The sequence below is a fragment of the Cupressus sempervirens genome, chromosome 5 (genome assembly GCF_028749045.1).
Source record: "Cupressus sempervirens isolate cs-2001-9-10 chromosome 5, ASM2874904v1, whole genome shotgun sequence".
Taxonomy (NCBI): domain Eukaryota; kingdom Viridiplantae; phylum Streptophyta; class Pinopsida; order Cupressales; family Cupressaceae; genus Cupressus; species Cupressus sempervirens.
This window is the reverse complement of record NC_143122.1, coordinates 756986850-757275207: the sequence shown is the minus strand read 5'-3', so window position 1 is coordinate 757275207 and position 288358 is coordinate 756986850. Positions and strand designations below refer to the sequence as shown.

The 288358-nt window shown below is 33.2% G+C and overlaps 1 protein-coding gene across 1 annotated transcript; it reads left to right on the top strand.

Moving 5' to 3' along the window:
* Positions 1-262163: 262163 nt before the first annotated feature.
* On the top strand, positions 262164-262598 carry LOC149558113 (protein AGENET DOMAIN (AGD)-CONTAINING P1-like). Its single transcript, XM_089830655.1, has one exon. It carries the CDS (start codon positions 262164-262166, stop codon positions 262596-262598), a length of 435 nt encoding a protein of 144 aa, XP_089686781.1.
* Positions 262599-288358: the final 25760 nt, after the last annotated feature.

The window sequence follows — 288358 nt, the reverse complement described above, 5'->3', positions numbered from 1 at the left end:
ATGAATGAAGAGTCTATTTTGAGGAAAATTATTATAAGGATTAGATGTAAGATTCAAGGAAAATATTGTAAAGCGATAATTGACAATGGTAACATTGATAATTTGGTATCTAAGTCATAGTTTTTTTTATTAAGGATAAAATAGGATTTTAATAGGGGACTCAAAACCCTAAATGATTTATGGAAGAAAGAAAGCATTAAGTCCTTAAATGAAATATTGTTTTCCTCAAAAGATACAGCCAAAAACACAACCAACCTAACTTGGAAAAAATAAGCATTAAAGACCAAACAACATGAATTAGCTAACTACCTAGATATAACAAGCAAGAAAAGAAAAATGCCAACACAAAGAGACACTATCTAGGCCAAATATTTGATCTTATCTTTCAAGTCCTAGTGAATTTCTTTAATCTAGTTTGTGACCTCCTTTATGTCACTAAATGACCAATATTAACCTCCTTATTTTTCTTTTTAGTGTTGGAACATGTCCTTTTTCCAGGTCTAGTCTCTTTGTCTCCCTTTTCTAGTTCCTCCAAATCCAACACTAGGTAAATTTTGTTACTCTCCTTGACATTTAGAACCCTATTCAAGAAATCCATCAAAGATTCAAGAAAATCTTGAATTTTAGTAGTTCTTCCTTTATACTTTTCTCCATATGGACAATTTTATTTCTTAGATCTTCTAAAGCCTCTTGATTCCCCTGCTCTTCTTTCCTATTTTCCTTTTGTCCACTCTTGATCTCCAATTCTTTGTTTTTTATATCTAAAGCCCTACATTTTCCTAGATAAGCGATGAACACAAGTATCTAAGTCATAGTTATATAGATTGATACATCCTAATCTTTATCACATTGCTTTGATTAAATATGAACACAAGTTATTGGTATGTGAATAATGCCCTGTGAAATTTAAGATTGAAAATTATTTTGATGAATTCTTGTGTGATTTTGTCCCTATGTATTGTTGTTATATTATTTTAGGAAGACCTTAGTATCTTGATAGAAAAGCTCTGTATGATTTTAAATTAAATTGGTGGCTATATTAGATAATGGTCAGACACAAGTATTGCTTCTTTTAATGGTGAAATCTTAGGAAAGTCATTATATACTATAGTTAGAGTCTTCTTGGTTAAAGGAAATCAATGTGTAAAAAACATTATTTTTTTGTCATTTTATCCTTAGGAATACTGAGAATCAAGATAAACCTAAGCATGCACCTAAGTTTAGATATTAATTGACTGAAATTTCAAGATATTAGTTCAGACAATGTACCTAATGAATTAACCCCTTTAAGAAGTATATATTAATCACCATATGGACTTAATACCTGAAGCTAGTTTTTCTTCTAAAGAGCCACATAGATTGACACCTAGAGAGAATGAAGAATTGGATAGACAAGTACATAAAATTCTTGAGAGAGGTTTCGTCAAAGCATGTTTGAGTCCTTGCGCAGTACCTACTATATTAACACCTAAAAGGAATGGTGAATGGAGAATATGCACTGAATCTAGAGCTATAAATAGAATAAAAGTATAGTATAGGTTTCTTTTTCCTAGGATGGATCACATTATAGATTATTTTATTTGAATAAAGTATTTTTGCAAGATTGATTTGAGAAGTGGTTATCATCAGGTTAGGATCATAGAAGGGGATGAGTGGAAGAATTTCCTTAGGGCTAATAAATGTTTGTGTGAGTGGTTGGTTATGCATTTTGGTTCAACTAGTGTACCTAGTACTTTGATGAGATTGATGAATGAGGTTTTAAGGAAATTCTTAGGTAAATTTGTGGTTGTATATCTTGATGGAATATTAATCTAAAGTGACTAAAGATCAACACCTAAGGCATATCACAAAAGTGTTGCAGAGATTGAAAGAGGAACATTTATTGAGACACTTTATGAAATGTTCTTTTATGACATAGGAGATTACTATCTTGGTTTTGTGATTTCAGGAAATGGGTTGAAGATGGATTTTGAAAAGTTAAAATCTATACTTGATTGGCCTACACCAAAAAATGTTGGCAAATTTAGATCACTTCATGGCTTGACAAGATTCTATAGAAATTTTAATCGAAATTTTAGTTCGGTATGCAATACTATGATAGAGACAATGAGGTAATAAAATGGAATCCAGATGGGCACATGGAGTAAACAAAAAATTTGATACATTGAAACAAAGGGTATCATAATTATATGTATTTTCTTTACCTAATTTTAATAAAGTTTTACAAGTTTACTATGATGCTAGAGGGAATGCAATTGGAACTATTTGAGTCAACAAGGTAAAAATATCATAATGAGAAGTCAAATGTAGATAAAAGAAAATATTTTGTCTATGATCAAGAGTTCTATGCAATTATTCAAGTTTTGATGAAAGGGAAGCACTACTTGATGCCTAATGAATTTTAATTGTGCATTGTTCATAAAGATTTATAATATTTGGTAATTCATAATAATTTGAGTCAATGAAATATGAAGTGGATTGAGTACATGGAAAACTTTTATTCAGTTTTGAAAAATAGAATTGGACAATAAAACAAGGTGTTAATTAAATGCACTAAGAAGAAGAAGATGTCTGTTAAAAGAAATAAAGGTTAAAGTACTTGTATTTATTTTATGAAACTAACCCTAATTTTTCTAAATCTTGGAAGGGTTGTAAGAATTACATGAGAGATAAGAAAGATAAGTGTGTTGATTATCTCATTCAAGAAGAGATGTTGTTTAAAGGATTTCACTTATGCATACCAAGAATATCTAAGTGAGATAATAACATTAAAGAGTAACATAGTGCTCGACTTGCAACACATTCTGGGATTGATAAGATAGTGAAGTTAATTTTAGAGAGATACTTTTGGCCACAGTTATATAAAAATATTCAAAAAAAGGTGAAGATTTAAAAAAAAAATTGTCAAGTAGATAAGGGGAAGTCAAATTTTTTGTCCATATACAGCTTTTACTATCCCTAAAAAACCATGCAAAGATATTAGTATGGACTTATTCTTGGATTTTGTAGAAATCAGGGAGGTAATGAATCCATCTTTGTAGTGTTTTATTATTTTTATAAAATGGTACATTTCATATCTTGTAAGAAGACATCAAATGCAATACATAGAAAATTTATATTTCAAAGAGATTATGAGATAACATGGATTACCAAACACTATTAAATTTTAGATTGAGATACCTAGTTAACTAAAAAAAAAAGTGAATTGTTTTTGGAATAAGTTGAAAACTGAGATTAAGTTTAGTTCTATATTGCATCCACAAATCTAGATGAATAAATGTAGTTATGAATAGAAGTTTGGTAACCTATTGAGATTTTTTATTAGAGATAAACCTTATAACTGGGACTTGGTCTTGCAACAAGAAGAGTTTGAATAAAACAATTTGTTAAACATAAGTACTAAAAATAGTCCTTCTAAGATTGCGAATGGTATGAGTCATAGAAGAACTACAGAGTTGAGGTAATTGGATATAGAAGTAAGGAGTAGTGCTGAACAAAAACATATTATGGTTTTTATGAAGAATTTACATAAGGAAGTATAGAGTAATTTGAATGATAGTAATGAAGGATATAAGAAAAAAAATTATTTTTTGAAGTTGGAGATAAAGATATGTGATGTTTTGAAAATAATCATATTTCCTTATGGGTTATATAATCATATAAAGATGAATAAAATTTGACCTTCTGAGATATTGAAGAAACAAGACACCAGGACTAGTTTTGTAGTTGAATTACCTAAAGGCATCGATATTTAGATGAACATATTTTCAACAATTTAGACATTTTTTATGTTGATATTAGTTCTTATTTTCCTAAGATTTTTGATGTCAATGAACCTTTGGTACTTTTCAATCTTGCATCAACAAAAATGTATTTCCCTATTATTTGTTCACATTTGTTGTTTGTGGAATGACCTTTTTTGTTCATTTTCTTGCCTTTTATGTAGTTGGATTCTTAATGTAGGCTTATCGTAGATCACTACCCTATTCTGATCAATTTTTATTTCATCTTATGTAGGATTTATCCTTCTCTTTTTCTGAGATGTTCTTAATTTCTTACATATAGAGTAGTGTATGATGTTTGGAGTCTATAAGGTTTTGTGATATCAAGGCTTTCTAAGGCCTTGGAAGTCTCTTCTTGGATCATTTGTCAACCTATCTTTTTCCCTAAGGATGTTGGTTTTTATTTTTGGTTGATATTTAATTTCTCCTTTGGGATAGGACCTAGATTTTCTAATAAATTGTTTGAAACACAAACTTGTGTTCTTTGTTGCTATATAATTATTGATATGAGATTAGAATAGAAATCATGGATTATAGGAACTTTTATATAATGAAATTTTGGCTCTATTTTGGATTTTATGTGAATACTTTGGTAGGATTGTCAGCCACTATTCCTTGGGTCACGTTACGCTTCCTACCTTGTGTAAGGGGATCCATAATAGGTCTTCATTAAGAATAAAACTACACAAAAAGAACAAACATAAATAGAAAAGGCCATTCCATGAACAAAAAATAGGGGAATCTATTTTGGTTTATATGTACAAGATTGTCATAGTAGCCATGATGCTCTTGCATTAATATACATATTATTTAATTATTATCCTTTGATAGTGTATCATTCTACTTTATCCAAAATATCTTAAGCAGTACTAGATTCATTAAATAAATTCTTATTGATAGTTGATTTTTTTTATGTTTTTGGAATAATTTATTATTCACCCTTTCTCAATTATTTAGCATATTAAATTATTGGTATTAGATTAAAGTTGCTCATCTTGGAGCTTAACCTCTTGAGATAGACCTGATGGTCCACAAATTGAGTATCTCTATGTTTTCTAGATAAAATTATAGTTCATAAAAATATATGATTGAAGGTTGCATAGTATTAGTTCTAATTTAAAATACTTGGAAGAATATCAAAAGAAAATATGTCTTCCCTTTTAATTTCTTATAAATAGTAGATGAGGTTGAAGCATGATTAAAATGAGAAGACAAGGTATTATTGTTAGCATCAATACTAATGATATTCGTTTGAGGGAGTATCCTAAGAATTAGATAGACTGTACATATGTGACATGCTACATTCATGACGACTTTTTTCATTGATTTCAACATTTTATTATTCTTTTGAAGACTAGCAGAGTAACAAACAAAGGACAAGGTTGTATAGACTATGTATTAACAATCAGGTCAAGTGCAACTAAGGATGTATTCTACATTGTCATGTCCTGATGACATGGTTAAGTGTGCATAAACAAAGTCAAGGCCATGTGGAAGTTATTCAAGATTTATAGAAGATAGTAAGCAAACATAGTACTTGATAAATAGTTTTTGATGATTTATTTGCATCACTTAATTGGGATAGAATTGTGATACACACAGTCAAACTCTAATAGTAAACAACTTGATGATGACATTAGAAAGTGTGAAAGGTCACATCTCATGCATGTGAGAAGTTGTGAAGATTGTGATTTGACGGTGTTGTATAATTACAAAATAATTGTTTATATTAAAGGAATTATTTTGAGGATATGGTATAAAGAGATATTAGTTTCCTTATAATAAAGAGAGCAATTGATGTATGATGTCTAAATTGTGTAAGTAATATGAAAAGTTTGTTAATGTGTCTAAGCAATCCAAGGGATTATTTAGATGTGAAATTAGTGATCTAGCATTGAGATTAGAAGAGGATAAGTCTAGTCAAGAGGATACATGAGATGGAGCTATTCCATTTCTATTATTCTGTAAGGAATAATACATAGACAAGTAGAATAGTCATTTGAGTGGTCTTTCCCCTAAAGCTATTTGGATAGTGGGTTCAACTAGCTTCTACAACTTCTAACAAGGTTGACACAATTCCTAATAGGGTCGGGATCTCCTAACAAGGATTCAAAGTCTTCTAGCAAGGACAAATATGTACTAAATGTATTTAATTGTCTCCTAATAGAGTCCATCCTCTAATAGGGAACTTTTATAATAGTAAATCATTTGTAGGTACCATCCTCACCAAGGTTTTTCCTATAATCAAGGGTTTCCCTAGTTAACATATCTAGTGTTATTGTGTATGTATATCTTCCTATGGTTACTGATCATATCGTTCACATGCTTCAAGATTAAAAAGGTTAATAAGTATTTTAATAGTTGGATAACTGATTCATCCCCTCCCCCCTGAGTTATCTTGCTGGACTTTACTTTATAACAATTGGGATCAAAGCATCAGGTCCTTAAAGAAAAATCTTAACAGTTTTGGGAGATCAATTTAGAAAAGAATGTCCTAAATTTGATGGAGTTAACTATGACAATTGGAAGGAGAAAATGAAGACTCATTTACTATATATGGGTCTAGGGTATTGAGTGATGAAAAAAAGAAAAAAAGAAAATTGTGGAAGAAAGTAAACTTGAGGAATGCAATGAAGTTGAAAGAGATCTGTTTATGTTTAATATGCTAGCTAGATAAGCATTATGTTCATATGTTCTTGAGAATGAATACAATCAGGAATTTTTTTTAGAAATAGCACATTTAACTTAGAAAGCTTTCAAATCTAAATTTGAAGATGATAAACATCCTAAAAGAATCAAACTACTGACTTGAAAATGTTTGTTTCAAGATTCTAAAATGATGGATGATGAATCTATGAGAAGCTATATTTGTAGAATATAAAAAATTGTTGCAAGAATTAAGTCTTTTCAAGGATTTAAAGGTGAAGATGAGATTATATGGAAGATTTTAAAAATATTGATACCATCATTTTGACAAACAGTACGGATGACTAGGCAAGTGATACCTTGCACCGGGAATTTACCAGAGAGACTTTACTTGAAAAATTAAAAGCAACATAAGTGAGCTTAAAGAAATCTAGAGAATTGTCCAGAGTGTAAACAACTTTTAGGCATTGAGTTTTCATCCTTCTTTATCAAGAAGTTCAACTACTAGTATACACTATGCTAAAAGAAGAAGATCCAGATCTAAGGAGGATAGAAGAATTGAAGAAGGAAGTTCCTCACTAGTAAGAAGAGAAATAGATGATTGGTCATGCAGTATGGATGAAAAAAATAACACTAGTGGTGGAGCATTTTTTCTTGGAGGAAGATTGGTTTCTTGGATAAGAAATAAATATGATTGTATTTTATAGAGTACAACATAAGAAGAGTATATAGAAACAACAAAAAATTGTAATAAGATCATGTGGATGAAGCAAATGTCGAAGGATATCAGGATAGAGTTTTTAGAACATGTTATTATACATTGTGAGTTAACAAAAGTATGGTGAGTATGTCTAAGAATCATGTATTGTATTGTAAGACTAAGCATATATCTATTAAGTATCATGTTTTGAGAGAGAAAGTTGCAAGGAAAGAAATTGTATTAAAATATGGAAGTACAAAAGAGAAGATTTCAAACATCTTTACAAGCCATTTCCTAAAGATAAATTTGATTATTTGCAAGGTATGCTTGGGCTTATATACCCTTACTTACTTCTGAGTAGATTATACAAAGAATGCATTAGTCTAGTGGTATAGAGCACTATTGTTTGTTGGGGCAGAATGTTGATGCTTCCTATCTAGGGGAGTATCTATGATGAGTAGAGTGATCAAGGAATCTTGGTAGTTGGTTTAGAAAATTGTCTTTGGACACTTGAGATGATTGAAGACTTGGACAAGGTGATTGACATAATGAAGCCTTTTCCATTGATGTCAATGAGGGAGAGATTGCATAAGAAAAATCCTCTAGTACAATGTGGGAGAAAGAGCACATGATAACATCTTCTGTGGGAGATGTATGTATGACAAAGAATTGTGTTGATTTATGGAGGTATAAACTAGATACCGAGGGGGGGGAGGTGTGAATCAAAATCTATAACAATTTTTCATTTTTCACAAATTCATCCACATCCAATAGTAACTTGTGCATGCAAAATTATATATGTGAACTTGTTTTAACATATAAATCAATTTTATCACATGCATGAAAGTATTAACACATAACACAACATTTGTTACCTAGAAACCCTCCAAGGTGAACGTAGAATTGGAGTGCAGATGCCACCCACAAATATTCACTAGTGTAGCAATAAAGTTAACTAGTTAAGGTTACAATGTTTGACCATAACATATGATCTACCCTATTAGGAGCCTATCCTATTAAAGATTTAAGAAATTGTTAGGTTTTACATTGTGAAAGGATTTGAAACTTACAACCAAGGACTCTATTACAAGATTAACAAAGATCTGTTAAGACAAATCTGTTAAGAGATTTACATTGATTCAAGTCATTTAAAACTAACTTAGTACCTAATTCTTGGATTGCTCCACAAGCTGATTTCAAGCATCCTCCTTGCAAATTGATCCTCTTCTCTAATCTAATAACAATTTTATTTGTTGAAAATTTGATTGAAAAGATCATTGTTGAAGAAAGAAGAAGATTGATTGCAAAGAGGGAGATTTTTGTTAAAGAGTATTTTTAATCATTGTTTTTTCATTGATGTCAAACCTACTACTTCTTGGAATGACAATTGCTTATAATATCCAAGTACTATCACTTAGTTGATTGATGAAGAGGATTTAATCAACAAGATGTAACAAAAGAACCTAAGGGAAAGGTTGAGTTATTGTTTTGTAAAGAAGTGCAAGGATCAATTAAGATAATGGTTAAATGATGTATTGATAATATACTTGAAGATATAGAGGTTGGACATACTTAGAAACATTGGAAGAATAAGTTGAAACAAGGTTGACTGCAAAGCTTAACTAAGTTCTTTAGTGAGCATCGAGTAAGCTAGTTCAAGCTGAGCAAATAAAAAATCTAGTATGTGCCGAGTGTGTTTAGGTGCTAAGAAAAGTAATAGGTGTCAAGCACCAAAAAATCTTAGTGGATGCCAAGTGAATCCATAGTAGGTGTCGAGTAATATGGTATGTGCTGAGCACTAGAATTTCAATAGTGCCAAACTACTGCATTATTGGAAAGGTCAGAGATTTTCCAAATCTGAACCAACAAGTTTGCTACCTTGAATTTTGTCAACCAATTGAATGATAAGGATGATGAGCTGGTGGGACAAAAAATTATGTAAACCATTTTTGAGAAAATTTAAGAGGATTCTTCAAGATGTTTCTATAAGGAAGAAGATGTGGGTTAGATTAAATTAATCCTACCTAATCCTTTTGAATTGAAAGTAAAGGAGGGAAGAATCAAGGGAGAAAAGCATTTCCAGACTTCTATTTAAGGAGTCATAGGCCAAGAAGAAAGAGTTGTTGATGTGCCAAATTGCAAAGTGGTTGAAGGGTGTCAAGAAGAAGGCATCTAGGAGAAGGAAGAATAGAGCATAGAGAATTTTCTTTGATAAGTGTTTAGAAAGAGAGGATTGCACTAGTATATTGAGCATAGAGACTCAAGGAGACAAAGCTTGAAAGGAGGGCAATCTATTAGAGCTATAAAGACTGAAAGCCAAGAAAAGTGAAGAGCAAAAGAGTGATCTAAAATTTGCAACATGACTTATGAATTGTAATTATGTCAAAACCCCTTATTGTTACTCTGTAGAAATTGTATCAGTTCGAGTAAAAATCCTATAGACTTAGGTTGGTTTACTAGCCATTTGTAAATCATTTAATAGAGTGGAATTTCAAGTGAATGTTCAAAGCCCTCTAACTTGGCCCACATCTAATAGGGTGGTTAAATCCTTTAACTAGGTCACATCTAACAGTGTGTTGTAGCCTTTAACAAGGCAGGCCTTTCATAGGGCATCACCTCAGAAGAGTGAGAATTGAGTAGCATGTTACTGGTGGTTTTTCCCAAATTGGGTTTCCACATAAATCATTGTGTTATGTGTTGATTTTCATGTCTGATGCTTGCATGTTGATTTACAATAACTTGCTAAGTAGGAAAGTTTATGCTTGGATGAAAGAAAAAATTTGAAGGCTCACTTTACTTGATGAAAAGCTTTTAATTAGACATTGGGACCTTGAATAAATAATTCACCCCCCCTCTCAGTTATTCTAAAGAATTTCTAATAGTCTTTCCCTTTCACTTTCACTACTTATGAATAGGTCACTTTCTCTGTTAGATGATAATAAAACCCTTGAATTACTTTTGATCTTCTCAATCCTTCATTGTATAATGCATCATGTTCATACATATACTCTTCTCTTCTTTGATCATATGATCTAGGTTAAGATCATTGCTATTTAAAGATTCCATGAAGAGTCTTCTCGAAGGTTCTATGTTTTACCTCTTCATCTAGATCATTTAACATACACATAGGGATATGTGAACTATGTCATGTATATGTTCTATAACAACCTCTTGTTGTGGTTTCACAATGCACACCCCATTTCTCCTAAGAAATGGAGATCCACTAGTAATATTTTTTCTTTTCCACACCCCTAGTCTGGGGTCTAAGTATTTTTTAGGACAATATCTAGTGTCTAAGTTTGGCTTGGCCCTCTACCTGAGAAAACCTAGTGGCCAAAAATTGAAGAAATTGAATGAAAAAGTAATTTTGGAAGAGAAAAGAGCACACTAGCACACCTGGCGCACCCCTCAATATGCATTAGTGTGCTAGTCACACTAGTGTGAAGCACTTCCTCTTAGAAGTCAACACCTATGCACATGCATAGGTGCACACCTCCAAGAGGTGTGCTCCATCCAAGGCGTATAAAAGCCTAGGATCCCCCTTCCTCTTTATTAATTTTCTCCTCCAAGTAATCCATCGGTGCACCTCCACACCCTCCAATGTGTGCCATATTCAAGTCTTGCACCCGCATACAAACACTCAAGATTAAAGGTGTGCACCTTGGGTACCTATCCAAGGTTCATCGAGTGCACACATTTATTCACTAAAAACAAAACCTTTCAAAAGAATAAAAAAGATTAAAAATCTAAGGGGATGGTGGACAACTATGCACCATTATGACCTTATGCCCTAAACAAGAATGGTGCACAAGTGCGCACCTTTCTAAGGTGTGGACTGGTGCACCATTTTGTGTTAAAATAGCCTAAGTTATTATTAGGGTGCAAACATGTCCACCCCTCAAGGTGTGCATGTCCTCACCCTATAATAACACCAAAAACTTTGCATAAAGTAAAGGGTGTGCACATGCACACCTTTTGTTGTAAAACTTTTTTAGTGTGAAGGAAACACCTAGTGCACCTTCAAGGTGCGCAAGGTGCTCCAAAATTTACATAACACTAGTTTAAAGTTGGTTTTAAGGTGATTTTGGATGGTTTAGGGTTTTGAGTTAGTTTTCTTATCATTTAGGTTTTCTTTAAAAGAGGTTTTTTTTCACCTCATTGACTAATATATTTTTTGTTTTTGTGCAAATATAATAGCTTCTTCTTCATCCTCCCTCATAACAAAGATTGCTCATAAACTAATGATATTTAGGTTTAAATGTGTCCAATTCAAATCACATTTCTAGGATGCACATTTAGAGATCTAAGATATAGAAATGGGTCATATTGACTAGAATGCATTCCTAGTTCTCTACACTTATAAGATTGGGATTAGTAAAAGAAGCTTTACAGCCTGTTTTAGTACAATTGTTTAAGTTGATGATGTCTTTGGCCAAGAATTATGTTTTAGAAGAGAGGGTGGTAAAAGCATAAAAAGAGAAATTGTTCTTGATCGAAGACCTAAAAACATTGAGAAAGTATTCCATCTTCTGAGAGAAGACTAGTATATGAGACTGACATACCATCAAGAAGAAAGGTGGTATAGGGATCATGAACAAGAAGCTACAAAAATTATTCAATCATCATATTTGATTGATAGGACACCTATGGAAAGAAAATCTGGAAAAGTAGTATGACAAGAGGTTACGTGAAGGATGATATTGGACATTCCATAGTGCTCCTGAATAGAATCATGGGATTACCAAAAATAGGACACTTAAACATATGGACAATACACTTCATTGAAACCATCAAAATGGAAAAGATGCAAATTGACTAGGCTACAATGCTTAGTGAGGATTTGGATCAAAAATTGGTGGCCATCAAAACTTATCCAAGATTCTATATGACCTCATATTTGGCATATCTGTTAGTAGCAAGGACTATTGATTATTGAGGGTCATTTAATATGGGAAGCATGCAAGAAGCTAATGCTTGTTTGTATGTGTTATGCCCCCAACTAGTGAAGAAGAAATTATTAAATCAAAGAAAAGAGTATAGGATTTTGAATGATGCTTTCATTTTTTCAATAATCAGATTCATTAAAGGTGACTATGAAAAAAGATTTCCAGTAAAGGTAGCAACAAGAATTATGGAAATAGGTTCTTACAACATGCAATTCAAGGCATTCACCTACTTAAAGGTAGCACGTACAACCATAAATCCTAAGAAGCTTCCTAGGTATCCATTTGATAGACTCATTTTGCTAGAGATTGCATGACAAATCTCATCTGCATATGGTAGAGTAAGGAAGTAACATAAGAATACTTGGGTATGACCCATCACCATAGGTCTATTTAGTGTTAAGAAAAAGTAGGATATCATGAATTTTGAGTTACAATGGGATCAGTATCCCTTGGAGGATTATAAATACCCTTGTTAATGTTTTGATAACATCAGTAGAGTCCAATTCTTGGTAGGAAAACAATTTAAACATGAAGATGCTATAGAGGATCACTAGATGAATGTAATAGATGACTATGATATTCAGATAACAAATTATTGTAGGATGAATCTTTATTTGGTAGGTAGTACTTTGAAAATAAAGGTCCCATTGAAGGTTTTTCAACAAGATACTTTAGATGTTCTAGATCCTCTATATAATTGAGATAATATATACGATCGACTAATCATGAATGAAGAGAATGATAGAGAAAAAAATGTAGATATCAATCATAGGGTGAGGCATATCATCCAGATGATGAAGGAATGGATTAAGAGATCATTCAAGCTAGATCCAGTTCCACAAGTAGTAATATTCTAAGCTATAGCCCACCTGGTGAAAGGTACGGGAGAAAAGATTATAGTACCCATGTTCAAAACTCAATCTCCAACTAGCTTAGAGATAGTGTATCAACATGATAGGGAAGTTAGGTAATTGAAGGCATAGAAGGGTAAGAATAAAAGGAAAATAGTTTCTCCACAGTGAGATGAGCCTGAGGTTGAAGGGACTCAAGCCTAAGAAGAAACTCAAGCCCAAGAAGCCACTCAAGCCTAAGATAATCCAGAAGTGCCACCACTAGAACAAGGATAGGGATGTGAAGAGAAAGCACAAGAGGTGTCCCCATAGGTTCAAGAAGAAGAAGCTTCTACATTAGCTCCTAAGATGAAAAATATTAAGAATGCAACTAAAAGGACTAGAAGATAGAGGGTGCAAAGTAAGGTTATTCCTATTCCTCTGGTCCTGGAAACCATTCCTGAAGGAGATGATGAGGATGAAGAAAATGAAGAGGATAACCTTCCCTTGAGTTAGAGGACTTGTCTAGCCAGGGCTACTATGGTAGAATGAAGGAGTTCCACTATAATGTCGCCATCCATTCCTACACAACGTATTCATGTTACAACTTTAGAGGATGAGTTACAATAGTAGATTGATTAACAAGAGGACCAAGGGACTCATGTCTTTAAGATGTCTTTATTTGATTTCATGCCTATGGGCACTAAACTTGTTGGTGATAAGATAAGGGATACACCAAAAAATCATCCTTTGGAAGGGGATTGGAGTCAATCACTACCTCAACTAGAAGGACTTCAAGGTGCTCCACCATCATCAAGTCAAGATTTATCTTTCTTAGATAAAGGTTCAGTCACTCCTCTCCCTCTAGTGAATGAAGAACAAGTGCAACTAGTGTAGGAAGAAGAGCTACAATAGAGACTCTTAGATGAAGGAATAGAAGAGGGGCATATAAATAAAGAATCCCAGAAAACTTTCCAAGATATAGAGGCAAGGACCATGGATTCAATAGACAAAGAGATGCTTGATGTATACCCCTAACAGAAAGAAAGGACTATAGAGAGGAGTGATAAGGGAAAGAATCTAGTACAATAAGCTCCCTCTTCATCAAAGTATAAGTCTCTAATGGAAACTACTCCAAGATGGTTGAGAAAAGAGGTGATATTTAGTGATAAAAGGAAACTATATTGTACTGAGGATGAGGGAATGAAAGAATTAGTTGAAACTCTCAAGAAGCCTAAGTTACCTAAGGGTTCTATGTGTACATTGGCGTTCATTATGAAGAATTGAAATTAGGACTTGCTTTCTTACATTGATATCCCTCCTCTACATGTAGTACTAAAGATATGACTATAAATGATAATTAGATCAAAGAAGTCTTGCTTGGAAAGACAATTGTGGACATAGCTAAATTGATGGTCACTATAGAAATAAAAGAATTTTTTAACCACTTAGACAAAGATAATGAGGACATTTTTGTAGATGTGAGTTAGTTGATCCTATTGACATAGATAATCTAGAGGCCACTCTTGAAGCAACTTTAGAGAGGAAAGATAAAGAAAAGGAAGTTATATAGGTGGATCCATTTTTTAAGGCTTTTCAATTATGGTGAGAAAGTTTTGGAGAAAATAGTGTGTAGATAATATAGGGGGATATGAAGTTATCGCACTATATAAAGAATAATGCAAAGAAACTGGTTTCTATTTTAAACCAAGATTTTGGATTGATGGACATGGTACATACCTAGAGAAATGACCTTCAAGCATTGCAGTCAATAAAAGTTTAGAGGTATCATATGTTGATGGATGTCTATATAGAGGATGAGTTAGATAAGATAGATGATTGGAAAGAGAAGATTGCAAATCACAATAAAGTAATGGAGACATTACACACAGATATTCATAAGCTCAGGATCAAACCCATCAACAAATTTTGGAAGTAGAGAAGTATTATAGTGATGCATGCCTTAACATTTTTGAAGATGAATCAAAAGATAAACTCCTACCAGTGCAAGAAGTCATTGAATAGTTTCAAAAGATCTTTCATGAAGCTTTGATTAATGAAGACATTAGACAATAATTCAAGATGGGGATGCATTACTAGAATTAGATATAAAACTATAAGATTTTGTGAAGACTCACATAGAAGCGGGCAACTACCAACAAATAGTGAAGGATAAGTATAGTGCTTTTGATTTACTAGATGCAACCCAACTGAAAAAAATCATAGAAAAATTCAAGAGAAAACATCTAGACATAGCTCTAATATGAAGTAGAACAAAATCCAAAAGATAGAATTTCAATTTTGGCACTTGGGAAAATTTTGCATTTTTTGAATCCTGTCTTCCAAGGTGCACTTCTCCCAAGGTGTGCAAGGTGTGTGTAATACACTACCAAGGGATCCAAAATTATTAACCTAAAGTTTTACTAACTTTGTCAAATTTTATTTTTTTTTAAACAAGAAAGATAATCATACACATCAAACACATAGTAGTGGAAGCAATAACATACAACCAACTACAAGCATACATAATAGGTTACATTCCTTAAGGATCCCAAGACGTTGAGTCACATTTAATCTAATTAATACTAAGTCTAACAACTACCACATCCACATGAAATAATAATTAAAGGTCCACAATCCATAATATACATTTGTTTTGAATGCCTCTTGGCAATTAAATGTGGAATGCTCAATCATCCACTGTACATGTCATAAGGTATGAAAGGCTTAAAAGAATATACATATGTAAAAATAAAGGTACATCATCCTCATCAAACCCATGATACAAATGCAATAAAATAATGAAACTATTAGCATACATGATACATCCATTTGTAAATAAAGGTATAACAACCATCGTAACAAATAACCATCCATCATAAAACACAACTAACTAAGTACACGGTTCCTCCCAATCATCAATAACATCATTATACTATCATGGGCCCTAGCCATCCCTCTGTGCATAACATCCCAAGTCACTGAAGAGATCATTGGTATTATCATAGTAGGGATGTCACTCCTAAAACATACCACAACATATGCATAAAGAAATATAACATGCTACAACATATGAATAAAGAAATCTAACATGCAAGAATAAAGAATAAGATGATCCTAGAAAGTAGATAACATCATCTATCACATGCTAATCATCAATATAAAGAAATGTGTCAGTAAATAACATCCATCATAAGATCCAAGAATTGAATGAAGGTAAATGCCAACAAAGAAAGCACTAGAGGAGATAGTCTCATTTCTCAAATAGGATATCAAATCACATAACACAAATACTCTTTAAGTCCAGGAATCCTAAAAGTACACTAACTCAAATGTTCCAACACACAAATTGACATCTACACCCAAAGGCACAACAATGACATGTAGGGAACCTACTATGTAAGAAAGAAAGTGTCATCACACGAATCATGCTAGAGTTACCATGGTAGTCTCTCAATAGACCTCGACCCCCTAGTGATCCCTATGTGGCCACTAGTATCCTCTCATACTGATGAGGCATACTACGGAATGCAAGGTCACAACCAAGTGTTCTCTCTACTCCCATGCTAGTCTATACTAGCACTCAAGGCATGTGCGAGAACATACAATTATCTTATTAGGTTAATTTTAATCCCCAATTAGTGTAAATGTTTTCTCTTATTAAATAACTTACAATGAGTTACCCTGACAGCCACCATTGCAAGCCACTTTCTGACACTACAATTTGATAACCTACCCTAGGCTCATGAAATCACAAATCACAAAATCACCTTAGTCCTATACAAGTGACTAGAAAGCATCATAAAGATAATCCACAATAATCACATCAGCTCTCCATGAGCAATTGAAAAGCATCTAGTGATAATCATAATAATCACAATAGTTCTTATCAAGCAACTGAAAGCATCAATGACAAATCACAATATCCATCAATTCTCAATGAGCAAATAGAAAGTATCTCAAAGTAATACTAATCGAAGACCCCAAAATGGTCAAGTCAAACATGTCATAACATGAAATCATCAAGATCAAAAAAAAAAATTCAATCCCATTAAGGTGACTAAAAAGTAATCTAAGTATAATTGATCGATGACTCAAAAATGGTTAAGTCATGTATCACAAATACATACACCTCAACTTCACACAAGAAGACTACAAAGAAATAACAATTAGTAAATAAAAACATCTCATAGAGCATATCATCACATTACCATGGTTGGGCTTTAAAATGATTGAGATGAACATCAGCATGACATCACAAACACATAACCCCTGAGCCTCTGGTAACAACCTAAGACTAGTCAAAGCTAGGACAAACCCCAAACATGAATAGCATAAAGAACAAGATACAAACACAATTTTTAGTTTTCTTTCACAATCACATGGTTAAGCCAAATATGAAGTTTCAATTTCCATTTCAAGTATGCTTCAAGTGCATAGGATTCTTCATTTAATCTAAAAGTCAACCTATTATCTCTTTGAATGAAACATAGACTTATCTCTTCATTATTTTAAAACAATTTTTTAAAATAATCAGAAGATAATTATTTAATTTTATAAATCATTGCACTAGCACCCATTGACTTTTAATATAATCATTCACATTATTTCACTAAAATTCATTGTTATTAATTGAATAAAATTCCCTTAATATTTAATTTCTCCAAAAATAATTAAAGGATAAATAACCATCTATTATTTAAATTATAAAAATATTGCTCTTCAATTTTGAAGAGATTCATCTTGACTCTATTAAACCAATATTACAATAACAACTTCCCTTAATTCCAAGAGCATCTCCCATTATTCAAATCATAAGAATAATACTTATCAACTTTCAAATAATTAGTTTACAATTTCCTTAAAACATTTCAAGGACAATTATTTATTTAAAATAATCTTCATTGATTTTAAGAAAAATCAATCTGATTAATAATTCAATTATTTAATTCCAATAAAAACTTATTAATATCTTATTTCTTTTAATTTTCCCTCATTTAAAAATCCATTTACTTAAATTGACTAATAATTAATTACACTTCTTCTACCATTAACTAATCTTAAATAAATTTAATCTAATTAGATTAGTTAATAAATCAAATAAAACTAATGCATAATAATAAGATTCTATTTTAATTCGAACCCAAACCTGAATCAATTTTCAAATCTTGATTCTACTAAGGGAAGATTGCAATAATATTTTTAATTTCCATAACCGAATGAAACAATATGCATGCCTAAATTCCAACCTACAAAATTGAAGATTCATTCATAGAGAATTATTCAGACGCACATAAGAGACATGATGAAGATAGGAAGAGAAAGAGCATAATAAAATATGTGAAATAATCATGAGTACCTACCTTGACACTGATGCTAATTCGCTACGCCTCAAAAAATTGTAGAGAAGCTCCTCCTCTTAGAACCTTCTCCTTTCCAAAAATTCCTTCCTTCTCCAACATTCGTAATTGCTCCAAGAACCAAAACCCTCCCAAGTGACTAGGAGTGCTTGTAGAAGCATATGAGGATGTCAAAGTATATCAGCTTGTCCAAGCATACCAGCTTGTAGAAGCCTATGAGCATGACCATACACACTAGGAGAGCCTGTATATAAAGGCCTCTAAGATGCATCTAGAATGTGCCTAGAAAGACTAGGAGATAAGCATGACAACTAAGCACATAACTTCAATGATAAGAAGATAAAGATGACGAGGTGTCTAGAATTTTGTAAACACCATGTCCTCAAATAAAGTGCTAACTCCTAAGTGTAGACAACACATGCATAATTAGAGTGCAAACTCCTGTGTTGTCAACATGACAACTCATGAGAGTTCGCATACTCCTATGTGAATAAATATTAAAATAATAAACATTAATTTATTTAATATTCACTTGACTCCTTTTCAAATTAATTTATTAATTTTAAATCTCATGCACTCACTTTATTAAATCCACTTGTTTTCTCTTAATATATTTTAATGACATGCACGCATCATGTGATCTAGAAACTTTTAATAATTTTAATATCTTTTCATGTTTTAAATTTATTTTTGAAACTTAATTGATAAAATATTTATTAACTTAAAAAATAATATTATTTAGCATTTACTTAAAAATGAACTCTAAATATATTAAATTATTAAATTAAATAAATATTATCATGTTCCAACTTTAAACTTATAACTTTTATCTCCAAATTAATTCTTTTTATTTAATTAATTTTTTAATTAATTAAATTAAATTAAATATTAAAATATCATAATACTTTTCCATTAAATTAAATCATTAATTATATCTTTTAATTAGACTTAATTAATAGAAAATACACCAAAGCCTCACAAAGTAAAATACGAAAACACATACAAAATCAAACCAAGGGTTAATATCACGAATTACGTCATCCGACACATTCGGAGGGTAGTCAACTTAGATACTTGTCCTAATTTTCAATTAGGACAAATGGCTTAAAGGGTTGGGATTTGGACTTGAGAATTTATCTCCCCTCTCTTACCATTGAGATAATGCGATAGGGTGCGCTCATCCTGGCAATTCAGGGAAGTTGATACCTAGTACCTGCAACCTACATAAAATCCATGCATGTACAAGCACAATATATGCTAAGCTAAAAAAGAAATGGCAGGAAGTGGTGCATCGTGTAGATCCTAGCTAGCAGGTGACTATGACTCCCTTCCTTAGCCACATCACAAATGCCATACAAAAAGAAAACAAACACACACACCATACACATGCATGTATAGGGTAAGTATCCATAAGAAAACACATATGATAATAAATCATCTAACTAATCATCATCAATAACTACAAACACTGTAATAATCATCATACATACATGAACTATAACATATTGAGTAACCTCATCATTTAATAAACTAAATCTGAAACAATATCTGATAATCTGAAAATAATGTTACTAATAATCATCAACATAAAACTAGCCCTAAAAGAGTTCAAAAATGATTAAAAAAATGTAAGTTAGGCACACACTATAGTGCGCTTCTCCAAAAGTGTGCTAGAGGTTTTTTAATTCAAAAGTACGCTGATAATTAACTTCTAGTTCTAAATTTAGAGCTTTACATGCACTGAAAATGCATTCTAATGGTAGTTCAAGTCTTACAAACCTCCAAAGAAGGTTTAGCTTCTATTTTTGCCATCTCTAGAGATTCCTACATCATCTGATAGCTTTCTTCTTCTTATTTTCTCATGCTTTGTTTGTTTTAAGTCATTAAAGGCTTGTGCACCAATTAAGTGATATAAACAAGAGTGGAGTCCTACTTAGCAACATTTAGAGAGTCAATTTGTACATAAATAGGTTTGTTTTATTAGTTTAGAAGCATATATTTGCATGAAGGAATATCTTACTCTCAACACAAATTAAGGAGAAGATTTTCTATAAATTGAGGAATTAAATATGTACTCCAGGCCATTATTTTGATGCAATAATATATGTTATTGGTGCTCCCATTCAGGGTGTAGTTATTCTTGGCTAAGTGTGTTATATTTTGTGAATGTATGTTCATGGAGTGTAATGGAGCCAATAGTATTGTTTAGTTATTTTGATTGAGTGATCTTTTGATTTTGGTGTTTGCCATGTGTTTACAAATTCTACTAACATGCTTACTTGGTGAAGAGATCACCCTATTGTTCCCACATAGCTTTTTTAGCTCACATGAGTGCACATTCTATGGCCTTGTGATTTGATAAAAAGTGAAACATCTTATGGTTAATGAATTCCCATAGATTATTGCATCAGTGGAACTCAGAAAGCACTACTCATATTTTTATTAGTTTCCTACTGATCTTTTCAAAGGCTTAACTCATAGACATGTTGTTTATGTAGCTTATGTCCATTAGGGATTTATTTTTTAAGTCATTTTATTAAACTTCTTGTTACCCTATCTTTATTATTTTCTTTAATAAATTTTTGGCTAATTTAGGAATTCATATAGTTTCATAGTTAAAACTACATTCATTATAAATAGAAAAATAAAATAAAAATTTCTTTTTGTGTGATATTTTTTTTTGAGATAGCAAGCAAATTCAACATATCATCTGAAATTGGTCAAACTAGTAAAGGCCTCCTCATGAATATTCACATTCATCTTCTAGTGAGAAGATTCTAGTAGGTTGCAAGATTGCCCAAAACCTTAGAGTTGATCCCAGATCAACTTTTCAAGAGAGGAGTTTGAAAGGATTCCTGCCATTAAGAATCATGGAAAATGATAGCTCAACACCTCTTTAAGTATAAAATATTTTGTAACAACCTCTTCAAAACTTAAATAAACCTTCCAAGTCAGCCTAATAATCATTTTTCCTAAAAGTTTCTTCCATTATTGACTTTTATGTAAACTTTGCATTGCTCAACCTTTACTATTTCTAAAGCTCGGCCTTTGTTAACCTTCTAAAGCTCAATATATATTGTGCTTAGAACATACTATATCACTCAGTACTTATATACTTAGAATTTTTCTCAGTCGCTGATAACTTACTTGTTCCATGATGAACTCAATACATATAGAAAATTACTCTATGACAATACCCTTACTTGACTTATATAGAATAGTTTGGTACATATTATCTTATGCACATGGCTTGACCTATGTAGAGTATCTTGGTCACAATAATGATCATCTGACTCTACCTTGTAAATGACTAAGTGGTTGACACTAATAGACAACACTAGTTAGAGATACTGTTAGAAAGGATTAATCTTTCCTTGGATATATTTTAATTGGGATATTCCAAGGGTCCCTACATGTAGTTTGTCCACTTGTACACATGTGGAGGACATGTCATTGTTTGTCCTTTATTCCACATGTAAGGACAACTCTTGTTTATTTCTTTATTTAGTTTATCCTCCTTAAGAGGATTGTGACACTTTGCACACACCTATTATGAATGTGGCATTCATAGAAATGGGAGTTACAAATGCAACTCCTCTCTCATCTCTATATAAGAGATGCTCCTCCTTCTTTCTTCACAACTACACACCACTCTAAGCACTTGATGTTATTGTATTGAGCTATCTTTGCTCCAACACTCTCTCTCTCTTTTCTTTAGGCATTTGCCTTCATTCATAATAACTCACAAGGGGTTTTCTTTGCTTTCCCCTTATAAATCCTTGTCTCCATTGTTGAACCATCTTGGTGTATGCTCTTGGAGTTGCTTATCTTATGGTAACATTGTTTCACACTTAACTTACTTGGATTGTTTCTCGTTCCTTGCTCAACATTATTCATTTCTTACATGGTATCAGAGCTTGGTTATCTAATCCTTGTTTTAAGTTTTGTGGTGAAGGTTGCCATTCATTGGAGCACACCTTATTTGGAGACGTTATTGAGAGAAGAAGATTGTGTTGTGATCTTAGCTTGTTTTAACTAATCTTGTGCATGCAAGCTTCATTTTTTTACTAACCCTCTTTGGACGGCTTGCCGCTAAAGGTTTTTCTTGCAAAGCTTCATATTTTTTACTAACCCTCTTTGGAAGGCTTGCCGCCAAAGGGTTTTCTTGTAAAGCTTCATATTTTTCACTAACCCTCTTTGGAAGGCTTGCCGCCAAAGGGTTTTCTTAGTAAATTTTATTTTTTTTGGTTTGTTTTGGACGGCATGCCGCCAAAACAAAACATATTACAATAGTAAAGCTTTCTATCTCTTTTTTTTTTCTCTTTTACTTTATTTATCAAAAAAAAAAAAAAATTTAAGAAAAAAATAATATATTTTACTACTTTGTGTTTTTTTTAAAAAAAAAAACAAAAAACATAGTGCAAAGTTTTTATATATATAAAATCAAATAAAAAAAATTCTTTTATTTTTTATAGGGCGGCTGCGCCACCCGCGCGCCACCCCGTGCCTCAGCGAATCAACCACCGCCAAAGGCACTGCTAAAAATCTCTGCATTTTGCCCCGAAGCATTTCGGCCACCATCCCTGCACCGCCGGTCCTGATTCGTGCCGCCGCGCAAACCCCGCCGTTGCACATTCGCGCCGCCGTGCAAACATTGGCGCCGCCGCGCAAACAGCCATTTTTTTCAAAACTTCCGTCGCCACCGGTGCAGCTCGGCACCTCCGCAACCCGTGCCGCGCGCAACCGCCACTCTGTGGTTTTAAAAACCCCCCACAACCGCTTCCTCCGCTCCCACCACGCGGCGACCATCGACTTTGGCCGCTTCCACCACGTGGCAACCACCGCCCGCGGATCGCCGCTCCCACCACGCGGCGACCACCGACCGCGGCTCTTCTTTCGCCACGCGGCAGCCACCGCCCGCTCCCCTCCATTTTCCAATTTAAAAACAAAACATTTCCCCCTCTTTCTTTTCCAATTTTTAACTAATATTAATCCAACTTTAATTGTTTAAATTACTTTTTAATTTTCTCTATCACCATTAGTTAAAATTAAAAAAAATCAAATATTCTTAAAAAAATAATAAAAATAACATAAAATAATAAAATATAAAATAAATAAATTAAAAAAAACAATTTTGTTCAATTCATAAAAATTTTAATTTTTTTTCTCCAAATCATTTGATTCTAAAATTAAGGGCATTTTTTTTTTTTTTTTTCAAAAAGAAAAAAAGCGAAGAATTTTTTTTTTCCTAATCATGTCAACATTAATTCCAGAAATCAAACTTAATTATTCAAATTATCATTCTTGGAAAACTCATATCTCATTTATTTTTCGTTTTAAACATCTCTTTGAAATAGCCACTGACCCTTCTCTTGAGCTCGGTTCAGCGGCTACTCAAGATGAGAAAGATACTTGGAAAGCTAAAAACGAAGAAGCTTTAGGGTTAATTGGTATTTCTATTATTCCAAATTTATATGTCTTAATTGCTCACTGTTCTAAAGCTCATGATGCACGGTCCATCTTGAAAACCAAGTATGACAGTGGCGATGAATATCGCAAAATACAATTGCAAGATCAACTCGAAGATCTCAGGTATGCAGATTTTAAAGGTATGGATGAATTCCTCTTAAAATTTGATTCTCTTAAAAGTCAAATTATGGCTTTAGGTGTTCAATTAGAGGACATTCGTTTAATCCATCTTATTCTTAAAAAATGTCTTCCAAGACAGTTTCAACAGTTTATAACCAATATTCATGCTCAGCTTGCTATTCCTACTTTATCTTCTCAGTTAACTTATGTTATTTTTCAAACTTTATTGAGACAGGAAGAAGCTAAGCTAATTCAGTTTGGTACTCTCAAATCATGATGTGAATATCAGGATTTAACTGTGTGATTTTTGAGTCAAACTCGATGACCCATGTTTCATGAGTAGTGATTCAACATGAATCCATCTCTCATGAGAATAAATGGAACACTTAGCACTCATTGGATCTAGGTGATGCTCACAGGGGTGAAGCACCGGGACTTCCCGGGAGGTCACCCATCCCAGTACTACTCCAGCCTGAGCGCGCTTAACTACGGAGTTTCCTCCACAGTTAAACCCAAAGCTTGCAACCCCATTTGCAACTCTCAAATCAACTGAACATGCATTTGTCTCTAGAAATTCAACTAATAATTTTCGTTCCAATAATCATAATTACAAGCAATCTAATTCAAATAACACCAACAATAAATTTCATCCCGAATATAATAATAACCATCATCCTAATCATACTCGTAATACTAATAATCAAAGGAACCATTCCAATTCCAAACCTCATTGTTCTTATTGTGGCAAAGATGGTCACCTTGTCAATAACTGCTTTAAAAAACAAAATGATAAAAAACCTACGAATCATAGTACCAATCATCAAACCTCAAACCATAGAAAAGGTCATTCAACTAGTTCTAATCCTCGTCATGCTTTTACTTGTAGCCTTAATCTTTATAAACCTTTAGAGTGGATTGTTGATAGTGGTGCATCCCAACATGTCACCTCTCATAAAGAAATTTTTGATTCCTTACAACCTGATATTGCTAACATTCCTATTCAGTTAGCTAATAATCAGACTTGTAAAGTTGAAGGACTAGGTGATGTTACTATTCCTAATGGTAAATTGCATGATGTTTTATATGTACCTGACTTGAAAACTAATCTAATTTCTGTTTCACAGCTATGTCAGAACTATAAAGTTGAATTCTACAAAGATACATGTTATATTATAGATCCTCCAACTCTTAAAGTAATTGCTTATGCTAAAATGGATAACGACAATTTGTTTAAATTCCATGAATTTGCTAGTTCACGATATTCTTTACATACTTCTATTGATTTCAATATATGGCATGAAAGACTTGGTCATTTAAATTTTGATTATATTACTTTCATGCAAAAGCATAATATGGTTGATGGCTTGCCTAACATTATTCCTTCCAAGATTACCTGTACAGGTTGTCTGAGTGGTAAGATGCATAGGGAGCCCTTTCCAAGTGGAAAATCATGGCGAGCAACTCATAAGTTGCATCTTGTCCATAGTGATCTTTTGGGTCCCATGGAGAATACCTCCATCCAAGGTTCTCGGTATGCACTTACCTTTGTTGATGATTTTTCTAGACGAACTTGGATCTATTTTTTGCATAGCAAGGATCAAGTTCTTGATATATTTATTGAATTTCAGTTATATGTTGAAAGGCAATCTGGGTATAAACTTAAAATTCTTAGAACTGATAATGGGAAGGAATATGTGAATAATGCTTTTCATTCTTATTTGAAATCATGTGGAATTAAGCACGAGCTTACTATTCCTTATACACCACAACAAAATGGTGTAGCGGAAAGAAAGCATCGGACCATTGTTGAAATCGCTCGAAGCATGTTGCATGCTAAGAATTTGCATTATAAATTTTTGGCTGAAGCCATGTTTTGTGCAACTTATATTCTTAATCGGACTCCTACCAAAGCTCTCAAAGCTATCACTCTAGAAGAGGCTTGGTCTGGTAGGAAACCAAATTTACATCATTTACGAATATTTGGTTCTACTGCTTATGCCCATATGCCTAAACAGAAAAGGCATAAATTAGATGCTAAGTCATCTCCTTATATGTTTGTTGGCTATGATGAACACACTAAGGGTTATCGTGTTTATGATTCCACTACTAACAAAGTTCAAGTTGCTAGAGATGTTTGTATTGCAGAAACTGGAGTTCATGATTGCTCTACTACAATGGATGAAGAATTCAGTGGCACTAAAATTGTGCTAGTGGAGGACCAACCTCCTTCTCTTAACCCTACTCTTTCTCTTAATCAAGTACCACCGGTTATTTCTACTCCTACATCTCATGATACTCAAATAGATACTAATGATACTTTTCTTACTCATGATTCTTCCTCTAGTGATAATTCCATTACAACTAAACATAAACCTAAATGGGCTCAAAATCTCATCAATGAAGCTGATGATTATATTTCTAAATCTGGTGGAATTAAACATAGAAGGATTAATTATTGTAATTATGCTTTGATGACTACTATTATGAATTCTAATGATCCAAAGTCTTTTGATCAAGCTAACTCTCAACCTCATTGGCAGAAAGCCATGCAAGAGGAATATGATTCGTTACTTGCTAATCACACTTGGGACTTAGTCACATTACCTCCTGGCAAAAACCTAGTTTCATGTAAATGGTTATATAAAACAAAATTGAATACCAATAATGAAATTAGTAAATTTAAAGCTAGACTAGTTGCTAGAGGCTTTTCCCAAATTGAAGGCTTAGACTATAATGAAACCTTTGCACCTGTTGCTAAAATGCCTACTATCAAATTAGTTCTTGCTTTAGCATCTAAACTGAATTGGCCCATTCATCAAATGGATGTTAAAAGTGCCTTCTTAAATGGTGAGTTACATGAAGAAATCTATATGGCTCAACCTCCTGGATTTGTTAAGAAAGGTAGTGAAAATCTAGTTTGCAAATTGAACAAATCTATTTATGGTCTTAAACAATCACCTAGAGAATGGTATTCTCAAATTAATTCTTTCTTCATTTCTCAAGGTTTTACTAGAAGCAAAAATGATCCTAATTTGTTCATTAAACATACTACCGATGATATTATCATTGTTATTGTTTATGTAGATGATTTAATTCTCACTTCTAGTTTCGACATTTTGATTTCTGATATTAAATTCCAACTTAAACAAAAATTTCAAATGACCGACTTAGGTATCTTACATTACTTGTTAGGTATGCAAATTTTTCAAACTCCTAATGGTATCTTTGTTTCTCAAAGCAAGTATGCTTATGATCTTTTAGAAATATTTAAGATGAATGACTCTAACCATGTTTCAATTCCATGTGAATTAGGAACTAAATTAATGAATGATATGAATACTCCTTTTGTTGATGAAACTCTGTATAGACAATTAGTAGGAAGTTTAAATTATTTAACTCTTACTAGACCTGATATTGCTTATAGTGTTGGTTTAGTGTCTCGTTTTATGTCTAAACCTCAACAAACTCATTTTAAAGTTGCTAAATGCATCTTAAGGTATATTAAAGGAACTATTAATATAGGCTTATTTTATGATCCCAACTCTGAATTCATTTTACATGGCTATACTGATTTCGATCTAGGTGGAGATCCCAATGATGGGAAATCCACTTGTGGTTATTTTTTCTTTGTTGGTTCAAGTCTAATCTCTTGGAAAAGCAAAAAGGAACACTCTATTTCCCTATGCTCAATGGAAGCTGAATACAAAGGTTGTACCAATGCAGCTAAGGAAGCTTTGTGGATTCGAAGAATTCTTGATGATTTTGGTCTACCTCAACAATCACCTACACCTATACATTGTGACAATCAAAGTGCTATTGCCTTGGCAAAGAATCCAGTGTATCATGCCCGCACCAAACATATTTCACTTCAACATCACTTCATTCGAGAACAAGTTGAAGACAATCAAATTATTCTTCTTTATTGTAAAGGAGAAGATCAAGTGGCTGATATCTTAACCAAACCACTTTCTAAAGAGAGATTTCAGTTCCATTGTAAAAATTTGGGTTTACAACCCGTTGAAGTAAACTCCCCAAGTAAAGATTAAGGGGGGGTGTTAGAAAGGATTAATCTTTCCTTGGATATATTTTAATTGGGATATTCCAAGGGTCCCTACATGTAGTTTGTCCACTTGTACACATGTGGAGGACATGTCATTGTTTGTCCTTTATTCCACATGTAAGGACAACTCTTGTTTATTTCTTTATTTAGTTTATCCTCCTTAAGAGGATTGTGACACTTTACACACACCTATTATGAATGTGGCATTCATAGAAATGGGAGTTACAAATGCAACTCCTCTCTCATCTCTATATAAGAGATGCTCCTCCTTCTTTCTTCACAACTACACACCACTCTAAGCACTTGATGTTATTGTATTGAGCTATCTTTGCTCCAACACTCTCTCTCTTCTTTCTTTAGGCATTTGCCTTCATTCATAATAACTCACAAGGGGTTTTCTTTTCTTTCCCCTTATAAATCCTTGTCTCCATTGTTGAACCATCTTGGTGTATGCTCTTGGAGTTGCTTATCTTATGGTAACATTGTTTCACACTTAACTTACTTGGATTGTTTCTCGTTCCTTGCTCAACATTATTCATTTCTTATAGATACCAACAAATTGTTCATGTATTTATCTATATCAACAGGGAGAAACATTGAATGGGAAAAAGTGTGAAAATTGATGACCATCCATGAAAGAATGAGAGTTGTTCTTGTGAGTTAGAGTGTGAACAAGTGATTTTGATCCTAATAATGAGAAAGAATCTAGATAGAGTAGTGATCTTGAGAGTTTCAAATTTAATTGATGAAGAGGATTTGAAAAGAAGAGAACAACAATGACACAACTAGAGTTTGATTTGGTATTCTTGGAGCTTAGATGCTTTTTTATCTATGTTTCCATCAATTCCAAAGGGTGATATTGTTAGAATGAATGCTAATGATATTCCTTTGGGAAAGTATTCTACAGATTAAAGAGTGTGTACATATGTGACATGTTGGATTCATGACTATATTTTTCATTGATGTTCAGATAATATTGTTCATGTGAAGAGTAATATAATAACATACAAAGAACAAGGTCATATAAACTACCTATTAATGATTAGGTCAAGTGTAGTTAAGGATATGTTATACACTATGTTTTGATGAGATGGTTAAGTGCACATAGGTAGAGTAGAAGGCATTCAGAAGTTAAATTCAAGATTTACAAAATACATTACCCAAACAACATACCAGATAAGTGGTTTCTGATAATTGATTTGTATCTCTTAACTAGGATAGAATTTTGATACACACTACTAGACTATGATAGTAGATACATTGATGATGATGTTAGAAAGTGTACAAGATCTAATGTCATAGATGTGAGAAGTTGTGAAGACTATGAGTTAAAAGTGTTATATATTAATAAAATTATTGTAAATCTGAAAGAGGTCCTATTATAATTAATTGGAAAATACTCAAGGTCGACTTGAGGAATTATTTTGAGGATGTGGTATAAAGGAAGGTTATTTTCATTGTGGCAAAGAGAGTGATTGGTGTACAAAGTGTGAATTGTGAAAGTAATATGCAAAGTCAATAAACACGTGTAAGAAATCCAAGGATTATTTGGATGCAAGATTAGTGATTCGATATTGAGGTCAAAAGAGGATACTTCCACTAATAAGATAGAGGAGATGAAGCTATTCCATTTCTATTATTCTATAAAAAATAATATGGAGACCAATTGTTCAGTGAGTTTAGTGGTCTTGTCCTAAAGTTGTTTGAATAGTGGGTCCATCTACCTTGTACAAGGCTTAATAGGGTTGTCACAACTCCTAATAAGGTTAGAATCTCCCAAAATGGATTGAAAGTCTCCTAATAGGGTCCAATATGTATTGAATGTATTTCATTGGCTCCTAACAAAGTCCATCCTCCAACAAGGAACTTTTATATTAGTATATCATTTTGTCGCCACCATCTCCACCAAGGTTTTCTCTCTAATCAAGGGTTTCCTTATTTAACATATTTTGTGTTATGGTATATTTATATCTTCTTATGGTTTCTAATTGTATTTTTCACGTGCTTAAGGATTAATAAGCTTGATTTTTTTAAAATATTTTGATAACTATTCCCCCCCTCTTCTTAGTTATCTCGGTGGACTTTACTTTCTAACAATTATATTACTAGTTATTTGTTTAATTTTGTTTGTTTGAAGGTTAATACTTTTTAGGACTGCTAATTGTGAAATTTTGAGAAAAAATGAATGATATTAAGGAAGGAAACAAAAAGTGAAAATGTCTTGGAGTTTGACTATTAAGAAGCACTTTGTGAGTCATAGGATAGAACATGGTGAAGATATCAATAGTTAATTTAAAATATTTTATTTTAATGAAAATAAGGGAAAAGGAGGAAATATAACTAATTAAGACTTTAGAATATTTGGATGACATTAGATGGTTGGCTTAGTGATAAGGTTTGATAAATTGAAAAATTGTATGATGCACAAATATTTACCAATGAGCATATTTTTTGATAATTTGATTATGTTTGAGATAATAAATTTTGATGGTGATAAGTGAAAATATAAAATGACTTTTAAAGTGTAAAAGTAGAAGAATAAATTAATGATGACAAGGATAAAGAAAAGATTAAACCTAATTTTTCAAGAAGATCAAGGGAGAGTACTAGAGATTATAAAGGTATGTAACTTTCAAAATACTTTAGATGTGTTATGGTTGGTCATTTTTCTACTAGATGCATAAGGAAATATCCTAGATAGAAGCTTAATAGATTCAATCAAAAGGATTTTCAAAAGAGTTATTATTCTAGTATTTTATATAATCTACCTGGTGGTGAATATTATCTATTTTATGGTAAAGAAGAGTAGGAAGATCTTAAAACTTAGATTTATATTTGTAATATTTTTGTTAAATAGGAATATAGAGAATAATTTATATGTTAGTATTAAAAAGAATTAATGACTTTATATGTTGGTAGTAATAAAACTTGTTACACTTGGGAAATATGATGGTGGTCATGTTATATGTGGGGATTATAGGGTAGCTCAAATTTTTTGAAGAAGCTCAATTACTATTGATGGAGAGAATTACAATCATAATTTTTACTTTGGAAAGGGATTAAATTTTTATCTAGTTAGTGTTGGATAGATGTGTAAGAATGTGTATGGTCTAAGTTACAAGAATGAATGTTATGAAAATAAGAGGAGATATAATGAGTTGATTGAAATTGATGAGAGGAAAGGAAAGAACATGTATCAATTAGAAGGATCTATCCAAAGATGCTTGATATAAAAAAATTGATGATAGTTGGATTTAGCATAGAGGGATAGATCATTTTAAATTTGGCAACTTAGTGACAATGAGTTCTTCATAAGTTGTTCAAGGTTTTTTGAGACTATGCAAATGAGACTACTATTTTCAATTGAATTTAAGAATGAAATAGTGGAGAGAAGTATCCAAAGAAAATTATCATTTCTATATGAGTTTAATTTATCTTGTGCAAATCTTCCACAAGAAGAAGAGCTTTTCTTGGTGGGAGGAATTTTAGGTTGTTAACTAATAATTGTTCTATATTCACCTGCATTACTTTAAGAGGAAAAATATAAGGAATTAGAAAATTTTAGTATTTTAAAGATAAATTATAAAATGACTGTTGATAAAGGATTAAATGAAAGAAATCTAATATAATTGGCGAGATTACTTTTGGTAAATTTGAAAGGTATTCCACCAATAGTTATCTACAATTAGAGTACACCACAAGAATGGTGTTTTAGATAGGTTGATTAAAATAATCAAAGAATCAACAAGAATAATGTCAAAGGAGGCTAATATATACAAGATTATAGGAAATGAAGTTGTGCACACTCATGTGTATACCTTAACTATAGTTTTTTACTAAAACATATATTCCAAAATATCTATTAACTTTTTCATTGAAGAGAAATTACTATAAAATATTTAAAGAAATTTGGAAGAAAAATATATATTCAAGTGGAAGAGGAAAATATGATAAATTTTGACAAGAGATACATTGAAGGAATATTTCTATGGTACTCCTTAAGAATTCGGAGATGTCGGTATTGCAACTAAAGGCTAAACAAGGCTTAGGAGAGTGTGAATGAGAGATAATGAAGACTTTTAGACAAAATCTGAGAAGTTTCTTTATTATAAGTTGTATGTAGAAAGAAAGAACAAAGAGAGAATGAATAAGAATAATAATAATAAAGGACTATTTATACTATAAAAAAACCAAGTTATGTAGAGAGACACCATTTTAGGACAAGAGGTAAGACAAAAACACAAGCTTTTTAATATTTTTTTGAAAATTTCAACAAAAAAAATGTGATGATCAAAGTTGGACAGGTTGATTAAAATACAAAACAAATAAGATTAATAATATTATAACATTTAAACATGTTTACATAACAAAAGGGAATAATACAAGTTGAACTAAATGGCTTTTCTTTAATGAGTTGGATGGGAATGGAAAAGTGGTAAGAAACAAAAGGTACACATGTATTCAAAGAATAGATTTGTATTGAGGAAATCGATATCGATGAGACTTATGAACTTGTTGCATGTATTTAAGTTTTTGGAATTATTTTATTTTATTTTTAATTTATAAAAAGTTTAAATTCTATCAAATTGATGTTAAATAATCATTTTTAGATGATGAGTTGAAGGAAGAGTTTTACATTAAACAATAAGAAGGTTTCAAATTAGGGGCCTATCTAGATGCATTTTATAGATTGATGAAGGTAGTTTATGGATTAAAGAAAGAGACTATGAAATTAAAAAAATCAAGAAAAATGTTTGGTCAAACAAGAAATCAAGAAAGTTCGAGTTGACAAAAAACTATTATTGAAATGTTATATGAATAGAATTATTATTTTTATTTTCTATATTGATGATGTAATCATGAGATGCAAAGATGATATGTGCAAGAATTTTTGTCATGATATATAAAACTATTTGAGATATCTATATTTAGAGATTTTAGCTTCTTTCTTGGATTTCAAATGGACTATGTATGTTTAGAGAGTTCAATTTATTTCTTACAAAATAAATACTATAATGATCAATAATCCATCTAGATTAGTCCTTCAGTAATTTTCACTGTCTACATCACCTTTCTTGAGTCCCAAACTTAGTAAGTATGTGTCTAACCTTTCATACCATCATCTAGGAGCCTATATCAACACATATAATTCCTTCTTCCATTTGGAAACCATATGTTCATCTCCAGTAGGTGGAAAATTGTTAGATTGTTTAATGTAGACTTGCTCGTCAAGTTTTCCATTAAAAATGCTAGATTAAAATCTATTTGATATATATATATATATATATATATTAGTAAATGTGTGTGTAACCTTTCATACCATCATCTAGGAGCCTATATCAATGCATATAATGCCTTCTTCCATTTGGAAACCATATGTTCATCTTCAGTAGGTGGAAAATTGTTATATTGTTTAATGTAGACTTGCAACAGTCTTATTTCTTCCAATCTTGAAACAAGGTCAAATATTTCTTTAAAAAAAGTTTCTTCTTGTTGTAAGTATCATTTGCATATGAAAATTGACTTATTTCTTACTACTTTACCTTGATTATTCATCTTGTTCTTGAATACCCATTTAGTGCCAATAACATTCTTATTTTTCATGTCAAGGTAGTAGTTCCCAAGAACCAAGCTTAACCAACACACTTGAACCTTTGATCACTTTTAGTGGATTCTATTGACCCTCCCATATAACTATATTTATGTTTGTCTTTCCATTACTCCCATCACTCACATTGGCATGTACTACTACTAAAAATTTAAACTTTAAAAATATGATTTCTTCAGCCTTATAGGATCTAAATTTTCATTTACTAAATCAAGTAACTTTCATTTTATTTCTACCTCTAAGCCTATCACAAAGCTAGAAATTGGAATATGTACAAATATACATTTGAAAATAGGCTTATCAAACAACAGGCAATGCAAAAATTTGAAAAAATAAACAATGCACCTTAAGGGTTTGGTGATAGGTAAAAAAAATGGAACCATTGATTGTCATGATTGGAGAGGTATACACAAAATAAATTTGTTAAAAAATATTTATAAAAAATTAACTAAATAAAACTCATTACAAGAGTATGAAACCTCTATAAAACTCATTACAACCTTTCTAAAAATGGGAGATATGGAGTTGGGCATGGATATCCATTGTATAATTGATGTGGGGAAAATTTTATCGATGTCATAGATACAAATTCTATCGTAGATATTTTCAAAAAATAAAATGGTAACTTTCTTGGAGGACATATAAGCATATAAAGAACTAGTGTTGAGACATAAACAGTTACAAGTATTTGAATCTATAATGAAGCCCAATCTACATGGATATGAGACTTATTCTATATCCAATATGCATAAGAATAAAATAGTACTAAAAAAATGTGCAACCTCTAGTGATAATTATGTTAGAGAATGAGGAGAATTGCATGAAGGAAAGAAGATTTATCAAGGTGTAAAACTAATTGTGAATAAAGAACCTAAATGTAAGATTTGGAATAATGTTCCATGTTGTATTGAGGAAATAGGATTTATTGCAGTCTATTTTTTTTGATGAATTGAAACATAACTTCTTGAGTTTTGGACAACTTGCTTACAAGGGATATCATCTACAATTAACTAAGAAGACATATACAATCAAGGATAGAGATGGTATGCTATTTGAAATAGGTACAAGAACTAGAGACACTATATTGTAACTGAGTCCTACTAAAATATGTTGTTTTGGTACTAAAATTGATGATTATTGGTTGTGGTGTGCAAAATATTTTGTCATTTAAACTTTGATAACATTGTGAAGATATGTATAAGTAATGCAATAAGAGATTTACCAAAGATTATAAAACCTTATAACAAGAGAGGTAAGGAACTCGTCATGGCTAAATAGAAGAAGAGTTCATTCAGAAGAAAGATATTCACTATATCAAAAAAGTTGGATATTATTCATACAAATTTGTGTGGACCTACAAAGACAAAATCATTCTATGGTTAATCTAAAAAAAAAAATTTATGTATCGAACACTATCTTTGTTTGGGTCTTTCAAATTTTAGATTTTAGTCTACTTAATAAGACTAAATTAGTCTATAAAATACCATAAATTAATTTTTTACTTGTTTTAAGATGGCATTTGCTGAAATTTATTTTTCTTTACTCTACATGTAGAAACATACCTACATAATCTTGTTGTAAGCATATATTGGTAATAAAAGCCATCATTTCTCTAATATCATGTCATTACGTTATGATAAATGACCCTCTATTTATTTTAATCTATATTTATATCTCATTCATGTTACATAAGAGTATATCTATCATAAGGAGTCATTGGTCATGATCAAGAACCCTTTTCTAACATTTGTCCTGATATGTTTCATTCTCCCTTGTCAACAAATAAGAATAGAATTTGAAACATTTTTATGACAACCCAACATAAAATGTGTTCCTTTGACTATTTAAAAAAATAAAAAATAAACTTCCTCCCTATCATCATTGTTATTTCAATCAAAACATCTTCTTCCACATTGAACCCACATGACTTGTGCAGGTTGTTTGGGGTATTTTATGACAAGAGAAATATTTCATGATGGATAAAAGAAAAGAAATCGTGTCACCTTTCATAAAGAAAAAGGATCCTAGAACACAAACTATTGAATTTTAATGACATAAAAATGGTATTTGTATTTATAATTTGAAAATAATGCAAACTAATGAAATATGTGAAATTAGATGAGTTTTATGCCTATATTTTTTTGAGTAATGATTTATTCAATTTTTTTAATGTTGAATTCTTTTTCTAAACTACAAAAAATATGAGTTGTAGTTCCCTTCAAACAATTATATGAAAATCATTTTTTTTCTTTAATTTGAAAATATGTTATAAATGACGTGTATCTAGGGAATAAAAATGAAATATTGGATTCTGATGTATATTTTCTTTGTTATAAGTAGTCAAGGTTGGCCTATCAAAAACTATAAGTCTTTTCATTCAATCAAAACTTTTGTATCAAATCTACACTTTTTTTAAAATAAATTATATATTCTTGAACATGACTCTATCCTTTAGGGAGAGCATCTTCTAAAGTGTTAAAATACCTAATTATAATATTTTGAAATTATGACATATTATAAGTAGAATGAAAACATTATGGAATTTATATGAAGATGATATTGACTATCAGATATATAAAAGCATATTTTAGGTTTTTGAAAAAAAATTGAGTTCTGATATAGAAATGAAATTTGACCATTACATGTTAGAGGTCCTAAAAGGTGACATAGATCTATGCTTTTACGCTAACATTATTCTAACAAAAATGAATATTTTGTCATTTTAGGATTCTACTTTATTTGCCCTAAAATTGAAATGCAAGATGAGTGTTCATTTTTTTCTTTCAAAATTCTTAAGCTCTTTGTTTTAAAACTTTAGTATAAAAAATAAGGAGATTTTTAGCATACTTTGTATGTGTTATCATGATTAATATATTCTCTATTATAACCAAATGATTCAGAGAACCACTCAAATGCTCAATCATTCATTGTATAATTTTTCTTTGAAGGTTTTTAGTTTGTTCTAGTCTAGAGGATTCAGATGGTCATGACATCCAATTAAGTTATGCACAACTTTTCATCAACATCATGCCTTGTGAGATAATATAAACCTCTGGAAAGATAGATAAATATTGTATATTTTTTATTATGTTGTAGAGTTTGTATTACATTTGTCAATCACTTTTCTTGATAATCTCTAAAACCTTTTAGAAAAAATATGCTTTTGTAAACTTTATAATATTTTTAAACCATAGGATAGGTTCCTTTTTGAATCTAAGTGTATTTTCTATGGAACCTCTTAAGGCATAGCCAAAAAACTTAAGTGTATTGTCTTTGACTTCTTCTTTTCCATGCATGCTTTTGAACACAAAAGTGTCAACCTAAGATTAACATCTCTTTCCTCATTTTCAATTAAATATATTATTCTTCTCATTTTTATAATCCTATATCACTTATTATGACTATAATATATTTTGGTCAAGTAAGATGATTGCCTATGCTTATTAATCTTCATACTTCATTATACAAATATGATCTCTTTGTGTTTGAATGTATTGAAGTGCACTCAAGTGCTGCTAGTACTATTTTTTTGTTTCTTTTCTATTTTACAATATTAGTTATTTGGATGTAACTTTATCCTTGGTGACTGGATATACCTTAATACTTCTTACAAGAGATCATTATTGATATTTTAGAAATGTTCACAAAAGTCATATAAGAAGTGATGACCCAATTGTTTGATGCTTGTTCAACCATAGAGAAATGATCTTTAACACCATCAATAAATATTTAAAATTTAAGTATCCATTATAAAAATATATAGCCACATCATAATATGATCCTGATCTCTATCAAACTCAGTTGTTGTATCCAATTTCCACTTGTTGAGTGTTGCTAGTAATATTTGAAGTTTTTCTAGTTTCATTTTAGTTCCACACTTTGTAGAAGTGATAAACATCCTAAAACTCAATATTCCCCTTTCCCTTGTAAGTATAATTATTAGAGATTTTATAATTTTAGAGATTGAACATTGTATTTGACTAATTTATTTTATCCTTCATATCAAAGAAACTTCATAAGAATGTTTTTATATGTTGTTGGTTGAAAGAATTTTCCCTTTTATTACTCTGCATTATTGTCAGTAGACCTTGTAATCATAAAAAAAAGTATCTCCATGTCTTCATTTCTTGATTCATGTTTCTCTTTCAATTAGATTTTCCCATTTTATATTCAATCTTTATTAAAAACTTTGCACCAACTAGTCAAACACATTCAAATATCACTTGATAATAGTATCCCATCATTTGAATATGCCTTTACACCTCTTGCCTAATGTAGTCTGTATGATAGTCTCCTAATGCTTCTAAAACTATAAACATGTATTTCTTCAAAGTGAATGAACACTTCCAATCAGTTGGATCAATTGCATTTTAATGACCAACTCTTTTAGGTTCTATTCCATTTCTTCCTATAGAGAGGCCTTACAAACATATATGAAACTTTTGAGGAATTATGTTTATCACTCCTAATCAATTCTCCTTTCCATATTTTAATGCACATGATTTATTTTCTTTTAAAATAGAACTATCATTTTTCTTGGTCTTGACTCTTGAAGTTCATAATGATGATGAAACAACTTTGAAACTTCTGTGAAACTATCACAATATCATGTTGCTGAAATTTAATCTATTGAAATTTCTCATGAATAGAATATACCTTTTAATAAATCCAGAAGGTTTTGTGAGCATAATAACATGCCCCTTAAATAGACTTGTATCTAGAATACATTGCAACTATGTAACAATCAGGTTCCATTTAAGGTTCAAATGTCTCTTTTCTTATTTATTATTTAAATTTGCAAGAAAAATTAACCAAAAGGTGTCATATTAATTTAACAACTCCCTTTAATGATTAATTCTTCAGTAATTTACCTCCACACATCTAACAATTCATTAGTATGATACTAAATCTAAATTGAATTTTCTCTTTCTCCTCTTTCTTTTTCAATTCTCTTTCCCACATGGTATTCCTCTTTCATAATATTTTTGAAAGTAGATGGTTGTATAGATGCAATGATTAGATAGTTGATAGGGCATAGATTCTAGTTTCTAAATTTTTTTAGAACTAATCCCCACCCCCTTTTTCCTTCTTTTTTTTTTTTTTTGAAAAGTGCCTTTTGAGGATGTGGGTTGGGAACTATGTCTCATTCTTAAAAAACTCAACCTCATTCAATTAATGGAGCCTTACATCAGGTTACAACTTCTTTAATAATTGTATTTAAACATTTATTTAAATTTAGAGGATTCCAGAAATAACTTAATCCATTCTTTAGCAAACCTATTTGGCTTTTTCTACCTAGTTTTTCATCCCTTTGAAGTTGAAGTCTCTGCAATCTCCATGTCTATGGCTTAGATTTATTCCACTTCTTTATCCGACATCCTGACTGTGAATTATGTAATTGAAAATACTGCAACTAGCACTAAAAAAAATAATATTCTCACACTAAAAACTTTGCAACCATTGGAAATCTCCTCTCTATAAATGGCAGTTTGTAACTAAACTCCAAGAATGTCTTTATGCTTTGTGTACTTCATCAATGTTCCTATGTGCATTGATTTCCTACATGCTTGAGCCTTAGAATTAGTGTTCTCTATCAGCTCAAGGGAGCATTGACATAATTCTTCAGCTCTTCATTTGTTGTACCTTACTTAAACCTCATTGGTTAACAACATACATTGTTATTCTGGCTCAGATTAAAAGCAAAAAGTACTTTCATGTCTCATTTAGGGTTTACAATCTTATTATCACCAGGAAAAAAAACTCTTATCATATTTTCATAAACATGGAGAATGGCCTTTATGACCCTATGATATACCATTTACCACATGCTTTCAGAGATTTCCTTTTTCTTTCTCACAAAAATATGATCATGGTTTAGCTGAACCTTTTGTCGTAACTTTGTTCCCTTACATATACACTCTTACAATCTCACAAGCATGATTTAGCATAGCATCGGGCCTCAACTTTTTGTATCTTATGATCTCATGATTGCAGTCACTTAACTAACTTTGTAACTTTGGAAATTAGCTTTAAAGTTACTAACTTCATCTCTCAACCATATGCTAGTGGCTTGCCCTTCCTTATTGTGGCTTTAGAAGCTTTAATTTTGCTTTTATGAACTCACAATTTAGTAGTCTTAATAGCATCGTAAAGCTCATGATTTTACCTCTTGATCATCCAATCCACTACCCTTTGAAGTATCGAAAGATACTGGTTACCATGTGTCTCAAAATCTTATGCTCATGCACCTAAGCGGTCCACTTTTTATTATTGGATCACTTAATAGTTCTTGCCTTATGATCTTACAATCGCTTCCATATTGTGCCATTGAAAACCTCATAATCTACTCGTGCAATCTTACAATTATAATTTTTTCTATCTTTGGAGGTCTCCTTGAAAAGCCTTTATGATTAGGCATTATACATTTATCGCAAGATCAAAACTCTCCACAACCTTTGCACTTTATATCCTTGTGATCTTACAATCCCCTTATTCTCGTATGATCGTGAGACTTCCTTTTTTCCTTTATGATCCCATGATTACCCACTTATCATAACATCTAATAACTTAATTTTAAACTCTTCTCATGAGACACTTAAGATGACACAACAAAAAGAGTGGTCTTAAGATCACAAACCTTATTTTGAATACCCATGATGCTACAACCATAGTATATCTTAGGATTGGGAGACTCAACACTTTACCCTTATGATACCTTGGTAGCCCTAACATTGTAACATTGGGAGATGGAAAAATTTGGCTTACAACTAGACACTTAAACCTCGATTGTAAAATTGTACCATATGATAAAAAAATTGAAAATGACATACAATCTCCCGCTTGAGCACAAAACCTAGGGTAAAGGTGAAAATTGATTGCAAATTTTAGGAGAGTCCCCATGACTTGGTAAAGAAATAAATCTTAGGATATTAGATTATAACACTAGGGAAAGATTTTCAACACTGGATTAGGGAAAAGTAATCAGGTTAGGGTTGTTGTAGAAAAACTGATAATAGAAAAAGAACAAACCCTAACAATACAACACATATCAAAATATTTTCACAATAAGTTTCCAAGGCTTTGACACAGTGAAAATAAGGGCTATCACTATGGGTGGGCATTACATTAAACATGCATTTTACAATGTAACATGTGAATCTTTCCTTGTTAATCCTACTTTTCAAAAGATCTTTGAATAATGGTAATAGTTAACACCTTATCATCTAATTTTTTTTTGAACAATTCATTTTGAGTCATATCCAAAAGGTGTTTAGAATGTGGATCATGTATTTCTAAGCTAACTCTCAATTTAAGAACATCTCTTGAATTACATCATACTCTTTTATTATCATGCAAAAAAAATTCAATCAAAATTTAACTTACTAGTAAGTTTCATATCAAATCTTGGGAGTCCACCACTACAAATCGATAAACTATTTGTTAGATCTCATTCCAAGTTGACCCTTATCTTTACAACTCTTTCTAAAGTATTTCAACACAAGTTTTAAGATATCCACTTATGTTACTAATCAATATTTTTTATAGAAGTTGATTTGTTAGCTAAAGTTGATGTTATTGCTCATCGTACTATATTCGTATCTTTATAGAGACTTCTCTTTTCGATAATATTAAAGACACTAGCAACAGTAGATACAACTTTTTTGAAATACTCATTTTTATTCCTATTTTGTATACATTCCTAACCTTTTCACCACTTTTTGCATTTTAGACATTTTAATTAGTTCCAACAACAATTGACATTGAAACCCAAATTTCTTATTATAATTTTTTTTTGTATAATCTATTAGCATGTGTGTTAATCTATATCTCCATGAAACCAATCCATGGAGATTATCTAGCACATCATTAGAAAAATAAAAATTATGTTTATGCACTTTAGTATCATTCAAATATGTTTCTTCAGTGCTTTTTGTTTCCATGTCTACATTCATTTAATTATTATTTTCAATTGGCATTTCATTTTGAATGTTATTTGAAATTTGAATCTCATTTTTATTTTTGCTTGGTACTTCTTCTTTTTTCTTACATTTCCATTGGAGTTTTTTGTGCATGATCATTTAACAATCTATTCTCATAAAAAAAACCTATATCATTTAAATCATAACCTGCTTCTACAAAATCATCAATTTTATCATGAGAATAAAGTTGAGGGTTTGGTGACACACCTATATTGAATTTTTGACTAGAATGTGCACCTATATCTCTTTGTATTAGGTTCTCTTCTTCAACCTCCTCATCCATCGTGCTATTGTCAATGTCCTAACATTGCTCAACTCTCTAATCCTCTACCTTCTCTCTTATTGGCGTTGTGCTTTCTTCTCTTTGTTTACTGTAATCTCCTCATTTGTGAGAACTTTCATTTTCTTACTTTTCATTGTTTTGATCCAATGTTTGCACCAAGTTTGAATTGAAATCAATCTAAACTTGGAAAATGTAGAAGATGACAAGAAATTAAAATAATATGATAGAAATTCCTTGTTGCAGCTTAGGTCTATCAAATAATGATTGTAATGATTGTTTAGTGCTTTGTGGGTCAAATTTTGGGACCCAACAAGTATCTATTAATAAAGTGCTTGATTTATAAATGAGGCACCCAATTAATACTTAGGTACCCAATACTTTAAATTATTTGGTGCACGATTATTATAGCAGCTAAACTAGAATCAGACACTTGATTTCAAATTAAGAATCAATTGCCTAATTCTAAATCCATGTGGACAAGAATTTCCCATTGGCATTAAGATTTTCCTTGGGGAAAGGCATGGTACAGGTTTGGTGGGACCAAGCCTATGTCTTTGTCTATCAATTTTTGACTAAGGCAATTATTTGACAATTTTAGGAATTGCCATAATTTTACAAGGTCTGCCTCATTGAATTTTTTGACATAAAAAAAAAACCATTATAGATCTTACTATTATGATTTCATAAATGTAAATTTTATATAGTTTCATGAGCTCATTTTCTATTTTTTCATTATTTATTGATCAAAAGTGTCACTTAAACATAAAATAGTGAGATTCACTAAAACTTTTTTTTTTTTAATTATAATTTTATATTTTTAAAATTAATTTACAATCTGCACATAATTCTTTTGAAGTTAAAAATAAATAAATAAAGTTAAATTTTGATTAAATTATGGTGTCTGTAAATGAGAGGTTTTAGAAATTAGTTTAATCATCAATTAATAATTAATAAATTAATAATTCATGAAAAAATTAAGGAAAGTTATTCTCATCAATCTTTGTTGTGTCAAGTAACTTCTTGTAAAAGGATTCACAAAAAATCATTTAGTTGTGTCAAATTATGGTGTTTGTACATGAGTATGGTATGGACCTGAAATGAGCATTTTGAAAATGTGGTTTTTAAATATCCATATATAAAAAAAAATCCCATATAAGTATTCAAATAAATTACATATTCAAAAATTGGAGTCTATGTAGTACAATTTTTATTTCTAAATTCAAACTATAAGTACCTCATATTCTACCATCATTTGACAAGAAAATATAAAAACAAGTAAAACACTTCCACTTCATGCACTAACCCCTATAGATACAATAAGGCTCTATACCAACATAGTTTAAAAATGAAATGAAATAAAGTATATTTTTAGGTCTCTACAACTCCAATCAAAAATTGATTACACTCCCTTATAAGATGTCTATGTAGTTCACACTTTAATTAATCAATAAGATCACATGAAGTGCATACAATCTATTTGACTTGATGAATCAATACATCAATCTTTCACCATAAAATTTTCATCCAAAATAGTTTTATGTTGAGACACACCACTTAGAGAAATAAAATATGATCCTAAAGAACACCAACACATCGCCACAATATTGGGTTCCAATATATGATGAAAATGCTAGGAAAAACTAGTAGGACAAAAAACATAAGCATTATTCACAAAGAATTGACCCAAAACATAAGCTCCATGCAAATAGAAAGATGATCCTAGAAACCAATGAGGCATGAGGCAGGATTACAATAAATGCTCACCTAATGATCATTAACATAATCCATGCATAATGAACTGATACACCATAAATGTTAGAAACTAGTTTGTTTACAACTACCAATGCACCACAAAAATATGAGAGTTCAAGATAAGGATGTTGACACTAATGATGCCCATGTTGACATCAATGACAACCAAAAAGATAACCAACAACCTCATGTTTTGTTGGTAAACAATTTTTTCTTAGTAAAATTATCTTTGGAAATGACCTTGTTCTCCCTATTGACAATGACAACTATGCCAACAATTGGAGAGACTGCAATTGACTACTATCAAATTGTAACCTTCATTTTCATTTGAGAGGGGCAGCTCCCTTGTAAGATGGGTGTATTTTTTATTTTATGTAATTGTCACTTGAAAGTACGAAAGGATAAAAAATGAAACTAATATGAAAACATTCTCTTCCTTTTATAAATCAAGAAACTTAATTACTAAGTTAACTTGTCCTACTTGAAGACTTCACCACTAGGTTACTGGGGGGACAGAAAAAGAGATTATTGAACAACATTAAAGTTTAACCTATTGACATGTTTGAGCTTCTGAAGCTACAAGAAGCTCCTAAATAGTCAATGACCTGCTTGAAAAAGATACGATGGATCTAGGAAAGATATGATTTATTAAATTAGTAGTTCCAACACTTTGGCTTTGTCTTGAGCCATAAAAAAAAAACAAGAAAACTAGATCATACTTGATCCAAAACAACAATTTCCTTAATCCTTTCTTAATCATTGAAAATTTCCAATTCTTAAAGACTTGTTGAAAATGTCTGTCAGTTGCTGCTTGGACCTAGAAAACTCCATATATATATTTCACCATTTTCAACCTGTTCATGAATAAAATGATATCTTATTTCTATATGTTTACTTCTACCATGAACAACATAATTTTTTTGTTAAAGAAATGGAAGACATATTATCACAAAGTATGGTGGTTGCTTCCACTTTTTCTTCATTCAAATCAGCTAAGATCCTTCTTAGCTAAACTACTTGACATGCTACTCCATTTGCTGCAATATACTCAGCCTTAGTTGTAGATTGGGAAACTATGGGTTGCTTCTTGGAAGACCAAGAAATTTTTCCATAACCCATGTGAAAAACATAACCAAAAGTACTTTTTCTATCATCTAGACTTCTAGCCAAATCACTATTTGTATAGCCAACTAGCTTAGAATCACTTTCAACAGTGTATAAAATACCATCTCCTTTGGTTCTTTTCACATACCACATGATTCTCTTACCTACTTTCCAATGAGTGTCCTTTAGTGTTTCCATAAACCTATAAATCAAACTCACCTACATGCATAATGTCAAGCCTAGTTGTTCTTAAGTACATCAAACTTCCAACCAAACTTTACATAGTTGGATCTACATTGTTGCTGCAATCTTCCCTACTCAACTTAAGACCTACCATTGTTGGTGTTGGGGCTACCTCACTATTCAACATTCTAAACCTTTCTAAAATATAATGTGCATACTTCTCTTGAGAAATAAAAATGGCATCATCCATTTTCTTAACTTCTATGCCTAGAAAGTATCTCAAAATTCCTAAATATGTCATTTCAAACTCATGCTTAATAGCTTGTTTGAAATCAACAATAAGGAAATCATAATCCCTAGTAAAAATTAGAGTGTCAACATATAAGACAACAGTTAAACTCATACCATCTATTGCCTTAATGTAAAGAGTAGGCTCACCATTACTTCTATTGAAACTATTGCTCAACAAATATGAGCCAATCCAGTTGTACCACGCTCTTGGTGCTTGCTTCAGCCCATAAAATGCTCTCTTTGGCTTATATAATGTACCTTCTTCACCTAGAACTTGATAACTAGGTGGCTGATCCACATAGACTTCTTTTTTTAACACACTATTAAGGATGGTTGATTTCAAATCCATTTTAAATACCTTCCATTTGTGGTGGGTTGCAATTGTTATGACAACACACATAGTTTTCATCCTTGCAATAGGCGCAAATAGTCTATGCTAAACTGTTGTTTGTATGCCCTGACCACCAAATGTGCTTTATACTTGTCTATTTTTCCATCAGCATTACACTTGGTGTCATACACCCATTTCACACCAATAACTTTCTTGCTGGGAGGCAAATTAGTTAGCTCCCAAGTTTCCTTTCTATTTGCATCTATCTTATCATCCATGGCCTAACACCATTTTTCTTCTTTCGTAGATTCTTCAAAGTAAATTAGATCACTATAAAAAAATAATGCAAAATTACTATTCTCATCAAAATCATTATACCTTTCATTTTGATATATCTCCCTAAGACGTTTTATCTTTCTTGGTAGAAGGGAGGTGAGAGTAGAATCAAAACTCTTACTACTGTTGTTGTGTTGCGCAGATTGAATCCGGAGATGTCTGGAACTATTAGAAAATCTGTGTATTATTCTGAAGCTGTCCGAACCTATCCGGAGCTAACTATCTCACTGTCTCTGGTTGTTTTCCTTTAGGTCTATTTTTGTCAAGAGCAATTCAAAGCTGTCTGGAGCCTTCTGTTTATGCTACCGCTTCATCTTGCTAGTCACCCAGTTCATCATCTTCATTAATAATAAGCACTTTACTTGAAGTGCTAGATGGTGCATCCACCGAGCCATCCCATGGCTCATTCTCAAAAAGCTCAACATCCAGCTGCTTCAATCATGCTCATGGCTTTAGCATCTTCCCTTCTTGTCTCTCTCAACTGAGTCTTTTAATTATTTGTGAGGACATCGAACTGAGCAAGGTCTGTGGTATCTGTGAAACCACTTATCACAAGATCCCACAAATTATTTTCTATCATGATGGTCTTCATTTTTCTCACTGGACGATGATTGCTATAGTACTTTTCTCTCATCTCCAACCACGTCTCCTGTACAGTAACTTCAAAACACCCAATGAATACAAATGCCCAGACTTACTCGGATTAAGGGCTCTATAGCTTTGATACTATGTTCAGATTTCAGAAGCAAAACAAAACAGTAAATATCAAAATAATGTTTCTAAAATCAAATTATTATCACCCAAACTGGGCGGAAAAAATCAAACCGATATCGAGACAATGGAAGTCGTTGAGTATTAGATTCAAAACAAAATAACTCCAATAAACATCTGCAACTAGTACTCTACTTCTGTTACAAATCAAAACTGGAACACCATATGGGTTGTAATAAAAAGGTTTATATGTCTGGAACAATCACTTCTCTACAGAGCATTTACAATCACAAACTTAAAGCTAAACCTCTGCGCTGAAACAAAGTATAGGATAACACTATTTGCTGTTGCAAATACAACTGTTGTTTATCCTCTTTCAGATGCTCTGTTATGAGCTCTCGTTGATTGCTCATATGCATCATTCCAGACTGGAAACATTCTCTTCCTTTTATAAATCAGGAAACTTAAATTACTAAGTTTACTTGTCCTACTTGAAGACTTCACCGCTAAGTTACTGAAGGGGACACAAAATGAGATTTCTGAACAACATTAAAGTTTGACGCGCTGACATGCTTGAACTGTTGGAAGCTCCTGAATAGTCAATGAGCTGCTTGAAAAAGATAAGCCAGATCTGGGCAAGATCTGATTTATTAAATCAGTAATTCCAACAATAGCTTTCAAATGTTTTCTGCTAAGGGAAGGTTGACTCGTCGGAGGTAGACACCATCGGTTTCCTACAACAATGAGCTTAAGTTTATTTACCAATAACTCATCGAAGATGCCACGATTTCTTCTTCAGGAAACTTTGTCTTCGGACGGTCTGCTATACAAGAATAATTTCTCACTTCAGATACTTATGCGCGTGGATGGGATGAAGTCACAGGTTTGACATATTGTTTTGGCAGACTTCAAACCTTTTCAACGAATCAAATGGCTTGTATTTACTTGAACTTCAAATGGCTTGTATTTATTTCAACTTTAGGATGACCTTCAAATAATTATTTTAATGAGTTTCGTTAACTCTTTTGTATTTAGAAAAGGGGTTAAGAATTATCTCTAAAATATGTGTTTTTGTTTCTTATGCTTAACCTTTCTAATTTTGTCAGTTAAGATTTGATGTTCAAAATACGTGTTTGAAGTGTTTTTGCATGGAGATTAAGATTTTTCAATCCTATTTCTTAATCTCTTCATGTTTTAAATGTTAATGTACATGTTTAGAGAGCTTTCATTAACCTATCATAATTTAGGACTATGGTTTTAATTTCAAACAAACCTTGCCAACTCTGACCTTGCAAATAAATAAATAGGACATAGGAAATGTAGATAAACTTTATCTATAAAATAGAAAAATAATTAAAAAATATAAACCTTACATATACTTAGAAATATTAAAACCTAAAAACAAATAAAACAAAAGCCAAATTTGGTCATATCAAATTGAATCCTTATTGTATAGATCAAAGCCCATGTTCAACTCCAAGTTTTATAAAACTTTCACTCAAAGTTAGATATTGTGTCTTTTTAGCCCTAATCCAAATTATATACTAATTGAAGATCTAATTGAATACTAAGAAAGATTTAACTCTAAGAACATCTCTTAACCACATAGAACCATAGCTCTAATACTAATGAAAATGAATCCTAGTGTGATACCCTAGAACCTTAAATCATATTAAACTATATTTTCTAATCCTAAAATATGAATCTATTTTGACCTAAACTCTATATTTAATAATCCTAATAGTGAACTACATTGATCACTTACCATAACATTTAACTAAGTTAAATCCATCCTTGACCCTAAAACAAATGAGTCCCTTATTTTGACACTAAATCAAATGAAACCCTAAATTTAAGGATAATTAAACACTAAATTAAAATGAATTCTTTTGTAATCCTATTTGAAGTTAAACCTAGACCCTAGTAAGCTAAATTTAACTATAAAACCTAAACCAAATTGAAATTTGATTCAAACTCTATACCATATACTAAATTGAAACATTTTTCCTCACTCTAAACCACGGTCAACCCTAACACTTTTTAAAATCCCCATAAAAATGAATCCTATAATACAAAATACACTTTAGCCTTTATTAAAAATTAACATAAATTGAATTATAATCTTTCTCAAACCTTAAATACAATTAAGCATTATTCCTAAACTCAATTGAGGTGCACCTCTCATAGTGACACTAAAAACTAAACAAAAATGAACCTTAATCATCCAATTTACTTTATCCAAAAAAATTTATTTTTCTAAAGTATAGATGTGAGATTTTTAATTTTTAGAAATTTTTTAATTATTTTACTTCAAATTAATTAGTTCATATGTTTGGGGTGTTATAGGAGTGGATTTAGATCTATTATAGTTTCGTTGTTAATTTCTTTTTCTTTTTCTTTTTTGGAAAATATGATACTTAGTTAGAAAGAGACACATGAAAAATGAAAGATAGAAAGAATAGTACAAGAGTTGCAATCACAAATATATTCGAGAACTTTTGTCAAATAAATACTATATAGTAAATTCCTACTTTAGTTTTAGTTCTTAAATAATAAAAAATAGTAGAAGTAAGATAAATAATATATTTAAAAATATAAATATATTAAAGGTATTAATAAAAAAATATTGATATAAAATAATTTAATTATTAAATTCGAGCTTTAATCCATTCTAATTAAATTGATAAATAATATTATGACTTGAAGGTGAAGGAATATAATTATCTTCTCTTTAAAAAATTTAAAGATATTTTCAATCATGCAATTTAAATTATTTTTTATTAGTTGCTTCCAAATATAAATATTATTCAACACTTTATTATTTGATGAATAATTGCATTTGGCAAATTTTATTTAATATTGCAATCACTCTTATTTAACATCGATTATTTTTCTCATTTCAACTAATTCTTTTTGGGTTGGGATCATATTTTGGTCCTGTTTGCTAGCTGGCACTTCTAGTTCCTATGTTTGGTCCTATTTTTTGGCTTTTAGTTTATCTTGTACTATAGGTTCCAGGTCCTTGTAAAACCTGATTTTGGTTCTACTTTGCAGTAGGTTTATGGGCTCTTTCTTGTTGGACATTTGTTTTTTCCTTTTTTGAGGATGTGAAAGGGTTTCGGGGTCCCTTCAAAACCTTTTTTTACCATAATCTAAAACATTGATTATTTTTTCTCATTTCAACTAATTCTAATTTATTTAACTATTATTATTATTTACAACAAATACAAGCCACTACATTGTACTATAAAGTTATTTTTAAAAAATTATATAAATTATTTTATGTTAATACATTATAGTACATTGAACACTTAAATCAAACATTAAACTTAACAGACATTAAAATTGACATTAAACAAATCGAACCCTATTTTGAACTCTTTCAAAATTGAAATAAATTAAAACATGCTATTTTTCAAAGTATGATTAATGTTTTAATCATTCTATTTTTCATTCTATATCTAATCCTTACTATAATACTCAAACAAGTTGATTTTGTACCATATGCATTATGTACAACCCTAACCCTAGCATATAATTAAAATCTCCATAAAAAAATAACTATGATATAATCTCCATATAAATTAAATTCTAATTCTTCTTAAACATTAACACACACACACACACACACACACACACACAAATGCACATGCACATTAGAAGTGTGACTTTAATTATAATTGTATCAAAATCTTATTTCTAATCAAACTAATGCGTATTGTAACTATTGTAATGGTCCTTATACACCGAATCTAGTCATAATAACAATCATGGTAGGAAACTCTATACATAGAATTTTATCTTAAAGTTAAATAGTATCTTACTAATATTGAATATAATACTAAATTATATAGTTTACTCCAAAGAGGTTGAAATTAAGATCTTCAGAGGAGGTTGTGGCAAAGGCCATGATAAGCTTTGAGGAGGCCCAAGGGAAGTTTGGCCCTCTTGCCCCCATCCTCCCCTCAACCAAGTGTTACAGGAGAATGAGAGTACCCAAAGAGGAAAACTAGGGGGCAAGAAGCCAAATGTGGGGGTGACAACTATCAAAGGTTGCCCAAACAGCAAAACAACTAGGACTAAATAGGCATCAAGGGAAGTGGCCAGTGGAAGACAACTTACACTCAAGACAATCAAGAAAGGTAAAAAATGAAATTCCTCTCCTGGAATGCTAGGGGGCTGAACAATGCCCAAAAATAGTATGCTCTTAGACAATGTATTATGCTAGAAAAGATTGAATATATCCTCATCTAGGACACAAAGATGATAGACAAAAATTTTAATAAGGTGGCTAAGAATCTTTGGCCTAGGGAAACTTTCTTTCATTCAGAAGCTAGCGGTTCCTTTGGGGCCTTGCAATCATGTGGAACCCTAGTGCCTTGATGGGTAGGGAAGTCCTTAAAGACAAGAACTTCATAGTTTCTAAGTTTAGTAATGATAGAATTGGTGTGGAATTTGGTAAACATTTAGACCTTGAATCCAAGGGTGGGAAGAGGTGAACTATGGGATAGGATTGGAAAAGAGATGGGATTTCTGAAGAACAAGAGTCTTATGTGTATGGGAGACTTTAACACTCCCTTCAACCCCTCGAAAAAGCTTGGGGGATAACTAACTTCTTAGAAAGTACACAGGACCTCTTGGAGTTCATAAACAATAATGATCTCCTAGATGTGGACCTATAGGGAAATCCTTTTACTTGGTCCAACAATAGGAAGGGTCAGGACTTAATTCAAGTTAGGTTGGATTGGTTTCTTGTCTTGGGAGACTAGCCCCACATTATCCCCTCCTCCCTAGTTAATCTCTCAAAGACTATCTCGGACCACTCCCTAATCCTGTTCAACTTGGTGAATGATCTAGTGAGTGGACCTAAACCCTTTAGGTATGAAATTATGTGGCAATCTTACCAAGAATTCAAAACTAAAGTGGAAGAATTGTGGAATATAAGAGTGGATGGGATGGCTATGTACTGCCTAAAATAGAAACTGGATAGTGTAAGAAAGAATGCTAGGAAATGGGCTAAAAGATCCTTTGAATTCAAGATGTTGAGGATGAGCTCAAATGGTTGAAAATTTCCATGGCAGTAAGGCATGACACTAAACCAACCATGCTGGAGGAAGAGATCTGTAGGAGGAAGTGAAAGGAAACCAATCTCAAGGAGGATATTTTCTAGAAACAAAGGTCATGATTGGTTGGTTGACTGAAGGTGATAGAAACACATCCTTTTTTCATATATTTTCTTCGAAACATAAAAAATGCAATGTACTATCACCTCCCTAATGGACGATGGTGGAAGGAATTTGTTAGAGTAGAGGAAATGGGTAGACATGCAATGGAATGAAAGCTTATTAAAAAGAAGACAGAAGGTGCAACAACATAATAAGGAGAAGTATGATCAATAATATCCCAAAAGTGTTGAGGATGGAGGAAAATGATAAGTTAAAGGAGAGAGTATCACAAGAGGAAGTGAAGAATGTTTTTTTCTCTATGAAAACCCTCAATGCCCTAGGCTCAAATTGATTCCTACCAGCCTTCTTCCAAATTTTTTGGGAAGTGATAAAAAATGAGCTAATTTGGGCCACTAGAGACATCATTAGAACTAGGAAATTGCTAAAAATGATCAATAATACCCTCTTAGTTCTTGTGCCTAAAATTCAATCCCCCAAAACCTTAAGCGATTTTAAGTTGATTAGCATATGCAATACCATTTATAAAGTATTTTCCCAGGTGTTGATCAATATGATTAAACCCTTCTTGGATAAGGTTATTGGGAGCTCCTAGAAGGGGTTCATCCTGGGTCAACAAATTCTAGATGTTGTGATTTCCACCCATGAGATCATCTACTTCATGGAGAAAAGTAAAAAGTCGGGCATGGCTCTAAAATTGGACATATCTAAAGCTTATGATAGAGCCAATTGGACCTTCCTTTATGAAGTTCTAGAACAAGTTGGGTTCATAAGTGATATTATGAACCTAATAAAAAACTATGGTGGAAACCACTCAATTTGAGGTTCTACTCAATGGGACCCGTTGGTGTAACTTTGAGGTAGGTAGAGGTTTAAGACTGGGGGACACTCTTTCCCTACCTCTTTATCATGGTGGTTGAAGTGTAAGGGATAGTGGTCTATAGATTGGCTATGTCGAGTGACTTAAAATGTATTCAACCAACTACCCAACTCATGCCTGACATTATCCAGCAATTTGTGGATGATACCCTCCTCTTTGGTGAGTCCTTAATATAGGAAACTAAAGCATGGAGGAACCTCCTCTCCAACTATGAGAATTGCTCAAGTTAGCAAATTAATCTAGCTAAAAGCAAGATATATTTTTTAATACCTTTGAGGTTTTGCAAGTGAAGATAAAAAATATCCTTGGTTATCAATTGAAGAACCTCTCATGAACATGCCTCAAGCTCCCTCTAACCACAAAAGAGATCTCAACCAACTATTTGAACACTGTCCTAGAGAGAATGCATAAGAAGCTTGCTAGGTGGAAGGGCATGTTGCTTAGCAATATGGAAAAACTATAACTCCTAGGTGAGGTGCTCTAGGTAATTCCCATATACTTTATCCCAATTTTCAAGATGAGCCAATGTATGGTGGAAAAACTCAAAAGAGTGCAAAGGAACTTCCTTTGGTATGGCATGGAGGACACGAATAAATGAAGTCTTGTGAACTGTGTACAAACTGAAGGATAAAGGGGGGCTAGGTATAAGAAGAATGACTGACATGAATAAGGCTCTATTCACAAAAGTGAGTTGGAGACTTGAGGAAAATGAAATTGGTTGAGGAAGAATTATGAAGGCCAAGTATCTTGCCAACACTCACTTTAGATATAACCTCCTTAATAATGATCTACCTAGTTGGTCTATAATCAAGAATAGCATCCTCAAAAACAAGGTCATTCTAAGAAAAAGTGTGAGATGGTTGGTCGAGAACGGAAAAACAATTAGATTCTAGGAGTATAACTAGATTGGGGGAAACCTCTCAGTTACAACAATATAGTGGCCTGCAGGAACCTCTAAAATGAATGATGGGGTTAAGGGTGGTGGACTATATTAATGATCATGGGAAATAGAACTTTGGATATACCAAATAGTGAGGACTCCCTTATCAGATAGATGGAGGATCTAATCTACCACTATGTTCTTTCTATGTATGATTAGAAGGATGAGGTGGTGTGGGATGGATGGAAAAATGGTCGGTTCTCAGTCAAGTCTACCTACTATCTCATCTTTGAAAATGATCAGACCATGATAAGCTAGAAAAAGATGTGGATTAGTCAATTACTACCAAAAATGAACTTCTTTTGGTGGATGGTGATGCATGGTAAAATCCTCACAACTAATAACCTTCAAAGATGAGGATCACCAGTCACCAATAGATGTTGTCTATTCAAGAAGGAAGAGGAATGCATAACCCACCTCTTTCTATAATGCCCCTATGCTCTTAGGGTCTGGTCCTACATCTAAAAAAATTGTCGATTGATTGGGTCATTAATAGAGGAATGGAGCAATTCATGGAGAACAAGAGCTGCCCATTCTACCATCCCCACCTCAGAACCCTCTAAATTCTCCTCCCTGCACATGTTTGTTGGGGCATTTAGAAGGAGAGAAATAATAGGGTCTTTCGTGAGGAGGAGAGGGGTGGGGAGATTATGGGAGAGATTCTAATCAAGCTCATAACTGAGAATGTTATGGCTGCTAAAGTTAGATTGCCACAAGAACCCCCGAGTAGAAAAGAGGAGGATATTGATGAGAGATGGAATATTCTTCCCAATTTCCTTAATTTTGACAACTAGGTATGTGCAGAATCATGGTCAACCAAACTATGCTCTTAAGTGGCAATAAAAAATTAGAAAATCAGGGTTATGTCAAATTGATGTGCAACTTTCTACTTGTTATTAACTTTATATCAAATCATTGAGAGAAAAGAATCTCTAGAAAATTGAATCTAGTTTCTTAACTATTAGGACTTATCTCAAAAAAAGAAGAAGTTGACGTATGTCTGACCAACCTAATCAAAATCAAATGATAATATTTTTTAATAATATTCTAGATATAAGTAGTAGACTCATGCCTAGATGTGACACATATTTTTGGATATTTTTATTCTAAATAAATAATAATTAATTAATTTTTGACTTTAGTATTTTTGGAATTAAAAAACTCTCATGTCTGACCACCTTAACTAATTCAAAACTTTGCAAAATTTGAAATTTTCATTTTTTTCCCTTATAGTAGAAGAACATAAAATGTGATGCATCTTTTGGATTTAAAAAATCTTGTATTATTTGAAAGTTATAGTTGGTTTTCAAGTAGTGTATCAGTCAACACTTTATACATAACTCCATTAAAAAATAAATAATAATTATGCACTAGACTCATAATTTGACAAACATTACATTTATGGAAAGATAAGAACATTCATCAAATTTGGTGGAAAAAAAGTCGTCAGCTACATGTTTGAAGTAAAAATTCACAAAAAAATAAGCGAAAGCACATTTTTAGTATTTTTAAAACTTGACCATATAGGTTTGATATCAAAAGATATAGTAGACCTTATAAAAAATATTAATTGTTTTCATTTAGTGTTAGGAATGGTGGGGAAAATTTTGGAATAAATTTTAAAATGGTTTGAGATATTTTAGAACTACAAATTTTTTAGATTGCCACTTTTTGGCACACCATGATCTTGCACATACCCAACTCAAAGGTGATTGCTAGAAGAAATACAAGTTGGAACCCCCCACTAGCCCCATTGTCAAACTGAATTTTGATGGGGCAGAAGGTAAAGTGCTTAAGGCAAAGGGTGGTATGCTGTAGGATAAAAAAAGGTGATGTGTTGGTTGCTAACTCAGGAAGTTTGGGTCAAGGATCCAACAATGTGGCATAAGCCACCTTCTTACTATGGGGGCTAAAAATTGTAGGGGAAATAAAGGTTAGAATACTTTGCATTTAGGGGGACTCTAAACTTATTATTGATTTGGTTTAGGTTCGGGCTCAATGCAGTTGGACACGAAGGCACCTCCTGGGGGACATATGGCAATATATTACAAAACTAGATCATTATGATTTACAACACACTTACAGGGAAGTTAATGTGGTGGTAGATGCCTTGGTGGGGTATGGTTTTGATTTTTTGAACATAAAAAGTTGGAGGAGTATGAAATTGCTACCCAAGAAGGTGCATTCTTTCATTTGTAGGGAAAGGACCCTGCTAGATCAGGTTAGATGATTCTCCAACTTTGGAAAATGGACATTTTTGGTAGGATTGCTATTAGTATGATAGCTAATGTTGCAATAATGTTGACAAGATGGATCATAGAGGGAAATAATACTAACTGCATCATGAAAAGGCATGGAAAAGGTGAATTAATAAACAATGAAAGCTTTAAAATTAATGCCATTATTGTATGGTGTTATGGCATGATTAAGGGAAAAGTTCACATTAATACTAGGGCCAAATCATTATGGTATTACATGCGGAATCCTCACACTCCTCGTAATGATACCACTAACTGGAATGTATATTATATTCATAGGCTCATGAAGAACAAAAAATGAAAGGATTTATCCACCAATTGTTCTATTTTTAGGCCTTCATTGGTGATTTTCTAGGTGCAAATGAGAATTACTGAGATTGTGGAAGGAAATTTGGTTGAGGAAATAGTTTCCATGGCTGGGGACATAAATAGATTGAAGCCCACAAAATTGGAGGACTTCTCAAAGAGGCAAGCCACTTGGATTATGCTTAAGGAAGGAGGGTTTGTCCCCTACACGCAGACCATGGCAGGGTATGAACAAAATTGTTTGCAACAGTTTGTCACTACCTAGAAGGATATACAGGTGACCAAATGACATTTCTTTTCAAGTGAATGAAGAATTTATTGCTATGGTGATAGGTTTAGAGATGAAGGGAAGGAAATGGTAGAAAATCATGAAGGTGGTGGATGAGGTGAGCATGTCTTATTTCTTCAAAGAGAATGACGTGCCTCACTAGTACCAGGGAGGATTTAGGAGAGACAACTTTTGGAGCCCTTGGATGACATTTGTTTGATGATAATGGAGTATTTGACACTGGGGCTTAGGCATGATATGTATTACTTTTATCATTTATCTTTGCTTAACCATTTTTGCCATAAGGAATTTTTTATTATTCATTTCTTCCTAGTGCATTCCCTTGAGAACACTCTCATTGATTTTAGACAAAAGAAGAAAAAAGGGGCCAATTTCACCATTCTCCACCAAGGGCTCATGTTTTGCCTCTTCCAATTTCACCTAGACCTTTTCCCTCCTCATGTGATTGCCATCGATAACATCCTCCGCTCTAAACTACCCACCCCACCCCACCCCCACAATATTTGGAATGTACAAGTGGTAGACAAGGCCCCACTCCTCAGTCCCCTCCTAGCCAAATCTGTATATGGGAAGGAAAAAAAACATTCTAACACTTGAGCTAGAGCCCAATAAAAGAATTAAAATGGACAAGAGGGTGGAGATTGAAATTTGTAACTCTGATGAGGAAATTTGTGGGAGTAGAAGAAGGTGAGGAATAAATGCTAAGACTTGGGGTCAATACAAACAAATGGCTAGTTGCTCTCAGGAAGAGGAGGGTGATATTGACTCTAAGGAGAGAAAAGAATTTGGGGGATGGTATGGATAAGGGGAAAGAGGAGATAGATAAAGAAGTCAAGAAATGGGATGATATCCTTGATGGTACTTAGGACTTTGAGGTAGACCACACTACTAAGGACCCCTCCTTGGACCCCACTCATGTCTATGCCACCATCACCCTACCTTCTGTTATCAACTAGGAGCACCCCAATATCACCAATGCCTCCCTCGACACTATTTCCTCTATGATTGGTAGAGAGGGTGAGGAGAACTTGAAGGGCCACACTAAAATTTTCGATGTGCAGGTTGACTAGAACCCCCTATAGAATTTTTAGAAAGACCGTAAAGTTGGAAACTAAATAGAATGAACTTGTTGCCCACAAGGAACACAAGGAGTTGATGGATAGGTGCATGGTGGTGGAAGAGGGATACAATTTTTTCTCAAAATTCGCTCTCAAAGAGGTGAATGCTATGGCTACCACTCTTTAGTTGTTGGATAATAACTTGGAGGAGGAGAACCTTGGAAAGGAGGACACGAAGCTTTTTTATAACTTCTTCGCAGATGACTAGGCCAAGGTTCTCATGGCTAGGAAGGGAAAGAAGGAGGCTAGTTAATGGCTTTCTGGGTTTTGTTGTTTTTTTGGTACTCTTCTAGTCTCTCCACATTTAAAAAAAAAAAAAAAAATTTGTAATCTCTCTCCACATTTTTTGTTGTTGGTGTTATTTTTTATGCTGAACTTGTTTATGGGTTGTAGGTGGTATGATGCAATGACCACCAACATGTAGTTGGTTAACTTGTTAAACTTTGATGCTTTTAAAAGTGGGAATACTAACAACTCTATATTCTGGTATACTATTTTTGATGTTTTTGTTATTTGGTTGCATGTTGTTTACGAGCTAGTTTTGTTCTGGTTGCTAGTAGGATTTTGACGGTTCTTCTACCACTATTGTAAAGGTCCAACCCCCTAGTTTTTGGTTAATTTTTTTATCAAAAAACATAGATCATAATAAAAATATATATCTTATAATATTATTTTATATAAATAAATTATCTATATAAAATATAATATTATAATATTTTTTTTATTACTTGAAAGTTTAGTTCTATATCCAACCTTAATCCTAATTCTAACAATGAAGAATCATAAGAGTAATTCTATGTACAATTTTTATTTTTCCTATTACACTCCACACAGTTCTGACATGCTATGCCTATGTGAAGTTAAAGCACTAGAGAATACTAATAAATTAATAGTCACCATTGGGATCAATCAAGATGAAATTTATTGACTGATGATATATAGAAATTTCCTCTTAACAATCATTTTTTTTATTGTTGATTCATCTTTGCAAGTTGTAACTCTCACCATTTAATTACTAGTTTTTAATAGTACAAGTAATAGTGATAATTTTAAATATCTACCAATGAATCATTATTACATATGAATTAGCTATTAGAGATTATGCTAAATCTAATTTTGAGAATTTTGGAGGAATAAGTTATAGAGGTGAAGGGAAGAAGAAATGAATGATTGGAAAGTGGATGAGGACAACAAAACTTTCACATTGAGGGGAAATTTAGTGAGCAAAATTACATGAATTGTTTTCAATCTCTACAATCCTCTCTGAAAACTATCTTTGATAAAAACTGTAAGTAGTTGAAGGAAATGTAAGCCGAGAATAAGGAGTTGATAAAAAAAAACAAGAAACTAAAGGAGGAGCTCAAAAGGGCTGCTAAACAAAGGAAATAATCCTTAGAATCCTCCCTTAAAATTAACCTTAAATCTACATTTGATGGCATGTAAAATTTCTTAAGAGACAATAAGGAGTTGATCAAAATAAATATGAATCTAAATGAGGAGCTAATAGAGGAGTTTAAGAGGGCCACAATAGTTGAAGAATCTAGCAAACTAAATCTTGATCTAACAAGAAACAAATCATGGGAGTTTTTTGGACAAAACAAAAAATTAGAGGATGAATTAAAGATGGTTAAAGAAAGAGAAAAATTTAGCATAAAATAATGATCTTAGACTATTTTTGATAATTAAGTGTCAACACACAGTTTAAGATATTTACTAAGTTCTTGCCAAGCTAGTAACACATGTTGAGTATAATATTTATAGATGTCGAGTTGTAATGAGTGTTGAGTCACTCATGTCTTTAGCAATTCAAATGCCGAGTGAATAGTTGATGCCAAGCAAGTTCAAGTTTGGAGCAACACAAAATTATAGTATGTGTTGAGAATTAGTATTATCAAGTGCTAAGTAACATAGAATGGACCTAGTTGTTTGTTATGACACAAACAACTATGTAAACCATTTTAAGTTGACTTATGGATAGATCTCAAAGCTTTGAAGATAAGATTGAATCTATTTGGATTCCCTATGCAATCAACATGCAACCAATAAGAAAAATGAAAGTAATTAAGTAGGAAAATGAATGAATCTTAGTTGTAGATTCATACCTAACCCTAGGCCACAAAAGTATTTTTAAAGGAAGGAGAAGCCCATAATTCAGTGTGTGAATGAATGTGTGCAAGAAGCCCATAATACAAAGAGATTGACACCACAAAGTTATTTATAGACAGTGACTCTTGTGAATTCGATGCAGAAATTGTAGATCTCATGGAAAAGAATAGAGCACAAGCTAAAGAAATAAAAAATCACAAGTTATATTGCTATGTGAGTGACTGAACAAAAGAAGAAGGCTATAGAAATCAAGGCAATTACTGAAGAAGAAAAAAGAATTTTGGCAAACAGACTGGAAGAAAAATCAACAAAGCTATCTATGATCTCAAATATGCAATTGGACACCCTAAACAAAATTATGAATGCTCGTCATGAGTTGAATATCAAGGACATTGAAATAACTACATTGAAGTTGTAGAATGAATAGCTACAAAATGACCTGAAAAGAGAAAAGGAGTTTGTTGAAAGTTTCAACAAGCCAAATGAAGCCATCAATTACTTTGAGCAACTACTAAAATCCCCTAGATCTAGTAAATGCACATCAGGATTGGACAACATAAGTACAAAAGAAGGAGAATCATCCAAAGCTACTAAGGAAAGAAACAATAGAGGTAAGCATTCTAAACCTTCTTGTCACCATTGTCGTAAGAAAGGACATACAGTTAATGTTTATAGAAACAATAATACTAGTCAAAATGTTAAGTCTAAGAACATGACTCATTGTCACAATTGTAGCAAACAAGGTCATCAGGCACATGAATATAGAACTAGAACCATGCATGCACCAAAATTTGAAGGACACTGCTACAACTGTCAAAATTTTGGACACAGAGTCTTTGAATGTAGATCCAAGTCCACATGGTCATTAGACAAGCCAAAAAAGGGAAGAATCTATGGAAACTCTTATAACTGGGATTACAATATAAGACACAGATGTCATTATTGTCAAGAGTATGGACAAATCCCTAAGAATTGCATAAGAACATGATTCAGTGGTAGCTACAATAGATGGTTGAGTCAGACTACATGCTTTAGTTGTTTGAAGATAGGTCATATCAGCAAGCACTACCCAACAAGGACAAATGCACCTAACTTAGAGTTCAACAAAGGAAAATGCAAGGTAGATGTTGAACACACCAACGAAGAGATGAATAAAACATGGAGGAAGAAAGATGGATGCAACACATCAAATGAAGGGATCACTTCACCTGATAGGTCAAGTGATCAGATCTCATCAATTTAAGCAAAAGGAGGTATGTGGGATTGATATTTGAAATTTTTTATCATACATCTGTTCCAAAAAGAAGATAGTACTAAAAGAGATATATTAGCATGAAATGAGATGCAAGATAATAAGGAAAATCCATTGTTAAATCTTTAAGTTTTTACATTACTACGAAGTGTGAAAAGTCCTCTTCAATTGTCGAGTAAAATCCTAGTATGAGTCGAGCTATCAGCCAAAGTTAGTTGAAGCCAAGTCAATAGCAACTACTAAGTGATGGTAAAACTAATGAATGCCAAGTGAAATAGAAATTGCATTGAAGCTAAGTTTACAACTATACATATACCATGCAATAGATGCTATATTTTGAAAGGGTATAAGGGTAAATTTCCCATATTTTTCATCATTATGAACACAAAGAAAGAGTGAGTAGAGTGTAGAAGGAATTGACAAGCAATATTGAAGCATTTGCATGGATCATAGTGAGGATTGAGTGTCAGTTCATCGATTTCAAAGATATTATTCTGCTGAGCTACACAATTTTATATTTGTTAAAACCCTAGCTTGCATAATTGCCTCAAGTTATAATAATGTAAAGGAGAAGGAACTATTCAAGATTTAATTAGTTAGAAACAAGGTTAAACAACCTAATTTTAGGGCCATACCAAATTTTTCTATAAGAATGACCCAGCAAGCATATTATTTGTCATTTTTCCTAAGGTTGTAATGGTTTAGGATGTGAGGAAATGTTATAATTGCAAGTTAGGAGGCATTGGAGATATGGAAATTAGACAAGCATATGATATATTATGCAAAAATGAGGAGTTGAAGGAGGAATTAAAAATTGTAGAGAGGAAGGGCTTAACCTGTGGCCTAGATTTTCCAATAGTCTTTAAAACTGAATGCATCAAAATTATTTTGAGTAGAATAAATGATGGACATCTATGGTCACAAGGTGGATCCATCAAAATTTCAAAAAGAATTGTACATAAGGTTACTGGATACCCAACCCTAGATTGGCCCAAGACATTGAGAAGCGATTCTAAAGAGGTAATTGAGCAAAATATAGGAGCCAAGTGGGACAAGCATGGGATGACTATTGACACTATTACAAATCCACTTCTTGACTTTTTTGTTAGAGTCATTTCACATAAATTCTATTAGTCAAGTAGATTGAATAGTGTTCCTTGTATAGCAATTGATGTAGGCTACAAGATAGTCAAGAAAGATCATACCTATGGTCTTGTAAAACTCCACTTTTAGCAAATAATGGAAAACCTAGGAGCAATAAGGAAGTCAAAGAGTGTTCAATGTAAGTTTTGTTCCATATTGATATGTATATTTTTTTATGTGCAAAATGAGTTCCCATCTTTTGTTAAAGTAGGATGGAAGACCAATAGGTCAGTTGTTGTGCAAATCAATGAATATAATGAGCAAATGGAGAGAATTTTGAGTAAGTTATGACTAGCTATTTTGAAGATTTCAAGCATTGCATAAAATAGAGATTGAGAATTCTTTTTTCCCTAGTGGAGAAATATTAAAATCATATTTTCTTTCTTGTACACATAAACTACACTTTCATCCAGGCTGAAGTACCTAGAGTTAGACGGTTAAGGCCTCTAGGTTATGAAATAAACATTAATGAAGCTTTAGCTGCTATTACTACACTTCATGTTGAAGTAGTTGATAAGATTGTCAAAAAAAATTGGTAACATTAATGTTGTAAAGTCAAAGGTTGAGATGGAGTTGAAGAAAGCCTCAAATTTGAAGAAGAAAGATAAAATGGTGAACAAACTCAAATCTAAGTTTGGGGAAGGTGCAAAAGATAATGATGGATAAGATGATGAAGAAGATGAAGAAGAAGAGGTACAAGGTCAAGAACCTCTTTCTTTGACCCAAGGCATGGGTGAGGATCAGGAAGAAGAAGGTGTCGAGGGAGATGATGTCAAGGAAGCACCAACAAAGCCACAACCAAAGAAGAGAAAAGCTAAAACACAACTAGTTTCACAACCAAAGGAAAATAAGGCTATAAAACCTAGTGCAACAAAGCCTACAGCTCTAGCAACAAGAGCCACTACAAGGGCAACCACTCAAAAGGCCAAGGAGCAAGCCAAAGAGAAGACTAAGGCAATTGAGCAAACTTGTCTTGTGTAGAATAAACCAAGAAAAAAATATGTAGCACAACTAGAGTTAGATGATGAGGAGATAGAATCATAGGACACAAGAAAATTTAGAATGGTACATTTATGATAAAGTTAGGGATAATGTAGATTTGACAGGTTTGAAAAGCATTGAATTCGGTAAGCTAGGTAGAGAAGGCCAAAACATGATTGAAGAGTCTATATATGCCATGATGGAAAAAATTAAGAACACTCCTCTTGAATTTGATAACACAATGCCAAAAGAATTATATACAATTGTTGAGAATAAGTTGCAATATAGCCTAAATATGGAAAAATAAATAATAGAGTCTGCATTAGCAGAAGTGATGCTAGAATTGTCAAAAGGACAAATAACTAAGGCAATTAAGAACTTTGGTAGCAGATTTGCACCAAAGTACAAGGCATTCAACATTTTACAGAATAAAATTGAGGATGTTGTGAAGAAATACACAAAAATGTGGAGGTTAATATATGGATTGACAACTGTAAAGGAAGGAGAAGTAGATCACTTTGAGGGAAGAAATAATGAGGAATAAGGTGAGGGCAAGGAGAAAGAAATAGAAAAAGAGAAAGAAGACACTACTGTAGAGGAGCCACAACAAAAGAAAGATCAGATGGTAATAGCAGATGAGCAGCATGTAGAACAAAGTATTGAAGACTCACAATTGCTAGCCATGAGCCCTCCACATAACACAAACACAACTGTAGAGACCATAATAGTGAAAGATGTTCCTAAAAAATCACCTCAGAACATCAATCCATTAACTGTAGAGGATTTGAAAAAGATACTTGACCAATCCACATTACAAGCAAGGTTATGTGAAAATCTTGTATTGGTTAGTGTGGATGAACTACAAAAGGAAATAGCTAACATAACAAGGGAAAAGGTGAAGCATTAACTGTAGAGGATTTGAAAAAGATACTTGACCAATCCACATTACAAGCAAGGTTATGTGAAAATCTTGTATTGGTTAGTTTGGATGAACTACAAAAGGCAATAGTTGACATAACAAGGAAAAAGGTGAACACACAAGAACCACCTACTACCATCCCTATAGCTACCAATGTTCAACCATTAATACAACCAGAGGATGAATCTCCAAAGGCTGACACCACTATGAGAGTTGATCAATTTCAGACTACAGAAGTAAAAGAGCCTACAAAAGAACAAGCAAGAAAGACAAATGTTTTTGTACCTACTACACAAACACAAGGTGCACCATAATTGATCATAATTGATCAAGGCAGATCTAATGAAGATAAGGACATACCCAAGGAAAAGGAGCAAGAAGCCACATAGACAATGGTAATCTTACCAACATCTGGCACTCCTTCTAAAGTCCTTCAGAGGTTGAGCACTAATGCAATACCATTGTAAATTTTAGCACTAGGCTCTAGCTCAACAAAAGTTGCTAAGGTACTTCACTATGGTGATGCACTTTTAGATGAAGACATAGTGATACCCAAATATGATTATGCAACAATAACATTAGTGAAGATAAATATCATGCAAGAAGCATTAGAGAGAAAGAAGAATCAAGGATCACTTAGAAAAGAGTATAAATAGAGGCAAGCACTTCAGGAGATCAAAGACATCCTTGTAGATGCTTTTAGCTTGCAAACACCTGATGAATCTAAACCTATATTAGAAAAGTTATCAAAAATTATTGAATAGGTGACTAATGAAGACTAGGATACTAATGTTAAACTCGTCCAATGGTCTAAAAATAAATTTCAAGGGAAAGTAAATGAGAAGATATATGGTGGAATAGTACTATCACAAGTTGAGCTAGCTAACAAAATTGAGAAAGTGAAGAAAGTACTTGAGAACATATTCTCATTGTACACAAAATTGTGTGATCCCACACTCTTCACACAAGAAATGAGCCACAAAATTTTGAGTCTAGAAAAAAACTTGAAAATTTTAGGTATGCAACTACCCCAAAATCTAGCTCAAAGTGAGAACCACTTTCATTCAATGCTTCATACACAAAATTAACTAGTTGTGTTAATAATACAAGAGGCTAACATAAGAGTCAAGTTGATTAAAAATCAAGCCTCCCTTACCCCCCATATGGAAATACTCCAAAAAAAACTAGCATATGCATAAATAGTATTACAGAAAGACCCCAATCTTTCAACATTGGATGGACTAGTTCATCTTGCAGCACAGACAACCATCTACATAAAATCATTATATATTGCATTAGACAATTGGGATGTTGCTTTAAAGATCATAATGGAAGTCCACAAGAACTTTTTGGACAAATATACAATCAGTGTATAGACCCTTTGACATCAGTGTCAAAAAGGGGGAGAAATATTAAAGGGGGAGATATTAAAAAATAAAGAGGGAGACAAAAATATGAAAGAGGGAGATAATACAAAATAAAGGGGGAGAAAAACAAAAAGGGGGAGCAATCGGCAAAAATAGATTATATCAAACAGAAATAGAATTTTAGTAATTTTGAAGACAAATGGTATAAGCATGAAGCAAATATACTCATAGAAGAGAAGAAATTTTGATATAAAATGGGCACATTAACTCAAGGTGAGTTACAAATTTTTTTGAGGTGTATGAGTCTATTATAGATTTTTGAAAATTTTGAAGTTTTGTACATATGTCGAACTTTGTATATATTATACTTGACAAAATTAGATTTGTTATGTATAGTTAAGTGTTTTTTACACTTGTGTCAAAGGGGGAAATTGTTGATCTCAGATTGGTTTTGAAAATTGAGTGTCAACACACTTAAGATATTTACTAAGTTCATGATGAGCTAGTAACACATGCCAAGTACAATATGTATAGATGTCAAGTTGCAATGAGTGTTGAGTCACTCATGTGTTGAGCAATTCAAATGTTGAGTGAACAATTGATGCTGAGTAAGTTCAAGTGTCGAGCAAGACAAAATTATAGTAAGAGCCAAGCATCAATATTATGAAGTGCCGAGTAGCACAGAATAGACCTAGTCATTTGTGATGGCACAAATAACTATGTAAAGCATTTTAAGTTTACTTATGGATAGATCTTAAAGCTTTGAAGATAAGATCAAATCTATTTGGATTCCCTATGCAATCAACATGCAACCAATCAAAAAAATGGAAGGAATTAAGTGGGAAAATGAATGAATCTCAATTCTAGATTCATACCTAACCCTAAGCCACCAAAGTTGTTTTAAAGGGAGACAAAGCCCATAATTTAGTGTGTGAACGAAAGTGTGCAAGGAAGTGATTCAAGCAAAAAATTAAAGGAACTGAAAAGGGGTGAATTGATTAGAAAGCATACAAGGTGATTAAGAAGTGTGAAAGAATTGTAGAATAAGTTTATAGAATAGACAAGAAACTATACAACATTGTCATAATAGATCAAGAGGATCAAGATGGATAGAAATATGATATGAAATTAGCAAGGAAAAAGTTGTAAGTGTATCAGATCAAACATTCTACTATTAATTTCTAACAACTATATCACCAAGGTGAAATCTGTTGGACTAAGGTTGATTTAATAGTCATTGTAAAATCCTTTAACAGGTTGACGTTCCAAGAGAGTGTTCTAAAGTCCTTTAGCTAGGTACACTTCTAACAAAGTGTTAAAATCCTTTAATAGGGTAGGATCTAACAATCCTTTGCAAGCCTTTTACAGGGTAGATCATAAAAATGGTCAAACTATGTAACCTTAATAGGTAACACTATTGTTGTAGTAGTGAAGAATTGTGGGTATCATCCCCACCCCAGTTTTACCTTCTCATTGGAGGGTTTCTAGGTAATCATATCTAGTGTCAAGTGTTTATGTAGATGTATTTACTTTACATGTTATTTCAATATGTTAATACATGCATTGTTTTAAAGTTAAAATTTTTATTGGTTAAAGATCAGTACTTCTTATTCACCACCGCCACCCCACTCCCCACACCCCCCCCCCCCCCCCTTAGAAGTATACATTTCCCACTTGTATTTCCAATATAAAATTAGAGGAGGAGCTCAAAAGTGCTAAAGAAAGAGAAGAATCCAACAAACTAAATCTTGAGGAAACAAGAAACAAGTTGTAGGAGCTTTATGAACAAAACAAAAAACTAGAAGAGGAGTTGGAGGATGCTAAACAATGAGAGTTGTCTAGGTTTTCAAAGAAGAGAAAATCCCTTTGTAAAGTTGTTAATGTTAATGACTTGTTGTAGTGATCTATTTGTTGGGAACCATGGACGTAGTCTGGAGAACATACTATCTGGTATGTTGTATGTGCAAATAGTCTCAAATTACTGGAACTTCTATTTCTTTCTCTACATTATCATTTCAAGTCATACTATTATGAATTAATATAATGATACATTACCTTTTATTTTTATTCAAAAGTTCAAGGTCATCTTTTAGGCTCTCAAGTTGCTCTAGAGTTTCATTCATTTGTCACATTTGGAAGGATTTTATGTTTTTTTTAGGGTGAGGGGGTTTGTTAGCTTATTAATTTCTAGATTAATGACAATTTTCAAAAGCCTTGGATAAAATAAATTCATAAATTGAAGAAGAAAAAATAGCAAGTTAAATCCTTGGGGTTCCTTTATGTCTAATCTAGTCAAAAGTTTTGGGAAAGGAAAGAGGAAAGATGAAAGGTGAAAGATGAAAACTTCAATAGGAGAAAACATCATCAAAATATGTTTTGAAAAAATATTCTTTGAGACACAAGAGAAGTGTAGGTGATCAATAAATTAAATGAATATACAAGACACTACTACTTGAACAATGAACAAATGGTCCATTATTAGTAGATGATGCAAATGACACATGAATATGTACAACTTACTCTAATGACACTATTCAACCAAGTATTAGTTGTAGGATGAAAGATGTAGATAGTAGAAAACCCCTCCATAATGTTGAGGAGAGAGGCATGCAAGGTTTACTAACGTGGTGTCATTAAAAAGGAAGTGAAGCCCATGGCTCATGTAGTTAGTACATGACTGACATATCTTGAATAAAGAAGAATTAAGAGCTAAATCAAGCCTTCTCCAAAGCCACTAACCTCAACCAACTTCCTTTGACTGCATGTCCCACCTTACCACAAAAATTGTATGGCTCTCCCAAATCTTTATTTGTATTAGATATTACATTCTAAATTATTTTTCTCAATAGAATTTTTTGAAGTGCACATTTTTATCAACCTATCCTTCTCATGATTTATGGTATTGTACTTCTTTTTCCTATGGCCATTTCTTTGGAAAATTATGTATAATCTATCAAAACAAAATCACAACTTCATAAAATTTCCCTCAACACAAGGCAATGTCGAGTGACAGACTTTCTTAGTGCAAGATGGTGTCGAGTAATAGGAAGGCAGTGCTGAGGAAGCTTGGCACAAGGAGCTAAGTACCTTGGCACTAAGGGCAATTTGGCATAGTGTATCCTGATTAAGCTCGATAGTGAAGATGTCAAGTGAGCTCGATCACCATTACAAGGTGATGCTTAGAAATAGAGGATGTTGAGTGAGCCCGGTGAGGGTAGAGAGGGAGACTTGGTGGACTTGGTAAAGACAAAACATCTTGTGCAAATTGAGTGACCTTTTAACAAACCCCATGTCTAAACTTTTCCATCATTAAAAAAGCAGAGAGCTGAAGGATGAATCTTTCAAATATGGACTTCTCAAATACAAAATATCAAACAATGATGAATAGAAGAGGGAAACAACAAAGTTTTGTATCCTTCCTTGCTTTCATGCTTTCTATTCAAATAAGATAACATTATTAAAAAATCTAGGAACATTCAGCTTCAACCTAAAAACCCTAAATCTTCAACCTGATAAAACTTCAAACTTCAAAATTACAGCACCAATGGTTGCATACAACAATGCTTAGAGCAATCACTACTTCATAGGATGAATAAAAAATGAACCTATAGAATAACAAAAAGGATCCAACACATGCAACTACAAACATAAAACTAAACCTTCCTTTTATCTTCTAAACTATGACTTGATCTACTAATCGATTTCCTTCTTTGTTCAGTGCTCTTGCACTTCTCTACTCTGCAACTGATCCAATCTCTATACTAATCTACTCAAAATGAATCAGATACATTCCTGTTTGTTTCCTGGCAAAATCATTTTCCCTCTTATTTAAAATTTGAACTCATAGGTACTAACATTCAATGTTTATGACTATTGTGTAGGCTATTAGGGTGGTAGGTGATCATTTGGTTCAAGGGCAACTGAACCACTACATTAAATTTCTAACATTCCCCCTTTATCTTAAGCTAAACAAAGAAAGATCACTCCCATCCAAAATCAACTACACCAAGACACTCACTTTGGTGTACACAAGTTTCAATGCCTAGAGGCTTAGTGAATATGTTTGCTAGCTACTACTCAAACTTGCAAAACTCTATCTTGATATCCCCATTCTCCACTAACTCTGTGATAAAGTGATATCTGATCTCTATATGCTTGCTTCTCCCATGAAAGACTAGATTCCTCGACAATGCAATTGAGGAGATGTCATCACAATAAATTGTGGTTCCATCCTCTTGCCCTTCATTTAAATCTGTTAAGGTCCTCCTTAACCAAATAACTTGACATGCTACTACATTTTTTATTATGTATTTGACATCTGTTGTACATTGAGCAACAATAGATTGCTTCTTGGATGCCCATAAAATTTCACACGATCCCATATGAAAAATGTAGCTAGAAGTGCTCTTCCTATCATCTAAGCTTCCCACCCAATCACTATCCATGTAACCATCCAAATTGAAATCATTTTTTGTAGTATACAAAATCTCAAATCCCTTGGTACCATTTGTATACCTTAGGATCCTCTTTCCTACCTGCCAATGGGAATCTTTTGATGTTTCCACAAATCTGAAATTTGAGCTTACTGCATGCATCGTGTCTGGTTGAGTTATAGTTAAATACATCAAACTTCCAATCATACTCTTGTATAGTGTTGGATCCACACTTTTGTTGCAATCTTCTTTTCTCAACTTCAAACCTACTATTTTTTGTGTTGGGGCTTCCTTGCTATTCTATATTTTGACTCTCTCCAAGATCTGCCTTGCATATTTTGCTTGAGAGATAAAGATGCCATTATGCATTTTTTTTACTTCTGTGCCTACAAAATACTTCAAGATACCTAGGTCTGTCATTTCAAATTCATTCTTCATGACCTCTTTGAACTTGCCAATTAGGAAATTATCATTTCTAGTTAGGATTAAGTCATCTACATATAAGACAACAATCAACATATTACCATTTTCTACCTTGATGTAAAGTGTGGGCTCACCATCACTTTTGCTAAAGTCATTTCTCATCAACTATGATTCAATCCTATTGTACCATGCTTGTGGAGCTTTCCTGGTCCTATAAAGAGCTCTCTTCAATTTACACACTTTGTGTTCTTCACCTACAATTTCATAACCAGGTGGCTACTCCACATATACTTCTTTCAATACAACATTCAAGAAGACAGACTTCACATCCATTTGATATACCTTCCATTTGTGATGGGCTGCAATTGCTATGACAATATGCACAGTTTCCATTATTGTAACTCAGGCATGTGTCTCATCATAACCTCTACCATATTGTTGCTTGTACCCCTTGACCATTAAATGTGCCTTGTGGCTATCTATTTTTCCTTTAGCATTGCACTTGGTCTTGTAAACTCATTTCAATCCAATTACTTGCCTCAAAGGAGGTAAAGTAGTTAACTCCCATGTCTCATTTTTTTCAATAACATTTATTTCCTCATCCATGGCATTACACCATTTCTCGTCATTCACAACTTCCTCAAAATAAACTGGATCATTATGAGAAAATAATGAAAAATTTACACTCTCATCATAATCTTCCTCATACCTTCCATCTTGGTACATCTCCCTTACACATTTAGTCTTTCTTGGAAATAGGGAGGCAAGAATGGGATCTAAATTTTTAGTATTGTTGCTACTATTATTTTTCATTATAGCTTAGGGTTGTCTTGATGTGCTTGGATCTGTTGTTCATCATGTTAAGGGTTGATTTACTTTTATCATTTGTCTGGAATCCATGTCAGTTGCTCCATCTTCTTGCTGATCACCAATTTCATCTTGTTCCTTTTCAATAGTAGGCACTTTATTTGAAGTGCTTGAGGATCCATCTATTGAGCCATCCCATGACTAATTTTCAAGAAATTTCACATCTTTTGAAATGATGATCTTCTTGGTAATTGGATCATATAGCCTGTAGGCTTTTGATTATGAGCTATACCCTATGAAGGTGCACTTCACACCTTTGTCATCCACCTTTTTCCTTTGTTCTTTAGGCACATGTGCATATGCTACACATACACTCTCAAGTGCTCAACTATCCATCTGTTCCTTGGCTAAGCCTCAAGAGGAATCCTATCATGAACTGACTCAGTAAGACACCTATTGATTAAGTACACTATTGTTGCTACATCCTCTCCCCAATATTTAGTTGGGAATCATTTTTCTTTCATTATGCTTCTAGCCATTTCAACAATGGTCATGTTCTTTCTCTCAACCGCTCCATTTCGCTATGGAGTATAATTGGTTGTAAGCTCTTTTTCTTATGCCATTTTTCCTACAAAAGTTTACAAACATATTGGAGGTATACTTGCCTCTTCTATTTTCTTTAAGGACCTTTACATATTGTCCACATTCTTTTCCAGCCAAGGCTTTAGATTCAACAAATTTATCAAATGCTTCAGACTTATTCTTCAAAAAATACACCCATGTCCTATGACTAAAGTCATCTTTGAATGTCATAAAATAAGTACTCCCCCTAATAGAAGTAGTTTGGATAAGGCCTACCAAATTAGAATGTACCAATTCTAATGGTGCTCTAGCCCTTCTAGAATTTCTAGAATTAAAGGGAAGCCTATGTTACTTATCTAAAATACAAGCCTCACACTTGTCATATGAATCTACTATACTTGAAAAACCATCTACCATTCTTTTCTTAGACAACAAATTTAAACTAGCAAGGCTAAGATGTGCATACCTAAAATGCCAAAGCTTGGGGGGGGTCTTCAATCATGCTCCTAAGAGCTGATTGCTTATGTACTACTGTATATGCATGCTTAGGAAGTGCAGCATTGACTCGAGAAGAGAAACATGTCTCTATCTTCAATGGGAACATCTAGTTCTTTTTCATTTGAACTATTGCAAGTAATCTATTACTCTCATCTTTCTCATGAATGACACACTTGTCATTTTACATCAGCACCTTGTATCCATTTTAAATGATTTGTCTAACACTCATCAAATTATGCTTCATACCAAGGGCAAGATACACATTTTGTATCTCCTTTTTCTCACCTTTCTTGGGCTGACTATAATATATCCTTTACCCACTATAGAAATGGTTGCATTATTTCCCATCTTATTTTTAGAATTAAAAATCTTATCAATGAAATATAATAAACTTTCATTACCACTTGTGGTTTCTACAACCTCTATCTAGGTACCATACCTCAAGCTTGCCCTCTTCACCTATGTTACAAATGATGAAGGTTGTGGGATTGTTTGCATTTCCCATACTCACATCAATGACATTAGCATTTTGCTTTGACTAATCACCATGCTTCTTTAGCATTCACTTGCATAATGCCCATACGTATGATAGTAGTAGCATTCAACATTGATTTCATTGGAGTTATAATTCTTCTTTCCTCCTTTAGAACTTTTTTGAGAGGTGCTTACTCCCTCTTGGTTTCTTGCTCATCCTGAGCTTTCTACACTAGCACTTCTTTGACCATTCCTTCCATAGTCTCTACTTCTTGAGCCTCTATTGGAGCCATTTCTTCCTCTCACCCTACCTCTTGAATTCTCTCGAGCCTTAAAAGATTGCTCTTAGGAGGTGGTTGTTGATTTGTTAATCTGGTGCTCATGGCTTTGAAGAGTTCCCATCAACTCATCCATAGTCAAGGTGGTGAGGTCCTTTGCTTCTTAAATGGTTTTCACAATGTTGTCATATTTCTGAGGTAAATTCCTTAGTATCTTCTCTACAATCCTCTGCTCTACATAATCTTCTGCATTTTGACTTGAGCTAGCTTATCAAAGTGGGGATTCATGAGCTAAACTTTGCAATAGGTTCACTGTCCTTCATCTGAAGGTTTTCAAACTCTCTTCTAATCATTCGTAGCTTCACTAATCTAACCTTATTTGTCCCCTTGAAGTTCATCTCAAGGATGTCTTATGCTTCCTTTGCATAATTTTTTGTTGCAATCTTGAGAAAGATTGTCTCTATCATTACTACCTCAATTAGACTTAATGCCTTAGCATCCTTTCTCCTTGACTCTTTCAACTAAGTCTTCTATGGGTTTTTGAGGACAACATAAAATCTTGGGACTATAACATCATTGAATCCATTTACCACAAACTCCCACAAATCATTTGTAACCATTATGGTTTTCATCTTAATTGCCCATGTGTCATAATTTTGTCCATTAAAGGATAGTGACTGCTGCCATGTCTTTCTTACATCTCCTACCATGTCAAACACTAAGAAAACAAATGCCCTAACTCACTATGAGTGTGGGGCCTCAAAGCTCTGATACCATGTGAAAAATGAATCACAACTTCATAAAATTTTACTTGGCACAAGGTAATGTTGAGTGACAAACTTGCTTGACACAAGAGGGTGTCGAGTGATAGGAAGATGGTGCCAAGTAAGCTCGACACAAGAAAGAGCCAAGTATCTTGACACTAAAGGTAACTTGGCATAGTGTATGCCGATTAATCTTAGCAGTGAAGGTGCTGAGTGAGCTTGGTCACCATTGCAAGGTGATGCTCGACAATAGAGGATGCCAAGTGAGCTCTGTTAGGGTAGAGAGGGAGACTTGGTGGACTCAGTAAAGACAACATGTCTTGTACAAACTAAGTGACATTTTGATAGACCTCATGTCTAAACTTTTCCACCATTAAAAATGTAGAGATCCAAAGGATGAAGCTTTCAACTATGAACTTCTCAAATGCAAAATATCAAGCAATGATGAATAGAAGAAGGGAACAACAAAGTTTTGTACACTTACTTGCTTTCTTTCTATTCGAATAAGATAAAACTATTACAAAATCAAGAAACATTTGGCTTCAATTAGAAAACCCTGAATCTTCAAGTTGATAAAACTTCAAACTTCAAACTTACAACACTAATGACTCCATACAACAATGCCTCGAGCAGTCACCGCTTCACGGGATGAATCAAACAATAAAAAATGAACTTATAAAATAACCAAAAGGATCCAACATGTGCAACTACAAACACAAAACTGAACCTTCCTTCTATCTTCTAAACTTTGACTTGATTGGTTGATTGACTTCCTTCTTTGATATGTGCTCTTGCACTTCTTCGCTCTATAACTAATCCAATCCTTGTAATGATCTACTCAAAATGAATCAGATACATTCCCATTTTTCTCTTGGTTAAAATGTTTTTCCTCTCATTTTGAATTTGAACTCACCTACTGGCATTCAATTTTTATGACTGTTGTGTAGGTCATTATGGTGGTAGGTAAGAGTTTGGCTCCAGAGGCAACTGACCTACTGCATTAAATTTCTAACATAACCCGATGGATTTTAAAAGGGAAAAGTCAAAAATCCTCTACTGTAAGTAAATTTATTTATTTATTTTATTATTATCTTATCCAATTCAATTAATATCCTTTCCAATCATCTTAATTCCTAATTAACTGATTACAGTGTCCCATATTATTAATTAGAGTTGCTCTAAGGGATATTATATATCACTATGTATCCAAAATTTATGAAGGGTGAACATGTGGATTACTCAATACTATTGATACACTCATCAAGAAAGGCCCATGCTCCATATCTGATCATGTTAAAATTTTTGATTTTGAAAATATAAATTATGTCATATAAATGGATAATGGGGACTTTAAAACATATAATCCTTTTTTTTTTTTTAGACTATAGGAATCGGTGCAACACGGCCCCCCTATAAACTGCAATGCACCTGGTAAACTTTTTAACGTGACCGGTAGCGCTGACATGACACGCCCACCGGTACCACAAGGACGGAGGAGACTAGAACCCGTGACCAAACCCTTGCAACAGGGAAGATTAAGCCAACCGAGCTAGGGCCCCTGCCCTATATAATCCTTAATTATTCACAAATTTCCTCTATTTCATAGAGTAAGCATGACAAACTTGTTATGCAATTATTTTTTGAATACTGTGATCTAGAGATTTTGGAAGTTAAGCTAGTTTCTTCGAAAAAATATCCCTCCAATATTAGCTACTACAAATTTGGATTTTTCAATGATTAAAATGAAGAACTCATGGAAGGGTGTGCATGGAGTTGTAATTGGAAGCTTAGAAGTTCAAGATTAGGAAAATAATAGAAACTAAATTCAGTCTGAGAGGCACATTGCATTTATTTACTAGCACTTGTACCTTTGAAGGGTGCAAGGGTTATACTGATAGTTTTATATATATCAAATAATGTCACAAAAAAATTTCTAATAATATTTTCTTTACATAATAGAACATTAGAAAGATAATTTTAGAATCTTTATTACGTTTTCTTCCTTTCTGACCATGTAATACACCCTATTTACCTTTCTTTTGTCAATGTTTGTCATTTCTTTTCAATAATTTATCTTCTATGCAACTTTTGTTGGTAAATAGAAATGTATCATGAATACAATTAAGTAGAGGAATGCTTACTTGTGCTTAGATGTGTTAATTTTCATTAATGATTACATTATGGGTGAGTATCTTGTTTATCTTTGTGACTAGATTGGGTTTGATGTATTGCATATAAAGTCAACTAAACATGTGGTGTAGAAAATATAGTTTCTCTAAGGATTTCCCATTGTGGAGATTTTACATGCAACCCAAATATGACAATGAGTTGATGATTTGGAATTATGAGAATACTAAAAAATGGATAGACAGCTGACCATTTTAAAGCTTGAATTTAGATGTTCCTTTGCACATCTTGGGTCGAGTAAATACCATGAAAGAGGGTATAGATTGGGGAGTGACATTTTTTCCATTGTGCTAGATCCAACACTCAAATTCTTGATGATGAAAAAAGGATTCGATGAAAGGAGAGGCAAGTAAAATGTGATATTAAAAGAGTTCAATTTAAAAATTCAGCCAATTAAATTAATCATAGGAGAAGGTTTGAAAAAACTTGATTGGACACAAAAAATGGATTGGCTCGCCAAGTATATACAAATGAAAGAATCATTTTAGACATCTAGTATAAGTATATGGTATATTAATTATCACATAGAATATGTCATGAAGGTTTGAATGGTTGACAAAGGTGTCCTCTAAATGATAAGATGTAATTTATACATGCTAAAGTAATGGGTATCTTTATAGTCAATAATCCAAGAAAATGTATTCACATATATATCATAATGGTGCACTTGGTCATGTCTGAACAAGCCCCAGAAACATCTGAAGCCTAAACATAAGTTCCCCTGGGCTAGATTTACATTATGCACCATGATGAATGACATTTTCCCAATCGAGATGGATACCCCACATTATTTATCAATTGACATTCCAACAAAATGTAGTGCTCATCTTTGTCATAGTTTTAAAAAGTGGGCACATTTTGTCATGTGTAAATAAGCACAAAGAAACACCTAAAACTTGAAGCAAACAAGATGTCCCCTATACTGTGATTGGGTGTCTAAGATTAACTACATTCCACACTAATTTTTCCATTTTCCAATTAAGAAGAAGGAAAATCCACACACCATGTCATCTTCACTACTTCTACTATTTTTCACACAGATTAACATAGTGGGTGTGATCATCATACTAAAACAAGCATCTCTGCCAAGTTGACTATTAGGTATCCCAAACGAAGAAGCATTTCCAAGGAAAGAGTGGATATTTCAAAGGTTTAGACGCCTATTTCATTAATGGATCAAGTCTGGCTGTCGACAATGTATCAATTGAGGTTGCTAGTGAATTGAGAAGCATCATGACATCAGCAAAACCACTAAAGTGAGATTGAAAATTATCAATTTCAAATAGGTAGCAACAAAAAATTCATTAAGGAAAATCGGGGAGCAACTTTAATCAATTAGACAAACCTAAATGAAATAAAAAAGATGATCTGATGCAGATCAACTTACCAACACTGTAGAAGGATTGATTAGGCGAAGAATTTCTTCGCTCAAAAACCAAACAAATTTGCAGATCTATTAGCAAGAAGTTCAATATTATCAACTCACCTAACCTTGTCTAAAGAAGTTAAATGTTTTTCTGCTGAAGGACAAAAGGCTGAGTGTCAATTGGGCTTCTTTGGATACACACTCCAACTCACAAAAATCAAAATGTACTATTCCAATTTTTTCAACATTCTTTTAGTAGCATATGACTACAGGAAAATTTCATCATTTAGGTAAATGATTCTCAAGGGGTGAGGCCTATGGGCTTAATTAAATAGGTAATACAATATATAGATTGAGAAAGTGTAGAATTTAGTATAATTGGGCTTGGGAATTTGGCTTGGAATAAAATCTGAAAATTAAATAAATATAAGTAGGAGAATGTGTAAATGAGTTTGATCTAAAAATTATAAAGTTAAATTTTAATAGCAATATCATAAGGACTAGAAACAATTTGATAATCAAAATGGATTAATAATATTAGATTTCCACAATCTATTTTTAATGATGTATTTTTGTTTCTGGATTTGATTGTGCACGGTTTTTTAACATCAATGTTTTGGATCACAGAGTTTGATTGTGTATGGTTTTTTAACATCAATGTTTTGGATTGGTTTTTTAAGATCAACTTTTCAGATCACAGAGTTGTGATCTGAAACATTGATTTTAAAAAACCATACACAATCAAACTCTGTGATCCAAAATTTTGATGTTAAGAACCCATACACAATCAAATCCAAAAGTAAAAATAAAGCATAATCAAAATGGATGTTGACTAAAATATTAGATTCTATTTATAGATAAAATTGTAGTGCTATTCGTGACAATTTAGATTTTTCATGTTATAAACATGCATGGGATTATGCCTGAGATTATTTTATGTCTCTTTTGTTCAAATAATGATAGTCATTTTCGATACAGAAAGTAGGAATTCTCATCATATTCTAAGGAATGTGTTCTCCAAATGTGCTTGGCTTCATAGCCTTCCTGTTGGTCATGTAGGCTTCCAACTGTCTATTTAATCTTCCCTTCCCTTACCTACTCCAACTACTTCATTTATTGCTTCTTCTCATCGAGAGTTCTAGATCTCTCATTTTAAACTATGCTTCTAGATTGTTAGGTTTAGGTTTAGGGTTTTTTCAAATAGTCGGCTATAATATTTTTCTAGAAGTTTGTAGATGTTTCATCTTCTCAGCTAATAGTAGATTTCTCTACAATATTGTATTATTTCTTATAATAGGTTGTATGTACTCATTTGATATTACAGTGGAATGAAATATAACATAGTTTATTGTACGGCAGCACATCGTATTGTTCTGTGTGTTTATTTTTTGTCCTCTGCCTATCCATTAGATTGATATCAGAGCCGTAAAAATTTTGGGAATTGTTTTTATTGGTAGATGTCATTGTGGGTGAAAGGAAAATGAGAGCAAAAAGATCTGAGGAGGAGATCATAGTTTCTATGTGAGGAAGGAAGAGAAAGGGTTTGTAGTGGTTACAAGTCAGAAAGTCTTACTGTTAAATCATGGTAGGAACTAGTGGAAGTATTTTACAGCCACAAATTCCTACTTTTAATGGCAAAAATTATGATTATTGGAGCATCAAAATGAAAACACTTTTTCGTTCTCAAGATGTTTGGGATTTAGTTGAAAGTGGGTTCTTTGAACCAACAGACCAGCAGGCATATCAAGCTCTTTCACAAGCTGAAAAAGATTTATTAAAGGAAAATAGGAAAAAGGATGCTAAGGAACTATTCTTTATTTAGCAGGCAGTGGAGGAAGCAATATTTCCAAAGGTAGCTGCTGCCACAAGCTCAAAGCAAGCATGGGACAACTTGCAATCAACATACCAGGGCACAAGAAAGGTAAAAACTTCAAAGTTACAAAATCTTAGAAGAGATTTTGAAAATTTGCAAATGAAAGATTCAGATTTAATAGACTCATTTTTCACATAAACAATGGGGATAGTAAATCAGATTAGATCATATGGAGAAACCCTTGGGGATCAACAAGTTGTAGAGAAAATACTTAGAAGTCTACCAAATAAGTTTGATTCAAGAGTTGCAGCCATTGAAGAATCTAAGGATGTCTCTTTGCTATCAATAGATGAGTTAATGGGTTCTCTCTTATCACATGAACAAAGGTTGAATCGTTCAGGAACTTCATCATTGGAGAATGCTTTCAAGACTCAACTTTCATTTGGAAGAACAAGAGGAAGATTAGATCACAGTAGAGGTAGAGGATGTTTTACACCAAGAGGAGGAAGAGAAAATCTACAGTTTGAGAGTAGAAGGCCAGCATCAAGCTCACAAACCAATTTCACATCAACAAGAGGAAGGGGGAGCAACCATCATCAAGGAGAAAGGTATGACAAATCTAACATCTAATTTCATTATTGTAATAAATTTGGACATTTTGCATCTGAGTGTAGAAAAAGACAATATGACATGAATAGGCAAAAGACACATTTTACAAATGAAAGTCAGCCCAACACTAGTGAGCAAAACACCATCTTGATAACATGCAATGTTGCACAAGAGAGTTCTAAAGAAGTATGGTTCTTAGATAGTGGTTGTAGTAACCATATGAGTGGGTCTAAGGATATATTCTCAACAATAGATGAATTAGTAAAATCAGAGGTTAAGTTGGGAAATGATCATCAAATCTCAGTCATGGGAAAAGGTTCAATTAGCATAAGAACTAAGAAAGGTGAAGAAGAGGAAATTCCTGATGTATATTATGTTTCTGGATTGCAACACAATCTCATAAGCATTGGACAACTAGTACAAAAGGGATATAGAATACATTTTGAAAATGGTGAATGTGTGATTCTAGATAAAAGACCAAGCAATAGGCTGATTGCAAAAGTTGAAATGACTCAAAATAGAATGTTCCCACTTAAAATCCAAAGTGAATTATTTTTAGAGCCAAATGTATTGCAAAAAGTAGCTCAATCTGCATTCAAAACTTTCCACAAAAATGAATCTTGGCTATGGCATTTAAGGTTTGGTCATTTAAACTTTAAAGGGTTACAATTCTTATATAAGAAACAAATGGTCTATGGGTTTCCATCAATAGAGCCACTTAAGACAACATGTGAGAGTTGTAGTTTGGCAAAGCAACAAAGAGAAAAAATTTTAATTGGAAAGTCTTATAGAGAAAAACATCCACTTGAGATAGTCCATTCAGATCTTTGTGGGCCAATGCAAACACCATCCTTAAGTGGAAAACTTTATTTCTTGACATTTATTGATGATTTCAGCAAAAAAGTTTGGGTTTATTTTGTGAAGTATAAATCAGATGTATTTGCTATCTTTAAAGAATTCAAGGCAAAAGTTGAGAAATAAAGTGGATAATCTAATAAAACATTAAGAACTGATCAAGGTGGAGAATACATATCAAATGATTTTCTGAATTTTTGCAAAGAAAATGGCATATGGAAACAATTTATAGTGAGGTACACTCCACAAAAAAATGGAGTAGTAGAAAGAAAAAATAGAACAATTATGGAGATGACAAGGAGTATGTTAAAGGAAAAACACTTGCCAAATGAGTATTGGGCTGAAGCAGTTGCATATTCAGCATACATACTAAATAGATGTCCAACAAAAGTAGTAATAAATAAAACACCTGAAGAAGCTTGGAGTAGAAGGAAGCACAATATAGCACATTTGAGAGTGTTTGGTTGTGTGGCATACTCATTGGTACCTCAAGAAGTGAGACAAAAATTAGATGATAGAGGAGAGAAGTGCATATTTTTGGGATATAGTGAGCAATCCAAGGCATATAGGCTTTATAGTCCTATCACAAAGAAGTTAATAATAAGTCGTGATGTTGAGTTTGTAGAAGAAGAAGCATGGGATGGTAGCTTGGATAAGTCAACTACAGTTGCAGCTAGTGTTCCACAAGAAAATGAAGAAAATGAAACTCAAGATGTGCATTCTACAACACAAACAAATGTTCCTAAAACACCTACAAGGGCACCTACCACTCAAAACAATACTACTCCAGCAAGCACTAATAGTAGTGAATCATCTAATCCAAGACTTGCTTCATTAAGATCAAGAACTATAAATACTTCAAGGAAGACACAAAGTCTTAGAGATATATATGATGAATTACAAGAGGCTGAAAATGATGACTTAAGCATTAATTTTGCACTCTTAGCACATGCTGATCCAATTTATTTTGAAGAAGCTATTAAAGATGACAAATGGATTTCAGCCATGGATGAAGAAATTCAGTCAATAGAAAAGAATGATACTTGGGACTTAGTAGATCTTCCTAAAGGCAAGGATGTGATTGGAGTTAACTGGGTATATAAAACAAAATATAATGCTGATGGAAAAGTAGAGAAATACAAAGAAAGGCTAGTAGCCAAAGGCTTCACACAACAACCAGGTATAGACTACAATGAGACATTTGCACCTATGGCAAGATTAGACACTATTAGAATGATTGTATCCATTGCAACTCAAAATAATTGGAAGGTTTATCAAATGGATGTGAAATCAACATTCTTGAATGGCATTTTAGAAGAAGAAGTGTATATAAAACAGCCACTGGGATATGAAATTTTGGGAGAAGAACATAAGGTATACAAGTTGAAGAAGGCACTATATGGCTTGAAGCAAGCTCCCAGAGCTTGGTATAGCAGAATAGACTCTTATTTTGTGAATAATGGTTTTAGTAAGTGTGGCTATGAACCAACTTTGTATGTCAAAGTGAACAATGAAGGAGAAATATTAATAGTTTTCTTATAGGTAGATGATTTGATATTCACAGGTAATATGTCAATTAACAATTTCAAGGCAGCCATGAAAAATGAAATTGATATGACTGATTTGGGACTCATGAGATATTTTTTTGGGATACAAGTAAATAAAAATTATCAAGGCATTTTCATTTGTCAAAGTAAGTATGCTAATGATTTGTTGAAAAGATTTAAAATGACAAATGTGAATTCATTCCCTACACCAGTTGCATTGGGTATAAAACTTAGCAAGAATGATGAAAGTCCTAATGTAGACTCAACTTTATTCAAAACATTAGTTGGAAGCCTTTTATATTTGACAGCTACAAGACCATATATAATGCATGGAGTTAGTCTCATTTCAAGATTCATGGATAAACCAAAAGAAACTCATTGGAAAGCTGGAAAAAGGATTCTAAGTTATATAGCTGGAACAAAGAACTTTGGGATCTTATATGCATATTGAAATGTGCCTTTTCTAATTTTGTATGATATTTCCAACCTCTAATCATATTTTCAAGATCAAACAACTTATATCACAAAGATCCACCAAATTTCTCAAGAAACCCCAAATCAGGTATGCCGAAAATAGTGCCAAAAGCTTCACAGCTTCACCTATTATTAATAAATCTAAAAATGGGCATTTTTACAGAAATTTCAGTAGCATAACAGCTTAAAAAATGATATTTCCAGATCTTTATAGCCTTTACACAATAATTCACAAATGTAGGACAAAAACTATGCTCATTGGGCTCTCGAAATTACCACAAAAACACTAATAATCTATCTCAGAAGTTTAATCACGTCCCAATACATATATTCAGCTCTATTTTAACATCTTAAAGTCTGAAATACAACAGCAATCCAAACTGATATGAAGTACTCAACTAAAAACACCAAACTCATACAAAAAACACACCCGAAAACCCACCAATCTGCACTGTTCAGCACAAAGGCAAACTCTGTACGAGCATGCACATGGAATGGCTTCAAACTCCAGTTCTTAGCCTTCCTGAAACCCTACAAATTCCCATTCTTGGGTCTCCCTAGAAACTTGCAAACTCTCGTTCTTGGGTCTCCTTCTCCACAGGTTTGGTAGCCTCTGAAGAATAACAAAGAATGAGCAAAAATCAAGTTCTAGCGTCAGCCCAAAATGCCTCCAAACCCCTTAAAAGAGGGCATAACCATAACTCACGTCCAAGAGAGGTTAATGAAACATATTTTAATAATAATTTTTATTTATTAGTCCAACGATTTCCAAAGATTAACCCCCTTTTCCCCAAACTTCACTTTCTTGGGCGTGCCTGCTTTAGCAAAGATTATTATTTTTTAATCATTTGAAAAGGGGACATGAAAAGTCCTCCCATCCCAACACTTGGATCCCAAATGTAGTCATGAACTATATTACTACCAATTAACATAGGCTCCTACAATATCCTCTGCAATATGACCAAGAGGAATCCATAATCAAACTGACAATTATAGCTCAACCAAACTCCAAAATCACCACTACCATAGTAAAAAACCCATTAGACACAAACTATTAGAACATCAGAACCCAAGTAAGGTGGACAAATCAAACTACCAACATAGTAAATACCATCAACGCATCCCACTAGCCTATACAGAATGTACAATCCAACTCTGCAACAATGGTGAATGCTCTCGAATGAAACTATACCAAGTATGGAGAATCCACACACTGTACAACTCCTGCTGTCAACACAACTCTGCAAATCACCGACCACTATCTCATAACCATAACTCCCATGCACTGCTGATGGTGAAAAGACATTACAAGATAAAAAGTAAGAAATGGAATCCAAACCAAATTTGCCTGCCATCAACTCCTCAAAACAAGGATCAGATGCTAACTGATGTACATACCTTGCAATATAATGTTGATTAAAAAAACCAACCTCAGTCAACAGCTCATCATGAACAAGTGATACAACCCACTGTGACTGATCACTAGCTAAGTTAGGAGATGTCATAGCCAAAGGAGTAGAATCAATAACAACACCCACTAAAGCATCACTCCCAAACTCCTACTCTAAGTCACATATTATCAAGCTGTCAACTACAGAACCTATCACCATGTCATGCCCATCACAACTCTCATCTTGAGGCATCAAACTGTCCGATAACTGATGATAAGCACTAGGAACCAAAGTAGATCTCTGTATCATCATCTCATCAACATGGTCATCAAAGGTAAATTGATGAGCATACCTCACAGTGTAATGCCGATAGAATTCACCAATCTTAGTCAGTGACTCGGACTGTAATCTAGATGAAACTAACTGTAATTGATCATTAACCATGTTGGAACTGACTACTACCTCCGAAGATATCACCAAGGGAGTAGTATTACTAGTAGGAACCATGCCAACTGCCGACTCACCAACATCACACATGATCTTTGATACATCTCTAGTCTCCGTGCCATTAGTACTAGAGGCCACCACCATGTCAGGCATACAACAATCTGCTACAACACCCAACTCATCTGAACCTGACTCTAGTGTGAATGAACTTGATATGCCAATGTTAGTATCAAGAATGGATGCATCCCCATCTCCACTGTCTCTGACAATCTCGGCCATGGACATCCTTGGATCACCAAACACCACAACTTGTGACTGTATAGAATCAGGTAAAGACTGTAGTCGCTCTAACTCCAATGTTCACCTTAGCCAAATGAAACTATGACTCCTTGAAAGCCAACTGTGTACTCTCAAGAATCTCAGAAGTCACCTCAAGCTGCTTAGTAAGCTCACTCACCTCATCTTCCTTGGCCAACAATGCATCATATGCTGTACTGCCCCACTCCATAAGATAATCTCTGTTGGCTACCAACTGCATATAATCCTGTCTCAGAATCTAGATAGCCTCCCATAAAGAGTGGAACTCTATCAAGGAAAGATAACTGCCTCCCTGCTCATCACTAGTAGGAGAACCCCATCCATAAACTACTAACAACTGACGAGCAACATCAAAATGCTGGCAAGTGATAACAATGTCTCAGTCACTAACTCTCAACTGATTAGACACATGATGGCACTGGCTTGACTGTCTCCTACAAACCTCCTCTGATGCACTGTCTAAAGGAGTATCCTCAAAGTTACTAGTCTCTAGAGTATTACCATCCATATCGTGTGAATCAAATCTAAGGCTCATATCAACATACAGAGTATCAAAAACATTAGCATTGCTGTCCAACTCCTCTATACCCAAGGAAACTAAGTCTTCAAAACTGCCCACTGCATCCTCCTGAATGTCATCAATGCCAATATGATCCTGGGACTCATCTATACACACTGCCAAATATAAAATATCATCAACACATTCCAGCAAGTATGGTTGACTGGATATATGAACAAAGCCCAACATCAGTGTATAAAAACTAATACCAACATCAGACAAGATACTAGCACAAGAAAGGACAACACCATGTAATCTGCTAACCAAATCCATGATAGCACCCAAACAAACACTGCTACCAAAAAGTGTTAAAGATCTCTAGTCAACTAAATCCCAAACGCCAATATAACAATCTTGAGTCCATATCCATAAGCTAGAATCAACTGGTAACTCAAGCAAACTCCTCACCTGAGTAATATGACCAATATCAACTAACTCCACATACCTGTCATGATGAGATAATGAAGTCACAATACTATCTTTGTTCACCTTCAGCTGGCTGGAAAAATCATGTGAAGTACTACCAGCCTCAACCTCATGTGATGAAGCATCTAACTGTGCCTGGTACTCTTTCTTAGCAAAGTAATGAATGCTCAATGTCTGCTCATCTCTACTAGGTATCTCACCATCCTGCATGACAACATCCTCATAATCATCATCTGAACCCACACTGTAGTCACTGTCTGTTGTAACTATACCATCTTGAATACCTGTGGCATCACCCTTTGACAACCTCTAAACAATTGTCTCAATTTGAGTATCAAGTTGACCGTTACTATCAATCTGTGTAATATCCTTTCCCACCACCTCCTGTGGCAGAGTAGAATCGGAGACCTCTACCTGGCTATCAGCTAGTTTCTCAAACTCCTCATGCAAGTTCTTGGGAATTGTGTCATCTGTCCTGTGAGAAAATTTTCCAAATAGAAATCTAGTCAACTTATCCACCTTAGCTAGGTCGGACAACATGTCATTCATTATATGGTGGTGCTCAACCAACTGTTCAGATATGTCATGGCTTATTTTCTTAAGTTTATCTCAAATGTCTAAATAACCATCATTTCTACTATTCTGACTCTGGATATCAATTGTCCAAGATCGTGCCCTCTGAGACTCTGCACTATACCTATCTATTTGGATAAAGTAGAGTGTAACCCCAATAGGATATAACTTCTTCAAACACCAAGAACTAACATGCAAATGATTAGAAGTAGCATGCAACCATAGATTTTGACATGCAACTGATTAGAAGCAACATGCAACCACCAAATTCACCAAGAACTAACATGCAAATTATTATAAGTAGCATGCAACCATAAATTTTGACATACAGCTGATTAGAAGCAACATGCAATCATAAATTATGACATGCAAGATCTGGGTAGTTGTCAAAACTGACATGCAAGATCTAGGTAGTTGTCAAAACTGACATGCAAACTTCTGCAACCACCAAATTCACCAAGAACTAACATGCAAATGAATAGAAGTAGCATGCAACCATAAATTTTGACATGCAGCTGATTAGAAGCAACATGCAACCATAAATTATGACATGCAAGATTTGGGTAGTTCTCAAAACTGACATGCAAACTTCTACAAACCCTCAGGCTGGCAAGATCATAGATCTGATACCACTGAAATATCCCTTTTCTGATTTTATATGATATGTCCAACCTCCAATCATATTTTCAAGATCAAACAACTAATATCACAAAGATCCACCAAATTTCTCAAGAAACCCCAAATCGGGTATGCCAAAAATAGTGCCAAAAGCTTCACAGCTTCACCTATTATTAATAAATCTGAAAATGGACATTTTTACAGAAATTTCAGTAGCATAAAAACCTACAAAATGATATTTCCAAATATGTATAGCCTTTACACAACAATTCACAAATGTAGGACAAAAACTATGCTCATCAGGCTCCCGAAATTTTACACAAAAATGCCCGGAAACACCACAAAAACACTAATAATCTATCTCAGAAGTTTAATCATGTCCCAATACATATATTCAGCTCTATTTTAACATCTTAAAGTCTGAAATACAGCAGCAACCCAAACTGATATGAAATACTCAACTGAAAACACCAAACTCATACAAAAAACACACCCGAAAACCCACCAATCTGTACTGTTCAGCACAAAGGCAAACTCTGTATGAGCATGCACATGGAATGGCTTCAAACTCCCATCCTTAGCCTTCCTGAAAACCTACAAACTCCCATTCTTGGGTCTCCCTAGAAACCTGCAAACTCTCGTTCTTGGGTCTCCTTCTCCACGGGTTTGGTAGCCTCTGAAGAATAACAAAGAATGAGCAAAAATCAAGTTCTAGCATCAGCCCAAAATGCCTCCAAAACCCTTAAAAGAGGGCATAACCATAACTCACATCCAAGAGAGGTTAATGAAACATATTTTAATAATAATTTTCATTTATTAGTCCAACGGTTTCCAAAGATTAACCCCCTTTTTTTGAAACTTCATTTTCTTGGGCCTGCCTACCTTAGCAAAGATTATTATTTTTTAATTATTTGAAAAGGTGACATGACACACATTAAGATCATTGCAAGCTAATTGGCTATACAGATAGTGACTGGGTAGGTAGCTTTGATGATAAAAGAAGCACTTCAAGACATATCTTTCACCTAGGGTCAGGAGCTATTTCATGGGCATCAAAGAAGCAACCAATTGTGACATTATCATCAGCTGAAGCAGAATATGTTGCAGCAACATCAGCAGCCTGTCAAGCAATATGGATGAGAAGAGTACTTTTAGACTTGAAGCATCCATAAGAAGAACCTACAAGAATATATTGTGATAATAATTCTGCAATTGCTTTATCAAAAAATCATGTCTTTCATCAATGTAGTAAACATATAGATATAAGATATCATTATATTCATGAATTAGTGAACAATGGTGACATATGTCTTAAGTTTTGTAGGTCCAATGAACAACTAGCAGACATTTTCACAAAGCCTCTTGCAAAGAATGTCTTTGAACATCTTCGAGAAAGTATTGGTATTATAGATATACATGGTAGTGAAGATTAAGGGGGAGTGTTGGTCATGTAGGCTTCCAGCTGTCGGTTTAATCTTCCATGGCCTTACCTACTCCAACTACTTCATTTATTGCTTCTTCTCATCAAGAGTTCTAGATCTCTCATTGTAAACTATGCTTCTAGATTGTTAGGTTTAGGTTTAGGGTTTTTTCAAATAGTTAGCTGTAATATTTTTCTAGAAGTTTGTAGATGTTTCATCTTCTTAGCTAATAGTAGATTTCTCTAGAATATTGTATGCTTTCTTATAAAAGGTTGTATGTACTCATTTGATATTATGGTGGAATGAAATATAACATAGTTTATTGTGCGACAGCACATCGTATTGTTCTGTGCATTTATTCTTTGTCCTCTGCCTATCCATCACTTCCATGGTTGGTTTGTCAAATTTGGTTGCATACTCTTTTCACATGTTCCAACAGTACAACGAACCAAACTATGATCACTTTAAGTATCAAACAGAAAGTAGTATTTTTTGTATTTTTTATAAGGTTTGGCTTGATAAATCTACAGAACTATACGATCCAAAACATTACTTCATGTTGGTGTTTGATACATGTTTGAGAATGGATACCACACCTTGAACTATGATTGTGGTGTTTGTTGTTTCTGTTGTTATATTTTATATGCGAGGTCTCTCCATTTTTTATGTCAAAAGACTCAATTTACTAATAATAATATTAATCTTTGATGCTTATTTGTTTGTAATTTTATAGTTGTTTTACTAATTATGAATTTGGTGAATATCAACAGCATATGCCCCTCTCTATTAATTTTCTTCTATATTGTTTCCCTGCTCTGCGTTATTCACTATTTAATTTTCTCTCATGTTTAAACATTTTGACCCTTTATTTGTTGTTTAATTTTCTCTTCTATTTAAACCACTCAATGCCCCCTTTGAGTCACAGTTTACAATCTGCCTATAGTTTTGATTCCACATCCCTTGCATTTGAAGGCCACTTTAGCTTCATTCGATGGCGCTTCATTAAATTGTATTAGTCTTGCACACCTTACGAATGATTTTAACTTGGTTTTGTTGATTCTCTTTTGGTTCACTCCTACACCAATCCTTTTCTTTCGACACAATATGGCTTATTCATCCCATAATAATTTATATGGTTGATTAATATGTTAAAAGCTAATGACATTTCTCTAGCCAGCCTGGAGTACTTTGTGGATAACATATTGTACCATATGGCTAGTGAAGAGTTGGATAAAATCATAGAGGAAAGTGTGGAGTTTGAAGCCAATGAAACTTCCTCACACCTGGGGATAGAAATCCTGACTTTAAATGTATTGGACTCTCCTAAGATTAGTGCTATCTCTCAGACTGATGCTAAGAAGGATAAGATTAACATTCATAACCTTCCCAAAAAATCTAGAAGTCGACTAGCCAAGACAAAGAAAATCTCAGAAGTAATTATAGCAAGAGTTCACCTTTCTCTAAATTTTGATAAAGTTCCAAGAAAATGAAAGGAAGAAGAGGCAACCTTAATTGCAAAACAATTAGAAAGGAGAGTGATGGGGTCTCTGAGGCCTCAATGAATCTAATGTTGTGGAATGTTAGAGGCATTAATGTCTCTAACAAGGTCGTCTGATGAAGGATTAGATGATGAAAGCAGAAGCAGATATTATTTTGTTACAAGAAACGAAAATGTCAATAGATAATGGCTCTAAATACTTTAATTCTTGAAGGGGATGGGATTTTTTTGACCTCTCCCTCTCTTGGGGCCTCTAGAGGACTAGCTACTATGGAAAACCTCCACCTATCCTCTTAGATACAAGTTATTTGCTCCTCTACTAACTGGTTAATCCTTCATATTTCAAGATTTAATATGGATTTTTATTTAATAAATGTGTATGCCCCTACTTCTATTGCTTGGAAAAAATGACTTTGGGAGTTTCTATCCCAAATTTTATTAGAATTAGGGGACTCAAAAGGTATTTTGGGAGGTGATTTCAATGCCTCCCTAGGAATAGAGGATAAAGTGGGACAAGAAAATGCCTTCTCCAAAGGTCTCTCTAGATTTTAGAGAGTTTATTGAGGGAAATTTCTTGCTAGATTGTTGTCTAGATAATGGCATGCTCACTTGGTCAAATAGAAGGAGAGGTACTAAATTTTTGTGAGTAAGGTTGGAAAGGTTTTTACTGAACTCAATTTCGGTGCTTGAGTGGGTTGTTGCAATTATTCAATCTTGCCATTGACAAGCTTTGATCACTTTCCAATTATTTTGGTTGTTACTTTGGGTTCTAAGCCTAGACCAAACTCTTATTTTAAAATTGAACCAATGTGGTTTACTAATACAGAATTTTTTCGATTACTTTCAAAATGGTGGAATGATTGACCCTTTGTTCTACGCTCAAGGATGTTCCAATTGGTCAAGAAACTGTCATATCTAAAACAATACATTAAGGCTTGGAACATTTCATCCTTTGGAAATATTTTCAAGGATAAAGAGTGTTTGTTACAGGATTTGGAGCATTGGAATGAGGTTATCATTTCTCAAGGCCTTAGGTCGGAAATATACAATAAATAGGAGGATTTGAAAGCTAAATTGAAGTTAGTTCTTCTGAAAGAAGAATTATATTTGGAGACAATAGTCTAGGGAATTTTGGCTAATGGAAGAAGACAAAAATACCAAGTTTTTCCATGATTCAACTAAAGCTAGGAAACATAAGAGTATGGTCTTCCAAATGTTAGATGTAAATGGAACTATTCTTCATGAGGAAGAGGATATAGGCAAGGAGGTAGTCTCCTTTTTCCAAAATTTTCTCTTAGATGAGAGTAATTCATTTTCATAGGATGAGATTCTAGATTGTATCCGAACTTTGATTACAGATCATCATATTGTAGATAGAGTATGATTAGAATGACGACATTCATTCAATAACTAGTTGAGAGTACACTAGGAGTGCCTTAATATAAAGGCCTCAAGAGAGCTTCTAGAATGCATAGAAGTTAGCATCGTGATATGTCATACAACCAGGCATATGTCCACCAGATATGGGTTATCCTCCATTGAGCATGGGATTAAGTGTGACGATGTTAAGATAAGCCTACAATGGTGTAGCATGCAAATCAGTGGTGTAGACAACATGTGCTAAATGAGGAGTGTGGATAATTGTGTTGTCATCATGACAACTCAGTGAATGATGCATACTCCTATGTTGTAGACACCATGTGCATAATTAGAGTTGCATAACTCAATGAGAGTAGACAAACTCCTAAGTGTCTCACCAATAATAATAATAAAATAATGAAAAATAATTAAATAATGCATTAACCTAAGTAAAAATTAAGTAATTGTAATAAGTAAATACTTATTTCACCAACACCCCCCCTTAAGTGCAATTTAGGGGAATGCATTTAAGCTTACAAAATATAGGATGCAATGCAGTATGGATCCCGACTGCTAGGTCATATTAGGTACCCATGTACATAATGATGTACAATCTCCCATAAAGTGGGGAAAGAGGAAAAACCTCATGGAAAAAATTGTCCCCCAAAAAGAGAGATAAATAGGGATGCATGGATGGATGGAGTAATCAAGAACCCCCCATTACAAGATACTTCCAATATATACATAAGAGAATGATGAGAAGAGGAAGAGAGATAGGATAGGCTCCCCCCCCAAAGAAGAATGTCAAACAGTGACTACTCTAATGAAGAAGTTGATCCAAGATTGCAACATGGTGTTCCTCCCCTTAGGAAGAAACAATGCCAAGGGTACAAATGAGACACTTCCGCTATGTGTGGAAAGAATCCCATGGATGAGTGATGTCTCTAAAACTTGCTCAACTGACTAAAGAACCTATTCCAAAGAACTGTCTAACTCTGCAATTGATGAAGAACCCTACTACAACTGCTGATCATAAGTATCCACAATCACTTCAACCTGTGAGGATCGATCATGTAGAGAATGAACAAAATATTTAGATGGAACCCTTGTGACAACTGAAGAAGGTAATTCTGCATCAAGAAGAAAAGGCAGATCATGAATACTATCTCCCAAATCTTTCACTAAACCTATATCTAGAAGACTGGATGTACCCTACTATTCTGGACCTATCACTGTGGTGATGTATGCATGTAGATTGAACTAATGAAGTGACCTCTTTCTGTAATTGTTGATAGAACCCCATGTGTCTAAATTTTTTGAAGCACTATTGCTGAAATCACTATCAATTTCCACACTGTATGATGTGCGAAGAGGAGTAGAGGACAAGCTTGGTGAACTTTCCTCAAAATGTACATCCTTCTCCACAAAGATCTGATGTGTCTTAGGATCTAGAAGTCTATATGCCTTTACACTATCTTCATAACCAATGAAAGTACAAGGCCAAGGTGAATGTGCCTTGCATCCCCTGGAAGATCTCTTTTCCCATGCAAGACAACCGAAGACTCGAAAGTGTGTCACAATAGGTTTTCTATTGCACCATGCCTCAAAAGGAGTTTTTCCATCTAAGGCTAGATGAGGAGAATGATTAAGAATGTGAGTGGCACTAGAGATTGCTTCAACTTCTAATGATGGATCAAGAGACTTGGCATGAATCATGCAACTTGCCATAGACTTAAGAGTTCAGATCCTCAATGCTGCAACATCTATCTTATGTGAATTGAATGCTGAAGGATTCTGAAGATCAATGCCCTCATGTCTACAAAAGTCTTTAAGTCTTCTATTCACATCCATGTTTTCATTATCCATGTGGAGTACTTTGATGGCTTTCATGGATTTCTGTTCAACATGAGCCTTAAAGTCTAGAAACATGTCCAACACTTCATTCTTGTTATGTAGAAAGTAGACCCAAGTGAAACTTGAAAAATCATCAACAAAAGTGAGTATGTAGTGACCCTGGCTGAATGCAAAAGGACCTGCTAATACCATGTGAACCATCTATTGAACACCTGTTGCTCTAGAGGACTTCCCTCTTTGTAACTTCCCCTCTAGATGCATATCCACTAAATCTATTGAACATTCACCCTTAGAAAAGTTGATTTGAGGTAGACCTTTCACCATGTGGTATGTGCAAAGTTGTTGAAGATAGCGGTAGTCAAGATGACCATACCGCTCATGCCATAATTGCATGTTTGAATTTGATTGAGATAACAAGGCCTTTGAAGGAGACTTGGGTACAAAATGAGAGAAAGAGTACAACCTCTTCTTATCATTCACTTTTGCTAGTGCAACCAAGGAATCATCTTTGAGACTATGCACTATTCTGAGCCTGGAAGGAACTCAACTCTATGTCCATCTCCAAGGTGAGTGATTTGGTAGATTTATAGGAGATTTGAACTTAGGTTTGGAACATAGAGAACCTCTTGAAACTCTCCATTTTCCATCTCCACATTTCTTTTTCCTTCAACTTCCATTTTTCTATCATTCCCTATGAAGATGTGCAATACCTTTGAGTGATTCAATGCAGAAAAATCCTCCTTTGAAGAACCCATGTGATATGAGGCACCTGAGTCAAATATCTATTCCTTTGATGAGTTTGCATTTTCCATGAATGCTTGACCCTTTTCCCTTTGAATATGAAGATGATCCTTTATCCTAATAAGCATTAGGCAATGGAACATTATGTTTCTTCATGATGTTGGTCAACTCATCAATCTTCTTAAGATAACACTCACGCTCTTCATGACTCATTTTCTTGCAATAAGAGCACTTCTTCTTCTCCTTATTATTTTTTTCCCCCTTCTTGTTGGAATTAGAGGACTTTCCTTGTTGATTAGATTGTGGTGTTTTCTTTTCTGCATCCTCAGATTTGTCCTTCTTCCATTTCTTCTTACCCTTTCCTTTATTTGTCGATTGTCTAGCTGAATGTTGAGAACCCTCATTGTTGGCCACCAATGCTTTGGATAGAGGTGTTTTGAGAGTCCCCATTGATTTCAACTTCTTTTCTTCATCATCCAATAGTCTAGTATATTCATCAAAAGTGTCTTTCTTGTAGGTAGACCCTAAGGTAGTCTTTGAGGTGTTAAAATAAGATACAAATGTGGAATACTCTGATGGTAGCTTGTTATGGATGAGATAGATCAGCCTATCATCTTTTATACAACTCTCACAATTAGTAAGCTTTGTCCTTAATTCATTCACCTTAATGATGAAGTCATGTATTGAGTCATATGACTTAGGATCTAAGGATACAAGCTCATCTTCAATTTTGAACACATCCTCTTCAGACACTTTCCCATAAAGGCTTTCAAGGGTATCCCAAGCTTCCTTGGATGTAGTACATTTCTTGATTTGATACATGATTTTATCATCTACCCCCAAACATATAGCACCTAGGGCTTTCCTATCCATTGCTACCCAATTTGAAATATCACTTGCAAAAACATTATCACCCTCTGGTTTAGGAAGAGTACCATCTACATATTGTGAAATTTCATTATGCATTGAGTGATACAACATTTTAATTGACCACAAAGCATAGTTATTAGGAGTTAATTTAGGAAACTTAAAGTTGTCCATAATGTAGAATATCAAAGAAAAGTGCAGAAAAGAGAGAACACAACACCAAGAACACCCACACTTTTCACTAAATCAAGAAACCCTCCCAAAAATAGATGCTTTGGGCACTTTATCAATAGTTTGATTACAATGGGCCACTTCCCAATTTTGGCCTTCATGGACTTCTAATTATGCATATTACAACTTCTTAATGGAGTAGAAATCGGAAACTTTACAATGTGCTACAATTCTGAAGCATTACAAAGAAAAGAAAGGCCCTATTGTTGAAAGTGACAATTTTGTCCACTCAACCCTATAATTTGATGCCAGATCTAGAAAGTAGATGAAAAAATATGCACTTTAAAAAAAATGAAACCTTTTTTTGACTCCAGATGTACCTGTATAGAGTGTTTGAAGTTGCAAAATGAAGGATTCTCTAGGTATAGTCACCCAAAAATACAATTTTCAAACAATCCTTGCACCAAAACTAGAAAATAGCTATACCATTGAAAAATTTAGAAAATTCTACCCAATTTCAAAAAAAATTGCACCTAATTCGGAGTTCGAATGTGCGAGTTATGTCTTCTCAAAGTCGGACTACAAAATCAAAATGAATCTAAAGAGGAGTTGCATCAGTGAATCATCAAGTTAAATTTGATGGTCATACGAAAATCACAACAGTTATAATTTGGCCTATTTTGACATCCAGATAGGCATCAATTTTAGGCTAGAGAAAATGATGATGTCAACAAAATTCCATGCCCTGATGATGTGGCAGATGATCTGTAGGGTACCGTATCGTATGGACTATACAGAATTGTACATAATATATCCAAGTGGTAGAGTACATGGTAGCTGACTAGGAAATGCCGTGCATATCTATCTATGTTGACTGGTTCACTGTGTTGGATGTTGACTAGGTCACACGGGAAAATGTTTCGTGTCACCAACTATCTACGTGGCAGATTGTGACTCGTGCCGCATGGCGAAAGAATGGGGTGGGATTGGGTGATTGAAATATCACATGTCTGATGTTTATATCTGTAGCCTACATCAGGATATCACACAAACTGCCAGACCGTACAAGCACGGTAGCAAGATTAACGACAAAGTTGCCATAGTTAAATTGCAAGTTCCAGAGTTTAAAAACTGTGCCAAAGCTTCTACAAATATTGTTGTCAGTTTTCCTCAATCTTTGTTCCACATTGGTGGGAGAGGGAACTCTAATGGAGTTAAAAACCTACCCTTCATAGAAAGCAAACAAAGAAGCCTATGGGATTTGGGTAGTCCAACCGGTTGTTGTATTGTGGCCACCGTAAAATTGTATTTACACTGGTTGATGTGGATTGTGTTCGATCGCTGAAACTGCCAAATTTTGTAGTTTGCAATCTCAAGATTTGTAGGGTTTATGGATGCAGTATGACTTGCTTATAAAACCCTGCAATAAAATTAAAATTTCCCAAAAATAACAGAGCTGAGCTGAGGTGTCACACCCAAGTTTAGCCAAAAAAAAATTTCGTCTTTGCTAATAAATTCGAAAATAATTTTGAAAATACAAATAAATTGCAAAGGTTCAAATCTGAAAAATAGTTAATCAGATCAATTAAACAATCATACCCAAATTGCAAATCGAGGCCTCCGGGTTCTGATTTGGAAAAAAAAATTGCCTCACGATCAACTTTCACCTAATATAGGAAAATTTATAGTCAATCTTCACCGAATCGATGCTCCAAATGCAACAGTAAGGTCAGATCTGGCTCTAGACACTCCCAATTTTTGTGGATCCTTCAGATTCATGTCGAGGTGCTGAAGCATTAACAGTCTCAAATGGCTACGTGTAGAGAATCTCCCTCAGCTCTGATACCATGTAAGAATTCACCCAAGAACTAAATAACTCAACACAAGCACACAATAGACCAAAATAGACAGAGTATGATCAGAATGACGATATTCATTCAATAATTGGTTGAGAGTACACTAGGAGTACCTGAATATAAAGGCCTCACAAGAGCTTCTAGAATGCATAGAAGTCAGCATCATGATATGTCATACAACCAAGCACATGTCCACCAGATATGGGTTATCCTCCATTGAGCATGAGATTAAGTGCGATGATGTGAGGATAAGCCTACAATGGTGTATCACACAAATTAGTGGTGTAGACAACATGTGCTAAATGAGGAGTGTGGATAACTATGTTGTCATCATGAAAACTTAGTGAATGATGCATACTCCTATGTTGTAGACACCATTGGCATAATTAGAGTTGCGTAACTCAATGCGAGTACACAAACTCCTAAGTTTCTCACCAAAATAAATAATACAATAATGCAAAATAATTAAATAATGCATTAACTTAAGTAAAACTTAAGTAAGTGTAATAAGTAAATACTTATTTACACCAACACCCCTAACAATGCACTTGGCTCAGATGGTCTCACTCCTCTCCTTTTTCAAAAAAGAGCTAGGACTTTTTGGGTAAAAACATCCTCTTGAAAACTGAAGAATCAAGAATCCATTCTAATATGCTTAAACAATTTAATACCACTTCCATTACAGTGATTCCAAAAAAGGATAACCAAATTACATTTGTAAGTTTTTGTCCTCTCTCTCTCTCTATGCAGTTCACAATTTGTAAAATCTTCACCAAGGCTATTACATCTTGATTGGCTAGAACCTTGCCCCTCATCATTTCTTCTCAGCAAGGGGGCTTTTGTCTGTGGGATAGAATCCATGGAAGGTGCTTTAGTAGCTCATGAAGTCTTGCACTCTATTAAGTTGGAAAAGTCTCCCTCAATGATTATCAAATTAGATATGTTGAAGGCTTATGACAAGTTTAATTGAAACTTCTTACATTAGATTCTTGCTAAATTCAGCTTCCACAAGAATTAGATTAATGGTTCTCATGGTTTTTTCTCAGCCTCTAGGGGAGTTAGAGAAGGTGACCCCTTATGCCCCTCACTCTTCATCCTTATTGCAAAGGGCCTTATTAGATTTATTTCTACTAAATAACATGCTAGTTTGTGGAAGGGTTTAACATTCTTTGGATTGCGGCTTACTGTCACCAATAATATGTTTGTGGATGACACCTTGTTACTAGGGGAATGTTCATTTGGAGAAGCCAAATTCACTATAGATACTCTTGATTACTATTACAAGGCTTTTGGCCAAAAAGTGAACTCTAACAAGTCCGAAATCTTTTTCTTTAATGTCAACAACACTATATAAAGGCATGTCCAAGAGTGTCTTGGTTTTTGTGAGGCTAAAACTCCATGTAAATATCTTTGGGTGCCATTCTTTGAAGGCCATTGTAAATATTCTTATTGCTATCAAGTGTCTCAATCTATCAAATATAGAATTGCCTCTTAGAGAGCTTGTTGGCTATCAATGGTAGGTAGACTTAATTTGGTAAAGTTAGTTCTTAGCTCCATTCCTAACTATGTAATGCCAGTATTGCTTGCTCCAAGAGGATTCATTTCTCTTCTCCAAAAACAACTTAAAGATTTTATTTGGTTAGGGAACATGGAAAACAACAAAAAAATCCCATTGATATCTTGGGATAACTTATGCCTCCCTAAAGTTGATGGTGCAGTTGGAATTCATAATCTAGAGGTTAGAAACTTTAGTGCTGGGAGCTAAATTTGCATGGAAAATGTATACACATTCAAATGCACTTTGGGTAAGAATTATGCACATAAAGCACCTTGGCTAGGATAACCCAATCTATTTTTTAAATTATCTATAACCCTTCAAAGGGATCTGTTATGTGGAACTTCTTGATTAAATGTAGAGATGTTATCACCCCACACATCACCTAGGAAATCAATAAGGGTGATCAAGCTAATTTTTGGGCCAACTCATGGAATGCTTCCCCTCTAATAGAGTTGATGGGATTATTCACTAAGTCTAAGGATATCCTTGAATTGACCTAGGGATCGAAGGTTAGTAACTACATCAACATTCAGAGCCAAAACGGTGTAAACAAGTGTATTCAAAAAAATTTTGCTGGACTGAATTTACCCTAGGATGAAGAATCAACATTTTTGACAATTCTAAAGTCAAGGTTTGTTACTCTTAATCCCTCTATAGATAGAATTGTGTGGACTCTACACAAATTAGGTTTATATATAGTTTAATCAGGTTATAGGTCCTTGATAGAAAATAGATGTAATAGGGGGGGATACAATAATAAAGTGGTAAATCTCCATTGGCACCCTATCATTCTTCAAAAAGCTGGAACCTTTCTCTGCTTGCCAATTCATAAGAGACTTCTTACCTCTGATAGATTGTTAAGATTAGGTATTGCTAATGATTCTTTACAATGTGTCCTATGTTCTAATTGTAGGGATGATGCATACCACATTTTCCTTAATTATGAATTTGCTCAATATTGTTGGTACATGACTCTAGAGAAACTTGGTTGGTATGGTCCCCTTCCAAATTCCCTTCTTCATCTTCTCTTGGAATGACCTATCTTGAATTTGGGTTCCTTTTTTGCAGTCATTTGGTTCATCATTCTAGCTACTATTATCTAGGTTCTATGGTGGGAGAAAAATAAAAGAATCTTTAGGAAACAAGAATCTTCATTGGAGCTAGTATGGGAGGTCATCGAAGGCTCTATTACAGAAAATCTAAATGCCTTCACAAGAAGGACCAAATCTTTATCTTCCCATTTCCACTTGGCTAACAACAAAATATTAAATGGTTGGAAGAGAATTTCCATTCCCCTCAAGGGGGTCCTAATAAGTAAACTGACCAAGTTAGATTGCAAATTGCAGGCTAGATGACACCCTCCAATAGGGTCTTTAGAAAAACTAAATATTGATGGTGCTTGTATAGGAAACCTAGGGAAATCTAGCATTGGGGGTCTCATAAGGAATTCTAAAGGGGAAGTCATTAGTTCATTCATTGCAAAGATTCCATATGGTATAAAAAACTAGGCCGAAGTGAGAGCCCTTTTGGAACGTGTTAGGTTGGCTATTTTCATGGATATCTCACACCTTTTCATTAAAGATGATTCTCAATTAGTTATTTTGGCACTTGCAAATCAAATCCAAGTTTTGTGAGACCTTCAATATATCATTAAGGAAGTTTGGAAGCTTCTTCCTAGGTTCTTTGAATACATTATTGGCCATTATTTTAGGGAGGCTAATAGCCTAGCCAATTGGTTGGAAAATATTGGTGTGAATGCTAATAAATATTTGAATACATTTAATGGTGATTTTTATGAGGTGAGGATTGTGCCCTAGGTGATTTTGATGAGGCCAGGATCATACCCCAGGTGATTTTGATCATGTAGATTTCCCTTAGTCCTCAGCTCTAAGCTGAAGAGGTTTTAGGCATGAGAGGGCCCATAATAGGTCCCTAAAAATTATATGGTGTAGCCTTCACTGGTTGGTAGCTCACAGGCTTCATGCCTCTCTTGTCTGAACCCTCTATCGAAAAAAAAGGATTGGATAGAAACAACCTGAGTTGGAAATTAGTTGAGATCTTACTAATATGATAAGACCAAAAGTCATGGTTTCTATTGAGATTAGAATAAAATATTCTATGTCAAGTGAAAATTCAGAACCAAAAAGGACATCAATTTGAAAGAAAACTAAGTTTAGAAACTTCTAACTTATTCAACCAACACATCTTTATTGCCACCATAAGAAACTCCAAAGCAAATAGCGTATGGGACAATCTACTTAGGTGATTTTCTTATGCCACCATATTCTCTCCAAATCCCCCTTCCCTTTTTTAACATGTTGATCATAAGGGATGGAATTAATATTCATAAAAGACCACTACTATAGTAATTCACTCCCTCTAAGGGTTCTAGTTGTTTTAATTTAAAGTCAAGCATTTTCACTCACCAGCTATAGCAAGAAAAATGGTTTCTCTCATAGTTAAATTTAATTCTATGTAATCATGAACTCCAATATCTAATACATCTGTTGTTTCAAGAAGTGAATGAGGAATAACTCTCATTTTCTAGATTGATAGTTGCACTCTTACTTTTAATAATATATTTAATAATAAGTTTATATATAGAAAATGAGAATAACTTCTTACTAATATCAATACTAAAATAATTATGAAAGAAATGTAAAATTCTTGAGCATCAATTTCTTTTAAAATAAGAATCTTTCAATTCTTTTCATGCATGTTCTTCTTCATTAAGAGGACATGCACAAAAGAGTTGAGTTTCAAACTATGATGGTAGCTAGAAGAGTTGATAGATTGGCTAAATTAGATGGGGAATTTTTTTGAATGGAAGCCTATGATGAGGAAAAGAAGATGAATTTTGGAGGCAAAAAATTAAAAGGACATGCAATGATATGGTGGGATCACCTTCAAAAGGATTAAACCAGAAAATAAAAGGAAAAGATCAAAACATGGAGCAAGATCGAGAAAAAGATTGAGGAAAACTTCTTACCCTTAGATTACTCAAAAACCCTCTTTTGTTAGTTCTAGAATTTAGAAAAAAAAATTTTCTCTTGTACAAGAGTACACAAATGAGTTCTATAAGTTATCCATGAGAATACAACATCAAGAAGATAATGAGAAAATAGCATCTAGATACATAAATGGCCTAAAATTTTCTATCCAAGATGAATTGAGCATGCATCTTGCTAATAGTATGGAGGAATCCTACCAATTACCTCTAAAGGCTGAAGAAAAATATAAAAGGAAATATATCTTGAGGAATAGAGGTGGTCAAAGGGGTACCTCAACTCCATTTTGGGGAGGTTCGAATAATAGTCAAGGATTTGAATAAAATATACACACTAGGCAAGATCCTCCAAATCAAGAAATAGGAAGGGGGTTTCAAAGAGGTTGAGGCTAGGGAAGCGGAAGAGGCTAGGAAAACTAGAGAAGGCCTCTCACTTATTTTAGGTGTGGAGAAGAAGGACACATGGAATTTGAGTGTTCCAATTTTAACATGCAAGATATAAATCAAGGAGTTTCATCTAGAGTGAAACTAGCCCCAATTGCCAGTGAAGGATCTAAACAAGAAGTGTCTATGGATATTGGATAAAATCTCATGATGAGGAGGATAATGATTATTTTAGCCAAGGAGGATATAGAGGAGAAAGGCATTAATTATTCATGGCTCGGAACCAACATATTTCAGACAAGGTGTACCTTAGGAGGAAAGGTATGTCAAGTAATTGTTGATAGAGGCAATTATGAGAATATGGTTTCTAAAGAAATGGTGGAGAAACTAAAACTCCAGTGTGAAAGGCACCCTCGTCCTTATTAGATTGCATGTTTTGAAAGGGGAAGTGAATTCATAGTCAATAAGAGGTGCCTTGTTATGTTTTCCATAGGAAAGGTCTATAATGATGAGCTATGTTGTGATGTGATTTTGATGGACACATGCCATGTCCTTTTGGGTCATCTTTTGCAGTATCACACAAAGGTTATTCATAATGGGGAAAATAATACTTACACCTTTTGGAAGGATGGTTCTAAGGAAATCATTTTTTTTTTAGTCAAAAATGGACAAAGCCATTGAGATTTAATATTATTAATAACTAGTTTGAAAACTCCATAGGGAAAGAACTAAAAAGAAAAACCTTTCTTCCTCATTCCTTTACAAGGAGAAACTAAAATTAAAAGCTACAAGCATAACCAGCTATTTAAATGGTACAATGAGGCTTCCTTGGAAATTATAAATTGTAATTTTAAAATCTGAATACTCAATCGCTTTCTAGCTCTGGCACCAACCAAAATCTGACATTGCTCAACTAATTCCCAAGCTCCTAAGTTGTAGAAGCAATACCTTTTTCCAAAAGCATACCCAGCTATTATATCTAAGGAAATCTTATTACCTCTTGGGGGTGATAGAAAAATTGAAAATATATTATCCAAAAAAGAATTTACCAAGGAAATTAAAGTAATAGGATGTTTTTATGCATTGGTATTACAAAAGGGGAAAGATGAAGACTTACCATACTGCCAGAGGAAGCTACCACACTAGAAGAATATTCAAATGTTATTCTAGAGGAATAATTACATTATGTAAGCGTTAAAATATTATGTTCTGAAGTCATACGACATAGAAGATATTAAATCTTAAAATTTCTCTCAATTCAAGATGTGTCTCCATAATGAATCAATCATATGAAAACCTAGAAATGTGTTTAGCCATAATTTTACCCTCAAAATTGTTAAGCAAAGCAAAGTAAAAGTGCATTTGAAGGTGAAGTTTTATAGAATAGGACCAAATTACCACGATTCATAATTACTTCTTCAATCTTGCAAGGTTCTGAAGAGCTCGTGTACAATGGAAGCATAAAATATCGAAACAACACTGCCAAGGTAGAGCATATTGCATGCACAATAAATTCTAAAAATGTATTGAGGTGTCCAACATGATTCTATTTCTAAAACCTGCATGCGAACAACATGGGTATAAATTGTTGGAAGTATCACAATTCTAAGAGGGGGGGTTGAATCAGAACACAATTAAACTATTCCAGAATCTGAGTTCAGTTAAATTCAATTCACAATTTATAGTAGCAGTGTAATCAAATCATACTAAAATATAAACATTCATGATAAATAGAATAATGTCAACTCACAAAATGAAGACACCAATTTTTTGCTGAGTGGAAAACCCTCAAAAATCCTCACAGTTTTGTCATAAGGAGAAAAACCACTCCATGAACCTATATCCTTTATTGAGTTCCAACTCTTTTACAATCAGCAACTAGTAGTGCTCAAGGTATTTAACCCTTTTGCAATGCTGTAATTTCAACATCATATACATATACAAATGTGTATATGACATTTATACATGTATACAAGTTTATAATAAAACTTTCAAGTTTTTCAAATCTCTTCAAATGTATATATGTCTTCTTTTATGCTTTTCACAAACATACATTTGAGGATTACAAATGATCTCTATATATAAAGATAAAATTTGAAATTGAATAGTTACAAGGAATCAAATTGAACCAGTTAGGGTTGTTAAGAAACCCTCTTTTTAAAATGTTGTTTGAGAAACCAACTAGAATCAGTTAACACTCAAATGTGTTCTTTCCTTATAAAGTTGTCTGCCATATCTTTCTTTGTTTTGACCAAAATAGTGCATAGGTTTAATACCCAAAAAAAATTATTCTACCTGCCATTTTCTTTCTGAATAGCGACTTTCAAAAACTTCATTTTTTTCATACATATTATCTTTAAAGATCTTCATTTTAGAACCTATTTTGATACAGTCATACAAAAATTTTCTTTGATTTTCATTTTTAACCGTCTTCTTTTTAAAAAAATCATTTAGGGTTTTAAAAATACCCTAACAGAAGTACCATTTGAAAGACCTGACAGCAGCAATGAAGGAGAAAATCATTTTATCAACTAAAACTCTTTGCTCCCTTGAAAAATTGGTATTCTTTTGATTGAACAAACTGTCTTCTTTAAATATCTGAAGAAACCTTTAAAAAAAAATTCTTTTGAAAGCTTTGATAAAAGATTTTGCTTCCTGACTGTGCTTTCTTCTTTGGATTTGAAAACATTTTCTCAAAATCAAAACTGAGATCTTACTTCAAAGTCCTTTAACAAAAGGTTAAGAACTGAAACAAAAAATTTTATGACCCAGTCTCCTTTTTAAAAAAAATTTGACAGAACTGAAACTTACGTTTTTGCCCCTTTAAGACTGACTACATTCTTTTTGGAATTCTCAAAACTTTCTCAAATACAACTGAAACAGGAATAACTAACATCTAATTCCTTTTATTTCCTTTCCTTTCAAAAAAAAAAGAATGAACTGCATTTGCATTGTGACATACCTGAATTTTTTTTTCATTACCTTTGTTATCCTGAAATGCATTTGAAGATACCTATTTCTTTTAAGAGCATCTCTTTCATTTTAAAAATGAACCCATTGTTCATCCCTCGAGCATAGTCTCTTTCCCTTTTAAAATGAATCCATTGTTCATCTCTCGAATATCAAGACTTGTTTTTGCATGTCAAAACATAAGCAAATTTTCTGCAAACCTTTCCATGTAGTCATTTAAAAACAAATTGCCTCCTCAAGTTTTCATTCACAACAAATAATTTTTGTAGAGAATGATTATCATCAAACTTGCGGAAAAAATGAATCAAAACTAATTCGTATTGCTTTAGAACAGTACCGCCAACCTTAAGCCTTTTTAATTTTTATTTGAAGTCCGCCATACAATATGAACATTTGGCGAAAACCTTTCATGTCATGCACACCCTCCTTAAATGCCTGCGTACTGTCAGTAGAAATGTTTACTGTGCACGTGCCACGTTATTACCTGACTTCATGTCATTTTACGAATGTGCCGTCAAACAGTTCTTTTTAAAAACTGCCTTTAATATATGCCATGTTTACAAATTTTAATGCATATGCCGAGTGTTAAATGCCTTTTGATTTTGCCACCTTTTATATGCACATTTTGCCGCATTTTGCCACCTTTCCAAAAGGTCATCGTGGTCAACATAAATATAGGAGCCATTTGCGTGTAGGTTCTCCCTCCACAACATCGATTTGCATTTAGCTGTTTATCAACATATTAGTTCTTTTTCTTTCATACACAGAAACTCCCATTGAGGCTGAGTTAAATGCGGGTCTTCTTTCATTTTTTGATTGTGACCGCTTCCTCTGTAGTTTAAATAGAAGGCATTAGTAGAAATGTAGATTTTATGTACTCCAAGATAATATGGGATTGATGAGACTTTCTATTTGGAGAGTCACCACTTCCGTTTGTCTACTTCCTTCATTGTGCTTCATCTCAGGTGCTTTCTCTTAAAGAAATATGAAATTTGGAAAAATTTAAGAACTGTGTTGTTATATTGCTTATACAGCGGGATGAAGGATTAATTTTTAATACACCTTAAGTTCAAAAAATTTGCACAAATTTCATCTTGATCAAAGAACATAGATTTTTTTGTTCTTCTACAATCACTCTCTGGCTAGTTATCGTTTTGGGAATTAGAGCATGGTAGATTTAATTTGATTCAATGTTTCTTTAAATATGAATTTTTTAGGTCAATATATGTCATAGTGTAGTCTATTGTTAGTTTTTACTAGATCATGATGAGATTTGCTTGTTCTTAGTAATAAAAAGTTAATTTTAAACATATTTTTACATCAGAAGGAATATATACTGATCAATTTCTAGTCTGAGGAGAGCTCTCAGTGCCTTTCCATTCTTATTGAGAGCTTAATTGCACCGGTTATTGCATGAAACAATTTTTTCCTTAACATTAAAACTATTTTATTTCCTAATTCTGAGTGCTAAGAAAATGCCTTTAAAATCAGTTAATGACGTAAACTTTTGCTACTATGATGCAAGCCTAAACATTTTAGGCGAGTCATCTAGCTCAAATTTAAATCTTTAAATCATGTTGATTTTTTACAACTTAGATATCCTGAGTAGTTTATTTTTCTTTATAATTGCCATTAGCATAGAAGTCTAACTTCTTGACTTCTTCACAAGTTCTGGAAAGTGAGAAGTTTAGTGGGCTAACTATTACTTATCAAATTTGCACTATTGTCTTTTAGAGGTTAATGTTATTGAATTGAATTGATTGAGATTTTTTCCTCTGTATGCCTAATTATCTCATTATTGTGGAGTTTCATATATGTGATTTACTTGGTAAACTGAAAGTAAGCATATATAAAACTAGTGAGGTGGATGAAAAAAAGTACCCGCCAACCTCCATTGGTTTCACTATGAAGAAGGTGGTGGTTCAAATCCTAGTTAGAGGGCATATGGGAGAATTTCCCTTCCTCTTTAAATCTTACATGCGAGAAATGGCAGAAAGAAAAAGATCTTACAAATTAGATGAAAGACTGAAACTCAGTTTGTAAGAGAAGAGTTTCTTTGTTTTTTTAATAAATATGGGAAATGTTGATGTGGCAAAGAATGCATTTGTAAAGTTTAGTGCGTCTAATTCTATCTGACAGAACGCATAGGCTGCTTTTCATGATTACTCTTATTGTAAAAGAAGTAATACATGGACTATTTTCTATTATCAACATCTATAGTACTAACTCAAGTTCTGCAGAGCCCTTTTTATATTTATATATTGCTTTCCATCTGCTTACTTTTAATTTCGACAAACACTGGTATTTTTGAAGGCTTGATATTTCATTCATGCAGATCAGAAAAGCCCTTTTCCATAGAGCTATTTCAGATCTCAACAGAGACAGGCTCACTTTACAGATTGCCATTGCATAAAGGTATGCAGCTTATATAGCTTTTCTCTAATACGCGCTGATTGTATTGAATTACAGTTTTGGGCAATATGTTCCTTCACTGCAAATATATGGTGCTTAAGGCATGACACTTCATATATATTAAATTAATAGCTGCGGACTATACAACTACCAGCTATGCGAATCTGGGCTCAATTATGAGGTGGAGAGATAATCTGTGAGAGGCCAAAACTGATTAGGCAGTTGAGATATTTCATTCATTTAAATATGCATGCAGTTGAGATATTAGCTTACCATACTCCCCCTTGATCCTAACTTCCAATTCCATTTTTCTTCATTACATCTCTAATTAATTTTTTCTATAAATCATCCATTTCTTTTCTCATAGTGTCAACCTCTTTTCTCAGCAATCATATATATTTATATATCACAATCATTGTTTGAACTTTCTTCTTATCTGATCATGTCATGAATAGTTCTTAATGTTCATAAAAATAAAAATTGTACATTTATGGTAAACAGATTTCCCATGTTAATATTAATGTTGAGATTTTATATTTATTATTTTACAATTATCTTTAAGTTTCTTTTTTTTCAATATTACAAGCGACAGGTTGCAACAAAGATATGTAAAATGATTGAAGAGAAATTGAAAGAAGAAAATGCAGATGCAAATTGGAAACACAAAGTTTCTCATATAAAAGAAGACAATCGAAGGGCACAATTATCTTTGGAGTCTGCCTTACATGAATATTGTCAAGGGTATGATTTTATGGAAGCTGAGCTAGACAATGCTAATGCTGAAAACTTAGTTTTGAGCCAAAGTAATGCCAAACTCATGGAAGAGCTGAAGAAAGCCAATGAAAGAGAAAATTGCACCAAGCAAAAACTCGAGAAAACAAGAAAGAAGCTTGAGAAGCCTCAAGAAAGAGGAGAAAAGAGGAAAAGTCATGAACAAAATGTAGGCCACAGTGGACATTTTACTAAAAGAACAATGTTAACAAATCTGCAAAGATCGAAGGCATACAAAGGCATTCCACAAGCTTCAGAATAAGCCATCATGTGCTACTGCATACATTTTAGAAGATATCTGAAAGGTAGACTACTCATCTAATCATGCAGCATTTATGACGAAAATAATAATGATAAGAAATAAATTTTTGTAAATTGTTGTTTACGTTCTGATTATTTAAATCAATTTTTGCAATATCACAGTTTTTATAACTGTTAAAGTTTTGACCTTGAGTTTAATGTATTAAGACTAATTTCTATTAGAAATATATTTCACTGCACTAACATACATCATCTGGATGGAGGGTTTGGTAGATATTTTATTACATTTATTGTCAATGATACAATGAATGTTTATTGAGATATAAAAGTGAAATAATATTTCAATTTTTAAATCTTTGTAATACCATAAATAATGGTAGGAAAATTTATTTTTCTTCTTCCACATATTTTCCATAGGAAGCAAATAAATTCTTCAAGAATTTTACTAAATTTAGTTGTTTGAAAAATATGTTAAGATATTTTAGAGTTTCTAAGAGCATTGTAAAAATATGGTCTTATAAATTTATTGCAATGAGAAAGTTTAAAACTTCATACTCAAATAATATTTTCTATAGGAAAAAAGTTTAAGGCTTTATACTCAAATAATATTTTCTAGAATTTCCTAAGAAAAATAATACATTATATATGCACTCCAGCCATTAATTGAAATCTCTAGATGAACTCTTCTTTAGAATAAAGCCACATTAAAATTTATCATAACATTAGGAACATTTTCCAATTGTAGACATCTTAATCTAATATTACTAAATGTCATAGTTTTAATTATGGAAGAGGTGTTTAGTATTATAATCTAATATTACTAAATGCCATAATTTTAATTATGGAAGAGGTGTTTAGTAATATCTGTAATATCCTTTCTGTAAAAGTATTTCATGTTGACATATTTTAAAAATAATATATATTTTATTAAAAAATATTTATTATTAAAAATAATTTCTAACTTATGTCAGAGTTGTATGCTAATGTATTAATATGTTGAGGTGTATTATATATTAATATATTGAAGTATATGAATCTATTAAATATATTTTTATCTTATACGTTAATATATTTGTTCATTCAAAAATATGGTCTTCAAATAATAAATCCACTCCTGAGCCAATCCATTGGAAGTAAAATACTTATCAAAATTTATGTCATAGTTGTATGCTAATGTATTAATATGTTGAGGTGTATTAATATATTAATATATTGAAGTGTATGAATCTATTGAATATGTTTTTATCTTATATGTTAATATATTTGTCCATTCAAAAATACGGCCTTAAGAGTAGTGTTTCCTATAATTCCACTCGTACAACACCAAAATATATGAGCCAATCTATTGGGAGTAAAATACTTATCAAAATATTTTAAAATTAAAAAACTAAAGTATTTCATGTTGACATATTTTTAAAATAATATATTTTTTAATATAATATATTTATCGTTAAAAATAATATTTAATTCATGTGATAGTTGTATGCTAATGTATTAATATGTTGATGTGTATTAATATATTAATATATTGAAGTGTATGAATCTATGAAATATATTTTTATCTTATATGTTAATATATTCATCCATTCAAAAATACAACTTTAAAATATAATAATGCTTCCTATAAATCAACTTGTACAACACCAAAAAAATATTAGCCAATCTATTGGAAGTGAAATATTTATCAAAAAATTATAAAAATTTAAAAAATCACATCCATACTTTACAAAAATCAAGAATAAAAAATCATAAAAAAAAATACTAAAATGTAATTAGTTGAAATAAAAAGAATTATTTGCTAGTTAGTGTAAAAACCATGTCCTAATCAAAAGATGCCACATGATACATCTAAGAATTTTATGGAAAAGAAGCCAATCAAATATAGAGTTGAAAAGTCAACAACTCATTCATATTTATTAATTAAATATAATAAATACTATTTTGTTTGTCAACTTATACAATATAGCTTAATAGCTTACAATCTTTTATGATTACATCATCCAATTATCAAATATTACATCATTTGAATATAATCATACTCATCATCAAGATGAAGGTACAAGATCATGAGAAAGGTTAATGAAAGTTGACATGTGTCCTTCAGTGTATCCAGTCTCCAAAGCCATCAGATGTCATCCATCTTCTATCTCAGATGGGAATGTGGCCTCAACACTTTTACCTCACTAGCCATGGAATGTATACTACCTCGAGATTCTTCCTAACATGAAGAATGCCATGACCCTGACATTAAAAACTTAGCTTCCTACAACAAGATGGATCGGATGGATTTGATGCAACTATGAAACATACTACATACAACCATGTTCCTAGTAGCCTAATCATTATAATGAACACTTTTTGGGGGTCAATCATTTATTTATGAATTTGTATCCTTTTTGCCATATTTTCTCTGATAATTACTTTGACAGGTGCTAAACTTCAACACTCACACCATTGAAACTAAGAAAGAAAGCTGCTCAATTTTCCATGGGTTGCTGTAATGACCCATTTAGGAAATTTTCTTATTCACTTGTCCTTATTTAGCTTATTGGGTATCTTAACTACTACACATTATTTTAAAATGTTGAGTAGATATGTGTAGATGTTAATTAATTATTATATTACCCTTAGTAACGATCCAAAGAATCAGCTCATTTCATCTACAACTTTGAATGTTGTCAATGGCTTGAATATGTATTCTTGATGAATATCTCCTAATCGCTACCTCTAAACATATCTTTCAATTTGAGTTGATATCTATTGAATGTTTATGTAATATTCGAGCTCAAGTCTATTTTAGATATATTGAAGGATCATTATATATTATTGTAAGATTTCAAATATCTGTCCACAAAAATCGTGAGAGAACTATGGCTATGCTCTAAAAGATATCACATTGTATGTAGAAGACGGTGGTGTTGTCCACTCCTCTGACTAGACAATTACACCATTAAATGATGCTCCTTTCTTTAAGAGATCCCACACCTTGGTAACTTATAATGGATTCTCATTATTGTTAATGCTAGTCTTCTCCCTTAATCAATTAATTGTCATACTAGAAATGGAAACCTTAGGGAGTTGTATGCTCTTCTCATGAGTTCACAACTCCTTGTTGCTACCCAATTCTATGCTAACCATATTCCTCTTGCATCGATGGTTTGTACGATGCATTTTCCTCTTTATTTGATGTTTAATTTTGTATGTAGCATTTCATGATAACAATCTTTTATCATCTATACATTTAAGTATCTTGGAATATGGAAAATATTGGAAAATATTGTAATTCTTCTTATATTAGCTTTTCCGCTTGTATTACCTTTGTCATGACGAAACTGCTTCCTAATTTTATCTGTTTATTAGACTAGTTTCTACCTTTCGTCTATTTTTTCTCCATATACCTAATTCCTTGTAAATTCTACTAGTTGTGTTTATGGATTGAGTCAAATGTTGTTTGAATAGTTTCTTTGTCAATAATTTGATGTTCTCATGCACTATTACATATATCTTTCTTCTTAGTATTGCATAAGAAAAATCATGGATGCCTAGATAGGATCACAAATATTCCAATGTGTCCTCAAAGTACCTCTACGTTGAGTAATATATGATGTTGCTTGAATCCTCCACTTCATATAATTTTTTGAACTATAATCTATTGGCTGCATACATTCCCCTCATATAGTGCAATTTGTCTAGCCTAGTACTCCTATGATCTTTGTAATGGATTTGATATCATGTATATATACATTGCAAGATTTAAATGTGAATTCTTTGAAAATCTAAGAGATGTGTCCTTTTACTTCATACTTAAACTTATTCGATAATCATTGATAGATTTAATATTATCAATATTATTTTTACCTTTATTGTAATCTTGTTATATAATTTTGTTTACTTAATTTATTCATCATTTATTTATATTATAAGTACTATATTATCATAGTTAATTTTACATTATCAAAGCTCCTTGAATCCCACTTCTTTTTCGATGGAAACCTTGAACATATATATATATATAAGACACTCAATATGATAAATAATTATATATATAATTGATATTGAATTAATTACATACTATTATAATGGTATACTTACCTGCTAATATTATATGTCTATAGAATCTTTACTTTCTTTATTAATAATATTTAATTCTCAATTATATTATAATATTATTCTTGAATATGACCATATCATAATATAACCCATGTAGGTATATTATAAAATTATTATTGGTATTTGATATTATTTATAATAAAAATATTTATTTGTTATAAATATTACATATCTCATAGATTATTATATATTATATTTAAATATATCAAATTATATATTTATCTAACTATATTAATCTCGTATTATTATTTTTCACTCTAATTAGAATCTATAACAGGGGACATCACAATCTTCCCCTCTCAAAATTTTCTTGTCCTCAAGCAAAGATAACTTATAAGACTATCTACATGTAATGTTAATATCCTTATGATGTAAGAAAATATAAGCATATATTGAATATAAATATTGATGCATAAATACATGAAGCAAGCACGAAGTAGACACATGAATGCATGAAAACACAAAGCATAAATGATGAAGACATATGATGCATGAAGGCACAAAGCATGCACAATGTAGACATATCATACATTCTTTTTTGATTCTCTATAATTTAATTTTCACAATGAAGTAAAGGGAATGCTTTATAAAATATAATTCCTCAATACACCTTTTGACCATGGATCCCGCAGACACAAATAATTATTAGCATATAATAGCTCCAAGAAGGATGAGTCTTGTGATAATCCCTTTTCTCATTTACATAATCATTTGGAAGATTTCTTCATATAGGGCATATGAATTTTTCTCTCTCCTTATTACAATCATCGTAATATGGAAGACTTATAATTCCAATGGGTGCGTGAAACAAACTACAAGTAGTTCCCTAGAGGATATCCATCACGTGCCTAAAATTACTCTGCCTCTCCCTCCATAAACTCCCTACCTTAAGATATCTTAATGTGGATGAGAAGATGAGTGTTAATCTAATGAGCATAATCATTTGGAAGATTTCTTCATGTAGGGCACAAGAATCTTTATCTCTCTGTATTACGATCATCATAAGATGGAAGACTTACAATGCCAAAGGGCATGTGAAACAGACTACAAGTGGTTCCCTGGAGGATATACATCATGTGCCTAAAATTACTCTGCTTCTTCCTCCACAAACTCCCTATCTTAAGATATCATAATGTGGATGAGAAATAAACCCTTATGTACTATAATTGAATTATGTTCCTAATGTCATCATGATTCTTAACATGTAAACTTCATTTTGATAGTAGTCTAAATATTTCTCCAAATATCTAAACACCCAAAAATAGTGTGTAACATTTGTGTTAATCAATCTTACAATTATCATCAAAAGCATGCTTATAAGTGTTACAACCAAGGCTTGATATATAATATTTGTTTGAAGATATAATCATTGCTTGAACTAGTCATTGTATTTTATGCTAGACTTTAACCAAGAACTTGATACAATATTGTCAACGATATCTTGTGTAGAGGTGTTGGGTCATCAATATCATCGCCAATAAAAATAGACCTATATATTAGCAATAATATATCTCCATGCTATTCAAATAAGAAATATAGTTTTTAAGACATTTGTTGGTTATGGATGGCTTTTAATGTAGCTTAATTTTCCCATATATGTATGCTTGACAATATAATTCTATATGTCATCAATTGAGAGTGCAAACTAATAGTCCTTTATACCTTTGTACATCCTTTTTATCTTCCTTTAGTCGTACAAGTGGCATACTTGAATGTGACTATCAAAATAGGGAGTTATTGATTGAACCCACTACAACAAGTCCAAAATGAGTCCTCCATTTGAAACCTAAGTTATTCTTCTTTCCTTTGATGTAATATTTATCTAATTTTCATATTTCATATTTTCACATATATACTTGTGTATATATATATTTGCCATGATTTGTTTAATACCAAACTTGATTAATTTATATATATATATAATATTAATCGTCTTGTGTAAAATTTATGTATTCTTTCCAATAGGGTTCATTTTTTGCAAAGTGAAATTATGTCGACACTTCTGGGAGACCAACAGAGCCGGACATTGATCATCGATGGAAATGCTTTTGTGTGTATATGGGCACATGAATGGGCGAATCTTTCTTGACTATTTGCAAGGGTAACACAAGAGTGTCGTGATTGCTTCCAAGGCATGTGAACTCTGTGAGTAAAATACTTCAGAAGGTGTCTGCAGCATATGCACAGATGTAGGTTTGTTCAATGCTGCTTTGAAGATGGCATCTCAAAAAAATGAGCCTTGTAGTGTGTTGTATTTTGCAGGTTGCACACCAAATGATCTTGGGCGAAATGATTTTTGTAACTATGTAGAAAACACAATGATTGCAACAAATATTATTGGCTAAGATGGGAGACACATTGGCAAGTCTATACAAATGGATTTTTGAAAGGACTTAGCATTTATAATACCAGATCCCACCATACTTGCCAACACCGCCTTTACCTGTAAAGTAATGGGCGTCGTTATGATTACAGGAGCCCTGCCAAATAGATTTGTTGACAAGATTTTGTTAGCATTCAATGCAAATCTTTTGGCAAAGCTAAAGCCAGATTCAAAGAATTTTGCAAGTGTTCATCATTGCCTGTGCCGAAATGGCACTTTTTGGCATAAAAATCAGAACATATGATTTGGGGCTTTGGATCAGAATATATGTTTGCAAAGTGCTGGAAGTTCAGACAAGGCACATAAATTCTAAAGGGGCACAACTGTAACAATTTCTGCATAGTCATTACATGACATTTTATATTTTTAGAAACAATAACCATTTTAATTTCCTAGTGATCATTATAAGACTAGTCTAATCTAGTTCTCAGCATGCGTGACGCAAGTGCATAAAATTGGTAAAGTTGTAGGCATTAGAACTATCCCTTATTATATATCTACACAGTTTTGCCTGTCAAAAGATTTATTATGTGTGCAAATTTATGTTATTAGGATCACACTTCTGAGTGTTGAACTCAAAAGGAAGCAGGTGTCCAAGACAAGAAAATCTAATCTTCTGAAATATTCTTTTTCTTTCAGATTTTAGCCTTGTCCATTGGAATTAATGCCATGTTTCTACCTGAATTCTTGAATGATTTATTAATTAATTTTTATTCACAAAATGGAAAGATCATGTTCTGATACCACTTGTAATGAACTCTTTTTGGAGGTCATTCATTTATTTATGAATTTGTATCATTTTTTCCATATTTTCTCTGATAATTACTTTGACAAGTGCTAAATTTCAACACTCACACCATTGAAACTAAGAAAGAAAGCTGCTCAATTTGCCATGAGTTGTTGTAATGACCCATTTAGAACATTTTCTTATTCACTTCTCCTTATTTAACTTGCTATCTTAACTACTACATCTTATTTTAAAATGTTAAGTAGATATGTGTAGATGTTAATTAATTATTATATTACCCTTAGTAACCATCCAAAGAATCAATTCATTTCATCTAAAACTTTGAATGTTGTCAATGGCCAGAATATGTATTCTTGATGAATATCTCCTAATCGCTACCTCTAAACATATGTTTCAATTTGAGTTGATATATATTCAATGTTTATGTAATATTCAAGCTCAAGTTTGTTTTATATATATTGAAGGATCATTATATATTATCGTAAGAGTTTGAGTATCTGTCCACAAAAATCATGAGAGACCTATGGCTATGCTCGAAAAGATATCGCATTATATGTAGAAGATGGTGGTGTTGTCCATTCCTCTGACTAGACAATTGCACCATTACATGATGCTCCTTTCTTTAAGAGATCCCACACCTTGGTAACTTATAATGGATTCTCATTATTGTTAATGCTAGTCTTCTCCCTTAACCGATTAATTGTCACACTAGAAATGGAGACCTTAGGGAGTTGTATGCTCTTCTCATGAGTTCACAATAGGAGAGGGCCGTAAACCCAAAGCTACAAGTACTTAATGAAAAATCCTAGCCATTACAATTGAGAAACTTGACAAAAACCCTAAACCAACAAAGAGATCACTACCATAAAATAATAAAAAATAGAAACCAACTACCAAAGAAACTAATACAAAACATGAGAGCAATAGTGAATGATGAAAGATAACATCAAACTATACCTACTAAACATCATACTACAATAGAAATTGACCCAAAATATAGGATTTGATACTATCTCATTACAAATAACAATGCTACATAATAAAAGTAAGTCTTAAAATGGCATAAGCAATTATCATAAAAAAACTTAAAGGTCTTAAAGTTGTTTAAGATCAAAAAAAAAGAAGGAAAATTTAACTTAGGTCTAATAAAAAAACTCATGCCTGTACAAGAGGTAACAAGAAAACTAAAACACAATCGACAGCTAATATTTTTTAATATCATTCCATTGTTTGGTTAGTTGGGCTAACTTGCTATGCTAATCCATGACTTCTCTGCCCTCTTATTCCCAATCCATGTCCTTCATAGTACAGTCCACATCCTTGGTATTTCATAGCTTTTTCTTACAAGTTACCACCCTTAGAACTATTATTTTCATTATCTCCCTTTGGAAACTACAGATAGTTTCAATGAAAACCCGCAATTCTAGGTTAGTGATGGTATCTTTGTACATTTTGTCTAGGGATTCTATTTTTATTTTAAGATCATCTAGTCTATACAAAAATTTTCTTTCAAACTCTATAACCATGATGAGGAGGGAATCCCTATCTATGTTTCTATCCCACTCTTCTACATTATAGCCCTTATCATCTTTGTTCTTCTCATTGACCTCAATTAGATCATTTTGGTTCTCAACAATCTTTTAAGGTCAACCTCAATATTCACTTTCTATTCAACCATGTCCACATTCTCATCTTACCCATTTTAGTTGATATTATCTTTCTCTATATAGTCCACATCCTATGTTTCCTTGTTATTAGTCTCATCTTCTACTTCAGTCACTACCTTAAGTAATTTATATTCCTCCAAACCTACTGAAGTGTCATTATTTTAATCTTTTGTTTCTTTTATCTCTTTTGTTCTTTTGGATTCTTTCTAATCTTCTTTTCATCAAAGTTACCTCTTGTTTTCCATCTTTCCATATAATAATGCTATTCTTTATCTCTTCCTCCCCAATATTATTTGTTGAAGTTGATGAAAGATCAACCCCACAACTCCCAAGAATCACTTGCATGCAAACATTTGTCACAAAAAGAGAGAAGTAAAAGCTATGGAGGTTGGAATTTTTAGATCTATAGATGAGACACTCTTGATGAGAAAAAAAGAGATTTTTATTATCAAAATTGAATTAATTAATTACAAAGAGATCAATCCTTGTGAAAGGAAATCAAAACCCTAACAGGAAAAACCTAAGTTGTATGATAATAATTAATAAAGAATAAAGTATTAGATGAATAAACTTTATCTTAAGTAAACTAGAGATAATAAGTAAATATTTTATTACTCTAACACCCCCCCCCCTCTAAAGATAAACTTAGGGAGTAGTTGAAAACCTAGAAACCACTACTAAAAGTAAATTTGGGTCCTGACAACAAGGCCTGATGAGGTACCCAAGAACAACCAAATCTCTATAAAGAGGAGAAATATATAAAAGCACATGGGAAAAACTCTACTCCAAAAAGAGATGGAAAAAATGTTCCAAAATATAGGAACAAATGGATAATCATGAAGAACACCACTAAATCAAAAAGCTGCAAACACTAACAAACTACTGATCTGAAGTACCTCCACTATATAGAACATGACCAGGTAGACAAGACTAAGTTTGAAGAGTTGATCAACTAAAGATATAAATTATCCTCATGGCCTCCAAAAATATAAATGAAAGAGTTTCTATATGGTAAATGATCCATCTCACCAAAATACATAGGTATTCAGCCACTACAATTACGTAGTACATAGGATCAAATACTAAATACATAGCTCACTCCATCAAACAAAGAAATAAATAGAGCCAACATAACCTACTATAATGTTAAGAGGTAAGGCATGAACACTAAAACTGAATGCAATATCTCCTATAGAAAGAAGAACTAGGAACATCAAGAGTTCAAAACAAGTAAAAACACCTATAATGGCACGTGTCATTGGCACATCATGAGGCTAATGTCATGGAAGGAATAATCACTTGACAAAGGAAGATGGATAATATGAACAACATGAAACTCCCCAAGGTAGTTTGTAATGTATTGCGAGTACAACAATACACAAAGATGTGCATGATCCCAATGTGTTTGCAAAAATACTACAAAAGAACGTCAACAAATATCAAAAGTGACATAAGGCTAATGCAATAGATAGTAGAACCCATGATGAATCATTTGAGCAAACATAATTGATTCTTGGACTTGAATAAACCAAGATATCCACGAAAATGTAAAAAAATGAAAAAATTGAATGAGATGTGCCTGGAGTAGAATCTAAAAAATAGAATGTCTTAAGATATGTCTCTCAAAGTGCAAAATAGAACTCATAAATTTTATAGCCAAAACAACCATCAAAAGTAAACTAAAACTAAAAATAACTCACACCAATGGAACAAGCTTAGAACAAGCTTTCTGATGATATCTCATTTGAAAAAAATGAAGTCTTAATGAACAAGTTATGGTCAAATAACCACATGTAGGTCAAAAATATGTTGGAATGAAAAAATAAATTATTACTAACTTAGAACCCATGCCAAAATATCTCAAAAAGTGTTCCCACCAGCACCAAAAATTACCTCGAGAAGCATGCCAATTTTGTATCGAAATTGTCTTGATTTGTGTGTCCAAAAATCTCATTTTACATGACCAAAACTATTGATTTAGGCACCAAAAAAATATTTATTTTGACCCCAAAAATCACAAAATCATCACCTGAAGAATGTGCAACATCTAAGTTTTCAAAAAATCATATTTTACATGCAAAAACTTAGAAAGTTAATTTCTTAGAAAACGTGCATGAAAAATCATAAAATCACCATTTTGGGAAGTTTCCCAAAAAATCAAAAAATTGCCACCTTGAGAAATGTGTCAAATTAGGGAGCAATATCTTTTAGCCAATGTGAAATTAGGGGGTTTTGCGCACTCTGAGCTCAACAGTGATGTTTGTTTGGGCTCAAAGTGCACGAAAAAATTAGTGACCCCCCAAATTCAATAAAAAAAAACTCAACGAAACAAAACCCTCTTAAAGAAAAAGCATAGATTTGAAAGCCAAGCTAGACCTCTCATAAACAAAATAGGAAATGAAGATCTAGAGCTTTGATACCATGTTGAAGTCGATGAAATATAAACCCTACAACTCCCAAGAATCACGTGCATGCAAACATCTAGTATAGAAAGGGAGAAGCGAAAGCTATGGATGTTGGAATTCCTAGATCCATAGGTGAGACATTCTTGATGAGCAAAAAATAGATTGCTATTATCAAAAGTGAATCAATTAATTACAAATAGATCATTCCTTATAAAAGGAGATCAAAACCCTAATAGGAAAAACCTAGGTTGCATGATAATAATTAACTAAAGAATTAATTGTTAGATATATGTTAGCCATTTTTGTCCTTCCGCCAATATTTTGAGTTTTTCCTATCAAGCATGGCCAATGATCATATTTTCAAATATTTAAACATTATTTTTTTATAAGGATACATTAAAACATCTTAGCTTATCCTTATATCCCTATATTTCAATCCCTTCATGATATATCCTGGTGAATGTTTCAAGTTGTGACCATGCAACTACCTTTCATCTTCCAATTGCACATAGTCAAGGCTCATCCTTCTTTTTAGTTGTGATTGAGCGATTGTGGTTTGAGGTTGGCTTTATCATAAGGTCAAGTTGAGTTAGGGGTTGATTCTGATCAAGGTCATGATGCTACATTTTTCTTTGTTCCACACATTCATAAGGTTAAAATATTTAACCAGGGTTAGGTGGTGATGGAGCAATTCTCTTTTGTTCCCATGGTCACATGAGTTTTAGCCTAACCTCGAATTAAAGGTGTGAAGTGGCAAAGCATTGTATGTCACATTATTATAGAGGTTAATTGTTAATAATTGGTTAAGGTCATAGAGTTGCAGCATGAAGCCATATGGATGAACTCTAATGATGTGGTAGTGTTGAATTTGTCAGAAGTACTGATTTGGGTGGTAAACTATGGTTTTTTCTTAGTTATATAATCTACCAAGATAAATTCATGTCCCTACATCACTAAGAAAAAGTGCAAGATGAAAATGCATGGTGAGATAGTGACAATGTGGCATGTGTCTTAGTAGACCTAGTCATGGCAGTTAGGAGAAAAAGTTAAGGACAACTTGCAAAGAAGCAATATGCTCAGTCCTGGTTTTGCAAGGCATAACAACTAATGAAGAAAGTTGGTTGTGAATCCGTGATCGATTAGTTATAGGTCAAACATGAAAGATAGAAGAGTAGCCAAGTGGTAGAATGATAAAATATGATTGGTCTATGTGGCGAAGCCTTAGGATTTACTCTAGTTGACTGATGATATGGCTAACTTGGCATGCTAATAGCAAGAAATACATAGCTCTTAAATAGAAATTTTGATCTTCTTGATTGTTCATAACCACTCTTCAATGTTCCCTATGTCTGATAAATATAAAGGGACATTCTTCTCACTACCTTGTTATCCATCTACCTAATAAAATTTGTTAAAGTAAATAATTAATTTAATAACTATTTATTCTATTTACTTAATTTTACTTAGATAAATGCATTTAGTATTTAGTTGTCATCTATGAGTTTGTGTCAAGTTTTTGACAACATGGGAGTTTGTTCCTGCCTACCTCATACTTATCCTCTCACCTTATTTGAGGACTCTCCACCTTATGTGGACATATTCTTAGTTGTCACACTTATCTCCTAGCATTTTCCAGCTTGTTCTACAAGCTTCCATGAGACCTTTATATTTAGGCTCTCACTTTGTATATCACATCTCTTTTGCATATTGTAAATACATTTTCTTATTTGCAATATCTTCTCTCTCATGTCCATTTAGGGCTTTTCCAAGCTCCACCTCTTGCTTCATTGGTTTCCCTTCAATAGGTCATTTGCATGTAGGTGACCTTGGTGACTATAGAGTTGTATTTCATCAACTCCTACATCATATTAGAGCCTTCCTGCTACTTTCTTGTTGGAGGATTTTTGAAGCTCTAATTTGGAGACAAAAACCCTAGTTTGTTTGTGTATTTTTCTTCAATCCAGGGGAAGAGCAATTTTTTGGAGCACATTGGGCCCAAACGGACACTACCATTGGATCCAAAAGATGCTTTATAGTTAGGATCCATATAAAAAATTTTGATTTTGGTTGTAGGACTCTGGGAGGCAAAAAAAATTGATTGCAGGCCAAGCCATACAATCATATGGATGATTTTTTGCAAGAATTTTTTTTTTAAAAGGGCACTCCACTAGTGTGCTACTGGGTGGCCACTAGCACTCCACTACGGGGCCACCACTAATAGCCCATGTTCAGCTCATCAATAACCGTAATTATCTGAGCCACCACAGGGTAGCCCCAGCCCTGCCACCATTGACAAGCCACCCTAGCACTCCCCACCACCCACCTCTGTCAGCTCTGCATCTATTTCTACCAATCTTTGACACCTATTCGCAACACATACTCCACCCATCTGTGTTAGTACTTACATGACATTTTCTACATGGTCAACAACACTTGGTGAAATTCCAAGGTGACACGTGGCATGGGTGCAATGTGGCATCTACCACATGGACCTTGCCACATCACCCCTACCACGTAATCATTAGCCACATGGATGCCACGTGGACCTCCCATGTGGCATGCGACATGGCATCTTTTTTTGAGGCAACGGCCCCTAGGTCATCAATTTTTTTTTGTTAGATTGCTAACATTAGCATGACATCATCCTGTATGAAAACCCCTGCTAAGCTCTCCAAGGTCTTTTTTGACCTACTTGTTTTTTAACCATAACTTGAGCATACAGAGGTATTTTTCTAGTTTGAAAGAAGGCCAAAAAGATAGTTTTGAGATGGAGACATTGATGTAAATATTTTTAGGTTTTGATGCAATTTTGTTTCTTTTCTTGCAGTCAAAGTCTGAAGTTCTTTTTTGTACTTTGGTAAGCTTTTCTTTTGCATCCCATGTCCATTTTTTGAAAACATTAAATTTCAAAAAAGTTGGTTTTGTCTACTTTTCAGAAATGCTATCATTTCCTTCAGATTCTACACCATGCTCTTTCTATGATGTTTTTAGCATTTTTCCTCTATGGTGGATATCTTGGATTTTACAGGTCTGAGTATCATTTTCTTGGTATGGGATCTTTTGTTTTGTGCTATACTATCTTTTGTATTAACTTGTTTTCTATTATGTCCAATGTAGCTATCATTTGTAAGTATTTTTATATATACAAACTGAGATAAAGTGCCACTCTTGCATTTTGGGTCTAGGAATAGTCTTTTGAGACAGTTGTACTTGCACTATTTTATAAAGCACCATGGGGGGATAGTTGTTGCCAATTTTGTGCCCTCTTCCTTTGTCAAGTGAGTGTCCTTTCCATGATATTAGCCTCGTGCAGATTCAGTGTGATCACACCTTTTTGGGTGTTTGTACCTCTTCAACTCTCTCAGTGTTCTTGGTTCTTTCTACAGGAGACTTTGGCCCACCTTTTTAGTTGCCTATCATCTCACCCCTTGTACATTAAGGGTGGGGGGGGCATTATTCTATTGTTCTAATGCTTCTATGATTTGATGGTTTGTTAGTGTGAGCTATGTATTCAATGGTTGATCCTATATGCAAGGCAATTGCAGTGGCTAGCTATCTATGCATTTTGGTGAGATGGATCATCTACCATATAGACATGCTCAATTTGTGCCTTCTTTCATGGAGGTTCTTTAGATCAACGGTTTCTTTCTCATGATAGAGTTGTGGTTCTTCATGCTTTAGTGATGCTCTTCATGATCACTCCTTATTCCTATTTTCTAGAACATTTCTCTAGGTTGAGACTTCTTCAGTCCTTCACTAGTTTTTTAGCTACCTCTTTTTGGAGAGGGGTTTTCCCCACTAGGTTTTCTCCTTTTCTCCTCTTTATAGAAATTTCCTTCTTCATGGGTACCTAACATGACCTCATTGTTGGGACCCATTTTGCATTTCATCTCAGTTTTTGTGAGCTTAAGGCATTTCCCTAAGTTTCACTTAAGGGGGGATGTTAGAGTAAATAATTAATTTATTAATTATTTATTCTATTTTCTTAAGCTTACTTAGATAAATGCATTTAGTCTTTAGTTATCATCTAGGACTTTGTAGCAAGTTGTTGACAGCCCGAGAGTTTGTTCCTACCTATGTCATACTTATCCTCTCACCTTGTTTGAGGACTCTCCACCTTATGTGGATTTATTCTTAGTTGTCACCCTTATCTCCTAGCATCTTCTAGCTTGTTCTACAAGCTTCCATGAGGCTTTTATATTTAGGCTCTCACTTTGTATATCACATCTCTTTTGCATATTGTAAATACATTTTCTTATTTGCAATATCTTCTCTCATGTCTGTTTAGGGGTTTTCCAAGCTCCACCTCTTCCTTCCTTGGTTTCTCATCAATAGGTTATTTCCATGCAGGTGATCTTGGTGACTGCAGAGTTGGATTTCATCGACTCCTACAAAAGTGAAAATGGAAAACATTTCTATCTTCCCAAGGTTTTATTTGATGAATAATATGATTTTCCTATATCTAGATGTTTAACATGAAAAGATCTTTCCTATATTTTCAGTGATTGTTCTCTACAACCTTAAATGTAGTTGTTGAGTTTTTCCTTAGGGTAGAAGCTATCTAAGTTATGGTTTAACTATAAAAGAAGATTTTATAACCCTTCTTAGGGTTTGTCATTTTTTCTCTAGTTATGTAATAGAAATATTCTATACTCTCCTATTGTAATTTCCTCTTGTCTATGAGTGAATGTAAACTTCTTCTTTACCTCATTCTCCCATCCATATTATTGCAAAATCTTCTTGCCTTTTTTGGTATTTTATTTTCATCATTTAATCTACATAACATCTACTCTTTCCTTCGATTATTATAGAGTGAAGGTCCTTCCTTGAGGTATTTCAATTGGTTTATGATCTATATGTAACTGTTGGATTAAGGTGAAGGTGGAATCACTATATTTTGAGGTTATATTGATAAACAGTGTATTATGATTGGTCTTCTGGACTTGATTGTGTGCGCTTTTTTAGCATCAACGTTTCAAATCATACTACATGATCCATCATCTCTACTCTTGCACTTTCTCATCCTAATGATGGATCATGTAGTATGATCCGAAACCTTGATGCTAAAAAAGCACACACAATCAAATCTAGAAGACCAATTATTTACAAATGGATTGTGGAAATCTGTTAATATTAATAAACAATGTATTGTCGGGCAAAGATATGAGTAAACAAATTATTTTGGTGTATCATCCCTTTAGCTTAGATTAGGTAGCTTATTTTCATGCATATCCTTCTCCCTTTTCCTCTCAAGAGTAGTTAGGTTCACCCTAATAAAAAGGAAGCTAGCCTTCTTTGGATATTTGATCTCAAGTCACAAATTCCCACACATTCAAGATTGTTTCCTTGTTACACAAGTTTTACTTTAGGTAAGACTTTAGGCAAGGGTGAATGCTTTTGTGTCAACAATGCCTAAATTTTAGTTCAGTAAAATAGAGATAATAGGTGAGTTAATAATTAAATCAATATGATTTAAATTAATAAGTAAATAATTTATAACTCTAACATTATTTGGGGACATCAATAATGTCTTTATTAACCCTCATCTTTTAGGGGTGGGGCCTTAGCTACATTGGGTCAATTTTTGAAGGGGCTTCAAGTAGCAAAGTGTCTTCAAGGGGATTTTTAGGGCCCTACTAGTTGGCATAGATGGGTCAACACTAGATTTTTTATGGGTCCCAAGGTTAGGATTTTCTTTGCTATGGCTCAAAATAGGGGTCAGGTTTATTTCCTCAATTCTCACTGGAAAGATGATGCCAACCAAAACCTTCTTAAGTTAGGTGATGGGAAAATACATATTTTTACAAAAAAAAATTAACCCCTAATAGAGAGGTAGGTTATCTCCATTTTCAAACCTACCCTTTTAGGAGGAATCTAAAAAGAACAAAACATCAATTTTCTCCCATGGAATAAGAAGTTGAACAAGGGAGAGTGATGGGCATGGTAAGGGTAAAATCTTACTTTGAAATTAAAATATTTCATAATCCAAAGGTAGATAATATAAAAAGGAGGGAGAGAAAGCTTTTCGTACTTATTTTTAGCATTCACATGTTCTACATTATCATTGATGTTGAAGAGTCTTTTCATGTTGTTATTGCACTTTCCTAGGCTTTTCCTTTTGACCTAGTGACCTTTATACCTCAAACCAGTGGCTTCCATTGTTAGCTTTGATGTAGCTATAAAAAAATGCTTCCATAGTCATCATTCCCTTATGCCAAGATTTGAAAAACCTGGAAGAAAAGTATTCATTGAAGCCCCTCGTAGCTTCAATGGATCTAGTTAGCCCTACATCTTGAAAGTACTTCCATATTTCTTGATTCTATTTCAATTCCCTATTGTCCCTTTTTTCAACCTTTTTCAATGGCCCACCCATCATTTTAACTCTACCCAACTCTTAGAGGAATTACTAAATAGCCTAGTTATCTTCAACAGTTATGGTGTTTTGAGAATACTCACACATTTGCATATTTTCCATAGATGAATCTCTTTTTCTACAAGTGGAGAATAGTGAATTGTCTTAAAATTTTTGGCTTTAATAAATCATGATTGTAATAATGTCATAATAAATCCTTTCTTTGTAAATGAAAATCCTTGGTTTTGGAAGATCTAGCATAAGGCACAATAGCATCTTTGGCACATTTAGAGAGTAATGAAGAATTGGTAAGGTTGCTTAACTCTTTGGAACTTTTTTCATTCCTTATACTTGTAAAATCATCTACATATATTATCATTAAGAGAAATACGCGAGAAATATTTAATGATTTCATTATAATTAAAGTTTTGTGAGTTGAAATTAGCCACCAAAATTGCTTTAAATATTATAATATAATTAGTATACTTCCTCTTCTTTTTAATAATAACTTTGTCAATCTTAGAAAATTTTCCTTCCCTATCAATAGTCGACATTTTCCTCATTGTGACATCCTTTTGAGAATTAGAATTACCTTGAGCCAAAATAAAATATATGTTAGTGACACTCATAATAAAGTAATAAGAACCCACTTCTTTGATCACCAGCCTAAGAATTTCCCTTTTTCCATTAATTATTATAATATTCAGTAGAGTATTTCTAATGTTGACTTCATTGAATATAGTTAGGGACTACATTTAGAGTCATCCATCAGACTAAGAATTCTCCAGGAAATCTTAGCTTTGTTTGAGAGGATATCAACTATAAGATTCAAATCATCTCCCAAAATGACCTTTTCGGCCCTTAGCTTCTAAAGGATTTGATACACTTAGACATAGCCAACCCTTTAATATAGTTATTAGAATTGATAGCACTACATTTTGCAAAAGCTTGAATCATTTATCCTCTATTATTCCTTACCCTCCTTCCTACACCTAATATGCTTGAGCTAACTTTTGAGAATCCATCAAAATTGCATTTCCACTAGTTTAGGTCTAGAGGGACCCATTTAGTTTCCTTCCTTCCCATATGTTCAATTAGCTTAGATTAGTAAGGTTCTAATTAATATGTCAATTTTTTTTAATTCTATTTTCAAAAAGGGAGGGGAAATTAGAGTATTTAGGGAAAGCAAAAACATTGACACTCTCTTTGACCAACATCTTAACAATGTAAAACAAATCAATAGCATAATAACTCTGCTCCCTAAAGGTTCTATTATTCATTTCATTCTAGAAGTTCCAAGGAACCATAGGGAGAATTTGTTTCCAAAGATTTAATGAAATGGAATGGGAAAGAGGAGACTAGGACCAGGTGAAAAGAAAATCCTTAATAGAATTAGGCATAAATCATTTAGATTGAAGAGATTGGAATACAAGAATCCATAGGTCAAAGGAAAGGGACTAGGTCTATAGGTCCTTCTTCCTTTATCAAGGGTCAAAATTATATTATCAATCACTACCCACAAGAAGTAATTTATTTTAGGGAGGAGATTAGGTATCCAAATAAGAATCCTCTTAGGGTCCCTTTCTTCATGTAAAATTTGGGAATGGTAAGTAGTTTTAATGTAGAAAAGAAACTGTTTCTAACATATCTCCATATCCATCTATCTTTAGATATATAATTGCATAGTTCGAGACTTGGAAGAAGGTTAGACAATTCCTCAACTTCCAATTTACTAACATTAGGTATTCTCCTCATTTCTCTATGTCTCTCTAAAAGATTTATTAGGTACATCTAGGTAGCTCTTCCCTCTTCCTAGACTAGATAGTCTCCAACTTTCTCTCCTAAAGTTCTTTTTAACTAGTCTTACATTAGGCTATTAATGAAGACATCCTTTAATTATCTATATTTTTTAAAATTTTATTCTAGAAGAAGGAATTGGTTCTATTACCTATGATTTTTGTACTCTCTTTTATTAGGATATTTTTAGTTTTGTTTATGTTAGAATTCTTTTTAGAATAATTGAGAAGTGGCGTGGGGTGTGAATCGGTTATTCAAGGTCCAATATGTCCAATTCACACTTTTTACTAAAGTATAGTAGGCCCATTTATGGTACCATTCATCCATGATTTTATCCCTTATCCTAACAAGTTACAATAAATCAATATGCAATAATAAAGCACATAGAATCAACACATAACACAGAGATTTATGTGGAAACCCAATTTGGGAAAACCACTAGTAACATGCTACCTTCTTTTCTCACCCTTTTGAAGTGATGCCCTGTTAAAGGCTACAACACACTATTAAATGTGACCCTGTCAAAGGATTTCAACACCTTGTTAGGAGAGTTCCTTGTTAGAGGACTTTAGAACATTCAACTTGGAATGTCACCCTATTACAGGATATACAAAAAGGTTGTTAGGCCCATCTAATTCCATAGGACTTTCAATCATGTTCTCAAAGGCTTCATCACCTAGCTATTAAGCTAATCTATCAATATAGGATTTCCAATATCTAATACTATTGCTAGAGAATATTAGAAATCTTTGACCTAATATAATTTGCAACTTAACCTTACAGATCTCAAATCACACATCAACTGATCAACCTTGCTTGGCTTTCCTTCCTTGTTGTTCTGACAGCTTGTTCACCCTTCTAAGATCTGTCTCCTTGAGTCTTTTGCTCATTATGCTGATGCAATCTTCTCCTTGTGGTCACTTGATCAAATTAGAGTCACTGTGCTCTGTTCTTCTTCACTGTGTCTTTTCCTTGACACTTCTCACTAGTCTTCCCATGGAATCTATTAAATTCTATTAACCACACTCATCTACACTTTGATCTTTGACCTATAACTCCTTATAAAAAAGTTATGTAACTTATTTCCTACTTAATTCTTCCTGCTCATAGCTTGAATTGACTAGGAAAGAAATGATGTAATTTTCCCTCCAAATCATTTCTTCTATATACATCATGATATATCTATTTGTATTCACCTAAAATTGGTTAGCATACAACTGTGTGACACCACCTCATCATCCTTATCATCCAACTAGCTCACAAAAATCAATGTAACAACCTTATTGTCTCTGATTTGGTGAATCTTTGACTTTTCAAATAATGCAACAACTTGATACTATTGAAATACTGGTGCTTGACACATACTATGTTACTCAGCATCAACTATGTTTTTACTAATGCTCAGTACCTGAACAATTTTGCTCGACATCCACTACATTTCTTTGGTGCTCGGTACTTGAAGATTTTTACTTAGCACCTGAAGAATTTTTACTTGGCACACACTAGATTTTGCACTTGCTTGGTTCCAACTGAAAATTTTCTTGACTTGAACTAGCTTGCTTAGCACTCACTGATGAGCTTAGTTAAGCTTTGCAATTGACTTTGTTACAACTTACACTTCTAATGTATCTAAGTGTCTCTATCTTCTGTATCTTAGAATATGTCATCAATACAATATTTAATCAATGTCTTAACTGATCCATATAATTCATTACAAAAACCTTACTTCAGCCTTTCCCTTAGGTGCTCTAATTACCTCTTATTGATTAACTCCTCCTTATTAATCAACTAAGTGATAATACTTGGATCATATAAGCAATTGTCATTCTAGAAAATAACAAGTTTGACATCAATAACAAAATAATTATTGAAAACATTCTTTACCACCTTCATCATTCTTTAACAATGATCTTTTCAATCATTTCCAACAATCTCCCTCTTTGGCATTGATGGCAAACCAAACTGATCAATTAGGTAGGCTGATCAACTTAGTTACCATCAAACTTGTATACCAAACAGAAAACTTGTTGTCATTTCTTATCCATTCCATATCTTCCTCTTTGTATCATATCTCCCTCTTTTGCTGATACAAGTTGATTCCTCTATTATGTTGTTTCTTTTATCTGTATGTCTGATCTTCTTCTTCTAGTATTACTCCCTCTATGTTAATAGCTTCTGTTGCTTTCTCCCTTTTATCCTTTACATCTATTTTTGATTAGTTTCTCATCTCTCCCTCTAATCTTCTATTGATAGGTTTCTCATAAATCTCCCTCTTTGACATTAATGCCAAATATGTAGCATCTTGAATATGCTAGGTGCAAACTAAGTTACATCTCCAGTTTTCTCCCTCTTTCACCATGCTTGTGACTGATTTGGAGTTTTTGTACCTATTAACATCCTCTGCATCAACTTCTATTTTTCAATGATCAACTCTTTTTGATGCAGGGCAATTTTACTATTGCTTAAATAGCTTGGGTTAGGGGCTTTACCCCTAACTTACCTCTAAGATACTCATAAGCATCTTTAGGTAATAGTTTAGTGAAGATATTATCTATATGTTCCTTGGTGTGAATTTATTCCATCTTCACTTGCTTGTCTTCTACCAACTCTCTGACATAGTGATACTTGATTGCAATGTGCTTAGTTTTTGCATATATTATTGGATTCTTGCTAATCACAATATAATATCACTGGCTTGGTTATCTCTTCCTGCATTCCCTTCAATATATGTTGAAGCCATACAATTTTTGTGCAATCAATGGCTGCTACTACATATTCTACTTTTGCTATGGACTATGAGGTACATGTTTATTTCTTGCTAGTCCAAGTGACTAGTCTTTTTCCTTAAAAGAGTGCTCCTCTACTGGTGCTTTTTCTATCACCTATGTTTCCTCCCCAATCAGCATTAGTGTAGGCATTCAATTCAAACTTATCACTTCTCTTGTAGTACAAACCAAAATCATTTGTTTCTTTTGAGATATCTCATTATCCTTTTTGCTACCATGAGATGATTTTCTCTAGGATTAGCAAAGAATCTTGCCACTATTCCAACTACTAATGCAATATCTAGTCTGATATGTACAACATATTGTACTTTCCAATCATAGACCTATACATTTTCTAGTTGACTTTAGCAAATTCATCATTCTTGGATAGCTTGTGCCCTATTGCCATTAGTGTGCTGACAGATTTGGATTCTTCTAGACCAAATATTTTGAGTATCTCTTTGATATACTTTGATTGGGTCACAAATATACCATGTTTCAATTGATGTACTTGCAATTGAACAAAGAATTTTATTTCTCCAAACATTAACATCTCAAATTCATGTTTCATCTTGTCAGCAAAATCTTCACTAAGTACTTCTTTTCCTCCAAAGATTATGTCATTCACAATGATTTCTGATATAAGGATGTCCTTACCTTCTTCTAATTTGATGTATATGTTACTATTGTCATTAGTTCTTTCAAAGCCTATCTTCACCAAATATTTATGAAGTCTCTCATACCAAGCTCTAGGAGCTTGCTTCAACCCATATAGAGCTTTATGCAGTTTGCATACCTTATCTCTATTGTGTTCATCAACAAACCCTTCTAGTTGCTCTATGTAGACTTCCTCTTCTAGTATAAAATTTAGGAATGTAGACTTTACATCTATTTGGTAGAATTTGACACCTTTATAAGTAGTATATGCAAGTAAGGTCCTTACTCATTCCATTCTTGCAACAGGGGAAAAAGTTTCTCCATAATCCAGTTCTTCTTCTTATGCATACTCTTTGCAGACTAATCTAGCTTTGTTCCTTGTAATCTCACCATTTTCATCTTCTTTTTTTCTGACTACCCACTTAATTCCAATCACATTCTTGTATGTTGGTCTTGGAACTATTGTCCAAGTCTTGTTCTTCTCAATTTGCTCTAGCTCTTCTTTCATTGCATTGTACCAATCATCATCTTGTAGAGCTTCACTCACAGTCTTGGGTTCTACTTTGCTGAGTAGGCATGTCTCACATTTGATTCTGTTTCTTGTCATTGGTCCAACTTCTTTGTTTCTAATGATTTTTTCTATAGGATGGTATCTTCTCATATACTTTTCTAATCTTGGTTCTATCCTTGTTTCTATGTTAGTCCTTTCAACATTTGAACCACTGTGCACATCTCTATTAGGTAAATTTTCATCTCTTTCATGTGTGTTGTTCTTTGACTCAAAATGTGCATTTTCTACATTCTATGGCTTGACATCTAAATGTAACTTGACATTCACTGGATATGACTTGGTAGATAGTAAAATTTGCTACTAATTTTCATTTTGATTTGCAACATCACCTTTATTAGGCATACCTTCATAGAAGTATACAAAGGACTTATATTCCTTTGTTTTCTTCATGCATTCATCATGTTGAACTTTTGCAAGCTCATCAAATTTTATATTTTTACTTTCCACAACTTTGTTAGTGTTAACATTTAAAAACTTATAAGCTTTGCTTCTAGTGGAATAACTAAGAAATATGCCTTCATCACTTTTGGCATCAAACTTTCTATTCCTAAATTCTTTAAGTACATAGAATTTACATCCAAATACTTTGAAATGTTTGACATGAGGTGAATGCCCATACCATAGCTCAAAAGGTGTTTCATGAGTACCTTTCTTGATTTTAACTCTGTTGATGGTGTAGAATGCAGTACTTATAGCTTCTCTCCAATACTTGAGTGAAACATTCTTTTCCATCATCAAAGTTCTAGCACAGTCAATCACTAATCTATTTCTTCTTTCTGCTATACCATTCTGTGGTGGAGTCATAGGTGCTAATGTTTGTCTTTTGATTGCTCTATCATTGCATAACTCTTCAAATTATCTTAATATGAATTCACCTCCTCTATCAGATCTTAGGCACTTCAAGTTATTTCTTGTCTCCTTCTCAACTCTGGCCAAGTACCATTTGAACATTTGAAATGCATCAGACTTTTATTTTAGGAACATGACTGTCATCATTCTTGAGTAGTCATCCACAAGTAGCTTTATGTATATATCTCTTTTGTAGCTTTGTACCTCAATTGGCCCACGCAAGTTAGTATGAACTAACACTAATACTTCATTGGAAGTATAGGTCTTTCTTCAAATTTGGTAATCCCCTAACTTTCTTGATTTTATTGATGTTGATCAGATTGTAAAAGTTTACATGGCATAGCCTCTTTTTCCACAACCACACATCATCAATATATATCATAAGACAAGAAGCATCTAGATTAAAAAAATTACTCCTAGTCTAGTCACCCTTCACTATCAAACTTCAATGAGAATCATAGATCTTGGCAGTTCTATTTTCAAATTCTTCCTTCCATCCTATGTTGCCTAATTTTGATCCACTTAGTAGATTTTAGTTCAGGCCTTCAACATAGTATGCATTATCGATGATATTTTCTTTGTAATCTTGATGCTAACTTTTCCTTTGATTAGACATGATGCATCATTACCAAATCTAACACTATTGCCATCATGTTGAGTAAAGGTGATCAACTTACTTTCATCTCTAGTCATGTGATGAGAGAATCAACTATCTATGATCCACTTGCCATTTTTTTTATGTAGGTTACCAATGTTGTTGCTTCATCTTCATCTAATTCATCCTTCATAGCCCCATAGACTACTTCATCATTATTCTCATCAGAATCTTCTTCAACAATGTAGCACCTCTTGCCTTTGTCTTATAGTCATTATTACTATCTTCATTCTTGTTCTTGTACTTGCCTCCTTCTTTGTGGTTCTTCTTTTGTGTGCACCTTTCTACAATGTCACCAACTTCATTGCAATTGAAGCAAATAATTGGCAACTTAACTTTGAATTTTCCTTTTCCTCTATGAAATCTTCTAGCTAGCAATGCCTCCAATTGGTCTACATCATCTTCATCAATGGTTCAATCACTAGATACATGTTCACCTTTTCTATTCTTCTTCTTTGTTTGCACTTGCTCAGTATCCTTTACTATCATCTTGAACTTGAAAGCAGATTCATGATTGTCTGGCTTGTAGTTGTCAAAGTTGGACAATTCGAATGCAGTGACTCTTCCAATTATACCTTCAAAGTTTAGTGTGTTTCCTTGTACACACCTGTAGTGCCTGCCCCTAGTCTACATTTTTCTAGTTACATTCCTGATATCATTGCCAAACTCTTTTAGGTCAATTTATGTTTGATGATTAGTATTATTATTTTAGAGATTATCAAATGTTGTTTTACACTCAGTTTATTAAATGATGAGATTACTTGGTACTCTATATTTCATGCATGTACGATGATTATTCAATGTTTTTAGTTATCGATGATGATTAGTTAGATGGTTTATTATCACATGTGCTTTCTTATGGATACTAACCCCATACTGCATGTGTATGGTGTGCGTGTTTGTTTTATTTACGTATGGTGTTTCTGATGTGGTTAAGGAAGGGAGTCGTAGTCACCTGCTAGTCGGGATCTACACGATGCACCACTTCTTGCCATTGTTTGTTTAGCTTAGAATATTGTGTTTGTACATGCGTGGATTTTATGCAGGTTGCAGGTACCGAGTATCGACTTCCCTAAATTGCCAGGATGAGCATACCCTATCGCATTGTCTCAATGGTAAGAGAGGGCAGATAAACTCTTAAGTCCAATTCCTAAACACTTTAGCCAATTGTCCTAATTGATAATTAGGACTCGTATCTGAGTTAAGTACCCTCCGAATGCATCAAATGATGTAATTTCATGATTATAACCCTTTTTGTTTTGATTTAGTATGTGTTTTTCTATGAAGGGTTTTCGTATGTTGTTATATGAGTCCTTGATGTGTTTTCTATTAATTAAGTCTAATTAAAAACATTAATTAATGATTTAATTTAATGTAGAATTAATATGATATCTTTAATATTTAATTAATTGAGAAATTAATTAAATAAAAGAATTAAATTTGGAGATAAAAGTTCAAAGATAAATTTAGAACATGATAATATTTATTTAAATTAATAATAATATATTTAGAGTTCATTTTTAAATAAATGCTAAATATTATTGTTATTTAAATTAATTAAATATGTTATCAATTAAGCTCTAAAATAAATTAAAAGTTGAAAGATATTAAATTATTAAAGGTTTCTAGATCGCATGATCTAAGCATGAGTTTAAATATGAGAAATAAATTAAAAGATAAAATAATAGAAAATAATAATGTTATTTTAATTTCATAAAGTGCACATGGGATTAAAGTAATAAATTAATTTAAAATAGAAGTCAAGTGGAATATTAAGTAAAGTTATTTAATAATTCAACTTAATGTGCATGTAAAGATGAATGCAAAATAAAAGAAAAGATAATAAAGGTTAATTTGGAGTTAACTCAGTTGTGCAAAGAGTCTTCTTGGGTGAACGCACAATTAGTGCCCCGATTTGAGGAGAAAATTTCTTATCACAACTTTGGGGGTTCATTTTGGAGGGACACGAATTTGGACGGGAATTTTTGGGAGACAACTTTTGGAAGCGAATTTCAGAAGGCTAATACCAAGAAAGATTTTCTGAGGAAATTTATTGAAGGGGAGCAAATTCTCTAATAGTTTTTCAAGGATTTTGTATTAGCATCAGGATCAGGTAGGGTCTTGTGTTTTGATCGCTGATTATTTAAACAATTTTCTTATTTCCTGTCTTCTTCGTGTCTGTGGATTGTAGACCTGAATTTTCTATGATGAATGTTTAAACATTGCAATATTGGAATTTATCAGATGCTTGTCAATTAACTTCTCTATACATAGGATTTAAATGGGAAGGGTTGAATCTAAGACTAAAATTCTAAATTAGAAGTTCGGATGGTTAACTATATTTTCTCTGTCAATATTAAGAACGAAACAATTTTTCAATATATTTATATATATTAAAAGGAATTATTTTAACATATTTATAAATTTATATATATTTAACAGATTTAAATATCAATAAAATTTTATTATAAAAAAAATTGTATTTAAAAAAAAAAAATGTATATATATATATATTAATATTGGGGGGGGGAGGGAATTACCCCGTACCCACCCCCACTGCCGCGGCTCTGCGTGACAGTACCTACGTCGCAGCTACTGCGACGTCAGGTACAGAGTACTTGCTACCGCAGGCCCTGCGACTGCAGGACTGCGGCAGGCCGCAGACCTGTTATTAAGCCGACGGGCTTATTTAAATATGTGCATGGTTTTTATAATTGTTTTTAATTCAATTTTTTAAATTTGTATTATTTATAAAAATTTTTATTATTATTTAAAATTTTAATTAATAAATTTTAATATATTTTATTTAATAATGTTTTAATAATAACCTTTATTAATATTTAATAATTAAATATTAATGCATAGTTATTTGAAATTAATAATTTATTAATAGTTTTGTTAAATATTAATAAATTGATAGTTAATGAGATATAAAAGGGAGTGCTTAGTGAGATAATTATTAATCAATTTAATTAAAATTAGTTTAATTAAACTTAATTAATAATGAGAATTGTTAATAGAATTGAAGATTTATATAGCATTGATTTAAGTTAAATTGAAATGTCTTATTTAAAAATATAGGTTATTATTTTAATAATTAAATAAATAGTTACCCTTTAATTATATTGATTAATTAACTTAGAGTAAAAAGTGAAGTAATTGTACAATTTTATTCATATATATATATATATATATATATATATATATATATATATATATATATATATATATATATATATATATATATATATATATATATATATATATATATATATATATATATATATATGGGATATATTTATATGTTAATTATGAGACGAATGGGTTAATGTGTAGGTTAAACTGTGAACTTATTTTCTTGAAAACATACATTAAACTAGAAAAAAAATATATTACACTTAACTTGATTACATATGTTCAAATCAATCTAGCACTGAGAATATGAACTATATTGTTTTCTTATACTGTCTATGCTTTTGGGGTTTTGGGTGGTCCTACAGTGTTGACCAATTTTAGGTTGTTACCAGAGGCTCGAGATTGTGAATGTGATGTTATGATGATTGGATCTCGATCTTTTTTACCCAACCATGGTAATGTGATGGTATGCTCTATGATATGGATGTTTTACTATTTGTTATTGCTTTCCAGTTTCCTTGTGTGAAGTTGAGGTATACGTATTTGAGTTACCTGACTTGACCATTTTGGATTCTTCGATCAATTTTGTGTTCTATTATTGGGATTCTTTCTGGTTGCTTGTTGGAGAACCATGGGATATTGTGACTTATTATTGATGCCTCCAGTTGCTGATAGAGAACTGTTGTGATCATTATGATTGTCATTTGATGTTTTTCTATCACTTGTATAGGGCTGAGGTTATATTTGTGATTTGTAATTTCATGAGCCTACGGTAGGTTATCTATGTGTACTGTCAAGAAGTGGCTTGCGATGGGGGTCGGGGCCCTAAGAGGCTGCCAGGGTAACTCATTGTAAGTTGTTTTAATAAGTGAAAACATATCATCTAAATACTAACTTAAATGAATCTAATAAGATAACTGTATGTTCTCTCCCATGCCTTGAGTGCTAGTATAGACTAGGATGGGGTAGAGAGAATGCTTGGTTATGACCTTGCATTCCGTAGTATGCCTCGTCAGTACGAGAGGATACTAGTCACCGCAGGATCACAGGGGACTTGGGATTCCTAAGGGATTGCTCGGGTAACTTTCGACATGACTTTTGCGATGACACTTTCCCACTTGCATAGCAGGTTTCCTACGTGTCTTTGTGGTGCCTTTGGGTTAGATGTCAATTTTTTTAGGAACCCTTGAGTTAGCATACTTATAGGATTTCCTAGACTTAGAGGGTATTTATGATTATAGGTTTTATTATCCTATTTGGGACTTGAGACTATCTCGTTAGTGCGGTGGGAGTGGACCATTTAGGTTCCACGCGATCGGGTGGTAGTGCTTTTTACTCTTACCATTGAGATCCGTTCCATGGTCACCGTGATTGGAGTTTTCTTAGTTGGCATTTACCTTCATTCTATACATGGATGTTTTATCATTATGGATGTATTGATGTATCATGTATGGTGGATGATTTCATTTATTTTTCTGTACTTTGTATCATAGATTTGAGGATGATGTATCTTTATCTTTACATATGTATATTCTTTTAAGCCTTTCATACCCTATGACATGTACAGTGGATGATTGAGCATTCCGAATTAATTTTCCAAGAGGCATTCGAAACAAATGTATATTATGGACATTGGAGTTTCTGATTATTCTTTCATATGTATGTGGTAGTTGTTAGACTTAGAGTTAATTAAATTTAAATGTGACTCAACATCTTGGGATCCTTAAGGTGTAACTTGTGATGTATGTTGTTGATGATTACATGTTATTGCTTCCGCTACTATGTGTTTGATGTGTATGTTATACTTTCTTACTTTTAAAAAAAAAAAAATGTTTAGCAAACTTAGTGAAACTTTAGGTTAATTCTTTTGGATCCCTTGGCGGGGCATTACATCTGGTATCAGAGCCCAGTTTCTACATTGGGAGCTCTGGGTATATTGGAACGCCACTAGTGTTAACTAGTTGAACAAAAATGCAAACCTTAAACTATTATGTGTATCTCTTTCAAACTGAAACATGAAACTAGTTGAATTGAAACATAATGTAAACTATTAGTTGCATATTTTTCATACTTCAACACTAAGACTTTAAACTGGAAATGACACTTTTACTATTTGCAAAATGTGTGTCTTTTATATATATGATTTACAATTTTATGCATTATGGTTGTTATAGTATTCTGTATCTTTGATATTATTGTAGGATGGTATCTGGGACAAGATCTTTCGTTAGAGGTCGTAGCCTTGGCCGTGGTAGAGGCCGTAGATGAGGCAGAGATATCAGTGTTCATGAGTCTATCCATGAGAGCCCCATTTAGGAAGAGAATAGGGAAGATCATGTCAGTGAAAATCAGGAAGAGAACCATAGAGAGGGACATGCCGAATCTGAGGAGGTTGATCTGAGGCAAATGATGCAAACCCTTATTGATCGCTTACCTCCTATTCATGAGCAGGATAAAGCACACCAGGCAGGACATGAGCATAGAAACAGGTCTAGGAGCCCTCAAAGGGATTGAAATAGATCAATTGTATCCTCTCAGATGAAGGACCTTTAGAGGTCCAAGATCAAGCCCTTTAATGGGCAAGGTTCTGGGTATGTAGCTGAGATGTGGCTTATTGCCCTTGATAGGATTTTTGTTATGCAGGACTTTGATAGAAATGTCAAAGTGAGGTTTGCCATTGCCAACCTGGAGTTATTTGGGGCCACTTGGTGGACTATTGAGGAAAAGAAGTCAGGCATTAACATGGGTAGTGTCCCTTGGGAGATTTTCTTGGAGATCTTTCATGAGCGATTCCTACTAGAGGAATGGAAGCAACATAGAGCAGATGAGTTCCATAACCTGAGACAGTACACTATGACCGTTGCAGAGTATGAGCGCAAGTTCTATGAGTTCATGCCCTTTTTGGGATTCAGTGACAACCCAGTGCAGTTGGCACAACATTTCATTCGAGGCCTGAACAACCATTTTATTGGGGGTGTTAAGGTATTTGAGCCTAAAACCCTCAAGGATGCGGCACATCGAGCTATCCTGATAGAGCAGAGTGTCAACCTTGGACAAGGGGGTTTTGTGGGAGCACCTACTACAGTAGGATCTAAGGGCAACCACAACTCTGGTGGAATCAGGAAGCCTCCCTTCCCTAAGAGGAATCAATCTCAGCAGCATTCTTAGCAGCAGCCTCAGCAGCATAAGGGATGTTACCCTCAGGCACAGAGTGGTGGCGGTGGTTCCAACTCTAGGATCAATCACAATGCTCAACTTAATAAACGGAATCAGCAGTCTTAGCCTGCACAGAGTAGCCAGTCTTTTGCTAGCAGGGATAGCCACCAACGGTCAAATGCACCACCTATACGGAGAGGATCTGGTAGGGGCACGGAATGTTATTTGTGCGGACAGATTGGTCACATTCCAGCGTATTGTCCACAATGAGCATCTCAGTATTCAGGACCTAGGCCAGTGGCATCTGAGCCTACAGTCGGGGATGCAGGTAGATCTCATAGAGTATTTGTAGTGGTGGATCACCGTCAGGCAAACCATTAGGGGATAGTAGTTGAGACTATAGGAGCTATCTGAGGTACACCTCTCTCTGTATTGTTTGATTCAGGTGCTACAGATTCTTTTATTTCTCCATCTCTAGTTGTTAAGTGTAAGCTAGAGTCGATTAAGCAAGATCATGGTTGGCAAGTGGAACTAGCCTCAGGCACTAAAGTTTCCACGGATTCTGTAGTTCATAAGTGTGGACTTAGCATAGGAGGGTTTGAGACTTCAGTCGACCTTCGAGTTATTCCTCTTGGCTCCTACGATGTGGTCTTAGGTATGGATTGGCTTGGCTCTCATAGGGCTAGTATAGACTGTAGAAAGAAGACCATTATGTGTCAGGATGACCAAGGGAAGGATGTTGAGATTGTGGGGATAACGAGGCCTATATCTCTATGGATGATCTCTGCTATGCAATTAAAGTGAAGCTTTCATAAGGGATGTCAGGTATTTTCCATTATGATAAATGAGCTAGATGAAGAAGACTCTACGAGGAAGACCCTAGATCACCCTATTTTACAGGAGTATGCAGATGTCTTTTCGAGTGAGATTCAAAGCATGCCTCCGAAGAGAGACATTGATTTTAGCATTGAGCTCACTCTAGAAGTGGAACCTATCTCTAGAGCTCCTTACCGTATGACCACTCAGGAGTTAAGTGAGTTGCGTTTGTAGTTAGAGGAACTTTTGGCCAAGGGTAGTATTCGACCTAGTGTATCACCATGGGGAGCTCCAGTGCTCTTCGTGAAGAAGAAAGATGGTTCTTTGCACCTTTGCATTGATTACAGATAGCTGAACAAGGTGACAATAAAGAACAGGTATCCCTTACCAAGGATTGATGATTTATTTGATCAGATCAAGGGAGCTAGAGTGTTCTCCAAGTTTGATCTTAAGTTAGGATACCATCAACTTCGCATCAAGGAGGCTGATATTCATAAGACCGCCTTTCGAACTCGCTATGGGCATTATGAGTTCACAGTGGTAGCCTTTGGGCTGACGAACGCTCCATCAGTTTTCATGTGCTTAATGAATGGGGTGTTCTATTCCTATCTTGATAGATTTGTTCTTGTGTTCCTCGATGATATACTGATATATTCTAGGTCCCAGAAGGAACATGAGGAACATTTGAGTTTGGTTTTGCAGTGCTTGAGAGATAATCAACTTTATGCCAATGCGGCAAAGTGTGATTTCTTTCAATCAGAGATACAGTATTTAGGACACGTTATTTCAGGCGAAGGTATCTCTGTAGACCCTGCGAAGATCCAGGCAATAGTAGATTGGCCTGCACCCACTACTGTGTCGAAGATTCGTAGTTTCATGGTCTAGCTGGTTATTACCGCAGATTTGTGCAAAACTTCTCTAGAATAGCACACCCTATTACCTCCCTTCAGAGGAAAGGAAAGAAGTTTCTATGGACAGAAAAATGTGTAGAAGCATTTTAGAAACTCAAAGAGCTTCTTACCAATGCATCGATCTTAGCAGTACCTAATCTAGAAGGTGATTTCATGGTGTGTACAGATGCTTCCCTTGAGGGTATTGGAGCAGTTCTAATGCAGAATGGTCGAGTGATTGCATATGAATCACACAAACTCAAGGATCATCAGTTGAATTATCCTACACACGACCTTGAGTTAGTAGCAGTAGTTTATGCCTTAGTGAGATGGAGACATTTCTTGTTGGGACACAGATTTGAACTACATAGTGATCATCGTAGTCTTTAGTACATATTCATGCAGCCTAATCTGAATGCTAGGTAGAGGCATCGGATGGAGTTTTTGTGTTAGTATGACTTTGAGGTAAATTATATCCAAGGGAAGGAGAATGTAGTAGATGATGCTTTGAGTCACAGGAAACATATGATATTATCTATAACTCTTAGTGTTGATTTGAGGTGTCAAATACTTTAGGCACTCGCCACTGATTCGTGGTATCTGGAGGTGTGCAGTGAGATAAATTCAGGGAGACCTTTGGAGGTTAAGTTTTCAGGCTATGTCCTAGAGTCAGATGGCCTTTTGAGACATTCAGGAAGGATCTATGTGCCACTACTGGATGAGCTTCGCATATTGATCCTATCAGAGGCCCATCGTGCACCTTACTTGGCACATCCAGGTGTCAAGAAGATGAATGTAGATTTGCGACATTTATTCTATTGGTCCAGGATGAAGCACGACATTGCTGATTTTGTGGCTAGATGTCTTGAGTGTCAAAGAGTCAAGGCAGAACACCAGCATCCGGCAGGACTTTTGCAACTGAATCTCATTCCTTCATGGAAGTGGGACATCATCTCTATGGATTTCATAGTAGGATTACCTATGACCCCTCATCGTCATGATGCTATCATGGTCACCATTGATCAGTTGACTAAGGTGGCACATTTTTCACCAATCAGGTCTTCCTATATTATAGCTTCTGTAGCTAATGTCTTCATGTGTGACATTGTGAGACTACATGGTATTCCCCGAAAGATCATTTCAGATAGGGATCATGTTTTCACTTCCGCATTTTGGACATCACTACAACATGATCTTAGAGCACAGTTGAATTTTAATTCAACATATCACCCAGAGACAGATGGTCAGACAGAGAGAGTGAATCAGGTTCTCGAAGATATGTTGAGGATGTACGTGATGGATAGGCAGACTCATTGGGAGGACTATCTCTACCTCGTGGAGTTTGCTTACAACAACAGGTATCACATTTCTATAGGCATGGCACCTTTCCAAGCCTTATATGGATGCCCTTGTTATACACCTTTGAGTTGGGATAGTCTTGAGGATCGCATCCTGTTGGGTCCGAGATGCTTTGTGACATGGAGCAATAGGTTGTGCGTATCCGAGAGCACTTGACAACGGCACAGGATAGGCAAAAAAAGTATGCTGATGCACATAGGATAGATAAGTAGTTTGCTATGGGAGAGAAGGTTTTCTTGAGAGTACATCCACAGAAGAGTCCGATACGTTATGGAAAGGGCTCGAAGCTAGCAGCTCGCTTTGTGGGACCATTCTCTATTCTTGAGAGGATTGGTCCAATTGCCTATCGTCTTGCTTTACCACCCATCCTTGCTCACATTCATGATGTTTTCCATGTTTCAGTACTTAGACAGTATATCCCTGATGTTGTACATATTCTTGATTGGAATGAATTGCAGGTAGAGGATGGGTAGCTGGCTTTGAAGCCAGTTCGTAGTTTGGAGCAACGGGAGTTGACCCTCAGGGGTCAAACCATAGAGCAGGTAAGGGTCCAATGGGACCCTACTGATGACTCTTCAGCTACATGGGAGGATGCATCTAGATTACGGGATTTATATCCCTATTTGTTTATAGGCTTCTAGGAGTAAGCCTAAGTCTAGGGGGGCTGGATGTAGTGCCTGCCCCTAGTTTACATTTTTCTAGTTACATTCTTGATATCATTGCCAAACTCTTTTAGGCAAATTTATGTTTGATGATTAGTATTATTATTTTAGAGATTATCAGATGTTGTTTTACACTTAGTTTATTATATGATGAGATTACTTGGTACTCTATATTTCATGCATGTATGATGATTATTCAATGTATTCAGTTATCGATGATGATTAGTTAGATGGTTTATTATCACATGTGCTTTCTTATGGATACCTACCCCATACTGCATGTGTATGGTGTGGGTGTTTGTTTTATTTATGTATGGTGTTTCTGATGTGGTTAAGGAAGGGAGTTGTAGTCACTTGCTAGTCGGGATCTACACAATGCAGCACTTCCTACCATTGTTTGTTTAGCTTAGAATATTGTGTTTGTACATGCGTGGATTTTATGCAGGTTGTAGGTATTGGGTATCGACTTCCCTGAATTGCTAGGATGAGCGTACCCTATCACATTGTCTCAATGGTAAGAGAGGGGAGATAAACTCTTAAGTCCAATTCCTAAACCCTTTAGCCAATTGTCCTAATTGACAATTAGGACAAGTATCTGAGTTAAGTACCCTCTGAATGCATCAAATGATGTAATTTCATGATTATAACCCTTTTTGTTTTGATTTAGTATGTGTTTTTCTATGAAGGGTTTTCGTATGTTGTTATATGAGTCCTTGATTGTTTTCTATTAATTAAGTCTAATTAAAAAGATTAATTAATGATTTAATTTAATGTAGAATTAATATGATATCTTTAATATTTAATTAATTGAGGAATTAATTAAATAAAAGAATTAAATTTGGAGATAAAAGTTCAAAGATAAATTTAGAACATGATAATATTTATTTAAATTAATAATAATTTATTTAGATTTCATTTTTAAATAAATGCTAAATATTATTGTTATTTAAATTAGTTAAATATGTTATCAATTAAGTTCTAAAATAAATTAAAAGTTGAAAGATATTAAATTATTAAAGGTTTCTAGATCGCATGATCTAAGCATGAGTTTAAATATGAGAAATAAATTAAAAGATAAAATAATAGAAAATAATAATGTTATTTTAATTTCATAAAGTGCACATGAGATTAAAGTAATAAATTAATTTAAAATAGAAGTCAAGTGGAATATTAAGTAAAGTTATTTAATAATTCAACTTAATCTGCATGAAAAGATGAATGCAAAATAAAAGAAAAGATAATAAAGGTTAATTTGGAGTTAACTCAGTTGTGCAAAGAGTCTTCTTGGGTGAATGCACAATTAGTGCCCCAATTTGAGGAGAAAACTTCTTATCACAACTTTGGGGGTTCATTTTGGAGGGACACGAATTTGGACGAGAATTTTTGGGAGACAACTTTTGGAAGCGAATTTCAGAAGGCTAATACCAAGAAAGATTTTCAGAGGAAATTTATAGAAGGGGAGCAAATTCTCTCATAGTTTTTCGAGGATTTCGTATTAGCATCAGGATCAGGTAGGGTCTTGTGTTTTGATTGCCGATTATTTACGCAATTTTCTTATTTCCTGTCTTCTTCATGTTTGTGGATTGTAGACCTGAATTCTCTATGATGAATGTTTAAATATTACAATATTGGAATTTATCAAATGCTTGTCAATTAACTTCTGTATACATAGGATTTAAATGGGAAGGGTTGAATCTAAGACTGAAATTCTAAATTAGAAACTTGGATGGTTGACTATATTTTCTCTGTCAATATAAAGAAGGAAACAATTTTTCAATATATTTATATATATTAAAAGGAATTATTTTAACATATTTATAAATTTATATATATTTAATAGATTTAAATATCAATAAAATTTTATTATAAAAAAAAATTGTATTTAAAATAATAATAATAATAATAATTTTAAAAAAAAATATATATATATATATATATATTGGGGAGGGAGTGAATTACCCCGTACCCACCCCCACTGCCACGGCTCTGCGCGATAGTACCTGCATTGCAGGTACTGTGACGTCAGGTACAGAGTACCTGCCATCGCAGGCCCTACGATCGCAGGACTGCGGCAGGCCGCAGGCCTGTTATTAAGCCGACGGGCTTATTTAAATACGTGCATGGTTTTTATAATTGCTTTTAATTCAATTTTTTAAATTTTTATTATTTATAAAAAGTTTTATTATTATTTAAAATTTTAATTAATAAATTTTAATAAATTTTATTTAATAATGTTTTAATAATAACCTTTATTAATATTTAATAATTAAATATTAATGCATAGTTATTTGAAATTAATAATTTATTAATAGTTTTGTTAAACATTAATAAATTAAGAGTTAATGAGATATAAAATGGAGTGGTTAGTGAGATAATTATTAATCAATTTAATTAAAATTAGTTTAATTAAACTTAATTAATAATGAGAATTGTTAATAGAATTGAAGATTTATATGGCATTGATTTAAGTTAAATTGTAATTTATTATTTAAAAATATAGGTTATTATTTTAATAATTAAATAAATAATTACCCTTTAATTATATTGATTGATTGACTTAGAGTCAAAAGTGAAGTAATTGTACAATTTTATTCGAATATATATATATGGGATATATTTGTATGTTAATTATGAGACAAATTGGTTAATGTGTAGGTTAAACTGTGAACTTATTTTCTTGAAAACATACATTAAACTAGAAACAAAAATATTACACTTAACCTGATTACATATGTTCAAATCAATCTAGCACTGAGAATATGAACTATATTGTTTTGTTATACTGTCTATGCTTTTGGGGTTTTAGGTGGTCCTAGAGTGTTGACCAGTTTTAGGTTGTTACCAGAGGCTCGGGATTGTGAATGTGATGTTATGATGATTGGATCTCGATCTTTTTTACTCAACCATGGTAATGTGATGGTATGCTCTATGATATGGATGTTTTACTATTTGTTATTGCTTTCTAGTTTCCTTGTGTGAAGTTGAGGTATACGTATTTGAGTTACCTGACTTGACCATTTTGGAGTCTTCGATCAGTTTTTTGTTCTATTATTGGGTTTCTTTTTGGTTGCTTGTTGGAGAACCATGGGATATTGTGACTTATTATTGATGCCTCCAACTGCTGATAGAGAACTGTTGTGATCATTATGATTATCATTTGATGTTTTCCAGTCGCTTGTATAGGCCTGAGGTGATATTTGTGATTTGTGATTTCATGAGCCTAGGGCAGCTTATCTATGTGTAGTGTCGGGAAGTTGCTTGCGATGGGGGCTGGGGCCCTAAGAGGCTACCAGGGTAACTCATTGTAAGTTGTTTTAACAAGTGAAAACATCTCATCTAAATACTGACTTAAATGAATCTAATAAGATAATCGTATGTTCTCTCCCATGCCTTGAGTGCTAGTATAGACTAGGATGGGGTAGAGAGAACGCTTGGTTACGACCTTGCATTCTGTAGTATGCCTCGTCAGTATGAGAGGATACTAGTGGCCGTAGGATCACAGGGGACCCGAGATTCCTAAGGGATTGCTTGGGTAACTTCCGATGTGACTTTTGCGGTGACACTTTCTCGCTTGGATAGCAGGTTTCCTACGTGTCTTTATGGTGCCTCTAGGTTTAGATTTCAATTTTTTTAGGAACCCTTGAGTTAGCATACTTATAGGATTTCCTAAACTTAGAGGGTATTTATGATTATAGGTTTTATTATCCTATTTGGGACTTGAGACTATCTCCTCAGCGCGGTGGGAGTGGACCATTTAGGTTCCATGCAGTCGGGTGATAGTGCCTTTTATTCTTACCATTGAGATCCATTCCGTGGTCACTGTGACTGGAGTTTTCTTAGTTGGCATTTACCTTCATTCTGTACATGGATGTTTTATCATTATGGATGTATTGATGTATCGTGTATGGTGGATGATTTCATTTATTTTACTGTACTTTGTATCATGGATTTGAGGATGATGTATCTTTATCTTTACATATGTATATTGTTTTAAGCCTTTCATACCCTGTGACATGTATAGTGGATGATTGGGCATTTCGAATTAATTTTCCAAGAGGCATTCCGAACAAATGTATATTATGGACATTGGAGTTTCTGATTATTCTTTCATATGTATGTAGTAGTTGTTAGAATTAGAGTTAATTATATTTAAATGTGACTCAACGTCTTGGGATCCTTAAGGTGTAACTTGTGATGTATGTTGTTGATGATTACATGTTATTGCTTCCGCTACTATGTGTTTGATGTGTATGTTATACTTTCTTACTTTAAAAAAAAAATGTTTAGCAAACTTAGTGAAACTTTAGGTTAATTCTTTTGGATCCCCTTGCGGGGCATTACAACACCTTAGCTCTTGGATGGATAAAACTCTTATAGCATAGATGGGAAGCAGAGTTCTCAAATATTTGTTGCTAACTATTTCCTCTTCCAGTTCTCACCCAAACTTCTTATTACACTTACCACTTCTTTCATTCTAGCACCATACTAGGCAACATTTTCTCCTTCTTCCATCTTCATATCATCAAAATTTCCTCTAAGGCTTTCTCTCATGGCTCTTTGTACATTCTGATCTCCTCCATAGATAGTTGACAAGGCTGTCCACATTTTACATGTAGTATCACATCCTTTGATGTCATCATATTCAACATAACTGAGTGCAGAGGCAATCTCCAACATTTCCTGATTGTGCTCCTTCCTTTTGCTTAAGTCATTTGTAGTGAGGGGTTCTACAGGGCCTACATGATCAACTGTTATTGAAGTTTTTTCATAGTCACCTATTGATCCAAGGTATAGTTTCATCAAACTTTTTTGTGTTTCAAAGTTGTCTCTGTTGAGCTTGGGAACATCTCTTTTGGACATCTTGATCTTCTTGTTGCTAGTACCTTAAAACAAATCAGTAGTGGGCTCTGACACCAATTGTTAGATTTTTTTTTAGAATAACTTAGAAGTGGGGGTGGGGGGGTCGGGTGATTTAGTAATTCAAGGTCTAATATGTCATTTTCAAACTTTTACTAAACTATAGTAGGCCCATTTACACTACCATTCATCCAAGATTTTATCCCTTATTCTAGCAAGTTATAGTAAATCAATATGTAATAATAAACCACATAGAATATACACATAACATAGAGATTTATGTGGAAACCCAATTTGGGAAAATCACTAGTAACATGGTAGCCTCTTTTCTTTCCTTTTTGAAGTGATGCCCTATTAAAGGCTAAAACACACTATTAAATGTGACCATATCAAAGGATTTCAACACCCTATTAGGAGTGTGCCTTGTTAGAGGACTTTAGAACATTCAAATTGGAATGTCACCTTGTTAAAGGATTTACAAAAGGCAACTAGGCCCATCTAATACAATAGAAATTTCAATCACCTTCTCAAAGGCTTCACTACCTAGCTGTTAAGCTAACCTATCAATATAGGATTTCCAATATCTAATACAATTTCTAGAGAGTATTAGAAAGCTTTGACTTGATATAATTTGCAACTTAACCTTTTAGATCACAGATCACACTTCAGCTAATGAACCTTTCTTGGCTTTCCTTCCTTGTTGTTCTGACAGCTTATTCAACCTTCCAACATATGTCTCCTTGAGTCTTCTGCTCTTTATGCCAATGAAATTATCTCTTTGTGGTCACCTGATCAAATCAAAGTCTCTATGCTCTGTTCTTCCTCACTGTGTCCTTTCCTTGACACTTCTTACTAGCCTTCCCTTGGCCTCTATTAACTTCTATTAACCACACTCTTCCACACTTTGATCTCTGACCTATAACTCTTTATAAAGAAGTTTTGTAGTTTATTTCTCACTCAATTCTTCCTGCTCATAACTTGAAATGACTAGGAAAGAAACAATGCAACTTTCCCTCCAAATTGTTTCTTCTAGAAACATTATGATAAATCCATTTGCATTCGCCTAAAATTGGTTACCATAAAACTCTATAACACCACCTCATCATCCTTATCATCAAACTAGTTCACAAAAATTAATGTAACAACCTTATCGTCTCTGATCTAGCAAATCTTTGACTTTTCAAATAATGCAACAACTTACCACTATTGAAATACTAGTGCTCAGCACATACTTTGTTACTCGGCATCAACTATTTTTTTAGTGATGTTCGACAGCTAAACAATTTTTCTTAGCATCCACTACATTTCTCTAGTGCTTGACAATTGAAGATTTTTACTCGACACCTGAAGATTACTTGGCACACACTAGATTTTGCACTTGCTTAGTTCCAACTAAAAATTTTCTTGGCTTGAACTAGATTGCTTAGCACTCACTGATGAGCTTAGTTAAGCTTTGCAATTGACTTTGTTACAACTTACACTTCTAATGTATCTAAGTGTGTCCATCTTCCGTGTCTTAGAATATTTCATCAATACACTATTTTATCAATGTCTTAGCTGATCCATATACTTCATTAAAACAACATAAATTCAACCTTTCCCTTAGGTTCTTTAGTTATAGATTATTGATTAAGTCCTCCTTATTAATCAACTAAGTGATAGTACTTGGATCATATAAGAAATTATCATTCTAGAAAATAGCAAGTTTGACATCAATGAAAAAATAATAATTGAAAACATTCTTTACCACCTTCGTGATTCTTTAACAATGATCTTTTCAATCATTTCCAATAGTTTATATCTTTCTAGAGGAATGAGTAGCTAGTAACATTACTTTTCTGTAGCATAAAACAAGTAGGCGAATGGGGCATATACGTAGCCTGCAAGATGTTAGTCTAGGTTAATTCACCTTCAATAATTTTTTAGCTTATCTTAGAAATGAGGGTTCTATTCATTTCCTTGAATTTCCTTATTCCAAGACAACCTTGAGCTAGGCATTTACAAACTATTTCCCAATTTACCAAGGATATTTTCATTTTTTCCTTAATAGCAGCCAACAAAATATGTCTTTTTTATTTTTTAAGGGCTTTTGTAGCTTTGATTGGCACAACTGCCATAGATATGAATTACACAAGGATTCTCTTGAGGCAAGCCTTAAGGAGTTGGAGTTTTCCCCTTTGGATGAGAAATTTTCCTTTCGAACCTATTAGCTTTTTTTTGGAATCCCTCAAAAATATTATTTGAAATGAATAAGGGGGAGTTCTTAGGACAAAAAGGGTGGCCAAGTTATATGTCCTAAATAGAAGATATGTCATAGTTTAGGATATAAGATATTGCAACATGTAGAGAAATATTGGTTTTAAAAAAGAAAAGCTTACTTTTTTGAAAAAAAAATAAATTTCCTAATAAAGTAGCATAATCAATTAGAAGAGTCTTCCACATTTTAGCTTCCCTCTTCTGGGCTATCGCAAACATGACAATGTCATCCACAAATTGTTGTTGAGTAGAGGATGGTAGGGTAGTAGAAAATTCAATACCTTTTAGAGCTTGTCCATCATTGAGTGTGGAAAGATTCCTATCAAGAACCTTAGCCACCAAAATAAAAAGATAGGGGGATAAAGGGTCCCCTTGTCTTGGCCTATACCTATAGAAAATGACCTAGTAGGAGCCCCATTGACCAAAATGTCATATTTTATCATTCTAACTCATCACATGATCATATTGAGGAACTTCCCAGTAAATCTAAATCTCTTCAATAATTATTCTAGAAAGGTCTAGTTAACCCTATCATAAGCCTTAGAAGTATCCAATTCAAGAGCCATTATGGGTAGACCTTTAGATTCCATAGTATGAACTTGTTCATGAGTAGTGATAACCATATAAAAAATGTTCCTTCCTCCAATAGACCCTTTTTGATCTTTGGAAAATGGTTTGTAAAGGATAGGTTTAAGTCTCTTAACCATAACTTTAGATATGATCTTATAGCTAACATTTGATAGACATATTGACTTAAAATCTAAGAGAGAGGAAGAGTTTAATTATTTGGGAATTAAGGAAATGTAAGAATTATTCAACTCTTTAGTAAGGTGACTAATTCAAAAAATATGACACAATCTTGAGGATCACATCTTTCATAATATCCTAGTATTCTTGGAAGAATATGGTAGGGAATCCATATGGATCTTGGGACTTAATGGCTTGAAATGAGAAAGTGGCTCATTTAAGATCTTCTTCGGTGACTTTAATCATAAGGTTTTGGTTATCCATATTTAACACCAACTTTGAAATATAGTTGAGGAGATCCCCATGGTGCTAGAAAGAGTTAGAAGAGCCTTTGTTTAAAAAATAGTTAGTTTCTTCCATGTTTAGATTCTCTTCCGATATCATTATTCTACAATATTCTCTTTAGAGCTCATATTTGATTCCTACAAATGTGTTTCAAAGTGGATTAATGAAAAAAAATAGTATTCTTATCTCCCTCAGTCATCCATTCGATCTTAGATTTATGCTCTGAGAACATCTCTTCTTGTTTAGAAATATTTAACCAATATTTTCTTAAGATTCTTTCAATTCTTCCCTTCTCTTTGTCTTCATAATTTATTTCCATCTAATTTTTAATTTGTTCTATTTTTCCAATTAGGTATTTTTTTCCCCTTTGAAATAGATTTCAAAAGGGTTTTCTTTTCAACTCTTAACTTGATTTTTATCTCATTGAGTTTTGTGCAAATATTGATCATAAGGGAGCTAACTGGTCTAGTATTCTACCAATGCTATATGAAATATTTAATGCTAGGTGGGAGAACTACATGTTTTCAATTTTGAAAGGGACAATCACTCTTTTACCCATTTTTTATTCGAGTAGTAAAGCTTTGTGATCAAAACCAAATCTAATTTTAGGACAAATTCATCCATTTTGGTCCAGTTAGAAGATATAGAGCCCTATCTCTTATTCATCTAGGTAAACATTGAGCCAACACGATTTAAACCAATAGAATTGATCAAGTAAAACCTCCCCAAGTTTGATCATATTATCATAGTAGTCCTCATTGCCCCCTATCTTCTCCAAAGGGTAGAGAGGAGAGTTTAACAATCCTCAACAACCATCCATTTAGTATTTTAACTATTACCCATCTAATTAGCTAGGCAAGACCAAAACTATTTCTATTTTCCTTTGTTATTAGGAGCATAAATCTTAACCATATTCCATGACCACCTAACTAAAATATCATGACAACATATGATTATAGAGTTAGGATAGGAATAGATCAATATACCCATGGTTTTACTTGTTCCATATTGTAGCTAATTCTCCTAACATCCCTTGAGAATCCATAGGCCAACCTTGTCTTACCATTTTGCTAAATCCCTCTTGTTGCATCCTAGTTTCCTGGATAAGTATCATGTCAACTTTAGTGTCCAAACCTTTTACTTTGGGTGTAGTACATTTATGCATTATCATACTCTAAGGTTAGGACAAAGGTCCCTAGCTTGGATTCTACAGAGATAGAAGAAGGGAGAACTTTGTTGAATTTGACACTCACACAAATCTTGGCAAACAAATGACTTGATTTTAAGTAGGGTTCCAATGGATTCCACAATGCTCTTAAAGAATTAAAAATTACAAAACTATAGGTGGAGTTTACGAGATTTGACTCCTAGGTCAATTGCTAGATCAAGTTTAGACTTTCATTTGTAAATAGATAGCATTTTTTTCTCATTAGTACCAAGGGACCAAGGCCCATTAGTGTGAATGGATGTATTATCTTCAAAATTATAGAAGGAGAACAAAAACATACCAAGAGAGGAAGCCCATTTCCTAATCATTTTGATGGAGGGCCTAAAGAGAAGGAAACATCAACCCAGAGTAAACTCCAACTCTTTATCCATTTCATATCAAGGATCACATCATGAATGTTAACCATGCTTCCTTTCACAACACAAAATCTATTGTGTAAAGGGGTGGTGAATCCAACTATAGCATTGGAGACCTTAGAAGCAAATAACACCACCTCCTGGAAGAGTATATAGGAAGGTCTAGAATTAGCAAGTGCAATCTTATCAATACTAGAAACTAAGGGAGGAGAAGTACCAAAAAGAACCCTCAAGAAAGAAGAAGGAACTAGTAATGTATTAACTTACTATTCCAGTAACATTTAAAAAATATATATAATTAAAATTGAAAAAATATAATAATTTTTTTCTTAATTATTTACTATGACTATAATACCAAGTACACACCACCATGTGACACTTGTTGTTATTGCATCTAGTGTAATTCTCTTCTCATTTGATCTATAATTTGTTTCTTTCAAATACTGATTAAGAAAGCAATTAAGAAACAAGCATGAAATGAACTTTACATGGGGTCTCCAGGAGAGGCTATACAATTTTATCATCAAAAAAGAAAAATATAAATATTTTCATTGAACAATAAACTCTATGTGATAAACTATATAATCTTATGACCTCAACATTAATTTTTTATTAAAAAATTAACAAAAACTAATTAACTAATTTCTAAGTAAAATAAATTATTATCTTTCACATACATATATATAATTAATTAATTCTATTAATTACAATAAAAATTTAAGAAAATTCAAATAAATTTAAGTCTATATTGTTACTCCATAATTACAATAAGAAATCAAATAAAAAACTCTAATAAGCTTATTAGTCCTCTACTAAAACAAATTCAATATAAAATACACCTCTACTAAACAAAATCAATAAACCCATCTATTATTGTATTTTAAAAGTTTTTAACATAACAGAAAATGTATATCAAGTTTACTATGTAAAGTATATCAATTTTGTGAATAACTCAAAAATCAAATCTATCATAAACATCAAATATCCGTTTATACAACACAATTCTGATTTTCAAAATTAAACATAATATAAGGCAGGGCCTCCCTTAAAGACACAGTATCATTACTGTTCTGGTAAGTACAACAACATGAGAACCGACTAATATGCATGTTCATTCTTCATACATCTGAGAAACATAGTGATGTCTGATATCACCTAGAGTAACTTTCCTCGAGCATGTCGGACATTGTAATCATCATTAACATAAAAATTAAACGGATTGAAAGGTATGAAAGAAGACAAGACAATAACAAAATAATGAACAAAAATTAACTTTCACTTACAGTGAAGTAACCACGACTTTGATCTTCTGAAATCCATTTCGTTATACATGATTTACCAAAGAAATGGCCACAGGAAAGAGAGCTGCAATTCCACAATTAAGAAATATTAGAAAGAAGAAATAGAAGAACTTGGATCAACAACATATCAACAACATATCAAACAATATCTTTTGAGTTTCTTATGTGGGAGATCTTGAGTTCAAATACATTTAACACATAAAAATAATTAATTACAACAATAATGTAGACTGTTTACCGATAAAAAAAGCATACCAGACAATATGTTCTCCAGACTAAACCCATGGTTCCAAAAAAATTGAACAATTCAACAAATTATCAACCTTAAAAACTTTAAGAACATATTTTCTCTTCTTTGCAACTCGCTGATCAGCAGGTCCTTGTTGATCACATACTTCATCAACTCTTCTTTCACAGCAGCAAACGTATTCTGCAGCTCCTGCAACTTGTTTCTTGTTTCCTCAAGATTTTGTTCCCCTTCTTTGACCTTCTTGAGCTCCTCTTTTAGTTTCTTGTTCTCTTCCATCAATTCTTTATTCTTTCTCTCCGCCGTGGCCAAATCGGCTTGCATGTCGTCGTATACATATTTGAGGGAGGATTGTAGGGATTCAATACATTCTCTATGATTTTTTCCAGCTGAATTGTCATCCTCGTCTTATTCCGGAGAAAGAGGCGCATCATCGTAAATATTCCCCGACGTCGGAGATTTCGATAATTCTCCGTCCTCCCTCGATGGAGATGTCAATCCCCGTCGATTTCTCCGTCTCCAATCTTGCCATCCGAAATTCCTTCCATCCCATCAAGGTGAAGTATAATTCATTCGGCCAAGTTCCCGCACCACAGCCCCCATTGACTCATTTCCCCTTCGCCTCTGTTATAACCTTCTATTCCGGAGATCACAAAATTAGGTTTACCGCTGAATCTAGACAGGGATGTAAATGTAGCGATGACAATTCAATCTTTAATCAATTCAAAAAATTATTTTGATTTATATGGAAGAAAGAAAGCACAATGTCTAGGCAGCCAACAAGATTATATATTTATTTGTTCTTTCTTTAAATAATATTAAGAGCACATTCTAATTCATTTGTATTTGTATGTTTTAAATTAAGTAATAAATAATACTTAAATAGATAATTTTAAGATTGTAGTTGTTAATTAGTTTCAATTTTAATGACATTTTGTAAAAAATAAAATATTTTGTTATTTTTGAAAAATAATTTAACTATATATATTTAGTCTACATACATGTATATATATATATATATATATAGTATATGTGTATATATTTATATGCATATATAGATATATAAGTATGTATGTATGTATGTATGTATGTATGTATGTATATGTGTATGTATATGTATGTGTGTATATATGTGTATGTATATATCTATGTATGTATGTTTGTGTGAATATGTATATAGATAAATGTTTATGCATACACACATATATATGTATGTATATATTAAATATTACATATATATAATACTTAAAATATATGTATATATAAGTATATGTGTATTATATATAGATGTGTGTGTGTGTGTGTGTGTGTATGCATACGTATATGTGCGTGTGTGTGTGTGTGAGTATGTGTCTGTATATCTATATGTATATGTATATTTATGTATATAGACACACACATGTCTGTACACACACATATATATATGTATATATTAAGTACTATATATATATATATATATATATATATATATATATATTCAAAATATCTATGTATAATATATGTATATGTGTGTGTATGTATATATAGTTTGTATGTCTTATATACATACATATATTAATTGTGTCATATATAGAAAGACATTTTTTTGTATGTGTATATATGTGAATACGCCTATGTATATAATGTTCAATTTATTTAACTATCACAATTCATTTTCGATTGATGTGTATATTTATATTTAAATGTAGTAATTGATTTTAGTTGGAGATTGTTGTTATAGTTTAGCTTATTTTTAACTTTAGAAAAAATATATACATTTCATTCAACAACCTAAAAAAAATTGTTACACATATTTCTATATATTGTTCTATTTACATTATGGAAAATCGACCAATTCTCTAAGGAACCTTTAACATGAACTAATCAAGAAATTCAAAAAGCCAAAATAGTGCTACTCGTACTATTGTGGTGGAGGAGCACACATGATATGAAGATCATAGATCATTTAAATTTTTATTTTGTGTTATAATAAGTCTTCGAAATTGTAATAAGGTATTCAAAATAATGTTTTTGTAAACATAATTGCAATTCCAATTTGGCTATTAAGTCTTGTAAAGATGATGCTTTGTTAGCACTTTTTAAACTATGTGAAATCATGGTATATGCTTGTAAATATTCTTTTTGGTTTCTTAAGAATATTCTTTGAAGTTCACATCTTAGGAACAAAGATGTAATCGCTACTTCACAAGGTTGAACATAGGAAAGTTATGATATGGAAAAACTATATCTATTTCACAAGGTTGACTATAAGCAAGTTGTAAGATAGTGCAACTTTGACATTTTTGGCACAATAGTTGCTCAATAGCTAATTATTTTTAAAATTAGTCCTGTGTGCTTGGAGAATAGTTTGAAATGATTATTTTAAGCCTTCCAAGTTGTAATTTCAATGTTAATGAAGAAATTTTGATTCTTGTGTCCAGTTTCCTATTTTTCAATGCATAAAGTTGATACTGTAGACTATTTGAAGTTGATGGTAGATTGAAATAAATGAAGTAGTGTTCAAAATTTATGATAGATTTAATTTTATTTTATTTGGAATTTATAGCATTCTATTTAGTGTAGGAATCTAAGAGTTTCAATAACATTTGTGTTCATGAGTCAAAGAACTCTACAAACTAGGGTATAGATACTAAAATTAAATTTCCATCCTCATTTACACCAATAGGAATTCCTAACATTTAGTATAATAGAGATTTCCCAATACGTTACATGATTTCTATAGTTCTGGTTCAAAGGCACTAGTGCCAAGTGATGTGGAGGACTATTTGAGGCTAGACATCCCTATGTGTGTAGTAATAGGAATTTGGTGTTTGGATGAATAGGATGTGTGGATAGATTTTATTTCCTAAATAAGTATTGTTGATAGAGGATAAAGATGATGTTGGAGTAGCTGGATCATAAAGAACAAATACTCTATAAGTTTTGTTAAACTTGTGTGGGAAATTAGGCCTAGTAGTTCTAAAAAAGGGGTTTTTGAGAAACCTGATCAATACATCAAATAAAACAATGAATGCTAGTAATTTTGAATTACTCTAAATTTGGTATTCAAAAGTATAAATTTTTAAGCTTTTCCTTTGAAAAAATAGCTCAAAATGCATTAGTTTGATGGAATGAGAGATATTGAAATACTTGAGAGCAGCTAGAACTTTTCTTGAAGGTTTGAGTACCTTGTGGATTGTGTGATCCTCTTAGAAAGAGAATGAAAAATTATGGTGGTTCTTCAACATATCCTTAGGGTAACTAAATGAGGATTCTCCTAGGAACCTTCTCTCAATGTTCAAACTACACCAACCTTTCCTTGGTTGTATCTACAAGTCATCTTTGTCACTTTAAGACCCAATCTTATGACATCTAATTTAGACAGCATGACTCTCAAGGGAGTCCAATTTGATCATCCCCTTTCTGAGCCTCAAACTTGTAAGATCTACTCAAGGTATCACCTCCACTATGCATCCAGGGATATTAAGCTACTTTCATAGGAGATGTGTGATTTCATGTTTCATTCCATTGTAACCTAATGTGCACAATGGGTTTCCTTAGTTCCATTCTGAAGAAGCCACAATTTTTTTTGTGTAATTAGCCTTTGTAGGAGACCTAATACTATTAGATTTTCTAATTGATTAGTTTGGATCTTTCTTCAAAATTATTTTTAGAACCCCAAACTAAATCTTATATTCTAATACCCTTCTAGACCAAATTTGAAATATTTGAAGGAGGCTTTTGGGTTATAGGTTTTACTATGTCAACCTATTACATGTAATCAATTGAGTCAACTAGGCCTAATCAACCAAGACTTTCTCATAACCATAATCAAATGAGTGATATTTAAAATATTATCATTTATCTTAATCAATCACATTGTAAACACATACTTTGTATAACCATAAAGGTCACACAATGTAATAATGTTTAATGTTGAAATTTGATCAAGAATGGTCTTTAGGGACCTTGAGGGCCACATAAGGTAAATGCAATGAAAATTTGTTCCTAAGGGTCAAATTTTTTTTAAAGTGTGTAAGGAGTCTAATGAGGTATGAAGAGATCTTATGGCACCACTTGGTAGAGCATAGGGTGGTTAAAACATCATAGGAAGTCGATGGGTAAAAAGTTGCTAATTTGTGAAAAAAGTTGAAACTTTTCAAAATTAATGGACCCAACAACCAAATAATTCAAATTTTGGTTTTTTCCATTGGAAGAGTTGTAGAAAAATTGTATAAGGCCCTTGGATGTATTAGGAAGTGTGTTGGAGGATTTGTGGAGATTTGATCAATATATTCTTATGATTTTTCCATTGAATTGACAGAGTATGGACCATTTTGTATAGTATTTGGATTTAAGAATGTGATTTTTTATATACCTAGGATGTATATTTAATTGTCTCTCTTTGATGCAATTGGTTTGACATTCGTTTGAATCCTCTAGTGCAAGATATTGAATTTTCTTTCTCATTGGTCTCACATAATGCAGATCACTAAGGTTTCTAAGAAAAATGCCTCTTGCTTTTGAATTCAAAATTGTAATAGCATGAAATTTTTTTTATATTAAGTAGAGAGGATTTACTTTAATATTTGAAAGGTTTCATTTGCAGATGCAATGGAAATGGGGAGAAATTTGATTCCTTAGGCCTGCATCTCTATATGCACAAGATGTTGCAAAGTAAAAAAGAGATTATAGGATATCGGGTGGAGTCATTTTTATCAATCCAAGAGTGTATTTATTGGTTTTCAAGGGTCCTTTTATATTTTGGTTGGTTGGTAGACATTTGGAGTCAATGAATCCATTGTTTTCTTTGTAAACTGGGTGAAATTGGGCCTATTAGCTATTTTAGTCCTATGAGAATTTGCCATGAATTGGTGGAGTCAAAATATGGGTCTTTGGGGTTTCTAAGAGTGTAGAAAAGATTATTTGAAAAGTTCAATATTTTTTGGGGTCTAGTAGAGAATTTTGGAGAAATACCCTAAAAATTGCTTAAAAGGGCCTACTAGATTAAGGCCTAATTTCTAGGTCCTTATAGGCCAATTATTAAAGGCAATTAGTGGAATGAAAATAATGACTAAAATAGTCTTGAAGGTATGTTAGAGGAATTTTTGGGGTCCATTCTGCCCATGCTAAGACTTTAAGACTCAATTTAGGGGTTTTGATTTGAGGTGAGGGTTTGAACCTCAAGGATTTTTATGTATTTTGTAAAAGGATCAAATGGTGAATAGTGATATGAGTTAGTAGGGGTGTTTTTTATATTAATAAAGTTAGATATTTAAAAAATCACATGATAAAGTGGATTGGGGTTTTATTAATAAATTCCTTGAAGGCTTGGCATTCACAAAACAATGAGTGAATTTGATCTTTGAATGCATTTCAACCCCTAACCTATCAATACTAAATAAATGGACCATTGAAAGGATTTTTTTATTAGAAAAGGAATTATAAAGGTGGAACCTAGATGACCTTTTTTCTTCATCATGGTGGAAGAAGAGTTAGGAAGATCAATAAATAATGTGCAAGAATTTAGGAAATAATTAAAGGAGTAAGACTTGTGAGTTATTTGGATCCAAAAACTAATCAACAGTTTATTGATGACACTATGCTTTATGGATGGACCACTATAGAGGAGGAAAAAGCATATAAAATAGTATGAATTCAATACACTAGTGCATTAGGTCAAGACGTTAACTTAAAAAAGTTAGAAATATTCATCTTCAATATTCAACATATTGTGGAACAGCAAATTTCACAAATTTTGAACTTCAAAAGAGGTAGCTTACCTTGTTAGTACTTGATTCTTCATTTAGACACATGGGTAGGGTATAATAAATTATGGAAAAAAAAAAGAAAAAAAAGAAAGAGAATAAAGGAATCTTTGAAAGGAAAATGAATCTCTTCCATGAGGAGAGAAACAATGATACAATTAGTCTTGTGAACATAACCGATTTATTAATTATCACATTGTGACATCCCTATAAAAAATAGGGAGGAACTAAATAAAATCCTTAAGACTTTTTTTCACAAAGAAACAAGTGATAAAAGAAAATTCTCCCTGGTAGTGTGGGACAAAGTAAGAAGACTTAAAAATAAGGTAGGGGTAAGGATTAGAGACATCAATATCCAAAGTAAAGCTTTGCATGCCAAGATAGTATGAAGAATTTTTAGGAATCCATACCGCAAGTGAGAAAATATCCTTACAAAGAAATATATGAGAAATACTAACTCAATTTTCATGTTTAGAGGAAAATCTCTACGAAGAGGATAAGGAATATGGAACTCCATGATGTATTGTAGATCTATCATCCACCATGAACTAACATTGAACTTGGGTAAGACTAATAAGGGGGTTATGATACTTTAGAGAAAGATTACAATTTGACCCAATTAACGACAATTCTTGAAGTTAGTTGGGTGAAGAGGGTTATAGATTATGTAACCTTTAAGGATGAAATAAGGGGTTGGGCTTGGAAGGAGTTCAAGGACATGCACATGCCACCTAAGTATTTGGAGGTTATACAAGAAACTTATCGAATAGCTCTATAAGTTTATGTTTTGGTAAGGATAAATTTATGTGGGATGGAAGAAAGGGCAACATACACAACCTGAAAGAAGGATATAAAAACCTAATATCTCTCTAAATAAATGTAAATGACTCATTTTCTATAACAGTATGTTAGAACAAAGCATGTTTTCCTTTGGAATTTTTTTTAGCTATTTAGTTTCAAACATGACCATCCTTACGACAAAAAGATTTAAGAAAATGGGTTATCAAAGCCCATGTAGATATCCTTTATATGAAAATGAGGAATAATTCATTGACCACTTATTTATGCATATCCATTGCTCAAGACAATTTTTCTTCTGGCTTTGTTCACAATTAGTTTGGGCATCTGCATGCACAAAAGCTATAACATATCTATTACTAGCTTGGCCTCTTCACAAAAAGAAATATATTTATAACTCTTCATGGATTTATACTCCATCAATAGTCCTATGGTAATAATGGAAGGAACATAATAGAAGAATATTTCAAGGTTAAAAAATGAATGTAGAACAAGTTCTAAATTAAATAAAAATATCTATTATCAAACTTATCAATAGTAGGATAATGAAAAAATAACAAATAGAAACAAGAATATCTCATTGGGATGAAAAAATGACAAGTGAATAAGTGTAAAATTATTTCCCTTTCAGGGAGCTCTGGGAGGAAATTAAAAATAAGAAGAGAAAAATGTAATGGTAACTACCCAAAGTGTTAAGGTTGTACCTTCTATTGGGTTGATTTTAACATGAAATACCTTGTTGATGGTAAATCATCTTTAAGATAAATATCCTATATATATATATATATATATATATAAAATTATACAATGATATATTACATACATGGTTAACATATTAATGTTACATATATGGTTAGGATGAGTTACAGATTTGGTTATTTATATTACTAGTATATTAATATGTTAACTAGTGATGTTTAACCATAGAGACATGTCTCCTCCTCTCATATTGATGAGTCATCAAATCTACATTTGGAAAATCATTAATAATAAGGGCTATGATTCTACATTTACATAAATGATCCTAGAAATTAACATGGTATCAAAGTAGATTCAAACATCTAGCAATCTAACTATGTACTTTTGGTTTTGAATGAATTATTTTTCTTATAAATATTTGGGGAATCAAAAAACTCAATACCTGATATTTCAATAAATGATATAATTCATCATATAAGAATCAAAGTTCAAACAACCTTTTATAATCTAGGGGTTGTATTTCTCTAAATTGTTACACATTGCACACTTAAGAAGCAAGTGTAATCCTTTATATTTTATTTTGAATAGAAAATAGTTGATAATGGATATTCAAAGGTTATCATTGAGAAAATGATCAGGGCCTATTTGGTTGTAGGCATAGGAATGGAGAAAAGGTATGTAATATTGGCAATAGGAATGGCTATTCCAATAACAACTATTTTTTGGAATTGGTATAAGCTCATTTTAGAGGCAAAATAGGAATATGTATTCCTATCCCTATTATAATTAAAGAACCATATAGAGAATTGAAAATGTATTCCAAATTTTATATTCCTATTCTAGCAACCAAGGGGGCCCTTAGAGACAAATTTGAAGGATCACATATGAAGTTGGTATGAAGAAGACAAAAATAATTGAACTAATAAATGGTAAAACTGGATTCTCCTATTCCATAAAGATAAAACTACATTGGGATGCCTCAGAAATATATATGTCTACTCTAGCATTGTGGGATAACTGTATAGGACCCTATTGATCAATCATTAGAGAGTTTCCCTCCTATTCCTTTTGAATTTCATATGGCATTTGTTTCCCACTTTGTTTGTATGAATCACAAGCTCATTTTGAAGGGTTTGAAACATTATGAACAAGAGATTCAAAAGATTTTGGTAAATGATTTCAAAACTATGGGTGTAGTCAAAGACATGTAAAACATATAAATTATGCACATAAACACATATGTTAGATGCTATTATTGAATATTAGTGCCCCAAACATTAAGCAGTGCAAATGAATGAGTTGTCCATTAATTAAAATAACCAATTGAGACTATTATGTTTCACTCGAGTTCATTGATGGGGATTTAGATGCCTTTATTCATTGAATATGAAGGGACAAGTTCACAAAACATTATTTAGATAATAATATGTAACTAGTAGAATACAAAATATGCAAAAGAAGATGTGATCACTAATATGAATAATATATACAATCATTGAAATCTTAGACATGTACATCCTTGGAGGAGAACACCATGATTATCAATGATATGCATATTGTATTGATTTAAGTTGCTAGCTAAGGAATTGGGATTATCGTATAGTTTATTAGGTAAAATTCTTTATTCGGTATTGATATGGAAGGAATATATAGAGATAAAGAAGAAAAAATAATAACATGAATCAGCATGAGGAAGAAATGTATAAAACAAGTGAAAGAGATTAAAATAAAAGAAGTTAATCCTCAATCTTCAAGAAAGCTAAGCAGACTCAACATAGAGAGATGAGGATAAATAAATAGATGATTAGAGTGGATCACAGGTGGCATAAGGAAGTTCTAGAAAAATGAAAAGAAAGTATCTTACATGGCCACTCCATAGAGATAGAGACCTACGTGGTCCATTCAAATTATTTCTAAGTCTTTTTGGAGAAATCAAGGATCAATAATTAACCATGATGAAGGAATAAACAATAAAAGAAAAAAAAGGAGTGAAATAAAAGGTGATGTACTAATTTTTATTAGAAAAGAACTATTCATAATCAAGACTAGTGATGGAGTTTAATACATACAAAAGTTGATGATAATGGCCTATCTAATGCTCCCATCATAAAAGTACATAGCACCTCAATGCACAATGATTAATATGAATGTCCTATTACTATATGTTGTGATGGGAGACACTGATTGAGTTTAAGTTATGTCAAAGGACACCATATGAGGTCTACCCTACTCTTCCTTGTTAATTCATTTATATGTAGATATTATGAATTTTCATGTGTAATGATAACTCATATAATTTCAAATATTAGACCACTCGAGTCTCTTAGGAGGGAAAGAACTAATCTAAAATGGTATAATAAATTATAATATTATTTCAAAGCATAATTTTTTTCTAAAAAATATTAACCTAAATAATTATATTTGAATATGATTATCATTTTTTGTTTCATAAGGATTTTAACAAAGTAACTAATATTATTAGCAAATGATGGATAAGTCTATAAGAACTATTATATTAGTTGCATAGTGGATAAGGAGTGTGTGCAAGGGGAGGATAAAATTTCCCATGTTGGGACAATGTGGGACCCATGTAGGTGCTGTCCAGACTTGAGTGAATGTAAATCTACAATCCATTACACAAATTTTTACATGGAGAAAATAGAGACAATAACCCAAAACAAAATGGATGACGATCGTGCATGGTACATAGATACTTTCCTTAAGGGGGAAAGGACATATAATAAGGTAATTGTAATAAAAGTATATTCTATTAATAAAATTTATTTTTATTCCTTTCCATGTTTGATATTATTATGGATTCAAATCATTATATCTAAATTTTGTGGGATATATAATTTTGAAAAATTAGTCAATATAAAGGGGTAGAATTTAATAAATACTCAAAGATGACAAAATGATTAAATATAAATTAGATATTTATTTTATCTATGTTAAAATGATCTTATTATGCAGAATTATCATTGGGCTTTTTATTTATCTAGTTACTATAGTCTCTTTGTTATATATATATATATATTTATAAGAGCTATGTGCCTTGATATTTTCCTCTAAGAATGTTATTATAGGAAAAGAGGGAGATTGAGAATTAGAGGGAGGTTGATATTTTAGGAAACCTTGAAAGAGAGAGAGAAAAAACAGGATGTTATCTAGTTAACTTTTAGTTATCTTGGTCCTATTGATTAAGAGGGAGTAAATAATGTTGAAATGGATTTCTCTAGTGATCAATAAATTATTTTTTTCATGACGACCATGATTCATGCATCATGACTATGTGAATTTAATTAGCCTACCCCCTATGTACATCATGAAGAAGTGATGACTTCTAAATGATATCACTTGTATTTTCAAAAGTCATTGGAAGGAAATTTAAGTTGTTGTGAGATGCTAATGAAGTTTTTTAAAGAATTCATTTAAACCATCTATGAGTCTCTCCTTTATGAATGACACTTGACATATGAGTTGTAGAGTCATTCATGTGGCACAATCATACTTAATCATGATATTGATGTATTGTGGATGGGTTTGATAAAATGGAAGGATGTGTTCTCTTCTACTATTAAGCTAAATGAATGTTTCGACCTTCAATGGATGAAAAGAGAAAGTTGGAACTTGGAAAGGAGTTGTCATATTTGATACAAAATTGTTCAAATTAGTGGAAATATTATATTGTGGGGGTAATAATAGTCAATGTTCCATTCCTACTATAGCCTTATTTAGAGGGAAGACATTCCATTCTCAAATAATATAAAAATATAATTTCTAAATCTTCATGTGCAAATAATTATTTTTATCTTTTACATTTATGTACTCTTTGTACTCTCTCTCTTATTTGTAATTATATATAGAATGTGGGTTGGGGGGGGGGGGGGGGGGGGGGTGGGCAGGCGGGGCGGGGCGGGTGGGGAGTGGGCGGGGGAGGGGGCGAGGGGTTGAATTAGTCATCCAATAATTAAAACACTTATCTTCTTTAAACAAACTTAACCATTCAATCAAAATAAGTAGAAACCATACAAAGATACACATAAACAATTACACCGGATATGTTGATTAGGGAAACCCTTGATTAAAGGGAAAAACCCAATGGGAATGATGCCCACAAGATGATGTACTAATATAAATATTCCTTGTTAGAGAATAGACCCTATTGGGAGTCTATTATAACATTTAGTAAAATGAGTCCCTGTTAGGATATTCCAATCCTATTAGGGGTAGTGGAAGATAGTTAAACCCACTATTCAAATAGCTTCAGGATCATATCAATGAACCCACTATCCAATTGACCTCGATACTATTCCTTTCAGAATAATAGATGTGAAATAAGATTCTACTTCTTCCTCTATCTAGTACGTCAGACTTTTTCTCCTTCATACCATACAATCAAATTTAAAACTTCGTACTCATTAATAATAACACTTAAGGTCACTTACACACATAGGTAAATCACTCTGCTTCTATAGTGCTCTACTTCTCAATAGTTCTTTGTGAAGTGGAATCTTGTTTCTTTCTAAGCCAAGAAACTAGTCTTCCACGAAGAAAGAATGCTCCTCCACTAGTGCTTTTTCTATCATCCATATATCCTTCCCAATCAATTTCAATATAAGTGCAAAGAGTACGATCATTACTTCTATCATACCAAATTCCATAATCATATGTCCCTTTCAAATATCTAAATATCCTTTTTACTACTACGTAGTGACATTCTTTAGGATTACCCTAAAATCTTACCACAATTCCAATAGCATTAGCTATATCTGGTCTACTATTAGTTAAGTAATTGAATCCTCCAATCATAGATTTGCACTTCTTTTGTTCAATAATATGCATCTCATCCTTGCTAGATAACTTGTGACCACTTACAATAGGAGTTCCAATAGGTTTACAATTTTCTAGTTCAAATATTTTTAGCAAATATTTCAAGTGCTTAGCATGAGAGATAAACATACCTTATTTATTTTGAACAATTTGCAATTCTAAGAAAAAATTCATTTCTCCTATCATAGTCATCTCAAATTCATTCTTCATATCTTCTGAGAATTTGTCACTAGCTTCATCGTTTCCTCCAAAAATGATATCATCAACAAATACAATGATTATCAACAAACCATTTTCTATTGCTTTCAAGTAGAAGTTACTATCTATTGCTCTTTTAGAAAATCCAAGCTTTGCTAAGTATTTATCTAGGTTCTAGCTACTTGCTTTAATCCATACAAGGCTTTCTTTAATTAGCAAAACATATCCTTCTTTTATATCAAAGGAAGACCTTCTAGCTACACAATATAAACTTCTTCTTCAAGTTCTCCATTCAAAAATGTTGACTTAAGATCCATCTGATATACTTTGAAGTTTTGATTTGCTAGATATGCCAGGAACATTCTGACTACTTCCATTCTTGCTATAGGTGCATATTTTTCCTCATAGCTAATCCATTCTTGATGAGAATAACCTTTGCATACTAGTCTTTCTTTGTATCTTATTATGTCTTCATGTTCATTCATTTTGTTTCTAAATACCCACTTTGTGCCAATCACATTCTTGTCCTTAGGTCTAGGAACCAATTCCCATGTTCCATTGTTTTCTATCTAATCCAATTCCTTTTTCATAGTTTGATTCTAGTAGTCATCTTTACATGCTTCATCTGCACTCTTTGGTTCAACTTGAGATATCAAGCATAGTTCTTCATTCAATCTACTTCGCGTCATCACACCTTTATCTTTACTTTTGATGATCTATTCAGATGGATGATTCTTTATCATGTTCTTTCCCAAAGTAGGAGTTTCTATCTCAACTCTTGGTTCTATTGAAGGTTCCAAGCTTTGTCCCTAATTTGGATCTCCTTCATTTATAGGTGAGTGACTAAACCATAGTTCATAAGGTATATTATTTGTTTCCTTCTTGATTTGTACTTTTCTCATAGTGTAGACTATTATATTCATAGATTCTGTCCAAAATGTTTTTGATACATCATTTTCTACTAACATAGCTCTTGCAGCTTCTGTAATAGACTTGTTCCTTCTCTTGACAATGCCATTCTATTTAGGGGTCTTCAACTCAACTCTTCCTTCTACTCTCGGATCAAATCATTATTAATGATAACTTCTACATTTTCATGGTTAACCTCAACAATACCAAAGCTAGCTCTTCTACTATTTCCTTTTTCTTAACCAAATTATCCTTATCACAATCACTTAAGAATCTTTCCATAGTTTCTTTAAATTCTTCATCTTCATCAAAAAGAAAACTCTTTCTAGCTTTTCTCAATCTCTTAGGAAATTTACTTGAAAAATGACCAAATTATTTACATATCGAACAAGAAAAAAGTTTCAGACCTTCCTTTTCTCTTTTCATAACTAGATCAATACCTTCCTTTATCTTTGTATCATCTTCTATTTTGGATCCATCTTCACTTGTTCTACTATTCCTTTGCATACAACACAGGGATTTTGGATCTATAAACTCAATATTTTTCTCTTTACACAAATCTTATAACTCACCAACAATTTCCATAACTTATGTGTCAAAATTTCTTTTGTCAAAGGTAGAAGTATCTTCTTTTAATATATTTTACATGGATCTCCCAAAGTTGTTAAACTTTTTCTTTAAGAACCTAATGCTTTGATACCAATTGTTAGAAACAGTATTCCACCAAGATAAGTTGGGGGGGTCAATTAGTTATCCAACAATTAAAACACTTATCTTCTTTAAAAAAACTTAACCATTTAATCAAAGTAAGTATAAACCATACAAAGATGTGCATAAACAATTACACCAGATATGTTGACTAGGAAAACCCTTGATTAAAGGGAAAAATGTGATGCGAATGATTCTGACAAGATGATGTACTCATATAAATATTCCTTGTTAGAGGATAGACCCTATTAGGAGTCTATTACAAGATTTAGTACAATGAGTCCCTATTAGGAGAGTTTGAATACTTGTTACGAGATTCCAACTCTATTAGGAATTGTGCCAATTCTATTAGGAGTTGTGGAAGATAGTTGAACCCCCTATTCAAATAGCCTCAAGATCATTGCAATGAACCCACTATCTAGTTGACCTCAGTACTATTCCTTTCAGAATAATAGATGTGAAACAAGCTTCTACTTCTTCCCCTATCCAATACGTCAAAATTCTTCTCCTTCAAAACATGCAATTAGATCTGGAACTTTGTACTCAATAATAAGAAACCTTAAGGTCACCTAAATACATAGGTAAATCACTCTACTTTTGTAACGCTCGAGTACTAAATAGTTCACATGTATCATACACTCTCTATTTCTTAAACACAGAAAACGTCTTTCCTTTGTACTATCCCCAATAATAAATCCTTGAGTTGGCTTCCCACTTATTTATAATACATCAATTAAATGATTACACATTTAATTAATGTTGTTGGGTCATAGTCATAAACAAACTTCTAGTTGGGCAAGTTTCGTACACGCGCACTCTCTGACATCATCACCAACCAATATGTTGTCTCTAGTTAACTGCACAACTTTTCATTTCATTTATGATGAACTACAATGATCACACATAGGAACTACTTTCCCAATACTTTGTCTCCCTATAGTTCTCTATAGATCAATAATATCTTTTGCACACTGTCAATTTCGGTTTTGTGTACTTACCCTTATAATAGAGACATACTATATTATGCATTGGAAACTACACATCAATAGATAAGTAATACATTGTTCTTAATACAAAGATCACAGTTTGCTATTTTCTTGATCTTTAAAAACTTATTACTATGTTGTCATCAATGACAAACATAGTCATGAATACATCATATCAATATTGTGCAATGTTCCCCCATAGTGATAGCATCAACATTCATGCTAACACATACTATAAGGGTTATTTTACCTGATCTTTTCCTTTACGTTTGAGGATATTCTTATAGGAAAATAAGGTTAGTACTTTACATATCCAACCAAATATTATGTAGACTCAATCTAAAGATATTAGCTCCAAAGACCCTAATGATCAAGATGGGTAAAGTGAGGCTCTTGAAGAAAAAATCTTTGATGATTGAGATTATGAGATTCTTCTACATTAAGAGGGTGTACGAAACTTATTCTAATGATACATGGGAGCTTAGAAGATTAATACTTAGAGGGAGTCTAGAAATACATGTGTGTAGCTACATAATTTTTATGGGCCCACTCCCATGTATATAATGAGGAAATGATGAATTATCACCAGAAAATTAGATATCAAATTCAGAATGAGCCTAAAAAGAATCCTTGGGGAAGAGACTCTCTAAGGGAGTAACTATTGGACCTCACTTCTCAAGATTATTTTTCAAAGGGATATTTGTTGAGGTACAATCCTTTCTAAATGATATCTTCATTATGATAAGAATTTCTAAGTGAAACTCCTTGTAATGAATTCTTCTTTGTGAGAGGAAATTAAGGTGAAAGCCTTTGTACCACCCTCTGACTAGGTTCATAATATTTACTATTCTACATATGATATGTAATGAAAGGTGAGGATATTTTATTGACATATATAAACAAAAGATAACCATTATCAAATGATGATCTTATAAATGGTAGACCTATTATAATGACATACTTCATTAAATTGTTCTCCCAAAGTGTTGGAAATCATGATAATGAACAAACAAAAGCTAACCATTGTAAGGTGGCCATCTTATAAATGGTAGATCTATTATCATGTGGTTCTTTTTGCCAAAATTTTTTTGACACCATAACATAGCTACTACTATAGACGACACTTAAGGGTGTGTTTTAAAGTTATGGAAATTGCTTCAATTCTATGTTATGAAAGGTAAGAAATTTAGCCTTAGAGTGAATTGAATAGCATACTAAGATTATATCTCTTCATATTCTTGACAGCATAATATGTTCTATAAATCCTCCCTAGCTAAGAGGGAGTGTTAAGGTTGCAACTTTTGTTAGATTAATTTTAACTTGAGATATGTTGTTAATGGTAATTCATCTTTAAGATAAATATCTTATATATATTATATATATTATATATGTAATATATGTAATATAGTATATATTATATACATACTATACATTTTATATTATTATATAATAATATAATAATATATATTAGGGTATGTGCGGGATAATGGTGTGACAAAAGTGATGATATAAAAAATATTTAGACTTGAAATGCCTCAAAGCATTTCAAAATATATTCCAATTTTTTTCCCACCCATGCTGACACAAACCAAAAAATAATAATACCTTTATAAGGCCTACTATATCTTTAAATATAAACCCTATATGGTCAACTATAAAAACATCTCAAAGATGTGTTTTTGGCCTATTCTTGTGTATTTTTTTAGGTCAAACATGTAGCTGACAACTTTTATTTACCAAAATTTGATAAAACAAAAAGTTTTTCTTAAGGATGTTCTTAGCTTTACATAAATGTAAGGTTTGTCAAATTATGAGTTCAGTAAGTAATTATTAATTATTTTCTAATGGAGTTACATATAAAGTGTTGATTGGCATGCTGCTTGAAAAACAACTATAACATTCAAATGGTACAATATTTTTGAAATCCAAATGATGCATCAAAATCTATGCTTCTTCTACTATAAGGGAAAAAAATAAAAAAATTTTTTTCCTGAGTTTTGAATTAGTTAAGGTGGTCAAACAAAAAAGTTTTTTAATTCCAAAAATACTAAAGTAGAAAATTAATAATTATTTATTTATTTAGAATAAGAATAAACCAAAATATGTGTCACATCCAGGCATGAGTATACTTCTTTTATATAGAATATTTTTTAAAAATATTATCATTTTATTTTGATTCAGGTGGTTAGACATACATCTACTTCTTATTTCTATCTTAAAAAAATTGTACTATTGCATTAAAATTCAAAAAATTTCCTACTAAATTTTTAGTTTTTTTTAGATAAGGCCTAGTAGTTTAGAAGCTAAATTCAATTTCCTAGAGATCTTTTTCCTCAGCTTTTTGATATAAAATTTATCACAAGTAGAAAATTACACATCAAGTTGACATAACCTTGATTTTCCAAATTTTTATTGCCACTTAGGAGCATAGTTTTGTTGACCATGATCCTATACATATCCATTATATATTATTATAAAATAATATATTACATACATGGTTAACATATTAATATTACATATATGCTTAAGATGAGTTACATTAATGGTTTTTTATAAATTACTATTATATTAATATGTTAACTAGTGATGTTTAACCATAGAGACATGTCTCCTCCTCATATATTTATGAATCCTCAAATTTGAATTTGGAAAATCATCAATAGAAATGGCTATGATTCTACATTAGCAAAATTTATCCTAGAAATTAACACAAAGAAGGTTGGTTTATACTTGAAAATTTGATGGAGCTTCAAGAGGAAACCCAAGAAGGCATTGGGTGTAGTACCCATTATTGTAAAGGTAGGGAGAGCACAAAATTAGCAAAATCAACTAGAGTAGAGAGTAATAATTGGGTATAATTAGTGTCTCTAGTTGAAGGCCTAGAACTGTGAAAGGCCCTTGAATGAAAAAACCTAGAAATTAAAGGGGATTCTATGATAATTATAAATGTTTTAAGGAAAGGACCCCTCATTAACTAGGGACTAGGATCTATTCTATCAAATGTGCTCTAACTAAAAATCTTTGATAGGATCACCATTAATCATTTATACCTTTGGTAGGACATTTCCTATGCCCCTTGTGAATCATTTTTATTTTTTTCATTTTATATTTTTTCATTGTTTCAATGCTTTTCATTTTTTTCGCTTTTCAGTTTTCATGTTTCATTTTTTCATTTTTCATTTTTCATTTTTCTTTTTTAATTTTTCAATTCTTTTTTGGTTTTTTAATTTTTCAATTTTTATGTTATATTCAACATGAAATATATTTCAATCTTAGAAATTAAAATGCAAACATTCATTACCATGTAATTTAAGCTAATCCTAAAAAAATGTTGCTATTTTTTTTATGACACCCTATGCCAAGCCTAAATGATAGTTTACATTTCTAAAGATAACATGTAAAAGTGACTAATAAGTAATTTAATCAAATTTTCTTTTTTCCAATTTAATTAATTTTTGGTTTATATATAGACCATAGCACTCAAATGTCAAGTGCTAACTTTATTATTAGTTTTCAACATTTTCTCCAACTCTTCCATACCATTCTTCATCTACTCAATATATTTACCACCATTTCTATTTTCTTTATCAAATAACTATCCCATATTGACTTCTCTTCCATGACTTTCTTTAGCTTCCTTATCTAATGCTCAACCTCTATTTTTCTCATTTATTCTACATTTTTCTTATTATCTTTTATTCTCTCATATCGTCATTGTTGCAAACTCACCCAATAAATACTTCTTAACAAAATACATCTCTCTTACTACCTTATCACACAAACTCAAAAAAATTATTTTTCTTTCCTAGATGTACTTTCATTTCTCTCCCTAATTTCTTGGCACCAACAACACTCTCTCCAACTTACACAAACACATAATACCACTACAAAACCTTTTCTGCAAGAGTCTTCTAGATCTGGTAAGTAACTTAACTTAGAGTGTGACCAACAAGAATTAAAATTAATCAAAACCTTCTAAAGCATGGAAATATTCATAAGATTTGCAATGGTCTTCCACCAATTCTTTAAGTAAAGACATGGGAGTTACCAACAAAATTACAAAGGGAAACATAAGATATTCTAATTCATCCTTTCAAGAGACCACTAAGATTTTGTCACTTGAGGTATGAGAGGACACACAAAAACATGTTTTTGACTCTTTACACCAATGAAATTCACTTAACCATGTCACTTCCTTTAATTAGGGTAATTATAACTACCAGCTGTATCCACCAGGGCTTATTCATTAAACAACCAAGAAAAAATCTTGGAGAATAATAAATGATCTGGTTGGATATGCTTTTTTAATATTTTTTAGCATGTACTTAAATTTGACACTTTAAACATCAAACATTTTCCTAACTAGTCAAGTATCAAGTTTGTATAGGTCCATATATATAGCCATAACATTTTTTTTACTTCAAACTCTTGGGAAAGAATTTTCAAAATTGGATTCCTTCACTGTAATTTGTTCCACTAATTATATGATCAATGAAACTTTCTCAACAAGATTCATGTTAAAAATTAGAGTCATATCTTTTTCCCTCAAGGTGGGTTTAGGTATCCAAGATATTGTGAAGTATCTATATAACAAAAAGAACTTGCAAAAATCAGTTATAAATCAATAGATTAGAGAAATATTTCAATGATTTTGTTAGAGTACTAAGCTATTGTCTTATTAATTAAATCATTTTGATTTAATTATTAAATCACTTATTATCTCTACTTTACTTAAGCTTAACTTTAAGCATATAATAATTGATTATTATAATACAACCTAGGATATTCCCCTTTAGGGTTTATACCTTTTTAAGTTTTACTTTTATCATTTTATAAAGATGGCAATTGTAAATTAATTCATTCAAGCAAAAATACAAAGTAGTGTCACCTTTCAGGCTGACTTATCAGAATGATTGAATTTAAGTATTTCTATCTAATTTTTTTTTTTTTTTTAAACATATGATCTAGATAAATTCATTCTATCTAAGTTAGATATGGTCTTACACTTTTCCAACTAGAAATGTCTATTAAATGCATGTTTAATACTAGTTTGTATCCAATTACTAAAGAAACAAAATTATTTTAGAAAAGTGGCATTTCAATAACTCTAACTACTTTTTATGATTTTTTTTAATAACATATAAACACCATTTATAGAGCTCAAAGTCAAGAATATTCTCATGTAGAGTTTATAGTGTTTAATTTGATGTAGTATATTCTAATTAAAATATTTCACAACCATGTATTTTAACACTCAAAAATATGTCAATTTTGAGAAAGAAAAAAATATTAAATGATATCATCAAAATCTAAAAATTATATGACATTTTATAGGAGAGAGTCTGTTAAGCTTTCATACTTAGATTTATATTAATCCTTTTTTTACACACGCGCACACGCACACATGTGCACACACACACACAGATATTTGTGTGTGTATAAATGTATATATGTGTGTGTGTGTGTGTGTGTGGGTGTGTGTGTGTATACACACACATATATATATACATATACATACGTATATATATATATATACACACATATATACATACATACATACATACATACATATATACACACATATATATATGTATGTATATAAGTATATAGACATATATATACATATATATATGTATATATGTGTATATATATATACACACACATACATACATACATACATACATACATACATACATACATACATACATACATACATATATATATACACATATATACACACACACACACATATATATACATATATATGTGTGTGTGTGTCTATATATATATATATATATATATATATATATATATATATATACATACATATATATATATATACATACATATATATATATATATACATATATATATATATATATATATATATATACATACATACATACATACATATATATATATACATATATATATATATATATATATATATATATATATATATATATATATATATATATATCTTGCAAATATATTTATATATTCTTGTATAATTTAAATAAGCCTTGAAGTATTAATTAATTAGTCTCCACACCTTTTAATATCGGTGATTCTATCTTCATTGCCCATAGGAATAAAAAAGAACGAATATATATATATATATATTAAAGGAGAGAGGGTGGCAAGAACAAAGAGAGCACATATTACCCACCACTTGGAGATAAGGAACACAATGGTTGACCAAAGAAATGATTAAACACACAATGCATAAGTTCGGTCAAATATAATTATGATGGACTTAGAAATATAGAAATAGCCCACTCCTTGTTGTTGATCACCTTTGCACTTGTGAAAGACCATCACGTGCATTAACCACATATGCAAGAAAATATAACATAATATGAATAAGAACATTAGTATACTATCTTTAATGATTAGGATACACAACTAAATACTTAATAATATTTAATCAATGAAATTAGATAAATAAAACTTTGACTTGATTTTATATATATATATATATATATATATATAGAAGGACAATATATATATTATAATTTTGTGTATAGATATAATATTTAAATAAAGAGTTTGACCTTTAAGCTTACACCTTTAGATTTATCCGACTAAAGCTATAAAACATTAACACTCCCTCTTAGCAAGGGAGGATAAACACAAGACAAAATTTACACCATTGGTAATATTAGGTATTTAAGAATATCTCAGAGGTTTTCCACCATTTATTATTGCATTTGATATCATGAGTATTGACCTCTAGAATATCAACATATGATATTCATCAAGTACTCAAACTAGGATAAAATATCACATTTGATATCAAGAGTCTTGATCTCCTAGAATATCAACATCTAATATTCATCAAGAACTCGAAAACAAATTTTAGATATCACATTTGATATCAAGAGTATTGGCCTCCCAGAATATTAATGATTTTCACCACTTACTCAAAATGTTTAGATATCACATTTAATATCAAGAGTATTGGCCTCCTAGAATATCAATGATATTCACCAAGTACTCTAAGAGTAATGGCCTCCCAGAATGTTGAGATGCAAGACATTCACCATTTACTCAATTTATTTGATCTCATAATACAAGTTTATTGTAAGATCATCACCTTACAAAAAATTCTCCAATTACAAGTGTCATCATTTGGAAGTCATCACTTCCTTATGATGTACACAAGGGGTAGGCCCATATAAAAGTCACATGGTCATAGTCCTCATGACTATGATAACTTATGATCATTGAAGAAACCATTTCAACATGGTTTACTCCCTCTTAAGTAGTAAGATTAGGTTTACTAAGGTTAACAAAATAGCATCCTCAATCTTCTCCCTCTGAATGATAAATAGGGCTCTTCATTTAATTCCCTCTTCCTGTAGTACATTTCAAAATAGAAAGGTCAAAGCACATACCTTACATGAGAAGAAAATATTACATATAAAAGTATAGTAATTTAGTTCATATTCTAAGACTCCATCTTAGAGTTATGACAACTAAATTTACTTTAGAGAAACATTTAACATTTATTTACATTACATGAATATAATAAAGAACTCCCTCTTAATTCAATATTTCACTCATGTTAAGGATACTTAGAAGTTCCTTTTAGAATGGTTGTTCCTCTAACTCTATATCATAAGCATTGACTTTGGCAAAAGCTTCTTGATGTTTCAATCTATCAAGACATTTAACGGTAGAGTGACCATAGTTGTCACTTCTAAAACATTGCATCTTAGAGTAATCTACATGCCTTCTTTTCCTTTTGAAATTTGGTTTCTTACTTTTATCAACATGAGTTGAAAGAGCATGAAGATCACTTCTAGTCAAAGTATCATCTTGTAATATTAACATACTTTCCTCTTGAATACAATCATCCTTAAGTTGACCAAGCTTGTGAAATTTGGATTGAGAACATGCTCCTTATCGAAAGGTTTTCCATGATTGTGGAAATCCTCTAAGAGATATCATGGTTAATTCCTTTTCATCATAAATGTGACCATTTTTAGAGAGTTGGTTCCTTAGTTTAGTTATTCTCATGAAATAGGATGCAATAGTTTCTCCTTTGTTCATCCTAATGTTGGAGAGATTTTCTTTCAGATTAAGGATTCTCATTGAATTGTTTATCTCAAACATTTCTTCATGTGTCTTAGGCATTTCATATGCACACTAGTGTCTAGTTTAGAAATAATAGGGAGTAGACGATCCTTAATTCCATCCACAATCAATTTCATGGCTCTAGCATTGTCTTTTTCCCACTTATTCGATTCATCATTTCCTTTTGGTGGTTGGTCAGACTTTTCTATGAATTGTTTGTGATCATTATCTTTTAAGGTTACCTTCCTTTGTAACTTCCATGTTATATAATTAGAGTCACCTTTGAGTCTATCTTCAACTTTGATACTGCTAACCATTTTGATTGGTAAAGACTTTTAGTGCACAAAATAAATAAATAAAAATCTAATCAAGGTGAAATTTCATACCTACTCTGATACCATCTTAATTTTTCATAGTTAGATTTATATTAATCCTTTATATATATATATATATATATATCTATATATATATATATATATATATATATCTATATGTATGTATGTATGTATGTATGTATGTATGTATGTATGTATGTATGTATGTATGTATGTATGTATGTATGTATGTATGTATGTATAAGATTGATCTCGCAAATATATTTATATATTTTTGTATGGTTTAAATAAGCCTTTAAGTATTAATTATTTAGTCTCTACCCTTTTTAATAGTGGTGATTCTATCTTCATTGCCCATAGGAATAAAAAAGAATGAATATATATATTAAAGAAGGGAGGGAGGCATGAATGAAGAGAGCACAAATTACCCACTGCTTAGAGATAAGGAACATGACAGTTGACCAAGGAAATGATTAGACACACAATGCATAAGTTTGGTCAAACATAATTACAATGGACTTAGAAATATAGAAACAACCCACTACTTGTCCTCGATCACCTTTGCACTTGTTAAAAACTATCACGTGCATTAACCATGGACGCAAGAAAATATAATATAATATGAATAAGAACATTAGTATAATATCTTTAATGATTAAGATACACAACTAAATACTTAATAATATTTAATCAATGAAATTAGATAAATAAAACTTTGACTTGATTTTATATATATATATATATATATATATATATATATATATATATATATATATATATATATATATATATATATATATATATATATATATATATATATATATATATATATATATATATATATATATATATATATTACAATTATGTGTATATATAATATTTAAATAAAGAGTTTAACCTTTGAGCTTACACCTTAAGATTTATCCAACTAAAGCTATAAAACATTAATAGAGTCCTCTTCTAGAATGTATTTTTTTCTCCTGGTTAGAATAGATTTGTTTTGAAAATGTGATAGAAGATGAAAACTATTGATTTTAGGTGAGTTGAAATTTCAATCCATATAAAAGAGAAAATATATGTCTAAAGCCTATTTTTATTTTTTTATTGTTCTAGATAAATATGTTATCTATAACATAGTCTTGGATCAAAGGAAAATACATTTATTTCCATATAGTTTTATGATGCAAACTAGACCCCAAATTTTAAGCATTTTCCAGCATGTAAAAAATTATCTATTAAAATTAGGAAAATATATCAATTCTTATTCCAAATAACTATTAAAAATTATAATCTTCAAATTCATCTATTTCTACACATTTGATTAGTTTATTTCATTTCCAAATTCAAAATAATAATACCGATTTTATGTTATTGAAGGTGAATAGTTACACATTTGTTAGCCCTTTCCTTTACAAAATGGTGAGACAAGTTTGTACTTTTTTATTAATAGAAATGTCTCCTTTTCTCCCCAAGAATGTATCCTATGTGTATCTTGGAATCCCAACCTCCATAGCTTTTTCTTATTTTCTTCCATCATAGGTGTTTGCATTCATGTTATTCTTGGGAGATGTGGGGTTCATCTTTCATCAACTTTAACATAGTATTAGAGTTTCAAATCTTCATGTCCCTATTCAGTTTATAGAGGCTTGGCTTTCTTTTCATATATGTGTTTTTTATTTTTGAGAGTTTTAATTTTGTGAAGTATTTTGTATTAGATTTTGGGGGGGGAGGGGGGGGGGGGGGGGGGCGTGGGATTATGATTGAGATTAGAGCACTCAAAAACTCCTTCTTCCATTTAAAATTTTTCCAATTTGGACATTACTAAAATCTAAGGGAAAAAAATCAGCCCAAGTTCGTGTGTTCTTGGACTTGGAAATTGAGGTGACATTTTTTCTTAAAAGTTAAAAATTCATTTTTACAAACATAATTTTTATTTTTTTAAATGTGTTCCAAAATAAAGCATTTTTTTTGGAGCACATATGTTGAAATGCACATGCACTTTACTCAAAAAAGGAGTGATGTTTATTGAAAGGGAGGGAAATTTTATTTAGGGTCATGCTGCTTTCAATGACCCATTGACTATACATGTGGAATATAAAACATTTGCTGATAGAAAACCCCAATTCATGCTCTATGTGTCATCACATACACCCTTTTATCACCTTTGATTAGCATTCTTTTTGCATATCAGTGGTAACATCATTAGTGTTGGAGCCCATAGGATCTTTCTAGATCTAGGCATCACTTAGATATTTCATGCGTCATGAGCTAGAAATTGTATGCATTATTGGATGCAAAAATTCCATATGGGGATGCAACCCCATATCGCATGCACATTGGGTCGACCTACAATTAAAAAAAGTTAATTTTTTTTTGGAAATATGATAGCTTTTATTTGGGCCATTTATATTGGTTGGTGGAGTTTTTAAGGTATGTGTTGACCCTCCACATCACCCCAAGCCCACCTATAGTGTCTTTTTCAATGTTGGCATTTTTCCCCATTTATTGGAAGTACTTTTTGCATGGTGAATTTTTTTTAGGCAATCAATGATTTTTAGTGGCTCTAACCTTTTTTCCATGAAATTTTTTCTAGCATGTATATTTTTTTTAGAGATCCTTGCAACATAATTTTTTTGACCACTAATAATTTTTGCAAGTTCTTTATCTGAAGAATTCGACATCTTTTGAGAATTTTTTTGCCTCGATGGTCATTTAATCATTAGTACTACACCAACATACCTTACAAACCCTTCTAGCTCAATTTGGACCTATCTATGGTTATTTTGTCATATCTTGCTCATCCAGACTCTATCTTTAGAAAACTAGATACCACCAAAAAGGTGGTTCCAAGCTTGTCATATTAGTATAGGTTATTTCAATTTTTAATACTTTCTTGATTACTTTTTTTCCTTTCTAAGCCAAGGGTTCTATTTTTCACTTTGGCAAACATATGTTAAGCATTCAATCATTATCAATTTGGGAATTATTTATATCATTGGAAAAGCCCTTCAATACTCTTTGCAGTGATGTCAGTTGTTTTTGTAGATTCAACTTTAGACACATTCTATTCATTTCTTTTTAGTTTTACTTATAGTGGATATCTTGGTTATTTTAGGTTGAGGGATTAATTTTACAACTTCTAATGATTCATCATGTGTTATACTATTTATTATATTAGCCTTATCTCTCCCCTAATTCTTTTTGACATCCTTTTGTATCATTTTTGTAAATACAATGAGATGGAGTGCCACTCTATTACACTTTAGGATTTGCACATCTTTGTGTCTTGTTGTACTTGTAATACATTATAAAGTGCCTTGAGGGGTTCCATGTCAGCCATATTTTCTATCTTCCTTTGTGATGCAAGGGAGGATAGGGAAAACTAGGGCCAATGGCACACCTAGCTCTTTGACCCACCCTACAAGAGTTAACACAATGAAAGAAAAACACAAAGAGAAACAACCAAAGGAGGAAGAAGAGTAAAATAATTTCATTGATTCTTCAAATATTTAGCATACATGCCTAGTTTTAAGGCCTTCTGGGTTATGGCCAGATACAAAATACATTCATACATAAAGATTAGTAGCAAATTCACAATTTCTAGTTCTACTCTGCAATCCTCTTCAAAAACTACCTCTAAACTCCTCCTTTCCCTAGCTACTAGCCTAAACACTCTATTTATACTAGCCAAAATGGCTTACAAATCATTATAGAACATGGAGAAGCCACAAGTCAACTCTCAACAAATATTAAATGGCAAAAAACCTAAATTAAATACACAAGTCAACATGTATCAGCAATTAATTGTCTTAAAATTGATGTTTAAGAAAAATCATGATATCTCCTAGCTCCAAATCAGTTAGAACTCACACTTTGAAATGTGGGGAGATATCTAGGTTCTCAAAAAAAGTTTTTGTGAAAAAATTGTAATTCATCAAAGAAAAGTGTGCATCCATTCTAAAAGTTGAGCACAAAAAACTATCATGAAGAACTGTCAAAAATTGATGTTCTTGGAGAATTGCCATATCTCCTAGCTCATAAGGAGTTAGGACTTGTGCTCTAGATCATAGATATTAATCTGGGACCTCTTGAATCCTTGATGTGCAAAAACCTTCATTCATTAACTCAAATTAGTTACACAATCTGTAATATGCACTCAAAAATTAGAAAATGTAGTTTCAGTAGAACCTAGTTTTAGCAACAAGATAATAACTTAAACTATGTAGGATAGCAGTGTAACCCAGGATGCTCCTATCTTAGAAAACTAGGGTTAGAAGAAATGATTCTCCTAAATCATTGATATGTCACAATCTGAGCTAAATCCAACTCAGATTGATAAATCCATGAAGCATCTTCCATAGGTCTGTTCTTCCACTTCATTAGATATTCATAATAATCTTTTCCCCTTGTACTCTTACCAACTCTCTAATCCAATATCTATTCAGCTTATTCAATCTTCTTCTAAGGATAATCCTCTGATATAGAAACTTCATCATCTAACTTATAATACTTGTATAAATCAATAACATTGAATATAGGAGATATGTCCATGTTATTAGGTAACTCAACTACATAAGCATTACCACTATCAAATTTCTTCAAGATTTTATAGGGTCCAAATTTCTTCATCTTCATCTCACTATGTATTCTAACTAGAAATTGTCCTTTCTTTAGATGAACCATCACCTCATAACCAACTTGAAAATCATGATGTCTCCTAGACTGATCAACATTCTCCTTATACTTATGATTACTTTGTTCTAACCTCAACTTTACTTCCTTATGTAAAGACTCCATAAAATTAGAAAATTCTTCTCCTGTAGCAGCTCTCTTTCTTCACCAACAATATCTCTCAAAGATAATACTCCTTTAGGGTTCATTCTAGTAATAATCTCAAAAGGTGTCTTCCTCATACTCCTATTCACAAAATTATTATATGCAAATTCAGCTTGTGCCAATACCATCTCCCAATTACTTAGCTCATTCTCAACTAAACATCTCAGCAAATTATCCAAGCTTATATTCACAACCTCTGTCTATTCATCTATCTGGGAATGGAATGTAGAACTAAAGTTTAACTTAGTACCCATCTTCTTCCACAAAGTCTTCCAAAAATAACAAACTTACTATCTCTATTAGAAATAATACTTCTTGGTAATCCATGCAATCTCACAATCTCTTTAAATAAAAGTTCACCAATTGCTCAACATCTGGTGTCTTCTTACATGGTATGAAATGAGCCATCTTAGAAAATCTTTCCACTACAACAAATATGGAATCATATCCCTTCACTATCTTAGGTAATCCAAGAACAAAATCCATACTAATGTCACTCCAAGGTTTCTCAGGAGTAGTAATAGGTGTGTACAAACCAGTATTTTGACTCATTGTTTTTGGAACTTGAAAAATTTCACAACTCTTCACAAATTTTTGAACATCCTTATACATTTTTGGCCAATAATACTTCTCTTTCAACAAACTCAATGTCTTATCAATTCCAAAATGTCTAGCTAATCCACCACTATGCTTTTTCTTAATCAAATTCAACCTCATAAAACTTTTAGGAATACAAAACTAAATACCTTTGAACAAAATACCATCTTGAATGAAATACTCATCCTACTTACGTGATTTTTTAGATTTGGTGCTTTGCACTCTCTTCATGCCTTAAAAAAAATTAGGATCAGCATCATAAAATTCTTTTATTTCATCATAACCAAGAACTTCAACCTTCATTTTAGTCAACAAAGAATGTCTTCTACTCAATGCATCAACAACTCTATTAGTAACTCCACTCTTATGCATAATGACAAATATAAAACTCTACAAGTACTCAACCCACTTCATATGTCTCTCATTCAATTTATGTTGACTTCCCAAGTATTGCAAAGCTTTATGATCAATATACAATACAAACTCCTTAGGAATCAAATAATGTCTCCACTTCTTCAATGCTTGGACAATAGGATAAAATTCTTGATCATACACATAATACTTCTTTTTAGCATCATTCAACTTCTCACTAAAGAAAGCAACAAGTTTACCTTCTTGACTTAATATGGCTCCTATTGCATTACCACTTGAATCACATTCAAATTTAAACACTTTGTTGAAATTAGGTAAATCCAATATAGGTAATTGAACAACTTTTTTTTTAAAGTCTCAAAACTTTTATCAGCTCCACATGTCCACTTGAATTCTATTTTATCTCCCCTCGTTATCTCAATCATAATATTATGAAAAGAACTAATTTTTTTTATGAACTATCTATAGAAACTAGCCAACCATAAAATGATCTTACCTCACCCACATTCTCAGGTGTAGGCCATTCCAAAATTTCTTTCACTTTCTCAAGATCCATCTTCAATCTATCAGCTGAAAATAAAAAACTCAAATATACAATCTCTTCTTGCATGAAAGAACACTTTTTTAGATTAATCAACAACTTTTCCTCTTTCAGCCTTTACAGTACTTTTTTAATATGCTCAAGATGTTCTTCCTTAGTCTTACTGAATATTAGAAAATCATCCAAATAAACAATCACAAACTTACCCAAGAATCTTTTTAGAACTTCATTCATCAACCTCATGAAAGTACTAGGTGCATTAGTCAAACCAAAAGGAAAAACCAACCATTCATACAAACCATCTTTTATCTTGAAAGTAGTCTTCCATTCATCACCTTGTCTAATTCTAATTTGATGATAACAACTTTTCATATCAGTCTTGGTAAATGTCATGCCCAAACTATGAGGGCAAAAACACACAATTTTTTTTTAAATTAATAATTAAAAATACTCTACGTCCAATATAGTGATGATCACAGTTTAAGTAAAGGGTCTCTACATTTCAACTTAAGTTTATAAACTTGTGGAGAAATACATTGTTAAGATTTGAACTTTCATTATTAAAATGATATCCACATTTGTTATGTTACTAAATAATTCTACTTAATTTAAAATTGCTTTAATAAGAATCTAATTTTTACAATTACTAACCAAGTCTCTATTAAAACTAACAAAATGACATTTAAATAAAAATTTAGAACACTAACTAAAAACATAAACTAACTTTACAAAACAAAAATGAAATTCTAAAACAACTTAAATAAAATGCTTACTAACTAATAATATTAACTAAATTTAACTAATCATTAGATTAGAACTTTCTAAAATAATTAAACAACTAAATTAATTAAAACTAAACTAACTAAATCTAAACTTAATTAAATTTAAAACTAACTAACTATCTTTTAATAACAAAACTACTAACAAATACTAATAATAAAAAATGTAACAACATTAACATAAACTAATTTATACGAAACTAAATTAAATTACATTTAAAACTAACTAACTAAAACTATTAACAAATTAAAATAGTAACTAGATAACAAAACATATACTAAACTTAACATTGACCTACCTATACTAACTTTCCCCCCCTAAACTCAACCTACACCCTAACTAAGCGCTTCCTAAGGCCAAGCGCTTCCCAAGTGCTGGCCAAGGACAACGCTCTACCCAAGCCTTAAAACATGCACAGACCCCATCAATTAAAAGTGAAGACCAAAGCAAGCAAGGTGGAAAGGACTTAAGCAAAATTAATCCCCCCAATTTTTTACATTGCAAGTCAAATCTTACGGTCTGTGAATTACATGGAGGGGACAGGGTGACATCATCCTTTATGATGACAATTGACTTTGTTTAATAAAAACCCTTTTATAATGCAAAACCAAAACTGACGCCCAAGGGGAGATTTAATGCAAAAGAGTTTATTAGGTAGCAAGCGTAGATATGTAGGATATTAAATTAGATAGATATTATTTTATATATATACCATGTTATTATATGTATATATAAAACTTTTTAATATCTAATTTTTAATTTAAGAATATTGTCAAGAATATTCTTTGTTGCCATATAACATTAAAACTCAAGCCCATACAAAATCCAAAGGCCATTTTGCTCTAAGAATGTAAATTTTTTTGTCTAATTTTTCTAAGTGTTGGAAATTTAAAAAATACCAAAAGCACAAAGATTTTTTATTTTTTTTTGTCTAAGTATGACTACCAATTTTATCCATTAATCAAAGAAAGGTAAATGCATATATTTTAAAGTTGATAAATTAACCAAGAGGGGATTATTATTAATATTATTTAAATCTATTAGGACTTGCAAGCTTGATTATTGTGTTTTACAATAATCCCAAATCTGAACCTTCATTCATAACATAATTTTCATTTTTAACATATAAGGAAACTTGAGAATTTTGCTTAATTAAACCATCATCATTTCATCTTATTTTTGGATGTGCATCATATTAACTGAAAATTAAAATAAAATATCATGAGAAACAATAATACTCAATCACCATTTTATTGGCAAACCTGATTCAAAGGCTCAGCTAGGAAAGAACCAGGAAGAAAACCCGGTGTTGTTGCCATTACAACAAGGTCTTGAAATAAAAATTACATAGGATTTCAATCCCAAAATTTAAACAATTTAATTGAATTTTCTTCATGACCCTCATCAAGGGTTCCATATCATTTTCTGCAACACATTTCTAAGAACCATGGAGAGAATAGAATCTGATCAGGTGTCAACAAGCATGACCAAAAGACAAAACAAACATGCATATTCATACTAGGTTTTCACAATAGGATTCACAATGAATCAAAATTAGGGAAAGGTGGATTCTTGCAACAAGAGAAGTCAGACACAACACCAAAATAGATGCCCAATCGAGCTATAAATCAAGAACTTCTATTCTTTGATTTTAACATGCCAAACTCATACGAGGTTTATGCTGACAGGTAGGGGCCCATAACACCCTACCCTCTCTCCCTCTTCTCATCCTAAGAAGAGACTCTACACTTGTTGGAGTCCAAAAAAAAAGACCTTTCCTAAAATTGGTCACTTCTACCCTATCCAAGGGTGAGTAATACCAAAAAACCCATACAAGAAACTTCAAAATTAAAACATAAATATGAAAGAAAGGCATTCAAGAACATGGTTGCAATCCTTCCCAACATACCCAAAATACATACAAACATTCAAAAACAAACACAATAGCATAACATGAACAAGCATGAAAAATTTGAACAAGGAGGATGAAGAACTCCTACCTTCACAAAGAGGTAATGGTAAACAGACAATTTGAGTAGAGCTTTTCCCTTCCTTGTCTTCAATCTTCCAAGAATCCTCTCTAAAAGTAGAGATTGGGTAACAACCAAAACTACTCCAAGAAGGGCTTCTAAATAAGATCCAAATTCAACCACCAAAAAAAGAGCAATAACTTCCCTCACTAACCTAAAAATCTAGAAGTTTCTAACTCAACCCATCCTAAGGTTAACCACTAATTGGAGTTAAGGTGATGCAACTCATAGTAGCCATATTCAATTTTCGCACAAAGGCAAAAATAGACTTTTTGAGTGACCTCAAAAGTCAATAAAAGGGGCTTAGGGGTTGGAAAATGCCCCAACCCATACCCATACCCTTTGGGTATGTCATTTCATATTTTTATAACCTTAGCAATAGATTTGGAACCAAAAAAAATCTAGGAAATATTTAGGACCATCTAACAACTCTAAAAATGCAGATTAAGGTTGACTAAACTCGATTAAGAGCCAAATTAGCAAAAAGACACTAACTTAATCCAACTTAGGTCCAAAGGTTACATGGCTAACCCTAACTAGAATGCTGAAGAGCATAAACAATTTCATGAGAGTCAAGTGACAATATAAGAACACAGTTAAGAACATTAACATCAGTTGATCACAGAAAGATACATTCATACATCTCACAATAAAATACTTTAATTACGAACAACAAGGTTTCCACAATTAGCACATAGGGATCAGTTATGTTCCTTTGTCAAGTTTTTTCAACTAAAATATCTTGCACACTCATTGCACACATCACTAGTCCCATAAAATCACATGCACATATGTATATATGTATCAGGAATCACATAAATTAAAACATACATCTATAACACAATCAAGGTTCCTCTCATCCTATTCAATTCTTAACCATTAAAAAATTTCATAATCAATGTGTTAATCCTGCATTTACTTATTTCATCAACATTCATATACATAAAACATTAAATGAAAAACATCAATATATCTAAAAGTAAACATCACACAACATGAAATAATATAATGTGTTCAAAGCATCAGATAATGTTTCGACATCTCGAGTCGTGAGTATCAAAATAATAGTAATGTATCACTATGCTATGATGGGTCGGGGCAAGGCCTCAGAGTAAAATACTTTTCTCCACTTAGACAATCCATTATGTCATCCATCCTTGGCATAGGAAACCTATATTTCACTGTGATCTTGTTAATGTTAATAGCTCTAGAATCAATACACATTCTCCATTCTCCATTCCTTTTAGGTATCTCAAACATTCTCTAATTAAACCCTTTTGTAGCAACTCATGCACTTGCCTATTAATTTCTTCATTCTCTATAGGTGTCAATCTATATGGTGCTTTATTTGGAAAACTAGCTCCTAAAATTAGATCCATACAATGCTTTGCGCTTCTTACTGGAGGTAAACCATCAGGAATATCATTAGCAAAAATATCTTTATACTCATTTAGCAATTCTACAATTTCTATTGTCATACCAACTTCTATTTCTTGGTCATTACTACCAATACCTACTCCTTTAGTAACTATAGAAAAAAAACTTGATTCTTCTTTACTTTCTTTTCAAATTGCTTTCCATTAACCATGCAAACTTTTATTGCAGTACAGCTAGCCTCATATGGACTTTCAATCAAACATAGTAATATTTTCTACTTCCTATTTACCCAAAGAGTATATTGATTCAATCTTCCATCATGTATAGCATATGTATCATATTGCCAAGGTCTAACCAACAAAATATGACAACAATCCATAGGCATAATATCACACAAGACTTCATCAAAGTAATGTCCAATTTTGAACTTCACAAGGCATTGGTCACTTGCTAATATCTTATGTTCATCTCTGATCCGTGAAACATGATAAGGTTTGGGATTTTTTAGCCTCTACAACTGCAACTTAGTAACTAGCTCTTCTGATGCCAAATTTGTAGACCTTCCGCTATCGACAAACACCTTGCAGCATTTTGCAGCCATCTTGCATCTTGTCTTGAAAAGAATTCTTCTTAAAATAGGTTCCTCCTCACTTTCGTTGTTACATAAAGTTCTTCTTAACATCAAATTTTCTCAAGTCTCAAGTCCACTTGGTGAACTCTCAATGTATTCTTCAATCACAACATTTCTATTATTCTACCCACTTTCAGAAGATCTACATTCAAAAGATCTATGCCCTTCTTTACCACATCTGAAACAATTACCATGGAAACCACCTCTAGAATAAGAATTATCTCTTCCTTAGTAAGATCTAGTATCTCCTCAGTAAGAACTACCACCTTTCCACTCAATCTTGTCTTTTTCATCATTCTTCCATTTAGATTTGCCTTTATCCTACATAGAATTGTTACATCTACCACCTTATCCATAAGATCTACCTTAGCCTCTCTAAAATCTACCACCTCTACCTCTTTGTCTTTGTTCATGCTTCTTTTTCAAGATCTCCTCAAATTTCAAGGCATATTGATATGCTTGTTGCACACTTTCCAACTTCACAAAACTTATTTCATCTTAAATTCTAGATCTTAATCAATTTATGTACCTTGCAATTTTCTCAACATCATCATCCAGATGTCCTAATCCTATGTCCAATCTATAGAATTCCTCAGTATACTCTTTTACAATCATGTCCCTTTGTTTCAAATTTTGCATCTTTCTCAACAAGTTAACTTGGTAATCAACAAGAAAAAATTTGTTAGTTACCTTGTTAACCATCTTTGGCCAAGTTCTAATCTTCTCCTTTCCTCTCCTTTGTCTATCAATTTGTAAATGTTCCCACCATAATGAAGCATGACCTTTCATCCTAGTAACTACAATCTTCATCTTTCTATTATCAGGAGTATTTTCATACTCAAAGAACTTCTCCAAATCTAAGATCCAATCTAACACAACATTGGTATCAAATTATTCATTATAAGGAACAACTTCTACAATAGGCTTTGAATTTTCCCTAGAAAACACTCTCAACAATCCTTCCTCATCTTGATCTTCTTCAAGTTCTGAATTATGGTTTGATGCTACTGCATCATCATCACTTACATCCTCAAGATGTGCTCCTCTCATCTGGGCTATCTCCAAAACATTTAATCTAGTTAAAATTTATCTCAATTGATCCAATATTATAGAATTATCAACATTTCCTCTACCATGAACCATTTTTACAAATCAAGTTCCTGCAAGATCATAACCCTCTACGATTTATAGGTCAGATCTATAGATCTACCACCCTATAACCAAATTCAAATTAAGTTTATATATCATCCAATTACCACAAGGATTATGCACAAGCTCTGATACCACCCGATGTAAGGGATGATAGGGAAAACTAGGGCCAATGACACACCTAGCTCTCTGAACCACCCTAAAGAGTTAACACAATGGAAGCAAACACAAAGAACAACAACCAAAAGAGGAAGAACACTAAAATACTTTCATTGATTCTTCAAATACTCATCATTCATGCCCAGATGTAAGGCCTTTTGGATTACAATTAGATATAAAATACAATCATGGACAAAGATCATCAACAAATTCACACTTTCCAATTCTTCTCTACAATCCTCTTCAAAAACTACCTCTAAACTCTTCCTTTCCCTAGCTCCTAGCCTAAACACTCTATTTATACTAGCCAAAATGACTTACAGATCTTTCTAAAACATGGAAAAGCTACAAGTTTTCTCTTAGCAAATATTAAATAAAAACAAACCTAAATTAAATACACAAGTTAGTCTACATCAACAATTAACTATCCATAAATTTATGTCTAAGAAAAATCTTGATATCTCCTAGCTTTAATAGAGTTATAACTCATGCTTTGAACTATGGGTAGATATCTAGGTCCTCTATAAACCCTTTGGTGTACAAAGTCTGATTCATCAAGGAAAAGGGTACATCCATTCTAAAAGTTGAGTACAGAAAACTATCGTGCAGAATTATTAAAAATTGATGTTCTGGGAGAATTTCCATATCTCCTAGCTCATACTGAGTTAGGACATGTGTTATGGATCATAGATATTACTCTAGGCCCTCTTAAATATCTAAAGTTATGAGACCTTCATTAATTAAGAAAAATTAGTTACATAGTCTGCAACAGGCACCTAGAAACCAGAAAATGCAGTTTTAGTAGAACCCAGTTTCAGCAACAAGATAAAAACTAAAAAATATGTAGGATAGTAGTGCAGCCTAGGATGCTCCTGCATCACTTTGTCAAGTGATTTTTCCTACCACAAGATTAGCCTCATGATTTTTGGTGAAATGTGTCATTATAAGTGTTTGTACTTATTTTTCACTCCTGATATTCTTGGTTGTTCATTCTATAGGAGATTATGAATTAAATTTTAGGTTTCCTTTCTTACCTCTCAACATTTTAGGGTGTTTATTTGCTTTTTTTGCTTTATTTTTTCAATAGATTGAGCTATATATTTAGTATTTTATCTTATGTACTAGGAAAATTATAGTAGCTAGATACCTATACATTTTGGTGAGATGGATCATTTACCATATAGATACTTTCTCATTCCTACTTTTGGAGGCCATGAATATATTTTTCATCTTCGATCGATCATCCCTTCAGATTTAGCCTTCTCTACTTGGTCATGTTCTACCTAGTAGAGGTTCATCATATCAATAATTCAATAGTGATTATAACTTCAAGCTTTAGTGGCATTCCTCTTGATCATCCTTTTGTTCCTATCTTCTAGGACATTTTTCCATATCCTTTTAGAGTTGGTTTTCCCCATGTAGTTTTCTTTATTTATCCTCTTTATGAAGATTTCATTTTTCATATTCATTCAAAAAATCATGCCTTGACTCAAATAGTATATGTTTACATTCTTCCTAACTAACTTAGTTACAAAACAACAGTTACTTTTTTTTGTAATATTGGGAGTATTTCCTACAAAACAAGTTTCTATTATATGACATGTGTTCACATTTTCCTTGTTTAATCTAAGAGGATTGAAAATTTCAAATCAGAATGTCATTTCAAAGTAAATAAATAAATTTCATGCATTTCAATAATCATATTACACCTATAGATTTTGTTATAATAGAAACCGAAAAAGGGGGCTAACCTTGGGTACAAACCATGGTGAAGCCATTCACAATACATTACAATGAGAGATTATCAACAATCAACCCTATCAATAACACTAAAAAACATAGTATCCCTACTAGTATACCCAACCCAATTGTAAATAATGTTGTATCTCTATTTGTAATGTTGAGTGATTCCACTAACTTTAATACTAAAAAAATAAGAGAGAAACTAGCCACGATTGACTTGGACTTGAAGGATAGTGTAAATCAGCTAGCACTTAATCCAAGCTTTGTTTCCAATCATTTTGTAAGAACCCAATTTTTGACAAATACTTAGGCTGAATTGTTAAGGGAAGAAGCTAAAATAATGACAAAATTCATTGATATACAAATTATGTTACTTCCCTACATGGAAATTGTACAAAAGAGAATTGATCATGCAAAGACACTACTCAAAGACACAAATCTGTCAGTTGTGGACAATATCTATAAATTATCACTAGAGCTTCAGATTGATATTCACATCTTAAAGGTACTTCAAGATAACTAGGATATGATTTTGTCCATAATTTTAAAGGTACACCATGATTTTCTTCCTCATTTTGGCATAACCCTATAAATCTTTGTCATTTGTAACAAAAACAAGAGGAAAAGTATACTAAGGGGGAAAGTATACTTACATATGTATACATGTAAAGGGAAATATGTATAGGAAAGAAAAAATTTGTATAACAAAATAGATATGTAAAAGGTAGCAAACAAAACAATTTTGAAAAATCAAAAAAAAGTTTTAGTTCAAACCAACTTACAAGTCTCTAGTGTAAACTAACCTATAAAACAAAGTATAAGCAAGGGGAAGTTTGACTAAAGAAATTTAGATCTCATGGATTATTATTTTTTGTCACTAATATCAAAGGGGGATATTGTTAATCTCTTTACATGATATATTGTCAATTACTGTCAAAACACATAGTCTTAATGGAAAGACAATTGTAACCAAGTATCCATCCTACAGTGTTAACCAAGCACACAAAGGAACTAAGAAAGTAGTGTTAAGCTTGCAAGAAATGCTAATTGATTTACATCACCAACTAAGTTGATAGTTCTATTACAAATAGATAATACCAAGAGGGGGGATGAATTGGTATTCCACAAACTTTTGCTAACCACTAAATATTGTTAATTACTTTATAACTAGCATATGAAAGTAAACCAATAATTCTAAACAATAAATATAACCATGCACATAGAGAACTCATAACACCATTATTTTTTAACTAGGGAAACCCTCACTAAGGGAATACCCCAGTGGGGATGATACCCAGTAGATGATTCACTAAACAATAGGATCTTATTAAGGACATTGACCCTATTAAGAGTCTATTAAGTACATATAGTGTCTTGGGTCCCTATTAGGAGTCTAAGCCTTGTTAAAAGTTTTGACCCCATTAGGATTTTCTTCAACCCTATTAGGAGTTAGTAGAACAAATACAATGTATGCAAGAAGATCTCACTGCCCTAACATCTAATTATACAATTCAATTCTTCATAGGAATAGATATACATACAATATTTTTCTCACTATTGTATTTCTCATAATTTATACTCATACATCAGAATTTTCATCAGATAAGGCTTACACATAGTTCTCACAAAAATTCATATGTCACATCTAATCGATGCATCTCTCACATAACTACAAAAGATAAGATCTTTACTTATACCTTGCACATTTACAAAGATCTATATTGTTGGCCTTCATGTCTTCACAAACTTGACATAATACAAAATAACTTTTGCAATAATGTTCACATAGTTGGCTCAACATAACTTAGTAATTATTTTATAACCAAAAATAATTCCTAAAGTTGTACATTTCAATTCTCTTCTATGCTCTATCCTACACTATTTGATACCTACACTGGTATTTTAATCATAACTTGCACCATACTAATCATACACTTGTGCACACTTGTACATATCATCCTAATGTTATCGTGAAGCTACCCTCAATTGCACATGATTTAACTCTCAACGAGTAGTTCATACTCTTAACATTTGGGAAAATTGACTAAGTCCCAAAATGATGTCATACATAAGAAGAACAAAATAAAAGCATCTACAAAAATTTCCTTCAAAATATAACAATTTAATTCATGTTTTGATGGATCATTACATCCCTTATCACTTATCTACATTGATACATAAGTATACTCCCCTTTACATATACAATTTTAATCTCCCTTTATATATACTCCTTCTTAATACTTGCAAACATACATTTTCATTACATATTTTCCTTACATATTACTCTCCCCCTTTGATGTCAAAACTATATCACAAAATTTGTTTTCTATTGTTGATCAACTCATAATTCTAGAAATGTGATTTGCAAAATCAATCTTCAATATGTTAATGTCCTTCTTCCAATTACCTTTGATTGTATCTAATATATTAATGAATGCACAAAGAGCATAAGATGCCACTTCAATTGTGTTCAAGTCAGTATAGGAAAATTTGTCATAGGAATTCTATTTTGTAAGTCATTCCTCCAACTACCTTTGCAAATTTCAAATTTGGGTAAAAAATATTCGTTGAGAATAGAGAATCTCCTTACAACCTTCTTCTTGTCAAACTCAATGCCTTTGATAGAATTATGGATCTTCTCAATCTAATTTTTAGAATCTTTAGTTCTGGCCTCTAGGTGTTGCAATCTTTTAGTGAGCATCTGAATCTCAGTCAAATGGCCTTTGATCTTTACATGAAGTCCAATAATTAATTGTAAGACATTATACACTATCCATACAACTTCTTACTTTCATCAATACACTTTCTCATTTCTTTGATATTTCCATCAAGTGCCTTTAGATTATTATATAGATTGGTGCACACTATAGTAAATAGAGTTGCACCATGAGTAATTTTTTATTGTACTGGAGCTACTTTTGCTAAAATTGTGAATTCCTTATCAAAAGTCATCACCGACTCCTTGGCCTTTATCTATACATCTAGATTTTCTATAGTTGTGGAAACTATCTTCTACATCTGCTCCAAGACGTCAACAAGAGTCTTCACCAAAAACTTTATGGATTTTTTCTTTTCAAATAACTTTCTTAAGGTGCTCATTAGACCTTCCTGATTTTCATCATTGGATAGAATAGATACTATTGTTGATGTTCTAGCTATTGATACGTATGAAGTTAGAGTGGGGATAAGTGTAACTTGCTTTTTCTTCTCTTCCCCTGCTTTGTTCTTTTCATCCTTTTCTTTCTTCTTTTATTCTTCTTCTTTCTTTTGCCTTCGTCTTCTCTTCCTCTCTCTTCTTATTTTCCACTTCTTCTTTCTTCTGCTCCTCCTCTTCTTCTTTCTTCTTCTTCTCCTCCTCTTCTTTCTTCTTTTCCTCCTCTTCTTTCTCCCTTTTCTCTTCCTCTTTTCTTTTACTCTCCTCTTTTCTTTTATCTTCTTCTTCTTCTTTCTTCTTTTCTTTTTTTCCATCATCAGACCTACTATGTGTAGTGATATTACCAACAATAGATTGGCCAAATGTCACAAAAGAAATTTCTTTGGTATCTACTATTATGTGTGTACTATCCACTTACATGGATTCAGTACCCATAACAATGTGAGGTGTTGAAAGTTCTTACTATGTCTCCTCTTCATCTTCTTCTTCTTGTACATATATTAGACTATCAACTTTGATTTGCACACAAGGTAAAAGTACAAAGTTGTTTCACCTTTTAGGCTGACTTATTAGAATAACTACATTTGAGTATTTCTATCTAAAAATCAATTTTTTTCAAACATATGATCTGAGATAAATTTATTCTAGCTAAGTTATATATGGTCTCACACTTTTCCAATTGGAAATGTCCATAAAATGCACGTTTTATACTAGTTTGTATCTAATTACTAAAGAAATAAAATTATTTTAGAAAAGTGGTGTTTTAATAAAACTTACTATTTTTAATGATTTTTTAAAATAATATATAAACACCATTTTATAGAGCTCAAAATCAAGAATAATCTCATATAGATTTTATAAAGTTTTAATTAGATATATTATATTGTATTTAAAAAATTCTACAAGTGCATATTTTAAGACTTAGAAAGATGTCAATTTTTACAAAAAAAAGATATTAAATCATATCCAAAAAAATTTAAAATTATATGATGTTCTAGAGGAGAGAGACCTCTTCAAGAATGTATAATTTTTCTTCTTGTTGAAATAGATTTGTTTTGAAAATTGTGGTGGGAGATGAAAACTATCAATTTTAGGTGAGTTAAAATTTGAATCATTATAAAAGAGAAGATACAGGTCTAAAGATAAATTTATTTTTTTATTGTTCTATCTATATATGTTATCTATAACATAGTCTGAGATCAAAGAGAAATTAGTTTATTTCCATATAGTTTTGTGGTGGGAACTAGAGCCCTAATTTTTAGTATTTTTCAATACCAAAAAAAAAATTATTTGTAAAAATTAGAAAAATATATCAATCCTTATTCCAAATAATTATTAAAACTTATAATCCTAAACTTCATCCTTTTAAACACATTTCATTAGTTTACTTCATTTTCAAATTCAAAATAATAATACTAGTTTCGTATGATTGAAGGTGAAGAGTTATACATTTTTTAGCCATTTTCTTTAACAACGGGTGACATAGGTTTGTTCTTGTACCTACTCACCTTAGGTATCAAGGAAATATATTTTACTATAGCCTCCTCTATTTCTTTCCCAATTTCCTCATAATTTCCTCGCATCAAAAGAATTTCTCTGGTTTTGTTCCTTGACAAGGGCTCAATACTATTCAAAACTTTGTCTGATTCCTCTTTGGATCCAATGTTACATAATTTATTTAGCACTATGATCCTCATATTCATATCATCCTATTTATGAGTCTATTATATAGATCCTCTAGAATTTTATTTTGTATAATCTCAACCCTTTTATGCTTCAAAAATCATGTTTCTTATAATAGCATTCTCTAACTATCTTCTATCAATATTACTATACATACTATAATATTTATTTAATGGAACATAGTTATCATCATTTATAATCTGCATGTTCAAATTTTTAACCTTTGCTTTCCATGCTTTCTTGCATATTGTTGTCCTTTCTTCCTATGCATCTTTTTCAACAGGTTTGTCTCTAGCTTCATCCTTTGAGCTCTCATAACATCTTATCTATATAGTATTTCTTCTGTTTCCTCCTCTGTTGGTGGTCTCCTTAAACCTTTTCTTCACTTGTGGTGTAGGTTCTTGTTTCACCTTCACCAATCTTCTAGACATCCTCTACACATTAGGTACTTCCACCGCTAGCTATCTCCTAGTTTATTAATATCTAGATCTTACTAGTTGCACTTGTGCAACTACTACATAAGGTGAAATAAGAGCTCTCACACAATGTTTTTCTATTGTTACTCCTTCTAAAGGTCTTACCGCAACAAGAGGAGTTGTTTCCAAGACTTTAGTTTGACCACTAGACTTCATCTCTAATGTAATTCTTTTAATCTCATTAAAATCTTCCCATGTTGTACCATACTCCTTGAGGATGGAATATATCTCCTTTTCAGCCTTTTTCTCACTCTCTTTACTATATAGTTCAAACTGAACTATTCTTGATCTCTCCTCATTGGTTCCCCATCTAGGGCACTCTATGTCCTGCTCAGATTTAAGTATGATTTGCACATAACCCTCTATGTGTTCTGTACTCATCTTAGAACCCATAGGCTCAATGAATTTTACTGTAGGAATCACTACTTCCATACAGGTGTTATCTATCTCCACCATGAAGCATAAATCATCCTTCTACTTTTCCACCATAGGAGGAGGTATTTTACACCTTAGTATCATCTTAGATTGTATATTCCTCATCATTTTGTCTATGTCATTATCTTTGACATTGATGGGATATGACCTTTAGCATTGAGTCACTAACCTCATTGTAAACTCATGGTTATCCCAATTAATCAATCTGAGAAACTTCTTTGTAACATGGAAAAATAAGTTAGTCAATAGGGACTCAAATTTGAACATTGGGCTCTTCATTTTCATGGTCTTTGCAATGTTGCCCAATAATTGCAACCTAATAATCTCACATAGATTAACTTTTCTTCCTTCAACTTCCATCACATATGCTGCATGAAGAAATCCTATTAGTACTAAGCTAACCCTTTCTCCATGGTTTAACTTGCATAAACTAATATCTTGGTTAACAATTTTACTCCCTTATCTTGAATAGGATCAACTTTCATGTTCCCTCAATCAAACTTTGTCTTCAAGCTTGTCTCAACCATTTTCCTGACATTCTTCTCATTAACAAGATAACAACCCTCATTGTTGAATCCTATGAACTTGTGAATTATGTCATTTCCATCTCCCAAATAGAACATATCATTATGTACCCTACTCAATATGATCTGGGTCCAATCATGATTATTAAGTTTTGTATAAAATGTACACTTATGTACCAGATTTGAACTCTCTCGGTGTGCAAACTTAGACTTCTAGGATAAGTCATTATTGCACATCATTCCTAATTTTTTATGAATCTCTTCATCACCTATTCTCTCAATTTTACAATGTATATAACTTCTGATATCTTCTACATACAACACATTTTCTAGAACTTGCAAAAATATGGCTACATGGTCACCTAATAAAGAAAAAATGGGTGTTTCTTAAACTCATATCTTAGTCTATCACTAACTTCATACACTTTCCAACTTTACATTTCTCTATAAGTGTAAATACTAGAATAAAGTAAATTTAATACTCTGTAAAATACCTTGAAATAATGATTTACAACATCTGCAACTTTGAGCTTCTCAAACTTGACTTTGCACTTGAATTTTCTATCAAATCACTTTTTAATTCACTCAAGACACTCCACATGAACAAATGGTACACCAAATTAGGCTTATGATCCTTAAATTATTTTGAATCATACAACACATTAAATATGTATATACCAGAAATTCAAAATATTATCTCTAGTTACAAGTGACCTTTTTTTCATAATTCCCACTTACTGTGATCACATCTAGACTTACACAATAAACTATAGATTCTTCTCTATCTCTACTATGTTTTGTTAACTACACAACCTCTGACTCATTCTCTAACATTAGTTCTGATCAACTAATACTTTGCTAATGCTAAAATAGTTTAATTTAGATAGGTTGAGTCACAAGCAATCTATGACTTCAACTTCCCATCGGGTGCATCAAAATACTACTCTTCCAAGACTATACAAGGTCTTTTTGGATTACAATAAATTACAAATATTTCCTTCAACTAATCAACATGTTCCTTGACTACTTCCTTCTGACTATTGTCACTTCCACTTTCATTCCTTCTATCATTCTTGTTGTTGTTCCCTCTGTGATTAGGATTCCTATTAAAGTTTTGTTTGTCCATTCTATATAATCTTGTTCTTTTTCCAAAGTTATTTCATAGATAACATATAGGTGAATTTCTCCTTTGATTACTTCCATTTTGACTTTCAAGCATTCTGCAATTCCTTACAATGTGTCTAGAATTGTTACACTTGTAACAAACAAACTAGTTTCTCTCACCATTAGGTTTCTCTCCATCATTAGCTCTACTCTAGGATCAACCTCTTCCATTACCTACTAGTATTCCTAAATAATCTACTATTCCGAATATTATCATCAAACTTAGGTTTCTTACATTCTACTACTTTATGTCCATAACCATGACAATTATAACAATAAAAGTTAGTAATCAATTTATAAGACTTACTTTTGCAATCTCTCTACGTATGTCCAAATTCATTACATATGAAACATCTACCTCTAAATTCATGTCTGACTTCTTTAAGGATGTATCATCTTACTTAGGTTCATCAACTTTCTTTGTTGTTTTAGGTTCATTAGATTTCTCTAACAAATCAATTTTCTCAATCTCATCAGACCACTTGAACTTTACTTTAGGGATTTTTGCAATAGTTCTAGTTCTTTCTTAATCTCATCTTTCTTTTCTGACTTCTCTCCAAGAAGATATCCAAGGCCTGTCTTGTCATAAGAAGGTCCTTGATGAAATATTTGTTCATTAATTTTCCCAAAACTTGTGTAAATTTTTTCTAACTATTGTTTTTCTTGTGACAACTCCCCTTTCATAGTAATATTGTATTTTTCCAACTCAACATGTTCGATCTTAATAGAATCTAATTCAAATGTTACTTTACTCAACTAGGATCTAAGGTCTTCATTCTTAGAGTTTAGATTAGTTTCACTCTTATTTCCACTAGTCTTAAGACTCAACTTTAGTTTAACAATTTTTAACTCATGTTTCAAGATCTCATTATCTCTCTTGATGTTTTATGTATCATCATTATAACTAGTGTACAGAAATAGTTCTTTACTAGATTTTACATCATCAATTTCCTCCTACAGTTTTCCAATGTAAACTTTTGCATCTTTATATCTATCTTTTAGGTTATCTCTTTCTTCTAAAAGAATATCAATCTGCTCAAGGGCTTCTTCAAGATTCTTCTTCAACTATTCCATGTTCATTGGGATCTTAATTAAGTTGTTGAGCCTCTTCAAAGTAACTTCTCTCTAATACCACTTTTTGGAAATAGATAACACTGAGAGGGGGGGGGGGGGGGGGTGGGTGAGTGGTCAAGCAGTAATCTACAAACTTTTGTCCACAACTGAATATTGTTAATTACTTTATAACTTGCATATTGAAGTAAATCAATAATGCTGAATAGTAAATATAATCATGCACATAAAGAACTCATAAGACCATTATTTTTTAACTGGGGAAAGCCTCACCAAGGGAAAACCAAGGTGAGGATGATACCCACTAGATGATTCACTAAAAAATAGCATCCTGAAAAGAATATTGACCTTGTTAGGAGTTTATGAAGAACATATAGTGTCTCAAGTTCCTCTTCGAAAACTAGGCCTTGTTAGAAGCCTCGACCTTGAAAGGAGTTGCTTCAACACTATTAGGAGTTGGTAGAACAAATACAATATGCGGAAGAAGAGCTCGCTACCCTAACATGCAATCATACAATTCAATTCTTCACAAGAATAGATATACATATAATATTTTTCTCATTGTTGTATTTTACATTGTTTCTAATCATACATCAGAATTCACATCACATAAGGATCATAGATGGTTCTCATAACAATTCTCATGTCACATCTAATCCTTGCATCTCTCACATAAATGTGCAATATAAAATGTTTATTTATACCTTGCACATTTACAAAGTTCTATACTATCATCCTTAATGTCTTCACATGCTTGAAGACATTATAAAATAAAATAACTTCTAGAATTTCCACATAGTTGGTTCAACATGACTTGGTAATTATCTTGCAACCAAAATAATTCCTAAATTCGTACTATTTAATTCATTATTATTCTCTATTCTGCTTGTTTGATACCTACATTGGTATTTTAATCATAACTTGCATCATACTAATTATACACTTTTGTGCACTAGTACATGTCATCGTGATGTTGTCATGAAGCTACCCTCAACTGCACATGAGCTAACTCTCGAGGATTCATTTGTACTCTTAACATTTATGCTTTGTGCTGCTATAAATTGTCTAATACTTGGACAATTTTCTTTCTCTAAATGCATAATAAAATGTTGAATATATGTTGCTATAAATGACAAACATTAAGTCATATATCTGACCATATTTCAAATAAATTCAAATTAATTTATAGTGTCAACCCATTTGACAAAACCTACTAAGCTCCAATTAGAACTAAATTAGAAGAGTTTTTTAGAATAGTAAGCAAGATGCTAGAGTGGTGAAAACCAAGTTAGATATGTTTACTAAGTAATCAATTATGAATCGAGCATCTAGAATCAAACGAGTGCTAGAGTTATCTAAGGTAACAATGGTGCATGAGTATCTTTAGTATCACCTGAGTAAGTCATTGGACCTGAGCTAAAATATTGAGCTAACTTGGTAATTGTTTGTGGATATAATCATATTGTAGATGACCTATGCAATAATTATTTGAATGGGTATATAAGTATAAGATGTAAGAATGTGTTGAAGAACATTGTTCAAGTGAAAATGAAAGAGGATATCGTTTAAAAGAATACACGCATGACTAGGAAAGGAAAAGACTCATCTATCATAGTTAGGTGATCAATTTTATTTAAAAGAATCTTCATCAGCAATCAAAGTTACATTTTAGATTTATCCAATGATTCATCCTAACAAGTGCATCAATCTCAAATCCTATAAAAGGGTAATTTATCCTAACAAGTGCATCACTCTAGTCAAAAGTTACATAACACTATGTAGTTTATCCCAAATTTTTTGGGTAATTTTATAATGTGTATTTTTTTAATGAATTTTTTAACTAGAAACATCCCAAAAATGTGAAATATCTATGTGCTGCCCCTAGAAATAATTGAAAACTAATCTAAAATCAAAACTTCTTTTTTTTCAAAGTGTGTAGAATGGAGTCTAGTTTCTAAAAGAGTAAGTTGTTGTAAAATTTGATGAATGATCTAAAATCTATAGCCCAATTAGTACATGGTGGTTTTTGACAAAAAATGAACATACATTCAAAAGAAATTATAGATGAATGGCTTGAAATAGTTCAAATTAAAAATAAATTATATGGTTAGATAGCTAACACAGAGACCTATAATGCTAGTAACCTGATCTTATCGATACCCAACCATGAGGAATCTCGAAGGGGAGCAGACAATAAAAATCAATTGATCATTTTTGGTATGTTTGTTGGAAAAAATATCTTAGACCTATTTATAAACTCCAAACCTTTGGGTTGGATCTCCAAGTCAAAACCAAGCCTTAGGCTTGGGTTTAATGCAAAGCTTTCAATAGTGAATTCTCCCTATAGCAAACACACACTATAGCACACACATGCTATTGGAAGCATTGAATTCTTAGTAGCACATGCATGCTATATGGCGCACACACTATTGAGGCCTAAATTGCAAACCAAGACCAAAAGAGAGATGGGTGAGGGTGGGGGCAGGGGAATGGCTATGTGTGTGTGTGTGTGTGTGTGTGTGTGAGGGACAAAGAGATAGATAGAGTAGGTAGTGGGAGATAGAGTGGGAGAGGAAGAGTGAGAGAGAGGAGGATGGGAGTGCATGTGTGTGAAAGAGAACATATGGAATGGGAGAATGGGAAGAAAGATTAGCTTGAGAGAGAGTAGAAGATGAGAGAGACAGTAGGAAATGGGAGAGGTAGAGAGAATGAGGATAGAAAAGTGTGTAAGAGAGAAAGAGAGAGAGAGAGAGTAGGGGATAGGAGAGAGTGTGAAAATGTAAGAGAGAGTAGGGGGTAGCAGAGACAAAGAGAGTAGAGAGGTAGAGAGTGAGAGTGAGAGTAAGAGAGAGTGAGAGTGAGAGAGAGTGAGAGAGAGAGAGAGAGAGAGAGAGAGAGAGAGAGAGAGAGAGAGAGAGAGAGAGTGAGAGTGAGAGTGAGAGAGTAGCCGATGGGAGACGGAGTGGGAGAGGGAGAGCAAGTGATAGAAAAAGTATGGGATAGGAGAGGAGAGAGGGGGGATGGGTGTCTGAGAGAGAGAGAGAGAGAGAGTGGGGAATGAGTGAGGGGAGAGAGAGATAGAGAGAGTAGGTAATGGTAGAGGGATGGGAGAGAGAGGGAGAGAGTGAGAGTGAGAGAGAGAGATAGTAGGTAGTGGGAAAGGGAGTGGGAGGGAGAGAGAGGTGGAATGGAAGTGTGTAAGAGAGATAGAGTAGGAGATGGGAGAGAGTAGGAAGTGGAAGAGGGACTGAGAGAGAGAGAGTAGGAGGTGGTAGAGAGAGCTCATACGAGATGGGGGTGAGAGAGAGAGAGAAAGAGAGATAGACAAAAAGAGAGACAGAGAGATAAAGAGACAGAGTAGGGGATTGGAGAGAGTGTGAGAGAGAGTAGGGGATGGAAGAGAGAGAGTGAGAGTAGGGGATGGGAGAGAGAAATTAGAGAGGGAGAGAGAGTACTTGAGAGAGAGAGATAGTAGGCAATGCAAGAGGCAGTCAGAGAGGGAGAGAGGGGGGATGGGAGTGTGTGTGACAAATCTAGAGAGTAGGCGATGGGAGAGGAGAGAGAGAGGGGGGATGGGAGTGTGTGTGTATGAGAGACAGAGTAGGGGATGGGAGAGAGTGTGAGAGTGTGAGAGAGAGAGTAGGTGGTGGCAAAGAGAGCTCGTACAGGATGGGGGAGAGAGAGAGAGAGAGAGAGAGAGTAGGGGATGGGAGAGAGAGAGAGTGAGAGAGGGATGGGAGAGAGAGTAGAGAGGAAGAGAGAGAACTTGAGAGAGAGAGATAGTAGGCAATAGAAGAGGGAGTAGGAGAGGGAGAGGGAGAGAGATAGGTGGGATGGGAGAGTGTGTGATAGATGTAGAGAGTAGGGGATGGGAGAGAAGAAGAGTGGGGGGATAAGAGTGTGTGTGTCTATGAAAGAGAGAGGGTAGGGGATGGGAGAGAGTGTGAGAGTGTGAGAAAGAGTAGGGGATGGGAGGGAGTGTGAGAGTGTGAGAGAGAGTAAGGGGTGGCAAAGAGAGAGAGTACGACGATGGGAGAGAGAAAGAAGGCAGTGGGAGAGGGAGAGAGAGAGGGGGGATGGGATTGTGTGTGTAAGAGAGACAAAGTAGGGGATGGGAGAGAGTGTGAGAGTGTGAGAGAGGAGGGAATGGGAGAGGAGAGAGAGTAGGGGATGGGGGAGAGAAAGTAGGTAGTGGGAGAGGGAGTGGGAGAGGGAGAGAGAGAGACAGGGGATGGGAGTGTTTGTGTAAGAGAGACAGAGTAGGGTATGGGAGAGAGTGTGAGAGTGAGTAGGTGGTGGCAGAGAGAGCTCATATAGGATGGGAGAGAGAGAGACACTAGAGAGGGAGAGAGAGAGAGAGATAGTAGGCAGTATGAGAGGGAGTGGGAGAGGGAGAGGGAGAGAGATAGGGAGGATGAGAGTGTGTGTGGCAGATGTAGAGAGTAGGGGATGGGAGAGAAGAGAGTGGGGGTATAAGAGTGTGTGTGTGTGTGTGTGTCTATGAAAGAGAGAGAGTAGGGGGTGGTAGAGAGAGAGAGTATGGTGATGGGGGAGAGAAAGTAGGTGGTGGGAGAGGGAGAGAGAGAGGGGGAATGGGAATGTGTGTAAGAGAGAAAAAGTACAGGATGGGAGAGAGTGTGAGAGTGTGAGAGTAGGGGATGGGAGAGGAGAGAGATAGTAGGGGATGGGGGAGAAAATGTAGGTGGTGGGAGAGGGAGTGGAAGAGGGAGAGAGGGGGGGATGGGAGTATGTGTGTAAGAGAGATAGAGTAGGGGATGGGAGAGAGAGTGTGAGAGTGAGTAGGTGGTGGCAGAGAGATATCATATGGGATGGGAGAGAGAGTGTGAGATTAGGGGTTGGGAGAGTGTGAGAGAGAGTAGGGGATTGGAGAGAGAGTGGGAGTAAGGGATGGGAGATAGAGAGAGAGAGAGTAGAGAGGGAGAGAGAACTCAAGAGAGAGATAGTAGGTGGTAGGAGGGGGAGTGGGAGAGGGAGATGGAAAGAGATAGGGGGATGGGAGTGTGTGTGACAGATGTAGAGAGTAAGGGATGGGAGAGAAGAGAGTGGGGGGATAAGAGTGTGTGTGAGAGATCTAAAGAGTAGGGGATGGGTGAGTAGAGAGGGTGAGAGAGGTAGAGAGAGTAGGTGGTGGGAGAGAGAGAGCAAGAGAGAGAGTAAACGATGGGAGAGGGGAGAGAGAGAGCGTAAGGGATGGGAGAGGGGAGAGAGAGTAGGAAGAGAGAGAGGGTTAGGGATGAGAGAGAGAGTAGGAAGGATAGAGAGTAGGAAAGATGGAGAGTGATGTGTTTCCACATAGTGCGTACGCACTATGTGAAATCACCTAAAAATGGACAAAAAGAAACTTTGGGGCCCATTTCATCCATTCTTTGCTTTTGGTCTATTATGCACTTTGTTATTTTGACAAAAATCACAAGTTTCAACATAGCAAACACTATTTCAACACTTTTGGAAGCTAGCAAACACCAAATTAAATCATTGGATACATGATTTGAGGACTTTTTGAATATTCCTTGTATAGAAAAGGTTAGTGCAATCTATTTTAAATATTGTTTGTTGATATATAGATACAAATTTGATTATAATTTGACATGTTTAATATATAGTGAATTCATTGAAATTTTTTATGTTTGAATGAAATGTTATTTCGAAATGGTTAGAAATTTGACAAGTTGTTTGATATATATTGTGTATTCATTCAAATAATTATAATATTTATATGTATTTGAATAATTTGTAATTTACACATTTTAGGTGATTCAAATGTTTGAATAATTTTACATGTAGAAATCATCATCATGCCAAGGAAGAAACCAAAAACTCAAAAAAATGAAGATAGAGAGAGAGATATTTGGCAATTAAAAGAGATAAAATGAAATTACTACATGAGCAAAGAAAATTGCAAAGCAATAATGAAGAATTGACTTTTGAATAGGATCAAGAACCACCAGTACAAAGAATCAAAGAGGAAGAATTGGAAAGACAAAGAGAATGAATGAGACTGTTATGCTCAAGAAGACAATTAAATTGTGAAGCTAAACCATCTTTCAATGTTGGAGTCATATCATCTGCTACACCATCTTCCAATGTTGGAGTCATATTGTCCACTACACCATCTTTTAATGTTGGAGTCATATCGTCCACTACACCATCTTTCAATGTTGGAGTCATATTTTTTGCTACACCATCTTTCAATGTTGAAGTCATATCATCCTCTCATGTTGAAGAGACACTGATTTGTAGATCCGATGATATACACACTCCATCATGTCATGTTGAAGGAACAAAATCAACAAATCAAGTAGGTGATATTCTATCTTTTGCATTTTCTTGTCAAGGCACATCATCTTCAATTCAAGGTATGCAAGACACTCGACCTTATGTTGACGTTCTAAAATCTTGAGGGAATGTAAGAGATTATAACACCTTCTAGAATTCATTTTAAAAGACCAAAATATTTGATTGATATTGATACTAACATTTTGAAATTAATGCTTGACAAGATTAGCAAGCATACTTGTCAAAGAAAAGTTAATTGTATGTGGAGATTTTTTTTGAAGAATTAAATATTATAGGTCAATGCCAATTATTTGTTGAAATGATGAGAAATTTGAAATTTAGGCCTATCATGAAGATTCTTGAGCTAAGAATAATGGACGATTCAAATGAAAAAAATATTGTAAAGAATCTAATGAGTGCTTATGAAAAAGTGGGTTCTAAATCATGCACCAAAGATAGTAATATCACAAGACGAGTACTTACATCGACAATAGTAAGTAGCCAAATGAAGAAAGCTCAACTCATGAGAAAGACAAGAAAAACATTAAAAATTGGTAGAGGTACTCTAAGGAGAGCCATGCTAAGGCATGAGAGAATGGAAGATCCAAAAAATATTGAGTTATGGACATTTAGTGGTAGACTACTGTGAAAGGATAAAGAAATTAGTGAAGCCTTGAAATCATTGATCGAAGATTTTTAGAAAAATAACACACGTGTTTCCCCTAATCAAAGAGATGTTGTAAGAAGGAGAATTCATAGCCAAAATTGTGACCCACATGTGAAACAGTTTTTGGACTCAACTTAGACAAAAAAAATTTGCAAAATTTATTGGTATGTATCGTCAAATTCAAATAAGTCAAAGATTTTTTGAGATGGGTAAACCTTTTTATGTATACATATTGAATTTTCTAACCATTTTGATGTTTTTAGGCATATATGAATAGTTTTGCATTCTCAGTTTCTTTTGCAGGATTGTGACATGAATGAGCCACCAAGATCTTCAAGGGAATTCATATCCAACATTTTACATGAAATAGGGGATGGCCAAAAATTTTACAAGATATCATGCTTGGATGGTACGTGCTTATATTATGTTTCTTTGCAACTTTTATCAACTTGTTAACATATGCATAGTACACATGCAATTGGAAATGAAATAGTAGATTACGAAAAATTTAAGACAGTGACCTATGCTCTAAAAGATGGGAAACATGGTAAAAGATGTGATTTAATCATTGAAAATATTCCAGTGTATGAATTCATGAAGATTTTTTGTGAAAAGATTATTTACGAGTATGCAAGGCATACCCATAGAGCTCAATGGCTAGATTTGCAATTCAAGTTGTGCAAGGATATGTATCCACTAGATACCATTGTTTTGGTTGTAGATTTCATAGAGAACTACACACTACAACCACAAAATGAGGTGCAAGCAAAGTATTATACTTCTCAACAAGTTTCCATATTTGTTTACATAACATTCATGCATTCACCTACAAGTACAGAGGATGACAGGAAGATTTTGAGGGAGTACCATTTTTACATCAGCGATGATTGATCACATTCTACGAAGTTTGTACATTTTTGTTTTCAACTATTTTACGGAGATTTAGCTAATAGGGGCATAACATATCGTCAGCACATTATTTGGTCAGACAATTGCACATCTCAATTCAAGAATGCATAGATGTTCTATTGGTTGACTAGGATGCATAGGTTGTGTAGAATTCAATATATGTGAAATTTCACAGAGGTTGGTCATGGTAAGGGAAAGCACGATGGTGCAGGCACATGCATTAAAAGTGTCTTGGCTTGTAAAGAACTAAAGTACAAAGATGGAGAAATATTATAGATGCAAAATCCATTTTCCAATGGTGTAACACTACAATGGGTCTAGGTATGTAAGGTGAGTCTACGGTTCGTAGATTTTTTTGGTTGATAGATAATACTAACATTGCACCATATCAAGATTGTTGCACACTGACATGATCTAGTGAGTTACACTCTTTTAGAAGCTTTGATGTAGGTTCATGGAGTATCCACACATGAAAAATGGCATGCTATTGTCCATCATGTGCAGAGAAAAATTGGGATGACTATGAGTCAATTGAATGGGTGGACAAATGTGATATATGGGTTTTGGGCCCAATTAACACCTATTATCCCCCACAAGCACTGGAAATGGTAGATATGGATTCATCTATTGACTTTAACCACTTGTCAGATCTAGTGCAAACTGGTGATATATATTTATATATATTTATAATTTCAATATGTAACTTTATAACTTTTACCCAAGTATTTTATGAATTAATGATCGCATTTTGTACATTTGTCACTGCAGGCCATGTTTTTGCTATTATTGCAGTTGAAGACAATGAGGAAGGGACAAATTATTATTTGTCATTGTATTGAACCCAAACAAAAATTGGATCACTCGGTTATAGATGGTGAAGGTTTAGAGTACCATGTCGGTGCAGTGGTTGTAATAGGCACATGGCTTAGATGATATTCTATGAAGAACCCTAACTTGTGGTTATTCAAAGATTGGCAAATAGAGAGGAAGATTCTTCATTATTCAAACCTTTTTGTCACATAAAATATCCACTTGATAAAATATGGTGAAAAACCACATAATAAGATTCTTTGGAAAGTTTTTGAGTTAGACCATGAGGCAATACTTGAGACATTAAAATGTTGAGCAGATCTAGTTGGCTCATTAGATTGAATAGGGGGAGAGGGAGAGAGAGAAAGAGTGACCAATTGGATCCAAATACAATGTTAAAACCTCTTCCCCAAGATGATCCACATGACTAAGGTGGACCGTATTGTTATGATGTGTAAGTGATGAGATTTAGTTTAAATCATAGATTTTATGTTTTTATTTGTTTAGAATCTAGATACTGTATTTGAATTTATATTAGATTCTTTAATATGACCCATTTTTAGATTAGTTGTTTGAATAAGTGAAAGTTTAGAATTTTTTGTTTGGATCAAAATGTAATAAAAGAACATGAATATTGTTAGAATGTGAATGCTTTGTGATGTAAAGTCATGATTGTGTGCATGTAACAAGAAATTTCAAATTGGTGAAAGCAAGGATACAATGGGAGAAGTTTTGAATAGTCCTCAAGCAAGGGCTATCATATAACTCAGAAAGTAAGGATTTCTACAAATGGATAATTCTTAATGACAAGCCAAATTCAATTTTTTTCAATCTCTAATTTTAGTGAATTAATCTTATCTTAGATTTTTTATGTTAATTCTTCATTTTCAGGTCACCAAAGAAGAGGGCTAATAAAGTCAAAGCACAAGTGATAAAGGGTGAGATGCCAAAATCATCTACAAAATGGTATTATCAATTCACATCCTCAATATTTATTAGTGTTCTTTGTTCAAGTACCATTGTATGTTAATCATCTTATGCCTTAAATTATAGAGGATCACAGTCATCAAAAAGTAAGAGGGAAAATAGGTCTCAATCTAATGATAAGGGGGCAGTTACAAATATAGTTCTCTGTAAGGATAATGTTGATCAGCTGATTTATAGGTTGAGAGAACCAAATGACTATTTAGGTCTATTGAAAAGAAATCAAACTTTTGATATTTTAGGATACAAAATGTATATTGATGGATTTGACAAGAATTAAAAGTATACAGAAAATCAATTTAGTCTTCCATAAAATGGTTCTTATATTAACAACTTTTACTGTATTTATTGATTTTGTTACAACATTTAATGTGATGAAAGTAATGTTTCAACTCACACAATCTAATCTAGAAACATTACTTTCATAATTAATGGATTGTGGAAATCTGATTATGTTAATTTAATGTCATTTAAGTGATGCGGGTATATATTGGGTACGTTCAGTGTATACTTTGAATGATTTATCCATGATCATCATAAGATGACCATCTTTAAAAAAATTATCAAGCTCATATTCCTAGCTACAAGACTAATTTACTCTTAATTTTCTTCCAAACCATGGTTTCTTGTAATAGATACCCAAGAATACTTGCAATCATTGCATTCCAATTTGTTGGACTTTGACTCATTATTATCATAAAGTTGGAATGTTTGAAAGGGTTAATACTTGATTATGTATATTCATCCCATGTGTGTTCCATGAAGTTTTTACTATTGTAACATTTTAAGATTTCATTTTGTGGATTTTTCCCTCATTTTGTACATGATAGGTTTGTTCAAGTGACATATGATGAGGTTTTCTGTACAATGTAATGATTGAGTTGAAGTGATTTATAAAGTAAAGGGCTATTTAATGTAGCTATTTAAATCATGCATATTTGATGGCCATTTACCTCTATTTTGTAGTCATTTTTCACAACACTATTTCTAACATGGTGTTATTTGTTCAAGTTCATGAATAATCACAATATCTGTGACTATACAACAAGTGTGTGTGTTTGATGCAAAGCCCTCCTATATTCCCTAGGGAACGACAACTCAACTTTGTGATTCTCTTGTATTCTTGGAATCTACCCAAGGAATTAGACTCTACTAGGGTTCAAGAGGAGGTTTCTAACTTTTTAACATCTTCTGACAACCATTTCTAAGAGTTTATAACCCAAATCTTCAATTTGTCTTCTAAACACTCACATTATTCATCATGCACCTAGTGTACCCTAGTGCCTCCAATATACCAAAAATCGTCCTTGGCTTCATACCATGGCCACAACAACTTGAATCATCTAAAAACATCCCATCTAACATGTTCCAACTCCTTTCACACTCTCAGCAACTCATCTCTTACACTTTCTCAATTTTGCCTCTTCTAGGCTTGTTCCAACTAGCCCTTGCCAGTCACTGATTTTTTGTTTTCTCCAAAATTTTCCACAGAAATTTATAAAATATTGGGTTATTGAAATAACCTTTTCCTCACTCTAAAATATAATCCAAAAAAAAATACACTTTTTTTGTAAAATATCACTCAAAACTAACTATTTCAATCTGCCAACTAGGCTTAGTTTGAGGCCATTTACAAAGCAACTAATAATCCTTTGACTTTTGGAACTCCCATGACCCAAAAAAAATTTAAGACATGACTCAAATGCAAGGATTCTTCTATTTTTTTGGTCTCATGATCAACTTTACAATGGTTTTTACAAACCCTTCCTTTCTAGCCCCTTTACCCTAGGGCTTTCTAGAACTCTTACTTTGCAATGTCTCTAGAACCCAAAAATGGTTCAAACGCATTAACTTTGGTTATATTAAATGAATTCCAACATAAAATGGAACTCTTTTTTGGATAAAACACTAAATCCACCTTGGGAGCAATCACATACCCCTTTTTATGCACTCAAATTTTAGGGAAAACTATGCATTCGTTGCTCAAACTTCAAAATCCTTACATTATCAATCAATTTTGACCATCCAAACTTGCCTCCCACATGTGGGAATGAGGTTTTAAACTCATTTAGACTCTCAAAACCAAATGAAACCTCCCTAACTACCCCTCTAACCACCTTTGTGCATTAATCACCTTATTTTGTTGTCAAATTGACACTTTTAGTTGTCAATTGACAAGTTTTTGATATTCCTTGCTACATGAATATCCCATTAAATTAGTATGGTCATTTGAAATCTTATTAATCACAAAAAATAAAACAAAAATCATATCTACACTTTGGACCCCTTACATGACTTGATTATTGGCAATTTTACAAAATATTGCACTTTTAGTGCCTTTTACATCTTTTAGAGGCTTTGATAGCCTTATTACATTATTCCAAATTTTTATAGGTCTTTTCTATCCACCCCTAGCCTAGCATCAATCCAAATCCATTCCTAGTGATCCCTAGGTACCTTGTAGGCTCAATAATGCCATTAAGGCTTACATTAAAGCTTTGATTACAATATGACCAATCTATGATCAAAACAAGATCACATGTCCATGATTAAACTCATTAAAAATTTTAATGACCTTAGAAGGCCATTTATCTTCCAATCCAGCTAAGTATTTCTCATCTTGCCTCCTGCTTGTGACCTTCGTGCTCCTGCACTAGTGTTGGCCAATAATTGGAAAATTTGTGTTATCGATTGAGCTACTAGATCTTGTCATTTTCATTTTTTGCCTTGAGAAAATTCTTACACTTGGCATAGCTACTATCTTTCAAAAGTTCTTCCTTAGCCTTATAAATATTGGATTTGAGTGTAGTTTCAATATTTGGTAGCTTATTACCAAGAGTAGTCATCTCATAGAAAAAATGTCTTCCAATTTAAGCTTCTCTTGAAACTTTCTTTATAGTTATTAATTTAAAAATAGATATGACTTTTTTTATTGTAACATGTAGGCACAAATCTCATAATTTTATTCATGTTCATCATCATCACTTAATGGTGTAAGGGCACCAAGGTCACTCTATGAAGATACATTCATTGAAGACACCAACGACTAAGGATCCAATGGACTTCTAATACATTCTCGAATGTTCTCAGGCACACTGAACTAGAATGTCTCTAAGGGTCACTAAATGCGAAAGGGCTGCGATCTTTGATGAGGCATATCTCAAAGCTCATGTGAGGTATGGATTGTAGTTCTTATAGGACCGTGTTGTGGAGACCTACATTAACCTCTCTCACTTTTTGGAGATCACACTCTATTTTTATTTTACGACACCATCTCAGGTGATGCTGAAACTTGTAGTGTTGGCTAGTACAAAGTTACCAACTACCAAATCTCTCTCACCTTCCATCATGGGATCAAACTATCTACTCTATTAGCTCTAGGTGGTCGGGTAAACCCTATCCCCAACCTTGTCCTATCCCCTTCAGTGCTCGAATGTTCTCAGGCACGCCGAACCAGAATGTCCCTAAGGGTCAGTAAATCCCATAGGTCTATGATCTTTTATGGGGCATATCTTAGAGCTTGTGTGAGGTATGGATGCAATTAAAATTCCTATAGGACCATGTTGCTAAGAACTACAATAACCTCTCTCACTTTTTGGAGATCACACTCCATTTTCATTTTATGATGCCATCTCGGGTGATGCTGAAACTTGTAGTGTTGGCCAATACAAAGTTGTCAACTAGCAATTCCCTCTCACCTTTCATCATGGGATCAAACTATCTACTCTATTAGCTTCAAGTGGCTAGGTAAACCCCATCTCCAATTGTGTTCTGTCACCTTTAACACTTGAACATTCTTGGGCACGCTGAACTAGAATGTCCCTAAGGATCACTAAATGCCATAGGGTTGCTATCTTTGACAGGGCATATCTCAGAGCTCGTGCGAGGTATGGATGTGATTCTAGTTCCTATAGGACTATGTTGTGGAGACCTACAATAAAATCTCTCATTTTATGGAGATCACACTCTATTTTAATTTTATGATGCCATCTTGAGTGATGCTAAAACTTGTAGTGTTGGCCAATACAAAGTTGCCAACTGCCAAATCTCTCTCACCTTTCATTGTGGGATCAAACTATCTACTCTATTAGCCCTAGGTGGCCAAGTAAACCCTATCGCCAACCTCATCCTATCCCCTTTAGCACTCGAATATTCTCGGGCGCGCCGAACCAGAATGTCCCTAAAGGTCACTAAATGCCATGGGGCTATGATCTTTGATGGGGCATATCTCAGAGCTTGTGTGAGGTATGGATGCGATTCTAGTTCTTATAGGACCGTGTTTTGGAGATCTACAATAACATCTCTCACTTTTTGGAGATCACACTCTATTTTTATTTTACGTTGCCATCTTGGGTGATGCTGAAACTTGCAGTGTTGGCCAGTACAAAGTTGCCAACTGCCAAATCTCTCTCACCTTTCATCATGAGATTGAACTATTTTCTCTGTTAGCTCTGGGTGGCCAGGTAAACCTTATCCCTAACCTCATCCTATCCCCTTCAAAGCTTGAACATTCTCGAGCACACCAAACTGAAATGTCCCTAAGGGTCACTAAATGCCATAGGGCTGTGATCTTTGACAAGGCATATCTTAGATCTTGTGCGAGGTATGGATGTGATTCTAGTTCCTAAAGGACCATGTTGTGGAGACCTAAAATAACCTCTCTCTCTTTTTGTAGATCACACTCCATTTTCATTTTACAATACCATCTCAGGTGATGTTAAAACTTTTAGTGTTGGCCAGTACAAAGTTGCCAACTGCCAAATCTCTCTCACCTTTCATCGTGGGATCAAATTGTTTGCTTTGTTAGGTCTAGGTGGCCGAGTAAACCCTATCCCCAACCTCATCCTATCCCCTTATAAATAAAATGAAATTATGATGAGCCCTTTAAACAACCCAAAATGAGCAAAAGTGTAGAAGTGTTCCAAGAGACCCTTCTAGGTCTTGATGGGTAAAATCTACAAATAGTCAACCCTAGGAGGTTTCAAGGAATCAATAGGTTTATTTTGGCATATCTAACTTGTTCCAATCAATACCTTTTAGTTTCAATACCTTCTAAGCCAAAATGCTCAATGTACCAAAATGTTGTCAATGCAAGTTTTTCCAATTCTGTGACAGCAGCAAGACAAATTGATAAATAACTTTTGTTTTTCCCAAAACAATCTTTGAAGAAATGGATGTTTTGGATACCCTTTATCCTCATACAAAACATATATAAAACTTAGATACCCTTCCTTTGAAAATAATCAGAGATCCTTCACGCTGCCCCTGTTTCCAACAATGTAAAGAATGATGCAATTACAAAGCAATTGATAGGAAGACTTAAGATCTGGTATGTTCATATCAAAGGTAGATCTGGGGCCATTCTCCTATCTAAATTTAACTAAAGGAATATGTTGATTATATCACTTCATATGTACTGACGAAGAATATCATATGTATGAATTGATGTAGTGGTATAATCCATTGAGGGAGATGTCTTAGCATGACTTAGAGAGAATTCTTAGCATGACTATGGGAGAATTCTTAGTGTGATGTTGTAATGCCAAAATTATTTATATGGAGATGAAGATAAAATATTGAATGGACTTATATCAAAGGTAGTGATGTAAAGTTAGAAGATATGAGTCAAAGGGGGAGAAATGAACTATTGGTGAATGCTACTTAGGGAGAGAAGTGTTATAGTTAAGATATGAGTCAAGAAGAGACATGAAGTAGAGAAGTGTTGCAATCTAGTTCTATGAGTATTGTCATAAGGGGGAATATAGAATAGAAAAAAGTGGAAACATTATTGTGTTTCATCATAATTTGAAGATGATAAATATTGGTGAGTATTGAAGAATATAAGTGTACTCATCCATGAATAAGTCAAGAGGATATGTGAGTATTATCATGTTGTAGTGTTATGATATGTAATTGTTGCCATTAATGTATGTTTTAAGATGAGTATTGCCATTAATGTGAAATGGGGAGATTGTAGGAATAAATTATGCAACACTACTACTTGATTTATTGATGAATATTGGTATAGATTTGATAATATGTGAATCCATTTTTTGGTTGTCATTAACATTCAATATTTTACTTAGTGATTTTAGCATGTTACTAGATATTGATTGAATAAAGTATGCATTATAGAATGTTGTAGGAGTTTCAATCATATAGTTTGATTATGCTATGTATAATGATGCTATGTTTATGATAGTACCTCTTAATATGAATAATTGAGTAAGTTACGATTGATGAGATCAAACTAGGTAATTGCTAAAATAGTCATTGACATGCAATAAATTTATTTTAATGTTATAAATATCAGTAACATATTAAATAGGTTTTTTTTGGAATATCTAATATGTTCCAATAAATACCTTTCAGTTTCAATACCTTCTAAGCCAAAATGTTCAATGTACCCAAATATTGTCAATGCAAGTTTTTCCAATTCAGTGACAGCAGCAAGACAAATTGATCAATAACTTTTGTTTTTCCCAAAAGACTCCTTGAAAAAATTGATGTTTTGGATACCCTTTATCCTTTAACAAAACATATATAAAACTTAGATACTCTTCCTTTGGAAAATATCAGAGATCCTTCACGCTGCCCCTGTTTCCAACAATGTTAGAATGATGCAATTACAAAGCAATTGATAGGAAGACTTAAGATCTGGTTTCCAATTTTTTCATAGTCTCTTAAATTGTCTTTAATTAGGATATTCCACACTCAATTTCAATCTAAGAGTTCCCTAACCCTAGAAGCCCCAATTCACCCTTTCAGAACCCTTGTTCCTAGGGCTTGGTCAATCTCACATGTGCAAACACTTTTCTGACCAATTAAAGATGCAAACATCAAATTTTTTTCATCACAAGCATGCTCCCAAACTTAAACACTATCCTTATTAAGACAAATCTCCTGCTATAGGTCTATCCCGTGAACTTTAACCCTTGTTTTCATAACTTTCTTGCTTGGTGGCCACCAATTCTTCAAATTAAATGCTCATTACAAGGTTAGTAAGCATGGTACATGTTAGAGAAGTGTCTTAGGGAGTATGGTTTTAGTTGTGTGATTGTATCTATGGTGATTCTTACAAACTAAGTTGATTTTTTGAAGATACTAAGTTGTGTTATTGTGATATCTCTACTATCTCTGTCATTTTTTAATTAATGATAAAGAATGGTGGTTATGTATTGAAGCTTAAAAAATGGAGAGCTTCTCAAGCTACTAATTTCTTTCATGGAGTTCCTAATAAATCTTAAGGTTCTCATTTAGGTGACCAATTGCCAAGAGGTCCACGAATATTGCCTGATAAAGTTTATTGCCAGGAGGTCCTAATCGATCTTGACTGATAAAGTTTATTGCTAATCAATATTGTATCAAAAATTCAAACTAATTAGGTATTGAATTAAACTTGATAAACAAATGATATAGAAAGAAAACTTTAAACATGAACAAGATCATGAATCATATGACAATGACATGTTGCAAATGATTAACTTATGCTTAAATAGTGATAAATTTTATTGTTAATCAATACTCTATCGAAGTTTCGAATAGATTAGGTATTGAATTTAATCTCATACATAAACATATCTAATTTAATTTCATACATGCACATATCTAATTTAATGTCATACATGAACATATCTAATTTAATGTCATACATGAACAAACATATAATATAAAATGATAACCAATAATGTCATGTACATTAACAAACACATAATATATTATGATAACCAATAATGTTGTATATGAACAAACATATCATATATTAACCAATAATTTCATAAGTTGAATAATGTCATACATCAAATATAAAATGTCATATATATCAAATGTGTATCGAATATGTCCACTGATGCCTATATATATACATGTCTAGATCAACTATATATTTTTCTTCCCATGAGGGGAAGGAAACAAATCTCTCGACATATTTTGTCATCATGGAGAGGGAGATGGTGGAGATGATAGGGTCCTCCTAACATGCTCACTCGTCCTCTTATTGAGGCTCTTCTCCAACTCGAGCTAATACAAACAAAGTAGATATGAATCAATATTTATTATACGTTGAAATCAAATATATGTACACACAAAATCAATTATTTTCTTACCACCATCAAATAGTTGTTAGATTATGGTGACTGATTAGGAAAGTATTGTACATACTTCATAATTAGTGGGTTTCGAGGAATACTGTAATGAAAGATGAAATGGACTCTTTGCAATGAATTTTTTTTGATACTATTCGCCATTCGTAAAAAAAATTTTGTTACTATTTTCCATTTTTAGATTCACCACTAAAGTTATGGCTGACATGTTATAACCCTAAAATGACATAAAATAATTGTATAAAAGGGTTTAGGGTTAGGTATTTTTCATTATGTTGTGATGCGAAATTGCTTCTTGCGGCGGTATTGAGCTGTACGGGACTACGAATTGTAATCAGGTTGTAATCATTGGATTGTAATAAGATTGGATTTTCTGTTTGGTGGACGTAACCCAAGGATTGGGTGAACCATGTTAAATTTTGATGCCTTGTGTTCATTTTTGTGTGATCTAATATTTTCTATTATTGGTTATATTTGCATGTAGTTTTATTTATGTTCGTTGTTTATCCTAACAAGTGGTATCAGAGCCTAGTTGTTTTTTCAGTTATCCTCTGCAAGAAAGTTTCACACTTGAGTGGGAATCACACAGTTGAGTGGGAGCAATGGAAAATGAGGGTAAGCTGATGGTTGACAAGTTTAATGGGAAAAACTTCCAGTTATGGAAGATGCAAATGGAAGACTATTTATATCAAAAGGATTTATGGAAGTCGTTGGAAGGGAAAGCCAAGAATCAAGGAACTATGTCAGAGGCTAAATGGAATCTTTTGGATAGAAAGGAACTTGAAAGCATTTGGTTATGCTTGGCACCATCTGTGGCATTTAATATTATAAAATCAAAGACGATAGAAGATTTGATGAAAACCCTGGCGATACTGTATGAAAAACCCTCTGCTTCAAACAAGGTATTTCTCATGAAGTTTTTATTTAATATGAAAATGGCAGAAGGTGGATTTTTTACAGATCATTTAAATGAGTTTAATACTATTACCAGTCAATTATCTTCTGTGGGTATCAATTTTGATGAAGAAATTAGGGCTCTCTTGATTTTGTGTTCTTTGCCTGAAAGCTAAAATAGCTTGATAATGGTGGTGAGCAATTCTGTTCCTGGATCTAGTACCCTAAAATATTATGATGTGATCGATGTTGTTTTGAGTGGGGAAACTCATAGAAAATCCTCAGGTGGGACTACATCAAGAAGTGCTTTGAATGCACAAAGCAAGGGAAGAACGACTGAGAGAGGAAGTAACACTACAAATTGTGGGAAATCAAGAGGAAAGTCAAAGGATAGGAGGTCTCAATCGAGAGGACCAAATGATTGCTGGTACTATGGGAAACCAGGGCACAAAAAGAAATATTGTTGGAATCGAAAGAAAAATGAAGGAGATAAATAAGATGGAGACAAGGAGGCAAACATGGTAAGTAACAAATCTAAATAGGATGCTTTGCTTCTATCTTTAGAAAGTGTTGATGATTCAGGGGTGTTAGATTCTGGTGCTTCATTTCATGCTACACCTCATAGAGGTTATTTCACTGATTATGTCCAAGGGGATTTTGGGCTTGTTTATTTGGGGGATAATGAACCCTGTCAGATTGTTGGAAAGGAAAAAATTAAGATTAAGTTGCAGAATGGGAATCATTGGCTACTACATGAGGTAAGACATGTTCCAAGGCTGAGTAGAAATTTAATTTCAGTAGGGCAACTCGGTGATGAGGTTTGTGTAGTTACTTTTAATGATAAAAATTGGAAGGTTTCAAAAGGTTCCCTTGTAGTAGAAAAAGGTGTGAAAGTAGGCACCTTATATCTTTGTACAGGTCATATTGTTCCTTCTACTTTGATTGTTTCAGAGAAAAATGAATTTTTAGGAATAATTGTTGTAGTTGAGCAGGGAGAACAAATAGTCATTGTAGATTCTGATATAGTGTTGTGGCACAACAGACTTGGGCACATGAGTGAGAAAGGTATGAAAGTACTTCATTCAAAGAAAGTTTTACTAGATCTAAAATGTGTTAATATGGATTTCTGTGAAAGTTGTGTGTATGGAAAATAAAAGAGAGTGAGTTTTGTAAAGATTGGAAAGGAAAACAAAAAGGAGAAATTAGAGCTTGTGCATATAGATGTATGGGGACTAGCTCAGGTATCTTCCCTTGGTGGCTCTCATTATTATGTTACATTTATTGATGAAAAAACTAGAAAAGTATGGGTTTATTTCCTTAGACAAAAATTTGATGTATTTCAAACTTTTAAGAAATAGAAATGCTTGGTTGAAAATGAGACTGGTAAGAAATTAAAATGTCTTAGATCTAATAATGGTGGTGAGTATTGCAGTCATGAATTTGAAGATTATTGCTCCACTAATGGTATTCATAGACAGAAAACTATTCCAAGGACTCCATAGAAAAATGGAGTGGTTGAACGCATGAACAGGACTATAATGGAGCGTGCAAGGAGCATGAGGTTGTATGTTGGGTTGCCCTTACACATGTGGGTGGAGGCTGTCAATACTATATTATATTTTATTAATAGAGGTCCCTCTACTCCTTTGGGCTATGGTATTCTAGAGGAGGCATGGACTGGTAAGAAGGTGAGTAATTCTTTTCTCAAGACCTTCGGTTGTGAAGCTTTTGCTCATATATACTCTGAAAATAGAACCAAGCTAGAAGCTAAATCAAAGAAATGTGTCTTTGTTGGATATGACATTAATGAATTTGGTTATAGGCTTTGGGATTTTCAAAATCATAAAATTGTTAAAAGTCAGGATGTCATATTCAATGAGAAAGTTTTGTACAAAGATCTATTGCAACAACATGAGAATAAAGAAGATGATTATGTAGTGCTGGATGATACTCCAAAAGCTGATGTTCCAGCCATTCCTCATGATGTGCAACAACTACAACACCAAATACCACACACATTGGTGAATGATAGATTGTCAACAAGGAAAATTAGACCTCCACAAAGATTTTCTCCCTCTTTGTATTCTATTTTACTTACTAATGCTGGTGAACCTAAAAGTTATGATGAAGCTATGCAGGTGGGTACAAAGATTCAGTGGGAGTCTACAATGAAAGATGAAATGGACTCTTTGTTGAAGAATAAGACATGAGATTTGTGCAAGTTGCCTACAAGTAAAAAGGCTTCACAGAATAAGTGGGTTTACAGGTTGAAAGAAGAGGAAAGAGGTAAGAAAAGATTTAAGGCCAAGTTAGTTGTAAAAGGATTTGCACAGAAAAAGGGAATTGATTTTGATGAGATATTTTCTCATGTTGTTAAAATGACTTCTATCCATACTGTTTTAAGTCTTGTGGCTACTAAAGATTTGCATTTAGAGCAGCTAGATGTTAAAATAGCCTTCCTTCATGGTGATTTGGATAAAAAAATCTGTATGGCTCAGCCACAGGGATTTGAGGTCAAAGGTAAGGAGAACTTAGTGTGCAAATTGAAGAAAAGTTTATATGGATTGAAGCAAGAACCTTGGCATTGGTATCTAAAATTTGATAGATTTATGCATGAGCATGGCTATAACAAGTGTCATTTAGATTATTGTGTTTATTTTAAGAGGTTGGATGATGATAGCTACATTATTATGTTTATATGTTGACGATATGCTTGTAGTTGGGTCTAACATGGATCATATTAAGGGGCTGAAAAGCCAGTTAGCACATGCATTTTCTATGAAGAATTTGGGGCAGCAAAACAAATCCTTGGTATGAATATTTGTAGACATAGGAAGAATAGAACATTGATGCTATCTTAGGTTGATTATGTTGAGAAGGTGTTGCAACGTTTCTCTATGGAGAATGCTAAAGCTATCAGCACACCTTTACCTAGTCATTTGAAATTGACTAAGGAGATGTGTCCTAAGACATAGAAAGAGGAGGATAAGATGTCCAAGGTACCCTATGCTTCAGCTACAGGAAGCTTGATGTATGCTATGGTATGCACTAGGCAAGATATTGCCCATGCAGTGGGAGTCGTTAGTAGGTATATGAGTAATCCAAGATTTGAGCATTAGAATGCTGTCAAGTGGGTTCTCAGATATTTCAGAGGAACATCCAATAAGTGTTTACACTTTGGGGGCTCTACTACTAATTTACAGGGCTATGTTGACTCAAATTTGGTAGGAGATATTGATACCAGGCGGAGTACTACAAGTTATGTCTTTACTGTTGGTGGCGCAGCCGCGAGTTGGGTTTCTAGGTTACAAAAGATTAATGCTCTATCCACTATAGAGGTAGAGTATGTTGCTACTATAGAGGCAAACAAGGAGATGATATGGCTTTAGTTCTTCTTGGAAGAATTGGGACATCCTCAGAAGGATAATTATTTGTTTACAGATAGTCGGAGTGCCATTCATCTTGCAAAGAATTTAGCTCTACATTCTAAGACCAAAAACATATAGTTGTGATACCATTTCATTTGGTCAGTTTTGGAGGATGGACAGTTAAAGCTGGAGAAGATACATACCAATGACAATCTAGTAGATATGTTGACAAAGGTTGTAGCAAGGAAGAAGTTGAACTCATCTTCAACGTTGGTTGGTCTTTTAGGCTAAACATGAATAAAAGCACAGCAGAGCCCAAGGTAGTTTGATCCAGTGGGAGCCCCATGTGGTAGTGGTATTGCTATGGGATCAGTCTCTAAGTGGGAGATTGTTGTTTAGTGTGGAGCCTGATCAATCCCCAAGTGGGAGATTGTTATATTATGGTGACTGATCAGGAAAGTACTGTACATACTTCATAATGTACTATTCGCCATTCGTAGATTTGCCACTAAAGTTATGGCCAACATATGGCCAACATGTTGTAACCCTAAAATGGCATAAAATACTTGTATAAAAGGGTTTAGGGTTAGGTATTTTTCATTATGTTGTGATGCGAAATTACTTCTTGCAGCGGTATTGAGCTGTCAGGAATTACAGATTGTAATCAGGCTATAATCACTGGATTGTAATAAGATTGGATTTGTTGTTTGGTGGATGTAGCCTAGGGATTGGGTGAACCACGTTAATTTTTGGTGCCTTGTGTTCATTTCTATGTGATCTATTATTTTCTGTTATTGGTTATATTTGCATGTAGTTTTATTTATGTCCATGGTTTATCCTAACAACAGTCACTTTGTAAGTCCACCTCGAAGGCTCATGGATGATCAGGCATGATGAGACCCTACAAAAACTTAACAAATATAATAACTTATAAATAACATTAGAAATGTTGAGACTAACTATTATAAACAACCAAAATTAAGAAAATTCTTTCATACCTCAGTCAATGGTTGTGAGCATGGTTGTGAGCTAGCCATAGTTGTGGCCACTCCACGATCAACAAACTGTCAGAGATGAGGAGGTGTGTTCGACGTCATGAGCTACATGTCTTACGATACATGTTACATGTAACATGAAACATGAAATAAATATAATCAAATGAATTAAATTAACATGAAACAATTGTACTTGTACGAAGCTCGTACGATGTCTATGCTCCAAGTCCATAGTAAAGGTTGAGGGTCTTGTGAAGAACTGATGCACATGCATAATTTTTTTTCAATCCTTAATATGATTACTTAATAAATATTTGTATTAATTAAATTGATTAAATTGATGCACACCTCTAGACTCATGGAGGGGACGAAAAATGGGCCTGGAGGATCACTGCTAGGCCCGACAACACTCTATCCCTAAATTTTGAACAATGTCAATAGATGCTAATTAATTAATCATTCACTATACATATGAAATGTGATCAAATTAGTAAATTATAATTGTAATTTACCTGTGTGTCAATGCCAAATGTGTCATTCAAGAACTGATAAGTGATGAGCCCATCATCTGCACCATCTCCAGCATGAGTACCAAATGTGCATAGGGATCCGCATGAAGTGCACATGTGAACATGACATACAGAAGGCTCCCCCTCAACTAATGGGTTTGTGGAATGGATTAGGGTCTACATCAAAGCATTGATGGTCCCTAGAGTGTTGGCTGTTGGTTTAAAGAATAATTTTGACAGCTGAGTGTCAATACACTTAACCATTTTTCAGTATACATGCTGAGCAAAGAGTAGGAGCCGAGTTATTCAAGTGTCGAGTAATATCAAGTGATGAGCTATAACAAGTGCCAAGTAACATAAGGTGCTGAGTGATATCAAGTGCTGAGTTATTCAAGTGTCGAGTGATATCAAGTGCTGAGTAATAAAGAGTGTCGAGTAATATCAAGTGTCAAGTAATAACAAGTGCTGAGTAATAACAAGTGCTGAGTAACATAAGGTGTCGAGTGATACAGTTTTGTTTAGGTGCCAAGCTATCAAGGAAATAGCATGTGCTGAGCATCAGTAATGCTTCAGGAGCTAAGTAACTGAAGATATTAGCATAAGAGTTTGTAATTGCACAAACTATGATGTAAACCTTTTTTGTAGCCGACATAAGATAAATATCGAAAGATATAGAGATAAGAACGAATCTTTTACATTTTCTATGCAATCTACATGTAGTCAATTGGAAAATTGAAAAGGCATGCAACCAATCAGCAAAAGGAAAGTATTGAGTGGGAAATTAAGATTCAATGTGGATCGTAGATCCATATCTAACACTAAGTCTTCGAAGTCTTTTTAAGGAAGATGAAAGTTTCATTGAATAGAGAGATGAGAGAAGGAGAGCAATGTTAAAAAGAAAAAAACATAATGGAATTTAGTGAAAGGAGACATAGAAAGTAAGAGCAAGAATTCAATAATCAGTTGATCAGAACAAAGAAAAGTAGAAAAATAGAAATCAGATCTCAGAGGATTGAAATTAGAGAAAGAGCCAGAACAAGTAACTGTGTTCAGCAAATAAGGATTGCAAACTATCAAGCTTATAATACCTAATACTCTCTTACCATTATATTAGAAAGAAAATCATATGTAGATAGGTTGGCTTAACAACTATCTGTAGATCCTTATCAAAAGGTGATTAAATCCATTAACATGGTGACACTTCATGTTAAGTATTTGAAATCCTTGAACCAGGTCACTATTGACATAGTGTAAAGCCTTTAACAGGGCAGGCCTTTAATGGGGCAAACCATCAGAAGTGGTTGAACAATATTGATGCAGTAATTTTTGTGCGTATCATCCCCACCCTAGTTTTACCTTCTTATTCTTGGAGGGTTTCTGGGTTACCAAATTCTAGTGTTATGTGTTGTTGATGCATGTCTCAGTTTCATGTTTTCTTGATGTATTCACATGCATGAAATTTACTTTCAGTTAAAATTTTTATTGGTTAAAGTACAATAATTCTGATTCACCCCCCCCCCCCCCCCCCAACCTCTCATAAGTATTCTTTGCATATTTGAATATTTCACCAATTGGTACCAGAGCATATTAGGTTCTCACAAGAAAAATCCTAACAGCTTTGAGGAAAAGATCTAAAGATGCAAGTTTTCAAACTTGGAAAGATCATTGAAAATCAAGTGATACATGTGCAACTTTCTCTGCATAACTTGGAGGAATCTAGAAACAAGTTGAGAAACTCATTGAAAAGAAGGAAGGATCTAGCCATAGCCAAAAATGAGATAAACTACAAGGAGATTGATACCACCAACATATTTTCCAATGGAGATACTAAAGAGTTTGATGCAGATATTGTAGAACTGATGGAGAAGAACAAAGTTCAAGTAGATGAGATAAGATCTCTCAAGATGAAACATGAATCATAGGCCATAATTTTATGTGAAATCACTGAACAAAAGAAAAGAGCAATTGAAGATAAAGCCATGATGGAAAATGACAAAAGAAATCTTGCAAATAGGCTTGAAGAAAAATGTACTGAATTGACAAGGATCTCAAACATCCAGGTGAATACACTCACCCAAATGATGAACCTTCATCATGAACTTAATGTGAAAGACATTGAGATCTCTACACTGAAGATGTAGAATGAACAATTGTAGAATGACTTAAGAAGAGAGAAGGAAATTTCAAAAAAAATCAATAAACCCAAGGAAGCCATCAAGTATTTTGAGCAATTACTGAAATCCCCAAGATCAACCCATGATACATCAAGACTTGGATACAATAGGAATGAAGTTGGAGAATCATCAAAGAGTGCAGAACAAAGAAGCGATAAAGGTAAAAATGTCAAACCTACATGTTATTTCTATGGAAAGAAAGGACATACATCTAATGTATGTAGAAGCAAGAATGCCCATCAGCATGATAAATATAAAAATGTAAGCCATTGTTATAAGTGCAAGAAGCAAGGTCATCAAGCATATGAATGTAGAACCAAGACTATTAAGACAACAAAATTTGAGGGTCACTATCACATTTGCAAGAAATATGGACATAGAGCTTTTGAATGTAGATCAAAGCCTATGTGTACATCAAATCAACTAGCAAAGACATCAAATGATGCAGGAGCATCTTGCATGGAAAAAAAAAAATTGGAAAAAAAAAAAAAAAAAAAAATTTGTGGACGAGAGAGAAAGTGATGAAAATTAGAGGAGAAATAATAAAAAAATAAAAAAAGGGAAAAGGGAGAAAAGAAAGGTAAAGGTGATTTCTATTTTCAAGGTGCATAGGTGGCATAATAGAAAAAAATTTAAAAATAAATGGTTGTCATTCCATTTATCGAGGTGAGTGGATAGAATTCTAGAAAGTTATGAATATTGTAGAAAGTTTTGGAAGTTGTAGAAAGTTGTGGAAGTTGTAGAAGGTTGTGGAGGAAGTCTAGAAGGTTGTGGATAAGTCATGCATGGGGTGGTAAGTGCCTATTTAAGCAAGGCATATGAGCATTTCTAAATCAAGCTCAAGGGGGAAGCTTGAGGAGTAGAACCTCAAGGGGAAGCTTGAGGAGTAGAAGATCAAGAGGAAAGCTTGGAGAAGCTTGAGAAGTGGAAGCTCAAGGAGAAGCTTGAGAAGGAAAAGCTTGAATGTGTGAAGCTGGAAAGTGTGAAAGAGAAGGAGGAAGTGAAGAGTGAGTTTTCCTGAGTCTATGAATAGAGCGCCGAATGTGAGGCAGTTTACAGCGGGATTGTGATGGACTTGTGAGTGTGTAGACAGAGCGCCGAATGTGAGGCAATTTACACTTTGATCTTGGATAGAGTTTGTGAGAAGAGCTAGTGACTGCGGTTTAGAAACAAGGAGGTTGCTTGGTGGCTTGCAAGCACAAGTTGAGATCTCAGAGGTTTCTACCAGAGTGTGGATCTGGACTAGGTTGGGTTTGGATTGGATCTTGCGAGATCTTGCAAAAATGTTGTTGTAATTAGATTTTCAAGTATAATAAAAGAGTTCTTTGGGAAGCATTTTATTTTCTTTGTCTTCATATTGTTGCATTCTTGGTTGTGAGTTGGTAAGGGTGGTGTGGCTCTTCATCAAGTGGTATCAGAGCGTACCTACATTAGTGGTATCAGAGCAAGAGATCCTGAGTGCACAAGCAGATCATCGAAGTGTGAGGCAGTTTGTACCAGGACCTTGGTTGACCAAAGTTTATCAGAGCTGGTGGATTGCAAATCCATTGTCCTAGACTTGTGATGTGATTCCTGATTGTTCGTGCGAGGTGGAAGGTTGCGATCTGACTTGCAAACAATTCAAGGTTGTCACAAGGAGCGTAGGAAGGATTTGTTGTAGAGGGTTTACGAAGATCTTGGGAGATGGCTCCGAGAGGATTGGACCCTAAGATGATTGCGAAAATCCATGATATAGTGGAGAGGAATTTTTCTAAGATGTTTGCTCGGTTGGATGCTAAAGCTAAGAAGGTCAAGGTGGAAGAGGATGGTTTTGCTGATCAGTTTGTGAAGCCTGATGTAGAACCTACAGAGCAACTATAGGTTGTTGCTAAAGATATTCCTAATGTTGTTGGGACAGAGGTTGGTTTTCATGATCAGTTGGTTGAGTTTGACATGGAGACTGTAGAGCATTTGGTTGTGGATGATCTAGTTGGTGTTGGTGGTAACTTGTATGTTGCAGAGCACTCGGTCGTGGATGATCCAATTGTTGGAGGTGAGTTATGTATTGCAGAGCATCTTGTTGTGAGCAATGAGGTTTCTAGTGTTGAGAGTTTGGCATGTATTGATGGTGATCTACATGTTGGTGATGATATGGAGTTTGTTGTTGTTGATGCGGGGTTTGTTGCTATGGGTGTGAATTCACTAGTTGCTGATGTGAATGAGGGTTTGTTGATGAAGAATTATGTTCAGTTTGTTTCTGGGAGTGAGCACGCTGATTGGATGGTTGAGATTCTGGTGTTTGATAGAGTGATGTAGATGTGGAAGATTTGTATGGTGGTTTTCTTGTCTCTGTTGAGGTGGAAACCTTTGGTGAAGATGAAGATGGTGGTAGATATTTCTTTTGGCATCAAAGTGTGGGACACACTTTTCTATTTACCGGGGGAGTCTGATGCAGGAGCATCTTGCATGGAAAAAAAAAAATTGGAAAAAAAAAAAAAAAAAAATTTGTGGAGGAGAGAGAAAGTGACGAAAATTAGAGGAGAAATAATAAAAAAATAAAAAAAGGGAAAAAGGAGAAAAGAAAGGTAAAGGTGATTTCTATTTTCGAGGTGCATAGGTGGCATAATAGAAAAAAATAAAAAAATAAATGGTTGTCATTCCATTTATCGAGGTGAGTGGATAGAATTCTAGAAAGTTATGAATATTGTAGAAAGTTTTGGAAGTTGTAGAAGGTTGTGGAAGTTGTAGAAGGTTGTGGAGGAACTCTAGAAGGTTGTGGATAAGTCATGCATGGGGTGGTAAGTGCCTATTTAAGCAAGGCATATGAGCATTTCTAAATCAAGCTCAAGGGGGAAGCTTGAGGAGTAGAGCCTCAAGGGGAAGCTTGAGGAGTAGAAGATCAAGAGGAAAGCTTGGAGAAGCTTGAGAAGTGGAAGCTCAAGGAGAAGCTTGAGAAGGAAAAGCTTGAATGTGTGAAGCTGGAAAGTGTGAAAGAGAAGGAGGAAGTGAAGAGTGAGTTTTCCTGAGTCTGTGAACAGAGCGCCGAATGTGAGGTAGTTTACAGCGGGATTGTGATGGACTTGTGAGTGTGTAGATAGAGCGCCGAATGTGAGGCAGTTTACACTTGGATCTTGGATAGAGTTTGTGAGAAGAGCTAGTGACTACGGTTTAGAAACAAGGAGGTTGCTTGGTGGCTTGCGAGCACAAGTTGAGATCTCAGAGGTTTCTACCAGAGTGTGGATCTGGACTAGCTTGGGTTTGGATTGGATCTTGCGAGATCTTGCAAAAATGTTGTTGTAATTAGATTTTCAAGTATAATAAAAGAGTTCTTTGGGAAGCATTTTATTTTCTTTGTCTTCATATTGTTGCATTCTTGGTTGTGAGTTGGTAAGGGTGGTGTGGCTCTTCATCAAGTGGTATCAGAGCGTACCTACATTATCAAACCATGAATTTTGGGATTACAACACCAGGTACAGTTGTCATTATTGTAAAGAATATGGACATACACCTCAGAATTGCATAAGAACACATTTCAAGGGGAACTATAAAAGATGGTTGATTCAAACTACATGTTTCAGTTGCTTAAAAACTGGTCATGTCAGCAGGAATTGTCCAACAAGGTCAAAGGTGCCAAGTTCTAAGTTCAATAATGAAAAGGGAAAGATAGATGTTGAAAATATCAGAAGTGAGATGAATAAGACATGGAAGAAGAAAAATGAGTGCAGCACATCAAGTGCGGAGATCACTTCACCTAATGGGTCAAGTGATCACACATCATTAAATTAAGCAAGAATGGGTGTGTGGGATTGATAAACTAAGTTACATCAAACATTAGTCCCAAAAGATAGAAGAACTGCAAAGAAGAAATCAACATAAGCAAAGATGCTAAGTCAAAATTAAGAGTCTTGCAAAATCTGCCAAAATTTTCTTCAGGTGCCGAGTTGCTAACAGTGACCAAGTTGATAGATGATGCCAAGCTATGAAATACTAATGGGAGCCAAGAAAAGTGGAACACAATGGGTGCTGAGTCATGTCAAATCCTTCAAGTGTCAAGTAGATAGTTGTCAGCACATTAAGCATTAACTACTCTATTTTGAAGGGTACATAGTTTGATTTTCGATCATTTTTTCACCATTCAAATGCAAAGCAAAGACGAGAAGAGTAGAGAAGATCAAGGTTAGCTCAGAAGCCATTTTTGAAGATTTCAACAGTGATTCAGCAAAAGTATCATCGATTTGAGGTATTTTACTTAAGTGCCAAGCTACGCAGAGTTTATAAACTTGTTTTAAACTGTAAACCCTAGTTTGGTAAACAATGGCATTTGGGTCTAGAACCACTAAAGGTAAAGAGAGTCATGAAATATAGTTGGTCATTAATAAAGTAAAAAAACCTAAATTCAAGCCCATTCCAGAAGTTGCATACAAGAATGATCCTGCAAGTGCATTATCAGTTATTCCTAATAAAGTTGTTATGGTCCAAGATGTTCGTAGATGTTATAACTGCAAAATTGGAGCCATAGGAGATTTAGAGATTTACAATGCATATGACAAGCTATGTGAGAACAAGATACTAAAAGATGAGTTCTCAATAGTAGAAAGAAAAGGAATAACCAAAACCCTAGAATTTCTAATTGTTTTCAAAACTGAATGGGTACGCATAGTTTTGAGTAGAATACATGATGGAGCCTTTTGGTTAGAGTCAGGGCTAGTGAAATTCACAAAGAGAATTGTTCATAGGGTTACTGGTATTCCAACCCTAGATCAGCCAAACACCCTGCATAGTGACAAAAGGGAAGTAATAGAGAAAATCAAGGGTGCAAAATGGAATAATAGAGGAATGACTATTGATACAGTCACAGATCCCCTACTAGATTTTGCTGTGAGAATTATTTCACACAAATTCTATCAATCTAGCAGGTTAAACATTGTTCCTTGTATAGCAGTTGATGTTGCATACAAGGTAATAAAAAAGGATCATACTTATGATCTAGCAGAGTTCATGTTTCAACAGATTAATGAGAATTTGGGAGTTGGGTAAGTGCACAAAGTTGTGGTGCCAAAAGGGGGGTATAAGTGGACACCTTTTTCCCGAAATCAGAAAATTTTGGACTTCAACAAGAATTTGAAGATAGTTACACTCAAAATTTTAAGATATGACAAAAACAAAAGTCGTAGTCCTTTGAATCTATTTTCTAAACTATTAATTTTTTTTCAAAATGGTTTAGTTTTAGGTCCTCAAAAAAGGGGGCCACAGAAAGTGGTACTGTTTATTCCAAAAAAGCATAACATAGTAAAAAGTGTGGCCCCCCTAAAATTTTAACTTTTTTTTTGAAATTCTTTAATCACTCCAATCAAAAGTTACTTAACACTATGTAGTTTATCCCAGATTTTTCGGGTAATTTTATAATGTGTATTTTTTTTTAATGAATTTTTAAATTAGACCCATCCCAAAAATGTGAAATATCTATGTGCTCCCCCTAGAAATTATTGAAAACTAATCTAAAATTAAAACTTCTTTTTTTCAAAGTGTGTAGAATGGAGTCTAGTTTCTAAAAAACTAAGTTGTTACAAAATTTGATGAATGAGCTAAAATCTACAGCCCAATTAGTACATGGTGGTTTTTGACAAAAAATGAACATACATTCAAAAGAAATTATAGATGAAAGACTTAAAATAGTTCAAATTAAAAATAAATTATATGGTTAGATAGCTAAAACAGAGACCTATAATGTTATGTAACCTGATCTTATCGATACCCAACCATGAAGAATCTTGAAGGGGAGCACACAAGAAAAATCAATCATTTTTTGTATTTTTTTGGAAAACACATCTTAGACCTATTTATAAACTCCAAACCTTTGGGTTGGATCTCCAAGGCAAAACCAAGCCTTAGGCTTGGTTTTAATGCAAAGCTTTGAATAGCGCGTGTGCCCTATTAAAATGCTATTGAATTCGAGGTAGTGCGCATGCACTATTGAGACCTAAATTGCAAACCAAAACCAAGAGAGAGTTGGGGGGTGGGGCGAGGGAATGGCTATTTGTGTGAGAGAGAGAGATAGAGAGAAAGTAGTGGATGGGAGAGGGGAGAGAGGAAGTGAGAAAGAGTAGGTGTGGCAGAGAGAGTATAGGATAGGAGATAGAGGAAATGTGAGAGAGTAGGGGTGGCAAAGAGAGTACAAGATGCAAGAGAGAGAGTAGAGGTGGCAAAGAGAGAGTATGGGATGGGGGAGAGAGATTGAAGGTAGGGGATGGGAGAGAGAGTAAGTGTGAGAGAGAGTACAAGTTGGGAGAGAGAGATTGAGAGTAGGGGATGGGGGAGAGAGAGAGTAGGTGGTGGGAGATGGAGTGGGAGAGGAAGAGCGAGAGAGAGGAGGATGGAAGTGCATGTGTGTGAAAGAGAGAGAGTAGGGAATGGGAGATGGGGAAGATAGACTATCTTGAGAGAGAGTAGGGGATGGAAGAGAGAGTAGGGGATGGAAGAGAGAGTAGGCGATGGGAGAGGGAGTGGGAGAGGGAGAGAGAGAGAGGGTGGATGGAAATGTGTGTAAGAGAGAAAGAGAGAGTGTGTGAAAATGTGAGAGAGGGTAGGGGGTAGCAGAGAGAGAGTAGAGAGGGAGGGAGGGGGAGAGAGAGAGAGAGAGAGAGAGAGAGAGAGAGAGAGAGTGAGTGAGAGAGAGTGAGAGTAGGCAGTGGGAGAGGGAGAGCGAGTGAGAGAAAAAGTAGAGGATGGGAGAGGAGAGAGGGGGATGGGTGTGTTTGAAAGAGAGAGAGTAGGGAATAAGAGAGGGGAGAGAGAGATAGAGAGAGTAGGGGATGGGATAGAAAGAGAGTAGGCAATGGAAAAGGGACTGGGAGAGGGAGAGAGAGGGTGGATGGAAGAGAAAGAGATTAGGCAATGGTAGAGGGAGTGGGAGAGGGAGAGAGAGGGGGGATGGAAGTGTGTCTAAGAGAGAAAGTAGGGGATGGGAGAGAGTGTGAGAGAGTAGGGGTGGCAAAGAGAGAGAGTGAGAGTAGGGGATGGGAGATAGAGGGAGAGAGAGAGAGAGATAGTAGGTGATGGGAGAGGGAGTGGGAGGGAGAGAGAGAGGGGGAATGGAAGTGTGTAAGAGAGATAGAGTTGGGGATGGGAGAGAGTAGGCAATGGGAGAGGGAGTGAGAGAGAGAGAGGGGGGGGAATGGGAATGTGTATAAGAGAGATAGAGTAGGGGATGGGAGAGAGTGTGAGAGTTTGAGAGAGAGTAGGGGGTGGTAGAGAGAGCTTGTACAGGATGGGGGTAAGAGAGAGAGAGAGAGTATGAGAGAGAGTAGGTGGTGGAAGAGAGAGAGAGTGAGAGTAGGGGATGGGAGAGAGAAAGTAAAGAGGGAAAGAGACTACTTGAGAGAGAGAGATATAGTAGGTGGTGCAAGAGGGAGTGGGAGAGGGAGAGAGAGGGGGGATGGGAGTGTGTGTGAAAAATCTAGAGAGTAGGGGATGGGAGAGGAGAGAGAGGGGGGGGGATGGGAGTGCGTGTCTATGAAAGAGAGAGAGTAGGGGATGGGAGAGGGGAGAGAGAGAGTAGGGGATGGGGGAGAGGGAGTGGGAGAGGGAGAGAGAGAGGGGGAATGGGAATGTGTGTAAGTGAGATAGAGTAGGGGATGGGAGAGAGTGTGAGAGTGTGAGAGAGAGTAGGTGGTGGCAGAGAGAGCTCATATGGGATGGGAGAGAGAGAGTGAGATTAGGGGATGGGAGTGTGAGAGAGAGTAGGGGATGGGAGAGAGAGAGAGTGAGAGTAAGGGATGGGATGGGAGAGAGAGAGAGAGAGTAGAGAGGGAGAGAGAGAACTTGAGAGAGAGAGATCTAGTAGGCGGTAGGAGAGGGAGAGGGAAAGAGATAGGGGGGATGGGAGTGTACATGATAGATGTAGAGAGTAGGGGATGGGAGAGAAGAGAGTGGGGGGATAAGAGTGTGTGTGTCTGTGAAAGAGAGAGAGTAGGGGATGGGAGAGAGTGTGAGAGTGTGAGAGAGAGTAGGGGGTGGCAGAGAGAGAGTACGAGATGGGAGAGATAGAGTGAAAGGATGGGAGAGATAGAGTGAAAGGATGGGAGAGAGTGAGAGAGAGAGTAGGGGGCAGCACAGAGAGAGAGAGTACGGGATGGGAGAGACAGAGTGAAAGGATGGGAGAGAGTGTGAGAGAGAGTAGGGGATGGGAGAGAGTGTGAGAGAGAGTTGGGAATGGAAGAGAGAGAGAGAGTAAGAGTAGGGGATGGGAGAGAGAGAGTAGAGAGGGAGAGAGAGAACTTGAGAGAGAGAAATAGTAGGTGACCTGGGAGAGGGAGTGGGAGAGGAGGAGAGAGCAGGATGGGAGTGCGTGTGACAAATCTAGAGAGTAGGGGATGGGAGAGAAGAGAGAGGGGGGATGGGAGTGTGAGTGTGTATGTGTGTGTGTCTGTGAAAGAGAGAGAGTAGGGGATAGGAGAGAGTGTGAGAGTGTGAGAGAGAGTAGGGGGTGGCAAAGAGAGAGTACTAGATGGGAGAGGCAAAGTGAAAGGATGGGAAAGAGTGTGAGAGAGAGTAGGAGGTGACAGAGAGAGAGAGAGTACGAGATGAGAGAGACAGAGTGAAAGGATGAGAGAGAGTGTTAGAGAGAGTAGGGGATGGGAGAGAGTATGAGAGAGAGTTGGGGATTGGAGAGAGAGAGAGAGAGAGTAAGAGTAGGGGATGGGAGAGAGAGAGAGAGAGTAAAGAGAGAGAGAGAGAACTTGAGAGAGAGAGAGATAGTAGGTGGTGGGAGAGGGAGTGGGAGAGGAGGAGAGAGAGGGATGGGAGTGTGTGTGAGCGATCTAGAGAGTAAGGGATGGGAGAGGGGAGAGAGAGAGGGGGATGGGAGTGTGTATCTGCAAAAGAGAGAGTTTAGGGGATGGGAGAGGGGAGAGAGAGAGTAGCAGATGGGAGTGTGTGTAAGAGAGAGTAGGGGATGGGAGAGAGTGTGAGAGAGAGTAGGAGGTGGTAGATAGAGAGAGAGTAAGAAGTGGGAGAGGGAGGATGGGAGTGTGTGTGAGATCTAAAGAGTAAAGGATGGGAGAGGGGAGAGAGAGAGAGATTGTAGGGGATGGGAGAGCGGAGAGAGAGTAGGAAGAGAGAGAGAGTAGGGAGAGAGAGAGTAGGGAGGGTGGAGAGTGATGTGATCTCATATAGTGCGTAAGCGCTATAGTGCGTACACACTATGTGAAATCACCTAAAAATGGTCAAAAAGAAACTTTGGGGCCAATTTCATTCATTCTCTACTTTTGTTCTGTTCTGCACTCTGTTATCCCGACAGAAATTGCGGGTTTCAACGCAGCAAACATTCTTTCAAAGTGGAAAACACTATTTCAAGCTAACAAACACTATTTCAAGGTGGTAAACACTTTTGTAAGCTAACAAACACCAAATTCAATCATTGGATACACGATTTGAAGACTTTTTGAATATTCCCTGTATAGAAAAGGTTAGTGCAATCTATTTTAAATATTGTTTGTTGATATATAGATACAAATTTGATTATAATTTGACATGTTGTTTAATATATAGTGAATTCATTGAAATTTGTATGTTTCAATGAAATGTTATTTCGAAATGGTTAGAAATTTGACAAGTCATTATATATATATATATTTTGTATTCATTCAAATAATTATAATTTTTATATGTATTTGAATAATTTGTAATTTACACATTTTAAGTAATTCAAATGTTTGAATAATTTGACATGTAGAAATCATCATCATGCCAAGAAAGAAACCAAAAAATCAAACAAATGAAGATAGGGAGAGAGATTTGGCAATTAAAAGAGATAAAATGAAATTACTACGTGAGCAAAGAAAATTGCAGAGCAATAATGAAGAATTGACTTTCGAAGAGGATCAAGAACCACCGGTACCAAGAAACAAAGAGGAAGAATTGGAAAGACAAAGAGAACGAATGAGACTGTTACGCTCAAGAAGACAATTGAATTGTGAAGCTACACCATCTTCTAATGTTGGATTCATATCGTCCACTACACCATCTTCCAATGTTGAAGTCATATCGTCCTCTCATGTTGAAGAGACACCAATTTGTAGATCCAACGATATACACACTCCATCATGTCATGTTGAAGGCACAACATCAACACATCAAGTAGGTGATATTCCATCTTTTGCATCTTATTTCCAAGGCACATCATCTTCGTTTCAAGGTACACAATACACTCAACCTTATGTTGATGTTCAAAATGTTGAGAGAATTGAAGAGATTATAACACCTTCTAGAATTCATTTTAGAAGACCAAAATATTTGATTGATATTGATAGTAACATTTTGAAATCAATGCCTGACAAGATTAGCAAGCGTACTTGTCAAAGAAAAGTTAATCGTATGTGGAGATTATTTTTTGATGAATTAAATATTACAAGTCAATGCCAATTATTTGTTGAAATGATGAGAAATTTAAAATTTAGGCCTATCATGAGGATTCTTGGGCTAAGAACGATGGATGATTCAAATGAAAAAAACATTGTAAAGAATCTAATGAATGCCTATGACAAAGTGGGTTCTAAATCATGCACCAAAGATAGTAATATCGCAAGATGAGTACTTACATCGACAATAGTAAGTAGCCAAATGAAGAAAGCTCGACTCATGAGAAAGACAAGCAAAACATTAAAAATTGGTAGAGGTACTCTAAGGAGAGCTATGCTAAGGCGTGAGAGATTGGAAGATCTGGACATTTAGCGGTAGACTACTGCGAAAGGATAAAGAAATTAGTGAAGCCTTGAAATCATTGATCAAAGATTTTTGGAAAAATAACACACGTGTTTTCCCTAATCAAAGAGATGTTGTAAGAAGGAGGATTGGTAGCCAAAATCGTGAGCCACATGCAAAACATTTTTTGGACACAACTCAAACACAATTTTTTGCAAAATTTATTGGTATGTATCCTCAAATTCGAATAAGTCAAAGATTTTTTGAGATGGGTAAACCTTTTTATGTGAAGATAAATCACACACGCACAACTTGTTGTTGTAGTATACATATTTAATTTTCTAACCATTTTGATGTTTTTAGGCATATATGCATAATTTTGCATTCTCAGTTTGTTTTGTAGGATTGTGACATAAATGAGCCACCAAGATCTTCAAGGGAATTCATATCCAACATTTTATGTGAAATAAGGGACGGCCAAAATTTTTACAAGACATCATGCTTGGATGGTACATGCTTATTTTGTGGTTCTTTGCAACTTTTATCAACTTGTCAACATATGGATACTACACATGCAATTGGAAATGAAATAGTAGATTATGGAAAATTTAAGACAGTGACATATGCTCTAAAAGATGGGAAACATGGTAAAAGATGTGATTTAGTCATTGAAAACATTCCAGTGTATGAGTTCATGAAGATTTTTTGTGAAAATATTATTTTCGAGTATGCAAGGCATACCCATAGAGCTCGATGGCTGGATTTGCAATTCAAGTTGTGCAAGGATACATTTCCACTAGATACCATTGTTTCGGTTGTAGATTACGCAGAGAACTACACACTACAACCACAAACTAAGGTACAAGCAAAGTATTATACTTCTCAATAGGTTTCCATATTTGTTCACATAACATTCATGCATTCACCTACAAGTACAGAGGATGACAGGAAGATTTTGAGGGAGTACCATTTTTACATCAGTGATGATCGATCACATTCTACGAAGTTTGTACATGGTGTTTTTCAACTATTTTATGAAGATTTGGCTAACAGGGGCATCACATATCGTCAGTACATTATTTGGTCAGACAATTGTGCATCTCAATTCAAGAATGCACAAATGTTCTATTGGTTGAGCAGGATGCACAAGTTGTGTAGAAGTCAATACATGTGGAATTTCATAGAGGCTAGTCATGGAAAGCGAGAGCACGATGGTGTAGTCGCATGCATCAAAAGAGCCTTAGCTCGTGAAGAACTAAAGTACAAAGATGGAGCAATATTGACAGATGCAAAATTCATCATCCAGTGGTGTAACGCTACAATGGGTCCAAGTAAGGAAGGTTAGTCTATGGTTTGTAGATTTTTTTGGTTGATAGATAATATTAACATTGCACCATATCAAGATTGTTGCACACTAACAGGATCCAGTGAGTTGCACTCTTTTAGAAGCTCTGATGCAGGTTCATGGAGTATCCACACACGAAAAATGGCATGCTATTTTCCATCATGCGCAGAGGAAAATTGGGATGACTGTGAGTCGACTGAATGGGTGGACAAATGGGATATACGAGTTTTGGACCCAATTGACACCTATCATCCCCCACAAGCACTGAAAATGGTACAGATGGAATCATCTATTGACTTTGACTACTTGTCTGATCTAGTGCAACTTGGTAATATATATATTTATATATCTTTGTAATTTCAATATGTAACTTTATAACTTTTACGCAAGTATCTTCTGAATTAATGACCGCATTTTGTACATTTGTCACTGCAGGCCATGTTTTTGCTGTTATTGCACCTGAAGACAATGAAGAAGGAACAGATTATTATTTGTGTCATTGTTTTCAAGCCAAACAAAAATTGGATCACTCGGTTATAGATGGTGAAGGTTTAGAGTACCATGTCGGTGCGATGGTTGTAACTGGCACATGGCTTAGACGATATTCTATGAAGAACCCTAACTTGTGGTTATTCGAGGATTGGCAAATAGAGAGGAAGATTCTTCATTATTCAAATCTTGTTGTCGCATCAAATGTTTACTTGATAAAATATGGTGGAAAACCACATAATAAGAATCTTTGGAGAGTTCGTGAGTCAGACCATGAGGCAATACTTGAGACATTAAAATGTCGAGAAGATCCAGTTGGCTTGTTAGATTGAATACAGAGAGAGGGAGAGAGAGAAAGAGTGATCAACTGGATCCAAATACATTGTTGCAACCTCTTTCCCAAGACTGTCCACATGACTAAGGTGGACCGTATTGTTATGATGCGTAAGTGATGAGATTTAGTTTAAATCATAGATTTTATGTTTTGATTTGTTTAGAATCTAGATTTTATGTTTTGATGTCTCCAATTTTTTCAAAGCTAGAACAATATTTTTCATATTTTCTTATTGCGATGATATTTTTCTTTCATTGCATGTTCTCTTGGATGACAAGAGGGAGAGAAGAAAATAAGTAGATTTCCAAACAGCCAGCCACCCTTCTTCATGTAATTTATTCATTTAAGGTAAAAGTCCCATTTCCTTTGTTTGGCTTTGGTATTTGGTTATTTAAAGTCATTATTCTAGTTGGACCTTCGTATGTTTGAATTTGAGATTGTTTAGTGTCTATTTGTTATGATTATAATGAATTATTAATTCTACGATGTTTCTATTATTTAATTATTTAAAATAAATTAAAACTTTTTGTATAAAATTATTATTTTTTATTTCTATCTATTTGTTATGATTATTTCTATTATTTAAAATAAATTAATTCTATAATATCTCTATGATGAACTATTTATATTTCTAAACTTTACATATTTTACGCCATGACCAACAATCAAACTATTGTAACAATACAAATACATTTATATAGTAATGTAAGAATGGTTTAGTTCACATAAAAAATAAGTCTATCTTAGATATTCTAAATACATCACAAAACTTTATCGCTTCAAAAAAATTGAAATTTCTCCCATCTACTTGAGTTCCCATAAATTGTCCATAAAACTGGGAAAGGGAATAGGTGCTATGCTCCCAATCCCAACATCCTCCTGTCCACTACTAGTAGATGTGTGTAATGTAGGATTCAGCTCCATCAACTTAGTCATTTTTTTCACTAGTTGATTGGGACTCTCACCATTTGTTGCCAACTATGGTGACAATGCTCAGGGTTACACTTATTAAGTAAGAATATTTCCTAATCTAGGGATTAGAGCATTGAACATATCAGAATGTGATTTATGCTATGGGAGAAGAGGTATGTTGGGCATACTAATTGATTCTAGGGCTAGTGCAATTACATCTCCTTCCACTAGTTTTGTAAATATAATTTCTATAGTTGTTGAAGGTGCACCTCCAATATTTGGTCTATATCTCTTTCAAACATTTAGATTATCCTCTCTTTCTTTCCTCTTCTATTCCTTTAGTGCAACCTTCTCCGCAACTCATTTTCCCCTCTATATAGCATATAAGATCTCATTTCTTGCAATCTTTTCCTCTCTCCCATCTTTCCTATCCCTGATATTCTCCTTCATGTAAAGTGCATTAGCCTCAAATAACTTCTTAGTCTCTCTTGTTCCTTAGAATTTTATATCCTTTTCTTTGGTAGCGATAGGAATCTACTGGGTAAACCACTATGTTGTTTTTTGTCTAGTGGCATGTAACATATAAAATGATCATCTCCATCATAGTCATTTTGGGCCTGGGTATCAAAAGATTGTTACTATTTATTTCATCATGGTTGCCACCATTTCCAAAGCATTAGATGACATCCTTGGGGTCAACATGTAGTGGGGATGGAATTAAAAGGGAGACATTTTCATCCCCACAAGTATTTGGTTACCCAAGGTTTGTGACAACCTCCTACAACCAATCTGCTTGTGAATCTTTCATTAGAAAGCTTAATCTAATATCAATGTTTGTTGTATGCTCAAGGTTTTATCTCCTATAATAGTCCACTGGCTGGTTCAAGTTTTTTGGTTGGGTATTTTTAGGTGCAATTGTACCTAGTCCCTTCATATTTTGTCCATAACTCCTCAACAAAGCGTTAATTGGTTCATCTAATAAGCCATTGATTTTTATGAAGGATTCAATATTTATTTCCTCCCCCTCTCCTTACAACTAATCAATATTTGCATCATCTACAGTAGTTGTTTCTTGCAACTCATCTCTTACACTTTCTCAATTTTGCCTCTTCTAGGCTTGTTCCAACTAGCCCTTGCCAGTCCTAAACTATTGGGTGATTAAAATACCCTTTTCCTCACTCTAAAATATACTCCAAAACCAACTACACTTTTTTTGTAAAATATCACTCAAAACTGGCTATTTCAGTCTGCCAACTAGGCCTAGTTTGAGGCCATTTACAAAGCAACTCACAATCCCTTGACTTTTGGAACTCCCATGACCCAAAAAAGTCTTAAGACACAACTCAAATGCAAGGATTCTTTTATTTTTTTTGTCTCATGATCAACTTTACAATGGTTTTTACAAAACCCTCCTTTCTAGCCCCTTTACCCTAGGGCTTTCTAGAACTCTTACTTTACAACGTCTCTAGAACCCCAAAATGGTTCAACCACCTTCACTTTGGTTATATTAGATGACTTCAAACATAAAATGCAACTCTTGTTTGGAGAAAACACTAAATCCACCTTGGGAGCAATCACATACCCCTTTTTATGCACTCAAGTTTTAGGGAAAACTATGCAAATACTTCTTAAATGGTTTCAACACTCGACTTTTTAGATGGAAATGGTTATTATAGACTCAAACCAACAAGAAAAATCACAAACTTGAGGTTTCTCATCTTTCGTCGTGGGATCAAACTGTCTCCTCCATTAGCTCCAGGTGGCCGGGTAAACCTTATCCCCAACCTCTTCCTGTCCCCTTTAGTGCTCGAACGTTCTCAAGCATGCTGAACCAGAATGTCCCTAAGGGTCACTAAATGCCACAGGGCTGCGATCTTTGATGGGGCATATCTCAAAGCTCGTGCAAGGTATGGATGCAATTCTAGTTCCTATAGGACTGTGTTGCAGAGACCTACAATAACCTCTCTCACTTTTTGGAGATCACACTCCATTTTTGTTTTACAAAGCCATCTCAGGTGATGTTGAAACTTGCAGTGTGGGCCAGTACAAACTTGCCAACTGCCAAACCTCGCTCACCTTTCATCGTGGGATTGAACTGTCTACTCTGTTAGCTCCGAGTGGCTAGGTAAACCCTATCCCCAACCTTGTACTATCCCCTTTAGTGCTCAAACGTTCTCAGGCACACCAATCAGGAATGTCCCCAAGGGTCACTAAATGCCATAGGGCTGCGATCTTTGACGGGGCATATCTCAGAGCTCGTGCAAGGTATGGATGCGATTCTAGTTCCTACAGGACTGTGTTGCAGAGACCTACAATAACCTCTCTCACTTTTTGGAGATCACATTTTTTTTTTTTTTTACAACACCATCTCGGGTGATGCTGAAACTTGTAGTGTTGGCCAGTACAAAGTTGCCAACTACGAAAACTCTCTCATCTTTTGTCGTGGGATCAAACTATCTGCTCCATTAGCTTCGGGTGGCTGAGTAAACCCTATCCCCAACCTTGTCTTGTCCCCTTCAATGCTTCAATGTTCTCAGGCACGCCAAACCAAAATGTCCCTAAGGTTCACTAAATGCCACAGGGCTGCGATCTTTGATGGGGCATATCTTGGAGCTCATGCAAGATATGGATGAGATTCCAATTCCTACAAGACTTTGTTGTAGAGACCTACAATAATGTCTCTCACTTTTTGGAGATCACATTCTGTTTTCATTTTACAGCACCATCTTGGGTGATGCTGAAACTTGTAGTGTTGGCTAGTACAAAGTTGCCAACTGCCAAATCTCTCTCATCTTTCGTCATGGAATCAAACTGTCTGCTCCATTAGCTCCAGGTGGCCAGGTAAACCCTATCCTCAACCTTTTCTTGTCAACTTCAATGCTTGAATGTTCTCAGGCATGTCGAACCAGAATGTCCCTAAGGGTCACTAAATGCGACAGGGCTATGATCTTTGATGGGGCATATCTCGGAGCTCATGCAAGATATGGATGAGATTCCAATTCCTAAAAGACTATGTTGCAGAGACCTACAATAACCTCTCTCACTTTTTGGAGATCACATTCCATTTTCATTCTACAATGCCATCTCGGGTGATGCTAAAACTTGTAGTGTTGGCCAGTACAAAGTTTCCAACTGCCAAATCTCTCTCATCTTTCATCGTGGGATCAAACTGTTTGCTCCATTAGCTCTGGGTGGCCGAGTAAACCTTATCCCCAACCTCTTCCTATCCCCTTCAGTGCTTGAACGTTCTCAGGCACGCTGAACCAGAATGTCCCTAAGGGTCACTAAATGCCACAGGGTTGCGATCTTTGACGAGGCATATCTATGGGTTGTCAATACTTCGACTATACTTTAAGTCAACGATTATCAATATGTGAAAAAATGGAACTCGTTGTATTTTGAAGTACTGAGAAGATGGCCTTGCCCTTCCCCAGGAGTTTCAGAAATGGGAGACATTGGTAAGAGAGTGAAAATGTTACTATCACTTCAACTCACATAACGCAATTGGAAATGCAAATTTTGATGGTAATCATTTTGTGATAAGGGAGAGACTAGGGATGATCATTGTTACTATCTCTTTAGTAGTGGAATTTTGTTTTCTCTTGAATTTGGTGGTGGGGGATTAGTGGTAAGACTCCTTGGATATTCCTTCTTATGATGTTAGTGACAAGTGTTGCTCTTTGAAAACACTTGTACAATCTTTTTTAAATTATTAGATAAAAACAGAGAATTGTAAGTATTAAACATGATTAGCCTTTAGTTCCTAGACGATCTTTATTTCCCCATCAATGCATTTAGAAAGTTAAGTTTGAAGAAGATCATAAATCAAAAAAATTAGAGAAGTGATTTAAATGTTTATATTGATTGGAAACATGTGAGTCTTGAGTTTCCTCTACCTTTTAAAGAATGTTCCTTAGCTAGCAGACCTAATTCCACATTCCATAAGACTGTCATTGCACTAAAGATTTAGGAAACCAACTTCTCTAAGATAAAGCTTCTCGGTCAATAATAATCTAGCCTATTGAGGTACATAATACTTCTCAATTAAACTTGTGTTAATTCAGTATTAATTTTTTAATTAACTACAATTTCAGTATCTGTGTATAGGGGGTGACTAAGAAAACTATTTGAGGTCCAATTTGAAAATATATTTGTAAGGATCTCGACCAAGGTTCACAACTTCGATAATTAATACATTCATTCAGGCCAGAACCTCACTACAAAAGAATAATATATAAAAAAGGTAGTGAATAACATCATGTCTAGACCCAAATCAACCAATGAAAGTCAAATTAGCATAATCTGGAACAACAATATATGCATTGAGTGGGTTGTCATAAAAAAGCTTCATAATAAAATTCATGTCTAGAATTAAAAGACCTTAAAGAACATTTATGCTTGTAACACAAATGGCCATTCAAAACTGAATATGATTACAATATGTGAAATAGCATTACAAGAACTTGTAATGCTCTTGTGAACATCGTGTTAATTCTTGTAAGAATCCCTAAGATTCTTGTAATACTCAAAATTTTGTTGAAATTGAATTAATTTTTATCTTGTCGGTTAATTGGCTTAGGGTGATATATGCTTCTTGGATGGAATAATGAGTTCATGATTAACTCTGTATTAAGATTCATAGCATCTTCTAGTTATTTGCAAAGGAAATTTATAAATTAGTTGCTAATGTCATATGGCTTGCTTGAGAAAGATATCTGTGTTCTTATTGATGGGTACTAATGACTATCCACATTTAGTTCTTTAATATCCTATTTGACAAGCTTTCCATAGACATTTCTTTGCCATACTAAGTATTTTTGAAAACATATTTGAGTAGGACTATAGTAAATACTACCAAAAATAGCTTCTTTGCAATTTTTGAGAAATACTAATAAAGCAAAAAAGAACATCTACTAGTTGTTAGACATAATGGCAACTCTCTAGCAATTGAATTTAATTTCATACATGCACATATCTAATTTAATGTCATACACGAACATATCTAATTTAACGTCATACATGAACAAACATATAATATAAAATGATAACCAATAATGTTATATACATTAACAAAAACATAATATATTATGATAACCAATAATGTCGTATATGAACAAACATATCATATATTAACCAATAATGTCATACATCAAATATAGAATGTCATATGTACATCAAATGTGTATCGAATATGTCTCTCAGATGCCTATATATATACATGGGGAAGGAAACAAGTTTCTATATATATGTATCAAATATCTCAACTACATCTTTTCCTTCCCACGAGGGGAAGGAAACAAGTCTCTCGACGTCCTCTGCCGTCATGTGGAGGGAGACAGTGGAGATGACGGGGCCTTCCTGACATGCTCACTTGACCTCTTGTTGAGGCTCTTCTCCAGGTCCAACTAAGACAAAGAAAGTAGATATGAATCAATATTTATTATACGTTGAAATCAAATATATGTACTCACAATATCAATTATTTTCTTACCGCCAACAAATAGTCACTCTGTAAGTCCACCTCAAATGCTCGTGGACGATTAGGCATGACAAGACCCTACAACAATTCAATAAATATAATCACTTATAAATAACATTAGAAATTTTGAGATTAACTATTATAAACAACAACTAAAATGAAGAAAGTTCTTTCATACCTCCGTCAGTGGCTGTGAGCTAGCCACAATTGCGGCCACTCCACTATCAACAGACTGTCGCAGATGAGGAGGTGTGTCCGACATCATGAGCTGCACGTCATACAATACACGTTATATCTAAAATGAAACATGGAATAAATATAATCAAATGAATTAAATTAACATGAAACAACTGTACCTGTGTGAAGCTCGTATGATGTCTCTGCTCTGCGTCTGTGGTAAAGGTTGAGGGTCCTGTGGAGAACTGATGCACATGCATCTTTTTTTTGGTCAATCCTTAATATGATTACGTAATAAATATATGTATTAATTAAAATTATTAAATTGATACATACCTCAAGACTCGTCGAAGGGACAAAAAATGGGCCTGGAGGATCACTGCTAGGCCCAGGAACACTTTGACCCTAAATTTTGAACAATGTCAATAAATCCTAATTAATTAATCATTCACTATACGTATGAAATGTGATCAAATTAGTAATTTACCTGTGTGTCAATGCCAAATGTCTCATTCAGGAACTGATCAGTGACAAGCCCACCATCTCTGACATGAGTGCCAAATGTGCACAGGGATCCGCATGAAGTGCACATGTGACCACGACGTATAGTAGGCTCCCCCTCGACTAATGGGCTTGTGGAATGGATGAGGGTCTGTGTCAAAGCATTAATGGTCCCTAGAGTGCTAACCTCTACATGTTCCTTCACAACTGAAGGAATAATCACATGCTCACGCTATGGATGGACCAGGGGTGCCCTAACTACATTAGGGTCACGACGTGCTCCGGGCCTCTCAAATGATGACCCCCCACCTCTACCCTGGGAGTCTAACATATCAAAATAATTGGGGATCTCCCCAAGGACAAACTCACAATATAATTTCTTCAAAAAATACATGGGGACCTCATGATTGTTGCAAGGAGGGGCATCAAAAACCATCCACCATCTCTCCCAAAAATTATTTCTAATAGCATCATGTATGAACCAATGGATGGGGAATCGTTTAGTACCCTCTCTAATAGTATTTTGCTCACTGGGTTTTCTAAATAATGCACATATACTACCTTTTGGTATTTCCATTTTTTTAACATCTTCATATGACAATTTATTTGCATAAAATCCTTTTTGTTCATCCCTCTTAGCCCGCCAAATATATAACTGACCACTAACTAAGGCTATCTGAGTGTTAATGGATTTGAGGGATGATGCCAATTGAGCCCTCATTGGATTGGTTTGTCCAGATTCTTTCAACCGAGCAATGATTCCTTCTAATTCAGTTTTGCCTCTCTCTATTTCATTTCTTAGATTCTCTTGTGTGCCTGGTGGAGGTCTTGCAATTGGTTCGGGTTGTGGAATTTGTTCTTCTTCTTGAGGAGGGTTTTGGTTTTGGGGTTCTTGAGGGTTTTGATGTTCTTGTAGATTTTCTGGTTGATTATGAACATTTCCTGATAAAAAATCAATTGAAATTAAAATAAATAAACAAATCTAAATGAAATTTGTAAAAACCCTACAAAAGAATATAAAAAACTTACAAAACAATATGAAAAATATATCAAACAATGCAAAGTTAGGTTTATATCACTTACGGAGTCATCGTGGGTGTGCTTGTGGTCTTGGATTTCATCGACGAGGAGGCATTTTGGCAAATGGTGGTGCAAATGTTGAGTCTTCAACTCGCGTACACGCTGCTTACTATAGGAGTAGAAGAAAATGGTAATGAAAATGATGGGTTGCGGGTTTGCAGCCCATCATACATACTTTTTATTTGCACTATAGCACGTACGCGCTGTTTAAAATAGGAAAAAAAAAATTGTGTTGTCACCTTTTTGGCACCCCAACTCGGTGCATATGCCCAGCTATAAGGAAGAGCAAGGGAGCTCAATGCAAATTTGGATCAGTTTTGGTGTGCATATTTTTCTATTTGATGAAAGAATTCCCTTTAGTAGGTAAGGTAAGATGGAGTCCAAAAAAAACAATTGTTGAACAAATCAATGGATTTATTGAACAGATGGGTGAAAATTTTGATGCCCAAATGACTAATTACTTTAAGGACTTTAAATAGTCCATGAAACAAAGACTGAGGATTCCAGTCTCATTGATCAAGAAATACGAAAAAGATATTTTTTTTCTTGTAGATATTGATTATACCTATATACAAGCAGTCATACCTAGAGTAAGATGGATTAGGCCACTAGGTTATGAACTTGATATTGATCAAGCCTCTGCAGCAATAACAACCCTCCTTGCAGAAGAAGTTGATAAGAATGCAAAAGCCTTTGGAACCTATGATTTTGTTAAATCAAGGGTGATAACAGATTTGAAGACTGCCTCAGCAGTAAAGAAGAAAGAAAAATTGGTGAGACAAATCAAGATAAAATTTGGTGTTGACGGAGAAGGAACAATAGAAGAGGAAGAAGAAGACATTGAAGATAAGGGAGATGAACCACAAGGTCTAACTCAAGGGTTAGGAGAAGACAAAGAGGAAAGTGCTAAGGAAGAAGAAGCTGAGGAAGCACAAGTTGAACCCAAGGTCACAAAAAGAAAAGCCACAACTCCTCCTGCTCCTCAACCCAAGGGAAAGAAAGTAGCTGCTCCTGCACCAAAGAGATTGACTACAAGGGCTACAACACAAAAAGCCCAAGAAGAGGCAAAAGAGAAGGAGAAAAATCCAAAGAAGACTTCCACCAAGCCTAAAAAGAGAAGAAAATTTGTTGCCCAGCCTCAAACAGACGAGGAAAAGACAGAATCAGAGGACAACAACCAATTTCAAGTGGTAAGGCACAAACCTAAGACAACTATTGATAAATTATGTTCAAAGATTAGGAATGATGATTTGAAAGGTTCAAAGAACCTAAATTTTTCTAAGCTCACCAAAGAAGAGAAAAATAAATTAGAGGAATCTGTGTATGCTATGATGGCTGAATATAAGCACACGCCTCTAGAATTAGATGAATCAATGCCTAAGGAACTACATAAAATTGTAGAGGATAAATGGTATTTTTTTTTACAAATGGAAAGGGAGATAAGGGAATCAAAATTAGCAAGATTTGTGCTTGATTTAACTAAGGATCAAGTAATAAATGTAGTCAAAAGGCATAACAATAGAATCACTCCCAAACATAGAGCATTCAACATTTTACAGAATAAAATTGAAGAGGTAGTTATAAAATCCACAAGATTGTGGAAAATAGTTTACAAGAAAATAGAAGATGTGTATAATGAAGAATATAAGGCAGAGGCAAGTGCCAAGATAAAGGAGAAGAAGGCATTAGGAGTCAAAGAAAAAGAGAAGGAACAAGTGGAGAAGAAGGTTGAAGAAGAAAAGGAAGATAAGGCACATACAAAGGAGAAAGAGGAAGAGAAAGATACAACTAAGCCACAAGATCAAAGTGTGCAATACACACAGGTAACCCCTCCTAGTCCTCCTCATGCCACCATTACACCTGCAGAGATTATAAAAATAAAGTATGTAACAGACACTTCAAATCCAAAAATCAATCCATTAACTGCAGAGGATTTAGAAATCCTTGACTAATCATCACTAGTAGCAAAATTAAGTTCAAATCTTGTTTTGGTCAGTGTTGATGAATTGCAAAATCCAGAAGTCAAAACAAAGGCAGTCAAGGTGAAAACACAAGAACCACCTTCGACCATACAAACTTTTGGTATTCTATTCCTTCCACCACCACCTCCACCAAGTGTAGTCATTAACACACTTTAGATGCTGAGTACAGCAGTAGGCAAAATTAAAGAAACATCTGAATAGCCAGCAAGTTCAACCCCATCTACTGATCATCAAAAGGATATACAAGCTGAAGAAAAATATGAGACAAGTAAGGAGTCTGCAATACAAACATTGGTTGCATTAGAAAAAATTGGTACTCCAACATAGACTCTTGAGTAGTCGAGCACTGATATGTTACAATTACAAATCAGGTCACAAGGCTCGAGCTCATCAAAGGCAGTTAGGAAACTTCACTATGGAGTTCTTGAGCTTGATGAATAAATAAAGATTCCATATTATGAATCCAGCACTCTCACTGAAGAGAAGAACAATGAAATTTAGAGTGCATTAGACAGAAGAAGGAGACAAGAAGCACTAAGAAGAGAACACAAGCATAAGCTTACCTTGAATGAAATCAAAGATATATTCACAAAAGATTTCTACTTACAGTCTCTAGATGATTCAAGGCCAATTATAGAGCAACTATCTGATATAGTTGACCAGGTGACTAATGAAGACCAAGAAACAAATGCCAAATTACTAGAATGGTTAGAAAGAAAATTCCAAGGCAAGGTAAACAATAAAATATCCAGTGATATAGCATTATCACAAGTGGAACTGGCTAAGAAAATTGAAACAGTCAAAACTGTACTTGGAAACATATTTTCCCTATACAACAAGTTGTGTGATTTTTCCACATTCACACAGGACACTACCAAGAAGATACTGAGCTTGGAGAAAAATCTAAAGATTTCTAGCATGCAACTCCCTACAAATCCAGCTCAGAGTGAGAAGCATTTTGCCCAATCGCTTCACACACAAAGAGAGTTAGCTGTCTTAGCAGTAGAGGAGGCAACCAGCAAAGCCAAATTGATGCAAATTCAATCCTCTATTAGTCCTCATTTGGAATTACTTCACAAGGAGCAGATTAATGTAGATATAGTCCTCAAGAAAGACCCCAATCTTTCTACATTTGATTGACTTGTACACGTAGCAGCAGAGATTGTCATCCAGCATAAGTCATTGGATGTTACACTAGCAAATTGGGATGCAGCTCTAAAGGTACTCCTTGAAGCAAATAGTGCATTTTTAGCTAAGTATGGCATTTCCCTATAAAACCCTTGACATAAGTGTCAAAAAGGGGAAGAATAAGTATGGGGGAGTGCTAAGCAGAGATTAAGTATAGGGGAGTTAAGTATAGAATGAAATGGTAAGTATGATAAAAGGGGGGGATAGAAAATTTTGGGAGAATTTTTGACAAATTTTGATATAACAAATTGGTCAGAAAGCAGAAATAGGATAGAAGTCACTGAGTGTACAAAACATGATCAACTCACAAGGATTCATAAGCGATCACAGGATCTTAGTTAATTTTTTTTGCCACTCATGTCAAAGGGGAAGATTGTTTGTTTAAAGAATAATTTTGATAGCTGAGTGTCAATACACTTAACTATTTTCACTATACATGCTGAGCAAAGAGTAGGAGCCAAGTTATTCAAGTGTTGAGTAATATCAAGTGCTGAGTAACATAAGGTGTCGAGTGATATCAAGTGTTAAGTTATTCAAGTACCGAGTGATATGAAGTGCTAAGGAATAACAAGTGCCGAGTAATACCAAGTGCTGAGTAACATAAGGTGTCGAGTGATACCATTTTCTTTAGGTGCCAAGCTATCCAGGAAACAAAATGTGCTGAGCATCAGTAATGCTTCAGGAGCCAAGTAACTCAGGATATCACATTAAGAGTTTGTAATTGCACAAACTATGATGTAAACCATTTTTGTAGCCAACATAAAATAAATCTCGAAAGATATAGAGATAAGAATCAATCTTTTACATTTTATATGCAATCTACATACAGCCAATTAGAAAATTGAAATGGCATGCAACCAATCAGCAAAAGGCAAGTATTGAGCAGGAAATTAAGATTCAATGTGGATCATAGATCCATATCTAATCCTAAGTCTTTGAATTCTTTTTAAGGAAGATGAAAGTTTCATTGAATAGAGAGATGAGAGAAGGAGAGCAGTGTTAAAAAGAAAAAAACATAATGGAATTTAGTGAAAGGAGACATAGAAAGTAAGAGCAAGAATTCAATAATCAGTTAATTAGAACAAAGCAAAGTAGAAAAATAGAAATCAGATCTCAGAGGATCGAAATGAGAGAAAGAGCTAGAACAAGTACTTGCATTCAACAAACAAGGATTGCAAACTATCAGGTTTATAATACCTAATACTCTCTTACCATTATATTAGAAAGAAAATCCTATGTAGATACGTTGGTTTAACAGCTATCTGTAGATCCTTATCAAAAGGAGATTAAATCCTTTAACAGGGTGACACTTCATGTTAAGTGTTTGAAATCCTTTAACCAGGTCACTATTGGCATAGTGTAAAGCCTTTAACAGGGCAGGCCTTTAACATGGAAAACCATAAGAAGTGGTTGAAAATTATTGCTGCAGTAATTTTTGTGGCTATCATCCCACCCTAGTTTTACCTTCTTATTCTTGGAGGGTTTCTGGGTTACCAAATTCTAGTGTTATGTGTTGTTGATGCATGTCTTAGTTTCATGTTTTCTTGATGTATTCACATGCATGAAATTTACTTTCGGTTAAAAGTTTTTTTGTTTAAAGTACAATAATTTTGATTCACCCCCCCTCTCATAAGTATTCTTTTCATATTTGAATATTCGAACAATTGGTATCAGAGCGGATTAGGTTCTCACAAGAAAAATCCTAACAGCTTGGAGGATAAGATCTAAAGATGGAAGTTTTCAAACTTGGAAAGATCATTGAAAATCAGGCGATAGATGTGCAACTTGCTCTGCATAACTTGGAGGAATCTAGAAACAAGTTGAGAAACTCATTGAAAAGAAGGAAGGATCTAGCCATAGCCAAAAATGAGATAAAATACAAGGATATTGATGCCACCAACATATTTTCCAATGGAGATACTAAAGAGTTTGATGCAGAAATTGTAGAAATGATGGAGAAAAATGAAGTCCAAGAAGATGAGATAAGATCTCTCAAGATGGAACATGAATCACAGGCCATAATGCTATGTGAAATCACTGAACAAAAGAAAAGAGAAATTGAAGATAAAGCCATGATGAAAAATGACAAAAGATATCTTGCAAACAAGCTTGAAGAAACATGTACTGAATTGACAAGGATCTCAAACATGCACATGGATACACTCGCCCAAATGATGAACCTTCATCATGAACTTAGTGTGAAAGACATTGAGATCTCTACACTGAAGATGCAGAATGAACAATTGCAGAATGACTTAAGAAGAGAGAAGGAAATTTAAGAAAATTTCAATAAACCCAATGAAGCCATCAAGTATTTTGAGCAATTACTGAAATCCCCAAGATCAACCCATGATACATCAGGACTTGGATACAATATCATTGAAGTTGGAGAATCATCAAAGAGTGCAGAACAAAGAAGCGATAAATGTAAAAATTTCAAACCTACATGTCATTTTTGTGGAAAGAAAGGACATACATCTAATGTATGTAGAAGAAAGAGTGCTCATCAGCATGATAAATCTAAAAGTGTAAGCCATTGTTATAAGTGCAAGAAGCAAGGTCATCAAGCATATGAATGTAGAACCAAGACTATTAAGAAATCAAAATTTGAGGGTCACTGTCACATTTGCAAGAAATATGGACATGGAGCTTTTGAATGCAGATCAAAGCCTATGTGGACATCAATTCAACCAGCAAAGACATCAAATCATGAATTTTGGGATTACAACCCAAGGTATAGTTGTCACTATTGTCAAGAATATGGACATATACCCCAGAATTGCGTAAGAACACATTTCAGGGGGAACTATAAAAGATGGTTGAGTCAAACTACATGTTTCAGTTGCTTAAAAATTGGTCATGTCAGTAGGAATTGTCCAACAAGGTCAAAGGCACCAAGTTTTAAGTTCAACAATGAAAAGGAAAATATAGATGTTGAACATATCAGAAGTGAGATGAATAAGACATGGAAGAAGAAAGATGAGTGCAGCACATCAAGTGCAAAGATCACTTCACCTAATGGGTCAAGTGATCACATTTCATCAAATCAAGCAAGAATGGGTGTCTGGGATTGATAAACTAAGTTACATCAAACATTAGTCCCAAAAGATAAAAGAATTGCAAAGAAGAAATCAGCATAAGAAAAGATGCTAAGTCAAAACTAAGAGTCTTGCAAAATCTACCAAAATTGTCTTCAGGTGCTGAGCTGCTAACAGTGATTGAGTTGATAGATGATGCCGAGCTATGGAATACTAATGGGAGCCAAGCAAAGTGAAACACAATGGGTGCCAAGTCATGTTGAAATCTTTCAAGTGTCGAGTAGATAGTTGTCAAGACATTAAGCATTAATTACTCTATTTTGAAGGGTACATAATTCAATTTTTGATCATTTTTTCACCATTCAAATGCAAAGCAAAGCTGAGAAGAGCAAAGAAGATCAAGGTCAGCGCAGAAGCCATTTGTGAAGATTTCAACAGCGATTCAGCACAAGTATCATCGATTTGAGGTATTTTATTTAAGTGTTGAGCTACGTAGAGTTTATAAACTTGTTTTAAACTATAAACCCTAGTTTGGAAAACAATGGAATCTGGGTCTGGAGCCACTAAGAGTAAAGAGAGTCATGAAATATACTTGGTCAGTAATGAAGTAAAACAACCTGAATTCAAGTCCATTCCAGAAGTTGCATACAAGAATGATCTCACAAGTGCATTATTAGTTATTCCTGATAAAGTTGTTATGGTCCAAGATGTTTGTAGATGTTATAACTGCAAAATTGGAGCCATGGGAGATTTAGAGATTTACAATGCATATGAAAAGCTATGTGAGAACAAGATACTGAAAGATGAGTTCTCAATAGTAGAAAGAAAAGGATTAACCAAAACCCTAGAATTTTTTATTGTTTTCAAAATTGAATGGGTATGCATAGTTTTGAGTAGAATACATGATGGATCCTTTTGGTTAGAGTTAGGGTCAGTGAAATTCACAAAGAAAACTATTCATAGGGTTACTGGCATTCCAACCCTAGATCAGCCAAAGACCCTGCGTAGTGACAAAAGGGAAGTAACAGAGAAAAATACAGGTGCAAAATGGAATAATAGAGGAATGACTATTGATATAGTCATAGATCCCCTACTAGATTTTGTTGTGAGAATTATTTCACACAAATTCTATTAGTCTAGTAGGTTAAATAGTGTGCCTTGTGTAGCAATTGATGTTGCATACAAGATAATAAAAAAGGATGATACTTATAATCTAGCAGAGCTCATGTTTCAACAGATTAATGAGAATCTGGGAGCTATAAGGAAGAGCAAGGGAGCTTAGTGCAAATTTGGATCAGTTTTGGTGTGCATATTTTTCTATCTGATGAAAGAATTCCCTTCAGTACGTAAGGTAAGATGGAGTCCAAAGAAAACAATTGTTGAACAAATCAATGGATATATTGAATAGATGGTTGAAAATTTTGATGCCGAAATGACTAGTTACTTTGAGGACTTTAAACAGTCCATGAAACAAAGAATGAGGATTCCAGTCTCATTGATCGAGAAATATGAAAAAGATATTTGTTTTCTTGTAGATATTGATTATACCTATATACAAGCAATCATACCTAGAGTAGGATGGCTTAGTCCACTATGTTATGAACTTGGTATTGATCAAGCCTCTACAGCAATAACAACCCTCCTTGCAGAAGAAGTTGATAAGAATGCAAAAGCCTTTGGAACCTATGATGTTGTTAAATCAAGGGTGATAAAAATTTGAAGACTGCCTCAGTAGTAAAGAAGAAAGAAAAATTGGTGAGACAAATTAAGAGAAAATTTGGTGTTGAAGGAGAGGTAACAGTAGAAGAGGAAGAAGATGGCATTGAAGATAAGGGAGATGAACCACAAGGTCTAACTCAAGGGTTAGGAGAAGACAAAGAGGAAAGTGCTAAGGAAGAAGAAGCCGAGGAAGCACCAGATGAACCCAAGGTCACAAAAAGAAAGGCCACAAATCCTCCTGCTCCTCAACCCAAGGGAAAGAAAGTAGCTGCTATTGCACCAAAGAGACTGACTACAAGGGCTACAACACAAAATGCCCAAGAAGAGGCAAAAGAGAAGGAGAAAACTCCAAAGAAGACTGCTGCCAAGCCTAAAAAGAAAAGAAAATTTGTTGCCCAGCCTGAAACAGATGAAGAAAAGACAAAGTCAGAGGAAAACAACCAATTTCAAGTGGTAAGGCACAAATCTTAGACTACTATTGATAAATTATGTTCAAAGATTAGGAATGATGATTTGAAAAGTTTAAAGAACCTATATTTTTTAAGCTCACCAAAGAAGAGAAAAATAAATTAGAGGAATGTGTGTATGCTATGATGGCTGAATATAAGCACACACCTCTAGAATTAGATGAATCAATGCCTAGGGAACTATATAAAATTGTATAGGATAAATGGTATTTTTTTTTACAAATGGAAAGGGAGATAAGGGAATCAACATTAGCAAGATTGTTGCCTGATTTAACTAAGAATCAAGTAATAAATGCAGTCAAAAGGCATAACAATAGAGTCACTCCCAAACATAGAGCATTCAACATTTTACAAAATAAAATTGAAGAGGTAGTTACAAAATCCACAAGATTGTGGAAAATAGTTTAGAAGAAAATAGAAGATATGTATAATGAAGAATATAAGGTAGAGGCAAGTGCCAAGATAAAGGAGAAGAAGGCATTAGGAATCAAAGAAAAAGAGAAGGAATAAGTGAAGAAGAAGGTTGAAGAAGAAAAGAAAGATAGGGCACATACAAAGGAGAAAGAGGAAGAGAAAGATACAGCTAAGCCACAAGATCAAAGTGTGCAAGACACATAGGTGTCCCCTTATAGTCCTCCTCATGCCACCATCACACCTACAGAGATTATAAAAATCAAGGATGTTATAGACACTTCAAATCCAAACATCAATCCATTAACTGCAGAGGATTTAGAAATCCTTGACCAATCATCACTAGTAGCAAAATTAAGTTCAAATACTTTATTGGTCAGTGTTGATGAATTGCAGAATCTAGAAGTCAAAACAAAGGAAGTTAAGGTGAAAACACAAGAACCACCTTCAACCATACAAACTACTGGTATTATATTCCTTCCACCTCCACCTCTACCAAGTGTAGTCATTAACACATTTTGATGCCAAGTACAGCAGCAGGGGAAACTAAAGAAACAGCTGAACAGCCAGCAAGTTCAACCCCACCTAGTGATTATCAAAAGGATATACAAGCTGAAGAAAAAGATGAGACAAGTAAGAAGGATGAGTCTGCAATACAAACATTAGTTGCATTACCAAAATCTGGTACTCCAACATAGACTCTTCAGTAGTTGAGCACTGATAGGTTAGAATTATAAATCAGGACACTAGGCTCGAGCTCATCAAAGACAATCAGGAAATTTGACTATGGAGTTACTGAGCTTGATGAAGAAATAAAGATTCCATATTATGAATCCAGCACTCTCATTGAAGAGAAGATCAATGAAATTTAGAGTGCATTGGACAGAAGAAGGAGACAAGAAGCACTAAGAAGAGAACACAAGCATAAGCTTACCTTGAATCAAATCAAAGATATATTCACATAAGTTTTCTGATTATAGTCTCTAGATGAGTCAAGGCCAATTATAGAGAAACTATGTGATATAGTTGACCAAGTGACTAATGAAGACCACGAAACAAATGCCAAATTACTAGAATGGTCAGAAAGAAAATTCCAAGGCAAGGTAAATAATAAAATATCCAGTGATATAACACTATCACAAGTGGAACTAGCTAAGAAAATTGAAACAGTCAAAACTATACTTGGAAACATATTTTCCCTATACAACAAGTTGTGTGATTTTTCCACATTCACACAGGACACTACCAAGAAGATACTAAGCTTGGAGAAAAATCTAAAGATTTCTAGCATGCAACTCCGTACAAATCTAGCTCAGAGTGAGAAGCATTTTGCCCAATCGCTTCACACACAAAGAGAGTTAGTTGTCTTAGCAGTAGAGGAGGCAACCACCAAAGCTAAATTGATGCAAATTCAATCCTCTATTACTCCTCATTTGGAATTACTTCACAAGGAGCAAATGATTGTAGAGACAATCCTCAAGAAAGACCCCAATCTTTCTACATCTGATGGACTTGTACACCTAGCAGTAGAGATTGCCATTCAACATAAGTCATTGGATGTTACACTAGAAAATTGGGATGCAACTCTGAAGGTACTCCTTGAAGTAAATAGTGCATTTTTAGCTAAGTATGGCATTTCCCTATAGAACCCTTGACATAAGTGTCAAAAAGGTGGAGAATAAGTATGAGGGAGTTTTAAGTAGAGATTAAGTATAGGGGAGTTAAGTACAGAATGAAATGGTAAGTATGATAAAAGGGGGAGATAGAAAATTTTGGGAGAATTTTTAACAAATTTTGATATAACATAATGATCAGAAAGTAGAAAGAAGACATTAGTCACTGAGTGTAGAAAACATGGTCAACTCACAAGGAGTCATAAGAGATCACAGGATCTTAGTTAAGTGTTTTTTCCACTCATGTCAAAGGGGGAGATTGTTGGTTTAAAGAATAATTTTGATAGCTCAGTGTCAATACACTTAACCATTTTTCACTGTAATTGTTGAGCAAAGAGTAGGAGCCAAGTTATTCAAGTGTTGAGTAATATCAAGTGTCGAGCTATAACAAGTGCCAAGTAACATAAGGTGCCGAGTGATATCAAGTGTTGAGTTATTCAAGTGTCAAGTGATATCAAGTGTCGAGTAATAACAAGTGCCGACTAATATCAAGTGTCGAGTAATAACAAGTGTCGAGTAATAACAAGTGCCGAGTAACATAAGGTGCCAAGTGATACAGTTTTGTTTAGGTGCAGAGCTATCCATTAAACAGCATGTGCCGAGCATCAGTAATGCTTTAGGAGTCGAGTAACTCAGGATATCAGCATAAGAGTTTATAATTGCACAAACTATGATGTAAACCATTTTGGTAGCCGACATAAGATAAATCTCGAATGATATAGAGATAAGAACGAATCTTTTACATTTTCTATGCAATCTGCATGCAGCCAATTAGAAAATTGAAAAGGCATGCAACCAATCAGCTAAAGGAAAGTATTAAGCGGGAAATTAGGATTCAATGTGGGTTGTAGATCCAAATCTAACCCTAAGTCTTCGAAGTCTTTTTAAGGAAGATGAAAGTCTCATTGAATAGAGAGATGAGAGAAGGAGAGTAGTGTTAAAAAGAAAAAAACATAATGGAATTCAGTGAAAGGAGACATAGAAAGTAAGAGCAGGAATTCAATAATCAGTTGATCATAACAAAGCAAAGTAGAAAAATAGAACTCAGATCTCAGAGGATTGAAATTAGAGAAAGAGCCAGAACAAGTACCTGCATTCAACAAACAAGGATTGCAAACTATTAGGTTTATAATACCTAATACTCTCTTACCATTGTATTAGAAAGAAAATTCTATGTAGATAGGTTGGCTTAACAGCTAGTAGATCCTTATCAAAAGGTGATTAAATCCTTTAACAGGGTGACACTTCATGTAATTGTTTGAAATCCTTTAACCAGGTCAGTATTGACACAGTGCAAAGCCTTTAACAGGGCAGGCCTTTAAAGGGGCAGACCATCAGAAGTGGTTGAACAATATTGCTGTAGTAATTTTTGTGGGTATCATCCCCACCCCAGTTTTACCTTCTTATTCTTGGAGGGTTTCTGGGTTACCAAATTCTAGTGTTATGTGTTGTTGATGCATGTCTCAGTTTCATGTTTTCTTGATGTATCCACATGCATGAAATTTACTTTCAGTTAAAAGTTTTATTAATTAAAGTACAATAATTTTGATTCACCCCCCCCCCACTCCCCTCTCATAAGTATTCTTTCCATATTTGAATATTCCAACACTGGCCTCTACATGTTCCTTCACAACTGAAGGAATAGTCACATGCTTGCACTGTGGCTTGACGACAGGTACCCTATCTACATTAGAGTCATGATGTGCTCCTGGCCTCTAAAATGATGACCCCCCACCTCTACTTTGGGAGTCTAATATATCAAAATAATTGGGGATCCCCCCAAGGACAAACTCAAAATATAATTTCTTCAAAAAATACATGGGGACCTCATGATTGTGTCAAGGAGGGGCATAAAAAACCATCCACCATCTATCCCAAAAATTATTTCTTATAGCATCATGTATGCACCAATGGATGGGGAACCATTTAGTACCCTCTCTAACAATATTTTGCTCATCGAGTTTTCTAAATAATGCACATATTCTACCTTTTGGTATTTCTTTTTTTCTAACATCTTCATATGACAATTTATTTGCATAAAACCTTTTTTGTTCATCCCTCTTAACTTGCCAAATATCTAACTCACCACTAACTGAGGCTATCTAGGTCTTAATGGATTCAAGGAATAATGCTAATTGAGCCCTCATTGGATTGGTTTGTCCAGATTCTTTCAACCAAGCAATGAGTCCTTCTAATTTAGTTTTGCCTCTCTCTCTCTATTTCATTTATTATATTTTCTTGTGTTCCTCGTGGAGGTCTTGCAATTTGTTCAGGTTGTGGAATTTGTTGTTCTTCTTGAGGAGGGTTTTGTTTTTGAGGTTCTTGAGGGTTTTATGGATTTTCCAGTTGATTATGGACATTTCTTGATAAAAAATCAATTGAAATTATAATAAATAAACAAATCTAAATAAAAATTGTAAAAACCCTACAAAACAATATGAAAAACATATCAAACAATGCAAAGTTAAGTTTAGATCACATATAGTCTCGGTGTGGGTGTGCTTGTGATCTAAAATTTTGCTGGTGAGGAGGCATATTGGCAAGACAACAAAAATCTGTAAAATAATATACTATATGAATTTTATATAAAATTCAATATGGTCTCTTTTAGATCCCTAGAATGCTTACAAATATTTAATTAAGTTTTTTTAAGAATATTGAAAGAATTTCATAATGTTCCATTTAATAAACCAGTTATAAAATAGATATGCAAGACATCTTTAAATATGTAATGAACATAATTTATTTTTTCTTTTTTTATTAAAGAAGAAGATTAATAAATTTTGAAGATAGAAAGAAGACTTAACTTTATCTTTTGGATATACTTTGAAAGCTATGATACAATTATCATTTGTATCATTAGCTCTTTCAATGTATTATTTCTTTTACATATTATTATATTATGCACCTCTCTGTGTTCTTGTTGTAGTGATTAACAGCATTTGGAGACTACCTTTTATTGATCCTTTTGGTGGTTTCATACCATAATATGTTTAACATTTCTAGTTTTCATAGATTTATTTTCTTTTATGTTTTCGCTTTTGACTGTCGGGCAAGGAAGTAATGGCTTGTCTTTGTATTTTTTGGGTTTAGACTATTCTTGCTTTAATTTATGTTAGCAAGCAAATGTATGTAATTTATCCTTTCGTTCTCTTATGCTTGGATTGGGTAGACATTATTAGACTTAGTTGCTACATTTAAAAAGAGACATTTTGGTATTAATGATGGTTATAAGTACTTAGAGGAATCTGTGAGTTTTGGTTCTCTTCTCAATTTTCTTTGTGAAGGATATTTATAATGGTTTCACCTTCTTGTTTATTTAATTCATTAGGTGTAAATTTATGATCTTTACAACATTGGTAATTTAACATTAACAAAAAAGGAAAACAGATCCCCTCGAATTCAAGGATGGATGTTTCATTCCTTTCAGTTCTATCCTGTACTCTAACCTATTGATTGATAAAGATGAGTAGGAGGAATGCGAGTTCGGCATGGGAAGAATTACTACAATCAGGTGGTTTTCGTCTCTAGAGTTGGCAAAGCACAACAATGTATTAATAATTGTGACACAATCATTGAATCCTATTAGGGGTATGCCCCTATGCATGATGTAAATTAATTTTTATTGATATCTGGTGATTTAACTGGGATATGCCCCTTTTAAGATGTAATAATATAAGACGTCTATCTTAGGCTAGACTAGAGGTTTTCTTCTCAGTTCTGTCCTACCAGTGCTCATTTAAATGGAGTAAAGCTATTGTAATTATTTATTAAATTAATAAAATTAATCGAGGCCTTGGCCATTTGCCGATTTAAAAAAAAAGAACTTTATCTTTCGGATATGTTCACCTTTAAGTTGTATCATGATGACACTACATCACTTTTGGACCAACTATTTTATCCACCATTTAAAAAATATTATGTTGAATATTAAAATTATTATCATGTAATTGTTGAATATATAATATATTAGTATTAAGTGTATTAGAAAAAGTATATTTTATAAAATAAAAAAATGAAAAAGACAACTATAAATAATCAAGTTATTAAAAAAGTGTGTAGAATCCCCTTTTTCAAGATATTGGATTGAAGGAATAACATTATGTTCTCATACATGGTTGCCACTTAAGGGTAGTGCTCCTAAAAAGAATGATCACATCTTTATCACCTATAAAAGATTATATTCTTCAAATTTTTAAAGCTTTAGAAAACTAATAAAATTAGTTACATTTACTTGTAATACTTTTGCTCAAGTGTGGATGTAGATGTGAAAATTGTTTAATAGTTTCAAATGTATTGAAAAGATATAATATTAAAGCATCCACAAATAGAGAAATGGTATCATAGTTTCAAGAGCATAAAATAATTATTTTTCAGGCTATACGTATATAAATTGATCTAAAGTCTATAATTTTAAGTGTCATTATTTGCATTCCATTCAAAACATATTAGTGTTTTATTTAGTTATTTTTTAGAAATATTAAATTTAGTTCAAATTTTAATAGTTTTCCTTGTAAGTTATATTTAATTTATTGATTTCAGTTATAATTTTTTTTGAATAATATAGAAACATTATTTAGATGTTTTTTTAATGCCATTTGTATGAGGTAGTATCCTATTTTGAATCAAATGAGACCATTTTTCTATTTTTTATTCCATTTTTAAAATTCTATTTATAATTGTGTAATTTAGTATAGTTTCAATTAGGAGACTCCAACTTTACAGAAAAACTAATATAAACTTAATATTTTTTCTATTACTTTTTGCTACATTCTATGTTTTGAAAATACTTTTTCCCCCTAATATGAATAATATAAACTATATTTACTATTAACAATTATATTTATGTTATCATTTTAACAAGTAAAGTTTTCTATTGTTTTAACTATGCAAAAAGGTATAAGACATGGATGTGCATATAGGGATGAAGGTTGAAGTCTCTTTTGATGAGAATGGTTTTGAGGGTGCTTGGTTTGAAGCAGCTATCATAGGACATTTTCATAATACTACAAAAATCAAGTATTATGTTAGATATGAGTATTTCATAACTGATGAAGTGGCTCCAGAGCCCCTTGTGGAAGAGATCTTTCCTGAATATATGCATCCAATTCCACCTCAACTAGCATTGCCTTCAGATATAGAAGCTGAACTTCATGTCGAAGTACTAGAAAGTGACTATTGGTGGAGGGGAGTGATTGTTGATACATTTGAGTCACCTCTTAGGATGAAAGAGTTATATGAATTATATTTCCCTGATAGTCATACTCTACTACCATTTTTACACCCCCAACTACAACTAGCACAAGAATGGGTTGAAGGTCGATGGATTTCAGCACAATAATATTGAACAACTCACAATATTTTTGTATTGAGATTAACTACCTAATAGATAATTTTGAGTACTTTTTGTCTTTGAACTAAATACTACTATTTGAAGTATTCTTGAATTCCTCACTATTTCTTTTTCTACTGAAATCAAGTACGTTTGAAATCCATTCAACTACTTGTTAAATAATGTGCTTAACTTCAATTTTGTTTTCTATATTTAATTAGTAAATAAAAATTTTCTATTGGAAATTTAATTTGATTCTTCTATCATTTATTAAAATTATATTGTAAGTTTTTTAAAATTTTCTCAATTAGAAGGAACAAGACTTGAGAGTTTTCAAGAAGAAATGGCACATATCAAGTATATTTTGATTGATGAAATGAGCCTTATTGGTTAGAAAATATTGGAGAACATAGACTCTTGACTTTGACAAGCATTCCCTCAAAATGTAGAGATAAGATTTGGAGGTAAACGGCTTCACTATTCCTCATTAACAAGTGCACCATGTACAAAATATAGACTAATACGTTACTAAAATATAATTACAAATTATTCATTCTGACATAAATATTTTCATTCTTATATTTTAGGTGTATCTAGTATTTTGGTAGGAGATTTGGGCCAGCTTCCTCCTGTTAGTGATAGACCAGCATATGACATTAATAGAAGGGAAAAGTTGCTATGGTAGGAATTTAAGATTGTTGTTACTTTGGATAAGATATTCAGAAAAGATGGGGAAAATGATGATCAACAAAGATTTTGTCAACTTTTGATGTATGGAATAGATACAAACCCACATATTGATGATTGGAGGTTGCTAATGACAAGAACCCCTATCAGCATACATCTTGGAACAAATTTATAGTTTAAAAATTATGTCCATCTATTCTCAACAAATGAAAATGTTTGTAGTCATAATAAAAAAATGTTGCATTCACTGAAGTATCCTATTGCACATAGTGTTGCAACAAAAGTAGGACATGGTAATGCATTGGAAGATTATTCAAATGATGAGCTTGATCTAGAGTTTCTACTTTGTAAGGATGGAAGGGTCATTCTAACTTCAAATCTATGTGCACAAGTAGGTCTTTTAAATGGATCTTTGGGGTACATTTGAAATATAGTCTACAAACAATGCAACATTCCACCTGAACCTCCAACATATGTGATGGTTGAGTTTGATAACCATTCTAGACTACCATTTGAAGACCATCATCCAAAAACAATTCCAATAACACCAATATAGAAGGGTAGAACACTTCAATTTCCTTTAAGATTGGCATGGGTATTGACTATACATAAATCTCAAGGTTTGACTCTTCCAAAATTGACAATTGATATAGGGCCAAGAGAAAGAACTTGATTGACATTTGTGGTGATTTCTCATGTTAAATCTTTACAGTGTCTAAGAATAATGCCTCCATTCATGTATGATCACTATGAGAAAATGAAAAAGGGTAGACAAGTCGCCAAGCGCAAGGATGAAGAAAATAGAATTAAATTGTTAGAAGAAAATTGATGTAATATATATTTTTTCAATACTTTGTCCAATGCAAGTACAATTTTAATTTTCTAGTTTAATATTTTGTAATTTTTATTATACTTACTATACTACTGTATGATTGTAGTATTTAAATAAAGTTTGCATATACTTGTATACTACTATGAATCACATTTCAAATGTTTTAAATACATGTTTTCACATCCATAATATATAAATAGACTTTTAATATAACCTTGTAAGTTCCTTTTAGTATACTTACATTAAAGAAAATGACCACTTATTTTCTTATGCCCTTATAAGTTTGTACCACACTATGTCAAATTATTTTTTTCAAGACAAAAAATACTAACATTAAAAAAATGTGTGTCAAGATATCAATTTAATCAAATATATTTTATGTTTATTTCATGTAAAATACCTTAGTTTAATGATTATGGTTACTATCCTTTATGCAACATTTCTTTCCTTTTTGAAAAAGTCATATTATTTATCATGTTTTAATGATATAATTTATTTAGAATACTTACATATATATATATAACAATTAAAGTTTCAATAACATAATGATTTGAATATTCAATAAATCAATGTTCTTCCACTTTTCTTTATACTGTCATTATAAGGATTTCTACTTATTTTATGATATTTGTGTGGACATATAATAAGAAAGTTCACTTATATTCCTTTGTTCAACAAAGAACTAGTTAAAACATGTAATGTTAATAACTATATGGAAGAGCTAATATGGATAAATATAGATATAAATGTTATAGAGTTTCTTTAAAAAAATTTAAAAAAACCTACCAAAAAGCCAAAGTCAGCATAAGCCAACAAATTTCTACCATTAAAATTATTTATTGTTATGAAATTAGGGTTTATGATTTTTTTTTGTTTAATCATTTTATTTTCATTATCAATTAAAATAATTTTAAAATATTAGATGGAATATATAAAGATAAATGTAAATATAAATAAGATATCTATAATTTAAAATATAATAATTTCAATATAGTAGTAGTAAGAATAGAAAAATTTAAGATATTGTGTTATATATAAATAATATATTTATAATTAATTCCAAAGTGGTCATGCACTTAATTCAAAGCCTCATTAATAGTTCAATTTGGAAGGACCTAATTATATATATATATATATATATATATATATATATATATATATATATATATATGTAGTTTTTTTTTAATCAAATGGAAGAACTTCTAAAAAACAAGCACATTTCATATAGCACATTATGAGAGTATTAAAATTTAGAGTTACCTATTGCCAAAAAAATTGGATATAACTTTTACATAATTATTCTATTTAAGACTATATTATATTTCAACACTTGTGATTGGAATGAACTAATCTTTCAAGGTTGGAGTAATCAAAATTAAAATTATATATCTACAAATCTTAGTCAAGTATATTGTAAACTTGATAATTAATTTGGTTAGAGAACAAGATAAAATATTTTTATAAAGTAAATATTCAATGCATTTTTCAACTAGCCTAACTTATATTAATTAATAGTTTTTAAAGTATTTATTTTATTTTAAAATGTGACATATTTTTTGTATTTCACAAGTAGGTTGTCTGTTTCATATAAGAAATGATAATTAGAGGGATTGAGAGATATAGAAGGAGAGAGGTTATACAAGGTGAATAAGAGGAATAATATGAAGAGAGAAGTTAGATAAAGAGATGAAATATTTGGTATTGTTGTCTGTGTGTGTGCATGTGAGAGAGAGAGCGGGAGGGCGGGAGGGAGGGAGGGAGAGAGAGAGAGAGAGAGAGAGAGTGAGTGGGGGGGAGGGATGCATACAAAAGATTAAAAAAAATAGAGAAACACAGAGAGATATACAAATATAGAATAAGATGAAGAGGAGGGGATAGAGATTGTGAGATATTCAAATTATTGATTTCAAATAAATTAGTTGTCCATTTTGTATAGAAAATGAGAGTTATAAGAATAAATAATTATAATGAGAGATAAGGAAAAAGTGGGGGTGGAAGGGGGAGAATGGGTAAGATGAATAATATATGGAGATAAAGAGGGTAGAGATGTAAAAAGATTGATAGTGATAAAAATAAATAAGGAAACATAGGGGAAAACAATAGATAGATACATGGAGTGTAATCAAATATCAAAATAGAGGATAGCTATGAAAGGAAAAACAAAGAGGGGGGCAATGATAGGGAGACAATATAAGAAGAGAAGATGAGGTAGCGAAGGAGGGAGCAAGGGAGGTGATAGATCGACAGTGAATAGATAGATTTAGATAGAGCACATACATGGAATAAATCAAAGAGATATAGAAGAAGTATGATATCTAGATACATAGGAGCGAACACGAAAGAGGGAGAAAATAGTGTCTATGTTTGTGAATAAGAGAGATATAAAGAAAGGGTAAGGAAGTAGAGAGAGATTTTATGAATAACTACTCAAGAATATATCAAAAATATACAAGACTATCAGCTTAACCCTTGCACCCTTCAAAGATACAAGTGCTTGTCTAAAAAATTTAAAAATATTTCTTCCAAAAGCCTCCAAATATTCATTTATACAACACATTTTCAACTTTTCAAAATTCAAACCGAATATTGTAAGATATAAAGAAGGGCCGCTCTTAAAGAGACGATATCATTAATATTGAGGTAACTAAATTAACTCTTCATAAATCTGAGACAGATAGTGATGTCGAATATCACCGAGAGTGACTCTCCTCGAACATATCGGACACTATAATCATTTATATAGAAATTAGAAATGAAACAAATTGAAAGGCATCAAACTAAAATAGAACAATAAGAAAAATGATCAAAAATTGACTTTCACTTACAGTGGAGGAACCGCGCCTTTCTGCATTTCCCAAAATCCACTTTGTTATACACGATTTCCCGAAGAAATGGCCACAAGAAAGAGAGCTGCATTTCCACAGTTAAGAATGTTAGAGAAAAGAAATAGAAGAACTACTATAATTTGATATTGTTTGTATCAACAACATACCAGACAATATGTTCTCCTGACTGAGCCCATGCTTCCAAACAAATTGAACAATTCAACAAATCATTAACCTCCAAAACCTTAATAACATATTTTCTCTTCTTTGCAGCTCGCGGAGCCGCTCCTTGCTGATCACATACTTCATCACACTGTTCTTTCACTGCAGCAAATGTATTACGCAGCTCGCGTAGCTTGTTTCTTGTTTCCTCGAGACTTTGTTTGCTGGATTCCTCCCCTTCCTTGGCCTTCTTGAGCTCCTCCCTTAGTCTCTTGTTTGTTTGTAATAATTTCTTCTTCTCTCTTTCGGCCTTAGCCCAATAGGCTTGCATGTCATCAAATGCAGATTTGACAGAGGATTGTAAGGATTGAATACGCTCTCTGTGATTTCTCGCAGCTGAATTGTCGTCCTCGCGTTGTGGAGAAAGACGCGGATCATCATGAATATTCTCCGTCACCGGAGATTCCTCCCGCCGGAGAGTCTCCGATTGTTGTCGATCCCGCTGCATCGGAGATGTTGATCCACGTCGATTTCTCCGTCGGCAGTCTTGCCGGACACCCTGCGCGGTATAAAATCCTGGGGCACGAGTGGGTCGAACCAGATGATCGTGAGGAATACCCCACAAAGCTCTGTATGTTGATTCCTCAGGTTCCCGCCGCACAGCGCCCTATTGACTCATTTCTCTTTCCCTTTCGCCTCTCTAACCTTGTATAAGGGAGATCACACAATTACGTTTACCAGGAATGCAGATGCAACAATAACAATTCAAGATTAGATGATAAAATTCCGAGCTTTTTTATCAATTTGAAAAGCTATTTTTATTTATATGGAAGCAAGAGAGAGCGTATGTCTAGGCAGCCGACTAGATGGTTTGATTAGACATTTATTTGTTAGTTGTTAAATAAATTAAATATGCATTTCAATTTATTTGTATTTTTATTTTAAGGCGAGAGGCTTTGTCATTTCAACTTTTCCATTTGTGGAATGGCCCTCCACAAGATAGCAACTGCTGTGCAACCAGGAACACCGTTAACCATACCAAGAAAAAAGACACTGTTTATTTTCTACAAGTTGTAAAATTTTATATAAAGAAAACGTATCTCCCCATAAGATACCCGATTTAGCATAAAGAAATAGTTGTTGATTAACTATATTAAATAGATTCGACTTTAAGGACGGTCAAAAAAGCGTTAACGTTATTGTCAAAGGCCAGATCTCCAATCCGTTTAGTAACAGAGCGCCACAGAATTAATTTATAGCGACGTTCTGCAAACTGCTATGTTTTTGAAACGTTGAAGAAAATCTTGATTAAATTAAATTAAATTCATTGAAATGGAAGCGAATAGTTTTTAATTGATCGGTTACAAGACTGGGAAGAACAATCTTATATATATTATCCTGTACAAGTGATCCTCTACATTTGTATTTTTCTGCAGGTAATCATATCTTAATTGGCTTTGGCGAAAGTAAAGAGAGACAAGATTGAAGTGAAAGAAGTTGCTTGGGAAGAGACCAAAAGTGCACAAGTTGACAAAAGGTACGTACTATTTTTTTTAACTTTTGTTTCTTTCCCAAACATAGATTTAATATTCTACACTCAATTTAGATAAATACAAAAGCTTTTGTCTCGCATTTAAAATAGGGCACAGTTTGCAGGAAATAGATGTTTACAAATATATTTTTGTATATTAGATATCAGAAATATTACTATAGCATCATTTTAAAGTTCAAATTCTAAGACTAATTGATGAAGTATCAAAAGCTGATTAGAAGTTATCAGCAGTCCTAGTCACTCCTAATCACAATCATGATTTGAGAAACATACATATATACAAAGATGTATCAACTTCTAGAGCATAAAAAGAAATAGGTATCAGATAACAAGGATTACAGAGAACTTTTTACTTTTAAATAGAAATCATCTCTTCGTCTACTCATATTTATCGCTATTTTACTGTTTCAAAGAATATAACAAAATTTAGTCATCTAAATCTGAAGAAATTCCTTTTAATGCAAATTCTTTCCTCATTTTATAATATTGTCATTATTTTACTGATTTCAAAGAAAATAAAATGGACCTTGATGAAATCAACGAGTGGAAAGTATTTCAATGTTTTGTATGATGCTACTTTCAGAAATGATGGTAAGTTGAACAATGAACTGTGGAAAGCCACTGTCCATAGTAAAATTTATGAAAAATAGACATCAGTCGAATGTTTTCGTCATTCATTAGATTTCAAATCTATGTATATTGCTAGTCATAAATTGAACTTCCTACTGTGTGAATGTTGAAATTTCATGTTTCTGTTGGTTTAGTCCCTCAAATTTTATAGATACTTCAAACTTACATTGTCATACCAAGAGCTTTTGCTTTAATCCCTGCATTGCAACAACGTGTAACCTTCTTTCCCATTTGATTTTGTACTAGCTATTTTTAATGGTAAATTTTTCATTGCCTAGAAGAATAAAGTCTTGAAATCTACATTATTGCTTCAATGCATGTATCTTTCCTTTTCATCTAGCACATCACTAAAGGTATGAAAGTAGTGTGCTAATTGGATGTCTGCATTATAGACTAGCATTTCTCCCTCTAACAGAAAAATCATAAATACGCTCTTTGATATCTCCAAGACAACAAAAATCTGTAAAATAATATACTATATGAATTTTATATAAAATTCAATATGGTCTCTTTTAGATCCCTAGAATGCTTACAAATATTTAATTAAGTTTTTTTAAGAATATTGAAAGAATTTCATAATGTTCCATTTAATAAACCAGTTATAAAATAGATATGCAAGACATCTTTAAATATGTAATGAACATAATTTATTTTTTCTTTTTTTATTAAAGAAGAATATTAATAAATTTTGAAGATAGAAAGAAGACTTAACTTTATCTTTTGGATATACTTCGAAAGCTATGATACAATTATCATTTGTATCATTAGCTCTTTCAATGTATTATTTCTTTTACATATTATTATATTATGCACCTCTCTGTGTTCTTGTTGTAGTGATTAACAGCATTTGGAGACTACCTTTTATTGATCCTTTTGGTGGTTTCATACCATAATATGTTTAACATTTCTAGTTTTCATAGATTTATTTTCTTTTATGTTTTCGCTTTTGACTGTCAGGCAAGGAAGTAATGGCTTGTCTTTGTATTTTTTGGGTTTAGACTATTCTTGCTTTAATTTATGTTAGCAAGCAAATGTATGTAATTTATCCTTTCGTTCTCTTATGCTTGGATTGGGTAGACATTATTAGACTTAGTTGCTACATTTAAAAAGAGACATTTTGGTATTAATGATGGTTATAAGTACTTAGAGGAATCTGTGAGTTTTGGTTCTCTTCTCAATTTTCTTTGTGAAGGATATTTATAATGGTTTCACCTTCTTGTTTATTTAATTCATTAGGTGTAAATTTATGATCTTTACAACATTGGTAATTTAACATTAACAAAAAAGGAAAACAGATCCCCTCGAATTCAAGGATGGATGTTTCATTCCTTTCAGTTCTATCCTGTACTCTAACCTATTGATTGATAAAGATGAGTAGGAGGAATGCGAGTTCGGCATGGGAAGAATTACTACAATCAGGTGGTTTTCGTCTCTAGAGTTGGCAAAGCACAACAATGTATTAATAATTGTGACACAATCATTGAATCCTATTAGGGGTATGCCCCTATGCATGATGTAAATTAATTTTTATTGATATCTGGTGATTTAACTGGGATATGCCCCTTTTAAGATGTAATAATATAAGACGTCTATCTTAGGCTAGACTAGAGGTTTTCTTCTCAGTTCTGTCCTACCAGTGCTCATTTAAATGGAGTAAAGCTATTGTAATTATTTATTAAATTAATAAAATTAATCGAGGCCTTGGCCATTTGCCGATTTAAAAAAAAAGAACTTTATCTTTCGGATATGTTCACCTTTAAGTTGTATCATGATGACACTACATCACTTTTGGACCAACTATTTTATCCACCATTTAAAAAATATTATGTTGAATATTAAAATTATTATCATGTAATTGTTGAATATATAATATATTAGTATTAAGTGTATTAGAAAAAGTATATTTTATAAAATAAAAAAATGAAAAAGACAACTATAAATAATCAAGTTATTAAAAAAGTGTGTAGAATCCCCTTTTTCAAGATATTGGATTGAAGGAATAACATTATGTTCTCATACATGGTCTTTACCACCTTCGTGATTCTTTAACAATGATCTTTTCAATCATTTCCAATAGTTTATATCTTTCTAGAGGAATGAGTAGCTAGTAACATTACTTTTCTGTAGCATAAAACAAGTAGGCGAATGGGGCATATACGTAGCCTGCAAGATGTTAGTCTAGGTTAATTCACCTTCAATAATTTTTTAGCTTATCTTAGAAATGAGGGTTCTATTCATTTCCTTGAATTTCCTTATTCCAAGACAACCTTGAGCTAGGCATTTACAAACTATTTCCCAATTTACCAAGGATATTTTCATTTTTTCCTTAATAGCAGCCAACAAAATATGTCTTTTTTATTTTTTAAGGGCTTTTGTAGCTTTGATTGGCACAACTGCCATAGATATGAATTACACAAGGATTCTCTTGAGGCAAGCCTTAAGGAGTTGGAGTTTTCCCCTTTGGATGAGAAATTTTCCTTTCGAACCTATTAGCTTTTTTTTGGAATCCCTCAAAAATATTATTTGAAATGAATAAGGGGGAGTTCTTAGGACAAAAAGGGTGGCCAAGTTATATGTCCTAAATAGAAGATATGTCATAGTTTAGGATATAAGATATTGCAACATGTAGAGAAATATTGGTTTTAAAAAAGAAAAGCTTACTTTTTTGAAAAAAAAATAAATTTCCTAATAAAGTAGCATAATCAATTAGAAGAGTCTTCCACATTTTAGCTTCCCTCTTCTGGGCTATCGCAAACATGACAATGTCATCCACAAATTGTTGTTGAGTAGAGGATGGTAGGGTAGTAGAAAATTCAATACCTTTTAGAGCTTGTCCATCATTGAGTGTGGAAAGATTCCTATCAAGAACCTTAGCCACCAAAATAAAAAGATAGGGGGATAAAGGGTCCCCTTGTCTTGGCCTATACCTATAGAAAATGACCTAGTAGGAGCCCCATTGACCAAAATGTCATATTTTATCATTCTAACTCATCACATGATCATATTGAGGAACTTCCCAGTAAATCTAAATCTCTTCAATAATTATTCTAGAAAGGTCTAGTTAACCCTATCATAAGCCTTAGAAGTATCCAATTCAAGAGCCATTATGGGTAGACCTTTAGATTCCATAGTATGAACTTGTTCATGAGTAGTGATAACCATATAAAAAATGTTCCTTCCTCCAATAGACCCTTTTTGATCTTTGGAAAATGGTTTGTAAAGGATAGGTTTAAGTCTCTTAACCATAACTTTAGATATGATCTTATAGCTAACATTTGATAGACATATTGACTTAAAATCTAAGAGAGAGGAAGAGTTTAATTATTTGGGAATTAAGGAAATGTAAGAATTATTCAACTCTTTAGTAAGGTGACTAATTCAAAAAATATGACACAATCTTGAGGATCACATCTTTCATAATATCCTAGTATTCTTGGAAGAATATGGTAGGGAATCCATATGGATCTTGGGACTTAATGGCTTGAAATGAGAAAGTGGCTCATTTAAGATCTTCTTCGGTGACTTTAATCATAAGGTTTTGGTTATCCATATTTAACACCAACTTTGAAATATAGTTGAGGAGATCCCCATGGTGCTAGAAAGAGTTAGAAGAGCCTTTGTTTAAAAAATAGTTAGTTTCTTCCATGTTTAGATTCTCTTCCGATATCATTATTCTACAATATTCTCTTTAGAGCTCATATTTGATTCCTACAAATGTGTTTCAAAGTGGATTAATGAAAAAAAATAGTATTCTTATCTCCCTCAGTCATCCATTCGATCTTAGATTTATGCTCTGAGAACATCTCTTCTTGTTTAGAAATATTTAACCAATATTTTCTTAAGATTCTTTCAATTCTTCCCTTCTCTTTGTCTTCATAATTTATTTCCATCTAATTTTTAATTTGTTCTATTTTTCCAATTAGGTATTTTTTTCCCCTTTGAAATAGATTTCAAAAGGGTTTTCTTTTCAACTCTTAACTTGATTTTTATCTCATTGAGTTTTGTGCAAATATTGATCATAAGGGAGCTAACTGGTCTAGTATTCTACCAATGCTATATGAAATATTTAATGCTAGGTGGGAGAACTACATGTTTTCAATTTTGAAAGGGACAATCACTCTTTTACCCATTTTTTATTCGAGTAGTAAAGCTTTGTGATCAAAACCAAATCTAATTTTAGGACAAATTCATCCATTTTGGTCCAGTTAGAAGATATAGAGCCCTATCTCTTATTCATCTAGGTAAACATTGAGCCAACACGATTTAAACCAATAGAATTGATCAAGTAAAACCTCCCCAAGTTTGACCATATTATCATAGTAGTCCTCATTGCCCCCTATCTTCTCCAAAGGGTAGAGAGGAGAGTTTAACAATCCTCAACAACCATCCATTTAGTATTTTAACTATTACCCATCTAATTAGCTAGGCAAGACCAAAACTATTTCTATTTTCCTTTGTTATTAGGAGCATAAATCTTAACCATATTCCATGACCACCTAACTAAAATATCATGACAACATATGATTATAGAGTTAGGATAGGAATAGATCAATATACCCATGGTTTTACTTGTTCCATATTGTAGCTAATTCTCCTAACATCCCTTGAGAATCCATAGAGATCCAATAAACCATAGGCCAACCTTGTCTTACCATTTTGCTAAATCCCTCTTGTTGCATCCTAGTTTCCTGGATAAGTATCATGTCAACTTTAGTGTCCAAACCTTTTACTTTGGGTGCAGTACATTTATGCATTATCATACTCTAAGGTTAGGACAAAGGTCCCTAGCTTGGATTCTACAGAGATAGAAGAAGGGAGAACTTTGTTGAATTTGACACTCACACAAATCTTGGCAAACAAATGACTTGATTTTAAGTAGGGTTCCAATGGATTCCACAATGCTCTTAAAGAATTAAAAATTACAAAACTATAGGTGGAGTTTACGAGATTTGACTCCTAGGTCAATTGCTAGATCAAGTTTAGACTTTCATTTGTAAATAGATAGCATTTTTTTCTCATTAGTACCAAGGGACCAAGGCCCATTAGTGTGAATGGATGTATTATCTTCAAAATTATAGAAGGAGAACAAAAACATACCAAGAGAGGAAGCCCATTTCCTAATCATTTTGATGGAGGGCCTAAAGAGAAGGAAACATCAACCCAGAGTAAACTCCAACTCTTTATCCATTTCATATCAAGGATCACATCATGAATGTTAACCATGCTTCCTTTCACAACACAAAATCTATTCTGTAAAGGGGTGGTGAATCCAACTATAGCATTGGAGACCTTAGAAGCAAATAACACCACCTCCTGGAAGAGTATATAGGAAGGTCTAGAATTAGCAAGTGCAATCTTATCAATACTAGAAACTAAGGGAGGAGAAGTACCAAAAAGAACCCTCAAGAAAGAAGAAGGAACTAGTAATGTATTAACTTACTATTCCAGTAACATTTAAAAAATATATATAATTAAAATTGAAAAAATATAATAATTTTTTTCTTAATTATTTACTATGACTATAATACCAAGTACACACCACCATGTGACACTTGTTGTTATTGCATCTAGTGTAATTCTCTTCTCATTTGATCTATAATTTGTTTCTTTCAAATACTGATTAAGAAAGCAATTAAGAAACAAGCATGAAATGAACTTTACATGGGGTCTCCAGGAGAGGCTATACAATTTTATCATCAAAAAAGAAAAATATAAATATTTTCATTGAACAATAAACTCTATGTGATAAACTATATAATCTTATGACCTCAACATTAATTTTTTATTAAAAAATTAACAAAAACTAATTAACTAATTTCTAAGTAAAATAAATTATTATCTTTCACATACATATATATAATTAATTAATTCTATTAATTACAATAAAAATTTAAGAAAATTCAAATAAATTTAAGTCTATATTGTTACTCCATAATTACAATAAGAAATCAAATAAAAAACTCTAATAAGCTTATTAGTCCTCTACTAAAACAAATTCAATATAAAATACACCTCTACTAAACAAAATCAATAAACCCATCTATTATTGTATTTTAAAAGTTTTTAACATAACAGAAAATGTATATCAAGTTTACTATGTAAAGTATATCAATTTTGTGAATAACTCAAAAATCAAATCTATCATAAACATCAAATATCCGTTTATACAACACAATTCTGATTTTCAAAATTAAACATAATATAAGGCAGGGCCTCCCTTAAAGACACAGTATCATTACTGTTCTGGTAAGTACAACAACATGAGAACCGACTAATATGCATGTTCATTCTTCATACATCTGAGAAACATAGTGATGTCTGATATCACCTAGAGTAACTTTCCTCGAGCATGTCGGACATTGTAATCATCATTAACATAAAAATTAAACGGATTGAAAGGTATGAAAGAAGACAAGACAATAACAAAATAATGAACAAAAATTAACTTTCACTTACAGTGAAGTAACCACGACTTTGATCTTCTGAAATCCATTTCGTTATACATGATTTACCAAAGAAATGGCCACAGGAAAGAGAGCTGCAATTCCACAATTAAGAAATATTAGAAAGAAGAAATAGAAGAACTTGGATCAACAACATATCAACAACATATCAAACAATATCTTTTGAGTTTCTTATGTGGGAGATCTTGAGTTCAAATACATTTAACACATAAAAATAATTAATTACAACAATAATGTAGACTGTTTACCGATAAAAAAAGCATACCAGACAATATGTTCTCCAGACTAAACCCATGGTTCCAAAAAAATTGAACAATTCAACAAATTATCAACCTTAAAAACTTTAAGAACATATTTTCTCTTCTTTGCAACTCGCTGATCAGCAGGTCCTTGTTGATCACATACTTCATCAACTCTTCTTTCACAGCAGCAAACGTATTCTGCAGCTCCTGCAACTTGTTTCTTGTTTCCTCAAGATTTTGTTCCCCTTCTTTGACCTTCTTGAGCTCCTCTTTTAGTTTCTTGTTCTCTTCCATCAATTCTTTATTCTTTCTCTCCGCCGTGGCCAAATCGGCTTGCATGTCGTCGTATACATATTTGAGGGAGGATTGTAGGGATTCAATACATTCTCTATGATTTTTTCCAGCTGAATTGTCATCCTCGTCTTATTCCGGAGAAAGAGGCGCATCATCGTAAATATTCCCCGACGTCGGAGATTTCGATAATTCTCCGTCCTCCCTCGATGGAGATGTCAATCCCCGTCGATTTCTCCGTCTCCAATCTTGCCATCCGAAATTCCTTCCATCCCATCAAGGTGAAGTATAATTCATTCGGCCAAGTTCCCGCACCACAGCCCCCATCGACTCATTTCCCCTTCGCCTCTGTTATAACCTTCTATTCCGGAGATCACAAAATTAGGTTTACCGCTGAATCTAGACAGGGATGTAAATGTAGCGATGACAATTCAATCTTTAATCAATTCAAAAAATTATTTTGATTTATATGGAAGAAAGAAAGCACAATGTCTAGGCAGCCAACAAGATTATATATTTATTTGTTCTTTCTTTAAATAATATTAAGAGTACATTCTAATTCATTTGTATTTGTATGTTTTAAATTAAGTAATAAATAATACTTAAATAGATAATTTTAAGATTGTAGTTGTTAATTAGTTTCAATTTTAATGACATTTTGTAAAAAAAAAATATTTTGTTATTTTTGAAAAATAATTTAACTATATATATTTAGTCTACATACATGTATATATATATATATATATATATATATATATATATATATATATATATATATATATGTGTATATATTTATATGCATATATAGATATATAAGTATGTATGTATGTATGTATGTATGTATATGTGTATGTATATGTATGTGTGTATATATGTGTATGTATATATCTATGTATGTATGTTTGTGTGAATATGTATATAGATAAATGTTTATGCATACACACATATATATGTATGTATATATTAAATATTACATATATATAATACTTAAAATATATGTATATATAAGTATATGTGTATTATATATAGATGTGTGTGTGTGTGTGTGTGTGTATGCATACGTATATGTGCGCGTGTGTGTGTGTGAGTATGTGTCTGTATATCTATATGTATATGTATATTTATGTATATAGACACACACATGTCTGTACACACACATATATATATGTATATATTAAGTACTATATATATATATATATATATTCAAAATATCTATGTATAATATATGTATATGTGTGTGTATGTATATATAGTTTGTATGTCTTATATACATACATATATTAATTGTGTCATATATAGAAAGACATTTTTTTGTATGTGTATATATGTGAATACGCCTATGTATATAATGTTCAATTTATTTAACTATCACAATTCATTTTCGATTGATGTGTATATTTATATTTAAATGTAGTAATTGATTTTAGTTGGAGATTGTTGTTATAGTTTAGCTTATTTTTAACTTTAGAAAAAATATATACATTTCATTCAACAACCTAAAAAAAATTGTTACACATATTTCTATATATTGTTCTATTTACATTATGGAAAATCGACCAATTCTCTAAGGAACCTTTAACATGAACTAATCAAGAAATTCAAAAAGCCAAAATAGTGCTACTCGTACTATTGTGGTGGAGGAGCACACATGATATGAAGATCATAGATCATTTAAATTTTTATTTTGTGTTATAATAAGTCTTCGAAATTGTAATAAGGTATTCAAAATAATGTTTTTGTAAACATAATTGCAATTCCAATTTGGCTATTAAGTCTTGTAAAGATGATGCTTTGTTAGCACTTTTTAAACTATGTGAAATCATGGTATATGCTTGTAAATATTCTTTTTGGTTTCTTAAGAATATTCTTTGAAGTTCACATCTTAGGAACAAAGATGTAATCGCTACTTCACAAGGTTGAACATAGGAAAGTTATGATATGGAAAAACTATATCTATTTCACAAGGTTGACTATAAGCAAGTTGTAAGATAGTGCAACTTTGACATTTTTGGCACAATAGTTGCTCAATAGCTAATTATTTTTAAAATTAGTCCTGTGTGCTTGGAGAATAGTTTGAAATGATTATTTTAAGCCTTCCAAGTTGTAATTTCAATGTTAATGAAGAAATTTTGATTCTTGTGTCCAGTTTCCTATTTTTCAATGCATAAAGTTGATACTGTAGACTATTTGAAGTTGATGGTAGATTGAAATAAATGAAGTAGTGTTCAAAATTTATGATAGATTTAATTTTATTTTATTTGGAATTTATAGCATTCTATTTAGTGTAGGAATCTAAGAGTTTCAATAACATTTGTGTTCATGAGTCAAAGAACTCTACAAACTAGGGTATAGATACTAAAATTAAATTTCCATCCTCATTTACACCAATAGGAATTCCTAACATTTAGTATAATAGAGATTTCCCAATAGGTTACATGATTTCTATAGTTCTGGTTCAAAGGCACTAGTGCCAAGTGATGTGGAGGACTATTTGAGGCTAGACATCCCTATGTGTGTAGTAATAGAAATTTGGTGTTTGGATGAATAGGATGTGTGGATAGATTTTATTTCCTAAATAAGTATTGTCGATAGAGGATAAAGATGATGTTGGAGTAGCTGGATCATAAAGAACAAATACTCTATAAGTTTTGTTAAACTTGTGTGGGAAATTAGGTCTAGTAGTTCTAAAAAAGGGGTTTTTGAGAAACCTGATCAATACATCAAATAAAACAATGAATGCTAGTAATTTTGAATTACTCTAAATTTGGTATTCAAAAGTATAAATTTTTAAGCTTTTCCTTTGAAAAAATAGCTCAAAATGCATTAGTTTGATGGAATGAGAGATATTGAAATACTTGAGAGCAGCTAGAACTTTTCTTGAAGGTTTGAGTACCTTGTGGATTGTGTGATCCTCTTAGAAAGAGAATGAAAAATTATGGTGGTTCTTCAACATATCCTTAGGGTAACTAAATGAGGATTCTCCTAGGAACCTTCTCTCAATGTTCAAACTACACCAACCTTTCCTTGGTTGTATCTACAAGTCATCTTTGTCACTTTAAGACCCAATCTTATGACATCTAATTTAGACAGCATGACTCTCAAGGGAGTCCAATTTGATCATCCCCTTTCTGAGCCTCAAACTTGTAAGATCTACTCAAGGTATCACCTCCACTATGCATCCAGGGATATTAAGCTACTTTCACAGGAGATGTGTGATTTCATGTTTCATTCCATTGTAACCTAATGTGCACAATGGGTTTCCTTAGTTCCATTCTGAAGAAGCCACAATTTTTTTTGTGTAATTAGCCTTTGTAGGAGACCTAATACTATTAGATTTTCTAATTGATTAGTTTGGATCTTTCTTCAAAATTATTTTTAGAACCCCAAACTAAATCTTATATTCTAATACCCTTCTAGACCAAATTTGAAATATTTGAAGGAGGCTTTTGGGTTATAGGTTTTACTATGTCAACCTATTACATGTAATCAATTGAGTCAACTAGGCCTAATCAACCAAGACTTTCTCATAACCATAATCAAATGAGTGATATTTAAAATATTATCATTTATCTTAATCAATCACATTGTAAACACATACTTTGTATAACCATAAAGGTCACACAATGTAATAATGTTTAATGTTGAAATTTGATCAAGAATGGTCTTTAGGGACCTTGAGGGCCACATAAGGTAAATGCAATGAAAATTTGTTCCTAAGGGTCAAATTTTTTTTAAAGTGTGTAAGGAGTCTAATGAGGTATGAAGAGATCTTATGGCACCACTTGGTAGAGCATAGGGTGGTTAAAACATCATAGGAAGTCGATGGGTAAAAAGTTGCTAATTTGTGAAAAAAGTTGAAACTTTTCAAAATTAATGGACCCAACAACCAAATAATTCAAATTTTGGTTTTTTCCATTGGAAGAGTTGTAGAAAAATTGTATAAGGCCCTTGGATGTATTAGGAAGTGTGTTGGAGGATTTGTGGAGATTTGATCAATATATTCTTATGATTTTTCCATTGAATTGACAGAGTATGGACCATTTTGTATAGTATTTGGATTTAAGAATGTGATTTTTTATATACCTAGGATGTATATTTAATTGTCTCTCTTTGATGCAATTGGTTTGACATTCGTTTGAATCCTCTAGTGCAAGATATTGAATTTTCTTTCTCATTGGTCTCACATAATGCAGATCACTAAGGTTTCTAAGAAAAATGCCTCTTGCTTTTGAATTCAAAATTGTAATAGCATGAAATTTTTTTTATATTAAGTAGAGAGGATTTACTTTAATATTTGAAAGGTTTCATTTGCAGATGCAATGGAAATGGGGAGAAATTTGATTCCTTAGGCCTGCATCTCTATATGCACAAGATGTTGCAAAGTAAAAAAGAGATTATAGGATATCGGGTGGAGTCATTTTTATCAATCCAAGAGTGTATTTATTGGTTTTCAAGGGTCCTTTTATATTTTGGTTGGTTGGTAGACATTTGGAGTCAATGAATCCATTGTTTTCTTTGTAAACTGGGTGAAATTGGGCCTATTAGCTATTTTAGTCCTATGAGAATTTGCCATGAATTGGTGGAGTCAAAATATGGGTCTTTGGGGTTTCTAAGAGTGTAGAAAAGATTATTTGAAAAGTTCAATATTTTTTGGGGTCTAGTAGAGAATTTTGGAGAAATACCCTAAAAATTGCTTAAAAGGGCCTACTAGATTAAGGCCTAATTTCTAGGTCCTTATAGGCCAATTATTAAAGGCAATTAGTGGAATGAAAATAATGACTAAAATAGTCTTGAAGGTATGTTAGAGGAATTTTTGGGGTCCATTCTGCCCATGCTAAGACTTTAAGACTCAATTTAGGGGTTTTGATTTGAGGTGAGGGTTTGAACCTCAAGGAGTTTTATGTATTTTGTAAAAGGATCAAATGGTGAATAGTGATATGAGTTAGTAGGGGTGTTTTTTATATTAATAAAGTTAGATATTTAAAAAATCACATGATAAAGTGGATTGGGGTTTTATTAATAAATTCCTTGAAGGCTTGGCATTCACAAAACAATGAGTGAATTTGATCTTTGAATGCATTTCAACCCCTAACCTATCAATACTAAATAAATGGACCATTGAAAGGATTTTTTTATTAGAAAAGGAATTATAAAGGTGGAACCTAGATGACCTTTTTTCTTCATCATGGTGGAAGAAGAGTTAGGAAGATCAATAAATAATGTGCAAGAATTTAGGAAATAATTAAAGGAGTAAGACTTGTGAGTTATTTGGATCCAAAAACTAATCAACAGTTTATTGATGACACTATGCTTTATGGATGGACCACTATAGAGGAGGAAAAAGCATATAAAATAGTATGAATTCAATACACTAGTGCATTAGGTCAAGACGTTAACTTAAAAAAGTTAGAAATATTCATCTTCAATATTCAACATATTGTGGAACAGCAAATTTCACAAATTTTGAACTTCAAAAGAGGTAGCTTACCTTGTTAGTACTTGATTCTTCATTTAGACACATGGGTAGGGTATAATAAATTATGGAAAAAAAAAAGAAAAAAAAGAAAGAGAATAAAGGAATCTTTGAAAGGAAAATGAATCTCTTCCATGAGGAGAGAAACAATGATACAATTAGTCTTGTGAACATAACCGATTTATTAATTATCACATTGTGACATCCCTATAAAAAATAGGGAGGAACTAAATAAAATCCTTAAGACTTTTTTTCACAAAGAAACAAGTGATAAAAGAAAATTCTCCCTGGTAGTGTGGGACAAAGTAAGAAGACTTAAAAATAAGGTAGGGGTAAGGATTAGAGACATCAATATCCAAAGTAAAGCTTTGCATGCCAAGATAGTATGAAGAATTTTTAGGAATCCATACCGCAAGTGAGAAAATATCCTTACAAAGAAATATATGAGAAATACTAACTCAATTTTCATGTTTAGAGGAAAATCTCTACGAAGAGGATAAGGAATATGGAACTCCATGATGTATTGTAGATCTATCATCCACCATGAACTAACATTGAACTTGGGTAAGACTAATAAGGGGGTTATGATACTTTAGAGAAAGATTACAATTTGACCCAATTAACGACAATTCTTGAAGTTAGTTGGGTGAAGAGGGTTATAGATTATGTAACCTTTAAGGATGAAATAAGGGGTTGGGCTTGGAAGGAGTTCAAGGACATGCACATGCCACCTAAGTATTTGGAGGTTATACAAGAAACTTATCGAATAGCTCTATAAGTTTATGTTTTGGTAAGGATAAATTTATGTGGGATGGAAGAAAGGGCAACATACACAACCTGAAAGAAGGATATAAAAACCTAATATCTCTCTAAATAAATGTAAATGACTCATTTTCTATAACAGTATGTTAGAACAAAGCATGTTTTCCTTTGGAATTTTTTTTAGCTATTTAGTTTCAAACATGACCATCCTTACGACAAAAAGATTTAAGAAAATGGGTTATCAAAGCCCATGTAGATATCCTTTATATGAAAATGAGGAATAATTCATTGACCACTTATTTATGCATATCCATTGCTCAAGACAATTTTTCTTCTGGCTTTGTTCACAATTAGTTTGGGCATCTGCATGCACAAAAGCTATAACATATCTATTACTAGCTTGGCCTCTTCACAAAAAGAAATATATTTATAACTCTTCATGGATTTATACTCCATCAATAGTCCTATGGTAATAATGGAAGGAACATAATAGAAGAATATTTCAAGGTTAAAAAATGAATGTAGAACAAGTTCTAAATTAAATAAAAATATCTATTATCAAACTTATCAATAGTAGGATAATGAAAAAATAACAAATAGAAACAAGAATATCTCATTGGGATGAAAAAATGACAAGTGAATAAGTGTAAAATTATTTCCCTTTCAGGGAGCTCTGGGAGGAAATTAAAAATAAGAAGAGAAAAATGTAATGGTAACTACCCAAAGTGTTAAGGTTGTACCTTCTATTGGGTTGATTTTAACATGAAATACCTTGTTGATGGTAAATCATCTTTAAGATAAATATCCTATATATATATATATATATATATATAAAATTATACAATGATATATTACATACATGGTTAACATATTAATGTTACATATATGGTTAGGATGAGTTACAGATTTGGTTATTTATATTACTAGTATATTAATATGTTAACTAGTGATGTTTAACCATAGAGACATGTCTCCTCCTCTCATATTGATGAGTCATCAAATCTACATTTGGAAAATCATTAATAATAAGGGCTATGATTCTACATTTACATAAATGATCCTAGAAATTAACATGGTATCAAAGTAGATTCAAACATCTAGCAATCTAACTATGTACTTTTGGTTTTGAATGAATTATTTTTCTTATAAATATTTGGGGAATCAAAAAACTCAATACCTGATATTTCAATAAATGATATAATTCATCATATAAGAATCAAAGTTCAAACAACCTTTTATAATCTAGGGGTTGTATTTCTCTAAATTGTTACACATTGCACACTTAAGAAGCAAGTGTAATCCTTTATATTTTATTTTGAATAGAAAATAGTTGATAATGGATATTCAAAGGTTATCATTGAGAAAATGATCAGGGCCTATTTGGTTGTAGGCATAGGAATGGAGAAAAGGTATGTAATATTGGCAATAGGAATGGCTATTCCAATAACAACTATTTTTTGGAATTGGTATAAGCTCATTTTAGAGGCAAAATAGGAATATGTATTCCTATCCCTATTATAATTAAAGAACCATATAGAGAATTGAAAATGTATTCCAAATTTTATATTCCTATTCTAGCAACCAAGGGGGCCCTTAGAGACAAATTTGAAGGATCACATATGAAGTTGGTATGAAGAAGACAAAAATAATTGAACTAATAAATGGTAAAACTGGATTCTCCTATTCCATAAAGATAAAACTACATTGGGATGCCTCAGAAATATATATGTCTACTCTAGCATTGTGGGATAACTGTATAGGACCCTATTGATCAATCATTAGAGAGTTTCCCTCCTATTCCTTTTGAATTTCATATGGCATTTGTTTCCCACTTTGTTTGTATGAATCACAAGCTCATTTTGAAGGGTTTGAAACATTATGAACAAGAGATTCAAAAGATTTTGGTAAATGATTTCAAAACTATGGGTGTAGTCAAAGACATGTAAAACATATAAATTATGCACATAAACACATATGTTAGATGCTATTATTGAATATTAGTGCCCCAAACATTAAGCAGTGCAAATGAATGAGTTGTCCATTAATTAAAATAACCAATTGAGACTATTATGTTTCACTCGAGTTCATTGATGGGGATTTAGATGCCTTTATTCATTGAATATGAAGGGACAAGTTCACAAAACATTATTTAGATAATAATATGTAACTAGTAGAATACAAAATATGCAAAAGAAGATGTGATCACTAATATGAATAATATATACAATCATCGAAATCTTAGACATGTACATCCTTGGAGGAGAACACCATGATTATCAATGATATGCATATTGTATTGATTTAAGTTGCTAGCTAAGGAATTGGGATTATCGTATAGTTTATTAGGTAAAATTCTTTATTCGGTATTGATATGGAAGGAATATATAGAGATAAAGAAGAAAAAATAATAACATGAATCAGCATGAGGAAGAAATGTATGAAACAAGTGAAAGAGATTAAAATAAAAGAAGTTAATCCTCAATCTTCAAGAAAGCTAAGCAGACTCAACATAGAGAGATGAGGATAAATAAATAGATGATTAGAGTGGATCACAGGTGGCATAAGGAAGTTCTAGAAAAATGAAAAGAAAGTATCTTACATGGCCACTCCATAGAGATAGAGACCTACGTGGTCCATTCAAATTATTTCTAAGTCTTTTTGGAGAAATCAAGGATCAATAATTAACCATGATGAAGGAATAAACAATAAAAGAAAAAAAAGGAGTGAAATAAAAGGTGATGTACTAATTTTTATTAGAAAAGAACTATTCATAATCAAGACTAGTGATGGAGTTTAATACATACAAAAGTTGATGATAATGGCCTATCTAATGCTCCCATCATAAAAGTACATAGCACCTCAATGCACAATGATTAATATGAATGTCCTATTACTATATGTTGTGATGGGAGACACTGATTGAGTTTAAGTTATGTCAAAGGACACCATATGAGGTCTACCCTACTCTTCCTTGTTAATTCATTTATATGTAGATATTATGAATTTTCATGTGTAATGATAACTCATATAATTTCAAATATTAGACCACTCGAGTCTCTTAGGAGGGAAAGAACTAATCTAAAATGGTATAATAAATTATAATATTATTTCAAAGCATAATTTTTTTCTAAAAAATATTAACCTAAATAATTATATTTGAATATGATTATCATTTTTTGTTTCATAAGGATTTTAACAAAGTAACTAATACTATTAGCAAATGATGGATAAGTCTATAAGAACTATTATATTAGTTGCATAGTGGATAAGGAGTGTGTGCAAGGGGAGGATAAAATTTCCCATGTTGGGACAATGTGGGACCCATGTAGGTGCTGTCCAGACTTGAGTGAATGTAAATCTACAATCCATTACACAAATTTTTACATGGAGAAAATAGAGACAATAACCCAAAACAAAATGGATGACGATCGTGCATGGTACATAGATACTTTCCTTAAGGGGGAAAGGACATATAATAAGGTAATTGTAATAAAAGTATATTCTATTAATAAAATTTATTTTTATTCCTTTCCATGTTTGATATTATTATGGATTCAAATCATTATATCTAAATTTTGTGGGATATATAATTTTGAAAAATTAGTCAATATAAAGGGGTAGAATTTAATAAATACTCAAAGATGACAAAATGATTAAATATAAATTAGATATTTATTTTATCTATGTTAAAATGATCTTATTATGCAGAATTATCATTGGGCTTTTTATTTATCTAGTTACTATAGTCTCTTTGTTATATATATATATATATATATATATATTTATAAGAGCTATGTGCCTTGATATTTTCCTCTAAGAATGTTATTATAGGAAAAGAGGGAGATTGAGAATTAGAGGGAGGTTGATATTTTAGGAAACCTTGAAAGAGAGAGAGAAAAAACAGGATGTTATCTAGTTAACTTTTAGTTATCTTGGTCCTATTGATTAAGAGGGAGTAAATAATGTTGAAATGGATTTCTCTAGTGATCAATAAATTATTTTTTTCATGACGACCATGATTCATGCATCATGACTATGTGAATTTAATTAGCCTACCCCCTATGTACATCATGAAGAAGTGATGACTTCTAAATGATATCACTTGTATTTTCAAAAGTCATTGGAAGGAAATTTAAGTTGTTGTGAGATGCTAATGAAGTTTTTTAAAGAATTCATTTAAACCATCTATGAGTCTCTCCTTTATGAATGACACTTGACATATGAGTTGTAGAGTCATTCATGTGGCACAATCATACTTAATCATGATATTGATGTATTGTGGATGGGTTTGATAAAATGGAAGGATGTGTTCTCTTCTACTATTAAGCTAAATGAATGTTTCGACCTTCAATGGATGAAAAGAGAAAGTTGGAACTTGGAAAGGAGTTGTCATATTTGATACAAAATTGTTCAAATTAGTGGAAATATTATATTGTGGGGGTAATAATAGTCAATGTTCCATTCCTACTATAGCCTTATTTAGAGGGAAGACATTCCATTCTCAAATAATATAAAAATATAATTTCTAAATCTTCATGTGCAAATAATTATTTTTATCTTTTACATTTATGTACTCTTTGTACTCTCTCTCTTATTTGTAATTATATATAGAATGTGGGTTGGGGGGGGGGGGGGGGTGGGCAGGCGGGGCGGGGCGGGTGGGGAGTGGGCGGGGGAGGGGGCGAGGGGTTGAATTAGTCATCCAATAATTAAAACACTTATCTTCTTTAAACAAACTTAACCATTCAATCAAAATAAGTAGAAACCATACAAAGATACACATAAACAATTACACCGGATATGTTGATTAGGGAAACCCTTGATTAAAGGGAAAAACCCGATGGGAATGATGCCCACAAGATGATGTACTAATATAAATATTCCTTGTTAGAGAATAGACCCTATTGGGAGTCTATTATAACATTTAGTAAAATGAGTCCCTGTTAGGATATTCCAATCCTATTAGGGGTAGTGGAAGATAGTTAAACCCACTATTCAAATAGCTTCAGGATCATATCAATGAACCCACTATCCAATTGACCTCGATACTATTCCTTTCAGAATAATAGATGTGAAATAAGATTCTACTTCTTCCTCTATCTAGTACGTCAGACTTTTTCTCCTTCATACCATACAATCAAATTTAAAACTTCGTACTCATTAATAATAACACTTAAGGTCACTTACACACATAGGTAAATCACTCTGCTTCTATAGTGCTCTACTTCTCAATAGTTCTTTGTGAAGTGGAATCTTGTTTCTTTCTAAGCCAAGAAACTAGTCTTCCACGAAGAAAGAATGCTCCTCCACTAGTGTTTTTTCTATCATCCATATATCCTTCCCAATCAATTTCAATATAAGTGCAAAGAGTACGATCATTACTTCTATCATACCAAATTCCATAATCATATGTCCCTTTCAAATATCTAAATATCCTTTTTACTACTACGTAGTGACATTCTTTAGGATTACCCTAAAATCTTACCACAATTCCAATAGCATTAGCTATATCTGGTCTACTATTAGTTAAGTAATTGAATCCTCCAATCATAGATTTGCACTTCTTTTGTTCAATAATATGCATCTCATCCTTGCTAGATAACTTGTGACCACTTACAATAGGAGTTCCAATAGGTTTACAATTTTCTAGTTCAAATATTTTTAGCAAATATTTCAAGTGCTTAGCATGAGAGATAAACATACCTTATTTATTTTGAACAATTTGCAATTCTAAGAAAAAATTCATTTCTCCTATCATAGTCATCTCAAATTCATTCTTCATATCTTCTGAGAATTTGTCACTAGCTTCATCGTTTCCTCCAAAAATGATATCATCAACAAATACAATG

Excerpts from the sequence above, each read along its gene's own strand:
- LOC149558113 (XM_089830655.1), top strand. The coding sequence starts at position 262,164 with ATGGATGTGCATATAGGGATGAAGGTTGAAGTCTCTTTTGATGAGAAT.